The following is a 273,293-nucleotide window of genomic DNA, read 5'->3' on the forward strand; positions in this document are numbered from 1 at the left end:
AGCAAATGTGGTAAAAGTTAACCTTTTTACTCTATTTGACATCACTTTCAATTAAACGTATCCCTCTCACTGGTGTTAGTGAAGTACAATTCTGAGTTTTCCAGTAACACTGAATTTTTCCACATTTGCTCAGCAGAAAAGAATAAAGAATCTGATCCAGCTCCTGATTGTCACCCTCAGAGACACTGGTCTGACAAGTACTGTAATGAAGCCAGCATGACTGAGAACAGCAGACACAAAAACAACACTATTAAACAGCTTATCAGTCTCTCTGCAGGTGCATCAACAAAATAAAGACAGCTGCCTTGATACTTTTTTTTTATTTTCACCAACAGGTTTTTACAGACACAACAAAAATTATGAAGCAATAAATCAATTAAACAACTGACAGGGTTAATATTAACACAGGATGACAACTTGTCACATTGGCATGCTGTGTCAATAAGAGAGGCTTTAGTTTGTACCTTGATTACAATGGCTCCTTTGTGATCTCAATTACAAGATGTCAAATGAGAGGTTCATTTCCAATGATTGACTAATCCCTTCTGGATGAATTAATTACACACTCCCTCTGAAGAAATAATATTTGTATGTGGCTGCAGCGTTACAAGGGCTTTAAAAACACAATAGAAAATGAAAAACAACATCTGATTATTTTCCATTTGCAAGTCCAGCACTTGTTGATTCTGTAACCAGCGCAGATAATATACACAGGAACATCATAATCCAGGTTAAGAGAATGTCAAACAATTGTTAGATCCATTGTGGCTCAAACATTAAAGTGGACATCCATGGAGCACATTTTCCAACAGACAACGCTGACTCATCAACCATAATGTCACAGCAACAGAAAACACTCCCATGTCCTGCTGCTTTTATGTCACAGCTCCTCCAAGCTCAAACGGCCCGCGCTGGATCCTGAGAGAGAGAGTGTCAGTCATAGCTCTTGCTGCTAGCAACCATGCCAGGAGAGAACATCTGCTGCAGGGGATTCTGGTCCAAAGTCCAATCCAGGATTTAGTTGGATCCTAGAAACATAATACAGAAACTAATGATTGATAGAAGCCAAAATCCACATTAAGCTCGACACATGTTTCTCATACCCTTACTTAAAGAAAAACGCAGTACAGCAAATGTACATTTGTGGCTATATTCTTTGTTAAAGCGTTAAGAGTGATGTAGCATGAAAAAAGCAGAGCAAATTGATCAACACAAACCCTGACCTGATTCCTTTCATAGGTCTGGCTGCTTCACACATTTTCCACACAATCTTAAGGCTTCAAATTGGCAAAAAAAAAGAGAAAAAAGAGAGAGTTGCAAATAAATCAACAAGAACTTTGCTCATCACTAAACTATCACTTTATACTCAATGGCAAAATACAAACTGTCCATCAGTGTGGTTACAAATCAGTCTATTTATGGTGCAGGCAGAAAAAGTTAATCATTAAAGTCTAAGGGCTACCTGGAAATAACCAGTGTAGCCAGGTGTTCGAAATAAAAGACTTAACACCACTGTTTATAGTCCAAAAAGCAACTTCAGGAGCGAGAACTGAGTTAAGAGACACAGCGTTTATGATTACCTGTGTGCGTGTCGATATCTGTGTAGATTTCATATCATGCACCTAGACTCAACCATCCCAAAGTGAATACATTACGGGGTTGTGTGTCTCTCCTTTGCCCTCATCAGGACTGTTCTAACGCGTAAAGCCGTAGGACACGCAACAGTGACTACTTAAGGTGACGCAAAAGGATGAGACGTCAGAAAAACGAGACAAATTGTCATTATTTGACAACCTGGGATGAGAACGTGCTGTCAGTGCACAACATCTGCTTTTTTCACAACAAGGTCAGAACTTCCCAAGATGAGGTAATGCAGGTAGGTGGCCTCTTGACAACCTGTACTCTGCTTCACCTGTGCCTGTGTGTACACACACCGCCCACAAAATGACATCGCTTTGTCTGCCCCCGCAGCACTCTGGTTGTGATGGCAGTCGAGTGGCGGGACCGGCCTGTCCCGCCTGTTCTTCGCCCGGGGAAGGAACAATGTGTCAGAGGATAAGTAGTCATCCATCAATGTTTCTCATCTTCCTTTCAGCCTGTCTGCACCTCTGAGCTGGTTTACCTGCCGTGAGTCACGTTTCACCCGAGTACATGATGAGGTCTCGCTCTCTTTCTTCATCGCTCCACTTTTGGCCTCGTCTTTTATAGCTACTAGCTAAAATGCAATAACTATTTAGGTTTTTGACAATGCCTTTTTATTATTCATGTTCATTAATCCTTACGCCTCATTCCCTCCATTCTGGTTCCTCTTTCACACGTTTCTCTCCTATGCCTCACCTTGGAGTAGAGCAAGTCTGGCAGCATCAGCAAACAGAACCAGGTCCCAACCTGCCTGTGAGTCTCAGCCTGCCTGTGCCTGGGGCTGCGACTGAGACCGGCCCCTATCACCCTCCTTCATCAGCACATCTACTGTACCTGTCTGCTGGCACCCTGCCATCCACACACACAGTTCCCCTTCATTTACCCAGCAAACCCATTGGACGGGTGAAACGGAGGATAATGAAAGGCTAAAATCTACAAAAAAACGACTACTCATGTTGGGGTCAAGCATGTTTGACCTTCATGGAGAACACCCACAGGCACCCTGTATATAGTACTGCTCATTCAGGCTGCTGGCTGCCCTGCACAGGCCCATCAACAGGTTTCTTTGAAGGCCACCGACTCTGTGGTGGGCCATCAAAGCATATCTTCATTCAGTTCCACTGAAAGGATCTTAGGCTCCTGAGAGACGCCGTGTTTGAAGTGATATCTCTCTGCCACTGCATTCTTTACCATGCTGTCATGACTTGAGTTACACAATTTAAAAAAAAAAAAAAAGCAGAGAACACGGGCATACAGCCAGTGCCACCACCCTGATCATGTCTCACATACATGTGAACTACCACCACTTTGTTCTCATCAGCGAACGCACCGTGCTCTGGTTGTTTGTAGCAACTGACAGGTGATAATAACACAGCACTGTGTGTGATCACAGATGAGTGAAGATCAAATAAAATACAGAGTCATCCCTACCTGCTGAATCCTTTGAGATCGTGTTTCCATGAGTCAGCCTCTTCGCTGCACACACCTGAGATCATCTGAAAGAGATAAAGGACAGGAAAATAAAATCATTCACAGAGTTGTCAAAAAGATGACAAAAAAACTTTGGCATCAGACGTAATCTAGTCCAACTTCGCCCAAACTTGCAGATATGTTTTTTCCTACAGTGCACAGAGAGAACAATGACCTCTTTCTTTCGTTTTCAGAGCTACACTATGGTGAGGTTTCAGTGCAGTGCTGCCCAACTTTGGAGTTATGGAGGGTCTCAAGATAAGAATGATAGTGAGCTAGTAAAGAGAACGAGAAAAAGATTCACGCTGCATGAAAGTCGACTCGAGCAAAATGTCAGCAATCAGTGTTTCGCCTAAGACAGTATGAAACATGCAGTTTTCGTTAAAGTTTGAGTGGCATCACCTCGTGGATTTTAAAGAGGAATTATGAAGCCCAACGATGGCGGGGAGTCAGTGAACATATCAGTAAGCCAATCTTCTCCTGATCAAACTGTCCACTGTCAAAGAGGTGGAGTCGATGCAGACCTCGAGCCAAGTATAGAAGAACTACAACACAGCCACCTGTGTCAGTCAACTCCCTCGTTATGTGAATTTACTTTAACTCTTAGCCTAATTAAAACAAATGGGCCTTTATTCTAGAGATAGGGCAGCAAATAGAGCCAGAAACAGGACTGAGAGAGAGTGGAGGAACCACGGGAACCTGGATCGCCCGCTCGTGAGGTATACACTCCTATCACAGTAGAGTCATATCAGGAAATGAGGTGTTTTCAGCAGCAGATTGACACGCCTCGAAGGAGAAAAACAAAAGTTGAAACCACATGGATTCAATTAGAAGATAATGAGATCTAAACACACAGTAACTTATAAAAACATATTTTTCTGGTCTCATGCACAGAAATTAGTTAGATTACCCATCAAACTGACTTCCCCGAGGGGGGGGGGGCAGATCTCAGTCGTGATTATGTCTTCATATGCTCAATCCCTTTTAATTCTGTAATACCGTGATATAATACTGTTATGGGGAAAAAGCAACAAAAAATAAGTGATTGCACTCTGAGGTCGAATGGTCAACCTCTTTTCGCGAGGCTGTCCTCACTGCCTTCTTCCACATTCATTTAAGTCTCTTAGTCATTTAAAGCTAGTTCTATGGTGGTTACAGGAGGATGCAGACTTTTTCCAGTATCTTCACAGAACATTTAGAAAGTCAAACCTGGAATAGTGACATTTATCAGCCCACTCTGTTTAAATGCTGATCTAAAGTTTCAGAGGAGCTCTGCAGTAGTTGGCAGGTCAGGAGAAAAGAAGGCAGTCAAAGTGGCTTTTCCATTATGGAATTGAAAATAACCGGTGTGCTGGTTTTATTTTATTAGGGTTAAGAGGTTCAGGTAGATATTGGATCATTGTTTTTTTGATCGCAGGTTTCTTGATCCCGACATGTTTAAGAGTGCTGTGCTCTGGATCATCGACAGCTCCGGTCCCTCTTGATCCATTCACGGACAATGGTGCTCTCTGCTACTGAGTTTCACTATCCAAGACCAGTCACCTTGGCAACAAATGCACTGTTTCCGAGTGACACAAAGACTCAACTGAAGAACCTCCTTACAGGTTAAAGGCTCCAAGAGTTGAAGAGAAAACAGCAATAACAGGGCGACGGGGAAAGAAACTGAATACCGGCAAATTGCTTCCCAGAGTTTCAAGAGGACATGGTAAAATGATTCTTTCTTTCCTCTCCCTTTTAAAATACCTTTCCCTGGCACAAAGCACCATAGGTAGCTACGTTCTGGTCCCTTTTCTTTTATATCCTTTCTTGTAATTCTGTTTTTTTTCAAGCTATCGTACAGAGCTAAGTGAGTTATCATGTACACCAGCAGGCTGGAAGCTGCATGCAGCACAGCTTAGCGTCCAGATGAGGTAATGTTTAGAAGGCTGGCGAGCCAGGAGACGGGCTGGTCAGGTCTTGATTAGCTCAGGGGTTGGAGCTCTCTCTAATATTGGACACCCCTTTGTGTGGAGAGATTACTACCTTATGAAAAACTGCCCCTGCTGACGCGCCTGATGGGATCAGAGCTTCCTGCCTGCTTCATCGTCCTGCTTATGAGCTTTCCACACACACCGGAGAGAAACACACAATCAAACACTAAGCACACACACTTGAACTTCTAAGAAAAGACAGCAGATCACTCACAATCTCAAAAGTTCTTTGCATGGACACAGCCAATAAACATGGCTGGAAAAGTCACCTCAGACCAAGAGCCTCCTCTCTTTCACTTGTGTCTGTGATGACCACAGATCATGACCCCCACATGGAAAACAACCGGCATTTATTAACAAGGCCAGATGACACATAAACACACACTCGGGTATGCTCACTTGCTTTTACTGTGGCCGTCTCCCCCCAGCCACTCTCCAATGAAAATCACATGATGGACCACATCCAGCGCTAAAAAAAATAAACAAAATCCCCACCCAAAAAAACATCAACAAACAATGTTGAAGAAGCGGCTTCAGACGCAAAACCCCTTCAGGGGATTTGATACAATATCAGTTTAAAATAAAGCTCTGATTAAAATCGTGTGTCAATAGTTGCAAAGAAACGTGAAGCAGAGTTTTCCTTTCTTTCCCAGATGAGTTATCGTCTAGCTAACTAGAGGTTTTATATCAATGTATTCTCCTTCAAATAAATCTCCTTCAAAATGCAGAGCTGAGGAATGAATGCAGCCTTCTGGTTTGTTAAGCTGCATAGCAAATGTTACCACCTTCCTATTTCCACTGCTAGGGAGCCTACATTAACAAATTGTTGTATTTCTGTAGTGTACCTTGTAAATACAAAATAAATACTTCTGGATGCAGGCACACAAGCATGTAGGCACACATGGATGCAACCACCCACCCACGCACACAAACACACACAAACCTGTCAGGGACGCTGGCACAACCTTGCGCCAGTGGTCCTTTAAACCAGTCATGTGAAACGACCCGTACCTTTCTGCAAATCAGATTACGTCTCCAAGCTGAGGTCTGCAATTCCACACACACACATTTAAAGCTCCAAGCTCAGGTCCAGGCAACACACACACACACACACACACACACACACACACACACACACACACACTCACACACGCACACACACTACTTTCAGCAGCGCTCGACTGCTGTTTGGCAGCGCTGCTTTGGAATGAGCACATGTGGAAACATGTTTATAGTGTGTTTGGCTGGAATGCAAATGATAAATGATTCGCAAATGATCCAAGTCCAATTCAGGTTACCAAGCACTGATGTGTGGAAGCAGGAAAATCACACGCATTTTCTATGCTTAAACCGTGTCAAATTGGAATATTTGTTACTTTATCTTAAACAAACTTCATTACATTTTAGGGCCGAGTGTGTGAAGAGATGAATAAGAAAGGTGAACAGTCATTTGACATTACGAGTGTGCAAACAACTCACTCTGTGCGCTTCTATGTTGATGTGTTCGTCTGAGAATCTTGCATTTTAGCAGCAGTAATCAGATTTGCAACAATCCAAGGTTTTTGCTCAATCTTCATCATGACGTAAAAGAAGCTTGTCGGCTGGCTGCTAGTGGACTGGCCTAATTAAGCCCAGACAGTTGGAGGAGGTACAAGCCTCCGTCCCAACAGGATCTACATTAAGTCTCCACTCTGCTAATCAGAAAGCCCTTAAACTACATCAGCATGTCCCTCTGGCCAACCAACAACCCAATCTCATTCATCTTCCGAACATTTGAAGGAAAATGTACTTGCAAGCTGGAAAATCAGTCCCTGCTGTCTCATTACACATTTTAATAAACAAAATCTGTAGAGATAAGCTTCGTTGCTCATGGTCTGTGCTCTTTTTGCCCTTTGGTTCCGTGGAGGTCAGAGTGGTGGGGCATTGTGAGTGGCAGGAAACCGAGACAGTTGTGCCTACAATGGGGTGTAAGGACTCTGTCAGTCGGCCTAACTCAAGTTCAACTCATTTGGGTCATTCTGTCCTCACATTGACATCTGAGAATCAGCAATGGAGACCAGCAAAGAGGGAGAATGGAGCAGCAGAGGGGCCGCACCCAGGGTTGGATTGCACTGGACGCTCAGATAAGACGACAGGAAAGGGCAGATTGGAGCAGGGTAACAGGGGAAGCTGGCCGAGGCTACTGTTACCGCAGGAAGGGCTCACTCATCCCTCAGATCACCTGCCACACCTGTGGAGGACAGGACCTGATTCAGTGACACAGTGCTACCACGCTGGAGTCGGTCACAAGCACCACAGAGCGAATACCACACAAACAGATCGTGGAGGTTATTTTACATAAGTGACTTAACGGAGATTCACTCCTCCAAACCAAACAATGACGATAAAGAAAAGGCCAGACTTCCAATATCCTACTGGTCAACAACAATGATTTCACCTCATGCGCCTAGACTCGTTTTCCCAAGGCTTTATGATCCAGGTCAAAAGCTATTGCTAATGCAAATGTAATTTTCTCTTTAGCTTCAAAAACAAAAATCATGCAGATCAAAACTATCAGTGACTACGGGGGGAAAGGGAAATGCTGCAGGACAGTTATTATAACCTAGCAACAGTAACCACAATTCCAAGTGCTCTTGAGTTTGTGGTTGCTGCTAGCAAAAAAAAAATATCACCAGGACATGGCTCTAAATAGAGAGTTATGTTTTAAGTTAAGAGTTACAGCTAGTAGTATATTCTGGTTTCATCCTCTGGAATGATTATAATATAAATTCATTTTTAGTTTTAAGTTCAAACAATTGAAAACCAAATACAATATGGACTGTGAATCAGGCTCGAGGAGGGATGTACTTTTTTATAGACAGTATTTGGCAAAGGTGTACACTGATATATTGTTGCTATAAGAAACAGGACACTGAAATGCAGTGATGAAACTCAGGACACCTATGTTCAGCCCTACAGCTCACATGCCTCTCAAACACACACACACACTGGTAAAATAAACCACATAGTGTCTTCATCTGGAATGCATTTCCTGTCCTCCAAGTTGGCATATGGCCACTGGTTCCTGTTTTCACACCACTTCATCTTTCAGTTGTAGTTCCCTGCCTGCACAGAAACAACTGTCATGGCTCTGTAACAACACAGAACTTTTAAAGACCAGGACCACAACCTTAGCCTTCTGTTCTGGGTTTGATAATCTCAGGCAGTGATATGTACTACCCACATCTGGAAAAATGCTACAGGGTGGATTACGATGGTTTAAAATCTAGTTTTGATAAGCGCAGTCCCCTATTTTGCCTAATTCCTTCCCCAAGAAGCAGGGAGGTGCCATAATCAGAGTCATACACCGACTTGAAACCCAATCTGGAATGGAAATTTAAGAGGATCATTAAATTACATCAAGAGCCTCTTTAATAAGACAAATTAGACAGCTCAAGCATCCTGCCTCAGTGAACTTACTGTGGAAAAAGCTAGTTGGTGTGTCGAGTTTTACAAGGTGAGAAGTGAGGAGAAAGTTCTACTCAGCTGCAGTGGTGATAAATTGTCTTATCTGAAACAAACCTGTCACCATAGATCTTCTATCACCTTTTTAACCCAGTCGAGGTAGTGACCAGCGGTGGTCACAGGAGCTGTGAAATGTTAGTTTTAGAGGGAAAGTAAACAGCCTCTCCCATGGTGGGCCTGTACCCTACACAGAGTAAGCACATGTTTCCTATTGTGGTTAAAAGGAAAGGGGATTAAAGTGCAGTGCAGCCGGAGCCACAGCCATACACCCCATGGTGGGATCACAGTCCTCTCAGGTCTTTCAGTACTGCTGATGCAGCCCAGTTACATGTGGCTGCTGTTTAGGGAGACGCAGAGGCCAGATCCATCAGATGGACTAGTTAGCTGGTCCTCTAGAGCCCAAATTTGAGGCCTGAAATTGGGACAGAGGAGGCAGGCCTCTTACCATGTTGACAGGGCTACCGGACTGAGACAAGCAGACACTCGCACAAACACTAGCTAGGTAATGAAAAGGTGTTGAAACTGAGCGGATTTTGATTTTATGAGGCCTCATGAAAAAGAGATCACCTTCAAGACTCTTATTAAAGACAGAAACAGAGGTAGAGTTCAAAGAGGTGAAGGTGGAGTTGGACTGAAAACAAAGTCGGGGAGAAAAAAAAAATCTGTGAAAAAAGTCAGCGGTTCAGTGGCTCTGCCTCCAAAATATGAGTCAGTCACCCCGGGGCCTCAGGGTCAAATAGGCCACATTCAGGTACCACAGGGGACAGTTAAAGCAGGAGAGTGTGACTGTGAAGCCAATTAAAGGACACTTTTAAAAAAGGCAAATAGTGCAAGGGACATTGAGGAAGATATGCATAGTGGAGCATATCTGCACTTACCAAAAACTGCCAATTAACTAACACCCCATGAAGCTCAGCTGTGACTGCTTCAGCTGGACAGCTTCCATGTGCAGTGAGTAAAAACCCTTTATGTGCAGGTTAAGAAAGGTTGCAGAGGGAGAGTCAAATACTGAGGGCATACTGCGCATGATTCAAGATTTCTGACTAAAGTTATAAAACATGTCTAAAAGACTTGTCTTGAGACTTCAAGGCAAATATCTGATCAAAACCATTGACAACATATAAACAGACTTGTTAACTCTGAAATCTCCCATCAGTTTGTCTGCTGCAATTTTGAAATCATTCGATTTATCTGGTGGTTTTTGCAGCTCATACATTATTTGTGGATGTTACCATATTGGTTATTTGACGTAAACTATAGCGGTAGCTTGCCAGAGTTTATCAGACTGAAAGCTGTGAGAGCCAGTGGGAAAACAACAATAGGCGAATGAAACAAACTGCAACTTAACATAACCAGACTCAAAACAGCCAGCAATCTCCTCTGTGGTGAAAGCCAACAACAATACCGGTTAACTATTAATTATTAATTATTTTATAACAGGACATATTGTTTTCCTTGCCATATCAAACTTTCACAACAGTTAGGAATTAAAATGTTCCAATGTTACTGTCCAATTGTCCAGCATTCGGTCCAACACACAGCCATCAGAGACTTGTGGTTTCAACTGAACACTTCTTAAATTACTTGAACTATACACTATTTAGACAAGTATCATCCTTGGCCTTTTGGCCTCAAAGCCTACACGCATTGCCAGAGATAATTATGTATATGTCATGTGTCTGTCAAATTATGAGACATGGATGTGTCTGTGTGGGGGGAGAAATTGTGGCGATCTGATTTTGTGCAGGGCGTAAGCGTTTGAGCAGATATATAAGACGTTCTCACCCACAAACACACAGTGGGTGAGTGAGTACGGCATGTTAATAAGCATGTGCGCGGTCGTGTTTTGAAACTGGAAACAGATTTATGCAGTGTTGGGGATCAGCTCTTTAAAAGGTCACACTAAGCAAGTTCGCTTGGCTCAGTAAACACTGTTCTTTCACCGATCCAGGGGACTGTAAGTCTATGGTTTTACAACAACCATCAAGATGAACAAGCAACCACTCTGACCTCTTTCTCCTCATGACATCAGTTATTTCCGATTAGAGTGACGCCACACTGACATTTAGCATCTTTGATTAATTGGTTCCTATAAGGGTCTTAGAGTGTTTCTGTATGATCAAAAACAAGGGGAAAAAAGATTTCTGGAGCCCTCAATTGTTGGACGCAAACAAGCCTCCCACCTCAAACACAGCCTCATAGCAGAACACCCTGGCATGGGATGAAATTTCCCCAACAGTAAAAGAACTTTCCCTTTGACACTGGTCATACCGTTACATGGGATAGACTTAAAGGGGATATCTGTTAAACTCCCTTGATTACAAACATCCTTCAGCGACACATGTGGAATGGCAAACAAACCTAAACGCACATTCATGCATGGACAGAGAAGCCTAGAAGTACACCATTAAATGTGTGCGTGTGTGTGCGTGTGTGTATATACACAATGTCCATGCAATCATTAACTGGTCATGCAAATCTGCTGATGTAAATGTCAGGGAGTGAAATGGTGGAAAAAAAGGTGGGATGAGGAACACCATCAAGATTAATCCATCCAGGGATTAGCAGCAAGCAAATATCACCAATAATAAACAAATGACTAACATTCCCAGCCTGTGTGGTTAAGCCTTAGGGCTCCAGAATACAGTATGGTCTGGATCCAATCCCTGCTGTTTATCAGTGAGAGTGGAAATGGCCACTTGTGAAACCTGCTTGACAATGACTTAAGGGACAAATCCAGATCGGCCAGTGAAGGAGTGCAAACCAATCGCTCCTCCCTCTTTTGAGATAAAGCCCAGACCTCAGAGAGATATCAGCTTAAAATTCAAACCTGAAATGGTTGTTTTGGTACCACCATGTTGTTCACTGTTGACGCTGCAGTCTTGTTAGGCATCATGAAATAATTGGATTTCGCCAAAAACCAATCTCCAATGACTGTCACAATGTGTCTACTTTCAGGTAATTACCGTAAATTCCGTACTATTGAGCGCACCTGGATATAAGCCGCACCGGCTAAAAATAAGTAAATAAATGTATTTGTACATATATAAGCCGCACTTGATTATAAGCCGCAGGTGTCCACGCTATAACAAGAGCTATTTACACAGACGTAGGCTACCGGTAACATCCGCAAATACTGTAGCGTCCGTACGGACGTTAAAGGACGACGAGAGCGTTCAAATAATAACTTTTAATAACCCGATCACTGTCGGCCGTGACCACGCCGTTTACAGCAGAGAGCAACACATAACTTGCCGTAACAATCCAACTCTCTCCCCCAGCGTTCTCTCATACAGCCACTCAACACGTTCTCGCTGGTGCATTCACTGACTCTCCACATAATCGGAATTATGAACACATTATCAACTACTGACTTTACAACATGAACCGTTACAATACGAAGCCTAGCCGACGGTGTCTGTAACACGGCTGATGAAAAAGATGACCGTAATATATTTCACAAGAAAAAGTCCATCCATTCACTGCCTCAGAATGACTTCATTACTCACTTCCTCAGTCTCTGTTGTCGCTGTCAGTGTCATCTTAACGTGCAGCAGCTCTGTTAGCTTCTTTGACAGCCAGGTCGATCGCCTTTAACTTGAAAGCTGCATCATATGTATTTCTCCGTGTGTTTTCCATCATGAGGGTGCGTGCATGAAGCGCAAAATGACTGATATTAAGATCCGACGTGACGAAGTCAAATGTTTTTGCGGCAGAAGCTCATTGTCCCCCATAAAAAATCCATGCATTAGCCGCACCGGAGTAGAAGCCGCAGTGCTCGAAGTGTGAGAAAAAAGTAGCGGCTTATAGTCCGGAATTTACGGTATTAGTTGGCACCAAGGGTGAGTTAAACTACAGCAAATATAAGTTAGGCAAGATAGTATTCTATGCAGACAACAACCTCAGAGGGACATCTTTTTCATTGATATCAAATGTGGTGTTGACTTTTAAGTTGGTATAATTACATACATCAACATATAATAACAAGTAGTAGGGTTGTCACAAAACCAGAATTTCAAACTTGAATATGTAAAATATAGCAAAAAATAATTAAAATCTCATGAAATCAATAGCTGTTTCTATACCATGGAAACAAACAATCCTGGGCACAACATTGGGATTCTTCTCATTATCTTACTATTTTGGAGATTCCATGGATGTCTGTCTGACGACCTTAATATCTCTTTCCTTAGTCAATTGTCTAATTAATAGTCTGCTAAAATCGCTGCTAATTAGAACGCGTTTACCTTTTAGTCCATAATTTATCCTTTGTTTTTAAATGAACATTTTTTTAATTCAGGGAACAACATTTAAACAAAAGACAACAGCATTTTTTTAAATAACTGGATGAAATTAAGAATACATGCTACAAAGTCTACCTGTTAAAGGTTAGAAAGGAAAATGCCAACAAAAGAAAGACAACAGAGCAGCACACCTGTTTAGCATTATTGACAAAATATTGATCGCTTGTCTAGGTGTAACCAAGGAGATTATTGCAGACGAAGGTTTTCTGGATAAGGTAATGAGCCATAAATTCCATTAAGTAGTAAAAGGGTTGGTTAATGAACAGCATGTGATGAAACCCATCAAAGGTAAAAAAGTGAAAGCAGGTTGTAATTTCATTTGGGTAGCTTTCTGTAACCAGGAAATGTGCAAGACTCAACCTCTTCCCCGAGCTTTAAAGCTCCAAAAATCTTAACTATGAGGGATTTTGCAGGCCTTAATCTCACTCTGTATATGGGTGTGTGTATCTGTGGGTGTGCTGGTAGGTTAAGTAATCCCTTTGCTCTAATCCACCTATTTTGTTTCGGTCCACTGTTCAGATTCAAGGTGGAAAAGTGCCGAGACGACAACATTTTGCCTTCTCGGTGTGTCTGGCCTGCAGTGTTCTACCTGCTGAGCCCACCGACTCACCAAGCCTGAAGGACTCTGTTACTTTAACCCTGTCCCCAAGCATGTCCCAGACCAGCACAAAAGCCATCTGGGGTGCGGCTGAGAGCTTTAGCAACAAAATAACTCTTTCAATGTGCACTCGGCATGGTTCTGACTGCAGGGCGTTGAGGTCGCCAATACCAAGACTCTTACTGGACCTCCTCCTCCTTCTCCTCCACTCTCCTAATCCTGGCCTACATGACTGACTCTGACTGAAAGCACCACACGCCAGAGGTGGGAGCCAAAAGCACTGTGAGATTGAAAAAAAGACCACCTGCTCATCAAACTAAATTGCACTCACAGAAGGCAATGGGGAATAGAGAGAATGAAAAGGAGGGGAGCAGGAGAAAAAAATAAGTAAGAATACAAAGAAGGACAAGTCACTGCTCTCCCTCTGTGATCTTGGCAGACAAAAGAACAAATTACATTTCTGCGTCATGCCCCCTGAGGGTCAAAATCGGCACAGGGTCCCTCTCAGTGCTGTTTGTGTGCGAGCATGTTGATAAAGGTTCCATCAGTTCCCACAAGATAGCCAGGGAGGTGGATGGGCCTACCTTTCAGCCTTTCATCTTGGCTTCTTTTGTATTCCACTATGCTTGTGTCTGTTGTCTCTCCCCGCTATTGGGTAGAATTGACTGTTATTATTCCAAACAGCATTATCGTTATTAATGCCACAGGTCTCAGGACTGTGCACTTCCCCTGGGAGCTGGATCTGGAGAGAGCTGCAACCAATCTCCCTAGATAAAAGCTCAGCAGAGAGCTGTATGCAAGCCAGACAGCACGGACAAGCCTTCATCCTCCCTCCTCATTCTCTGAGAGAGGTATAGGCCCTACAAAGACTATGATATGGCTTTAATCTTAGCACTTTCAGTCCGAGGGAAACATTTGAGCTGAAAGCAGCTCTGCAAAAAGCCATCCGAAGTCACTCCAGGTTGTTAGCCAACAATCAGAACAAACATATTTTTTAGAACTATTCAGCAATTGTAAGAAGAAGATTATCAATAATGGCAAAGTTTTAAAACCTGACAACTGAGGGAAAAGAGTAAACAGTTCAGGTTAAAAGTCATGGATTTATATCTTTTGCTGTTATAGTTTATGAGTTTGCTCTCCAGTTCTACTGCGGCTCATGTTGTAGGTGACTCGTACGCCATTTCCCAAAGTCAGCCATGCATGACGAGTTATTTTAAAGGTGGTGTGGAGAGCTGACGTGTGGCCAGGCCAGGCCGGGGCAGCTGCTGGGGTCTCGGCTTAGTGCCTCAAGCCCCCTCGCTCCAGTGGTCACACAGCATCAGCTCCCGGCCCGAGCCCGGACACTGATTTATGGGACAGGGGGATTACCATCAAACCAGCCGTGAGGACCACCCAGATGGTGGCACAGGACGACAGCCGCACAAGCACACTGAGGCATACATGCACGCAAAGTCAAATATACTAACACATTTACACAAATACCTATGTGCCTTTTATAGGCGGGGATCCAGAAATACATGGCTTTAAACAAATATGGACTTTAAATTAAGCTTCAATATTGCAGTTTAAGAAATCGCTTCCCAGAAATAAAAAGCTGCACATGACATTTGTACGGCTCTCTTAACCATTCAAGTGCGTAGGAGGGATTAGTTTGCTGAGGTTTCCTCATTACCACAAGGCGACAGAGCCCACTTTGCTCATCGAGGTTCCTATGCATCTGCAGGATGCGCCTGGTTAAGAGTAATCCCCACTCAATATGTCATACAATGTGTCTTTTTCTCACTGAAGTTTGCATGTTGTTAAACTTGAAGTGTGCTTTTCGATATGAACGGTGTAAAACATTCTTCATATATGAAGTTGGGGAGAAGAGGCCAGACTCTAAATCCATCTCTCATCACTTTTACCTTGATCTTCAAGCTTGATAAGTCCCTTTCTAAATCTCTAGTTGCAGGGACTGGACTTATCCAGCAAGTCATGTTTTCATGTGTAAATACGCTGAGCCAAAGAGGAAAGAGAAGGGAGAAAAGCACATATTTCTTACTTGCTGGGGCACAGTGCAACTCAACCTCTAGGCACCAGTTGGATGAGATGAACAATGAGAGTCAATGACAAATCGGACGTGGTGCATTCCTTGAGCAAACACTCACTTCATGAAGAAAGACAGGTAGGCAAACACTCACCTGCCCTGAGCTAATAATGCGCGTGGAGACACACACACACACACACACACACACACACACACACATTTGTCGATATGTTGAAACAATGATGGGAATTGGACTGAGCTGAACGGTGTCGGTATGAAGATAAGATCAGATTTTCTCAGGAAAACTAAAATTAGAAAAGAAAAACCTCAGATTCATGATGAAATCACGAGAGAAGAATGTGAAAGACGTGCAAATGTGTGCTGTATCGTAATGCTACGTAAAGTGTGGAAATAAGCTGGAACCTACAGCTACAGTATATATAGACTAGCTCTGTTTAGAGTTGTTCTTAATCATTATCAAATCATCAAAAATAAACAGAATTGCTATTATTTTAAACAAGGTAATCACAATGACTGCAGGAGCAGGATTTAGGTGGCTTACACAGACTGTACTTTATAATAAGTTGCACATTAGAAACCACGTGTTTGTGTGAGCACAGCCTCCTAAAAACTCGGGTGCATGTGCGTGCATGTGCACTTCTTGTCCTGCAATGGATTGTCAGAAAATCATTAATGACTGCGCTCACTCTTCAACCAAACAAATCACACACATTTTCCCGAGGCCTTCTTAAACCTCCAGTGACAGCTGCGCTCTGCTCAGTGGGATGCACCCTCAAAACTTCCTGACCATGTTTCTCCCTCCAGCTGCCTCATGATTGGACGCTCACAGGCGGAGAGGATGAAGAGAAGAGGAGGGGAAGTGGTGGCAGGGAGTGGGCTGGCAGCGGATACATGGGAGAAAACAAATTCCTGCCCCATCGCCATGGAGATGAGTCAACAGCAGGTTGGGGGCTGAGGGGCGAGATGGGGGGCACAGACTGACCTGCTGTAGTTAACAATTCATCCCCGTATCCGGCTTCCAAATGATTGGGCAAACACGGAGTGCTGCGGAGTCAAAAGGGCCCCAAGGGGCTGAGAGAGGGGCATCACCCTGGGGTGACACACTGACAGGCACACACTGGTTGGTTAAGGGGCTGACCAGCTGAAAGGGGGGGGGAGAGATGTTAGGGGGCACCAGTGGGGAGGGGTACTTGAGGGATGTTGGAGACGGGCTAGAATCAGTGCCAAAGCATAACTGCACAGTCATAAAATGATGACTGATGGTTATGGCTTTACAATAAAAAAAATAAAAAAAAAAGATATACCATTATCAGGTGTTATGAATTAACTTGAAGGATGCAACAATTCTGAAAATCAGGGCAGATACTGATGGAGGTTGGAGAAAAAAAAAAAGGCCAAAACCTAATATGCTTAGGCATGACGTTACCGTTTAGAGATCCAACAACAGGCCAGTAAGATTTTGTGTTTAATTCGATTGATGATTTACATTTAATACATGTCTACTGTTGGTTTCTGGTGTCTTCCACTTAATTATTGTGTAATTATTAATTGTAATTGTTATGTGAGCCTTATTTGGGCTGGACATATTGTTCATGCATGACACAAAAATCTAAATCAATCATAATCCCATTTTTGGCAGCTAAAAGCTAAGCTGCAGCATAAAGGGAAAGTTGCAGCTAATGGAGAAACTTTTTGAAGGAGCGGTTTATAAGGAGACTTAAATCTAGATGTCATTACATAAATGTACACATAAACCTCTCAAGATCAGTGGATGTTACAACAGTATTTGTGATCAATAAGTCTCTGAATATACAAATCATACAGATCTTATGAAGGTAAGCCACAGGTGCTGCAAATCAAACATCAACTCAAATCACAGCATTACATCAGCTTTTACAACTTGTCTTCCATAGAGGAGAGAGCTTTAACACAGATTTCCGGGCTTTTTTGTCATTTTGTTTTCATAAACTATACTCACCAAAAGAACCCTGGGAGGCAATTCGACGTTTGACATCTCATTCCCAGAATTTGGAATCCTTCACTGTGAAAAAAATGAAAAGAGGAAAAACGTCACTTCACACAAACTATAGAGTATTTCATTTCCATGTGTGCTTAACTCTTCATTCTCCATGTGTTTAGCTGGGTTCATTTGGGCAGAATAGTTTCGAAGGATGTAACTTGAGGTACGAGTGGAAAATGGTAGAAATCCTTAAGCCACAGGACCAGGTTCCAAAACACTGACCACTTAGAGGTGGAGCGCAGAGACAGTGGCAACAGGTGGAGTAAGGGTGGATCTTCATAAAGTCAAATAGTACAGAAGCTCTAATACTGTAATTATCCGGCTAGACTTTATGTAGTGGAAGCTTTGTACTAGTGAGGAGAAGCTGTCACATGAAGCTTTATGCGCTGTCACTGCTGGTTTGCTCCCCAGAATTGCAAACCAAATCCTGTTATCCAATTGGCCATTTTGCTTTGAAGGGGCTGAAACACAACCATTACTTCAGACCTTTGGAAGGAGTGCGTGTAGGGTGTGTAAGCAGAGAGGACCTGTTACTGGTTCACTGCTGCCACTAACGTCAGAGCACAGTGTTTTCAAAAACACTCCCGAAGCATGTACTTCCTTCTGTGGGAATAAAGATCCTTTCTAAAATAATCCACCCAACAAATCTTAGAAATGAAAAACAGGTCTGCTGCATTTATAGTGGGCCTGTCAGAAGAAGAGAAGAATAAAAAAGGCAGCAAAAACAAGGGGAAAAAAGGGAGATGATGATAAAAATAGCAGATGTCTGGAGTCACTTCTCGAAAGGTGTGTCATTCGGGGAGTTTGGGGCGAACTTTTGGCTGCTGCTCACTTCTAAATTTAGCATATTCACTAAAATAAAAAGTGAGTTCAGCCACTGGCACGAGAAGTTTCTCCGCCCTCATTCATGACCTCAGCCGTGCAGCCGGCGTCACTCCTGACGGAATACAAACCATATAAAACAACAGAAACAGACCTCCTCAAATATCCGCGGTATATAAGGAAGCAGCTTCAATTTAATGATTCCTGTAAGTGATTCTATTATGGCAGTCCGAGTCCAAATCGTTCTAACTTTAGAAAAGTGTGAGCTTAACGCTCCTGTGGGAAATGTTTGGTCTTTTTAGGTGTAATGTTTTCTATCATAAAACAAAATCTCATAAACAAATCATAAAAAAGCAACAATATAAAGATGATCAATGTTGTCTTTTATGGTCTGGTTTGCTTCCGTAAGTCATACAGAGGCATCACTATCAATTTCACTCTTTTTAGAGACCAGTTAAAAACTCCTCAACGACAAATTTAAATGTCCTTGAACACAACTACTTGAACAGATACAGTCTCACTGTTTGACATTGGGCCTTTTATTCATAACTGGTGACTAAATTGTGCAGGACGTATGACACATGTAGACAGCCGCTATGTTTGTTTCCTGTGTTCATACATGCTGAGGATGAGCCTGTGTGTGGCGGGCCGCATGGAGAGACGCCTCCAGGCCAGGCTGAGGAATTAGTGAAGCAGAAGTCCCATCTAAGCTCTGAAGCATGTGAGTATCAGGCCTGTAACTAAAACACAAGCATAAACACAAGCGAAGTTAGGGATTACACCCTGCAATAACCGCCGCAGGAAACCACAGACAGCGCAGGTGTAACCATCGCCTCGGACACATTCTTCTCCAGTGAAGGTGGTCTGACTGACAGCTCATCATCTTCTATTGTCGGCTGTGTGAAACTTGTGTAAACATCTGCGGGCATGTGTATGTCTTAGTGTGTGCGTGCGGTGGAAGCTACAGGTGACACACACACATGCGCACAGAAGGATTACAGTGGCCTAATGTCATGTCAAAGAAGCCTTGCAGCACAATACCTCACATTCCTTTCAAAATGACTGGATAATTAATTAAAGTTCATATTATTTGACTCTCCCCTTCGGGTGCTGGAGCTAATCTCATCAAGTTAAAAATCAACAACATCGACTTGTTCAGACGTAAATCAAGGATTGGCAAAGGAAATATTTAAGATTATCAACACTGATGGAATGTTTTTTAGACCATTGTGATCGTCAGAATGCACAAACATTACAGAGAGGAGTTGGGATGAAGGGTGAGGACAAGCTGGTTTCTTCAGTGAACAGCACCCTCTAGAGCAACACCCATTCAATCCTGCACCTCTCTCCCAGTGCAGCTGCCTCTCCTCGAGGAGCAGAAAAAGAGTCATCCATGCTCAGTTTAATAGTATATTTTAATCAATGTTAAACGCCTGGATTTCTTTACTTACTTAATGGAAACATCTGAAATGTTTTGCATTTTTTCTGCAATGTATGACAGCTAATAAGCAGCATGTCTCGTTCTCCGGCTTATTTCTAAGCTACAAATATATGATTACAGAGGTGAATTCTAACTGCTCCTTTTGCTGCTGCCTGATAATGAGGCAGGCTTATATTAACATGTTTGCTTTAATCGTGTCCTGGGTTATTAAGGGGTTATTTACAGTACACAGGAGAGATTAAGGTAGGCATGACGGAAAGAACTGAGGAGGCCAACGACAAGCCTGCTGCACTCACAAACTGCGGAGTGAGCTGAGAAATATGAGTGCACAGTAGGACACGAAACCCAGCAGGACAAAACCTCTACCTCTCTCCCTCTCTCCGTCCGCCTCAAATCATGTTACACAACCACAAAGGAATGCCTTGTATATCTTAGACAGATTTAAAACAAGCGGAAAAAGAAAAGAACAGTAAAGAGAGGGATCTATAGACGCGGTGGGTGTTGTTTGGTTCGTCCATGTTCAGCATGGTAGGGAGCTTGGCAGAACTGTAAAGACTCACAACAATGACACACAAGTCCAGACAAATACGCACCCAACTGCTTCACACATGCTTACATAAACTAAATCAGCCCGAGACGCACAGTTGTGCACACCAACCAGGGAGTGCTGCACGTTTCCTCGATGTTTTTTCAAGCCATTAATAAAGAAAGACATTCTAGTGTTTCTATACATTTTAATGGAAATTTGGGAGCACTTGAAAATCCATCGTTTTATGAGCTTTAAAACTTTCCCAAAGAATTCCCACAGTTTCTTTTCCGTGCATTTGACCCACACACATTAAAGTAGCACTCAATTAGGACCAAAACGTGGCGCTCATGCTATTTAAACCTGAAATAAAGCATCCAACGCCCATGTTTATGAGCCCTGCGATGCATTAAAAACAATGTTGATCTCACTTGTTTGGTTGATGGAAAATAATTCATTAAGTGCAAAATTTGTTTTAAATTTGTGAATATATTAAAGCTGTGTGGAGTCAGTTACATCACTTAGCTCCGAATCGTATTCATCTCTTCGAGACTAGTAAGAAAAAAAGTCTGATTTTGAGAACATTACAACAAACACGTCTCTGTTGCCTTACATGCAAAATAAGACTAATTTTTAGCACTGCTTGCTTTGACTGCATCAGTGAAAGGTGTGTGTGTTTGTGTGTATCAAGTTAGCAGAAGGTCAGAGCGGTGAAGTATTGGAGCATTGTTTGCTCTCTTCCATGTACTGTTTGGGACCAGCATGTTTGAGAGTTTGAACAGTGACGTGTGAAACCCGTAAAAAACAGGACACGGCGCTGCTCTGTTTGTTTAAGTACACCCAAAGAAAGGACCGCCATTACAAAACAAATCTCTCAGCCTGCATTCCTCCTGTCCATCAAACCCTACCTGTTTAACAAGATATGACACAGAGCGGAAAAGGTAGTTACAGGAACATCTACTGCATGGTGAAATGACTTGCAATTTGTTAAAAGATTGTCAGCTTTATGACCTTTACATCTGACCCAAGGAAAAAGGCATGCATCCACAAGTTAGCATGAGTACATTCTCTCTCTCTCTCTCTCTCTCTCTCTCTCTCTCTGCGAGAGCAAGTGTATGCTAATACCCGTGGCCAGACCTCTTTGCCTCCAATAATCCCAAGTGGGCACTTTGTTTCCACCCCAGCGATCTTTACTAATTATCGAAACAAAGATGTGCAATAATGGAAACATATCTTAACTTTATTCAATTTAATTAAAAAAACTTTTTGTTGTCCCCTGGGGGCAATTCAAGGTCACACAGAGCAGTAAATGAACGACAGTGCAGCTATACTAAAATTGAACTAAAGATAAAAGACATTTCTTCAGCGTGTGAATGGATTGAGTCCTTCATACAAAATTCACAAGAATCTTTGTCAGGTGTGTTGGGCAAAATGTCGGCAATACATTTGTAATCAAGCCAATCAAACCACAGCAGTGCAGTAACACTGAGTCATCCTTTTGGGCTTATTGTAAATCATATCTTGACAGCACCGTATGATGCTCAACCAGTAAAAAGACGACAACAATATAAAGTCCAAACAGTACAGCCATGAAGCGTCAACAACATCTACATAACTACAGTGACAGCACAGAATGTTCACTTGGGAGGAAACCCGCCTTTGTTCATTTACTCTGAGGGGTGGAAGCTGAATTAAAACTGCATTTGTTCATGCAAAGCTGTCTGAATCCCGTCCAAGGCTTCTTGCCACAACAGATCAATTACCCTACAGACGAGACAGCACTCTGTTCCAACTTTTAGAGTACAAATCTGAAAAGTTTGACCTAGTATGATTAACAAAACTGATCGTAGGCAACAGGCAGAAAAGGGAATACTGTAACACAGCAATGAAACAATGAAAACCTCACAGCTGTGAGCCCCGCTGCATGTAATGTTCACTGTATATAGCTGAAAGTGATACTCAATCAACACAAAATATTTTATAGAGTTTGCTGGATCTATAGACTGCTTACATTTTTTCCTTAAATTATACTGAACTTAAAGTAGATTGGACATAATAATAATTTAGTGAGACAAACTTTTTTATCTCTTATTTTGTTTTTTTTAGCACAGTCATTAGAAGCACAATGTTATAGTGGGTCTTAGTCTTAGTTAACGTTTATCTCCATAAAATCGACAGTTAGGTTAAAACAACAGACACACAGGGTCTTGTTTTCCACCTTCTGTGCAGCATCTGTTATGTCAAACTTTTTAATGATGTTTTCATCAGAGATGCCCTGCTTTCTCTTATGTAACATGTGATTCAGCCCATGAAAACAAACCAATGCATTTGATAGTAAAGCTTGAGGTGACAGTGGGTGGAAATCCATCAACTGGAACCTATGAAAAGGGGAGAGAGGCACCACGAGATTCCAGCCGCCTCCCCTGCTCTCCCTGCCATCATCCTCGTATCAGAGGAGCCATTGGGAGAACTGGATGTGATTTGTATGTGTGTTTTTGAAGAGGGGTGCTCATAAACAGCCATGAAAGGGGCCCCTCTATTCAACCTGCCAGCAGAGATGCGCTTCACTGGGCCGGCCTTTTGTTTTCGCCTGTTCACAAAACCTTTAGCATAGAAAAAAAGGGGTCGATTCTCTGGATGTGTGCAGGCCCAAATGATGCCATTAGATTGGGTGCCCGCTTCAGATGAAAAAGGCTTCAGTGGCGTTTGAAGTGATTTAAAAGATGGAGGAGAGAGCTGCCTGCAAATCCTGTTTGGGAATAACACTAGAGGAGAATGGGGAGGTAAAATGCCAAGCGAGTGATCATTCTATAGTATGCAAAACTGCTCTCAACTCCATGAGTGCTGGGGACGTTAAAACAAAAGATGCAGAGCATTCCTTTGTCACGTGATGAGGGTCAATGTGCTGCGGTGGTGCGTGGGGTCAGGAAGTTCACCAAACTTCCCACGCTGCCTCGCACCATAAGATCGTGGTTGAAGCCTGTAACCATCTTCATTATTAGGGACTTCATTTATAAGAGCCTGTGCCAGAGTGCCAACACAGGGATGAGCCATCGAAAGAAAAACATTTAGATGACTTCCTCGTCAGCATGACATGGCTAAAACACCAACACCCGGAATGAGACAACTCTAAAGAAATTGCAGAAGAAAAAAAAAAACGTTTTAGTATCAATCCAAGAGAAATGTGTCAGATGTGAGCAGCCAAATAATTACTAAATACATACATGTTAACTATTGACCCTGTTACACTGAAATGCAATAATTAAAGCAAATGCCCTCCAGCAATCAGCAAGTATTCCAGTCAACTGAGCAGGTGATAATTTGACAATGACATCGTGCCAGCCCATGGCATTGTGCAGGGGCAGGTCATCACGGTGCCCATTTTGTTGACAGCAACCTAATAGGCATGAGAACCTGACAGTGTCAACAAAGGGACAGTGCCAAACAAAACCACTTGTTGTGAGCCAGAGGGCTCCTGAAACAGGCTCGGCCCGGTCCCACTGCTGCTTCAGCACTCAGCCTCCATTTCCAGTTACTTGACATCCTTGACGTGGCAGCTATCAGGAAGAACACTCTGTGTTTGTTTGTATTTCACAATTTACGTTCTATTTTCAGCAGCCACCCACGCTTACTCTTAGATGACCCTATCAGCGTTGAAATTCTTTGGATGATTTGTACGTCTACTTTTGTAGAGTTTAGAATGTATGTTGTTGCTGCTCTTCTGAGAGGGACTGGCAAGTCTGGTATGTTCTCACCTTCACCTAATCTTTAAGGAAAATAAGCACACTGATAAAAGACACTAAATGAGAGATGTTTGTTAGTGGATATAAAATCTTTCTTGTTTTGAAAAACATTTAAAAAAAAGCAAAAATATGTATTGCATTACACGATCACAGGCTTTCTAGTAGAATGCTTAGTAAACTATTACTTAATTCTACAAACGTAGATGAACAGGTATAATGCCTGTAAAGGGAACTAGTGATCTGTGGAATCTTAATGAGAAATCATTATTCAAACCCACCAGGTGAGCCAACAGTGAGTCTGATGGAAACAGTCACTGACTCAAACGTACTTCAAACTGTCGGGTTTTCCCCCATTTGGCATGTTTGTCAGCTGTCTGACCTGCCAACCAATATCAACTCCGATTGCTCATGGACAGTGTACACAAATGCCCTAAATACCTTCCTTATCAGGGCTTGTTAGTAACATAGTTTGAGAACTGTGAGATAAAGTTTCGGCTGTAGGCTACAGTGACCTCTGGATAGCACTGACAGTTACTTTATGTGGACACACTGTTTTCTTCTCGCCAGGCAGTCAAATCACGAAAGAATATATTAGCTGAACAAATGAACCGACTTAAGTAAGGATAGGAACCAAGCCTGTGATCTGCGGACAGAGGATTATTGTCCAAAAGTTCAAACTTGACATCACTGCTGCCACCCAGAGATTCTGAGAATTACATTACTGCATTAAATGGTATGTAAACAAAACTTGTGCGTTGTTTGCCAAATACAGTACAAAAGGGAAAGGCCAAGACAACTCTGGCACAAATAACGTTCCTTCAAATAAAGAAGAATTAATTGATGCAGGTCAAAATTAATTGGTATGATCTCAGATATCAATTAGTCCTGGATCCTGGTTTTCAATCGAGTTGTCAGATTAAGGGTGTGAAATTCAGGAATACATGCTAAAGGACCAATGTGGCATTCACTCCTAATCTTAAGGTTTTTGATAGGCTATAGTGGAAAAGTGGCAGTTTCCCACAAACAACAACCTGCTCCTTCTCTATAAAGGGCTAATTCTAACCGCTGCCTGAGCAGAAAGGTCACGCAAGGCATATAGAGGCTGAAGTCCTCCACGTAATGGCTCGGCCTCAAGTCAAACCCGCAAGTCGTTGCCTGCATATCATTACCCGATCTATCCCCGGTTTCCTACTCTATCCACTGTTCTCCCCCCCAAAAAAATTAATCTTAAAAAACCCTTCTTTTCAGGGGATTTTTCAAAATGAAATACTATTAAGTATTTGTAAACATTGCTTTCTAGTTTGGACAAAAGATGACCCGTATTCTTGCATAATGGTCAATCAAGTGTCATTGGATGAAAGCCATTATGTTGTGTCATGTTCTTAAAGCTGTCCTGTGAAACCAAGGAGCAGGTATTAAAGAAAGAAGATACAACAGGGATAGACCCAGGAGGTAATGATGTCAGTGGAAGCCTTTACCAGGATGCTTGATATGGGACCTGTGGGCTCCTGCTGATAAGACTGAAGAACAGGTCATTAGGAGACCCTCTTGGCTGATGGCTTACAATGCGGCCTCAGTCCCAGCTATCGGGCCATCTCACCACAGACCATATGGAGGCTAGCCGGACACAGGTAATCAGGGCTGTCAGAATGGGAACAGCTCTCTTGCAGAAACTATGAACTACCGTCTCCACCCAGAAGGATTACTTTCACAGAACAGATCTCACAGAAAGTTGCACATAGATGCATATTTCGTTGCAGGAGCTGAAAATTGCCTGTCTACTGTACTTTTGCAAACAATCATTTTGTTCTGCTTATTGCAGCGTCAAACAAGCATTTCCAACTCTCTGTAGTGACCCTCCTTGCACAAGCATCGACACCAGCTCTCTGTCAAACCGGTTGGTGGCGAAATCACCATTCATTGTAATACCGGTTGTCATGGATGCACCCAGGTGTTGCTCACGAGCCAGCACAGAAGAATCAGAGAGCCAAGGCCTTCGCTAATCCTCCTCCATACCACAGTGTGTCAATAATCAGGAATGCACTGCCTAAACTAAACCATTGTTCCTCTGCCAACAAAATCACAACTATAAGCACTGACATGGCCTCCGGGCTCTGCTGTCTATGGGACTGAAAAAGAAATGAACTGAAGAAAAGACAAGAGTCAGAGATGGATGAGAGAAGCTTTGATACCTCTCCAGATGGATTAAAACTATCTAAATCTCAAAGCTTTCCACTACAGTGCATGGCAGGATGTATAGTATTGTATTATTGAAGATTGACAAGAGCAGTAGTAGCTTTTTCATATAGTAGGATAAAGTCAGAGCTCCCGAGAAGGCCAGCTGCTGTCAGCAGTTGGAAAGCTTTGAACTAGCACTAAGCCCTGGGACTGCAGGAAATATCCTCTTCACTTCTTTGAACTCAAGCCCCATTAGGTTCCAATTCAGTGTACGAGATGTAATAGAAAATAACCTCACAAGCATTTACACAGACACACCTGATGACAGCATCTGATTTTTGGGAATAAAAGCAAATAAACCAAGGAGAGTGTCAGCCACTATTCATGTTATTGATTAAATGTGGATCCAGAGCACGGTATGAGGAAAGCAGCCAGAATACAAATTACTTGGGACTCAAGAAAAGTCATTTGTTTCCTCCTGCATCATTTTTCATACATGTCATACTTCTAATAGCTCAATTGTAACTGATGAAAAACTTTGACATAAAGTGGCAGCAACTGTCTTACACAAAACCACAGCTCATACTTTAAGACCAGACATGCAGACATGAGTAGTTCTTTCCTACGTAAGACAAGACAATAGCTCGCCTGTTGTCTCCCATCCTCACTGTCTTACTGTATGTGTGTGTGTGTGTGTGTGTGTGTGTGTGTGTGTGTGTGTGTGTGTGTCTGTGTGTGTTGTGTTGCGGTTTCAGAGAACAGGGGAGCGCCCAATGGGACAAACGGATGCGGCCGAAGTGGTAAAGTCCTCCAGAGAGCTTTGTTGTGTGGGGTGGCTGGCCGCAGAAAGTTCTACTTCCTAGAGATGCGAGGCCTAGAATCAAGCCACAACAATGAGCATCTTTGTCAAGCAATGGCATTATCTTCACATTACTGTAAATGACAGGACAGGGTTGTGTGTGGAATCTCCCATTAAATGAGCACCAGGTATGTTCATGTACCAAAAAAAAATAAAAAATCATTTTAACATCTTGAGCTTTAGTTTTGAGGAAATGAAATTCCCCAAATCTAATCTATTCTCATATATTATTTCCAAAACCACGATAGGACATGAACCCAAATTCTTTCAAGACAAGTGTGTATTCATCTCGTGTGCAGTCACCATGTTTTCATTTGGCCCAAACCATTCAGTTAATGCACTTCACACTGTTATATACAGATGTATGAAAAATTAGGGACAGAAGTCTTTCAAGTAGTTTAGATACTTAAAACAATGAACATGGGGCTTTAAAAAGGTTAAGGTATCTTTAACAATATGGATGTGGTTTCATTTATGGACTACTGTAGGTTTAAAGTTTCAACCTGACTGCACATAACACAAATTGCTTTAAAAGAATCTGTACTTCTTGGTTTACATATAAACACGACATAATTGTTCTATCTGCACATGTAAAAAGAGAACTTTACCTAAAAAGTGTTCCTGCCGGCCCCAGGGTTTGGGTCTTATGTGTGCGACTGTAGCAGGTTTTATTCTGGATAATCATAGTGAGTGTATGTGCTTGAAAATAACCTACTCGTTGATACTGAAACAAGCGAAATGAGACGCAGCATTGATACAAAGGCAGAATCGCACACTGTTGCTCCAATCATCCTTTGACACACAACTTCTGTTTGACAGGAAAAGCCCCCTACTGTCAGACTTATATGTGAACAGGCAAGTCAGGAGGATTGCAGTAGCAGCCTGTCCTAAAATGTTTCAGGAAAATGTTGTTAAAAGAGGCTTGAAATGTACCATAGATCACCCAGTAAAGTAATCAGGTCATGGACAATCAGACAAGCAGAGACACTTGACCTTCTCTTCTAGATTACAGCTCAACCTGAACTTGACCTCTGTGTCACCTTGTTTAAGAACCTGTATTTAAAGAGAAGATCGTGGGTTGAGGATTATCGGACTCCAGACTTGAAGAAGGCCTCCAGACTTTTCCTCCCCACGATGCAAGTGCTTACTTGTCTTGATGCCATGAGTCTAATTGCTCTCACTGCGTGGGATATGAAGTCTGATATAAGGTACATTGTTGACTGTGAGAGCATGGCGTTTGTGTGTGTGTGTGTGTGTGTGTGTGTGTGTGTGTGTGTGTGTGTGTGTGTGTGTGTGTGTGTGTGTGTGTGTGCGCATGTCATCAGGAGCCAAGCTAACCCTTGCCTGCAGCAACACACACACTCATGTCTTCACCCGCCACAACCTATCATTACCGCTGTCACGTAGCCACCTCCGCAGCGGGCCTCACAAGCCCCGACAACCACCAGCACACACACCTGGAGGGCCAAACACTTAGTTCCCAGCTCTGTTCTTCGTAAACACAGCCTTTTAACACACACAGATACACACATACATACGCATTTATAAACACGCACACACACACCTATTCATATCCTGCAGACTCAGCTTATACCTTGCCCCTCCCGTTTGCTGTAAAATATGTCTCACTTTTCTGTCTTCCCGACCACAAATGCTTTAGTGCTGTTTAATTTATTTCCTTTGTTATCATTATCCACACCAGCTGAGAGAAACAGCACACAAACTGCAGAGCCCGGTTGGCAGCCGTTTCTAGGCTGCTCTTGTGACAAGACAAACACCAGGCTGCAGTTTGTATTCCAGAGCAAACACAGCACAGAGAAAGGGATCAGAAGTTAAAAGGTACAACTCAACAAAAGTAAAGGAACTTTTTAATCCAGTTTCAGATTGAACAGATTATGATTCTACAAATTCAATTCAACCAGGATGGCTTCCTCTGGCTTGTTTCTTCATCTATGTTTGCTTTAACCATGGGCAACTTGAGAGTGTACATGGTTGAAAGAACACCTAAGACTAGTGCAAACATATAGCTGACGCTGTACACCTGAGCTACACCCGGCTGCCACACATGATCTTTACAAAAGTTGTCACTGTGACAAATCAGACGCAAGAAAACTCTGAAGAGCTGGGTTAGGGCTGCTCAGTGCAAACAGACACTTCAGTCAGAGTTAATAGAGGGAACAATGGAAGATCTCAGGAACGTGCTACCCCAACAGAAGCCTTTGAGAAAGGCAAGAATCACTTTGGTGTTTGCCCTTCTTTGTTATGTTACAAGGTTGTCTTGGACCTATGCTTGCTCTGCACCATGCTCTATTCACAGAGATCTTAGTGTGTAGCAGGTTACACTGAAAGGTGCGTGAAACTTGAAACTTGCAAGCTTTACAGGTAAAAGGCATGCAGATGGAGAATCAAGAAAAGCAGCTCGTCTCACCTACTGGCTTCAATTCCAAGAAATACAAGTAGATCATCTAGATTAACAACACTTATTCTCACAAGATTACTGAACATGAAAGACTTTTCTCAAAACTTACAGGTTTGAATGACTTAAATATGTTCAAAAAACAAAGAACAGTATGTTGGAAGCTGTAAAGCGAAGAGGGTAGACAACGCTCCCTGAGACAATTTCTTCCACATTTTATTATCTCGGGCTGGATGTCACTGCTTTTCTATTTGTCAAGTCTGTCTCAGACAAAAACTCAAACAGGTAAAGGTATTCAAGTGTTTCACAAGTGTTGAATCAGCTCCAAAGAAATCTGATGAATAACCACCAGTGATGACACTTGGGTCAATGTCAGTTTAAGTCTGTACTAGCTGAAACTCAAGGGCCTTCTGCTTCTAGATAGGGAACAGTGTCAGCAACATGTGTGTTGTGCGTTTATCGACATCCTTTGGCTCTAAACGGGTCCCTTTGAGTTGCTCATGGTTTAGGCCACCAAAGTTCTACTCCACAATTGACTGGAGAGGGTGACAGGAGTGGTTCTAAGGAGGTTGATATAAGCAATCTCCCTGCTGAAACTGACTCAAAAACACTGGTCCTTTAACCCACTTAGCATTTGGAGCCAAAATGGTAAACATAATCAGTTCCAAAGGACATTCTCCTGGGTTAGGGCAGGTGGTTTGGGGATAGGCTCTTTAATACAAGGTCATAATGGAGAGAATGTTATATACAGTATGTGACCCATCTAGAATCCCTTTTTCCTGTCTTAATGGTATATACATTCCTATCTCCGTGTGTTACCCTGAGCCCATGCCAGATTAGGTCCATAAAGGCCAAAACGTGGACGTGGTTGTCTGGGAAACCATACCTCTTCAGCATATCTTTCTCCCAAATACAACTATTAAAAAACACATGCAGAGCAAAGAGATAATTACTTATCAAATGGATTGTCCATTTAAAAAATATGGAATTCAAATATACAGTACATTAGGATTTCGCTAAAAGCCTTCTTTATCTGTGCCCTATTTCAGTCCCTTCTATTGTGTTGTCATGCATTGCGATATGTGTGTGACCTATGTGTCATGAATGACCTCATCAATTCTTAGAATATGCAGCAAAGGGGTCTGGGTAACATCAATTTCAAGCTACGCCACAGACACACAACGTAGTTTCCTCGCTTCATTTACATACAAAAATATACAGGTCCACAGGCAGCTCCCAAACACACATACAAATCATTCACAGTGTGCTCAAGTCAATCTTACTCATGGAACGTCTGTGCATGAGTGTAAATGTGTGTTTAAATACAAGCGGGCTGAAGGAAGGGCAAGATTCATTCAATTATTTTATTTCATCCAGTATTGTAACTTGGTTTGCCTTGTAGTGAAATTATGTCACTGAAAATTAGTTTAGCATTGCATATTTCTAACAACAAAGATGGCATTCCTCTTTCAAAAATATTCTTTTATTCCAATCCTGTTAGTGGCACAGTGTGTGATTGCTGTGAGAAATATGCAGAGCTGTCTGCAGTGAGAGAACTCGGGGAAAGATCCAGCCTGGGGATATGGTTTGTGTGTTGTGTGTACATGCAGAGGGCTCAGGCATGATCAAACAAAGCACATCCAGGTACAGTATGCCATCTGTACTCCCCCACCAGCCCCCCAAAAATGTACTATCCCCTGCCTCTTCATCTCCACACAGTCTTTGCGGTATATGGAGAGTTAGAATGAAAGAGGCCTTGTCTAAGAGGCTAATCCTTTGGCGATTAGTCAACGCGTCTCGATTAAAAGCTGGCAGTGTTGCCACGCCCCCATCCCTCAACCCCTCCATCAGAGGAAATAGCAGCCCACAGGTGTCCATACAATGTGTCTCATTAGAAAAAAATGGATGTCAGGAGTGGGGTTCGGGATGACTTTTAGATGAGGCAGTCGAGAAGAATGATGAAGGAACCAGCCTTGACGATTCCTCACAAAAGGCTTGATGATGGCAGAAGCCACTATGATAACCTTTTATTCTTTTTTTGCACATTTAGTCTCTCCAATGCAAAAGTTAAATGAGCTGTTTTGTCTTTTAAAATTCAAGAACCCCCCCCCCCAAAAAAAATAAAAAATTAAGACAGAAAGAAAGAGGTGGCACATATATTTTCAACAGATTATCCCTTCATCAGTCATTGTTTTCTGTAAACAGCCTTTTTGAAGTGGAAGGATTGAGAGCAGAGACAGGTATTTCGCCTAATCAGCCTTGCTTTCCATCAACATAAATACCTCATCTTAGGGAAATCTCCTGCCACAACATGCCAACGCTAACTGAAATATTCTGACTTGAATGTTCTCAAAGGGAGCTTCAGTACACATGGTCATCAAATGACAAAAACCTATCTGTTTAAATAGTTTAATGAGGCTGTAAGGTATTTCTATCTAAAACCCTCTAATGACGAAGTCTCAGTGACATCACCCCTTGGTGTCTGAAGAGGCGTTTTCAAGCCAAACAATGGCGGTCATCATAAAAGAAATGCCCACTCCACGTCTTTGTTCATCTGGCAACAGGCAAAACCAGAGTTAAGGCTTGCATTGACGGCTATCCTGCATTTACCTCTCAGTCAAATCAACCTACTTCAGAAAAAAACTCAGTATTTAATTAAAACATGAGTTACAACAAACTATTTCCCTCAGCACAGTGTTTACGAACAAAGAGATGAAAGTCAGACCAAAAGATTCTTTTTTTTTCTGCTTTAATAACTGCAATTTTTTGTACTTCTGTAAAAGCAGTTTTTCAACATTTGGTGGTCGCACCAAATATGTGTTGTATTTTTTTTACAGCTGTCAATAAGAGCAATATGTTTTAAAAAGGTAAAGAGTGATTTTAAGTGCAAAAACTCAAATATCAGTGGCCTAATTCCTTGTTGTCAATGGGAGTTTTCACCATTTTTCTTAATCTGCTCCTAGTTAACCTATGGCAGCTTGAATATCAGGAAATGACCTCTGGCCCTGGGGACAGACTACTGTACTTCCCCAATCACATCCATCGTGTGTCTAACCTTGAATGAAAGCTCTGAGACGGGGGTGTGTCTTTAGAGACCGGACACATAGAGGAATCACTTACCACTTTCCCCCAGAGATCCTAATAGGCTAATACAGAGCGGAGATTCAAATAACAATGGCAAGAGGGAGGGGCTGAATGTTTCCTGAGATCACATGTTGTTAAGACGACCAAAGTTCTTGCCAACCAGCCAGCCAGGCCGGCTGTATGTGGAGGTTCACAGGGTGAGAACACACATGGTTTGAGTTTGGCTTCGTGTCGGACCGGGAGGAAAGAAGGGGGCCTGGTAACAGGAACCCTCCAATTCTCACTTCCTGCTTCTGCTGGAAACACGATCTGAGTGCCCGTTGTGCCCATCAACACAGAGCACAGTGTTCACCGTCAGCCGAGGGGATAGGATGTTCGTGCACGGGGCAACCCATCACACCGAATCAGGCTGTCAGCACCCTGAAACCCAGGCGAAGGTTTTCATAATGAGCTGGAAGGAGGCACTAAGACAATCCCATTCAATCATGCTGTCAGTCGCCCTGTGCCACAGCCAGGTTGGATGACATTTCTTCACCTCTACAGGAAGAATTTCTTTAACTCAAGGGCTGATAACTAAATATTTTCAGACTCAGTTGAGCAGGCAAAATATACACAATGTTTCTTTCTCGAAATGTACTAATGTTCAATAACTGGGATGTTTCTAATTTGCAGCTAATTTCAGAGCTCATTAAACACAAATAACATTTCCGACCATTTGACAAGTCTGGAGTTAAAAAGTGCTCAGAAACTGAGACAATTGAGCAGGATTTATTTAACGTGGCTATACATGGGCTCTGAGTGTCTATCTCTTAGCAATTTCAGTTTGTAATTTTGAATGTTGCTAATGATAGCATTAATAGCACCCCTGGCCTTCAGTCCTCCGTACAGGTTAACGTCCACATGCCTGAGCTGGTTAAGCATTGCTCTGGTCATGTGGTTATAGGCCAGTTTAACTCCACACAGCCTACATACCACTTTTTATCAATTTAAATACAAAAATACTTTTAAACCAATACATGCTACGTGAATCCATGCTACCACCACCGTTTGGCTTCTCAGACACCAATGGGTGACGTCACTGAGACTATGTCATTTTAGAGTTTCAGATGAAGCACCTTACAACATCAGTGAACTATTTCAACAAACACATTTTTTGTAATTTAGTGACTATGTGTACTGAAGCTCTCTAGAGAGTGGTGCAACCTGTTTCTATTACATACAGTAGAGCTTATTTGCAGCTGAATGAGAACAGAAAGAGCAGATAAACATGGGTGCAACATGGGGAGAGGCCTTAATTATAGGCTTGTGCAACCATGTTAATTACCTTTACTACCTGAGAGCTAAAATCATTGTCACTTAAACTTCTCCTGCAAGAACTCTTGCTGACCTTGCCGTCCCTCCCTGACTGCAGAAGATGACTCAACTGAGAATACCGCAGGTTACATTTGGTCAAGTAAACACGCCACACTAATAAAACTACTTGAAACAGCCCACATGTATCTACCAATCACATATGCTGAGCGTCTTTCTATTAAAAAGAGATGAAAGAGATGTCCACAGAGACAATTTTGCAGGAGCCAAAGCTGCTTACAAAAGATGCATGGGGCAAAGTGTGAGTTAGTGTGTGTACATGTGTGCTGTGTGTGTTACAGAGGCCAGAGTCCTATTGTTTATGCTCTGCAGTGTCTGGGTCAGCAGGGCTCTTCACTGAATTCTTGCCCCAGCGTGCAGAAAGTTTTACCAGTGTTGTTGCAGGAGGAGGAATGATTACATTATAAAAATACCCCACACCATATGTCCTAGTGAGAGCCAAAACCACAGGATGACATACAGGAGAATCCAATAGGCCTTCAACCACGCACCTTCTGCACTTGGACAGCTGACACAGCCTCACAGTGGCTTTGGGTGATTCACTCACCTGCAGTTGTTATAAGAAAAAAAACTGACTTTTGGGACAGAAAATGCCTATTCAGCAACTCCCTAGCTGATGGGAAAATGAAGCCAAAAGACATCACAAGGGAGAATTTGTTCTTATGAAACTTTTGGTTAGCTAAATGTCTGGTTTTGCTCATAATCCTCTGTCCTGACCCCAGATTTGGCAAGTTTAAAGTCCAACTAAACACATTAGCATTTGATTTTAATGATGTCCACACTCCTTCCACTTCTCCTTCCTTTCCTTGAAGATTTTCCAGTCAGAGCAATTTGCCGGTGGTGTGTGTTTGGTTAGGGTAAAACATGCTCCTGCGTCTTGATGACACTATTCAGCTACAGAGTGAGGCATTGTGGGAAAGGTACAGGCAGAGACGTGTTAATGCAAATGTGGCTTTGCTTGCAAAAGTCATCTGAGCTACTTCACACAAACACAAACAGGCCACAACCAACTTTTGCGTTCAAAGTTGCCCCCTCGGTGTGAACCTTCCCACACAGGTACATTTTGGTAAGGAGCCAGTCGGTTAGCTCCATCAGAACCTCGCCCTCTTTCTTGCCGTCTCCATTTCTCTTTCTCTGTACTCTCCTTGTGTCTCATAACAAGACGGAGCACGCTAACTGTAAAGCTCTTGGGGGGTGAAAGGGATTGGGAGATTAAATTTATTTTGAATTCCTTCCCCTTAATGTGGCAATTACCCCCCCCCTCCTCCTTCCCCTCTGCCTCACCTCTTCTCTCCTCTTCCAGCAGCACAGCAAGGAGTCTGTTCCAAAGTGTTAATGTTTTGTACACAGAAAAAGCATTTCTTTCACCCCCAGCTGAATCTCAAACTTCATAGAACAAAAAAAGGTCTTTCAATCATGCAACTTACAGTAGATTAAATGAAGGTGTACTCCTGGAAAAATGGGCGCTTTCTTAGTTTTGGAAGGATAGGAAAAGATCCAACCAAAATCATTACCTATAATCACTTTATGCATTCATGACAATGAAAGCAAACACACTGAAGCCTAGACTTCAGCAACTATTTTTATGAAATGCATCCACAATTTAATGTTTAATGTTTTGTAATACAAACGTTATTTAGATTTTATGTAACCTAAAAGGAAAACAACTTTTTTATTTGCAAGCAGAAAGAGATTTGGTTCTTGTACTTTACCGTTGTTTACAGCAGATAGACTCGGGGCTTTCACTCTCGTCTTGTGAAATAAACTTTTCCTCAATGAGTCAAAAGTAGATGGCTAAAACTTTAAAACCATAATTCTATGGATCCTAATCACACCGTTTTGCCACGTCATAAGCCAGGTCATTTGTGTCTAATCTTAGTAAGCAGATCAGAAGACTGCGTAAGTGTGTGTTTATGTGTGTGTGTGTGTGTGTGTGTGTGTGTGTGTGTGTGTGTGTGTGTGTGTGTGTGTGTGTGTGTGTGTGTGTGTGTGTGTGTGTGTGTGTGTGTGTGTGTGTGTGTGTGTGTGTGTTGCAGTGCAAGATGCATGCTGTTCCACTTTTTTTTCATGCATCCAAGCCGAAGACTGTAACTGCTATAGTTGCAAAAAGTATCCGATTGGATGTCTTATTGACGATCTGGACATTTCGTGTAACAAAATCTGTTGGAGGATTTGAGATTCCTCGACTCAATTTCAACACTCTGGTACCATACAAAGGCGACAAGGAGTCTCCTTTGGGAATTGATTTCAACAGAAAGGCTTCATTTTCCTCTTTTCTGTGCTCGGAGGGCCAGTCGCAACCCCTCTTTTCACGACATTTTCACACATTCAATGCATCCTAAATGGGCTCGTTTTCTGTCAACTAAGCCTTTTAATTGACAGTTCCATACAGGGAGGGATTAGCTGATGAGAGGGGGTAAAAAGAAAGAGAGGGAAAGCAAAAGGAAAAGAGGAAGTAAACGGTCAGTTGAGGAGGGGTGGCAGGACACCAGAGGATTACCTCTGTCATCTATTCTGTGATAAAAATACATCTTCAGATGTGTAAAGAGAAGAAAAGACTTTGTGCGGCCTCCAAGAAAAACTAAAGCTATCAGGCACTTCGGAGGGACCCTTTTCTCCAGGAGAGAACAGAGGAAGGCCCCTGCAGAGAGGATTCAGTATTTCCTCCACCAGTAGCTACATTTAAGACCCTCTGAGGACCTTAAACTCTTTCCAAAGTCTTCACATTGGATGTACTCTCACAACGCCTGCCATAAGGCCCTAATTTTATACTTTTTTTTTATGTTACCAGGGCCCACTCGTGTGCTAAATATTTTGTCGTCACGTCATTCTTTTCTCCTCTAATCTGTTCTTTCCATTGTTTGCTGACTTGCCAGTATGTTTGAGGATTTTCAGTGCAAAACAAGGAAAGTAGGGTTGTAAAAGAAGGTTTCGTGCTGTTCTGAGACCTCCAAACTCTTTAGAGCAAAGCTGAAGAATGACTAAGTACAACTGGGACTGATATAGTCAAAAACCTGAGTGTACACACACACAGTTGCAGAGTGCCAGCTGTGCCACTGACGTAGGTGGAGTCCGAGTATCAAGCCAACACAGGCCTTTATAATTGTGCTAGATTTATAGGTGTGGTGCCTAGTGTTCTATATCTAATTACAGATTTTTACAATGATAGCATGTTAAATGAAATTCAATACAACAGCTTTATAAGAATTGCTTTAGCCTAGACATGGCAGTCTCTACCTTTTTAATTTCCCCATATAGGGTTTCAGCAAAAGAAGAAAAAGCTGATCTGTTACCTCCTCGGGGGGTGCACAGGTAGAGAAGCAGACAGGATTTTTTTGTCTGTATCTTTCAGTCTTTCCTTTCCTAAAGCTTCCTCTTGTTTTCAGGCTCATCACTTCATACCGTCGGCCCTCTCTGCTCTCCTTCTCAGCCCGTTCCTCTTAAAAGGTATAGGATTTTTATGTGTCATTTGGAAAACAAAGGGGCCATTAACTCGCCTTCTTATAATGTTTAATTAAGTTAATACTAGAAAGAAAAAGTCCAGGACAGAGTGCAGGGAAATTCCAGCTGAGGATGACAGAGTCAGCGATGCACTGGGAGGGGTTTGTAAATGAGGGGGAACGAAAGTGGAGCTCGATCTTATTTTGATAGATTGGTACAGACATGGAGAAACTCTACACGCTGTTTATTTGACCATGCTTTCCGAATGCACGTATCACATTAAAAACCACAAGTGTTGGGAGAGGAGTCGAAAGAGAAAAGGGCTCTTTCCTTCCTCCAACAATACCCAAGCTGTTTGGAGCTGATCCATGCAGCACAAAGGTCTCGGTGAGGGGGAGAGAAACACGCACTTTCATGTGTCACTCACTAACACTCCACACCGTCGCAGATGATCTAAAGTAATAGCTGTCATGTACGCAAACTCTCGTAAGCATGTGGGCACATGCACAAACACACTGAACGTAGATTCACTGGTGCATCTGTCAGTTGCCGATGTAATCTTCAATCAGACACCTGGCGATCAGCAAACAATTATAAAGCCATCAAGCAAGCAAGCAAATCCTGGTGGTGTTGAAACCACGATAAAAACGCCACCAGGTGAAACTGTTGACAGAGTTGTACACTGTAAACATGGAGCAGTGCATATATTCCCCCTAAAACATTTTAAACCAAACACCAGGATGTAACACTTGTTCCAGAGGAATACTGGTCCTACATCTTTAAATACAATTGTTCACATCTGCATTTAAACCCTTAAAAAATGAAAAGCGTGCTTTAAAAGTTTTATGAAAGGAATAAGCCTAGGTATGCAGATTTGGCAGCAGAAGAGGAGAAAGAGTTGGAGTTAGTCCAGTAAAAGTGAAATGTATGATGTCCATAGCGTGATCAACTATCTCATTACTGGGAGATATGGCAGTGTGAGGACAGAGTTTGCAAATTAAAGAAGAGGAGATGTCAGATGAAGTCGTAAAAACAAGTCAAGGCATCTGGATGAAGAGAAATAGTGCCAGTTGTGGCGAAAAAAAAAAAAAAAACGAAGATGGGTGAAAACCTTCCATCTCCTTTGTTCTTCTCTCTTCTCTTAGCTCGTAGGGGGAGACAGAACAGCAGCTCGTTCCAGAGGGGTTTAGTACTAGCCCTGACCAGACTTTTCTCTGGGGGTTTTTTATTTTCTATTGCGTTTTCTCTTCTTTCATGTGTAATGTTGGCCACAGGAAAAGTTGTGGGGAGCTTCTTTCTTCAGTTTGTAAGTAAGGATGCAATAGCACAAAGGAGTTCAGCGGGTGGGAGGTAAAAGCTCGCCCCATGGGAGAGATAGCCGGAGCAAATTGTTGAGGTGTCACGGGACTAACTGGATGATCAGCAAAAGGAAGCGTACACTTGACAACCCTTTGATGTCCTGCCTCTTGTGGCCTGTCGTCTTACATAGTTAGGTTGTGATGGCCATAAGCCGCCAAGCAGTAGGGTAGTATCGGTGTCGTCACTACCTGGCTGACCCGAACAGACACAGCCTTGGTCTGACAAAAGGTACTGCTGGGGTTGCTTTAGCCATGTGCTAGCTTATGTAACATATCAGCAGTAATTGAGATGAGGGGTTTCTTCACTGAGCGTTTACCCTTTTTTTATTAGGGCACAAGTATCTTGTGTTTTTTAAAAACTTAAATGTCATCCAAATTAAACTTCAAAATGCATCAAACTGAGTTTCAAAAGAGCTCTGAGAACTCCATGTGCGAAACAGATGTCAAGATTAGAGCACAGCAAGAAACATTATGGAGACAAGGGATGAAAAAAATGAGAAGAGACAAGTTTGTAAAAACTGCAACACTGACATTTTTATTTTTTGTTTTTTATCGTGCCAGCAAATCCTGACAAGTCAGCAGAAAAAAAAACACAATGATGGATCAATATACAAGGAATACTACATCGAGTCTCGGGATGATTGGTGATTAAAAGTTAAAACCACCCATTTGCTGTAAAAAAAGCTAAAGGCTATTAAAAAAATGCAGCTCTGTTGTCCAATCACATATCATAGATCAGACTGTTTATAAGACAAACTGCAAAGACCAGAGGCAAAGGCTCCGCCACATGTTTTACTGCTCTGTTTGAACAATCAGGTACAAGTAAAACAAACAGCTACAGAAGGGATGTTTAGCAGGGTGCTCGGGATCCAACTCAGAGTAATAAGTGTTCATTAGTTTTAATAGCCTGGCTCCAGGAGCAAATGAAATGAAGACCAGGAGACCACATCCAGCTAACATAAATAAACTGAAAATGTCCTGCACTGTCTGTCTTTTCGGTTTTTTTTCTCTCGCTTTCTTTACAGGCCGGAGTAAGAGTAGAGCAGGAGCTGAAAGATTCTGATGAAAAGGTATCGTAAGTATGAATGAAAAGACGTGAAGGCCTCATGTGCATGGAAGGGGTTCAGATACAGAGTCAATAACTGTTAAACTACATCTGGATCTGGATTTTTTTTTTTTTCTTTTCTACTTTTTGGTTGTAAAGTGCCATGCTATGACTGCAATCCAGAAAATGTGCAAGACACGAGTGAAGGATTGTTTAAAAATACAAATCTCCAATGACCCAGATGTTATGTTATAAGCTAGTCCATTAAGCAGATGCCGGCATTCAGTGAGACATCTTGATTCCACCTGAGCTCGGAGAGAGGCGGCGAGGAAGGCACAGCGGTCCAGATGCCCCCACCCCAGCACAGGCCTGAACATAAACATGGCTTAGGTCTGGTTGAGGAGAGGGAGACCCCGTTTATTTATGGACATGTCTGGGTCTGGGACACAATTATAGAAAGATAGATAGAGGAGGTGAGAGACAAAGGAAAATGGCAGTGGAGTGGTGAGGCCGTGCTTACATATGTGGACGACTGCCAGTATGGTCAGACAGTTGTGAGATCTGGCCCACCTACAGTAGCTGACTGTTATTGTGAGTCTGAGTCAGAGCATGTGCAAGGTTAAATTGTCCTATTCCCACGTCTTTCTTATCTACACACTCAGTCCAATGTACAAACTATAAAGAATTTTCTTTTTGAACCAGGGGAGGAAACGACAACATGAGGAACTGATTAATGTGACCGTGACGTCAAACGCACCTCAAACAAGCCCATGTATCCCGAGGCATTGGCTGCAGGGCGGCAAAAGTAGAGTGAGGGTGTGATGCCGGGGAATTCAAAGAATTTTCCCTGTGTGCTTACCGGTACAAACCTAGCCCACTGAAGGTTATGAAGGTGTATAGCGGAGCGAGGCCCTTTTCATCTTCGCTGCACTCTCCTCAACTCTATCACTTCAATCTAGATTTTTACAATAGGGCTTTACAGCTTAATAGCCTGGCTGCAGAAAAACCAGACATCGTAAGGTGTTTTTATGGCTCTTATAGCTCCTTTATGACTCGGCCAAATGTCATTGGTGTACTGTATAATGCAGGGGCAGGTAGAACTTCAGAGGAATATGCACGGTTATTTTTTCTTTCATAATCACGTCAGGATCCAGGACACTTCGAATGAGGAAGCGTTTATGAGGAGATGATTGGCTGTAGCTCATACATGTGCACGCAGTTTGCACTCAGCTTAAACTACTCTGGCAGCTCATGTGTTTTTGGTTGCCTTTCACAAAACACATATCCAATATAAAAAAGCAAGTTACACACCAGAGCGGTCCTCATGGGAGACTCTGCAGGATGTTTCTTTGTGGGGAACATTTGTTATGTTCAGGCGAGTATAAAGTTGCATAAGTAAAATAGGAGTGCAACAAAAGCTACTTTTCTTGGTGACATTTAAAATGATGACTGGTGTCAGAATGCTCACTCACTGTAGCGGTGTTACGACACAAAGCTATAAAAGAAGCGATCACTGGCGAGGCCTGACACAGCGTGCACACACACACACACACACGCACACACACAGGAGTGTAAACATTACACAATCACACCAAACCTATGAGCAGCTTCAGCTAATTAGGACCACGCTGCCTTTTAATGCTTGTTTATATCTGACTCTTAAACGAATGCTGCCCCTGGAGCTCCTTCCATAACAGAGGGGAGGTGACAGAGAAGGTGGGATGAAGTTTTTGTTTTTTTTCCTGCAGCACCAACAATTTAAAGATTTCAAAGAATAAAAAAAAGTGTAATGCATTGTTTCTCGGAGAAGCAGTTTAGCCCTAGGATGCTGTTAACGTCATTCAAGCTTACCTGTTAATTAGATGATATGGGAAACCGACAACAAGACAATCCGAGTGAGCAACAAATCTGAGGCCTGAGGATTAGCTAATGTGATACACTGCTTTGATGTCTTTGATCTACATGATTCAGAGAACAATTAAACACGAGCGTGGCAAAGGGAGCTTTAATACCTCACAATCTGTGCCATGCGGGGCTTTATTGGTGCCCTGCTTCTTGCTGCCTTGGCGGGCATGAAGGACGCAGAGTCCCAGGGGGCAGAGGGACTGGCCATCGCTCGCTCACATCGTTAAAAGTCGATAAGCTGGCAGCAGGAAGAAGGGGAAACTTGCCATCAGTAACCACTAGGTCCCAGACCACCTCACTCACATTTTCCAAAACCTTTTTCTTAATCTGCTCTCTACCTTTTCTCCAAGGACTCAGCCTTCAAGAGCACAGGCCCAGCAGGTCTGACACATGGCTCTGTACTTTTAACAGGGGATGGAAAAATGGCTCTCTCACCTGTGTGACCCATCCTCACCGCCTCCAGGCTCTCCATGTCGCAGTAAACAGGTTAAAACAACTACATTGACATGAATGCTTATATACCTTCTTGAAATTAAGGGCCACATAAATGTTAAATTAATAAAGAATTCTAGATATATCAAAAGTTTTAACTATATGTGGAGGCGAAAATCATGTTTTCATACGTACAGATTTGGGACACAGGGTTTGAATTTCAAGTTGGATCATGTACAGACTTGGAGATGAAATAAGATGGTGGCATAGGTAAGTGTGTGTGTATGTGTGTGTGTGTGTGTGTGTGTGTGTACACGTGTGAGTATGTGTGTGCGCGTGTAAGGGAAAGCCAGATGTCTGGAGAGGCTAGGATGGCAAAGTTTACAATGGAGTAGCTGAAGCTTTGTAAACGAAGAGAGGAACACACACAAACACACGAACCCACCTCACACAAACTCCCCTCCTTACGCTACACCACACTGAAACCCAAGCTAACAACAGCCGCCCCACGCTGCTAATGTGTTTATGTGTGTGTGCATTTACATGTGTTAATGTGCATTTATGTCGAACTCCAACTTCCCTTTCTGCAGCTTTCCATGCCCCTGACACACGTGTACTCCATATTAATTACTGCTGATAGCTCCGAATGGGGGGGGAAGACGTAGTTATTCTTTTTCATTGCACCAGGGTTCCCCTGTTTCTCGTTGGGGGACTTCCAACGTTAACCAAGGAGGCCTTTGGAGTTACAGTAGAGGTCACTGGGTAGAAGTGTGATGCGGTGTTGCACAGCACAGAGAGTTGGGAGTTTCTGCATACGTTGAAACGGCCTGTAAAGGAGCTTGCTGCCACTAACAACACCCCATTAACGTGAACCACAGGGAGCAAAGACACACAACCATAAGGGGTAGTTATAGAGAAAAAGCCCACCATGTAATGCTTTATTGCACTGCTGCAAAATGTGGTTAATGTAACAGCCAGCGAATGTATTCTGAGGGTTGAAACTGTGAGAAATGCTGCAGCTAATGGAGACATGTTTGTCTGCCTTCAAAGTAGAGAAACACAGAGTGCAGGGTGGATGATTAACTCTAACGGTAGACGGAGGTTTAACCACGCCATCGACTAGACAGATAATACACTCAGACTTCCTCCTCTGTATCTCCACCTCGGCTTGCTCACTCCACCCGCCCTGCCATGCCTCGACATAAAGTCTGCAATAAACGATAGCTTGGGAAAAACATGGACGTCTTCCCTGAAGGCAGGTGAGGTATTACAGTACCTGCCTGCTTGTTTTCCGCGGACACGTCTGGTCAGGTTCTGAGCTCGGCTAGCCGGCGGTAGCTCTTATCAAAAGCTGCTGACGGATTTAGATGATCGATTGTTATGAAGAGATGAGCATAGAGGAGATGGGAAAGATAAGCAGCTGGGAGCAGTGTCGCAACAGGTCGCTCCTGTTGTGGGTTAGCGATTGCCGATGTGAAAATGAATGAGATGTGATGCAGGTGCTCATGCCAACACGTTCGCAAAGTTGACTGTGGGCACAGGAACCCCGACTTCCCCGGGGGGGATGAATATTGAAGAAATGGAAAAAAAAAGAACAGATGAAGAAGTAGAAAAAAGCAAACACCTCCAACAAACAGCTTTGTAAACAAGCAAAGAAGTACATGTGAGAATGTAAAGCAACTGCAAGTGTTACAAAGGTTAGAAGGGTGTGTGTGTGTGTGTGTGTGTGTGTGTGTGTGTGTGCGTGCGTGCGTGCAGGTGTGTGTGTGTGTGTGTGTGTGTGTGTGTGTGTGTGTGTGTGTGTGTGTGTGTGTGTGTGTGTGTGTGTGTGTGTGTGTGTGTGTGTCTAAAGTCCCCTCAGTTGACAAACCCAAAAGGAGAAATCTGATTAGCAGTAGATTATACACAACTTGAAATTCCAGTACACTTGGACCAGTGCAGGAGGTGTGGCTGTCTGTGTAAAGTACACACTCTCTTTACAGACACACAAATGCTCTCAGCCTATACCTTAAAGACACTTTACTGCATGCATGTAGATACATCCTTTAGGTATGGTTTATAAAGGGTGTGTACAATGAAATATGTATATAACAGACAGATTAAGACTCAATCGTGAACACAACTTCTTCCCACTCTTTCATCATAATGGACACCTGACAGGAACCTGAAGAACGACATGATTAAAAGTGTGATCACCTGAAAGTGAATTGGTTAGCTTTCAACAATGCAGGGTGCACACAGAAAGGAAACGGAAGACTAGGCCTTCGGAGAAGTCTAACATGGGTAAAAGTGTAGAATAAGAAACGGAGGAATCAAAACTCCCCTATGCCATCAGTGGTTTTAAGGAGGAGTTCAGTTTTCTGGGGTGAAAAAAATCTAATAAAATGGAAAACTTTTTTTTTCAAATATCCACATGCACACAATACACACATACAGGACAACTGTGCGACTAAACTTCAAGATACTGCCCCACCTTTTCCTCCACCATGTCACCTGCATCTCACAGAGGAGGAGAGAAGCCAACAAAGAGATGAGGGGCATGCCAAGTTTTCATATCATTAATCAAATAGCCAGTGGCCAGACTGGTTTCTGCTTGTTGTTTGCTGTTTTCACACTGAAATTTAACTCTTACAGTTTCTCTTTGTGAGCTACACTGGCATGCATTTAGAAAATGATACTCCAAACTTTGCTCAAAGGAAATCAAGACAACAGAATTCAGACTAATTTTAGTCATTATCATTCAAAAGGCTGCACAAAAAAAAAAAAAAAAAAAAAAAAAAAACACTCTACTGCTTCAACAGAACGACAGCAAGAAAGGCCAGAAAGGGGTTAGGAGCGACAGATGTACAGAGTGAGCAGTTGGCTTTATTGAAGTTCACTGTGGGTTTATCAGCGTCGGTACACACAGAGGCTCACGGACACTTTGATCTTCAAAGGGAGATGAGCAAGAATAAGGGGCAATAAGAAGATAATAATGCCAATCTGACTCAATTACTCCAGAGATCACAGGGTTACTCCAACAGGCTGCAGAACTTTTACTTTCCAAGGGGAACCACTTTCATGTCGCCACATTGCCATCTAGTGGTTTAACTTGAGACTAACTTATAGTGCGCTTGAGAAAGAAAAAATTTCTTTTATTTACAAAAGAAGCTGCAATGAGCGTTACTACTTCACTTTACTTAAACTAAAAAACACAAGCGATCGTGAGTAGAAAGCAATCTGAAGACACAACAAGCCACGTTTGTGAGACTCTTCTGGGGCGGGATTCAATACATTGATTTTCCCCTATGAACTTTACACAGTGAGACATTAATTAAAAAATAATGTTTCATAAATACTATTAATTTCAACTGTTCAGATATCTGAGAAAAGAAAGGAAACACTGCTGTGTGTACTTTAAAGATCATTGCTGAGTCTATCAGTATGCAGTCTTATGTTAGAGCGACACCTTGTGGACAAAGCACGTTATTGATCCCAAGGTGCAGAAAAAAGGTGCAAAGTTTGTGTCCAGACAGCAATGAAATGCTGACCTCTAGTGGTATTAAAAGCACAGACTCTTTTTCAAAGGACTATAACATTTCCTTCACTTGCTTGTTGAATAATAAATAAAATTAAAAACATAGTACTCACTACAAATTAATAGCTACAGGATAGAACTTATCCAGCAATGGCATCCTTCAGTATTTACAACATCCATCCTTTTATCTGACTTTCTATCCATCGACAGTTTTCATCAATCCATCGATCATCTTAAACATGTATTTTAGAGATCTCTTAAATAAGAACTTGTTTTCAAGTCTTATTGTTCTATGTACTAATGTAACTCATATTTTCCTGAAATGAAACTATTGCCATGTATATTGTTGTTCATTTGTGTTTATTCTACATTTACAGTTTAATTAATTTGTATAATCCATTTCAAAGACCTTGACAGTGTTTGCATCGTGAACACTGAGCAACAAACATCTCCTCAACTAAACCCTCTGAATAAGGAACATCTTCGTCAGCACCTCATCGTGACAGGACCGTCTTACAGACAGACTGAAGCCTCTGGTATGCATACTGAATGCATGCACATGTACAACTTCTGAGACAGAATTAGATACCTCTGCAATGAGAGCAGGGTGGTTTATATGGCTGTTTTTGTTATTCTTTGGAAAAATAAAAATGACCGATATTTCATGCTGACCTTTGTAAAACTATGCAAACATAAATGACAACGTCGACTTTCAGAGATGCAGTCATGTCAAGGTGGAGTTTGTTAAAAGTGTAGGGAGACAGCTGGTTTACAACTTGTTCCTAAAGGGGACCATATGTTAATACATACACGTTATAACTCTAAATGAGTTATATTGTGACCATTAACACACCTGTATATAATGGTTTATTTAACAGGGACAGATAAGACAGACACAAGGGGACGGTGAAGCACTATGATACTGGACCAACCTGAAGAAGCTAAAGGCTAAAACACTATTGACAGTAAATTCATTACCAGTGTGCAACAGATTATTTGTTTTATAATCTTAAATTCCTGCAACCAACCAGCAACCTGAACATGTAGACTAGTCGTGTATGGAGTATCCTGATGCTCGCTTTAGATAGTGATATAACTGTTGTCAGTGATACAACAAACAACATAAAACATGTGGCCTGTGTAAGAGTTAGTATTTATTATCTTATCAAAGTAGTAACATGCATGTCTTTAAACTGCTGAATAATATTTAATTTGATGAGTCTGAATATGTATTATTTGTACTATAATGAAGATAAACCTATTCTCTTCATAAATATCACACATACTGACAAGTTTATATTGATGACGAGTGAGGTGAATTTACAGCAGCATAAACGATGTGTAAGGTGTTAGCACAGATTACTGCACAGATTTTATGAAGTGAATCCTTCAAGTTACTTTTTAGAGTAAATGTAAAAGAAAAGAGAAACCTTCAGTGTCATTACATAAACACACATTGTAGAAACAGGCTGGACACCTTCTGGTTAGAGCGACACCTCCCAAAAAAGCAATTCCTTTAATTTGTTCAATGAGAGAGGCACACTAAAAGGGAAAATAAGGTCTGTTAGGGATGACGTACTAAAAAACAACAACAAAAAACGATGAACATGTCATTTCATGTTTGTCATTGTTTTCCTTTTCATTTTATTCTTACAATTGGGGATATATTTTGAATGTCCCTCTGGATCAATAAAGTATTTGTCTATCTGTCAATTGCATTTAATCGCCATTTGTTTAAAAAAAATGTGCTCAAAAGAAAAAAAAACTAAATTCTGAGTAATGCAAAGCTGGTTTAAAGATATGAAGTAGTTGTATTTTTTTATTTTGGCAGATCATTTAATGCCATACCCAAAACACAAACAGCTGATTGGCAGAAAGAATCATGTCTCTAAAAAAATGTCACTTAGCGCCAAACTCCCTTAGTGGCCAAAATAGGAAGTACAGCCAGGTAAACTATTAATCTGTCACTGCCTATAATCTCCACAAGAGGGCAGCAGAGTTCAACAAATGCACAAATACAAAAAATCACACAGTCAACAGACACAATTGTCATGCCCCTGTGCTGCTCTGTGCGCCTTTCTAATACACATGATAAAGATTCAACAGAAACAATTTTATCGGGAGATATTCATTCTTACAAAATGACTGAAGATCAATGACAGCATGACGCCTGGACAACCTCTGGTCAATTTAGCTGTCATCACAGCACTCTGGCACTGTAAGCTTATCTGTTCCTTTAGTCAGGGACGTTGACAGCAAGTGCTCTCAATTCAACAGAGTGTGTCAGAACAGGGCTCACTGTGGACGCTCAACCACGAAGCACACAGGGCGGCGAGGAGAGCTTCTATCTCCTATCCACTACAGCTTTTATGTGACCTGATCGCTTGTGTTCACTCTATAAATGTAAGGACATTAACAAGTCCACTGTATATGCATGGTTTGTGTTGGGTCTAATCTGTGTCATTCAATCCACTTCAGGCAAAGCAATGAAAATGTAAATGCACTAAAAGCTGTCAACGTCACACTGATCTTCAACACAGGGGCAGGACTGAAGACACACACACACACACACACACACACACACACACACACACACACACACACACACACACACACACACACACACACACACACACACACACACACACACACACACACACACACACACACACACACACACACACACACACACACACACACACACACACACACACACACACACACACACACACACACACACACACACACACACACACACACACACACACACACACACACACACACACACACACACACACACACACACACACACACACACACACACACACACACACACACACACACACACACACACACACACACACACACACACACACACACACACACACACACACACACACACACACACACACACACACACACACACACACACACACACACACACACACACACACACACACACACACACACACACACACACACACACACACGTCTGAGGAGCCTGGTGCTCTGCAGTGTCCCGGGGAGGTCACGCAGGAAATTTCACGCTCCTCTTCACACTGAAAATGTCTCCTTTATCCTCCCCAATGAGACGCAAAGAAAAGGGAAGAGGAGTGAAAGAGTGGATTTAAGTGGAAAGAAAAAGAAAAAACCCAACTGCTGAATGAGGATGGCTGTGTAGGTGCGACTATCTGTAACACTGCGGCATTGCCTTGGCAACCCACACCCAGGCAAAGTAAAGGCCGAACATGGTCACAGGTTTGGTGGAATGTGACATTTGTGAGAGCAGAGCACAAAAGGAAGGAGGAATTTTCCCTCCAAAATGAGAAGAAGAAAAGAACAAGTGAGGTCAGTTTGAGAGAAAAGTGTAGGAGGAATGTCTGGTATTTAAAGCATTGTACAATCATTTTTTTCTTCTTCTTTTTTTTTTTTGTTGTTGTTGCATGAAGATCCTTCGAAGTCCACGAACATTCAGCCACTAGCTTCACCAGCTCTGACGCGTTTGTGAGTAAAATCAAAGTTTCACAGTGCGGCTGGATGTGTATCCGTCAAGTGTACCTTGCATTTTAAGCCTGTTCTTTGCATCTCCTATTCAGCAGACGCATAGTGTCCTTGTTGTGAGGAGGGTGTTGCTTGCAGACTTCCTGTGGCTGTACAGAGATTGAATGGAGTGCTGTCCGTCCGACTCGACTGACAGAGATGCCCCTGTGCGGCTCTGTGTGTCTTTGCTGTTTGCTCGCCATGTTTTGAGGGAAGGGAGTCTGTCCTCCACCCGTCTTTTTCTCCCCTCTTGAAGCTCTCTATGACTTCTATGCTCCCATGTATTTTACTGCGTCGTATGGCTGCAGAAAAACTGTTTTCGCAGGAAGCCAAGGACAGAAAAAGCCTGGGGAAGTTTGCCATCTTTGATCATTGAATAGGGATGGTAGGCACAGCAGCAGGGAGTGCAGTTCAAGGTCTTAACACCAGGTGCAAAGAGAGTTTTATCAAAGAGGACAAGCTTTAAAGTGTCAACCCCAGGGGGCGTCAATTTAAAAGAATCCCCCACTCATGTTCAGCATTTCCTCTAAAGCACCCTGCCACACTAACTCAAGCACAAGCTGTCTCTCCATCTCTCAACCTCTCACTTCCTGATAAGTCCCAAAGCAGAATAACACGCTCCTTTACACACATGCCACCCTCTCTAAGTTGTGGTTTTTCCCCTGTAGGAAATCAGCAATCTGCTTCTATTACCCCACCAGTATTTACTCCTCCTCCCTCCACCCCCTCTCCTTTTCCTTCACCCTCCCTCCTCCCTGTTTATACAAAGCGTCTCTCGCTCATGAGCATCATTAGAGAGAGAGAGAGGAGACGATTGTTGGCAGGACAGTGGGAAGAAAGCAGCACACAGACTGTGGCAACAGGCCAGAGGAAAACACAAAATAGCTAATTAGTCTGAGGCGGTGGTCTGGAGTCATGACATCACAAAGGTCTTTGGCTTTGTGTAGCACTGTAGACATGCTAGTTTGACATGTATGCTCTTTTATGAAGAATTTGACACCTGTAGTTGGCAGTCCTGTAGACCGTTCTGCTTAAATGTATGCATAAAAGAAAATCTAATTCCAGCCATATTTTGAGATAATGACCACTCACGACGATATTCTCAAAGACTTTTAGTGCAAGATAACGTATTAAACCCCTTAAATGTTTGTTTTAATTTTCCTTAAACCTGTGGGAATGTATAGCCTACGAGAAAATCCCAAACGGACTACAAATCACTGAAGCACTGAGTGAAAAAAAGAAAACACACTTTATAAAGCGCTCACAGCTTTCAAAAACCCTCACTCCTTCTCCCTCTCTTTCCCACACACACACACACACACACACACACATAAACATAGGCACAAACACATACACCTCGAAACAAAGGTGCCATTTTACTCAGGAAGGGTCAGCAGTTCTCTCCATCAGACAGGGGCTTGTTCTTGGTCAGAGGCTGCTGCCCAATCTCAGGCCACCCTCCCCTGGCTCCACCGGCCCCCTCTGGCCCCCACCACCCCGGAGACAAGCTCCCCATTGTTCCTGCACTACTAATAAATGACAGTTCTCCTGTTCAGACAGACTTTAGAGCCCATTCTATACACACACACACACACACAGGCAAAGTCTAAGTTATTCGCTATATGACAAGATAGACGGCTTTTTACACATTTCTCATGCAGCTCATTCTAAGGTTATCCGACACTAATGATGGAGGGATATTTCCCTGCGTTGTGAGCCTTATGCCCCGCAGACCTGATGAGGTAATGCCGAGGGCACATTTGCTGCAAAAACATTGTAATTAATGCAGGAGGAGGGCTTCTCATGCTTTCAATTCCCCCCTCAGAGGTTGGAAGCGGTCATGACATCGAGTCTCAGTTCACCATGAGGTCACACTGCTCGGCCTGCGTCGTCACCTGTGTGCAATGTCACACACTAACACGCACACTTCAGGCAGCGAGCACGGTCAAAGCCAAGCAGGGACCCCCCGAGGTGAGGCGGCGGGGCTTGAGCTTAGACATGATAAATCACCACTCAGGCTAAGCTCATAAACACACCATTAACACGCTCGACCACAGCAACTCGATCTGTTTACCTGAACCACTGTGCAGGGGGCCGGAGACCTCTGGCAGGCCTGCATTAGCATGCCTGGGAGGGCTGATGCACATCTCTAGGGGGCCGGCAGCTCCTGCTCAGGGGCCACAGAGTGATGGCGTCAAGGCTGCATGAGGTCATTTTCCAGCACTTCTAGATCTCTTCCATGCAGGTTATGCATTTAATTTAAGGTTCAAACTGAAACATCACCACAAGCGGTTATTTTATTTATTTATGTGGTGCGTATAATTGGCCCTGAAACTTAAAGGTGGCAGTGACAAATCCTGACGCCAACATCCAATAAAAGAAATAACCCAGCTGAATGTGAACACACAAATGTCAAGTGATGAGAAAGTTCAGAGTGGGATAAATACAGGGTAGTTAAGTGAGTCCAACCCTGCTGTGTATATGTCTCTGTGCTGCGGTTCACCACAAGGATATCATATGACAGCTCAGCCAGCACACTCAGCCCTGTGAGAAAGCAAATTCCTGCTAAGCTATTCTCTGCTAGACATAAACAAAAGTATCCACGCAAAAAATGTACATGTGCCGAAATATTCTGGCCGCTTTCATGTGGACCAGAGAAGACTTTTTAAGGGGTGGGCGTGCGTGAGCGTATCAGCACAGGGGGCTGATGTTAGCAGTATGCAGGACAGATGCAGGACAAGCTGGGGTCACGTCAACAGACACGCTCTCCCGCTCCGCTGTTCAAACGACAAAAGGAGGAGGAGGAAGAAGAGGCAGAAGTTGTGAGAAGAGGATTTACAAAAAAAGGCCCAGTGTTTAGTCAAGGCCTGCTCACTGACACAAAGTCCGTCTTTGTCCGCCTCCCAGGGTGCCAGATAAAGGAATTCTTGTGCGTCGGGGGCTCTGACCGAGTTTATTTGACACTTCAGCTCCTTTTGTCCAGCAAGTGTCCCACCGTCAATGCTGGCCATGAGAGTCACTTGGCATTAGACAGAGGGTCCCTCTTCAGTGGAGAAAGGGGGTCTTGTTTGGAGAAGATTTTTAATGGAGGGGGTGTGTGGGGGTGCAGAGTTGGAGGGGGGGGGGGTGCTCTGAGCTGTATACGGACATATAGTGGGGCTCTGTCCCCCATGTGCCAACAAAAGGTGGAATTCTTCATTGCTATAAGGAAGGGGACGAGATTGAGGAGTGAGAGCTGAAAGGTGCATAAAGAAAGAAGGTGGAAGCTTTATCTGATTACTTGCATCTAATTTGCATATCATGCCATTATGTCACTGTTTGCTCCTTAAAAAGGAAGGAGTAGAAACATGACTCTCCTTGATGCGGAGAAGAAAACAAAAAGATAACCATGTTTAAAATGCACCTGTAGATTTTTTTTTCTCAAATGTAGCATCCAAAGCCTCCAGCAGCACTGAGTGGATTACTCAAGCAGCAGCAGCAGCAGCAGCATCGTGCATGAATGACAGGCAGCTTCACATTGCAACAACCCCGCCACACACCCCAACACTGACTCCCACCTGAATAAAGTGCCTGTAGCAGAGGTGAGGACTAAATGTTGCCTTTTATACGTTTCCACACTGATCATTTATGCTGCTGCACCTGGTTTTTCACAAATTCTGACAGGCTCTGGAAATGGTCTGTAGGCACCTGGCACTGCAGGTGTATAAGGACACAGCTCCTGTACAGTATAGGTGCTCATTTCAAACAGAGAGCTTATATGAGCCCGAGTCATACATGTCAACTACAAATAAATCATCTTCAGGCTGTTTATCTTATGGCTGTTTTCCATGCAACATGTGTGCCCCAAATGAACCCAGAGAAATAACTGAACAGGTGAACCCTGCATATGTGGAGCGGAGATCAGGGTCTCCTCTTCAACTCTTCAGCAAACACGCCCCCCTCTACAGACACACATAGACCCCTAAATTGAAAGGAGAGGAGTCCCATGGGACAGGAGTTTGAAAGTTAAGTGTCATTTTGAAGTGAAGATGAAGGGCAAATGGGTGTGTATGGAGATCATGAAATGGACCTTTGATCTAAACAGACATTGTGAAAAGTTTTGATTTCGGTTGAGACATTTAAGGTTGCAGAATCAAAGTATTCCATGGGACCCCTCAGGAAGAGCACATACTGAACTAAATGTGCTCCACATGTTTACAATTAGGCCAAAATTAACTAACTTTTTTTTTTTTAAACTTAATTTCTGTTAAGGTAGGGTACATTTCTATTCTTACCTTCTGGATGAAGAGTTGGCATGATCCAAATTGCAGGACTTCTTTAGCGCATCGCTTTAACACTATATATTCCAGGATATCCATTTCCTTGTGTCAAAATCCAGCAAGACAAATATTGATCTCCAAAACTGTATCACTGCACCGGCAATCTGTGGCATTGGCCACACTTGAACACGCGTAAAGTATCCCAAGGGAGTCGTCTGTCCGACAAACGGCTTGTCCAGCAGCTGAGTAATGGACACCACTCATCCCGAGTGAGGGACAGCATTTCCTTAAATCCAACCGAAAGACCCCAAGCTGGAGTGTTGCATCCATCAGCTGCTGCCATCATCAAGTTTGACTTGAGAATAAAAACAATAATATCTCATCCACGTGTGACAGCGCTGTAACGTTTAATCCTTCATATTTGCGTCCGAGGAATCGATGAGTAAATCGACTGATGCTCTATTAAATCCAGCAGCTCGATAGTTGGGATTATTTCCAGTGAGCGGTGAAAGAAGTTGGTTTCCTTCTGCTGGTCCAGCGCTGTGATGGTCTCTGCTCGAGTTCCGACTGTACGATGCGCTCCCCTGAAGAGCCGGAGCCGCACTGAGCCATAGTTGGAGCACAGCAGCGAAGCACATGCTGCTCTAAGCTGACGTAGGCGCGCAAAGCATTTTGGTATGTGGAGTTTATTGAACTTGTTGTCAAATATTTCAGAGGAGGAAATAACCACGATAAACATATTTGAAGTAGCAGGACAGACACTTAGAAGCAAACAAATCCTTAATCTCAAAGCGGCTGTGAACAAATATTTATTGAAATGAGTTCTATGGAAGCCTGAAGAGGACAAGCAGCCACACTTTTTTTCCCTTTTCCAGTGAAAAAGTACTTTTCATTTATTGTCTTAAGATCTCCACTTATTTATGTATAAGGACACTAGTTTTCTTGGGACAGCGACTTGGGACAGCGACTTTTTGAGATCTTAAAAATGTACTTGCTATCACCAGAAAAACAGTGTTGTCATCTTGAGATAACTTTTCCTTGAAAAAGATGTCAAGAAAAAGAACTGAAAATGATTCACAGGGAAACAAAAGGTGGCTTAGTGCTTCTGAAACAACTCGAGTCAGACTTTTTTTTTGATGATCTTTATCAATCTTGGGGTTTTTTTTGTCTGGATTAAACAAGTTTCATTCACTGATTTTTATTGTTTATACTCATGTATTGTTTTCAGTTGTTAAAAAGTGAATTTATTGTTTTTTTTGTTTTTTGTTTCTTTTCCATATGTTAGTTTCTATGTGAAAGAGTTGTGGTTGCTTTGTATGAAAACTATTAGGTTGAGTTACTTTAAGTTGACACCCTTCTATAATTTTGGAATTTACCTTGAGAGATAATATTATTTGTCTTTGATTCTTCACTCACAAATACAAACACTAAATCAGCCCTTTTCACACAAAAGGTGCTACTGCTATGACCAATAGACTGACATTTGATTTTAAACCCTGTCATTATGATCACTATTATTATATGCAACAGTCAGGTTAGTTGTTATGTCATGAATAAGGCCGTAATAATCTTGTTGCAATCACTCATCATCTGTCAGTCTGATCCCAGGTTGCGTGTGAGCGCTGGGTGAGCACTGTGAGTGAGTAATAATGATCATCTGTCGCTGTGTTCAGATACGGGGATGTCGGTGCCTTAAATCACCTTCCCATGAATGAATCTCTTGTCTTTCTCACCTCACTTTCATGTCCTAACCACCTCCAGGCTTGCTTGTATTTCTGGGATCATAGCTTTCCTGTAACGCCAAAACAAGAACTGGATTCCGCGGAACGGAGTCCAGACAAACATGAACTGAGCTGCCAGGATTGAGACGTTCCATAACACCCCAAGCCCCAAAAAACTAATCATTTGTGGAAAAAGCTTGGGAACAAATCCTTCATGTGATATGTGCTATTATTATCCCTGTGTTTTATACTTTCAAGAGCATAATATTATTTTTTAAAAGTACAAAAATGATATGTATCAATGTAAAATCTTATAAGATTCAACAAATGTGATTTATGACTGTTCGTATTCTGTAACATATTGTGTGGCTAAAAGCGACCTAAAAGAAGTATATTGTTAAACAACAAATCAGTTAATGCATGTGAGAATGTCTTCTCCAGCAGCTGACCTCTGATGTTTAATATGAAAGTATACCTGTACAGAAAAAAGGACTGATCACAGCGGGCACTCTGTGATGTACTGTGAGCAGGTGAAGCTCCACTCCACCTTTTCCTTCACTCCCCATCTGGCCGAGCTCCAGTACAATCCTGGAGTACCTGAATTGCACGCGATTCTGTCAATTGCAGGTACTTGATGGCTTTCTTGTGTGCCGGGGTTGAAAAGTTGCTGGAGGTTTGTGCACACAGCATTGCGTGACTAGAGCTGGGGATGAAAACACAAAGACATTGTTTTCAGTGATCAAACCCCCTTTATAGTAACTCAACAGCATTCCTGTCTCGCATTCCTAAGCCACCGCTGCTGTGTGAAGGGTTTTTTTGCCGTTTAAGAAAAAAAAAAAAGAAACAAAGAAAAAAAAAAAAAAGGAAGGTTACATATTTTTATCTGGGTCATTGTGTTGACCTCCCCTCTTGCTCTGAAGACATTCTGCTCCCTTTGCTCATTAATCATTAATCAAGGCTGAATTAAAGTATTAGAGGCAATTATCTCGTAGAGGTAATTCTCTCTTATCTGCAACAATGCAATGAATGTAAACAACACAGCCAGCAGTTCCTTCTTTGCACACTCAGAAGCAGAGCCAACTGAATGAAAATGTTTTGTTTCTCAATGCTTGTGTGTGTAATGCATGCATGTCTGCAGGCTTGCTGATGTGTGTGTTTGTGCGTCTGCTTCGTGCATCATTCTCCTCCATGCACTCCCTCGTGCCTTTGTGTGTATGCACCAACGTGTGCACAAACGTTTTCCAGATTGGTCTGACAAGGATAATCATATCCAGAAAGCACAAAACCTTTGTGAAAGCTGCACACGCAGATGGGAGTAACAAGAGGAATGCATCAGAGCATCCAGGGGAAACAAGGCTGACTGAGCGCAGAGATTTAGATATTTTTAAGCTGCATAAACAAATGGTTAAGGGTTCACATCCAGATGCAAAACTGTGAAATGTGTGATGCAGGGATGCAAGGGAAAGTGGAAATCTTCTTCCTTCAAAGAGTCCTCGAGAAGCCAGGGTGATCATCTGGTTGTGGTGAAACAAACCTAATATTTACTGAAAGCTATGACCTCTACGACTTCTTCTTTCAACATACAAAACATAGAGAAGAGCACAATGGCGTCAGTCATATCTCCAGTGTGTGCTCTGAGAGTGATTAAGACTAGAGCACATTCATTACTGGCCCAGCTCAGACAGAGAGGGGCTTCAGAGCAGAGCTCTTGTGTTGGACTGTTTGGATGTCCTATCCCCTTGTATCTCTTTGACTACCTCCAACACAAGGCCCTATTCAAGCAGACTGGGAACAAATGTTTCCTTATGTGGCTCTGAGTGCCTGAACTCCAGCGATGGGATCGAGAGTAAGAGCCTATGAGACCCAAAGACAGAGAAGGTTATAATAAAACCGACCATAATATAGCTATTTAACCCCCCAGCTCATCTTCAAGTATGATGTGAGCTGCTTCTTTTACACCATGGAAACCACGGGGAGGATGAGAAAATGACAAGTATTTCCCAATAACAGCGTGCCCTTTCACTGGCCTGGCCCCCACCTCGGGCTGGTTTCCCCTCCTTATTTTCCCACTCTCCCACTTTTCATGGGTGTTATTATTTCTACATCCGCCTGGGAATTAATTCGGTAAATATCAGCCAGGAAACCTGAGGTTGGATTCCATGTTGGCAGCTCGTGTTCAGCCAAATGCAGACTTCCGTCTGGTTTCTCCGCTCTCCGTGGGAACGGGCAAAGTGAAGCTCAAGCGGGGTCACAGTAAGGTTTCAGAATGACGTGTGTAATGATTACTCATTTGAGAAAAATGGTTTAAAAAATGGCTTGTGCCTGCTCGATATAATAAGACATAATGTGGCGTGCACCGCTTTTCTATAGAATCACCCGGGATAAAGAGCTAATCCTCTTGTGCTATGAGAGTGATAGAGCTGGACTGTTTCCAAGCACCTCAGGGAGTCAGATCTGTGGAGGGGAGGCTCTTTCAAAGAAACTTGTTGTTCACTGTGTTATTCTTTACATTGGATTGGTAAAGATTTTGGTCAAATCCTTTCCTTTATCCAGAGCATTTGCCAACTCCATTATTCCTCGCTCCCTTCAGGCCTTTCCTCTCTTGTCCTGTATTAAGATGTCAAACTGCAGCTGGGGTTCTAAAGTTTACGCAAACATGTTTTCCCTCTTAAGGAGAAATTAAATCAACTTTTGGATTGGGCTGTCTAAACAGTACCATTGACATGACTCATTCCTCGTTCCTCCCTAATACACAATCTTACACTTGGCAAAGAGGGGAGTTCTTTGGGCATACACACCTCTTCTACAGACTTAACTCAGTGTGACCATTACTCTTTATAACCTGCTGGGGCTTCTGTTAACTATGCCTCTTAAACACAGAGCGTTAGGGCCCGTGTCCAGTAAAGCGTTTTTTTGTGCTGACAGCGCCCACAACCCTGATTTCAGAGCGCTTCTCAAATGTGTTCAGCGTTGCGAGGCTCCAAATGTCCTCTTGCAGCACTTTCACACATCTTCATAGTGACCGTTCATTTGATTTGATCAATATTTGTTTTTATTCAGGAACCTTTGTCATATTGCGATTCACCATATCGCATGCACCATAACACCGCTCAGCAGTCTTTGTACTTTCTTATGTTTCAGGAATTGTGTAACATTGATGTCCAAGTCTATGAATTCACATAGCCTAATGGCATTGTGGCGGCACAATGTGTAAACACACAACATGGAGGTCCACATACACACACACTCATAGACAACACTGTTCACTCCAGCTAGCTTGAATGATCCCGTCGTGTTGCTCTGATTGGAGGCACAGTGGTGGGATTATTTCTTCCTGCTATCAAGACTTTTTTGACCTTCATACATACTGCAAGATATAACAGGGGTGTAAATATCTTGCTGGCCATTTGAATAGAACTACGAAAAACATCTGTGACATAGAAAACACAAAAACAATGGAAAGGACTTGTGTCCTGGCATCAGTAGCAGCTGGAAATGGGTGCATGATGTGAACTTTGCAAAAGAAAAAAAAGGGATCAGTTTCTCTACTGCCAGTGTTTTGATTAAGTTAAAAGTCTGAGTCCCAGCCCATCTTTCTTTTGATTGGTCAGTGAGGGAGATGTAAAACTGAACTATTTTCAACTCAAATTGCCAGCTGAAAGAAAGCCTAGAGTGGACACAGGCCCTTAATGCCAACACTCACAAAAAGTGTCTAAATAAAGTTGACGAAAGGTTAAAATGTAAAAAAGGTCATAGTCAAAGAAAGGCTTTAAATAATGTAACCAAAATGAAGGGTTAAGTAAGGCTTGCAGGTATTTGCTAGCTTTTGTCTCAGTCTAGTCTTCAAGGTGTGTTTGTGTGTGTGTGTGTGTTATCTCAGTGGCAGGACTGTGTGTAAGCAGCTGGGAGTGTGGCAGGGCTATGCGTGACTAGGAGAAATACACCTGTCTCTGTGCTCAGGTACGGAGGGGGAGCCGGCACGCATGGGCCTGCCAGGCGAACAATGCTCTCTATTGTACCTGCGCTCCGACTGCTGATGCTCGCAAGGAGAGGAAACCCAGAGCTCAGTGTGTGTGTAAGCTCGCTCGACCTCTCTCTCTCTCTCCCTCACAGGATCACACGACACACAGAGTCAAATTATTTATAGTACACATATTGTGCTGACCGCAGGCGCCCTAGGCTAAATCCCAATAACTCTGCCTTTTACACGCAAGCCGCCAATCTGAGCGGAGATTGACAGATTCATGCTCCAATCAAACGGCAAGACTTTTGTTGAAAAAATGCATCACACTTTACATACAAGTCATCAATAAACTAAATGTGAAATATGACTTTTAATACTAAAAGTGATGTTGAAACAAATGTGCATGAACATTAATTTGAATAAAAAGAATATTATTACTTAAAGCCCCTCACAAAATAGAATTCAAAGGTCTTACTGTAAATGTTTAGAATCAGGAAGCGCATAATTTCTCTATATATATACACAATAATGGTACTATTTTTAAGTTATCTATTATCAGTTCAACACCAGCCCAGGTTTCTCCAGGCTCTTTGTTCCCGGTAAAGATAAGGCAACCATGAGATGGAGAGCCAAGATACTGTAGATGGAGAGACAGCAGGAGACAGACTATCAGACATAAAGTTAAAGACAGAGCAAGAGAGACGGTTCGTAAATCAATGGGCCTCTCTGCGGTTTCCACAACAAAGACCAACTCTCATTTTTTCTTGATTTGTTGGCCAATTATGAGGAAAAAATAAACGGGGCAACCACAGAGAGGGCCGGGGATGAGGGGGAATGCTGAACATCTGCTTTGAGACGATTTGGATCCAAGCTGGAGCTTTGGACAGACACAAGTACCCCTTCTGTCAAACAGAAACTCCAGCTGTTCCACAGATGGGGGCGCTTACTGGGTCCAATTTGGTGAATAATATGTGGCCCCCAGAATACTTAAGAGTCTCTTTGATCCCTTTATCTGGCAGTCACAAAGGCTTTCTTCACCTCTTTTACATGATTTAGCTGCAGTGTTAGCGCCATCATTCAGTTATCTATTCCTGTTAAATTCCTTGACGTGTGTGGGTGTGTGTAACACCAGCGGTATCTTACAGTAATAAGTGTGTGTGTGCTCACTGACTAACGCAATACAGTCTTCATAAAGGTAGTATTGTTAAGTTGCGTGCGAAGCTCATGCTGTAGGCTTTGGGTCCCCGCCCACCCCTGTAAACCACGGCCTTTTTTTCCTCTTCTTTTTTTCCCTTCTACACCTTCCCCTTTCTTTTTGTTACAGGTAAACATTTGATGTCCGCACGCAATCCCCAGAGAGTCTCCTCCCCTTGTTCTCTCCTTGGCTCCCTGGCTTCCACTCAGCGTTACTCACACTCGCTCTCACACACTCAGCCCACATGTACACACACACACACACACACACCTCTCTCTCTCTCTCTCCGTCTCTCTCGTTCAAGCACACTCGCACATTGACACGCTATACCCTTCCCTCCCCATTCTTCTCACATTCCTCTCCTCACTGACTCAGCACCTGTTTCCTATGAAGGTTATGAGTTTCTCTCTCTGTTCTTAGTGACTGACCGGCTTTCTTACTGACTGGAAACGTTTTGTAGATTGCCCTGCAAGAGCCTTGATCTGAGGTTTAGGTGCATGAAAATGAGTTACAATTAATTAAAACTTCAAGAAACTAATAGTTAGACTGAATAAAAGGAAGGAATAAAAGATACATATATGTGTATACCTCTTTGTGCAGAACACTGCTAATGGACACTATTTGCACTTACACTTTGGTCTTGTTCTGTGACTAGTTGTCGCTCTGTATCTGTGTCTAAGTTGTATAGAAGATCTTGTCTTTTCCAACCCTTGCTGGTGTGTTTAGCACTTGTAAGGAAACTCTGTGTGGGGCTGGAGAGGTCTACATTTCCTCTACATATTGCTGAGTGGACCTATTTAAAAGTCACCATGAAATGGAACCTCAGGAGTTTCTTACTGCCACGTTGTGATGCATTTCCAACTAAAACTGCATGGAAGCAATCACAAGAAAGAAGGCGGGACATAATGTTGGGCTAAATCTGATTGGATCATTAGCTTCCACACCAGATGAGTCTTTTAGACTGTTTTACAGGAAGAGAAAAATGCTTTATTGGAATACAATAAAGCACAATATTTGGCAGATAACGACAAATAAACATTTCACAAAGGACTGCTGGATTGAAAGATATTTGTTGATCTGTATGTATCAAATTCATTTCAACAAAAACTTAATTGATTAGAGCTTTTGATCACATCCTATGCCCTCATCAAGTCGCACAAAAATAACTTACTGAGCTTCTTCAACAGGTTTGGCCTCTGATGATTTAAACTGGTTTGTGTGGTGATTTTCGGTCTCATTAAACTCTGGTGAACTGAAGTTTGGTGCACAGTGTGTTGTTGCCACAAGATTTGGAAAAGACAATGAGTGTGAATAACATCCAAAGTATGTATTGGTGCGTGTGAATGATTGTGATCTAACAGATGTTGAACACTGAGGGAAGGTAATAAAACAAGCCCAAGTGTGGTGTGTGAGCTCCAGCTCTGTTACCAATGCCAATCTCAGTCACGCACATCCCTCAAGCTGCACTGCACAAACTCCCAGACTGCAGGAAGGGCTGACTGGTTCTGACACTTCATGGGCAACCATCACATCCAAGATCAGACAAACACTGTTCCTTTCTGCCAAAGTTACCAGCAGCAAATATGACTTCAATCACTGCATGGGCAGAGAGGAATCACACAACCACCCACATTTGGATACAAGTCTGCTCAGATACTCGCACGCAGCCAATTGACAAACACAGACAGACATTGGGGAAATTCAGATTTCAGGGAAATCAAAAATAGTGCATTGTTCCTACTGAATGTGCAATTTAATAAGATCCACGAAGAAGCACTTTGATGAATAATACACAGATCAAGATCACTTTTTAAGGGGTTAGGGTTAAGGTTAAGTTTCAGATGATTCATGCCTGCTCTTTGATTTGGAAACAAGTCAGACTGTAAGAGAGTAGCACACAGTCCCATGCATGCATAAAAGAAATTATTTCAATCCCTACATTGTTGTGTCTCCTGTGATAATTGTGCCCACTGCTCTCTTTCATCAGGGCCTTTTGGCTCCCTCCAAGCAGCTCAATTAGCAGCTCTGCCGAGGTGGAGCGCATTATGCTAATACAAACAGTTACTGTACCAGCGTGGGCGGCCCCCATGGGTAGTCCGCAACAAGGCTATGTTAAATGAATATTAGATTTGTTGTGCCTACAACAAGTTACCTATTGTTGTGCTGGCCTTTCTGCTGCTCGGGAAAAGCCATTCAAACTAGATAATCTGTCTGCGTCTCGTCATTGCAGTGTGCGGACAAAACACTGAGACAAAGGGGCTGTTTGATTGGGAATATGAAGCAACCTGTGGAGGAGAATGAATGATTCTTTTTATAGGCTCGACCATTTGTCATTGAATCCCTTAAGGGGCACACCAACACAAATTAAGACAATCACAATTCTCAATCCCATCTAAATAACTTCCCTTGTTATTCTGAGCTCAATGTCAGTGTCTGTGTCCATTGTTTCTGCTTTATTTAATCTCTTGCTCTCAACGGGAACAATTGCTTTTGTCCACAAAGCTAATGGTTGTCCTGGATATGAGGTGTGACAGTTAGGTCAGCGCTGTGAAAGGGCTGTATTGTGCTTCCTCACACCACAAAAGGTGTGCTTGGAGACAAACCAGCACCGTGGCAAACGTAACGATGGATTAGGTTTTCTCTGTAAATATGGACCACATGGCAGCTAAAGGCACCATTGTTTCCTTTTCATTGCCCGCATTAAGTGGTTAACACATTTCAGCGCGTGTATTCATAATGCAGCCATACAAAGAATGCTTTTTGGAAACTGTAAGGCTGTATGTAATGTTGTCTGAATTCTTCATGTGAAGCCATGCAGATTATTGGATCTGTCTCAGAGGGTATTTTGTAACATATTCGAAGCAATTCTTTGTTTCAGAAAAAGACTTTCAGGTACGCTCCAAGGCGCCGTCACTGTCATGTTTTTGTTTATAGAAAGCGATCATGTAGGCAGAGACAGGCGAGCGCTCTGCTGTTGTACTTCATAGTGCGTGTGTCACTTTCTCTCTAACCACGTCAGGCAGCTGTTTGTAAACACAACTCTCCACAGCCGGGCCTGGCTAATGACAGGGTAGTGCTTGAACACAAAGGCTGCTTCCTGGCGTGCTCTATAGCAGAGAAAAGAACAGTGCTGACAAACACAAGAAAACAAGAGGTTCATCAGCCAATGAAGAGAGAAAAGCACAGCTGAGGTTTTTTTTTTTCTTTTTCTTTGTTTTAAATTTTCTATTTACTTGTTATGAAAAGTTCAGGACTGTAGATCAATCAATATTTTTCATGATTTTAGTGCCAGTTGCTACAGCATATACAGTGTTCTTTTACACTGTAAGTATTCAACCCCCTTAGAGTTTTACACAGTTGATGGTGTTTCATCCTTAATTTAAAAAATGACTCATTTATTTTCTTACACATTAAAGAAATGAACGACAACACTCCAAAAAGCAGATATCTGTTTGATTAACCTGAAGACAATGTCTTGCACCTTACATTTACACAATGTTTGACACCAAAGCAAACAACATTTTCTACATAAACAGAGAGATGTTCAGGATACTTCATTTCTGCTTTAAGTCAGCATGTCCTCAATGAGTGAGACGGGCGAGTCCTCGGCTGTGTTGTTGTCATAGTCGTGTTTAGTCAAGAATAACTAAGCAATTTAGTTAGGCCATATTATTCAGTTTCATTATCAGCTCTGAGCTGCCTGCCACCAAAACAATCAGAATTGTGTGTTGAATTTGTTATTCAGGTTTGTTGCTCACATACTGTACCTTACCATCATTCATCACTTGGACTGTGCATTTAATATAAGCGTTAGTTATTGCTCTTCAGCCGTGTGAAATCTGAATAAATAATTACCAAATGTGTCTGTTTCCCTGCCGTGAGGGAACACCCGCAGATAAAACATCCAACAACCACTTCAAAGGGACAACAGAGACTTGATTTGGCAGGTATGCTGTGCTCTAACTCTAATATCATCATTATTGGCCTTTAAGGTCTACTGGCAACAGAGCACAGTCACGCTTCACCACATTGTTTCTCCAAGCTAAAAAAGAGTCCAATCTTTGAATCCCACGCCTTTGAGACTGGGCGTATGGAGTCACTTTAGCCCGCTTTTGATGTGTGGGAAAGGTATGCTGAGCTCCGACTTCCCTCTCCTACGCAGACTCACTTGACTGGGAGCTAGCGTGACAGCTGAGGCAGGTTAATGTGCCCCTCCACCTCACCCCACACCCCCCCTCTAGACAAACGCTATGAAATACGACTGACTGAGTGATGGTTGCCTAAAGGCAGCGGACAAAGCGCTGAGAAAAGAAACTTCTCGGTTTCAACATTTTGGAGGTTTTATTAGTGAGTCCCTGGCTAAGATAATCACAGGGAGCTTGTCTCGTCTTTGTACTTCAGACGTCAAAGCTAATAGTGCGATTAAACACACTAACTGTATGCACATCACTGCACACACTAGAAAAGGATCATTATAATCCCAATCCATTCTGCCGCCGGGCAGATAGAGCAGACTCTGAGCTCTGTGTAAAAGCTTTATAGGGGTCTTACATTTATGTCACTGTTAAATATGTATTCAGCTCCTAAACTGACTCAATCAAACTTTTTCCAAAAGGCAACTTTTACAATGCCCAACACTGAAGTTCTGCAGCAGATTTTCTCAGGTGAACAACAAGTTCAAGCAAACAAGATACAGATTTCTGAAGACGAAGGACACAGTGATGCTATTGATCATTTAGGGCTGGTTGTTAAAACAATAACAGAACAGTGAGTGACATGTCAGACTCCCAAGACGAATAACGGCTTGTTAAATCAACTTCATCATTGTCATGGAGCTGCACACCCAGAAACGCATCCCCTGAACTCGTGTGTGTTGGTAAATTCTTTTCAGTTTTAAGTCAAAGTATCAGTTGGCTGTCGAGCTTTGCAGAAGAATGTCTTTAAAGAAATATTGCCTTCAGCCTGAAGCAGCGCATTATATGAGAGACAATCAGCTCCACTGAGTCTGAAAAACATACACAAATGATGTAGCCTGGGGCAAGTGGTTGTTCTGTTCGCTTTTCTGGAAAACGACTCTATCACATACAAAAATATATAAGTATTTTTTATCCAACTTCAAATTTGACAGAAAATCAAAGTATTGCTCTTTATGATGTATTTCTTATTTGTACATTTATTACATTCAACCAAACAATTCGATTTAACATGCAATCTCAATTCCTGAATGAAAAGGAGCAGAAAGAGGATAAATCTCATGTAACCTCCTTCTCTTTCACAAATCATCATTAACAAAACCCGTAATTCAAAAATCATTTAATCTACATGTGCTAACCGCTAACTATGATATGGAGTGAAAAATGTTTCATAGCTGACAGTTGAGTCCAAATGGGCTGGCTTGTTCCTGCTCCTGTGAATCAGAGGATTCAGACGTACAAAGCTGTTGTGTGTAAAGGCAGAGGTGTGCCGTCCTCATAAGGTCGAAGAGATATTCTAATCAACATTAGCTCGATTTTGAACAAGGTGCTCTGGCTTTGGAACATGTATTTTCATGCATTCTGTTGGTGCTTTGTGAGGCTGCTCAATGGGAAATAATATTTGCATTTTCTGCTGTTTTAGTCCAAATTTCTGGAGGCTTAAAGAGAAATGTAAAGCTAAGACACATCGTAAGCCTGCGGACATTTTTTCCCATCATCTGTAGTACACCCACAGCACGTTACTGTGCAGCCGTCTAGCAAAACAATGTGGGCTAGAGCAAAAGCTACTCCATGTGTTGAGTGGAGAGCCTTTTTAGAACCATATCAACATAATAATCATTTCCTATTTATTTAGTCAGAAGCGTAAGCGGAGCAAAGTTCCTGCTGTTGGATCACTGAAGAGGTGAGGAAGTTATGAGGCAGAGCATGGTGGTCCGGTTAGATGGAAGTGAAGGGGCTATGAAGGATGTGAGGGTGAAGGGAAGTGGGTATGTTTAGTTGGTGGGAGTTGGATGATGTGTTCTAAAGGAGAACAGTAAGTGTGTGTGTGTGTGTTTTGGAGTGGTTGATAGGGGCTGAATGGGGCACTTGTTTTTAAAAGGAGATTTCTGCTAGCGGCCCCCTTCGTTCTGTTTATCGTGCAGATTATAGTCACTCCTCATAGGACAGGTAAAACCAGGAGGAGAGGAAGGACCCATTCAAAAGACATAAAAAACCCTGACACTCTTATAGAGACATCATGATCCCAGAGGTGCGAACAGAACAGGTGTTGCTACACGGCTGGCTGGATTTGCACTCTGTCTCAGCTCTCTCCTTCTCATCTCTTTCCATTGACTGACATTTATAACACCAACAATGGGCTGTTAACCTCCCAGTAGCACTTTATGATAGCGAAAGATTTGCGTTTTTATTAGGGGCGACTGTTGAAATGACTGCTCATTCTTCTCTCCAGCTCTGGGACGTGTGATTTGATCCGCCTGCGACACAAAGTCCAGAGTCTGCTGCCAACACACTGAGGATGACGCGGACGAGCGGTTCACTTTCTGAACAGGGGATTACTGTGACAGCACGACAGCCAGGTGACCCGTAGTTTCTCTGGGTCAAAGAGTCGTTCAGGGAACTGAGCAATAAAGACAAACAAATTCTTTCATTTTGATCTCGACTATGAAGGTGAACAAATATATCTTAAAATATATAATAAAACAACAGACTCATGGACAAAAGGAAACAAGATAAAGTCTATTTCTACAACCATACATTGTGCCAGTAACAGAAACAGCCTTTTCTTTCTTAAGTACTGATACATATGACAATTGATAGAAAAAAAACAGGACACGGTTTTTAAATAAAATAGTGCTACATGTGTGCAGGACATTAACAAAGAGATGCTGCTTTGTTCTGCAGGGCACAGTCTGAATGTTCCTCACAGGAGCAATAAAAGAATAAAGAACTTGTCCTGGCTTTAGATTAAACACTGTTGTGCAAAGATGCATGTCCTGAGAAAGTATTCCAGGTATCCCAGCTGTGGGAGTTCCTTCTTGTAAAACAGTACTATTATGTTATATACAGAAGGTGTGTGTTTGTTGATAATGCCACACATAAATGTCAACTGTGGTAGACTGACTCCTACACTTCTAGCAACTGTAATCATTTGACTCCTCCCAGAAGCTTCTGCAGATGATGTTTTAAAGCTGCAGGTGTTGATGAAAGAAATCAAGTAAGACAATTGCAATAAACTAAACTGAGCCAGTGTAAAAAAAGAAAAAAAAAAAAAAAGGAAAAGAGAGATGGGTTTTTATATCTTCTAACTTGCGTGTCTGCATGTACATCTAAATGCATGGATATTAGTGGAGGTGTGATGTGCGAGGCAGCATCCAAAGTCATTCCTTTGTTGTGTGGAGCGGTGTTGCCCTGAGGGCTGCAGCAGCGTGAGTTTGAGCTACGTGGTGCTCTGGAAACAAGAAAAGCGGCTCTGTTTTTGGATGGCTGTCTTGGCTTTGTATGAGCGCTTGCTGGCACGTAGTCAAGATCCTGCCCCTAGAGAGGGAAGATTAATGACAGCTAGTCACGGAAAGGCTTTAAAGCAGCAGAGAGAGAGAGAGAGAGAGAGGAATAGGAGTGGGAGAGGGAAGATGGACAGAAGGGGGGGGGGGGGGGGGGGTGCAAGGTGAGTTAGTGTTGTTTAGTGGGAGTGAAGTCGGTGTGATAGGTGTGACTAAAAGGTGTGTGAGTATGTGTCAAAAAAAAAAGCCCAGTACAAACAGTTTAACAGATTAATTCAAACCTCAAAAACACGCCTAATCATTGTGAAAACAGTGAATGCAAAGACTTGATGCATTCTTACTTGAATTTCATCACATTACAACAAAGCTCTGACAGACATTTTACTCACCCTGCTCGAGCTCTCGATGCTCAGCACCCCTGCCAAACCCAAGGGAATGTGAGAGATAGCCAATTACACAGCTTTTGTTTAGTTAGGGTCTAGAGTCTAGACATTACATCTGTACCCTGTCCTGAAACAGACAGTGCTCTGAGTCCTCCTCATGCACAATGTTTGCCCTCAATAAGGGTGTCGTATTGTACGCAGGGTTCCATGGGAACATTAAACAATATCTGGAAATGTCAAACTTTGTTTTTGCTGGAGTGATTTATGCTGAAAAACAAAAAGGCTGTGTCTTCTGTATGGGGAACTGAAACTTAGAGAAAAGAAAAAGTGAATAAATAAAACTGTAGGTATAAACTGGAACATGATTGTTCTACAGTCAAAGAGCCAAAAGCTGGGGTGAGTGCAGGACCGCTAACTGACTTTTCTCCTTGTCTTCAAGTCCAAACCCAGAAACCAAAGTCCCCGGTCGCAGGGTTGTCCGGGGTCATGCTGAACTCACTCTCCTCATCACCTCTTTCTTCCCTGACCACACTGCAGATGACCTCACTCTCTTTGGAGTCCCCGACAGATTTAAGCATTTCTACCAGGGATGAAAAACTATCCAGTTTTGCTAAAAGGACCAAAGATTCCCCAGAGAGGCCCATTTCTTCCGTGTCTCCTTTTTTTTTGTTTGTTTACTTCACTCTGGAGTTGTGCTGGATTCCTCCATTATAATGCAATGGCAAAATGCTCAACTTAATGGTGCCAGGCTATTCTGACCACAAGAATGAAGGAAAGTTGTGCTGTTAAAAATGATTTATCTTGGGAACATGGGAGTGTAGAAAATGACTTCACAAGACAGTGTGTTGAAATATTAAAGACTGACTCAAACTTTCTGGGAATAATATTAATATTGGACATAACTTTAGTTCATAACTGACCTCATGCGCCAACAATCAGAGGCCATGAATAGAGAGGGGAACTTAAAAGAAAAGTTTGTGGTTGGATGGCGATGATCAAAACTCACCCTAAAAAGGCGCTAGAGTAGCTGACCTGTTACAGTTCACACCACATGGACGGAGGCTCAGTTCTGGCCACAGCAGCCCAGGTTTAATAACATTTTACTGCACTTCATTACCTCTCTTACTTACTCTGTTTCTGTCTCCCTCCAGCTGTCTCAGTCAAATAAACAAAATGTTACCAACACAAAACTCTAAATATAAGAAAAAGGTGGCTACAGTCAGTCATTTTCTTTACATGAGAATTAAATCATAATGCAGGCCTTTAATTCAGCTTAACAATGCTGTTACCTCAATTCCTACCTTAATTTGTAGTCCCAAAAGCAGCTGAGCACGCGCGAGAGAGAGAAGCCGGACACCAAGGCAGGGAGTGAGCAGAGGATTTTTTTTTTTTTTCTTTTTTTTTTTAGAGTTTCTGAGTTCCAGCCCAAAAACAAAAGGGCCAACATATAAGCAGTGTCAGTGACACATAGAGTTTAGATGCTATAAACACTGGGGGGAGGTGATAGCTCAGTACAGACCACCCCTTACCTACAACTGCTTTGTTTTTAATTGCACGTAAATTGTGTAATGTATCATCGTTATTATGGAAAAACATTGAAGCTGCTTTAACATTAATGAAGAGTGTTTTGAAATAATAATTAGAAATAAAACTGACGAGGTCTGAAAATCATTTTGCATTTAACATGTTTCTGTATTTGTGTCATAACACTTCACAAAAACAACTTCATCCAGAACTTCTGTCCCCACATCAGGAGAGTAAGTTAACAGGCTGCACGGAGAAGAAACTCATGCTGCACCACTCACTGAAACCTTTCAGTATTTCCATTTGTGCACCTGGAGGAAATTAATTCAGCTAAGGCAAACAGTCAGACGCAGAGGTACCTTTCAGCACCGTGTTATCTGGCAAACTACAGAATACAGACATTATTCTCTGCAGCTGTCTTATCTCTTTATCAATGCTTGGATACCTCTAAATTTAGGTTTTCTGTTAAAGACAACAGTACATCTACAAAGATGCTGAAAACTCTTCCATGCCAATCTCTATACTTTCCTGCTGTTGGACATGGCTTTTTATTAAATCACCTGCCACCCATTAGGCGGAAATGACCGGGGGGAAAGCAGAGTGGGCGGCAGGGAGAAATGGGAAGAAGGGAGGGGTGCTATTGTTGGCACGCTCCCGCAACTCTGTAGGCTGGGGAATGTGTAGAGGTGGAGAGTGGGATTAAAGTGAATAAATATTATCCTTTCACAGAACTGCTTTGAAACAGTGTTGAGCAGCACATTCAAAGCTGTATGGTTCGGGTGACATCATTCGGGGAAAAATTGCTGCTATGGTTACCCATACTAAAAAAAGGAAACAAATGTTAAGCAGTAACAGAAAATGACTCAACAGTTAGATGAAGAATAAAAAAATTAAGGGGGGGTAAGAGCTTCAATAAACTTAAATATTAAAAGATTTATAGTAAGCAGCATGTTTTTAAGAAGTTATTATATATAGTTACTGCCATTCTTAGGGGCGAGGGACTGGGAGCGGTTAGAGGAAGAGCAGCAAAGGCTGTGTGTGCGCTTCTGGTGACCATGAGCCCAGGAGGAGGTGCCCAGTTTGATTGTTGTTTACAAGCTGCAACAAACATGCTCATGTTCAGGTGATTTTCATCCGGCAATAGTTTTTCTTTCCTGCAACTGTTTGTGTGTCAAGAAGACTGTACCTTCTCCTTTTTCTTTTCCTTTTTTTCCTTTTTTTATTTTGTTAGAAATGGCACAGCTGAAAATAAAAGAACACTAATATATCATGAATTGTCATATTTTGATGACAAGTACTTTTTATTGGGTATATCATATCAGGTAAAAATCACCAAGCACTGGAGGTGTTGTTTGAAAAAATAAACAATATAGAATAGTGCTAATATAGATTAGCACATTTAACTGTAGCTGTAACAGTCCGATTATTGAGATTTAAAGGCATAGACCAACACAATTAACCATAATGTTTCAAACAGAGGACAATCCTTTGTCTTTCACTATCCAACAGTATTGGTTACTGTGATGATCATGTAAAGGATGGAAAATGAAAGGAAATGGGGCTACTTTTACCATCTGTTGTTGATTAACAGCATTTTTGTGAACTTTAAGGGAGACATTAAAAAAAATTACAAAACAATAAACTAATCTATGCAATCATAACTGCTTTAATGTTAGTAGGTGAAATTCCCAATCTTACATTAGTTTCAGTGGTTCTGGCGGAAGCTAGCACTTTATTATCCCTTGGGGTTAGCCGTATAGGAGATAGCATTGGGCAGTGGACCCTCAGATTAGACTGTGGTCATCAGAGGGTGATGAAGTCTACTCAGTACCATAGTAAGGAATAGAGGCCATCTTTGGTCCTGGGTTGTAGGGCACAGAGAGGGCAGTGTCTGGGAAAGAGGAACCCTGATAGACGGGCACAAAGGGGCCATTGGTTTGGCCGAGATGCTGCAGGATTCCAGTCGGAGTTCCGTGGGAAGAGTTGGGGTCAATGAGACAGCTCGCTCTCTCTCTATGTCTCTCTCTCTCTGATCTGCACTGTTACAAATGCAAGCTGGGGGTAAAACTAATAAAGTAATGAATCCACTGTTTAAACAGAATAGCTAATGAACTGCACATCTGGAATGCATAATCAGCAATAACAGACATATGGGTTTTAGTTATCTGTAATGTTGAAGAGGCATTCGAAAAGTAATGAGCTGTGTTATTAATCCAACATACATCAATATTTGGATGTTGCCTAATCTGTTAACTATATGAAAGTAATTACACTGATTCCCTATAGGAAAGTTATCTCCTTAATCTGTGCGTGTCTTGGCTTATTTCAGAATATGTTGCAATCCTGATAACACACTCATTTCCATGGAAAAAATGCATCACTCTGATCCAAAGCTATCACACATGTCCCATTGTTCATCATGCAAACCTGAGCCTCTGCGAGCCAGCTTTACACTCCTGTTGAACATAACGCTGCAAATGCATGACGATTCGGATGTGGTCAGCAAATGCAGGCAGGTAGAGGACAATGGACAATCAAGAAAATACCAACTGTGTCAAAAAACCTGTCCCTGGACTTCTTCATCTCATGAACCTGTCACTGCCTCAGTCTCTAAGGTATACTGTAAATGGATGGCCCTACCATGCTGGCTTATTGTAAAAATATGCCGAAGCTTGGCAATACTATATTTTCAAGTAAAGCTGGTGCTGAGAAAAGTACAGGGAGGGAAAAAATAAAACAGAAAAAATAAAACAGACATATTTTCAGCCCACAGCTGCCACAAGCTAAAGAGAAAGAAAGAGAAGAGCTGTGGTCAATAACATTACGATTAGTTACAGAGCAAAAGTCAATCCTGAGAACAAAGCAGTCATATAGATAAATACAAGCAACTGGTGTTATTTTGGGATTATTTCAAAGTGATAATGCTCTAAAGTACTGAGAAACAAGTCAACACATACGCACAAACATGCAGGAAGCAGCAGGATTTTGTTTAATTGCCACTTAAGTCACACTCCTTTCCACCCACTGAGTGTTTACCCCTCACAGCCACTCAACAGACTGCTGTTTTGTTCTGTGATGATGCACACGCTAAATTAGTGTCTGTTGGAGATAGAGAGCAATGTCCCCTGGTCTCTATGTTGTCTTTGAGTCCCGACCTTTGAACTGTTGACTATAAACTTCACACTTACCTAATGTTGACATCCATAAAATAAATAATAAGGAAATGCAGACAAAGGGCAGAAACACTGCATGCACTCCTTCTTGAATATTAATTAGAATTCAGAGGTAACAGGGTATGTATCACTTATTGTAATTCTTATTTATTCTGCCTTTCATTGCTATTGACAGTTTGTCTAATTTTGGCATGTGTTCATTGACTCTTATGTACAAGATGGAAATTAAATATGGCAAAAGTAACCATGTGTTTAGATTTTCTGTTGCCATGGTAACGAAATAGTATCGATATGGTTTTGTTTTACTATTATAGTTCCAAAGTTCAAATTCTAGAATAGTGAAAGCTTTACATCGGCCATGAGGGGTTCTGTTTGCTTTGAGTTAAAAAAATAGTTGCAATGGTGATTCTCACCTCACTGAATTTAGCACCTGTAGCAGCTGTCTTAAAGACCCTTAGAGATAACAAGGGACAGGGTGAACAATTCTAATCAGCACTAATGATTAATATTCCCAAGCCCCACCAATGGGAATCAATCTATCCTGTCCTGAAAAACAGACATTAGAATAGACAAAAATCCATCTGCTCTTCTTATTTCTGAATATTGGTTATCTGCACAAAGTTTTCCATGGTATGTTTAACACAAATTTTGACCAATCTTGACCCCTGGCCTCTTAGTCGTTGCCCCACTTCCAGCATCTATCCAAAAGTCAACTGTTCTTCTCCGTGCCTCTTGCCCTGCTGCAGTCTTTTTTGACCCCTCCACTGCTCTAAAACCCCCATGACCTCCAAGACTCTACCCTGCCTCCTCCTGCGCCTCCTCCCCACCCTTCTGTGCCCTCCCTGGCACCTTTGCCCCACGGCCCGGCCTCATTCATCTAGCCACCCCTCTCCGGCCAGGGGAGCTGAAGGCCCTCTTTGTATGCGCTCCCTGGGAGATATTAACCCCCCGTCTCCGTGCTCCAACCAAACAAAGGAAGCACTTACTAACCGCTAAAGCCTTAACAAACAGCGCCTTTCAAATGAACCCTGCTCCATGCGGTGCAGAGGGAGGGGAGTGCCCAGGAGAGAAAAGCCCAAAACATTTGCTTATTTTCGCAGATTACAGAAAACCTGGTGCTGCTGTACTCGGATCTTGTTGAGGTGACTTCTCTAGGTTCCTACTTAGACTCAGTGGAGCAAGGAAGGAAGGAAGGAAGGAACAGTCTAAAACAAATACGGACACACACAGACTAGAAGTGTCCGCTTGTGTCAGGAGGAAGTTCTTTCAATACAAGAGTCCTAATCTTAACTCTACATTAAGCTCTGACTTCACATCTTACTCTAACTTTTAGTCAACATCCTGCCTTGTTGATTGAACTGAGCCCCTTTGCTTTGCACCACAGCTTCTTTTTTTTTCCTTTTGTCAATGAGGAATTTACTCTGTGACAGATCAAATTCATCATTACAACCCGTGACTTAATGGCATGAGAGGCAGTGGGTGATATTGGTTGAATTAGATGTGTGCAATTGGACAACTCAAAGATTAAACATTGCTAGCCTGATACTTATTAGAAAAACTGATATTAAGCTAATGGAGTTTGAGACATGTGAAAAACGTCATATCAATGGGACTCGTAGGTGTTCTGGCCAATTAAAGTTTTCCCTTTTGGGCATGAACTTCAGTACCACCATCAGGTCAGTTAGAGTCGCATATCTTGTCCAGCTCTGGTTGTTTTCTGTCTTATGCTCATAGCAGCTACTGCTAAACTGAACTATGGCATACGACAAACAAAAACCAGCAAGAACTTAACCTACCATTTTTAAGATCTGACCTATTGATCAACACCTTCGACAGATTATATAACACTGAATGTTAAACATGCAGTGCTAGAAAAAACTAGGCATCTTCTATTTGCAAGTAAAACACGTCATGTGTAACTACTTTAGTTTGTTCTATTGATGTGAACCAATCAAGATAGTAAAAACACAAAGCAATGACCTACACTAACAAGCACAAAAGACACACAGCAGAGTCTCATGAGTGAGTTTCTGGGCAACAGTGTAGTGTGGTTGAGGTTCACAGCAGGATCCAAATTCACCCAAGCTGCCTCTGAGGTCTGAAATAAATCTGCCAATGACCTTTTATCCTCTCAGAAATGTGCACTTTATATTACGGGGGAAATTACTTTATGATGACTTTGCCCTCAAACGTTTTGGCAGCTGGATTGCTCCTTGGTTATGAGCGAGAGAGAGAGAGAGAGATTGGGAGGGGATGGAGAGATTGAGATCCAGATGCAGTATAATGATATTTTATTGTACTGGAGTTTTGTGAGGGTTATGACCCTGCACACCTGTGAGGAACAAAGAGAACAATCACACACATCATTATCCATGACATGTTACACCAGCGCGTGGTTGAACAATAGGTCAATGACCTCTGAGAGCAGTGAATGCACTCTCAGCAAACGACCATGCAATCATACAGAACAATCGTGCTGTGTAAGAGCGATGGTGTTAAATTTCAAGCGCTAAATCCTGACCAACATTTAATATTGAGTTAAGAGATAAATGGGACACTAAAACGCAGCAGTAAAGAGTTTTACTGCCATTGTTCTGCTGAGGTGATAACCATTGTTGAAACTGCAGAGCACAACCTTTATTGGATGTCATTACACTGGGACGTGCGGTTAGTTTTATGCCTTATAGTATTTATGAGTGTCATCACTGGCTATTTGAAATCTGAGAGACAAAGACTGTGTGTTTGCATCTACATGTAAGCTATTGTAGGGCATGTTTGATTTTTTTTTTTCTCTCTCTCTATGTTTGTCATATTAGTCATATTCGGTGGAGCTCAAAGGTGAAGTTTCACCCAAACGTTGGCATGCCTTCTTCTTTTCCCTGATCAGTGAGTCACCAGAGCAGTTCAGAGACTCAGAGCTGGTGGATATTCTTTCATCAAAAGGCTGCCTGTCCTCTCAAGGTGTGCCATCACCTTTACAGCTGTCAGGGCTATGTCTGCAGGCCACTGACTTCTGGCTTTAAGTTGGGACATTAGCTAAGAAAATGATGAATAAAAAGGTTACAGCCAAAACACACATCCATTTGACAAACTAATTGAGAAGCATCACTGTAAGTAACGGCAGATTTTAACTAATTGGTGCTTTTGTTTATCCTGTTCTTTTTGACTGACCTCTTTTTATGTCTTTCAAACAAATCAAAAAAAAGTGTCAGTTTTATATTGACATTCTAAAGTCAATCTTATTGCCAAAGACTGCTTCTCCTGACAGGAGAACGGAACTATATGTGCTGTAAATGTTCATCTTCTCACTGTCCAATCCAACATCCCACTGTCCAAACACATGAAATATAACCCTCTGTTCACAGGACAACACGAGACCCAGGAGGAGTGGACCGGCTCAGGTCCAAGTCAAAGGAATCATCTTCCCACATCTGAGCTTTCTGCCAATGAATGAGGCTTTGTCTGCAGAGGAATGAGATCCATATCTCCCATTTGGCATCGCTCGTGTCGTCGCTAATCAGAAGCAGATGAGCAGACAAGTTGTGCTTAGCACTGACTGTGTACGTTAGCAACTTAAGTGTTTGCACGCTTGAGTGTATGCATGTGTGTGCAGAGCTTAGATAGGTCTTACTGCTGAGCTAAGGGGACATGACTTGAGTTAAAAACAAGGTTTATGTAGAGATCAGAACATGCTAATGTAAAACATGCCCTCTGTTCTGAATCACTTTTGATGACTTCAGAAGTACTAAATGCACATGTTCCACTGTTAAAAATGTCAGCTGGTCAAAATGGTTTGATAAGAGTCCAAATGTAAGGTTTGCACTCTGAGATGTGCAGTTTTATGAGTTAGTCACGGGCACTACAGGAGGGCAGGTGCTTGGAAACTGGTTTCTAACAGTTGCAGAATATTAAACCACAACCTTAAGCAAACACATGGATTATGAATCATAAAGATCTTTTTATTTTTATTTTAAAAAGAAACCACAAAGCAGACTTGTTATTCAAATGGCCGTTTTTGGTTGACTTACTTTACAGTATGTGCAGCATTGTGATGCAAAATGCGCCGTCAGTCAAATCGAGGACATATGGTCAGTTCCTATGTTGGAAGTAGATGTCCCACCAAAGGGGCTTTTTAAAAGCAACTTTGTGATGTTTCTCAAACCACGCCGTTCCCAAACTTCTCATTGCCACATTCATTCTGTACAAAGGATCTCTGTTCATTCTGGCCTCTCTCAGTATCCCTTTGTGAACTTAGTCGGCAAGTCCTCTGCGCTGGAATGCTTGTTCTCAGGGTTAGGAGGTAAAACGCACACAGAGGGGCACACAAACACATACGCATTCACTTTCCCACATATTTCTCAAAGACAGCCGCATTTAGACGTCACAGAGGCAAAGACAGGTCCCTGTGCATCTCAAAACGGTCAATATGTCGTCTTCAATTGAGATGTGCAGCCCTCGCTGTCATTCTGATCAACCACTCCTCACGATGTTTAATGATAAAGTGACTGTCTAGACCTGAATGGAACAACATTTTTTTTGTAGAAAAGAAGTGAAGGAGACGGAATATCAGAGGGATTGACAGGAGATGGAGAAGGAGAGAGGACGCAGAAAAGAGTGAGAGCTTGGGAGCTTCAGACGACCTCTTCACCAGTAGAGACTGTATTAGGGGGATGAATGTAGTCCTTTGTGCTGGGCAGACTCTAGGCTCCAATGTATGTGTGTGTGTGTGTTTGCGAAAAAGAAAGAGAGCACTAGGCGGCCCAGGCTCAGGGCCTACAGATGTCTGGAGCTGCGCCGCTCACCCCCGGCCTTCACAGGCAGCAAGCAGCTGTTGTCAGAGAGAGACAGGCCGCCCCGGAGAGACTGGGAGGGGGCCAATGGGCAGAAAACAAGAAAGAGGCTCTTTCACAGCCTGGTATGTCCTTCTGGATCCCCACACAATGTATCCTTTGAGGACCCAGAAGAATAACATTTAGATTTAAAGTTTTCTCATCCTGGGAAGTTTGGGTCAGCTCGCTCAGTTCTGCCGCTCTCTAAACTGTTGAAGGGTTGATGCTGAGGTTAGGGTCAGAGCTTTGGGAAGACTGTGGCCGTAGTTAGGAACGGAGCCATCACTGCAGTCTTCGATCCAGAAGCCATGGCACCCAGAGGTATTTCAAGCACCCCTTGACCAACACAGACAAGAAAACGTCAAGAAAATGTCAAGACTTTTGAGGACCCAAAGTGTTGGCACATGTCCGTAAAAGCTACATAAAGAGCTTGACCCTGACAGCCATACGATATATCATCTAACTTTTTTATCACAAACACAGTCCAGTGTCGATCAGGATTCAGAGTTCCACTAACCCTAAAATCCCAGCAGGTGTTTATGAAATTTGCTCCCAGCACCTGCAGAGTCCAGGGAACTGAGCCACTTTGTGTTTCCATTACTCTGCAGTCAAACAAGGCACAACACATTACTTGTTGTACTGCAGAATGTGCCTTGACATTTTTTTGGAGCCAGGTTTGTCAAGATATTTCCACTGAAGGATTAAGGAAGTGCAGGGGTATCCAGGGAGGAAAGGTTTTCTCCGTGGTCTCTGTGAACAAGCTTGGTCAGCTGGACGCTGAGGAAAGAAGGAAGGAAGGAACTTTTATTTCTGCTTAACTGCATCCATAAAAAGTCAAGAATGTCACGTTGTTGGAACAAGCGCGAAGGCTTTACCCGCTGGACCTTGGCAAAGATGATTACACCTGTGGCAGTAAAATGTAAATGAATGCCTTGTAAATAGACTTTGCATGATAGCTTAAGAAAGTAGTTAATGGAAGGCATGTTAGTTTGTAACAAGACAATTATCAAAACTCAATATACATAATAAGCTGGGAGGCATTCTTCATAACCAGTTCCAGAGTTTGAACCTGTTTTTAAGCTGTAATCTACAGGATGTTCAAAAAAGCTGTAAAGAGGGACATAACAATAAAGTAAATGAGATGTTTGTTTAAATCGAGTAGTTATTTTGCAGTGTGTCCCAAAGTGTGGGCCACTAGTATCTTTGAAGCTGTTGTAGGAGGGCTACTAATTTTGTTGCTTTACAAAAAGTCGCTTGTGAATGAAATGTTCATTTTCACTGCAAGCTTGTTGTCCCACACATGACATTATGTTTAGGAATAAAGAGGCTTCATGTTGAGTGGTGATTTGGATGATTCAAGGTTTGCATGAGGCTGGGATTTCTGTATTATTGTTATTGGAGAGTGGCGTTATTGAATTTGGGATTTGAGGCGCTAATGCAATAAAACTATGCTCTACTTAAACCACTCGAAAGTAATGACACAATTGAACAGAGAGAGAAAGTGAAGGGGACAAATAAAGACAAGCTTGTGATACAGACGGAAAGACGTTTTAACAGACAAACTTGTGTCTTTATGGTAATTCCTGGAAACCAGAATATTTTCCAATTCTATGTCCTACATCTCCAAGGACATCTGACACAATATTTTGTTTAGTATTTAGGGCATGTGTGGGATGGAAGAGTGGGGCAGCTGGGCACGGCTGACGTGTTGTAATAAGAAAGGGCAGGGTGGCAAAATGGATCATACAGAGAGGGATACTCTGCCAAGACAAATACAGGGCAGAGCCGAGGAGACGCATGGCTGTCTGCAGTATATGCCAAGACCAGAGTAATGGCATGTTTAGGCAGGAGTGAAAACCAGCAGATTAGGTGAAATCCTCTGATTAAGTCTGGCAGTAAGGGAGATAAAACACATTTTGTCAGTCAGACAGTATTCAGTAAAATAGTGCATATGCTTGACTGAAATGTATGTTTGTGTATTCACATTATCACAAAACTATTTCACAATCCAGTTTACTCTCCTCTTCCAGACATCATGGAGTCCTTCTGGGTTAACCTGCTTCAAAGAGGACTTGGATCTACTTGACAGCCTGGATATCAGAGGTGCAGATACTTTCTAAAGTTGCTCAGCCTTGGGTTATAAGGCACAGACACATTTTGAATTAAAAAATGTGGAAGTCTTTGCATGATGTCGAGTTAAACTTCATCACAGAGTCATCAACAAAAACTAAATGCCTTATACTGTGGAAAAAAACGCATGCTTACGTGGCTAATGACTCATGCTACAAAGTGAGTCACAACGCCTTCAGTTTCAGGAAACTAAACTATGGCTTAACTCAGATCAATTATTTTGGGTATAGCATTATTACAACAGAAAATTAAAGCGATGTTTAATATTTGATTTATACTCAAAGTTAAGCCAGTCAATGTTAGGAAATGTTACTTAAAGAAGGAAACTTGTTTTAATTACAAGATTACTACAACTAATAAAAGTAACTTGCAACGTTACTGTGTTGCCCATGAAGATAAAAAAGGAAAAAACAACAACAACTCAGTACTCACCTGATAACAAAAATGAAAGCCCCTTAGCGCTTAACCCATACCTGTCAAATGTTCCTGAGAGGCATCTAGCTTACTGTACGTGTGCCTTTGAACACGTCGACTCTGGCCTCTCTTACAGTTCACAATCTGTAACTCTGCAGCCCAATAACAGGAGAGACAGACGCAATATGAAAGTCATAATAATGGGTATACTGTCAACAAGTGAAGAGCTGCACTCTCCACTATCTTGCTTGCTGAAGTAGCTCGCTGCTCACGTGCAGCTGCTGTACCGGCCCATAGAAAAAAGAAAGAGACGCAATGCCGCTACTCCTTCTGCTGCTTCGCTATAGCGCTGTGTCAACCATGCGTCTGACCAAGGGACACTGAAGGACGAAAAGAACTTCAGATTCTTTCATAAGCTGGGTATATAATGGAAACTGCATGTTGTATGGACACAACACATTTGAGACCAACTGACTAGATCTATGGATGCACAGATGGGTATAAGTACATTACTCCAAGATCGTAAACAAATAGTTTTAAAAGAGATTTCTGGAGACTCATTTTGATTGCATGTTTAATTGAAGAGCAGGAAACCTTTCATTTGATTTTCACAAACTGTGTTGAACGAGTCCCGCATATCTTTCACCATTGAGAGTTGCAGGAACATTACTATTGGAAAGGTATGAGATGGAAAACACAAGTGAGGGAAAGAGAGGAGGGAAAAAAATGGAAAATGTTTGAGAGAGAGACAACAACAGGAGAGAGAGTGGAACACTGGAAACTAGAATAGCTCGACCACAAATAGGCCCTTTCACTGGAAGAATGTATAAACATACGATGGAGTTTCTTGGGAAGTCTGGCGATCTCATGAATGGATTGTTTGTTTGTTAGCCACTGAAATGATGCGGGGAGCACCACACGAGACGATCACAGAGACAGGAAAAAAGCAGGAGCATTATGTTGAGGGGGAAAGGAGCGACTTATTTCTGCAAAAGCAGTCGGTATCACTGCTCCCTATGGGCCTGTAGTCCATCATGGAAGTAGAGACAACCTTAATGGTCACATGGATATTGAATATGATGGGTATTGAATATATCTCATGCACAGTATCTCTCCTCTGTGTTACTTTCTGCTTTTAAAAGACATTAAAAATAAAAATCGCATTTATGACACAGACACCAAAATGTTTCCCAAATCTTTCGCACTATTAGTTTTTAGCAGGCTTCTGTGTTATTTATTTTCATTTTCTGAGGTGGGAGAGAATTTAAATCAATATGCATCACGTGATAATTTCAGGTAGTTGGTTGAGAATTGCTCGCACTGTGAGCTTTATAATGTACACCTGTGCAGTCTTATGCAATCCAGAACAACAGCGCTGCCATCATATCTCAATCTCTATCGAGCGGAGTGGCACTGCTCTGAGACAGACCTCTGAGTGTGCAGTGTAAACATGATGAGCTCCAGATTCAGTGGTATGGAAGGAACGCGTTGCACACAGATCCCTTGGAAACTGCCAGTAAGTGTAAAGGTTTTTGTCAGTGTGATCATTCAGATTAGGAGCTGCACGTATCGCGCATGTTTCTGTAAAGATTCAGAAATATGTGAGAACAAAGAGCACTAATGTTGATGCTACTTTGAATAAGTAGCCACCTGTTTTCAGTTGTGTGTGTGTGTTTCTCTGTCTTGTGAGACAAATTGTTCTATTAGGACCCTGATGAAGATGGAATGAGGAATCCAGACAGCAGGAGGTGGAGGAATGGACAGAGGAGGGGGAGAGAAGGAAAAGGACCCCTATGGGCTTACCAAACAGCCCAGGAATGTGGTGGTAAAAAATGAGTTGGGCTCTCTGGCACAAGATGGTCCGTGTGACTGGGTTTAGATGATGGCCGTGACAAAGACCCCTTTCTTACTGACTTTAATAACTACAATGCGCTGCGGAGCCACACACAAGCAACCACTTGTTGTAGAAAAAACAGTGATGCGCACACACAAGGAAAACACCTTAAGTATTCAGTGAAAATGCACTTTGTAATTCCTGTGTAGAAAACTGATACCGCCCTTAAGATGAATGTTTGATGCACAAGATGTTATTTATACATTGATATGCCTCGAGGCATCAACTGTAAGCAACTTCTCTGAGTACGAGGGGAGGACATTGTATATCCTTGACGTCCCCATTAGGAAGCAGATTATTGATTCCCTTTTTTTTTTTTACCTTGCAGAAGACAAGTTGTGAAAAAAATCGACGTCAACTCATTAAACTAAACCTTTAGGCACTTGTCAGTTTTCCCAGGCCCCGAGTCTGGGGCCCCACTCCTGACCTATAAAAACATATGCTGGAATAATTGTTTTAAATCGTCTTTTTTTTGGATGCATGTACATTGTTGGAGTCACATCTAAACACATGAACCACAGTGTATTCACTGATGACCAGATTTTAACCCAACATATGCATTGTGACAGGAGCAGCTCAGTGCGACAGTGTGGAGAGACAGGGAGATGATGCAGCACTTGGCTTTATATGACAGGAGGAAAGACCTGTCCCTGTGTATAGATGAGCACAGAGTGGGAGGAGCTACAGGCTCCAGACCAGTCACAAAGAGAAGAAAGAGACGGGGTCACGGCCCAGCTAGAGTCGGAATGTTTTTCCAAACCGGTCAAATACCAATTCCATATTGTTCAGTGAAGTCACCCACTCCCACATAACCACTGACACACCCATCCAACCCCACCAAGTTATATCCCCCATCCTGTCTCGCCCCTCCACATCTGGACAGTGGTTTCCATTGCATTCCTTGGGGTCCAATGCTTTCAATCGCTCTATTCACATGCAGTTGCAACCCTGCATGACATGCACCTTACACAAGCGTGTGTGTGTGTGCGTGTGCGTGCGTGTGTGTGTGTGTGTGTGTGTGTGGTGTTGGGGGGGAGACTATGTCCTCTAAATGTTATTCTCCGCCATATTTGTGAAAGAATGATTTCAAACACTAAGCAGGTGGCCAATGCACAGAGCTGCTGAAGAAGGTTGATGTAGCTTGTTGTACTTGACCAGACCTCCACCCTAATTAATAATAATTAGAATAATGTACCCCAGCTGGTGGTGAAATACTCACTCTGGTTCTAGAGGACCAGCTGTGACTGCCTCAAGGGTTTTAAAGAGTTAATTATTTGAAAAATATCAGAAAAAAATCAGGTGAGTTGAAAACTGTGTACTGTTCAGAGAAACTCTTGGGGCCTGCATCCAATCAAGGCACTTTTAGTTTCAGAGTTCACTTCGCTGGCACTCACAGATCTGGAAGTTACCCATAAAAAGACAGACTACTTTCTCCTCCAAAACGGTTGTTGACAAAGCTGATTTCAAAAGTCCCACACCTTCCTGACTTTGATTGGTTGCTGACAGACGAGTGGCATTAAAAAACTTGGCGATGTTCCAAAAGTTGAAGCGTTCTCAACTGAGATCGCTGCAGCAACAGAAAACAGTACAAAAGCATTTTTTACAGCCAAAACATTTCAGAAACCTTGGAGACATGCACTTTACAAACTCAAACTTGAAAGAATTGTAGCACAAAGGCAGAAAAAGGAGGGAAAACACAGATGGCTTTAAAACTGAACTGTTTGAAAGTAGGAACATGCAAATGCATCAGTTGAACATGGATATGATGTGATATGATGCTCTAGCACCGTACACAACTTTGGCCTTGGCATGGTTGAAAAGTGGTGATCTGAAAGGTTCAGTTGCTGATGACATGCAGGACGTATATTCGATTCTTGCATAATCTAGAAGTCCAGGATTGTAAGAGGGCTGTATCTGAGCAAAACGACTCACAATAAGCCACACAGTGAGTCAGGCAGCAGTCAAGGTCTCTGCTTTGTTCTGCATTGTTAGACGAGAGAATTGTCACAATGCTGCTATCATACAGTCTATGGCCTCTATTTGACAGCTACTAGAAGTGTTCACGTGGAGTGTTTTCCTTTCATGTTACTCAGTGTGTGCATTAACGTTGTGATGATAATTAAGTATTGTGTTTGTTTAAATCCTCTCCCTTGCATGACGTACACCTAACTAGCGGGTTATGCAAATTGAAAATATTCTACTTCCTCAACTTGGCCCTTGTATAAGGAAGTACACAGTACAGGAAACAGTGAGGTAAACCTATATTCCTAAAATCATAATGTCCTAATTTAAACATGGTCTTAGTGCCTCTGGATATTTTTCCTCTGCTGCCCATTTGAGACGCTGTGATCACAATGCTTGTGGACTTCAGCCAGAACATGTCCTTGGCCGGAGACAAGCCATTTCCCATCTCCTTCTGATTGGCTTTCACCCCGGCCACCAGTTCAGGTGTTACTCTCAACAAAAGGCATCTTGTCCAAACTGTCACCCTTCACATTCCTAAACGCATGTAATCCCAGCTCCACTACATCATAGTGTTACCACAGGTGACGAATATCTGCAGCAGACACAGTGTGCTCTTTGTTCCCCGTATGTTTGGTTTTCCTCCTTAAAACACACAGGATACAGCCAAGAATGGACACAGGCGCTGGTGAACTACACCGGGTGGGATTCATTAGGAATTTGAGTCACAGACAGGTGTAAAGATTAGAGACTGATACCTCGCACCTGTTGAGGATAGACATACACTCATCAGAGTTTGAGTGTTTCCAGTCTCCTTTTCCAGTTCATACATCAGACTTTAGACTTCTGAATGTAATCACCTTCATACCTAAAGCAAAGACATCAAACTCATGCACTAAACAATGTGGTCTATATACAGTATGTCTGCAGGGTTTTATGCGTTTACCATGAGGGTGCAGAGGCAGACACACAGAAGGGAGATTTGTCTAAATGAATGAAAACAACTATAAGAATTGGGTTCATATAGAAAACTCAAAGTGCTCTTTATAGACAGTGAAATCTCTGAACACTACTGTGTGAAAACTCTTGATCCTTGGAGCAACAGCCAACCTCTCAGGTCTTATGGTGCAGACGGGGGACAGGAGTAAAGGGCATCCAGCCATAGCTTCCATTACTGTCTGATGCCACTGTTTCGAGTCTGACTATAGACATGTTTGAGAGAAGTTCAGATGACCTCAAAGAGCGGCTTGTTAACTCTACATTCAGATGGCCATTTACAAAGAAGAAGAAAAGTTATATTGTAGTCCGCTCAAAGCTAATTTAAATAGAACACCCCCCCACACACACACACACAGACACACAAACTATTTCTCTGCGTACAGACAACAAAAACAAACCAGGACACTTCTAACCTTAAAGGAATTATGTCGCTTACTGTATTTATGTATATTTAGACAAACAGCATAACAATCAAGAAAACAATGTTAAAGAGTTACACAGCAGAGACCTTTTGTGGAAACAAGTCAAAGTCGATTTCAGGCCAAATGCAAGTCTGAAAAAATGTTGTAGTGTCAAAGGATCAAACAATTAACTTGGAGATAGTTTACAAAAACTTTAATGGCAGAGCCATTAATCTGTAGCAGGATGTGTTCTTTGCACCTTTTTCCTGTCTTCCTAAGAGACGATACATTTCAAATGTTGATAAGAAAATGCTGTACATTCAAGGTTTGCCCAGTAGGTGGCATTACTACACAGCTCAGGTGGGCTTATGTGCAATGCACAAAAGAGAAGAGTTTTCAAATGAGTGCACACAGACAAATGTATTTCTTTTCGTATGGTGATGATGCTTTGCATTTGAAGGAGTCCCTGCTTTTCCTGAATTTACTATTCAATCATCAGTGAAACTAACCAGGATGGAATTAAATCAGGCTAAAACACTACCTACTGTATAATCTGCAGTTTTATTGCCTTTGGTTCTCAAGTCAATGTTTCACCAGACCAGAGAAACACACAACCACTGTGGCCTTTCAAGTAGTCTGCACTGAATCTCTCCTGCATCCTTATCTGCAGAATCTATATAGAATCACCCTTCTCTCCTTTGGATGATGCTCTGATGATTTCCACAGTACTATCATCAGAGTCACGGTGTACATTGTACTCAGATGAATTACCCCGGGCAGTCTAAGCTCTGAAACCCCCCGCCAGCATCCTGCCTCATTCATGAGCAATTACTGTTCCCCAGACCCATTCATCATAACAACACAGCCTCGGTTCCGCTGAGAGCCGCTAACTGATGATTAGAGGCCCCACTGCACATATCTGCAGGTAGTCCACAATGATGGAGGCTTTGATCTCGATGTGATGCAATTTGCAGGACAGCCTTTATTCTAAACTAAATAGAGACATGTATAAGGGGGTTCATGATTTAAATTCTATACACTGTTGCTAGAATTTGAAAGTGTAATGTCAACCTGTTGAATGTACAGACTCTAATTACAGACTAGAATAAATACAATATGAATGTATTATTTACGCTTCCACAGCAACTACAATAAAAGTTAGAATCACACAATATTGGCAAACTGTTTTTAAATTATTAGTGACGATTGACTGTGTAAAATGTTGTCAATGTACTTGTGTTATGTAGACAATGCTGTATCAAATACCACATTGCTTAAAGAAATAGGACTGAAGATGACAGTTTTTTTTAAAGCATTGCTTATTTTTTAGAAGTCGCCAAAATAAGTCAGTTATCTCAAGTACTGTTTGATACAATGGCCAAAGAGACAAAAGAAGGCAGTGAAGAATGAAGCTAAGAAGACAAAAAGAATGACTGAGCACGAAGCTGGTAAGCATTGGACAGGCTTTTACAGATTAGCGAGAACTTTACAAAACAGAAGGCTTTTATGTTTTACGACAGTGCAGTGTCTTTGGGGGGGCCACAACTGAAATTCCTCCAAAATGTTTCTTTAAATAGTATCTAAGTAAACATGTTGTAAACTTTATTCTACTGTGATCTCCTCTTTAAATTCATTTCCTGCAACACCATTTTGCATACACTGGTTCTTTGTCATGATAATTGTGGTTGTTTCAGTTTTTCCAACGATCATTTCAGCATTTCTTCCAGGGGTTATTCAATTCAGTCATATTGAAAAAAAAATATTCAAGGAAAAATCCCCTGATATATGGTCAGCTACTTTTTGTTCCCTCATTATTTCACCTTTTTCCTTCATTGCAAAGATGCCTGGCAACACAGCACAGCCACCGCCAGGGGCCATCTGTGTCTTTCTGCTCCAGACATGCCTGCCAAGCCCCAAAATCATGAAATCGCTGCAATTTTCTCACTTCATATATTTGTCCAGTCTCTACTCAGAGACAGAATGTGACTTTGGAGCTTCAGTGAGGATCACATATACATCATTTAATCTAAAATCTTTTCTTTTTTTTCTGTGGTCTGAAAAGCCGTTATGACCGAGATCCCCTGCAGAGTACAGCTGCAGGTTTGTGTGAGAGAAATCGTTCCCTGGTCAATAGGGCTTCGCATGATCAGGAGATCACAGATAACCCACCTATACCGTCAACAAAGGTACCAATCATCTGTGATTCAGTGAACCGCTTGTTAAAACAGACGGGGACCAGTTTCTTGTGAAGCTTTCTGGATGTAATGTGAGCTCTGTGAATCTGGTTTAATCCGGCGGATAGATCTAAAGGGATCTGAAAGCCTTCTGTAAGAGGGAAAGATCCCTCTCCAATAAGACTGAAAAGTACAACTGGAAATCTTTTCTTCCTTTAAATCAATAATGCCATATCAAGACTTCAGAAGGGGGTATTCCTTGGCTTATCACGAGCTACTTCAGCTGATACAGGCGGTATCTTTGTGCTCTAACTTCTAATTTGCGCGTTTCACTACCGCCAAAAACCCGAGCAACAGGTGGGTTGAGTTGAAGTGTCGTTGGCGTGTAGGCAGTTATCACACACTGCATGTGCAGCAAACTCACATCTATGTCCCATCAGAGCTGACATCGCCACAATGTGTTCACTAACAGAGGTGTGAAATCTCTGGATCACCTTTCTAATGACGTACTGAGTTTAGTTGATTTTGATCTTTACGAAGCTGCCTTTCATGTAAGAAGTCTGGGAGAGAAAGTTGTATATCAGGCAGAATTTTCCATTTTTCCCAAATGGAAGGAAAGAAATCTATGTCAGCAGGTGCATACTTCTACAAGATGTAATTTATGCAGGCTTGTGCCATTACTGCTTTGTAGTCCTGTGAAGATTGATCCAAGTAACTATCCCGAAGCCAAAACCACCATCTGTATTTCCCCTACCAATTCCTGTCTCCTATTTGCTTCATTGATTTTAACAATATAGCCTGGAACACCAAGTGAGCTATGTGAATTCTTCTGCAGTCAATTCTTCCAAATGACTCCACACTTTTTTTCCCCCATTGTGCTCACTTCATTTTTTCAGGACATCAATCACAGGGTTCAATGAAACACAATGGAAAAGGACTGCAGTAAGAGAAGATGTGGCTTTAAAAATAGAAAGGTACCCTATAAAATTTCACGGCAACTTCACAACAGGAAGGATTTTATTGGCAACATGGGGCGTACATGATTGTTTTAAGCGTTTAAGGAGAAGACTTCCGTTGTTCATTGGTGTGAATTTAAGTGTTAATATGGTTGTGTGTGTGGCTGTGTGTGCCACACACTAGACTCTGATAGACTTGTCCTGCCTGTATAAAGCCTCAATCTTAACAATACATTTCTGTAAATTTGGTAGAACACGTTGCCAGTATTCATTGTTTTAAGCTCTGTTGGCAACATTGTGCTACTGAGGGCAACGTTAGTCTCTCTTTCAGCGGGTTTGACCAAGCTTGCATGGTTCACGACAAAACTATTCTAAAAGTCTATTCAATGTGGTTAAAAATGACAGGTGAGAATCACCAGAGACTATTTATCGCAATTATCACAATTAGTTATATCACAATTATATATTCTTGCTGTTGAAAACCTGATTAAAGTCTAATAGCAGTATTATTATCGAAACAAAACGTTCATCAAAGTCTGAAGTGAGCCTGAAATGTTGAACTGAGATAAAAAATGACACCAGCAGATATAAAAGCTCTTTCAAATTGTGCTGCTTGAACAAAAAAAAACGCAACAACAAAATGCACATTTTAGTGGAAGCATGATATGATGCTACCAGTTGTATTATGGCGCCTTTTAACCTCATTTGAGTGTAAAAGGTGACTTAGTGGACGAAGTTTAATTTCTATTTGCAATACAATTGCGATAGATGCAACTGCATGTCATTTTTCACAGTTGGTTGGATGGAAATACAATTTAAATTCAGACTAACGGACAGCCACACAATGCTAATTTCCAATGTGTTTGTTTGTGTTGTAGTTTACTAAAGTTGCATCCTTATATATTAAAGTTGCGTTAGGTTAAAGACATTGACTTAATGCCTGCAAAATGAATGCTGAACCTTTACGTCAGCAGGTTGTAGCTTTTCGGGCTGCTTCCTCCTTCAGTGACGAGGCGAGGTAATCCTCATCTTTATATTGTTAGTGTTGATAAACATGTTAGGATGATAAAGATGGTGAACATCGGTAGCACTAAACCTGTTAAAGCTCTGCATGCACGCACTGTCACTATTTGAGCATACTGATTCGGCTTAAAGCTCTGATGTGACTTAGTAAAGCTTCAAGAAGCTGCCAGCATGGCCGGAGACTCGTTGTCTTGTTTGTCGTCCACAGGAAGAAAAGAGCAGAAGGTCAGATCTGTGGTATTTGACAGGAAGTAATGAGCATGGTTTCATGTGTTGCTTTTACACACCCTCTATTCATACCTGGCATTTGAGTTTATAGCCAGCCAGGTAATTGCAAAACTGTCACATACACAGAGCCAACATTGTCAGTAGCCCAGCTGTTAGTTAGTCTTGCCTTTTATCTTTTATAATGGAATACTCACAATGAAGGGAAAAACTCATCTGAACAAGCAGAAAGGTTAAGTCCCGGAGGGATGAATCTGAAAAGAAATGAGTTTGTTCACATCATGGCTGAGTAATTCACATTTAAACTAAATATGAACCATGATCCCAAAAACGATGCAGCTTCCGTTTTTTGTATTCTGTGTCACAATGAATGCAAGAAAGATGAATCTTTTTGTTCTTTCCTTTCGATGCCCTCAAGCTGCATCAAGTCCCATTATGAACAGGTTGCCTATTTGTGCATGACACATTGATAATAGAGAAATTAAGAGGATAAGAGGTGCATTCCAGCATTGAATTCGGATAAGAGTAAGTCATTCAGCATAGAGGGAACAAGCTGGTATCCAAGGCCAGAAGAAATGTTGCACCTCTTTGACATATAGTGGAAAACACAGATGGCAATGATACCTGAGACATGTAGATAAGGCTGAAGTCTAGAGCTTCCATAGAAATAGGTTGTTTCAGATCTCATTAACCTTGGACAACAAAACTCCAGGCTAAAAAAAATACATAATACATTCCTTTTCTAATAATATTACAAACCAGCTGCTCCCCAGGACACTCACAAATAATCCTCCACCAAGATAGTGCCAAGATGCTCTTCACAAAATGATTACACAGATGCAATACAAAAAAACAATGTCGCACTTCCACTAAAAATACTACACCAGAGCATTAGACTAAAAATGTTGCGCCATACTAAGATGCACTGTAATAATAATATTGTACTTCACTCAGATGATTGCACCAATGCATTTAACGAGAATATGCATGAAAGGCTGTGCAACATTTTACACATAAATACAGCAGAAATCCAGTACATATGTCCTCTGAGGATGCAGTAACGCTGACTCATAACGGTCAATGAGTGTGATGCCCGAGTCCCGCTGTCTGTTTCCTATCTACACCATGGTAATAGGGACATCCCCTTGCGTATAAAAACTGTGTAATTGAGGGACTAGAGTACTGTACTCACTGAACATTTGAACATCATGGAAGTGTTTTTAGATCATGATCATTTTGTGTAAATGTGCATGCAGTGTGAAGCTACCAGCAAATGTGTCTGCACTAAAAATACTATACTACACTTTAGGTATTGCAGCAGAAGTCAAGGCTAAAATATTAGAAATATTTCCGATTCTTTATGATTAGGGTATGGAATATTTGCAAGAAATGATATCAACAGGCACTTATCTCCCACAGGAAAGTCTACAACCCCTCCTTTTGGAATCATTATGGTGAACTATAAGCAGGTGAGCATATCGCTGGCTTACTGAGATCCTCGGCTAGATGATGATATGATGAGGTATCCATCACGAACACGTTTGGTTCTGCATGGTGAATTTCTGGTTAATTTAAAAACTTGTTAAAGCCCTTCATTTGTCAGCTGAAACCATTCCCATTATTCTCCTTGTGCAGATGTACAACTTATGTTAAAACGTATTTTCATAAGCTAGAGGATTACAAAATATGTAGCGCAGCAGGCATAATTACACAGAGATATCTCGAAGAAGAAAAGAGTCTAATCAAAGTAGTCAGTGGTTTGGAATCTGCCTCTGAGCTGCAGCGAATAGATGAGCTGCTATGACTCTAATGATGACAAATGGAGGCATCATGGCAGCATGTTGTACCTTGACATACACCTGATGAGTTACCCGGCTTTATTTTTTTTCACCTTTTTTTCAAATGCAACAGGTGCATGGTGATATGCAGGACGGGGTTTAGATTCAGTGCTATTCACAAAGTGCTTCAAGTGGCACTTAGTGAATAGTTATGGTCAAATAGGATGAATTCATCAAGTTGATAAGATTGTCTTCTTATATTGCCGGAGCCGGTGTTTGCCAAAAAAGTTCCAGCTTTGGGTTCATCATTTTGACTTTACTCCAGGCAATAAAAAATCCAACCAAGATTCATTGTTGTTTGGAAGCAAGAGATAATATTTCCGAAGAGATAGAAGTGAAAACATAGTTTTCTTTGAAAGCAAACAACTAACAGGTTATTTCTTTTCAGAAATGTTACTTATTAAGCACTCCTTGTTATTTAAGTCAAACTACATGATAACAAAGCAGGATGCATATTTGACTTCCTTGATATTAATGAGGTTCCATTGAATCCCCAGAAATTATTTGGGGATTCAAAGATTATTAGCCAAAGCAAAAATATCAACCATGCTGAGTAAAGATGGGGGTCCACAAAAGTTATTACCACTCGCCTGAGGAGTACATAAATGTCTTAGGCAATCCATCCAACACTTGCTGAATTTTTCCACCCCTTGGTGGCATTAAAGGAGTTAGGCAATTATGAAAATAATTACTATTCATCATCTGAGGGAAATAAAATTCTGCAGAAAAAGATTTAATGGCATTCCGGTAGACTGAGCTCAGGACTTTTGGGGTTGAGACGGAGCTGAGACGCAGCGCATATAAAGTGAAACCTCACTTTATCAGCTGAAGGACTGAACACACATCTGGTAGAATTGAGCAGTAGGCTTCTGAGTACAAACAATGAAATGACTTAATGACAGTCTCCTGTTGCGCCCTCGGAGTGGGTGAAAGAATGCAAAGTCAACAATGGACACGTTTCACCACAGAGACTTTATAAAGCGCTTTGTCATTTTTTGCACCTGAGCTTTTATCTCTGATGCATTTTTTTTAACGTCATATTTGAAAAATTGCAGACTGCAAAACGATTACTGATTTGACGTTTTTTTGTAACCAATTATTATTTAATGAACAAGTACTCGATTACCCGAGTACTCCTTTGTAACCCTTCTGATCAGTGTTTCAAAATTGCTTGCATGGCCTAAAAAAGCAAATGGATTGTGTTGATCTCTGCAGCAAGGCAGTGCAATCTAATGGTCATGGTCTATGTAATAGTTATTATTGATATACTGTCCACTGGTGTTACAACAATGTGTCAAAAAATGTCAAGGCAGATTATGGAATGACTACTTCTAAAAGTGTTAATACTGTCCTACAAAATGTTCCATCAAGACAGCTAACTTTTCCTGCTTGGACATCAGCACAGAATAATTGCTTAGGGCTTGCTAAAACAAAAGGCTAATTACTCAAAAACTGCCTGCAGAGGCCTGATGGAAACTGGTCGCAAAGCAGAACCAAACATCCATAAAGCAACTCCTGAGCATCCATATAGCTGCTCCCAAGGTGGCAGCCATTCTAAGCAGCAAGTTCCAGTGTTTACGAATTCAAATCAATAAGGAGAGAAAAGTGAGACAAGCCGGAGCAGGCAGACAGAACACCAATTATCAAGACGAGCCTTTTCGACAATGCACTTTTGTTGTTTTCTGGTGGATATAAAAGTGTGAGCATTACAGCGTTGTTGTCGAACATGGAGACCACGCTGGCTGAAAAGATTGTTTTTTTCCCTCATTGTTATTTTCTGTTTGTAGTGCAAACTATCTGCACAGCACAGCAGTTAATAGGCGAAGGATTCACAGACCATAATTGTCCTGTGAGGGTTTTCTGAAAAGGATTCAAAAATATATTTCAAAGGATTGGAATCACCTTATTTGTGAGAAGATAGACTTCATTGATCCCCATTAGAAAGAATACACTAGATGCTAAAGTTAAGACAAGGAGTAAAAAAAATGGTTTATACCAAAATACAGACCAATAAAATAACAAGGAGGAGACGTCTTGATGTGTATTGGTTTAAAAAAAAGTGCTATACGTCTCTAAGAAACCTCTATAGTACAGAGATGAAGCGCTTTAGCACAGAAGGAATCCTAAAGATGGACATCAGACCTTCAACAATCAGATGATGACATTCGTAATCAGATAAGCTCTTACTGCTGGAGCCATCATGCAGCTCATTAAAATGCCCAAAGCATTATACCCCCGTTTTAAATTGGTAGAATATTAGCAACGTTGTAACGCACTTGCTGTGTGACTGTCATATGATTAAAGACTGAAACATTGCTGAGCATCCCGAGATTCATAGAAAGTAGCTTTCACACACACAGATCTCTAGCTTTATGCAGTACAGCAGGTTGAGCAGCCCTGACTTTCCATGTCTTACTTGGGTAATAGAGCACAGACACACAGTGTGTCGAACAGCAGCTGGCTTGCAGAGAGAGGGAAGTGAGAAGAACATCACCAACTGATCTGATGTTCATGTAAAAGAATACAAGAAAGTCTGAGCTCCTGAGAGTCACACATGTCAGAGCATGCAGACCCTGGGAGACAGTTGAAGTAGCTCTAAGTGCATATCTACAGTGTGGAGGCTTACAGTGGGGGAGCATGAGGAATGCAATGGTGCATCCTGGTGGCTCAGTTGGTTAAGACAAAGTTGTCCTAAAGTCTCTTTTTCATGACATTTCAGCTCTCTACTCGCACTTCTTTGAAAGGAGGCTTTACAACACGACTGGAAGTGAGCCTGTGGCCCACATAAGTCCACATCGTCCCAGCTTGTTTTTGAACTTGATGTATCTGTAAAAAAAAAAAAAAAACAAGCAGTGTTAGTCTGCCAGTAGCAGCACACAGACGAGGTGTGCTGTTTTGTTCTGCTCCCTGCAGAGTTGACACTTTACTAGCCCTGAACAAAACAAGAAAGGATTATGAAACGTTTAAATCCAAAGTCAGAGAAACAGACTCAACATTGAGATGAGAACAAAGAGTCAAAACTGTCAGTATGGGTCCTATTTGTCTCTTTTAGGATCGAGTGCAACCAAAAAACACCTGCCATTGCCCCTCTCTGTGATTGATGCCACCAAAGAGAATGAAGAGAGCTTTGAGATGTCTGTGCATTTGTAATCAATTGAACAAAATGCACAACACAGGATTTATTCCATTAAGAAACTGAGCCCGTCCAAATGAAGAAATGTGCTTGACTCTTAGAAAATATTGATGTTTCCTGCTTTCTGATGAGATGGCTCACTTGCTGTCAAGCTGTCAGGGTGACTGTTGAGACACACAGCGTGAGAACTGTGGCGGAGGCTTTATTGGCCTCAAAGGGACAGTGACAGATGGGTCAGTGAAATTGGTTATGAAACCTGGAAGTTTCTCTGAGACACAGCAGATACACAAACGTCTTTAAATTTGTACATTCCTTTAATCAAAACAAACATATGATGGGCTACAAACGTAAAATAGCAGACCAGCATAGTTCCCATTCATTCTGACTTCTTCAATCAGCCGACAGTAAGGCACACAATACAAACGAGCCGTAGCGGGGGTTTTTTAATTCTCAAAATGGATGTCTTTTTCTTTCAGAACCATTGTGTTTCAACAAGTCTAATGTCAGACAAAATTAAGTGTGAACTTATAAATGCAACATGAACAATCAGATATTTTAAAACAAAAGTCAAATATTTTGTAAATGTGACTTAAAACTGTGGTTTTCAACTGGTTGGGCGTCAGGACCCCTCCACCAACTCTTTCATGAAAATTGTGGGCAGAATGTCTGATATTTTCAAACCAATCACATTAATTACATGAAGAATGAAGGATTGTGCGGTTTGGACCTCGGACCTTAAAGCATGTGACAGAACAAAGTGGCAAAGTGGAGAGTATAGCTACTAGTGCCTTAAAGAAAATAATTGGAATAGGTTTTGTATTTACAATTATTGTATTCTATTGGCCAGGTTTCTTGTGTTCAGCATCTGATTTTACACTAAGTCGGAAAAATAATACTACAAATACTTCATGACTCACAACTTATTGTGAGCTCAGTCCAACATTATCCCACTGTCAGCTTCTAGTTTGGCCAATTAATTTCTGTTCATATCTCCCCAATTCATGCCATGCAAGTGTTTTCACATAGCACGTCCTCTGAAGTCGTGCTGGTTACTTTTTTCCTGAATAGACTGATCAAAGTTGAACAGAGGTAAAATCACACAACATGTATAAGGTTTAATGTGAAAAGGTCAGTTTTAACATACATTATTTTGTAATGAATAAATGTCGGTCAAAGACTAGAATGGTGCCAGTTTGATCTGACAAGCTGAGCAGACAGCACCCGATATTATCAGGAAATTGCAGCAGACCAATATCAAGGCTACCTCTGATTTCTTTGTACATGTATTTTAATTTGTATACAGCTCATCATAAACACAGCTGACAAGAGAACACGCGCTATCTCTGTATTAGCATTGACTTGTAAAGCAGTTCATTTGATTTGTTCTAATCGTTCTTAAGTGATAATTGTATCCTTATGAGCAAGATCTGGTTCTAGCATCTACCATCAGCTTATAATATGTGTAACAGAGCCCTCAAAAACACGTTCGCGTTAGGGTTACCTGTTCACCATATGAAGCTGAAATGACGACGATGGTTACGTCGTTAATTCGACTCCCACAGTGTAAATGAAATGTGACACCTATCAGCATCCATGTAGCATAAATTAGACACTTTAAGCAAAACTGCGTCAATCATGACAGCTTCAGTAGCAGGTGTGCGTAATGTTTTAAGACTGAGACACACGATGAAGGTTGGTGCAATGTTTAAGTAAATCATCGTCGTCATGAAAGAGAAAAAAAGAGAAGAAAAACAAAAGGATGGGAAATGTGATCAGCGGTTTTAAAACTCAACATTCATTCTAATTTTTGCAAACTCATCTATGTTTTGAAAAAAGAAAAAAAAAAGCAGATTTCAGGAACATTTTGTGAAGTTAGGAGTGCTCTGCTCTTTCTTGATTTATTACTCCCTGTCACCGCACCACTTGGCTGCCGATCCGGTCATATATTCTATGACTTGCTATCCAAATTTTTTCCTGTTGGACATCATCAAATTATAAATGCTGAGTATTCTTCTGACGAAGCCGCGCAGGAGCTAATCATTAATCACTGTCCTCCTTATCTGTCAAAGCAGCTGCACCTGTAGCCTGACGCCTGCTGCTTCAGGCTTACGAGCACATTGAAACACAGGATGTGGTGGTGGGCTGCTCACTTATTCTAGGACCTAGTTTCAATATCTAACTTTAGTTCAGCAAAGATGGTAGAAAAGGCAGTGCAGCATATCGCTATATTTTGCCAATATCATGTCAACGGATAGATGCCAAGTATACTTCTTCTCAGCAATACAAAAATGACTTTAAGAAAGAAAAAGGAAACGCCTGACACTTTCTAGTCAGTCCCATTGGGTGATCTCACTGAGACTACTTAGTTCTGGCAAATAAAACAAAAACAATCTGAGGCCTGACATAATAAAAAGGCAGAGTATGGATTTGGTTCACAGGCTGGCATAGCTCTAGAATTACCCAAGATGAAGTCATCATTAAAAAAATAAATCTTGAAATGCATGTTTCCTGATAGGAATTCCACAGCTAAAAAGGTATCTACTGTAAAAGACAGGAAAAGGTTCTACAACTGAAGATATCCGCTCACAGCAGCACAATGTTTTGCCACCTTAACAAAACCAGAGTACACTACCAGGCGGCGAACATGTGAAGCTCCTTTGGTCTGTTTCTGCATTATCAACAGCTTTTTGATGTGCCAGACAAGGACCCATCCAGCTACCAGAGCGAACAGGCTGGCTGAGCGAGAGCAGATAACATGCATGATGGGAACCTGAGAGCTTTTCAGAGCAGCAGAAGGTTCAACACGTAACGGCTGAAAAGAATCGTTCTTGTCTGTGCAATTAAACGAGAATGTGAAAGTAATGGGTGCAATTTTAACTTTCTATCAACACTGTTTGATTAAGAAGGGATCATGTGTCATCGGAGGAGGTAATTAAATAAATGAAGCATTCATTCAAATTCATATCCAACAGTTAATAAGAATGGTTTGCTTGTAGATTAACAGTGTTTGAAGCAGCAGGTCTTTTGTACTTGTTGTGTTTATAGCAACAGTTGCTAACAATTAGTATACGCACTGCATAGGATTAGATGTTTCAAAGATCTTTGAACTTCCTTGAATCTTCCCTTAAGAAATATGCTGTCATGACAGAAAACATGACTGGTGAGTGGTAAACCTGCCCAAAAATAAAGGGACGATTGAAATGTCATTGTATGATCACAAAACAATAGATCATTTGAAAGTACTTGCTTTGCTTCATATAATTTCAGAAAAAGAAAGATAATCACAGGGGGAAAAAATGACATGAACAACCGAAAGGGTTCAGTGCTATCAGTGATTCTATTAGGATCCCTTATCTGTCACAGCCTGCAAATCAAAGCTCATTGTTACTGCAAGCCACAAACGTGTTTCCGTGTGTCTGACATCAGCTGCACATATACTGATTGTGGCGGACACAGCTGACTGGCTCCTCTAATAAAAGTGATTCTCATCAAGCCTGCTATCTGCTCTCATAATGAGTGACAAGAAACAAACCCTTAACCCTCAACCTTTTCGTGGGAGAAAAGGGAAGCCATCGCAGTTTTCTCTCCCAAACAAAGCTGGTCTTTGTCTGCCCAGGGCTCATTTAGCACCCGACTCTGTCGGAGGATGACTGCTGCCGGGGTTTGTGCAATATCCTTCCCTTATGTTCTAAGATTCTTCTTTGATGTGAGATAAGACATCATGTGTCTGTACCGCTCTGGTGTTGTTGTAACTGAGCCAAACACAGATGGTAATCAGTGATGAGCACGAAGCCAACAGGAGAGCACTGAGAGAGAACGATGCGTTTCTGCTGATACTATCCAATCACAGAAAAAAATAAAATAAATCAATAAACCATTACTCTGATACTTACTGTTAATAGTTTAGCAATGTACATAACACTAATAGAAGAATAATAAAATATAGATAAACTTTATTCATCTTATGCACATCCGGTGCATGTGTGTGTGTGTGTGTGTGTGTGCGTGTGTGTGTGAAGCATGTTCAACAACAAACCAGTTCCTATGGATCTGCTCTGAGGGAATCATAGAACGTTTCCACATGGCAGAAATCATAGGGCCCTAAGCATTGAACAAAAAGCAGTATGGACTCTTATCTTCTTTAGTTATGTAAATTCTTGACATCTTTGAATAACACCATTTAAATCAAATGAAGGCTTACAAATATGGGCTGTTGTTGCTGTAAGTGACAGGGAGAACTTGCTGGTTCTCTTTTACCCCCAGTTTCCTCATATTCCGAGCACACCATGGTCCGTCAGCTCCACACACTACGTCGTCGTTGGCTGCCACTGCAGTCAATCATTGTATTTCCACCTGAGCGTGCCAACAGCGCCACTACGCTCTGAGCCTATTTTTGAGTATGTTGCAGGCAAGTTGGACAGAATATGAGAACCCAGGCAAGAAGTTAAACAAGAAGACGCACAGAGCTGCGGGTCAATTTCAAAATAAAACGTGATTTTCATGATTGTATTTTCTTCATCAACATTACATGAAAACAGGCACCGAATGAACAACAGATCATCCTCAGACAGAAAGCCTCCAGTGGTGTGTGTACAGCTGCTCATGGCTGTGCTCTGCTGCCCCTTACGTTCCCAAAAAGGATTCTGTGGGGCAGGGTGTGCTCTGTCTGACGGAGCAAAACCGAGTCACTGACGGGCCGCGACGTGCACAGAGTATGTGAGGATTGTGAGTATGTGCCGATTAAGACACTGAACCTGCCCCCTCAACCGTGTTTTTATTCTTAGTTGGATTTTATTATTGAAATATTTGACAAATCTTGGCATCTTTTTTGTCAGGTCAAACACTAGTAGTATTGTATTGATATTTTTAGACCTGCAAATAGCAGGAACATATGTTCAATGTAACCAGCTTGTTTGTTCATTTAGTCCTATTTATTGATTTGTTGGCCAGTTCTTGGCTTTTCCCTGGAGACATTGCTGACAGTAATGAGAAGACCGGTTATCAACAACACAGTGGGTGATGTCAGTGTCGATCTGTCCATAACTCCTACTGTCCACTATGTTTAACCATCAGATTTGGAGGATGTGTACGAGCTAAAACAAAAATTGGATCCTGCTTACAAAAATTATACAAAATCTATTTTTCGTCAAGCTGAAGAGAACGTAATCTTCCAGCATGAAGCACACGTAGCTTTATCCAAGGCCAGCTTTCATACATCAGCTCAGTGTGAAAGTATGATTGCTAATCCCCCAAAGCTTCAGAGATTAAAAAGCACCTCAAAGCCATTAAGAGGAGCACTAGCCTACTTATCAAACTGGCACATTCAGGGGCACACGCCGCAGTTGGTTTCACAAAGATTGTTCAAACAAAGGCTTTCATGGGCAGTTCATTTTTTTTTAACTGAGATTATCTTTATTTTTTTGCCCTGATGATCAAGTGAAAGAATCTGTGTTGGCCTCTGAAGGGGGCAGTTTGATATGACATTTTTGTACATCGGGATATTTGGTGGTGGAAACTGTTAGATGTTACCACTCTCATTCGTCAGCACTAGAATTGCTAGCTGATTAAACGAATCAGTGATATTTCAAGGAGGTTTGCTTATATGCTCAAACTACAGCCACTATTAGCTCTTGTTACTCGATCTACCTTCCCCACTTTACACCCAGATGTAAACAAGCACAGTGAACAGATAACATCTTGTGGGAGCAGCATGGTTTGGCAGTATATTGATCGAGTACGTGAAGATGTTGAAATGTGTGGGCAGTGTTGGGTGACGTTTTTTTACATACGTCAGCACCTCTGCACACTATGCTGCGGTTCGCTGCCATTCTAGCCATTGATTGGGTTTCCACAGGCGTCAATTTAAAAAAAAAAAACAATACACTGATTTATGATTCTATGACTTGGACATTGCATCAGAGAGTAAAGTGACGTGTTGTTTGCACGCGTTTGTCTCTACTCCTGCGTAGTAGTTCTCCTGTGATGTTGGTATAGCTTTATTGCTGCCATGCGCTCACGTTACAGAAAGAAATCCAGGGAGGCAGGGTGCACACACTGTGGAAATTACCAGGGCAGTGTGTAAGCACTGCTAGCACATTAAATGAGCGGTTAACCATGCTATCACATAGGTTATATACTATTTTAAATAAATTGTCCTCAATTGTAACATTTTTCTGTGTGTTCTCTTATTTTTACACCAGTCTGTTAGTCAAAATTTAAAATGTTAATTTAACCTAGAAAAAGTGAGTTGCCTAGAAACTTTCCTACTTTTAAAATAAAAGCTCAGATTTCTTTATATTGGCAAGCAAATACATTTATTTTGTATTATTTTACTGCCTTAAAAATGTTTTAATGATGTTCATGCATCCTCTAGTTTCTTCTCCACGGTTATATTCATGAAACTTCAAGACAAAGTCAAACCCTCTTACTGTCATGACTATGTTAATAATTTACTATTGATTATTCAATACAGGGATGAATTATGTGTCTTCAAACCAAATGTAAATCATCCTACAGCCAAAATGTACATTTCTTTTCTATAAAAAAAATACATATTAGCCCATATACAGAACTGTATCAGATTTGCTTGAATTACAACAGGTTGCCATCTGAGCCTTGATTTAATCAGGCTGTCCTCCTAGAGTGCTCTTCCCAAATGTCATTTCCAATATGTAATCAGACACCCACAGAAACAGCCTTTACAATTATGGACACATTGTGACCAGCAGCCCCAGCGGGCCTGGAAAGATGTAGTTCACAACATAACCACTTCCAAGAACAAGCCTGATCACAATCCAAATGTCCCGTCGACAATCAAACCCTCTCAGTCCATCTCTCAACAGCACGTGTTATGAGCCAGCCCTCAGTCTCTTCTACTCAATTAGCCCAGCACCAAGAGCTCTGCATCAAACACATCTGCATGGAATACATCATTCATCCATTTTATTATCACAATGGTAATATTTGTCCAAGGTAACACATTTGTGTCTGGAACTGCACTCAAATTGGGTTTAATTTTAGTGAGTTTTCTTGTCATACCAGCACTAAACTTTAAATTGAGAGATTCAAAAATCGGTTAAAAAGAAATATTTCAATCTTTATCTTTGTTTCAGTTCGTCATCATTGAGAGGTAAGAGCGGTGTTAAAAAGCTGTTAGCTGACAAATGAGTCTTCTGTTCTTTTTCAGGGCAATCAATAACAATTATATCTTTGGGTTGGTGCCTGTGCTTCAGTCCACCGCTGAGCGTCAATGAATTAAAGGAGACTGCAAGGTAACAGATACAATTAGTTACTACCCTCTACCTTTATTGTCTGCCAAATCAATCAAACCTCTGTCTGTGGGCTGCAGGATGTTGTGTGCAGCTTTTTGGTTTTTTGAAGCAAAAGGTAAACTCACCGGATTCTCATGTTCACAGCATGTCAAAGAAAAGATAAGGATGCGTTAGTGGTGTAATAACCAAAGACCTGCCTTGATCATTGTTTGCAAACGGTTATGTGTTGAGTATGTATGTGCATTCAACTTTTGCCAAATCTATATGGCAGGAGGAAAAGTTTCACACACAGCTTTAAAATTGACAGTGTATTGTCTCAACCAATCCTAGTTCGTCAGGATCACTTCTGGCCTGATGACACTGACTGCTGGACTCTTGATTGATCAAGTCATTCCCTGCTAAGCCAAAGCCTATTTCTACTAAATCACACACACGAACCAGAGTGAGTATTTCACCACCAGCTGGGGTACATTATTCTAATTATTATTAATTAGGGTGGAGGTCTGGTCAAGTACAAGAAGCTACATCAACCTTCTTCAGCAGCTCTGTGCATTGGCCACCTGCTTAGTGTTTGAAATCATTCTTTCACAAATATGGCGGAGAATAACATTTAGAACACACACACACACACACACACACACACACACACACACACACACACACACACACACACACACACACACACACACACACACACACACACACACACACACACACACACACACACACACACACACACACACACACACACACACACACACACACACACACACACACACACACACACACACACACACACACACACACACACACACACACACACACACACACACACACACACACACACACACACACACACACACACACACACACACACACACACACACACACACACACACACAGACAGACAGACAGAGTAAGATGTTCTTCTCTCCCTGCAGGGGTGACCTAATTGGTTATAACATATTTGAGAGTTGTCAAGACGTGCCACTGAAGAGGTCACTCAAAGAATTTGTGAGTCTATGGTCAGTGGGAAGTAGAGCATCCGTCTGGAAAGTACTTAATTCAAAGTACATGGTGGCTAACCAGTGAGCGGGAACATTTTTTATCATGTTTAATTCAAATCAGGAACTGAACACTAAATGTGCATAAATAGAGCGTTTTTTATTCAGATTAGGCCGCCTTTGTAAAGCATTTTAATTCACTGATTCGTCACCTTGTCATTAATGGGATTTCTGATGATGCTAACACAGCTTAATATGCTTTTCACAAGGATTATGTCTCATTCCAATACAAACAAATCATTGAAACTTTACTAAAGCATTCACATGAAAATAATGAACTCAATTTTAGCACCTCAAGCAAGCCACTTCAGAATAATCCTTCGCCTCATTCACATCCCTTTTCATGCCAGAAAACACGAAAATAGGCAAAGTGAGAGATTCTTTGTATTGACGGAAAGCCCTTGAGATGGGCCATCTCATTTTCAAGGTGACAAACAACTACACAACGAAGCTTTCATCACCCCAATCTTCATACATCTGAGATTGTTTCAGCAGTCTATTTTCAAACATGTCTCTTCTTTTGAATGACTTTTGAATGGGTTAGCACCGTGGAACGGATGAGCAACCTGACAGTCAAGGTCTGGCCTAATTTCCTCTGAATAAATAAAAGCATAACTAGGGCTGTTAGTGATGCTCCTTAGCACTAAATGAGATCAGGGTAGTTTTAGGGTAATATTATGAGAGCTTTTCAATGAGGTGAGCTTCATAATAGAAAAGGGTGACAACAGAAGGCCTATATGAATCATTTTGATTTCAGACTCTATTTACCAACTGTTAGACTGACTGTGCAATCACTTTTAATGACTTAAGCGTATAATTATGCCGCTACTCTCAATGGCCATTGAAATACTGATGTTAGCAAAGGAGGAAGACAGGTGAACTAATGTTAAAAGATATTCCACTTTGGCTCACGCAGCGAAACAAGTCAACAGTGAATGGAAGCTAATTTTCAATCATGGAAGGTCATGTGTAGAGTGTGATGGTGGTGACAGTCAGTATAGTGTCATAAAGGGGCATGTCTGTTCCATAGCTTTAGACACGTATATGATAGTGCCATGAAATACCTCCCTCAGTGTGTTAAGGACACAGTCTACTTTTTACATGAAAAAATGTGTTTAATTACTCATTTAATAGTGCTTAAGAATGATCAATGACAAATAGGGAGTGCCAGGATGTGAAAGTCTCAATGGCAGGTGTTTATCTTTCTATTACATTACAATAGGCTTATTGATGTCACAAAATCTGTACAAAAGTGTTATTTACCTTTCAATCGAAGTAATGAGCTGTACAGTTATGAATGATAGTAGTTCAATGAATTAAAGGATTCATTCTTGAATCTGCAGTTTTCAAAATGTTTTGTTGTAAAATGACATTTTGGTCACAATCAAAACAATTCAGCAAAACAGTACCATTTAAGTCAAGACTCTGTGCATCACAAAATCAGTGTATTTAATCTGTTTTTTTCTTTACTCTATTCACAAAACACAGTGAGCCGAGTGGGAACCTGAAAGAGGTGAACGAGCGGTTACAAAAGCTTTGAATCCTTTTTAAATGAAAAGAGTTCATCTCATTTAAAAGCATGTTTTAAGTGCATTTAACAGCAAGACTATTTGGGTTGGAGTATCACTCGGTTCAATCAGTAAATAATGCCCTGAGCTTTATTTGATTACACTTTAATGATAAGCAATCTGTGTCTTTTCTCAGAAACAATCCATCACCCCCCATAGTGCTGAGCTTTTGCAAACTATCAACACCACCTGCATTTAGGACTTAGAGCATTGGAACTGTGACTTTTGTGATCCCTGTTGCTAAAAATAACATTTAAACTCTAAATAAAGAGATCAGATTGGAACCATGTTTAGTCCGGAACATCCTGATGAAAAATAGTGGCAGAAAGTATGAAATTAATTTCTTGGAGATTTGGCTTTTTCACAACAAATCTGCAGCCAAATCAATTAAAACAAATCTGGTTAATACCAGAAGAGTGTTTCACTACATCCAATTAGATTGAGCCAAGTTAAATGAAGTGTTTCACAGGTGTTTGGCATGAAAAACAAATTATTTTCATAATGAATTCACCCTGCCAGACAAACAAAACAAAGTCTTGTCAGAAAAACAGTTCGTCATGCTAACCAGCTTAGTCCATCTGAACCCCCATCACATCAACTTAGCTGCACTCAAGGCAATAAAACAATTTCAAATGCAATGTTTAAATAGTGGTAGATTGAGGAGGCAATGTCTGCTGCGACATCTACAGCCCCTCAAAATACCAATGTTTGTTTCCACCTTCATACCTGCAGATTTGCTCGTCGTAAACTGAGCGAAATGTTCTAAACCATTTGAACGTACTTTGCTGATACTATGATACCTACTCCAGTGATTCATTCATGCGCGTTTATGCATGTTTCGTTTCACACTGTCTTGGTGTAATATGGAAACAATCATCTCCATATCCCAGCTTTTTACATCTCATTTCAGAATGATTCAGAGCTGCTTTCAATTTGGTTTTTCCTTACATGTGCACCACTGACTTTGCTGGCAGTCAGAATCATTTGGCAAGGTTAACATGTGATGGGCCGTGCGTGGGCGCTGGGTACACTTAGTTCTAAATTTCTCTTGACACCTGCTGTGATTAGCTAGGTCAAGGCAGAGTGGTTATCTTTGCTGTCGGCTCCACTCTGACACAGTTCACAGTTCCAGATCTCTATCCAAGTCAGACTCATCACATGCACCGTCTTTTATTTAGAAGAAACATACAATGGAAAGAATGCTGCGTGTGAAATCATAGAGGCAAGAAGGTATTTCTTTTGCTTGCTGTTGAACACATTGTTAGGTATTTGCATGATGTAAGGTAAGGTACTAGCAAACCAGCTATGTTTAAAATGATTCAATGCAACTGAGGAGCTAAAAATTGCATGGAAACGATGCAGAAAAGATATGAAGATTGACTTAAAATACCTCCATTTGACTGTAACAACCCACACACAGTTTCAGAGGAGCAGTCATACAAACGATTATCCACAGCGGATGTACATAACAGGTGAGCCCAACTGTACTGAAGAACATAAAAGGATGACTGGAGGACATTAAGCTGGTAATGAAGCTGTTTGGATTCTGTTGGCTTAGAAAAGTAATACTATCTGACCCTATTAATGTATAAAAGGAAAAGCCCAGCATCCTACGCATTCTGAAATTAATCGAACATTTCAGAGTATTGCCATAACATGCCATGCATATATTTGTTTTCAACTGAAAAACTGAGGATGTCTACTCTCAAGCTACAAGAAGTGTGTAAACATTTCGTAAACCCTCCTGATTGACATCAGCCGAGACCATTTACTCTGGAGTTACTGAGATCCCCAGCTCCGTGCCAGACCTAATCAATGTAGCTCAGTCACGTCTATTGTTTTCTCCTCTCAATTTATCCTCCTTAAAGCCCATCCATCCACATCAGTTCACCTTTACACAGTCAGGTACAAGTGTCACAGCGCAGAAATCTGTCACAGAGAGTTATTTGAACATAAGCCTGGAGCTGTGGAGTTGTTGTTTTTGTTTTTTTTGCAGTCAGTGGTATGATGTGACAGTGATATGAAAGGATGCTTATTGGGTACCATTTTGGTGTGAAAAAACGAGTGGGTGGACCATTCTCTCAAGGATTGTTTTTAGACAGAAAGAACTCTCCATGACAGCGTACATCTCAGTTTCCTGTGTTGATTTGTCACCTTTTGTTCATATTGGTACAAGGATATATTAGTCATACATGGCAGAGATGACTGCAATGCACAAAATTGTATTTGTAAAATTAAAACAAAAATAAAGACTAAAATCTAAAGCACGCAATTTATGTATGTAATCTCTTTTTGTTTAATAAAAATGTCCTGTAACAATGCTCTTTGTTCACTATTAAACATTCATTAAGAGGCGGGTGATGATGTATTGGAACAGGGTTGGGTCCAGCAGCCTCAGGCAGCCGATCCCTCCATCTCTGTCACTGTGGCTCAGGCTGTGTGTGACAACACGTCTGCTGCTGTAGGAAAACAACTCTCTCTGCCTGTCTCTGGTTCCCCAATGTCTTGTTTCTGTATCTCCTTACACATCCAGCCATCTGCCACTGGCCTTGTGACTTTTGTGATCCCTGTTGCTAAGCAAACATTACGCAGGCCCTACGAAAAGGGATCCTCTCAGGGGGTGCCCTGGGTGGCATTGGCTACAACTTTCATCCGATTGGCCACCACAGGTAACGCCCAGGTGTTAAAACCAAGTCATTGAGCTTTACTGCTGCAGGAAGCTTTTATGGTTTTTAATGTCGCACATCTCTATTTCATTTATTAATTTAGCATTGGAAACAGTTTCCAATGATAAGACAGGTAAAGTAAAGATAAATACACACAGAGCCAAATACACATTCACACAGCAAAGGCTATATGCAACTAAGGATCAATATCTCGCTCAAGGACACTTTGACATGCTGATTAAACGTTCCAGATATTAAACCACCAATCGTACAATCTCTGGCTCGCTATTTGCGCCATAGCTGCCCCTGTGTTGGTGTCTTGAGTTTGCTTTTCGGATATCAAAATCTTGGGTTTTTGGGAGGCAAGAGTAAACATTGGGCTGAGAGTGTTGAGCTATTTTCTGCAATCTGCAGTTCTTCAAGTCAATCATTTCAAATCGAAGTGTAATCCTACACAGAGCTTGGTTTTAGACCAGAGGTCTTCGAATTGAGATGGAACGGAGGAACAGTTTTAGAGTCTGTGTGAAGTGGGTTTTGCCTCTAACTTTCCTTCTTAGAGGCGAATGGAGGTAGGTCAGAGTGAAATCACTCAAATTGGAAAAGTTAATCCGAGAACACAATCAGATCCTTTTGCCCTCCAGCTAACAAAGTGGATATTGGAGGCATTTTTCACAAGCCACATATCACCATACTGTAAAACCTGAGTGATTTTGTGTGTTCTTCGATGTGGTCTGGTTTGTATAAAGAGCTAGTTATATGCAGCTAGTGTACAGTAGGTGCAGGGCCAAACAAAAACAGCAAAGAGAAGGAGATGCTCAAATGCCACAACACTTTTTTATTCAATCATTATGTTCTGACCAGAGGTTTACTTTGCTGTTTAAGACTACCATGAATACAAAAGTTCAGTTTCATGTTCATTGTTTTAAGAACGAAGTTTGCTGTTGCTATTGACAATTTTAAAAATATAATTATGTGTTAAATCCCTAAAATAGCTATGAACATGTACTTGGTGTTGAACAGTGGTTTCTATGGTGACTTGATCAAGTTCAAGATGCTTTTGGCATGATTAATAACAGCAGTTCTTTTAACAATATTATAACAACAAATTTAAAAAATATGTGAAACAGAATCCGAATATATATATATACACATTTACATACATTAAATTAAATGAATTACAATTAAATTATTACTGAAATAACACAATTAGGTGAACTAACTCTTTGCTTATATAATAGGGTGACCAAACGTCCTCTTTTGCCCGGACATGTCCTCTTTTTACGTCCAGTCCGGGGGGGTTTTATAAAATCATGAAAATGTCCGGGGTTCACTGTCTTTCATGGAACCATCAAGTTTGTACTTAAATTGACTGGCGCAAAATACTACGGTAGCTACTTCGTTGCGTGACGTAATTCTTGAAAGACTGCTTTGTGGGCGGCTCTGCAAGTGCAGCTTCACAGATGAACTACAAAAACACTGTAAAACACTACAGCAGCTACACAGCAACAGCAAAGAGATGTCTTGCAAAGTCGTTTATGCTTATTTGTTGAGCAACTGGAAACTGCTGGGAAAGACCAGTTCTGCAGAAAATATGGACGGGCAGACGAGGATGAAGAAGAAAAGCAGGATGAATAAGACAAAAAAAAAATGATTAAAAGTAGATCATTTTTGTTTGTTAAGTTAGTATTTTTGTGAGCTTTTTTTCTAATGTATTATTTATCTTGTTACCTTGAAAAGGGATATATTAAAAGATGGATTTTCTAACACAAAGAGTTCATATTTTCACATTATTTGAAAAGAGAGCTATTATTTTGTTACAGGTAGTTACATTACAGAAGTTACATTTGCACCATTGAGGCATAATAAATCATGATCATAGACCTCTGAGAAGAATTTGTGTCTCATGGCTGTCCCGAGTGTCCTCTTTTTTGGAAATCAAAATATGGTCACCCTATTATATAAGGTGGTAACAAAAGTCTGACCGATGTATTGTAGAAGTATCATTGTATTGCACTAACAGTTCTCTTTAACCAGCAGAGTGGACGACAACAAACATACAGAGTATCAAGCAGTGAAGCACAAACAGTGATATCAGTTTGGCCCTAAATCAGTTTCACACTGTGGGGCTGATTGTGTAAGTTGTGGCTCTCATATCAAGCAGGCTACAGTTCTTCATCCCGTCTGGATCTGTTGTGCTTTAAAGACTGGCGTGTACATTATCTCCTGCAGACAATCATACCAGCAAAGACGGTGATTTTATGAGCAACTCAGTGCAAAAACAATATGTGATGATCCTTTCTCCAAACCAAGATGACAGACTCTATGGGATTTATTCTTAAAGGGCATCTTCCTAATGTTAAGGTTGGCTTTCTAACCAAATAGAAGACACAACCATAAAGAAAAAGCAACCAAGTTGTAGGTCTTCGTTGCAGAAAAAGAAATAATTCATTCTATATTCTGGGGTTTAACATGTCTGTGTGTGTTTTGTAGAGACCCAAGGCAGTGGCATTTAAGCATGATAAATATGCACATCCATGGTGGCAGAGATAATCCCTGTAGGGCCACAGGGTACGCAGTGAAAGCATAAATAAATACAATGTCTCATCCTACACACGCACAGACGCAGACTGACTAAAACCTTTGAATACTTTTATCAGAATTACGTCATCTAGATACTCGCCATGCTGCTCCTATGCTGTGTTAATGTATTTGAAACGCGTCCATAAGTAACAAGAGCTGAGAGCGTGTTACACAACAAATAAAAGACCATGTTCCAGGATCAGAGTGCATAGTAAATCTTTTCATTGTCATGGAAGAAAAAGAAAGCTTGACGTTATCAGTAGCCTAGCCTGTGAGTCCGAGCACAAGGCAACAAACAGAACTTGCACGGCAGGAGTGTTGTATAAGTCACATGTAAAATGACAGCCAATGGAGAGTCGTAACCGATGTTTTGCGTACATTTTCAGGACTTAATGCAGAAAAACATCCTTGCCATTAATAAATAAGAAACCATTTCAAAATTAGTCTTCATGCTTGCAGATTTGTGCACACATTTGTGGATGCTGTCTGTAACAAATGTTTTAATGAAGTGCGAACAGGCAAGTGATGCAACAAGATTTAAAAAAAAAAAAAAGGCCCAGACAAGATGAGCTATAGGTAGAAACGAATACACTCAGGTGCTTCAGACACTCCACATATGGATATGGTATCACCTTACATACATTTACCAGTTTCCTCACCAAGGTCTTCAGATTTCTAAAGGACCACTTCAAGAACAAAAGAGGTGGAGGTGACAGCTGCCATTGTGCAAGATAGAGAGAAGAGCAAAATGTAGGACAGTGATGAATATCAGCAAAAATGTGATTTTAATCGGAGTGTAAGAATGAGGTTTCATAAAGCCTTGACTCTCTTATTGTAACTTCTGGATACATTCGTTTTCAGCCCATTCCTCTGTTTTGTTCACAATGTAGGTATATGGCTCTGGGTTTTCTATATGCATTTAATTAACATTAATTTACATTATGTTGAAATCTCTTGTGTTTACAATGTCTTAAATGCGGGTCACTGGAATATATGAAACAACTCTTCACAGACACAGCAGAATGGATTAATTGGTTCCCACAAGTTTTACTTTTCCAGTCCTGTTAAAATCAAAAAGCTGTTGAAAATGTGGTTTGACATACAGTATAAATACACGTTTAATTATTCACAAGAGGACCAATTATGGTCTGCTGTCTGCTCTTTATAGGACTCAAATTGAGCCGCATGTCATGGTCAACAGTTAAATGGTATCCTTCATTAACAATATAGGCCTATTGTGTGACCTGTGAGCTCATTCTCTGTCTGAGAAGACTACTTTAAAGTTCTGTTTTATTTCTACTAGCACGCCGGTTCAACGACAGGTGATTTTGTTGTATTTGGTAATCGAGAGGTCCATGTTGTGCAGATGGCTCTGCATTCTGTTTACACCTCTCCTCGAGTACACTGCTGCAACCAGATCTGCTTCCCCTGCCCCAGTCTGAATGCTAATATATTAGGTCTAGCACAGTCTCCATCACACACCAATACAGATGGCCCTTCAAAAAAAAAAAAAAAAAAAGACGAACGGAAAAATCCACTGAAGTTTCAAACAACCTTTTCAGCTCTAGTGTGTTGCTTGTTTGCAATTCCTACTCGTTTCAAGTAAAGTTAATGATATGTTACGTCAGTAATTTATGTCTGAGGGAGTTAGGGTTCATGTTCTTTTCTCGAGTCTGGCAATCTGCACATCACCATGTTGGTTTTCTGGAAACAAAAGTGAATATATTTGGACAAGAGGATGGAGCTGGAAAGGTGTGAGGGCTTTGAAAATGCCAAGTTATGAATGTTCAACAGTCTGTGCCTGAGGCTAATTTGTTAAATGACGAATTGGTTCGTTAACTATTGTGTTTCCCACGGAATAAGATTCAATGTGTGGTGGTTAACTATTGGACGTACAGAAAACGTGAGCAACGAAAAAGCTTGAAAACTGTTCCTTAACACAAATGGCATTTTCATTACACTTTACTGTTATATCTGTAGACAACAACTCTGACTTTGATAGTCGAGCAGCTATAAATGTATCAACTAATGGAGCTTACACGCCAGGTGTGTTAAGAACAGAACATATAGGTCAAATAATGTTAAAATGTGCATTCAGAAAATGCCATAAAGACACCAATTAGCTGAGGTGACACCTTGCAGACAGCTAGCAGCATCTGTCAATCAAAGCAGCCACAAACTAACGAAGACAACTTTTAAGACTTAATTTTATTTGACCGAGTGGGTACTGAAAATATTAAAACCCCAATAAAATAGACAAATCATTTATTGTGAGCAAAACTTTTTTTTCCATATCAAGCTACAAACAAGATTAATTCAGCTTTAATGTTTTTTAAGTTGTTGTTTTTTTTTAAGTTTTTCCTGAAGAAGCTTCTTACTAAGTGATATTTGTGACTTGTAAGGAAGCAAATGACGATTTTTGGTCTTAAAGCACTACATGACAAATACAGGGTAAATGACTCCACAGGATCAAAAACAAACTATGCTTTCAAATTGCAGTCTAAATTTTCAGCCCATATTGAGCAATGTGGGGATGGACTTTTTTTTTTTTTTTTTGCCAGACCCTTGATGAAAGAAAACAAACTCATGACATTGCTGAACTTTCAGCAGGTGTCAGGAAAAAAGGTTCTATTCTGTGAAGTAATTAAACCATACGAGTAGGAGTTCCTGCTGATGCATTGGAAGGATGGACGACAAAAATTGTGCAGCATTTCCACTTACCAAATCCTCTGCAGTCTTCAAGCACAAATGGGGGTTTTATAGTCTAACTTATGTTTGGAAGTGTCGAAGGTGCAGGGCACACAATGAGATGTTTGGCCTCAGTGGAACTGAAAATCTAAAATGACAAAGAAAGTGTCACCAGTGAACGCAGAAGCTTTGTTTATACTGCAATGAGTGTTGTTTCTAAGATTATAACTCCTGAGAGGGGGGATTTTGCCAGACACTGCGTGGTCGGTCACAGACGTCCAAGCAAGGTGGTCCATACCAGTGACAGCTCATTCAAGCAGAGCCCACCTGAGAAATTGGTGCCGACCCCTGCCTCCCTCCGTGAGCAACATTATCTATCATCACCAAGCTCTGAAAAGAAGAGTGAAAACCAATTTCGTTTTCATGGGATTATAGAGCAGCACACAAGGCAGCCATGAGCTCCATTAATCAGCTGTGCTCTCACAGCAGTCATAATGGAAAACTTGTGTCTGTCAGTGTTCTCTGGAGAGAGACAATTTCACCTATAGATTGCAGATGAAAAGATATATTTGATAATGGATGTCTACCTGGAAATTATTATTCATTTGTTGAGGAGTGTCTTGTTCAAAAGTGTTTTCTATCTGGATATCACATGATGAGAGGGTCCTGTGTTTCATCCTCTCTGATGCATCACACCTGGGGTATTGAATACCTCCATGAAAGTATTAAGCCTTTTCTTTGGATATAGTCGATTTTGGGAGGGGGGGGGGGGTACTTAAAACACAAATTAACCCGAAACCTTTAATCCAACTGCAAAGATAAGGATCCCTTCACGTGCAAAGCCTTGGTTGGTGATATTCATTCCATAGTGCTATGGAGACTGGTGTTGTCACTACGGATGAGTACTCAGGTAGGCCTACTTGATGTTGACGTTAAACCCAAGTAACGTTTCGTTACTCGAGCATCCACCTGTGAGCTGCAATAGTTCAAGTCATTTACCTTTACATGTGCAACTGAGCTTTCGGGGTTTGCCTAACTGAATATACTTAGCAACAAAATAATAAACAGTACACAGAGGTGTAACTTCTGCTGCCACGGCTGCAGCTTTATTCTTAACATACACGCAATGAGCAGTCAGCCGGATTACAGAACGTGCAACCGCTTTATCTAGATGTTTAACCAATGAGCTTAAAGCAAAGGGAGAAACCATCAGAGACTGACAACAGGAGCTCTCACTTCACAGAATTCGTTAACCCTGCTAGCACTTGTCGATGTGATGATACCAGAGTGAAGAAGATTAGCCGTATGTCCAGTCAAGCTACTAATGAAATAATTGACTGCAGATATGCTCACTGTACGTTTTGTATAAGGAGAAGGCCTTCGAGCCGGAGCATAAGCCATCATCACGACTAACTATAGATACGAGAGCGGAATGTGTCTCAGCAAAGTCATGTTATCATCACTTCTAAGTTCATTGAGAGCCGTTTACAGAAACATCAGTAAAGATGAGCGACACACCGCTGGAAACAATGCATACCACCAGCATAACGCTGTTTTTGTAACGAGTTTGCAGTGATTTACAGAAACCCATTCTTTTTCTCATTTAAGCTTTGACTATGATGTACTCGTGACACACACGCCATTCATTTAGCACATGTGTGTGTCTGGGTACAGCTGCCGCTCATGCTGCATAGAACAAACACAAAAAAAAACACAAGCGTTGAGGTGATATATAGCTTCAGTTTTGGGTTCGAACACTCTTCTCTCTTGCAGAGTTTGTTTGCCTAAGTTTGCAGCTACAGACTATAATGGGCTGTTCTGTGTAAGACATAACCAGCTTAAGACAGGAGCTTTAGTGATGTAATGTATCTCGTCTTAAAGGGAAAACAGAACACATGGACAATAGTGCATTAACATTTGATGCTTAAACAGAGAGACGATATATGAAATGTACTCCTCCTTACTAAAAAGATTAGTCTTTCTGTATCATAAGAAATCATCATCAGCTCAATGATGATTTCCATTAGTTCACGCCTCTAAACATTTGTGTTTACACAGTGCTTAAAAACGGATTGCTCAGCCCTCTCTTTAACCAGGCATTAATCTTTGAAAGGGCATGAGAGTAGGCCAGTGTCACATCTGTGACAATTTAGCTGATAGAAGTCTCTCTGCAGGCTGGCATGAAAAGCAGCTGAGAGCCTTTTGAAAGTCTTTAAAATGTTCCAAGGAGAAAAGAAAAATGTGTTTACAGGGGAAATGGTTTGATGGACCAACATGCTGTGCTCTCTGTTGTCGCTAACCCTGAAGACAAAGTGCAATGGAGACATGCAACGAGATGCTAACTAATACATAAAGGTTGTGAGAGGGCTGCCAAGCATACTGACACTGATCCTACACTCTCAAAATAGTACTGAGTATTCAAAGGCCTAATTTACATGTTAATTAGTGTGTTCTACTGGAAATAAAACATGTGTACATACCTAAAAGGAAAAACACAACATGCCGCATGAAACATGAAATATGGAGTCCACAAGGCTCCAAAGAGCACATGCGTAAACATTGATTTACAGTCCCTTTCAAGCCTTATATGTTAACTTACTCATAAAATACATATCTGAATGCGTTGAGACTAAATGTGAACAGAAAGGTAGTGCCAGTGATATTTTGTTTAAAGCAAAAGGAATAGAAAATTTAAAAAAGTTTTAGACTTAAGCCGAGAGCTCAGGGAAGTGTTATAGAGCGATCTGCAGCGGCACAATCAATCTCACTTAAAAGCCTCGAAATGAGCAGCTCCCCAGCTCTGCTGCACACACAACAACGAAAGTGAGCGCTGACTGATTTGCATTCCAAAGAACTGGCTGCAACACAGCTCTCTGAGCTACAGCTGTCAAAATCACACGCTCCTCACTGCTTGTTGTTATTAGGGAGTAAACTTGTCAACATTTCAGATACGTTGACACCGTTCCACAAAGGGCCGGGCAATTAGAGGAATTTCAATTACAACATCAGTTTACTTTAATGATGATAAGATAATAAAGATCAACTTATCCGAGTTGTTGGTAATTGTGGCAACAATACCAGAGTGTAATACTAACAGTAGAATTAGAAAATGTAGCTGTGAAACACGTGGAGGTTTTAGCATTAAATCAAGGTTTGGCAGAGTTCAAGTCCCCCCTCCCTGTACACATCTACACTACTATGAGGTTGTTTAGCTGAGTAAAAGATGCTATGTAAATCAAGGCTTACATCGTATCATGGCTGATATAGCGCTTTCACATTTGCACAAAACTCATAAGGGTGAGCTTGTGTGAACAGGTGCTGACTGCAAACTTCACCTGGACTTTTCCTGCCAGAACTTTTGTAAATTTTCCATGTGAAGTCAGGGCTACAGATCTTCTAAAGTCTGGGGTGCAGCTGTGAGACTGCAGGTTCACTTTCAATGTCCAGCTTCAATCTGTATCTTTTTGATGTTTGAGTCAGAAAATCCCTCTCTCACACAGGTAGTATCTGGCAAAAGGAAAGTGTCTTTTCTATATGTGGAAAATACTGTCAATCTCCCCCTCTCTGGTTATGTTTCGTTGAATCAATGACACCACAGGAAACATTCATTTCGCTAATTAGCTACTGAGCAGCTATCACGGCACAGAATACCCAGGGGAATAATTTAGTGCTTCCTCTGGCACTCCGACTGCTGCAGTATCATCTCAGTTTTACCTACAAGTTTAATTATGAACTCATCTTTAATGCAGCGCAATCAAAAACGTTAAGCCATTTAAAACTGATCTTCCGCTTCTGTTTTTACACCTCCTGATTGCATCAATTTAAAGTAATATCAACAATAGCTGAAGCGTACAGTACAAATCAGAAATGGCCTTCAAATCATTTTAGGGTACTTGAAAAAAAAAAAAAAAAAACTATGATGGAGCTGTATTTATATGAGAGGTATGTCTTTGTATCTGCTCGTACCTGGTCAGAATGCAGAAATGTTCCAAAGGCTTCTGCAAAATGTTTTGTGTTTGTTTTGACAAATACAAATCTTTTAATTTTCTATTGCACAATAGTTATGATTGGCTGTAATATGAGCGTAGACTTGATTTGTCCCAGTTTGATTACCACCTGCTGATTTACATAGGAAGATGTTACAAATTTAAACAGTTCATTGTCTCGTCTGAGGTTCATGGCAGTTAAGGGATGCGTCCTCAATACGCCAGAGTCATCGGCATAACTCCTTTTCTCTGCAGGAATTCAGGCATGTGCAAATAAACAGCAACTTTCATAACCCAAGTCAAATACCACTTTGTGTTAAAATGACAACCACAACAACAACGCTTCAAATTTATTTGCAACTATTTGGCAACAAAGAGAATTCCAAAATCATCAACTAGAAAGCATGATTTTAGCAGAGACATAATAATGAGTCATCCCACAAGCTGCATCTGCCATCAGATAATCCTGTGTGCTCAGTTGTCACAGGGAAGACTCAGTTGTCAGGCTGTGCCTGAAGAAGAACTTAGGGTGAGGAAATGTTCAAAGATGGGCTAAAACTACCTGAGTGAAGGCAGGACTTATTGTTTAGAGTGTTTCTTCTCAACCTCTTAGTTGAACAAAAGGCTCTTCATGTCACACCGAGGATAGTTTTGTGGTGGACAGTGAAGCTTCAGTGTTTAGCCAGCTCTGAATCGTTCAAGAAACCATTCTGCAATCTCCATTTTTCAAAACGATCTTCATCCTCGTTCTACCACATTTCTGGTTGTGGAGCTTACTAGAAAATGACCTATAGGTCAGGTAAGTTGTATCTGTATCAGTTTGCTTAAACAAACAGTATGAAAGATCCGCTGCTATGGGTCTCTAAATCAAAACAATAACAAAAGTTTAAGTTGAGCCTTGTAGGGTATCATTGGAGTCATTCACTCTACTATTTAGTCGGTATTTCATCTTAGATTTTGGTCATTTGATAAAAATGTGAAGAACAACAACAAGGCAGACAGAGTGCTAAAATATAGAGAAATATTTCATTTGAGATATAAAAAGGTATGTAAGGATTGTTTCAGGAGCAGGTTGGAAAAGCAGAGTTATGAGGATAAAATTCTTTTCACACAAGACTACAATGAGACACATTTATTAGTCCTTGCCTCAGAAAGGTAACAGTGAGCGGACAGGTCAACATTGGCTAGAATTATAAAGACATTGTCTCCTAGGAGCGAGTGCTAGCCTCAGCAGTCTTTATCACAGCAGCCAGACTCATTTTATGTAAATAAACAGGAATGTGTAAAGAGAACACACAGAACAGATTGTCAGTGGGCTGGGGCGAGTGACAGAGACTGTGTTTCTTGATAAGAGTAGCAATGACAGAGAGGCAGAATTGTTAGATGTCGTTTATGTGCCAGTACTACTGGAGTTAAACTTAATATCTTATCAAGTCATACTGTTTGAATTAAAACTGCAAAATTCACCCAGCAACAAGTTCAGTTTAAGTATGTGGATACTTGTTATCGATACCAACAAAAGGCAACACAAGCCTGAGGCACTTAGGGTCAGAACTTCTGCTTACTCTCAAATGTACAAACTTGGTATGGAAACGACCCAATGGTCATCACCGAAAGAATACAATCGCAAATACAAGCAGCCGAAATGAGTGACCTCCGGAGGTTGGCTGAGCTCAGACTTAAAGATAAGGTGAGGAGCTCAGACAGTCTGGGGGAGCTCAGAGTAGAGCCGCCACTCCTTCCCATCGTAAGGAGCCAGTTTACGTGTTACAGGCATTTGAGTAGGGACAGCAGTAGCTCAATCCGTAGGGACTTGGGTTGGACTGAAAAAAAAAAAAAAAAAAGGGAAATTGGAGAGGTGCCAGACCACCTCTAAAGCACTGCCGAAGTGCCTTTGAGCAAGACACCAAATCCCTACCAGCTCAGGGGGCACTTCCAGCAGGGGCAGCCACCACACTCTTGACATCTCTCCATTAATGTACGTCCACAGATCCTGCTTATGCATGTGTGTGATTGAGGCCTGTCTCAAAATTAACAGAGTGTGAACCACAATTTCCCCCTCAGGGATTAATAAAGTACTTCAATAAAAAAAAAACTAAATTAGGATACATCGCAGACACCTCCCTTTGTCTACTCCAGGCCCAGAACTCACCAGAGGGATTATCCATCTGGCCTGGGAATGCCCTATGAGGAGCTGGACAACAGTGAGGAGAGGGAAATCCTGTTGCCTGTCCTAAGAGGGAGCAAGGGAGGGGGGGAACAGAAATGTTGCCAATGTGTTTGCGCAATTTAATCAGTACTCTCTGTATTTCTAAAACAAGTGAGGTTCTGTATTATTTTTAAAGTTGAAGAACTCTCAACAGATCATTGTGTCATTCTTAATCAAGTGGTATGTTGGCACTTTTGTTCTCCCTTCGTTTAGTACATAACTGGGCTTGACTTAAATTACTGCAGTCTTGTGTAACACTTCTTCTATACATCCTTTGCTTTAATAATGGAAAGTCTTTTATTTCTTTGAATTGTTTTCTCTTTTTCTGTTTCTATTTTGTTTGGAAACACCTGGATTTCATCATGTTTCATCAGCAAAGAAAGACTGAACATTAAAGACACCTCGAGGGTCGGTTTTACTGCACAACTGTTGTACTGATGCAACTGAGTGTACATGTCAATGTAGGTAAACAACATTCAGACGTCAATAAAAAGCATTTTAAGATGAACAGAGCCCGTCTCTTCTTTTTATATGAAAGGCCCGTTTAAGGCTCTTACACTTTTAGTTATTCTGGTCAATGGGGCAAAAAAAGAAAGGTTAGGATCAACAGAATATCATTAAGTTACTATTGTGAATACTGAATTACCATTTCCACTGTTACATTTTCACTTGCATGCATCTGAGAGTGAGTACTGCACATGCAGGGAGGCTACACAACACCAGTAAGAGCTTCAAATCCAAGCAATGCACAGAGGTAATGCACACAGGGTGTAAAGTAGTCAATTTCTGTCATCAACAGATAACTCATCAATTTCATCAACAAGAAATATCCTAATTAGCAATAACAACATCCTCAGCAACAACACTGTCAGTTGCATCAGTATCATTAATTGCACAGGTGTCCATAAGATTTTGGTCTTAAGCGCTGGTCTTATGTCAGAAAAGGACACACTGCAGAGGTTTGAATGTGCATGCAGGGAGGCCTGCCAGCAAGGACATGTAGTAGTCAGTGCTCCGATGATATTTTAAGAGTCTGTACAAAAAGCTGAGTTGTATGCTCTGACAGGTACAGGCTTTCATCTTCCTGATACTGAGCAGAGCATCCAAAACTTTAAATGTTAACTGGTTGTCAATCATGACATCAGGCAGACATTGTTTGCATACATTTGGTTGGTCCATTGATTTGATGTTGCATAGAAGCTTGGCGGCTGACTGGCTGGGGTGACGAAAAGCTGAAGGTCGTGTTCTCTCCTTCATTCCACTGAGTGTATGCTGAGGTCATATTCTCTCATCATCTGTGATGTTGGCTTGTTTGTGTGTTTTTGGGAGATTGATCAGAAGAAAATTGCAATTTAAAAAGGTGCCATCTTCAACTTTGAAAGATTAATTATGTCGTAACATTTTCTTATTACTTTAAACTAAGCATGTACAAACTGTCATGTCTGCTATTTACAGTCTTGAGAAGATCAAACCTACACAGTTTTTTTTGTCTTTTCTTATATTGGTAGCACCAGTATGTAGATAATCTTCATAGGTTTATAAAGTATGTCATGAAGTAGATGGAAGGAGCACTAATCAATAACCCCAGGGATATACATCATCTTCAGAGGAAGAAAAGCCTATTCATTTAAGGTAGCATGCAACAGACACAATAAAATGAACAAAATCTAAGCGTTTATTAAATACTTAGAAAAAAAAACCCTTGACTTTCACATATCTAATTCATATTCATCGCATAATGACTCTAAAATGTAGAACAATTTTGCTTAGAAGCCACTGAAGCACATAATACCTTTGTTCTGTGATAACATATTGCAGCAATACCTTTTAGCACCCCTGGTAGATGGCTTTCTCTCATAGCAGAGTCATTGCATAAATGCCTAAAGCATCAGCAATATTAAAGCGAATATTTGGCCCCAGCCTCCAGCTACTAACTGTTAGTCAATTTACCAAGGCAGGATGTATAATCAATGCTTTCAATTCCAGGCCTGGACCAGAGAGGTGCGCCCTCATGCCTCCGTAATTAGAAAGTAAATAAAGACCTGAGCTTCGGGCTCTGCTCCTGCATTTTATCACCACTATCAGATGAATTAACACAGAACTAATCAACCCAGGGAGCCATCAAGACTTCACTCCGTACATCATTCAGTGCCAATATGTGCTGGCATGCTTGCACATGCTGCACTCTGGGAGGAAACTGGTAATAATCACCAATACCGAATTATCCTTTGGTTTGTGATATAGATAAGTCCAACATCTCATGAAGTGAAATGAGAACACAACTTTAATTTAAATGTCAATGTCCAAATGCCACAGCAACTTTTTTAGATTAGTTGAGATTACTTGTTTTGTATTCACACAAAATCACTTTAATGTTCATTGATTGTTCCGTGTGACCTTTCCACCTGCTCTCGCAAACCGTCGACACACAAAGCCAAGTGAAACCATCCCTGACAGACATCTTTTTGCGCAACGTCGCTCTCTCTCTGAGAGCAAGATATGTTCAAGACAACCCAGTCATTGGGTTACCTGAATGCAACCATGACCATGTACCGACAAAGGCAAAATGCAGTCAACATACACGATGGGGATGCATCTTATTTTAAAACAGTCTTAAATTACAAGGGTGTATGAAGCACATAGTGTTTTTTCATATAGCAGATAATTGTTATTAACACTTTTACCTGCATGATTTCCTCTTAAACAGCTGTAACGTCCATGTGCACCTCATCCTAAAACATCCTAGAAAAATTGAATTTTATGCTTGGCTCAAGAACGTGCAGATTCAACATTTGTGTGATTTACAGAAATGTACAATATCGTTTCCCTCTGCCGACTGTGTTGGTCAATCATCCAGCCCTTATTTTGTTGCATTTGGGCAAGAGTAATGCAAAGTAAATTATCTCTCTTGTTTTGAAACAACTCAAAGAAACAAGCATCTGCTGACAATATCAAAGTTCCTGCAGGTACTCTGATGCCCCTGTACTGCTAATGGAATGAGCGGCTTTGCTGGGGAACAAAAGTTGGGCTTTGATGCAACTAACCTTTTATACACCACTTCTGAAATAGAAACAGAGTCATGGGTGTCCTCTTTGCTGGAACCCTGAAGAAAAGCATGCTGATCTTCACATTAGCCGTGCGGGGGAATTAATGAGTTTTCCATCATATTCTATCACTTGAAGCAGTTTAACAAGGATCTACAGGTCAGGCATAAATAGAAGCTGCTTGTTAAAATACTTCACACTTCAAACGCAGCCTGACCTTCTGCCTGCTCATTTTAATAAAGACTTTTCTCTCCTCCTCACTACCATCCTCATCCTTTCTATCAGGAGTGACACAGGCTTCTTAGAGAGACGGAAAACTTTGCTTCCAAATTTGGAAACTTCAGCACTCCTGCAGAGATTCTGACTTGTGAGAGGGACCTTTTTTGTCTTCTACCAAAGAGTTTGCAGTGACAGCTAAGTAGCTGATTCTACAGCTGAGGCATTCAGCTGAATTTTTCTGACATTTAGTCATCAGATATCGTGAAGAAGTCACTGCAACTTGCATGAACTGGCACACAGAGGATCAACGAAAATGTCAAACAGAAATGCAAACAAGCAATCGTCAAGATCGTCAGCGATCAGGTCAAATGGTAATCCCATCAATATGACACATATTTATCCTCCATATGACACGTCTATAATACTGTGACTTATTGATTATCTGATTGCCACATGGAGGACAACCTTTCACACTTAAAAAAAAAAAAAAAAAAAAAAAAAAGTTCTCACCTTGAAGACTTGCTCATGCACCTTTATTGATCAAGCTAATAAGCTACTGCTAGGTAACGAACACTAATTTGCTTAGAAATCAATACTAGCCACGAGGATCTGTCTAACGGATGTAACCAAGTCAATAGTGTTTCCTCACAGGCAGCATTTTTTCCATATGATGATGACACAATTACATAAATTAAATGCAATAGAAGATGAAAAACTGTATTAAACGTCACTTTCTTTGTCTCTTTAAATGGATCGTATTTTGCATGAAGTCTTCTGTAAGAAATCAACAGGAAGATTAGGCAGGCCTCAACAGGCAGACCTATAAACTCAGCGCATCCATCCGAGTGCAGCTTTGCAGACCGTTGAACACCCCAAACAAGTGTCATCATACTGACTGATGCCTCCAGCATTTTCTTTGAGCCACTATTCAGGCGCAAAGAAGACATTTTTAAAGCTTTTTCTTTTTTTCCCCCCCCTTTACTTTTTGCAGATGCCACGAGATGTAGCCAAGAGTTTTTAAAAAAGCCTACAGTAAAGAAAAACACATTAAAACTCTGAAAAGTGTGAATACAACCAACTGAGTAAAGGTTGCCAATCAAGCAAACTCCACACACTCACAGCAGATTCCAAATGTAACTTAGTAGGCTATATTCCTCCTTTAAATGAAGGATAAAAAATCTTCTTTTCCTCTCCTCTACACTTTGTGGGCAATTAAACTGCAATTACACACCAATATTAAATTAAAATGTTATGCCAGTTTGAAAACACTGATAGTGATCTTACCTGTTAGATTAGACTGCACTAACACCAGGACTCAAGGATGCATCTCCGTACCGTAACCTGTTGAAAAAAAATATGGACAGGACAATTAGAGGCGCCATGGAAATATGAACAGAGCACTATGGTGGGCTAAGATGTTGTAAGTAGCAGGTGTATAAGGTTTATAACACACTTGCTTGAGAAAAAAGACACTCAATTACCTGTGAAATACACACAGAGACAACACAAGCACAATTAGGCTACGTCATGTTGTATAATGTAAATTTGTATGTCAGGTTTCAGGTTGAAAAAACAAAGAGGAGGACCCAAGTGGAGAAAAAACAAAAGATGTACAGTATTTAAACAAAAAGACAAAGGAACAAACTTACTCAAATAATAAATCCAAACTATCCAAAAGAGCCACGAGGAGAAAAAAACAAGGTAATCCACAGGAGCAGGGAGACAAATGACAGACCACACCAACAGACTACAAAAGACAATGAACCAAACACAGAGGGTAAGAAAGACTAAGACTAAATAGGCATAGGGAAATCAGACAGGTGAGACTAATGAGACAGGTGAAGACAATCAGGGTAATCAAGACAGGAGGGAAACACAGAGAGGCAGGAAACAAGACAACACTGAGGGCCAGAACTACAAAATAAAACAGGAAGCACTTAAGACTGAAACTAAGAAACACAGAAGAGAAGACAGGCAACACTAGGGAACAAATTAAACAGAACTCGAAACTCTGACAGAAAACATAAACAAAACTAAACCATGACATTGTAAACAACAAGAACAAACACTAAATAGGAACTAAAACTTTGTATTTTATGGACAGTTTAGTTGTTAGCCAAAATGACACTGCTGCAGCACTGCACAAGTTGCCAACTTTACACTTCAGTTGCATTTTTTGTGGAAAGCCAGCGACTAGCTGCGAGCTAAGTAGTAGCCTGAGCCGCTAAACTCAATAGTCTACTTATGGTAGTTTACTTCCAACATGCTAACTTAAAGTTTTAATGCAGCTCGTTTAGATAGTCTTATCTTCACTGTCCACTGTCTCTTCCTTGTTATCCTCCATTCCCGTTGACATAATGTCTAGCTACCACTTTGGCAATTTGGCATTTTAATTGCTGGAATTGGCAGAGATAAACGCACACAACAGTCCGCTTACCTTCGCTCAGCTAACAAAAGAGGTCCATTAGCTGATAAACTTTTAAACAGTAGAACACACACAAAGTTATTGTATTTCACCTGAGCCTACAAAGACTATTAATTAGAGTCAGGTGTGTAAACATGACACGAAATTGGAATCTCAGAAGCATTATCAATAGAGTCCCTATAATGTCATAACATAGGCCTATGTTAGGCTTCCTTTAAATGTAGTCTATTTCTGTTAGAAAATGTAAGAAGTAATTCTGTGCTGAGAACAGTTTTCTTATCACAGCATAAGAAAACAACTGGATAAGGACGACAACAATGCTTTAATATGCTTAACTTTTAAAAATGTTTAGGCTAGTCCTATACATAGCAGTGTAGGCTAGATTTTGAATTTCAATATTTAGATGTAAAATAATAAAGCTCTTATAGCAGGCTAGGCCTATCTCTTTTGATTACTTTGTGTTTTGTTGTTCTGGTTTCATTAATTAGGCTACAGAACATTTATAGTTATTTTTATCACAGACCCCCCTAACAAGACCCCTTACATTTTGTCAAGGACTTAATTAAAAGTTATAGTGAACCCTTACTGAGGTTCCTGATGTTTTTACTGTGTTTCTATTTTTTTTTTTAACAGCCTCTAGTTTAAATGGATTTCTTTTCATGCTTGTGCATTCTTGATTTCCACTTCAGCAAAAATTTGCGAAGAGAGCAGCAGCCTACAGCTTTAACTCAGTGCGTCAGTGAGTTTGGTCGTGATTAAATCGATGCCGAGCTCCATCTATGGTGTATTGGATATCTGCATGCCTCGGACAGATAGACAAGGAGCAGCCTTTCTGTCGTTTAGAGGTGAGTCTCTTCAGCACCTCCTCGACTCCGTTCCTGTGCGCCCTTTAACATCTCTGCTCTCCTCGGCTGGGTAGGTCAGTCGCTGCGCGCAGTGCAGAGTCGTGCCGACAAGCGAGTGGAGATTGAGTTGGACTTAATCGTCCCACCTTTTAGGTCCGTTTTCTTCTTTTCAGTCGTGCTGACATCATTTATTTTTTCATTGCGCAGAGGTTTCCTCTTCGATGCTGGTGAGAAAAAAAAACTTGAGGAATATGTGAAGATGAAGAAGGTTATGCCATGGACAGATGCTTTCACAAGGTATGCCTTCATTTGTTTGTAAAGAGAGAGATTAAATCTAGCTGCAGGTAAAATCGATGATTAACAGAGAGCCGGTAAAGGCTGTTGTGATTTCTCCATTCAAACGAAGTTGAACAAGATTTGTCAAAAATGAACATGAGCGGCATTTTCATTAGTATTCACTCCAATGTAAACGGAGATGTCTCCTTCATTATGTCGTTTTATTTTAAATGGTAAAATAATGTTCCTGAAATAGAAATAATTTCGACTCTGCATTTAACACTTAAATCTGTGAAGATTGTATTTTTTTTTCTTTCTTTTTTTTCAGGAATTTACTGACTTGACCTTATGCTCATTTAAACCCCCATGGGATACATTGACATGATTAACGATCAACATGTTTAGAAAACCTAAATGCTTTTCATCAGTTTAAAGTCAAACAATCTTGTAAAATACAATCTAAAAACTTAAAGTGAAAACTTACTGAAACCATATTCCTTCTGTTGCAATAATAAAAGATCAAAATGACTCACTTTCTTAAAGTGCCGGTCTGGGTTGGTTTCATAAAGACAAAATAGGCTACCTGTTGCACAGTGAGCAAAACATATCAGCAATTTTAAAGTTTGAAAAGGAATATGTTTTTCTATTGACAAAATACTACCAGAAGTAAGATAAGACAAGTGTTAACCTCAGCAACAGAACGACTGGATGCTTTATGAGAGATTTATTATCTTTCTGCAGCAATATTGTATTCTAATGTGTTTATTTATGTAGAGCTGTTTCTCCCAACAGGTTGCCAACTGTTACATTATACAATATACCATATGGACTTAATCAGATGACGCTCATTTATGGAAAAAGAGCCTATGTCTTTTATTGATTTTGCCACCTGTTTACCCACAAAAAAAAGGACTCCAGGCAGTGTCCACCATCTCCTGGTGCCATGGTGAAAATGAGACCTAAACATCTCACGTTATTGGCACCAAACTTAGTTGTCAGACCATGTAATGGCAATGACAAGCACTTCAATCTGACTGTGGCACGGCTATTGGCAGTACAGTGATTCCCCCTCATTCAATTACTTAGGCTGGGACTAATTTACATCCATGCCCACCCCCTAATAAATTGAAAAAAACGTGTCAGTGGAGAATGCAGAACAGCAGATCATTTAACGCCATGTGAAGGGCAAGCGATTCCTCCAGGGAGAGCTTTTGACTGGAGGGTATGCGGAGTGATTTCCCTTGGTAGCTATGCCTAACCAAATAAACATGCAAGGAAAAATCTGGCCTCCAGCAGAGAGCAGTGCCTGTGGTGCTCTTCAGTACACACGCCCATCAATCAAGCCTGGTCTCAAGACGGAGGATTTAGATCTATAAAATCCCCTCAGGTAAGACATGGCCTCAGGAGTGATTAGAAAAAGGACTTCTCCTTTTTTTAAGCATTACTCGCTAACTGAAATCGTTAAAGATTACCTTCCGTTTGCAGATTTAAAACGTCACAGAGATTGGTGTATTGTTTCTCATCAGTCACCCCACAGTGGAGCCACTCGTCACATTCAGATCGATGGCTTCAACAGACTAACATCCGTCAGCAAAAGGTCTTTATGGAGGAAGGAAGAGAGACTGCACTCAATAACTGATGATAATGATAAATATAGATCACATTTTTCCTCTTTTGGAAAGCACAAGATCAATATCAAAACCTTTATCAAGTGGGATGGTTATTTTCTTCCTTGTAAGTGTCAGGGTTGAAGAAATCCTCAATAATAAAAACTGCATTTTTAAAACAAGTATTGATGTTTCTTTTAATGTGCAGGTGAGATGTCATAATCCTTAAGAGACAGACAGAGAGGCATCATGGACTCCTGGATCTTCCCATCATCTCCTCCGAACCTCTCGGAGCACCTCATGTACGACAGCTTCATGCAGGGCAACGAGTCCGACCTTCTCGGGAATTACACAGACCACACTTTTAACCGAACCAGCACCGTGGTCATCACCTGCCTGTACTTCCTGGTGTGCGCCGTGGGGCTGTGCGGAAATGCCCTCGTTATCTACGTCATCCTGCGCTACGCCAAAATGAAGACGGTCACCAACATCTACATCCTCAATCTGGCCGTGGCTGACGTGCTTTTCATGCTGGGCCTGCCGTTCATCGCCATCCAGTTGGCGCTGGTCCACTGGCCGTTTGGCCCGGTGCTCTGCAGGGTGGTGATGACCGTCGACTCCCTAAACCAGTTCACATCCATCTTCTGCCTGATGGTGATGAGCATAGACCGCTATCTGGCTGTGGTGCATCCCATTAAGTCCACCAAATGGCGCAAGCCTCGCATGGCAAAGACGATTAACTTAACAGTGTGGGGTGTGTCGCTAATGGTCAACCTTCCCATCGTAATTTACAGCGGCCTTATCACAAAGCACGACGGCTGCTTCTGCACCATTGTGTGGCCAGAGCCTCAAGAGGCCTACTACACGGCTTTCATGTTCTACACCTTCATCCTGGGCTTCTTCCTACCCCTCATGGTCATCTGCCTCTGCTACCTCTTCATCATCATCAAGGTGAAGTCCTCTGGCATCCGCGTCGGCTCCTCAAAAAGGAAGCGCTCAGAGAGAAAGGTGACCCGCATGGTGTCCATCGTGGTGGCGGTGTTCGTCTTCTGCTGGCTGCCATTCTACGTCTTCAACGTGACCTCGGTGACTGGAACCATCAGCACCACTCCCATCCTGAGGAGCACCTTTGCGTTTGTGGTGGTTCTAGGGTACGCCAACAGCTGCGCGAACCCCATCCTCTATGCCTTCCTGTCGGAGAACTTCAAGAAGAGTTTCCAGAACGTGTTATGTCTTAAGAAGGTGGGAGGGCTGGATGAGGTGGAGCGCAGTGATAGCCGACAGGACAAGTCTCGCATGATAAATGACCCCACGGAAACTCAGAGCACTCTGCTGAATGGGGACCTGCAGACCAGTATCTGAGTGGAAAATGCTCGGAATCACTTACATACAGATCCCTGTGACACTAATATTAATCCGCTGTTAACATCTCTTAGGTGACATTACAGAAGGAGAGGATGAGATTAAACACTGGACACAGATGTCACAAAGGAACATGTCCCTTATTGAATGTAAAAAAAAGCCTAACAATAAATGGAACAAAATGTTTGATGGGACTGTTCCTCTATCTTTCTTCGATGTACATTTGGATTCATGGCTGTAAAACAAAACTATAAAGAAACATAACCAGTAGCTCAAACTGCGTGCTCGATGCCGTAAATGAAAAAGAAATCAGTTTGTTCTCTGTGTATTGACTCCGAGGTGAGGTAGAGCTGACACTAACGCCTACTCACAAATGGTCCCCTTGGTGACATGATTTTCCCCGGCAGAGCCAGGATTATATACATAGATTACGGCAGAGGGTTTGTGCCAAGTTTCTCCAGGCGTTGGTTGTGACAAATAACAACTGCCTTGCAAGTAGAAAAACCTTACGACAAAAACAAAACATTATCATTCCTCAGATTTTTCTTTTCTCTTTTACCAAGGGTTTTTCCTCTGGGGATGGTTTAACTTTAACTAACCAAAAGGCTGCTTTACAACATTTCTTTTAATAACAATCATACTTGTGACATTTTTATAAGTTTTTTTTTTTTTTACACATTCATAGCAAGCCGGTGCCATTAATTATTGTGTTCAGTCCAACAGTCTGATTTAATGTCTGACCAGTTTTACATGTGATGCATATGTATGGGATGTAAATAACAGTGTTAAACCAGCGCCCTGAGTTCAATACATCTACATGCATAATTTACATAGCATCAATAGCACTGGCTCAGTCAGGAAGCAGGGCCAGCTTTTAACCAAAGTGCTGCTATAATATAGAGGAACATAAATATTATGTTGTAAAGTAATGTCCCTGTATGGAACAGTGTTTTATCATGGCTTGGATTATGTGTGTGTATATAATGTACTAATGTTGTTGTTATTGTTTGCAGTTGTTAATGCTTTAAAAAAAAAATCCAGATTGCATGGATCTAAATTATTCAATATGAATGGTGAGTGGTGGCACATCTTCATGTTTTTATGGCATCTGAGAGCATAAAAACATGCTCAGCTAACATTTGGTGAATGATTATTTTAGTACAATTTCCTCATTTCCTATCTCTCAGGTCACAGGCAACCTGCTGATTGACCTATTTGGATACATTTACAAGCAGCAGATGGGACATATCCAAAAAGTAGTGATTAAATATGGATTTAAATGACTTTATTTCAAGCATCTTGTCTGTTTATTGTAGTTTTACTTTTTTTATTACAGAAAACACAACGATTTTTAACATCCCCGGTCTTTTTAGTTACTTCTGTTCACCTACTTCTTTTTATAAGGGGCTTAGATTTTCCAAGCTCACTTTGAACGCTATCGCTGACCTCCTCTTATCTGACCCAAAGCATATACTGTCCATGAGGAGGCCACATTTCAAGTGTCTGTGGGTGTCTTAGTGATGTGAATTTGTGAAGGGCTAGAACACTTCGGTGTTCCTTTATCGTCATCATCACCAACACCATCGTGCTGCTCTAGGAGTACAAACTGTGCCCCCCCCCCCCCCCCCCCCCCCCCACCCCCCCGCACCACAGCCTGCTGACAGATTATGATTTATGTGCAATGAATCTTGAGCATGTTCTATTGATTTAAAAGTCCCCAAGTGACGGTTTCTCGCAAAACTGTCACTATTGATATTTAAGTGTTTATACTAAAGTCAACACATGCAAACCACTCACACGCCTTCTGTGTGTTTAACTTTCTCTTGATTTTCAGACTTAATACAGAGAAGTGCACATACACACACACACACGTATTGTAAACCACCAGCCATGACTAATCACATTCCATCTCTGATCTCTATCCCTGCCATATTGTAGAATTTGTAAGGTGGTCTTATTTCCACTGAAAGACACAGTGCACCTTTTTTTGTAGCTTATATTTCCATAGCAACAGTGACTGAGGCTTTTGGTCCCATGGTTACATTCATTAGCATAATAACAACAGAGGGATGACTCTGGACATGAATAATGAATGCAGACATTGCTTAGATGACTGAACACATCAAGCTTCTCAGTTACATAAAAACCTGGTTTACGTGTAAAGTTTGTGTTAAAAATGTGAAATAAATGTAAAATAAAACAAATTGCATCATGTGTCATAACTCAGACTATAGAAACTTGGTTTGTACATGATCCTCCTACTGTTGTGTAGAGTTATAAAAAAGTACTTTTTTTAACGATGCTTTTTATTTGAAACATTTAGATCCATTCTGCAGATTTACTGGTCCTATGTGTGTTATATATATTTTTTTTAAATTAGATATTCTCAAAGGTTAATGTCTCATCAGCTTTTGAATACATGAACCCAGCTGTTAAAAGTTCTGTTTCTTCTGTAGAAAGTTGGCATTGTGTTCTTCCAGTTTCTTCTCTGTTCAGTTGTGTGTTAGAAACATGAAATTTGATGGATCAAACAAAGTTTGTGTAAAGTTGTGTTCATAGTAAATAAAGTATCAAGTGACGTACAGCCTTGTTTTCTGCTGGTGCAATTATTGGGGTACACCCCTCTTTAAAAAAAAAAAATAGAGATACCTTTTATTAATATGCAAGGCCAAATTACTTAGCGAAAAGGTTTGTTCAATGATTGAAATTGTGTTGCATGTAAAAATACTACTAAACTTCAACATCTGTATATAAAAACAATATTTATATATTTCTACATTTTTTTAATTGAAGCCATCAGTAGTTTTAGCATTCTTTTCTGGATAATATTCTACATAACAGTATTGCTTACATTTCTAGATACAAGTTTGGTGTCACTTTAACAGCGTTCATGAGCTACTTGGTTTGACCACAAGGTGGCGCCAAAATCCAATTTATAACGAGAGCCAACGTCAACGACTGACGTACTGCAGATCTTATCCTATAGATTTTACAGAGAACAGTGCATGTTTGTGTTTAACTCTCCATTTACCATTTGAAAATTCATAAAACACTCTTTAAATCATAAGGCCATTCTTCTCTACCTGATAGTCTTATAGCAGTGTAAACCGAGAGTAGCAGAGGGCTGTTTAAGATGACTGCATATTTAATACCAGGAAATATCCTCGCATAATGAAGTGGGAAAGGAAGAATTACACAAAGACAACACATACACCTTCAGTTTTGTTCTGAGTTTAATCACTGAAACTGATAATGAAGCTCTCCTTCTTTCACGTTTCAGCTGCGTCCCTGAATGTCCTCGGGTGGCCTTAACTGCTCCATGATACATGAAAACCAAAGTGCGAACAATTCAAAAGTCTTTGATTTGACTGGTCAAGACACCCGCCGTTCCCGTCCAGCTGAGATTATGCAGCAGACCAAAGGATATGCATGTTTGTTTTCAATTACAGAGCAGCTTAACAACCAGGGGGTTGTGGGTTTTTCTTTTTTTTTTAAATGTGTCATTACTTTGTGAAAGGTTAGAGCCCTCGTCGTATACATGACTCCATTTTTTTGTTTATTCCGTCTTTTTCTTATACATACACAATCAGTGATATTCAAACAAAACAGACCACAACACCCTGACGTGTATGTGCGTTATCTGAAGTCTGACTTGACAGCATACTGATTGAATAGAGCACTGGGTTTACTGCACTGCAGAGGCGAGACACACCACGAACCACACCAGTCTGCACCAGCCACACGGTTGCCATGGAGAAGATTAACACTGATGGATTCAGAGCCGGGCTGTGGTCGCACAGTGCCCATACACGTGCAATGTCTCTTAGCCTCTTTAGATATTTCACATGATTCTTTTTTTTTCCCACACAAGAACAAAAATCCTGATGGGTAACAGGCCTTGAGGCATTACTGAGGGTAAATTTTTCACATTTTATAAGATCATGAGAGCCCAGACGCATGCAGTGATGTTACAGTAGGCTTTTTTCTCTTCTTTTTTTTTTTTTTTGCACAGAGCATCCAAGGTGTTCAATGAGGAGAGACCACAGCATTCTCACATACAATAGGACCTCGTATGGAGTTCACGTGTTGGGAGTCTTCTCTTCAGAATGTCGTACGAAAACCCAAAGCTCACATTCAACGTACAATTCATAAACAGCAAAAGGTGAGCCAATTTAATCACCACCATCATTATACCAACAATTCCACAAGAATGAAAGTATAATACGCCCAAAAACATTTCCAGTACCAGGACAGCGAGGGACATGACTGTACTGAAAAGAAGAAAAAGACACTGAAAAGAACAGTATACAAAATTCAATGAGTTAAAAAAAAAAAAAAGAAAGAAAAAAAGATATTCCCTGCCCTCAACCAGACTTAAAAATAAAAACAATCAACACAGTAAATAATGGAACATGAGCACACTCAGGTCCAAATCTGCTTAGTTTCCATGGCAGCACTTCCCCAGCAACTGGCAAAGGCAGCGCCTCGAAGCTCTCCCATGTTTTCTTTGCTCTTAAAAAATAGATGTATACTAGATTCATACAGTATCTCATAACTAAAGTCACAAATGATAAGAATCATAATCATACCTTTAAAAATGTTCTTGCAAAGTTCATATAATACGTTGATTTTATTTTTATTCTTTTATTTTATTTTTGCATTCAGTCCCGTATGCATATGACAACAAACTGTCCTCCATGATGTCTAAGTTAAATGCTTGGTCAGTTGAAACAAGAGCACCATGGGAGAGAAATGGAGGATGTGTGTGTAAGGTGGGGGGAGGGGGGGTCAGAATACTGTAAGAAAACAATCCAGATGTGCCCGATCAACACGACAGCCAGTCAGGCTCAGACTCTGCCCCTGCAGCGGGATGGGGAAGGGAGAGAGAAAGAGAGAGAGTGAAGGGTAAGGGTGTGTGTGTGTGTGTGTGTGTGTGTGTGTGTGTGTGGGGGGGGGGGGGGGGGGGGGGGGCCTCTTCACCTCTTCCCGAGCCTGGAACCAACGACTACCTCCTCCTCCTCTCCATTTGTCAAGTAGATGCCAAGAAGTAGCTCAGTGCTTGATTTTTTTTTCTTTTGTAAGGTTGCATGATTTTACACGTCTTTTTTTTTTTTTTTTTCTATTTCAGTTTTGTCCTCCACAGCTGGAGGAGCAGACTGGTAGTCAAAGAGTTTCAGGTAGGTTTGTGTGTTTTTGTGTCTCATCCTGTCCCCAGTCCCTGGACTCTCATTAGAAGCAGTGGTTCTTCATGGTCAGTGGTCGCAAGGACTACTCGTACTCAAGGAACTGTTTATGGTAGAATAAGAGATACCTGAAGGGGGGGAGAAAGGAGAGAAACATGACATACTGTCCTGTCTTGGACATACGAGTCCTGCTAATGTCCCGTTTCTGTTCTTACCCTTCACTATCAAGTACGTCCTTAATGCTGGCCTTGGTGATAATGGCGTCATCACATTTGAACCACTGGTCTTTGTGCTGGCGGATGAAGCTGGTGTAGTGGCCACTCTCTAACGTGCCTTGGTGGTTGACCACGGCAAACAAGGAATACCTTAAAAGAAAAAGATGTGGATCTTTAATGTCTGCTTTCATTCTTCTGTACCAATTATAGAAGCACCTTTCATCTCGACTATTGGCTCCACTACAGGCAGCCTGTCAACAGTATTAAGACAGTAAATTCCCTGTAAACAACTTGGAAAATGAAAGCTATTGTAACTGCCATGGCTGAAGAAAACTAAGCAGCTTTTAATAGGTTTCAAATTGATTTCATTTGGAGGAGTCACAGCCCGGCGCTTCAGGTCATTAGAGTGTGCTGCTGTGCTGGAGTAGTCATTTCTACTATCAATTCAGAGCTGCTATGAGGTTAATAAATCATTTGGACTATTCCAAGGTACTCACTTATTGTCGTTGTTTAATACATCAACCGTCTGTTGATACTGCCCGTTCATTCTGCTCTCTTTACTGTGGACGAAGGGGAATAAACAGTGGGGTTAGCTTTGATAATACTGCAGGCTAAAAAAGTGCCACAGTGATCCATAAATCCACTAGGTGGCAGAGTTATCCTATCTATGAACTCTGATCTATGCCCTGCCTGTTCCTCTAATGAGCTTGTCGTCTGAATGGATGCTACAGTCAGGGGTGGGGCCTGCAGCAGCATGCGCCTCTGACACTAGTAAATATTTATAGGGCACATTCTGCAACGCTGTTTTGGCCAAGATACAAACGTGTTAGACTTCTGTTAGAACACCGAATCATAGGCTTTTATATAGTATGTAGATGTACAAACATTTATATGTACCAACATCTGTTTAAAAAAGCTTTTCTTTTTATTAAACTGAAGTTTATTATGTGAAAACTGAAAGGACAAGATTCACTGTGCATATTCAGGAAAGGTGGCTGCTTGCTGCACATTTACCTGGATGCCATGAAGGGCGTCATGTCCAACTCTAGAGGGAAGGAAACATATGTAGTGATCTTCCTCCGCAGTTTAGCAGAGTGCTCAAACCGCTGGGGACGGCCAGAGAGGGGGATGAGACAGGAGAGAGAGGGGGAAGGGGCGAGAAAGAGAGAGAGAAAGTGGGGGGAGGGGAGAAATAACAGGAGTCATCATCACAACATACTAAATACAAACAGTAAAAACATACATAAGTGTGTTTCCCAGCTCGGCCGTCACACATTACAACGTTCATATGAAGACAAGAACAGGCCGGGATTGATCTGCTCGACGGACGTTCCTATGAATATCATAAATACACAAAGGCCTGTGATACTGGAAGGATAAATAAATCATGGACAGCGAGAGTCCCTCAAATCATAGGTGTCCTGGGACATGTTGTGAAAGAGGCTATGGGGGGGGGGGGGGGGGGGGGGAGAGGAGGAGGGTAATGCACCAACAACTGTGTTGAGTTTCGAACACACACCTACACACAGCCGGTGAAGCAGACAGCCAAGTCACTGCTAAATGTGACGAACGTCTGCAGCAGGATGTGAGGCCGCATACACACACACACGCATCCAAATAAACAACTAGATTGTGCAATCATGCACACAATGACGACAAAAGGGTAAATAAAGGAATATCTCTAATTGTTTTTAATGTAGCTACTATGTGAGGCCACTTTATTAGCTCATATGTAATGTTCAGTTAACACACCTACTGCTATGAGCTGATTATTCTGCCATCAGTATGCAACTACTGCATTATAGGATAGAGCATACCAAGTTTATAATAAACAGGTTTTCATACTAATAGAATACATTCTTCATTAAAACATCTGCAATCCATATATACGATGATTTAGAACACCATCATTATCAGGATCCCTACAGCAAGATGGACATATGATTTCTTTTGTCTCTTTTTAAAAAAAATGTCTTTAATGGACGCCTTCTCTAACCTTGTAAGTTACCCAATAAGAAAAATCTGTCTGCCTTCAGCATGAGCATCCAAACACACACACATCACCAAACATGACTTGTTTATTTGTTTATGTCATTTCTAAATGTTGTTGTTTTAAGTATCTCTAATCCCAGGCCTGTCGGACGTTACTGTGAACATGCATTGTTTGTCTTTAGTGTCATTCGGTTTTATCAATGAAAACAACACGATGCTGTGTGATGTGACACAGCCCTGTTTTTGGACTGATGAGCACACGGTGAGTGGCGTGACTGATAACGAGACCGAGTTCCCTTAAATCAGCAAACTGTCAGACGCTGACGGATAATTGGCAGCACGCCGTCGGCGGCTGACTCACTTTGAGATGGAAACATGCTACGATGGGGAGCTTCTTCATTGTCAGCTGTTTGGTGGACTCCTGGTAACTATGGCAACCGCCGCACTTGATTTTGGCACTGCTTCCTAGATGCTCGGGCCGCGTAAACCTGCAGAGAGAAGAGGGGAGGGAATAACAGATGAAGAGAGGGTGTGTAAGGAGAGAACATGTGGGAAATAAGAGAGAGAAGGGGAATATACAACGCTGGGTATTGTTATAACAGGATGACATCACTGCGTAACAGATTAGGCCTTTTGCACCCTGCACACGTTAATCCTGTCCACCCTCTGTGGAATAAAGTCAATCTATAAATATAGAAGGGAAATGTGCTTCAAGTCTGCCTGCAGTGTTTTGGTGCAAAACCTCTGACTGTTCGTCAGCCCACCCAGCCCACAGCCCTGCTGGTATTGCCAATGTCTCCATCACCACGGCAACAGTACCAACCAGTTCTGTTCCTTTAAGAGACTTGCTGCAGCAACTCGGGGTGTGTGAGGAGCTGCAGTACAAAAAAGAAGAAGGAAAAAAAAAAAAAGTCTGAAGGAAAGGAGGTGAGAGAAGGAGAGGGGGAGGATGAGTCGAATGCGAGAGGCAGGGAGTGAGGGCATGGGGGGGGGATTAGGTGGAGATGGAGGGGGTGTGGGGGCCGATGAAATAAGATAAGGAGAGAGGGGGGAAAGAAATTGAAAGAATGAAGCGTCAGTAGAGGAGATACGAGAGGTCACACCTGCTCTGCCAACCCGGTGATGCTTGAAGATTAAAAACAGGGATAACGGGGATGTTGTGCCCGAGCAGACAACACATGTGAGCCCACAAACAAGTGGACGGATGTACCAGATTTATTTCTCAACCTGTGGAGAAGATCGATAACGAAGAATTTGAGCAGGTGGAAGGAAAATAAGGCCAACATGAAGAAAATAATGAAACCCCTGCAGTGCATTCCTTTCTTTTCAAATGTTGTCACAATGACTCATTTTGAATCAATGATTTTAGCACAAACGGTGTTATCAGGACAGAGGACCAGATATCTTCGGCCCCGTGTCTGCTAACCAATGGGGTGGCAGCGTCTATTTTTTACAAAAGCCAACGCAGCTCAGCGTCTTCAGTGCCCCGCTGCCAAAGCACACCCCCCCCCCCCCCGGAGTCAGCCGTGTTCTGTCCCTGTGCTCTCATCTATTGGAACACTGATGTACTCATCAATGTCACTTCTCCCACTATGACCAGTAACAATCAAGAAGGGGAGGCTTCCAGTATCAGGTATCGACATGAAAAGCAGAAGAGAAATTAAGCTTAGCAAGGTTTAGGTCATGCACCCAACATTGTTTTGTTTTTCCCCAGTAGGACAATTTCCAGGTCCAGAGCTGCGAATACCAGGACAACATTCCTTTTTTGTTTTAAAGGAAAACAAAATAAAAAAAAGTCGTACCTGCGTAAGCAGTCTGTGAGCGTGGTGGACCCCGACAGATGGCTCTCTCCATTCACCGTGCTGCCATCCCCTCCAGGGCTGAGCGGCCAGAAAGGCGTGGACGAGCCAGGAAGATCCAGACTGATGTCCCAGAATGGATCTATCGTCGTTGACACCCCACTGCGCCAAACAAAGGAGAGAGAAGGGAGACGACACTTCATTAATGGTGGTTTGAGCGCTCACGATGAAAGGATGATGACAGAGAGAGAAATATATACGGCCTCTGTACATCCTCAACATGCTGCGATGTTGAATGTGTATGAGCCGGAGCTCGACATCGTTCTTGGTAGACCATTTACAATTCAGTAAAGTGTTACAGAGAAAATTGGTCTTATGTATAAGAAATATTATTACAGAATCGTGACTGTGATGGACGGCAGTCTGAGGAAAATAGTGGCTTCAGGTGTAGAATGCATCCTTGTGAGTATATATGTGCCCAAGGGTTGGCCTTCCACACATTATCACTGGTTAGATTGAGTGCAGGGGAAGTAACACCAAACTGTACCAGCAGGTGGCAATTTAGGATTTTATCATCAGGGTTAGAGAGAATGGGACTAATACGATGCCATCTCCTGTAGCATTTGTTGCTCACGCCACTACGCCGTCATCTGCAGTCATAAGGAGACTCAGGTGAAGGTTGAAAAGGGGTTTAAGTCATGGCAGAATGTTACACACGACAATCCACCAGCTCTGCTTTTTATTTCCCTGTAGTGGCTTGTCGTATTGCAAGGCTTGGCTTTCCTGCTCGTCTGAGCGAGGTGTTTCGGTTCAGTGCAGCGTGCTAGTGTTAATGTGACAGGACAGCTCTAGGGGGCAGAAAGGCAACGCTTGGGTTGTGCCGCTGTCTAGACACTCCCCCCCCCCCCCTTACAGCAGCTCTGCAGGGACCAGGCCTTTAAGTAGGAACCGTGAAGAGGACATAACCAGTGGATCACCAACACCAGGAGGTAGCGTTGTCGATAAGCACGCGGGTAAGAGGAGAGTGCAGCGTCGGACACACATGGAGGGATAAATGAGTGAATGTAGATGATGATGGGAGGTGGAGCGTAGGTAACAACGGGCTGCTCGGTGGAGATGAATGAGGAGCCGACAAGTTGATTGTTCTCACTCACAGCAGGAGGCAGGACATCTTTAGTCCTTAATGTTGACAACGCTGGACGAAGCAACAAAGTCTGACGCTATCCTGAACGGGTTTGCCGTTAAATCGATGCAACGTCTAATCCGACGTATTCAGTTTAAACGAAAGGGCGGACAAGAACACGTCCGCAAGGTGATCAGCGTGAAGCAGCTTCATTGCGTGAGTGAAGACTGAACAGTTCATCTGCTCTCGCAGGACATAAACGTCACCACGCTCGCCTGCGAGCTTGCATCCAGTCTTACTGAATGCCGCCCGCTGTGATTGCACATCGGCAGAAAAAGTTGAAGTATAAAGTCGTGGCGTTCTTGTATACTCGCGTAGCTCACCTTGATAATTGGAGGAGATTTTCTAGAGTTCTGTGCGTATATGAGAAGGTGAACACAAACTCACTGGCAAACTTGACAGGTAACATCTGATTGCAGGCCCCCAGTGAAGATTTGGTCAATGATGCAGTTACAGTGGTTGGGATTGTTGGCCTTCTTCCCGTTGTCGTCTCCTGTGGACCGGGAAGAGAGCAGAAGGTGTAAATACACACACGCAGACAACAGCAAGAACCTCTGAAGGACTCCGTCTGGCCCTCGGCCCTCACCCCCCCCCCCCCCGCAGCAGATCCTCTACCGACACTTCACAACTCTGTGGATTCTCACTTTGGCTAATCGAAGCGAGCCTTGCTGCTGGGTGTTCGGGTGAGGCAGCCTGTCGTTGCACTGCAGCAGGGCCTATTGGCATTCTTTACACTGCCTGCCTGCCGTCCCCTTGGCACCCACCATTGTCAGTCTCCTTCAGTACGTTTCCAGTGAAGTAAGGCACTGCGTCCTTTTGGTAGAACTAAGGTGCAAATCCATGTGCTAGGGCAGCGAGTAGATCGCAGATTGCTCTCTAACTCAACTGACATCATCCTTTCTTTTCACATTGCCAATAAACAACCTGCAATACTGTACTGATGGAAGATTATCAGCACAAATATCTACATTTAACCCTGCCTGTTACCTTTTTCTGACTCCATATGCAGAATATATATTCAGTGTGAATGGTTATAAAGCTTACTGATGGTGTCTCCTTTGCAGTGCCTGTGTAGTACATCCAACGCAGCGATGAGGAACTCGTGGGCGTCTTGCTGCTCGTAGCCTGCGAGGTGACGTGCATGAGTCCACACCAGGTGCAGCAGCCGGAAGGGAATGTGGGGCGAACGGTGGCCCGAGTAGAACTGAGAGCGTAGAGGGAAGAAAATTGCGGAGGTGGTGGAGATAAACAGGAGAAGGCGGTTAGCCTAGTTTTTCCAGATGATTCGTGCTACATCATATTCCCCATCTCACTGCTACATTGTTCACGGTTATCTATAATTCATCGCAAAGCAATGATAAAGATTTTCTGTCAGTCAAAGAGATTTTTTGACGCTTTTAACACCTTCTTTCTACAGGACTCTTTCAACTGGAGCTCTGCCACATGTCCCCTGACGGCACAACCTCTAATGACAGCACATCCACGGGGAGGAGAGGTGTGAGGCGCATGACAGAGAGGACAAAGTGGTTGCAAAATGGGGGCATTTTGGAGCAAGACAACATCAATCTGTGGAGCGCACTGCAGAATCTTTGGGTTGCCATGGGGATTTCCGAGCGATTGACAGTCCAGGTCAGGGTCAGGAGAAGTGGGTAAGAACGTGACGGAGACGAGCAGAGCGCAAACACTAATATGGAGTTCCAACCAAAGCTCATTAATGCAAGAGAGGACGCTCGTTTCTCACTAGGCAGACATTGAACACACCTCGCTTTACTCCCCCACTGCTCTGTCGGGGATGTGATTGAGCTGTGAGTGGGAAAACATGCCACAGTGACGTCTCCTGAATCTTACAAACTCTGCTCCTTTTAGGCAGTTTGAAGGTGGTTGACAAACGAAAGGTACGACAAGAAGATGAGGAAGCCGGAGAGAGAGGGAGAGGGGGGTGTGACTGATCAAAGCCGGCTGAGTCTCTCTCCTTCACATCTTGAGAAGCTGTGTGTGTGTGCGTGCGTGTGAGTGCGTTCTCTGCAGAGTCAGTAGACTGTTTTTGACAACAATAAAGAGGTAGGTGTCAAAAAATGATGGGAGGGGGAAAAAAAAGAACCCAATGAAATTAGGAAGTTTGGGGCTGAGGTGTGGAGAGAATCATACTGTGTGGTATAAATTTTTTTTTTTTTATTTGCCGCCTCTCTCAATCAGCGTCTCTCTCTGCTGGTGACAGAGGTGAGCAATTGCCTCCTTCATGCGTTATGTAGCTGAAAGGTTCAGCAAAGCGAGACAGGGCAGAGCTCTATGCGTGTGCATGCTTGTGTGTTGGGGGGGGGGGGGGGAGATGGGCAATGACTCAACTCATTATAGCACCACTTGCCATCTGTGGGCCCCTTATATACTGGGAAGTGAGCGGGTGGAAGGAGAAAAAAAAAAAAAAAAGCGCGGCAGTGTGGGAGCAGACGTTACAAAACATTCCGGGGCTGACGACTTTGTTCGATTGAAAATGCTTACTTTGATTTCGAACAACTCCAATGTAAATGACTATAAATGGCTCTGCGACATCATTTGCATACAGTGATGAGATTCAATTAAAAAGGTATAATTGCTGCTTTTTGCTCGTTTATTCGAATCCAAATCTGTCTATTCCTCTCGAGCTGAATTTTCCCTCCTCTCTGCCTCCCTCTCTGGACTCGGATAAAAAGCGCACCAGTGACTCAGCTTTCTGCAGTGGGTTCCACTGCGAGAGAACATCCTGTATTATATTGTCTGAAAATGACATTTTATTTCTAATCACACTGCCCTTTTTCTCTTTGTGGGATTGAGAAACCAAGCTGCAGAACAAGTTTTCAAGCAGGCGAAGTGTGTGCATCGTACCTCCTGAAAGAGCTGCGACATCTCACACACCAGACAGGAGTTTGATTGCATCTCGCACTTGTGTCTGTCGGAGAGAAAGAAGTCTCGCAGCAGCGGTGTGTGTGTCAGTGCCTGAACAATACAGTTCATGAAACACGTGTTGCCCAGGTTGATTAACCCTCGTAAACCTGCGGGAGGAGAAACACAGAAAAGTGTGAGAACAAAGCAATGGAGAATAATGTATAGATATATACCATGATTCATACTGCTGGTAATGGAGGGAATTTGAATCAGCTCTGAGGACACAATTAACCATTAATGAGAATATCAATACGCTGAGACATTTCCTGAGGCAACATATGACTCTGCTGCTCGCGTGTGTAATGTGAGACTATATCTCGGGAGCTCATGTCCTTTGCACCAGCTCTGTCCTAAGTTAAGGGGCAAAGTCAGCTTTAAACCACACACTGAAACTAGTTAGTCAGTTATATAAGCTGTGTGAGATGTACGTTTATGTAACTATGAGAGTGGCAGGTCCAAACTAAATATTGTGACAGAGATGTTTTCCCTTCCTGTGTCAAATCAGTGAACAGCCCTTTTCTTCCTGTGTGTTTGGAACAGCCGCCTCTCGTGCTAAAACTGTCACTGGACAAACTCCTGTTTACTGCCATTTACTGACAAACAGCAACGAAAACATTTACGGATGAGTATAACATACAACCTCCACCTACAGCTGGTGACGTGGTATTACAACAGTGCCCTAATACAGGGCACATGAAAAGATAACGCGTATGTGAGGGTTGTAATCTCTGCAGGGAACACGTCGCAGACACCAAGCGGTCAATAAAAGCCTCCTCATCCTCTGAGTTAGACCAACTTTTAAAAACTCACACTGTAACATTTTACAGATTTAGCACCAACTTGGACTTAGAGGTAAGGTTTTAGTTGTACCTTGTGCCTACGTTGAATCAACCTGAGCTGGTGTAGATCATGTGTAGACTACGTCATGTATTAGGCGAGGCTATGTTTCATGTAGGAACAGCTGGTGCGAACCTGTGCTGCTTATTGGCCAGGAATTAAAAAAATTACACCTTACGTCAGGTAAATGTAAAAAGTGTATCACCTTCAATGATACTGTATAAGTCATTAAACATTTAGGTAACATTATGCACACAGTAAGAAAAATGCTATGCTCGCCATTAGAAGCCACACGTGCCCTGGAGCACAATGTATTATACATGTAGAGTTAAATACATGAAAGTAAGAGACACTTTGCGTTTCAGGTGGACTTTTGTTTGTGTTGCTGAAAACGAACAATGTGGTGTTTGGTTCACTCTGCCAGCAAATCAGTGTGTATCCTGGAGCAGACCCCCGAAGCTGTGAATGGATTCATTTAGAGGGAGAGAACAGAGTTACAGTCCTCCAGTGACGGCCAGTACAACAGGTGAGACACAGCCAGGTCTTGGGTCTTTTCCAACTAAGCGGGGCTTGGGTCTGGAAGAGAGCGCTCAGCGAGAGCTTGAACAGTTCACACTGGTTCTGGTGTGCAAACACACACACACACACACACACACACACACACACACACACACACACACACACACACACACACACACACACACACACACACACACACACACACACACACACACACACACACACACACACACACACACACACACACACACACACACACACACACACACACACACACACACACACACACACAGTCTACTGCCCAATCAGGGCTACCAGCCAGGCTCTTTAGAGATACACGGGGTGAGGAAAAGGAGGGGACATTGGGCAGAGCAAAAGATTAAAAAAAAAAAAAAAAAAAAAAAAAAAAAAAAAAAACCATGTTCACTTTTAGAGACACAATAGAGAGAGCAGGAAGAAACCAAAGCAACAGATTACAGAGGAAACCGAACAGAAAGAAAACAAGTTCTGGGGAGACGAGATACAAATGCAGACCCGCTGTGGTGTGCATGGAAGAGTGACCTCGAGTGTAGACACACAGCTCTAAAGAATCCTGACAGCACACACACGCGCACACACACACACACACACACACACACAGTTGTCGGTGGCTGAAAAAGCTGTGCAGACTGAACAGTGCAGCCCACCTATGGTACAGTTCGTAGTGATTTTCCGCCGCTTTGGATTGTGTCGTAATAATTCTAGCTCCCTCTTGGTCGGCTCCCATGTCGTGTATTTCTCCCCGATGCCTGCGGATGCAAAGAAACACAAATGTGACAGCGCGGAGATGTCAGCAGGCCTGGTTTTAAACGCTCAGCAAGTACTCTGACAGAATACGAAAGGCTGTACCTTGCAATTTCCAGGCTTTTCTCTGTTCTTCTTTGGCAATCTGCTCCATGTCTTTGTCGTAGATGTAGTCTTGACACACAAAACAATATATTCCACCGTATAATAAGTCTATCGCTGGGAGCAGAAAGAGAGAGAGAGAGAGAGAGAGAGATTGAATCATGATTACACATAGATTTCTTTTCCACCACAGTAACACACATTGGGTTTTATTTTAATCCCCAACCTGGCTGGCACAGTCAGCCTCAAGACAAGTGCTTTCCCCGCCCTGCATTATCCACTCACTGCAATATGTTTCCATCCCATCGCTTGCACTCAACAATTCCAGGAGATGTGAGGGGAGCGATGATGGAATAGGTGTATTTGTCTCCCACCCCCCACCTGGGCTTTCAGCTAACACACCATCCTCTTCCATTCTCAAACTCCACGGCAACAATACCTCAGGCTCTGTTGCCGTGACAACCTATTTTTAGCTTAAACGGACATATCTCTGGTTTTGGCGCTACCCACACTGAAACATAGTGAAGAAAAGCTGACTGGTGTTTGTCGTATTGTCATCACAATGCAGGGTTTTCTTTGAGATCGCCAAAAAAAAACAAAAAAAAACAAACAAACGTATTTTCTCTGCATGCTAATGAGGCTCAGAGAGTGGAGGACAGTAACCGGGTCAAGACAAGAGGAAGTGAGAAGCTGGATATAGACTGAAGACAGGCAGTAAATAAAAGAACCTTGGTCATATGGGGGGGGGGGGGGGGGGGGGGTGAGGACATAATTTACTGTATTTCAAGCTAAATAGCCGTTAAAAAATTATTAATGATTTATTATAAGATTATGTGAAGATGGTAAAAAATATATTTTAATTCCATCTGAAAAAAAAAAATCTCTTGAATCAACCGTATTCAACTTCTATTTCGTGATGTCACATTTGAACACATCAAGAAGACATTGTGTGTACCATTGCCTTGGAGTCTTTTTACTGATCCGACCTTGAACACATCACTCTGCAACATTCGGCAATCTTGGCTAGTTGGCTAGCGAGCTTTAATCCCAACTATTTCAACATTACTAGTGTTAACTAAAAGAGCTTAGGACAAAGCCTGGGTGCCTTTATTACGGCTGCATTATGTGGAGGAAGAGAAGAAGGATGACGAAGAGAAGAAGGATGATGAAGAGGAGGAGTGTCTCTGAGCAGCAGAGGGAGTTGACAGGGTTGTTTCCGCCTAACAACAGTCAAAGGTACTGCATTTTAATCTACAATGCTGATGAGCTTGGCTGTGGAGAACGTGTCCCCCCCCCAAGAAAGACATTATTTTGCTACATTAATTGCACTCCCCCTTCTCCTTATCTTGTGCTATGATAATATAAAATAACTTGTAGCAACACTATGACCTCTAGAACTTGAAAACTTAAAGGCTGGTAATCAACTTTTATCAAACAGTCAATGTCTATTAAATGAGTCGACTAGACTTGAGTAAAAACATCCACAATTCTTGACAGCAGTACTGATAACCTTAAACGCTATTTATTTTTGGAAAAATAGAAGCACAGACTCGGGTGCTTTATGGAACCAGGTTTTGATCCCCATCCTCAATCCTGTGAAGGTGGAGACCAAATAAAAGAAAGGAAGAAAAAGAAAGACAAAATGGGTAGATGAGAGAAGAAGGCATTCAGAGATTGAAGAGTGGAAGAAGGCTTGAAAAGAGTCACTGGGAGTGAGGCTGTTAGGAGATGGGCGTTGAGAAAGGTGGAGTAGGAGTCCTGAGGAGGATGCGTCGAGTCGAACAGGCATGGGAGTTTGAATAATTTGATTAAGAGCGGAGAGGAACAGTGTCAGAGAGGCTCCTGTGTAAAGCTCAAAGCTAATTAACACTGTAGCCATCCACTTGGGGTGTGTGTGTGTGCGTGTGTGTAACCAAACTGTTGAGAGCCATTCACAAAAATATCAACCCTCCCTCTCCCCTCTTCCTCATTCCTATATTTAGATTTGCGTGCCGGGGTGATATCAAAATCATGCTCATTAGTGTCATTGTCTTATTTAGCATAATTAGCATGTAAGGTTAAGGCAAGGCTTTTCTTGCAGCTGTGGATTAGCAATGTCTATCCTTCCCTGCTGCTGTATGAAGGGGAGGGCTCTAACTTAAACCCATGACATTTGACTGGATAAGGCGCTCCCACCAGAATGGTAATGTGCTGCGGTTAGAGAGAGGTTTAGCTCCCCGTCTGGAGCAGAGGAGGAAGTTGCCCAAAGTAATGCTGTAATCCTTCACTGATAATAGCTGATGCTGCAGCGGGCCACAGGGGTGCATGTGAATGTGAGGGCTTACGTGATGGGACTGAGTCTTGGGCAGTGTGTTTAACACGGTCGGTGTGTGTGTGTGTGTGTGTGTGTGTGTGTGTGTGTGTGTGTGTGTGTGTGTGTGTGTGTATGTGTGTATGTGTGTGTGTGTATGTGTGTGTGTGTGTGTGTGTGTGTGTGTGTGTGTGTGTGGCTTACCTAGGTTGTGTCTCTTGTTTTTGGCGTGCTCGTGGATGTGTTTCTTCGTAAAACAGCCGAAAAAGACGCAATACAGACAAGAGTGGAGTCGGTTCAGGTGAGCGCCACACATGTGACAGATGCACGACTTGGCCTGCAGAGAGAGAGAGGGGGAGAAGGGGGAAAGAGGAGCGGGCGGTCAGTGCGGTGAGAAAAGCGGGACAGAGCCCTGAGCAATAAATACAGAGCGGCGTGGTCCGACAGAGTGGAAGTCTCCAGCAGCTGAATTAGATTTCTATCTTCCAGCCAGTCGCACAAACTCTTTGGAGGACGCGGTGCTTGAAGAGACCTGATATGGAGGACAGACTAAGGATTGCTAGGACTGTTAATAAACCACATGTTTCCACACTGAAGCTTTCACTCTCTTCCACAGTCATGGGATTCACTGCACACTAGAGAGAGGATGCAGGATTCGTCAGAAGCACACACTAACAGCTGGAGTTTGTTTGACTACAGGACCCAGAGGTAACTGAGCAGATAGAACATTAAGACGCCAGATAACTACACAAACCTCGGAAAAACAACCTCTAAGCCCGTCTGTGTCTATGTGAAAATAAAAATCACTACAGAGGCATCAACCAAACTTTAAGTAGGTCAAGAACGACAAAGCCAGATATGGGGAATACTGTAAACAATTCTTGGTCTTAGTGTGCGTTTAGATGACTGAAGAGATAAACATCACCACACTTGTTAGCCGGCACTAGAATTACAAGTTGCTGAATGTGCTTACTTATGTCTGCCGACCACATTTTATACTCAAACTGCAACACGACCACCCAGCTGTTTTAATAGAAACAAAAAATATCCATATTCGGCACCTGCGCTATGTAGCACAAGATATTGCCACCAGTCTTAAGCGTAAGGAAGCTGTACTCATTGTACAGGCTGAAACACTGACCCTGGAGCTTAATTGTGTTGGAACTTTCTGAACACAGATGGATAATACAGTCATTTGAAAAGAGTCTCCACTGGTAATTAAAAGAAGCATTTAGATAAGTCGGCAAGAAGGTAGCAGGTATATGAGGAATACACTCAGACCCATCCCACTGCTGACTCTCTTCACATGGATGACTCAAGAGGAATAAATCGGTTAATGTATAAAAAAAAGAAAAAAAGAAAAAAAAGACACTTAGTGCATCAACGAATGGGTTACCTTTTAGCAGTGACGACACCAAACGCTTTCAGTGAAAGTAGTGTGCAAGCCTGTGTCTAAAAAAGGGGATTTGAAATTGAACGAGAGATGGAAAGAGGGAGTGATCAAATCTAAGCCTTTCGGTGGCGCAGACCTGACGCAATGAGCCGCCCACTCGGACGGAGAAAAAAGGTGAAGGGGAAACAAAACGATCGACTGGAGAGATCCAGCAGGTTTTTCAGTTTCTGATACACTGTGTGAAACTCCTGAGACAGACTCACACACACACCTTAACCAGCGCATTGTCTGCCTTTAGACATCTTTTGACAAGCCATACAATAGTATAACCCGACACCGTCTGAACAATATTGAAGCTTTTGGTTGCAGTGAAATGAAATAGCTTAGGCCAGTCGGTTTCACTTCGAGCTCTCTAGATTAAACCCGACACTTGTGCAATGTGATATATATAACAACAGCTAAAAGCAACTTATTTACGCCATGTCTTACTAACTCAAAGGATGATTCAACATCCAAAGACACAGCCTTTAAGGCAGATTTGATTTTTAGTTTGGGAACATTCTAGCTCCAGCATCAATCAACGTTTAAGTTACAAACAAAGACTCCTATTGGCTTAGGAGTCAGCCGTCACAATGAGTCAAGATGAGGATATTGGAAAAATGTTTGGATTTCCAATTAACTGTGTCTATGGAAATGTATTTGCTTAACAGAACTTCAGTGACATCTTTTCTTTGGTTTAAATACAAAGAATAATCAAAAGTCCATCAGTGTTTTGCGCTGGATATTTATGACTAATAACACCAACACTGCTGCTAAGTCTTTATGTTAGGGTATGTTGCCATGGCAAAAGGAAAGAAAACAAAGCAATTCTGATGTCTTTGTTTTGAGGTCTTTAGGAGAGATTGTTAAAAACAACAATCCAGCTGATAGGAGATGCTGATGTGGATGTTCATACACGACTTCTCCATCAATCTTCAGGTCTGCTGTATCTGAATTGTTCCAAGAAGATGTCTTCCACACTGCAGGTCGCTGGTCCTAGACTGTGTAAAGACTCCCACGCTTCGTCAAACAGCTAACTTCTTCTGCCCGATGAAAAACCTTTTCTCTGAAATAACACAAAAGCAGACGAACTTGGCAGCACTAAATCGATGTGGCACAACACGACATCATCTGCTGACGTCATCGAGGGCAAAGTTATTTGCAGATGAGCCGATGTCTGTTAACGCTGAAAAGTGCTGATGTTCAACTGATGCACTGGTACATCGTGAGCATGATAACTTATTTTTACTAAAAGCTTTGCAAAATACATTGACTCTATATGTGGAAAAAGAGACGAAATGTTGAGAGAAAAGGATCAGATTCACTTCCAAAACTTAAAAGAGTGGGCGGAAATGTTGCATAGAGAGGTGGGTGTGAGATCGAAGTAACAGTCCAAAGAAGTCTTCCTCAACAGAGGTTGGACAGAGAGGTTACTTATGTCATGGTATGATAGGAGGGGCGTTGGGGTTACACCAGACAAATGAGTCTATGCACCGCTGCAGAGATGGGCTGCAAAACTCACAGCCTGGTGCGTGTTTTGGCTGAGCATTAGTAGGCGTGAGCTAAATTGTGATGACATTGCAGTAGAGGGGATATTCAGGGTGGCAAACCCCTAAGCTATGTTTTTTATTCATATCGGTCTGTAAGCCAGCCAGCTCAATGTGAGTGTGAGAGAGAAGGGGCGACATCAAATCTGTGTGCGTGTGTGTGTGGGGGGGGGATTTTCCTGAGAGGGATGCATTGGGAATGATGGGAGGAAACTAAAAGATCAAGACATCTTTGGAGGCATGCTGAGAATGAACTGGCTGAGGAGATAAACAGGATGACGCCTGAGAAAGGACTGAAACGAATAAATGAAACCCTACAAGTGCGCGCAAAAATAAATAGTAAATAGATCTTGGCAGCATCTTTAAGCTTTTTTAAGTCCCCATTCCTCTATTGCACCAGTACACCAAGTTAAAAAAAACAAAACAAGAGACCCTGCCAATGCCACGCCTTGCCCTTCTCTTCACCCTCCCCTGCCTTTACACCCCTTCAGCAGGCAGAAAAATCTATCTCGCCCCCCCCCCCCCTCCTCCTCCTCGGCTTCTCTGTGCTCTCAGCCTCTCGCTGTGGTTCACAGCCGCTCTATTCCTCAGTGTCAGCAGTCCTGCATCTCTTTGCACCCCGGGTCTTTTAATGTTCTATTAGATCAGCTATTGATCAGGCCCTGGCTCAGATGACTGGAACAAGTGTCGAACAGGTAGCCGGCTCGAGTTCGCGCATCTCCCATCTGGGATGTGATTTCGGAGGCGAGTTGGGGCGGGGCTCAGCGTCCGGGGGAATGACCCTCGCTAATGTACAAAGCTGTTGATTGATGGACGAACAGATGCTGAAAGGCGTTCGCTGGATGAATAGATATCCAATATATCTTTTACACAGAGATAAGGTCCCATTACATGCTTTGTGGGCCATTTGAGCCTGTGATTATCCTTCAGCTCACACTGATCCAACACTACAGTGAATTCTCCTTCATTGCTCCTCAGTCTCATCATGCATTCGTTAAACCTGAATGTGTTATTCCTCCTTCAGTGTTCGAGTTAATGCATTTCTATGTTCAAACAGAAGCAGCAATGTGATGAGCTGTAAGTGAGTAGGAGAGAGAAAGGCGAGGACGATTATGATGTGGACAAAGGTCTGGCTCTACTGAGCACGCTCCTGCTGCTGCAAAGAACAGACTGGGGAGGGGAGAGTCAATACAGAGCGGAGAGCGCAGTGACTCACCAACGCACTCGTAAGCCTGCGCATGCTTCTCTACACACACATGCTCATGCATAAAGAGAATTAACAATGGCTGACATGTGTGCTGCTGCACAGTCAAAAAGGCACATAAAACGAGACGCAGAATCTCTATAAGCTCCTTTCAGAGAACAGGGGCAGGCTGCTCTCTGTTCTTACTGCTACTATGAACAGAGCCACAGAGGCTGGGGAAGGGATGGTGAAGCTCTAGAACCGTGCTGCCGACTGACCCCGTGGGGCTGCAGCCTGTCAGTGCCGCCTTGGAAGCATGATGTTACCCAGCCTCCCCCCACTCACTCCTCACTATCTACACATGAGAATTCCTGGCCTTCAAAATGCAGTCACAGTAAGCAGCCCGGGAGACTCGCGCACACACACACACACAATATAAATCTTACTCTATTCTCTTTTTTTGTCCTCCATCAGCTCAGTATAACCTCACTTGACAATGACATGCGGTGTGGACTTTGCCTGAGAATATACTCCCACCTCACTGGGATGAATCTGAAATGTGGGGAGGGATGAGGGAGTGTGTAGTTCGGCCTCAAACTGTCACACTCTGCTTTAAGGACATTATAGCTAAACCCTGAAGGGGCTAGCTAATGGCTAACTGTGCATAGGAAATAAAGGTGAATAAACTGTAGACAAGAAGGATCCAAACTGAGGGACTCTGTGGAGTATCTTTGATTTTATTATCAAAAAAAATAAAACACATTGTAATCCTTCTTGGGGGTTTGTGCATGTTGGATAAGTAGGTGCGATAAAGCTGGGTGTGTGCAGTGCAGCACATGGAATGGATTAACAGAGGCGTGAATGTGTGAATCTGATTAAGCTCACTCTATAAGGCACTTGTGCTTTCTTGACTTTAAGAGATCAAAGTGTTTTGGGGACCAAATAGGAGAGGAAAGAGTCCGACTTTCTCCTCACCACAGACCGGGGAAACAATGCTGCAATTTGGCAATGGACTAACATTGTGATAGGAAAGATTAATTTTGTCTAAGAAGCCTTTTTCAACACTTTAAGTCCTGAAAATGTCACTATACTTTGGCCCTGAAATCTCCCTGACTTGCCTCACGGTGGCCGGGAGCAGAGGGTTAGTTAGGTCTCAGGAGGCAGAACTCCACATGAACAATATGATGCAAAAATAACAGACAAAGCAAAACAGTCAGACACTATGAGGACTGTTCCTGCCATATTTCAATGCAGGCTGTAACTGGAGTGTTATATTTGTATGTTCCCTCTCGTCCAGGTGAAGCCACTGGTTGCCCAACGAGGCTCAGCTGGCCTCAGTACTGGCTTCGGCAGAGAGAGGCGCTTGGAGTCATTACTGCTGTGATTCTCAGTCTGGGACTGTCTGTTGTGTTATGTCACATTCGTCTCAGTTGATCGCGGAGTTTGTGCAACTGTAATAAATCCCTTTGTTTGACTTGGTTTAGGTGTTTTGTGCGTTTTTAAATGGGATAATTTGTGGATCGTTGTTCGCCTGATGGTGGGGCGTAACAGGAGGTATTCACAGAATCGATGAACGAGTGGTAAAAAACATGAACACCCATCGCTGGTGGTGGCTAGCATGATCATCATCCCCCATGCCTCTCATCTCGGGCTTTTCCAAAAATACTTCCTGCTGTGTTTACACATCCGACTTCACACAGAAAAACTGCTTCTCATTTACATACACGACTCCCGAAAATGGCCCAACAGGTTGAGGCTGAGCTGCATGCGTGACTGCAAAGAACCAAAAAGACGCAACCTGCTGTGTCCATGCTCAAATGTTCAGACCAGCACTGCTAGAACAAACACACGAAACAAAATGGCACAGTTCTCTCACAGGGGTGTTGTGAACCTTCTCACACAGCTACAACCAGCCAGCACTTCACCAGAGTGTCAGCTGGCCGAGGCTGGAGTGTAAAAATATTGACAAACATGTACGGCAAGAGGGAAGGCTCAGACAGCAGCGTGTTTGTGTTTGTCTGCACAGATGGCTAACAGCCTAACTCCAGCTTAACAAAAGGCTGCTTCATCGTTTGTCGAACCTTGCAGCTACCAGATGCCCACAAACACCCACATGTCACCCCCGATGTGACTGACACCCGTGGCACCCGACTCCTGAATAGTCCCCCCTTGGACTCAAATGTCCTCGGCTCACATGCTGATGGGTTCTTATCCCCAGAGCACCAATCAGGTTCCACAGAGCTCTGAACAGTACCTGAGGGAAGATCCATGAGCAGGATACAGAGATTAGAGCCACAGTGGGGCTATTAGTGAACTACAGTCTTCAAAGGTGAGGATATTTAGAGCAAACTCGAGTCATAAATTATCTTGTAAAAGCTCCAAAGCCACATTTTTCAGCTCCTACACGAGGACAGAGAACCACTTCAAGATAAAATGCTGTGTCCCCAGAAAAAGGCGTCCTTTGGGCCCATGGTTTTTAACAATGGGGAATAATTGAGCGTCCGCACTCGAGGAGATTGATCGGCCCTTTGGTTCTGGGGCTTGGCCGGCCCCTGGAGAGTGATTGACAGCTCATTAGCCAGATGGTGGTGCTAAGGGAGGGCTGGAGAACAGCCTTATTGGTTGGCTCTGGCCAATACCAGCATGCTTTGGAGCAGTCGTGTCTTCCCAGAGCCTGTTGGGGCGATCGGATGAGAGAGGGGCAGGGTGTAGAAAACAGGGGAGAATGGATCAATCGAAATGCAAAGTCATGCTCCTCCACACTCACTAACATAGCATGTTATGATGCCATTGTTACTACGCCTTTTTCATTTAGCATACCCATGTTATTTTCATAAGCCTTTCCTCCATTTGCACTCTGTAGATTAACGTAATGTGATGTTTCATCCTCATGCAGCATCAAACCCGCCTCTTCACCAACACTTTTTACAGTGGTGCATCTACTTGACCATTTTCTCCTACTTTGAAGGTTGCTGAAGCTTAACAAAAGCAAGCGAGCTCTCACTCAGTGTTGTTTTTTCTTGTCCTTTGACGCCTCTGATCTGAAAACTGCAAAGATGAAAGCTCGGTGGCAGAGCACATGTGCAATGAGTAAGACCAAGCACATTTTAGCACCTTCATAGTGAGGGGGAAAAAAAGCAGAATGTCTAAAAAGGGTTGGATTCTTCCGTGGTTAAAACATCGCAAAGGAATATCAAGCAAAAAAAAAAAAAGGACACCACAAGGTGACCCAGCAGGCCTGCGATTACTCTTGGAAGGAGGTTCAAATCCTGTGCTATTTGTCTAGTCTGAGTCACTCAGCCATCGCCACCGCCACAGTGACTCACAGAGCGAAAGCCACATCAGACGAGAGCTGAGAGTGATGGAGAGTGCACAGGCATGGAAGAAATGGGTCTGAATGGATTCCAGTAAGAAAAGTCTGACATCACCGAACCCACTAAATGTTGTCTGAGGAGAAGGCTGAGGGGAGAGGATGGGATCGAAGATGAAGGATTTGGAGCTTGGCTATCATATTCACACGATCAAATCATTTCAGAATAAAACCCCTCTGGATAGAAAATTATACATTAGTGTATAGTGTAATAATATTTTTTGCAGACTATGTTTAAAGGGATAATCTAGAGGCAGAACTAGGTTTGCAAAAGTGAAAGCGCAAAAAGGGAGGAAGAGAAAGCGTGGGAGAGAGCGCAGAAGAGGAAAAAGCGAAGGCTACGAGGAGGCTGGAGGAACAGATCCTGATGCTCCAAACGTATGCTGATGAGTCAGGGAGCATGCTTGTGATGTGATGGGAGACTGATCTGACAGGGAGATCTGCTCAGAGCACACGAATCAGCCTCTCTCTGGGATTGGCTGTACCTCAGTGCATTGTGTGCGCGCACGCGTGGGTAGTGAGAGAATAGGAGAGAGAAAAGAGGAACAGAATGAAGTAAATGTGTCATGGCTGAAAATATACACATTTTGTCACCTTTGAAATCCCTGGCAACATCTAGTGAGAGCTTGCTCTCTCATCTTAACTCATCACATGAAAAAAGAGGGACTTGTGGGAGAGGAATGTGAGAGAGTGTCTGCGTGTGGGGGGATTCTCTGATCATATATGATTTATCAAAACCACAAGATAAAAAAAAAAAAAGAAAAAAAAAAAAGAAAGTTGGCTTCAGTCAGCTCTCTAATCTCGACCCTAACCCCTTTAAATCAAAGTGACAGCACATTCTTCAAAGCAGTTTATAGCGGTAAAATTCTTCCAGCCCCACCCGTCCTGCTTTCATCTCGTCCAATTTCCACTCAACCTAAGATAATAACTCGGCTTTCACGGCACGGCAGATTCCTTCATGGGAGCACTGTCTTACACAGAACATCGTCCTCCACACAGTAAAACAGGAGTCTACGCAGCTGGATGTAGCAGCACACACGTAATAAAAAACAGTGACCTTCATGAATAGTCACATCATCCCTCCACAACTAAAAGCCATTCACAAGTAAGAAATATGAGTGGTGGGGCCAAAACAGAAGAAGAAATTGGACTGTTAGAAGCGAGGGCAGGTTTCTGTCCATGAGCTCTCAGCAAGGCGGCTCGAGTGGCACTTTGCAATCTGTTGGAACATGAATCTCAATTAAGAGGAAAGAGATAAGAAATCTGTTCAGACAAAGGCTCACGTGCCGTACTCAAGCAATCCAACACTAAACACACACTCTCAGCAATAATACATGAAAAGGCCAGGATCAAAGTGAAGACCGCGGGAAATTAAAGGGGAACTACTTCAGAAAAATACTTCCTCCTCCTCCTCTCCACTGCAATCTAAAAGGCAATTTTTGTTCCATGACACAGAGTGACAGCGGATGTTGCCCCTCTGGCGGTTAGCTAAATGGCTCGGCCAATCTAAAGCCTTCTGTTAACTGATATCCCTCAACATGTAGCACACCTCAGCTATTACTGCACATAATGAGGCAAATATAAAGACAATCAATCTATGGGAGAGATATATTTGTGCAATTAATGTCAATAAACATCAATGGCTACACACTACTGCATCCTTGTTCATCCTTTCCATCTTTCATATGCTGCTCATTTGCATTTCCTCGTCTTCTCCATGGAGCCTTTGTGACTTGTTAAATTATGAAACTATTTGGGTGTCATTAGTGTTTGAGCACACAGGACAATTAAGACTGAATCAGTTGAGACTGGAAGGCTGAACGGGTCCACGATAATATTCAATTTGTCACCAAGTTGAATCCATAATTCATGCCTTGGCGCTTTTACAGTACACACTTGTGCACTGCGTTGATGTAAACCCACATGCTCATGCCAAGCCGATGGGGCATTACACCAAGGAGCAACATGCCAAATCAATTATTATCCTCATGTTTCCTAACAGCAGATCCAGAGGCACACAAGCTGTAAGGTCGACCCTGCACGACACGTCCATCTCTGACACTCGTTCGATCGTTTGTTTCTAATGTGCGCTTTAGATTGTGCATGCAGAGCAGGTGACAGACTCTCCAGCAACGTCGCCGCACATTGCCTGGAAATTGATTTTAGCCAGAGGTAGAGAGGATGGCAGCTAGCAGGGATGCTGCTGAGGACAGACTACAGGGGAGAAAAAAGGGGGGAGGTGAAAAACGTCAATTTAGAAAGAAAGAAAAAAAAAAAAAAAAAAGGTACCAAGCTAATGAAACCAAGTCAGAGACAATGTCGAAGCATCTCTTCTATGAGTCAGGATGGCCGTTTCTTTCAACCTTTCTCGACACAAAAGGTGCCTCTTTCACGACATTGTTTTTTGTGCTTTTGTTAGATAAGCAGTGTGGGAATAAGCTCTTGTTTTTTTTCTTGCATGCAAACATTCAGAGTACCTCTCAATGTCACTCTTGTACCTTCAAATAAAGACTCGGACATAGCAAGGACAAGTGCAGGGTACGCATTTTTATCTCGCATTATTACAAAAGCCTGGGTGTGATGTCGTCCTGCTCATAATGCAGCGCTGATCAAAAACCAAGCACGCCGTATACCTCAAGAGAACTGCCTGTGTACCAGCGGAGCAGCGCCACACCTGCTCTGCATGCCAGATTAGTCAGGTGGGTGAAGAGGGTGTGCATCACAACACTCTCATACAGCCGCATCCTGGAGTGCAGTGAAGCAGCACGCAGAGAGAACACTTTACTCAGGAGCTGCTGCTGTCTCCTCTCTCTCTCCCTCTCCCCCCATCAGTCACCTGTTCCACTGAATGTGTGGGACCAGACTGGCAGAGCAGAGATACCAGGTACTCAGCGGAGCAGATGTTGCAACTGTTGAAATCAGCTGCAACTGAATCCAGGAAAGCAACAGCCTGAACACTTTGAAAGGCACAAGACTTGATACAATACATTTAAAAAAACCCTGCTCTATTACTTTAATGAATGAGATTTCCTGTGATCATTTTTTTCTATTCTTCATTCCAAGACTTAAGCATGTGCGTATAAGAGTATTCCTCCAAAATCAGAAGGACTTTATGAAATGACGCTAACTGCATAGAAACACTGATTTCCCACTTTTAGTTGGACCGTCATTTAGTCCAAGTATTAAAGAGCTATTTGTCAACGTTAGACACACAACAAGGTCTTCTGTCGGTTATGTAAGATTGTTTTCATGATTACAAAGGCCACTGGTCTGTGGTCTGTGGCAATGCAGAGGCACAACAGAAAAAATATCAGTTGTCATATGTTAGGAAAAACTATGCTTACAGATGGCATACAGACTGAGCTTATAAATACAATTCAACAAGACAGAAAATGAACAACAGCTTGACAATGTGCAGAAAAGCAACAGTTCAAACTAAATGCTAAGACTTTGAATGCTATCTGCCCTTGGTTTGTTTGTTTCAAACCTGGAGGAGTTGTATTCATGCGAAGGGCATGGTAACAAAACATGAAAAAATGTAATCACCTCCCTCAGAAATTGTGACTGTCCTACTCTCAATCTGACAGAGACAGGATGAGATTTTATCGAGGAAAAACCTTGGCTGACAAAGTAATGGTTGCTTCTGATGCACTTGGATGCAGCAGATGTATAAAAAAAATTATGTGAGGTTGTAATGCCAATATTTTTTCAACAGATAAACTCACCCAAGGGTGCCGAGCAGAACATTGTGAACTGATTAGAAGTGAGTTTCAAAAAGCCTGTCTGACACAATATGATGCAGGAGATCTTATTCCTGTCAGGTAGAGAATGAGATACTCGTCAAAATCACATATGTAACAGTCACGGACTTGTACATTTGCCTGACCTCTAGGTGTGGCGACATTGATAAAACGAGCTCAGACCTAAACCCCCCTCACTACAACACGGTTAAACCAAAGGGGAATAATTCGCTTTGACATGCCCGTAATGTACCCGAGCAATGCTTTTGGCTGTTCTGCTCACAGTCTCCCCCTCCAGCTGATATTCCAATTGGCTGAAACTCAGGAAAAAAAATACAAAGACGGTGCTGAATATTTACGCTACGTAGGTTCACATCTAATATTCAGCCCATTAAATGAAATGGCACCGAGGCACACAGGCAAGGTGGAGCAAGAAAAAAGCAGGAAGGCTAGCGCTGTATTCACCTGGACTAGACCTACTGTATGTCAGTGTAGATGGGGAGGGGATAATTATCAACTCACCAACTCTGTCCATCCTGCATCACTCTGAAGCACCTATTTTGTCAAGGACATAAAAATATATGACAAACATAAGAAAGTGCATGGATTTCTTTGTGCAACAGTCAAGCAACCAACATGTTTTGTTTTTCTAATCCACAGGAGAGTAAATGCATGTATATATGAACATCGTAGCACAGATCAAACTAAAACCAAGTTTATGTAGACAGCAATGGATCAAAGAGAGAGAGGGGGTGGGAAACTGCAACACTGTCCAGTAATGACATCATATTGTAAAATGCTCTTCAGAGCCGAGCAGGCCGGCCAGGTGTGGGATGATGAGCCCAAACCAAACCTCAGCTGACGTCCAAACTCATGAGAGACTAACCCGTGCAGATTCTGCAGAAAATAACACTGATCCGGGACTACCTCACTAGAGAGCCGCTGATCTGTGGACCGTGTGTGTGTGTGTGTGTGTGTGTGTGTGCGTGCGTGCAGAGAGGCACAATAGGTCCATTTGGTTTTGGTAATGTTAGCACATCGCCCCCAACTTTAGCTTCCAGCCAACTGCTCGGCATCTACCAAACAGAACCGCACAGCCAACTAACCTCACAACAACTCTAACTGTCTCAGCTAATAAAAATAAATGAGAAAATAAAAGGTGCGGTTGAGACCCCGCGGTTCACCAAGCAGCAGTGCTAGCTAACTTACCGGTGATAACCTAGCTAGCTAACCCCACTGCAAGCGACATTACCCCTGTAGAAAGAATAGTTTAATTAAGACTGTAATTTTGTTCAAGCCCTTACAGTGGTCGTGCTTAATGCGTGACATCTTAATGCTGTCCACTCCTGAGTCCCTCCGTGCCACATTATTATAATTACTTGACTTTAGTTTGTGAAGCTAACGCTGTGTTTTTACCTTGCGTCTCCTCGTCTCAGCAGTACCACTCCACACAAAGCATTGGTATATGACTCGGAGGTTTTGTTTCCAATTATCCACCTTATAACCGTTCACATGGGAACACCCGGCCGGACTCATGACAGACAAAACATTCAGTTTGGGTTTATAGGTGACAATAAAAGGTCTCCTGGTTGATTCACTTTGCTAGCTTGCTAGCTAGCACGAACTATCTGTCCAGAAATGGTTTCCGTTTGGAAATGGGACAATCGATGTAGTATCCAAAAAATGCTCCCCGGGCATCTGTTAAACACGCTCTATGGTTAACTGGAGATAAATCTTTTCCTGAAGTCATCTACCAGAAATATCACTTCAGTAATATTTCTGCTCCGCTAGCTGTTTTGACAGTTGGCGTTTCCATTAACGTTAGCTCCACTTCCACTCTCACGATTAGTTAGCTTTCTTTCTCTAGTTAGCCTGCTAACGCTCAGCTACAGCTTCACAATGCCCGCCCAGCGTGCATCGTGATTTGCCGACACAAAGACGTTACGTCACTACGTTACTTTTAGATGTAAGTTGGGTGCGCTCGGTTTGGAACCCCGCGTGTTCCGTACACAGGTTTTTTTTTTTTTTTTATAATAACCACAGGACGCATCAATGACGTTGCTTCAATAACGGCACCTCACTAATTCAGAGTTGTTTCAAATATAAAAACACTCAAATTCATCATGACCACTCTGGGTAGCATACAGCCATGCTTCATGACAAATGCACGTCATTTTTCCACCAGGAACCCAATTGTTACAACTGAATGCCATTCACTGTTAATTGGCATTTTTGTAAGCCTCCTCTTGTGTATGAATTAAAGTATAATATGACTGTAACTTATCGTTGTACTTTAGTGAGATATTTGATATCCCAAGAGAAAATGTATAAAGTTTTATTTCAACACCAGAAAAATACTATCCTACTTAATTCAAGGTGTACTATAGAATTTTAAAAAATCATCAATTTAAGCCTACCACCTAGTGGTTATATTGTGTATGTAATTTGAACTGAATGATGTAAAGCCCAATATTTACAGTCTACGTGTAAAGCCTTGCGTTTACTTGGTTACATTAAACAAGCAAAGCATGGATGGACTGAAAGAAAACATGCCATACTATGCAGGTGTTACTGAGCATGAAGCCCAAACGTGTCTCTTTAACACTATGCAAGATCCTTTTCATTAAGAATTAATCCAAAAAAAATGGAATATATATTGTCAATCTCAATCTTTTGGAGCTGAATCAGGATAAAGGGAGTGAAGCATAATAAGGAAAGAGGTGAGGGATGATGTGAGCAACCGTTAGCACTTGATATAATAAAAGCAAACTGTTTTGCTGTGATTGTAACAACTCAACATTTTCATTGAACGCAGAGTCAAACCTTGATAGAGAAACACAAGTATATGCCTAACATGATTGCATGTGTCTTCTTTGTATAACAACATGGAATCAATCAATCAGGAACGTGAAACAATAGTTATAGATAATTTAACCAAAAGACAAAGATCCCTCTGCACACAGCCTTAGCTTCAGTGTGTTAATCTTGGTTGATGTGTTAATCTTGGTTGATACCAAGATTCCAACAAACCATCAGTATCATTTTTATATTCTTACATTTTGTGTTGACCAGTGAATATGAAACGTAATACATATTGTTAGTAAATGTCCAGAATAAAACCAAATTGGGAAAAAAGTTTATTCTCCACCAAAGTTGGAAATTTGCCTGAGGCTCTCCAGATAAATAAATCAATATATTCAGAATAGTTTACTTCCACCAGTATATGTAGGCCTCGGTACTGAATAGGACTGCATACGGCCCAGATCAAGCAGCTGGCTCCAGTTGATTCTTTTTTTAATCTCAGGTCTATCCTTTACCCTAAATACTTCCCAGGTATCTAGGACATGCCAGCATGATTTATATTAGTGCTCAAAATGTAAGAACCTCTACTAAAAGGTCTTGTTTGTAGAACTGTGGAGGGAAAAGATACTTCCCTTGCTTGTCCACTTGGGGGCAGTGCAGGTCTTGATATCTTTACTGTTGAGCATATCGCTCAGAGGGAAGTTTTGCTATTATTCAAAGACCAGTGTTATGCCTACACAGCTCATCTTAAAGTGCACTTCAAATGTTGGTCAGCTCATCATGCAAAAGTGAATTCAATTTTATATGTTCTTATATTTCGTAAAAATAAATACAGGCTTGGCTGCTGCTATGACAGGAACATGTTTTGAGGATTTTGAACTGCAATTGATGTAAACAAGAAATTAAAAAGTAAGAAAACACAATGGGTATGTTATCTGGTTAGAAAAAGCCAAAGGACAAACACTAGAGAGGGACAAAACAAAATCCACTTTGTGTTTTAGATTTGAAGCTTCAGTCAGCAGGCTAAGTTTGTCTCTGATGATTTGGTTTATCACATACTGAATGGAGAAAAACATGTTTTTGTCTATAGATCTTGGAAAGCATTTATATTTTTTTCAAAATCTCTCAGTATTAAAGTGGATATCAAACAACAAGATCCTTAAAGCAAGGAGGAAAATTGATTTCCTTTCTGAAAAGTTGATGCCGAGTTGCATTGTCCATAGGACAGCCAGGAGCTGAAGTGTTCAGAAAGCTAAACAATACTCGTTATGAAGAAATAGGAGCTGAACAGTATAACTGGGATCTTATCTACATATGGGGCTAACTTTCCATGAATGAGAATCAGAGGGAGGGATACACCTGAGGAATCACTGTTTGTCTAAATGAAGATTAAATGAATTGAATAACACATGTGAGGAGTCTGGATATGTGTCATAACAACCTGATGTAAACTGTTGACCTTGTAAAAAAAAAAAAAAGAGCAAGAAAAGCCTTCAGGTCAGAAGAGTTAAGTCAAATGCAAGGTGACTTAAGCTTGCAGTCTTTTTTGAAAAATATCCTGCATGAGAGATCAGATGGCTCTAATTATTACTCTTTTAACTACATCAATAATCACTTTTGAGAGGAGTTCATGGCCCCATCAACCAGCAAGGTTATTTACAACAAAGATAGGGATTATTTAAGAGCATTTAAACCTCACAACAACCTCTGATGTTGTAAAATGAAGCCCATGGAGAATTGCATAAACAACTGCTGTTCTTCAAGCGTCCACCTAAGGTTGACAAATGCCAAGGCCTATCAGGCATAACGTTACAATGCCCAGTTTTCTTGTAGAAATAATCCTTTTACAGCCTGGTTCAAAAGAAGAATTTTTATTTATCGATTTTTGTATCACTGCAGAGAGGGTGATGCTTTTTTTACACTCATCTTCTCTGGTTTTATCAAGCCCTAGAGTTGTTCATATGTTTGCATAACAGGGGTGGGGTTGAGTTCATAGGTGCATTGTAGCTGGTGGCCAAAAGGCTTAAGGCCCGCCTCAGCTCCACGTCTCTGCCTGTGATCAAAAGTGAAATATGAGATTGTATTTCCAATATGGCAGTCGCCTCTTAAAGAACCATTTTTTTGAAAGCACTTTGATTACATGTTTTATACACGTTTGATTATAGCCTTTAAAATACAAACTCTCCACCGCGACACCCTGAAATTATCACGAGTTGTTTGAGGTATACACAGGAGGCTTTCAACGGTTAAGTCCATTTTGTGTAAGGCCAGATTTACACTGGTCAGAGTGGCCTCTTGATTAATATCACAGTTATTGAGAATTACTGACTCACCTCTCTTAAGCTAGCTTTAGCCTCAGTGCTTTCTCCACTTCAATCCCACTCTCATGTCCAGAAACATTGATTCAGTCTCATTTTTAGGAACTAGACAACAAGAAATGCTAGACTGAAGACTTCAGAATGGCACCCCAAAACCAAATGTCAGGACGCCTTGGTCCTCCTCTACAGTCTATGAAATATCCTTCAACGCCTATTATACTTTAGTTATATTAGCATGGACACATACTGTATGGAGCACGCATTCATGTGTCTCTCCTGTAAAGCATGCTGACTTATTTGAGCTCGTGGTAGTTCTACTTCACATTGTTTCAAATATGCTGACATTTGTAGAATAATGTCTTCCTTTGAAGCAGCTTGACAGACTTTGATTGTTTGTGCAAATGTAGCCTATAAATCATGTCACTAACTTAACTGCCAGGGTTTATACTTACATTGTCACTTACTGGAAGTTAAGTGAAAGGAAGGAAGCCATAAAGCAGACAGTAGTTCCTCTGAAAGGTTTTACCGGGTTTGTTTATTGAAATGATGCTACATGAGCGCAGAGATAATCAGAGATCAGAAAAGATGTGCTAATCAGTCAATCTTAATCAGCTGCGTGTCCCCAGCTGAAATAAATGGTTGTCATGGTGCTGGTAAACAATGAGGGCAGTCATTTAATATCAAGACTAAACTGCAAATCACCACTTAAACTCTATTTTAGCACTCAAGGAGCATAATTTCTATGGCAATTTAGCCATTAGGGAGTTGAATTTTCTTTAATGCAATCATAGCAGTAAAGAGGTTGGTTTCAAATCAAGAGATCATCAGTGCTCCATGCAACAGAGCCTCTGCTTTCGAGGAAACTGTATTCATAAAAACAATTGACAAGCAATAGCAATAATAATCTATTTGTGGCAGAGCTGGATCTGAGTTCTGAGATAAATGCAATCATTTAGAGTTGTATTGAATTTCTTCGTTCAGTATTTAGTTTTTTGTCAAAGGAAGAGTCTTTGAAATGTTGGCAGGTTACAAAATTCTTTATTTTTGTGCAGGATCCAGCTTACAGGCAACCTCAAAACCTTTCTTGTGGGTTTTTCTTTGCCAATGTTTTTGACAAGAAGTCCACTGTTTCTTTGTTTTATTTTTTTTCATGTAAGTTTCGCCTTATTTGATTAATTCAAGTATTTACTACTACTAGCCCATTAGAGGAGTTTTTAGAGAGTTGTGAAAAAGAAATTTAACTAGAGGTCTCCATATAACCTTCAAAAGCAAATAAGTTCACCAAAGAAGGGATTCTTTTTTTTCCTATACAGTGAATTTGTAACTGTCCCACCTGGCATTGGTGTAGAGGAGATGTATAACAGAATTAGAAAAGAGCTTAAAAGTACTGTTTTGTCCACAGGTGTCGCCAAATTCACCAACACAAAGGAGTTTTAAGTGCAGTGGGAAATATTTAGAAGAAGGCTCTAAGAAATGAATAGATGAGACGAAGAAGTTTCAGCGTGGCAGTATAGTCTTTGAAAGAATTCCAGTAATTTGGGAAATATGGCAACACGTATAAAGTAGTTGTGCTTGCAGACTTGCAAACCACATGACTGGAGTATTGGCTTTGGCGAAGGCCTTGCCCTCGCAAGGACCTCTGAATCTGTTCTTTTTTTTGTGTAAAAAAGCAAGATTTTCACTTGATGGAAACACACACACCTTCAGTACAGCGCACAAATATGTTGACTGTCTATTATGTGGGCTCTCTTCTCACTCTCCACTCGTGATTCATGTTCAACAAAGTTTGGATTTTCACTGACCTTTGGGACCCAGGACTAGAAAGCATTGTTTGTTGGAATAAATGTGGCTTGTGTGGAATGAATAATGATAATCAGCTGACTGGCTACTTGCCCATGAAGAAACTCTCTGATTGTCTCTTTCCAAGAAACTGCTATGGACACAGATTCACATGATTTTGACCAATTTCAGTTGAATTAAAGTCTTGCAAAGGCTATTGGAACTGTCCTGCAATTTAAAAGAGATTCAAGGAAGCCAGGTAATTTAACAAAGAACTGTGTTTTGTTGGAAAGATATCAAATACAATGACGTATCAAGACCAAGTGACAGACTGTTTTAAATTATAGAGAAAAGTATGTTAAGATTAGAACAGAGATCAGCAGAGAGGACATCTGCATCCTGCCAGCTCTCTGCCAAATTGAGCTGCTCATTCACGTCAGCAAAGAGCCATTAAAGGATTTCTGCTGGGCTTCAGCTGAAAATGGCTGGATGTCAACCGGACCCAAGTTATACAGAATTACCTCATCAGTCATAAAACACATGTTTACTTTGAACATTTTATAGATGATTTTCAAAAACATGTTCATCATCGATGGAGTACATTCTCTGGAATATATTTGGAGCTGGATGTAATACAAAGCACTGGCCTTTCTTACATTTTCAACCTTGCATCATTTTCAGGATAAACGATCTTCACTTTCAAATAATACAGTTATTATGGGATGCACGATGAGAGCAGTGATATCAATGTAAAATCTTTTTTTGTTTTTTAATTTGTTGTTGTTGAAAAGCACAGAAGGTTTAAGATCATGGGAATATCCCTTAATATATATATATATAAAGGCTTTTTGTGCATTTAAAACTTGATTTCCAACGCAGACTAAAAAGTGTATCCATTTTATTTACATTTTTGTATTCTATTTGATATATTTTTTTGTCTACCTTTCACTGTCTTTGCTGCTCCTTTTGTATTGAATTGAATTTGCAATGAGAAAAAATGTGTACTTAATTGCATCAGAGGCTGATTTGCTTTCCATTTTTAAAACTCAAGTTATTTTATTGACAATTCTCTGCAGAAGTGTCATTCTTCTTTATAAGCTTTAATACATAGTTTCCATGCAGGAGCTACACAGACCTCATACTATTAGAGTAGACTACAATCAGGGAAATGCAAGTTCAGTACACACAGAGCAGCTTTTACGTGAGTAGTTCACACATATTGTGACATGGAAAACATTGAAATTCAAATGTGAAGATCAAGATTGTTAATGAATTCGCTACCCTGAAGAATGTCAGAATATTTTTAGAAGGTATATTTTCCCTGAGTTGTTCAAATGGTGATAGTTTTTCAGTCTCAAACAGACAAACACCTTTGCTGGACACAGAGCTGTTTCATTCAAGGCTGACGAAAGACAGAGATGGGCAGTGCGAGGCATCAATATTGGTCTCCTGCAAGCAAAAAAAAATGACTCAGCCACTCTAACAGCATGTGGCATGTCCAGTTATAAAACGTTAAGTGGGACATTGAAGACCACCCCTCTCTCTTGGCAGCTGCAGTGTTCGTTTTGGAATAAAAATATAGATACTGACATCATATTAAGTGTTATGCACAAGACGTCTCAGTGATTCGGACCAACATGACAGCGAGGAATCAGGCTTCTTCCTGTCTTCCCCAGCTGTTAAAGGGGTCAAAGTCACTCAAACTGTAACAGTAACATAAAAGCTTCAATGTGTTCACAATAATGCAGTGAGTGTCCTCCCTGGACAGAACATTTACAAACTTTATTGTACCCACACACGTGAGTTTACTCGATATTATATCGATATATCATGTTCTATTATTATTCCAACTGCAACAACGATGTGCAGGTTCTTCCAATGAAACCTGTTGAATGGTTTGTGTGGCAGTGGGGCGAGTTTAGTAGGTCAAAAAATGGCCCACTTTTCAGAAATCATACAAAAGTAAGGTCTTAAACGCTTTCCCCCTGACCCAAATGCTAAAACACCTCCGCTGCATAATGATATATCTGGGTCTTCCAACTCAATCTGGGTCACGTATTCAAACTCTGCAAGTTTCAGCACACACATAACCATGTCTCTCACACTGGAAATAAGCGTTTGTTTAAAATAACAACGCTATACTCAGCAGGAGGTGTGACCAAAGGAAATGTTAAATAAGCCTCACGTCTAAAAGGGAGGATGTGTCCCTGTAATAGTGGTCTCTCTGCTGAAGCGACTAATCAGAATTTGTCCTTGCAGTGTTCATGTGTGCACAGTCTGTGTTTGTGTGAAGGCAGCGGGATTAGCTGCTGACTCAATCTTTTGATGAGAATGTATAGCGGTGGGAATATATAGGTCAGTGAGGTTTAGAAGCTTAAGAGGGAAAATAAAATGAATTAATATAAAGAACCATGGCATTTCAATAACTACTGCCAAGAGCAGCATAATTCAAGTGTACAATTGTTTGGGGCTAGTTATGATCAATTCAGCGCTGGTTCTGTTTGTCTTAAGCGTTTACATATTACTCCAGGAGTTCATGAGTGTGTTCCTCTTTTTGATGTAGTTCAACCTGAATTTAGAACTTATGTTCTGTCCTAGTAATATTTTCTTGCATGAATAATATGTGGCTTTAGGTGTTAGTCCGCAGTAAAGCATACAGGTGGTGGCATAACAGGCATATTTCCCATCAAACTGTTGTTTATGTTCAGTGGAAAAAAAAAAGATAACATTGAATATCCCATGCCAGATTTTTTTTCTAAATCTTAGGAATGTCCTGTTGCTGTTCTGTGACAAAGAATAAAAAGCAATATTAGTTTAGCACCACAAAAGCTTGTTTAGTTACAGAACAAGGAAAGATTGAGGTCGTGTAATGTTTACGACATAACGTATGATGCATACTTTGCTTTTGACCCCACATGGGACATGAGCATGATGTGAATCATCCATCCACCCTATTTTAAGAGTGTTTCCCTTTTATTGGGAAGCATAGTGTAATTACCACCACGAGCAGGGATGTATGCAGGAAATGAAGACGTATACCCCAATGGAAATGAATGACCTGAATACAACCCTCCACTGATCTACACAATAATAAACCGTATTAGTCATTGAAGTCCATTAGACCACATTTGTGCTCATCTTGCACACTGGTGTTTACACAGGTTGCCATGTTTCACTCTATAGGCACACGTTTTGTCAGGTCACGCTTGTAGACATAGGAGGCTGAACTTAGGTATAGGCATGGGTTGCTAGGAAGTGGTATTTTATGCGTTTACCCACGGCCATCGTCGGTCAGGTTGATTTGTTCTGTGTAATATTAGATTATATGTGGCCTATTTCACACGAAATATATAGGCTATCAGGGTTTCACTCAATAGAGGATCTATCAAGGATGTGTTAAGTTGGGCTACTGATGAACAACACTGTAAGTAAAGATACATTACAATGCCATGTTTAACAATTTCATTTAACCTTTATTTAACCAAGAAGAAAAAACTCACTGAGATTAAAAATCAAAACAAGCAGCAACACAAGTAACTTTAGTAAGTTTCAGATAAACAAAGAGCAGCCAACCATACAAATACAAAAACACATCCTTGGGCAATTGAAAGACAATTAACAGATCTGAGCAAAAATCTTTGTGAGGGTCATCCACAAACATATCAGAAAGAACATCTACAACCAGATTTCTCTTCATCCAAGTCATGTAACTTCCTCTTAAACATTTCTTAAGATTCAGTTCATTTTCTAATGTGTTCCAAGGGAGCAGAAAATTTAAACAGCTTTTTTCTTATAAAAGCAGCAGACAAAAAAGAGTCTTGAAGATAACAATATGCCAGTGTCTTATAGTCTGCGTAGGGTCAAAGAAGTCCATCCAACACGTTCATACAACAAACAGTGGGGATGTAAAGTTAGAGCATGTGAGCTTTGTGATTTATCAGATTTGTACAATAATTAATTCATCATTTCATATATATATATATATATATATATATATATATATATATATATATATATATATATATATATATATATGAAATGATGAATTAATATATATATATATAATATTATATTATATATATAATATATTATATAATATAATATTATATATATATATATATATATCAATTCATCATTTCAGATATATATATACTATCTGAAATGATGAATTCATTATTGTATGTAAATCATGTGTGTGTATTGTCTATGGTATAGAAGACAATACAACAATACAACCTGTCTCAGTAGTCTATGGTCTCAGTCAATTGACGTCATCGCATAACTTCTGACGTAAACTACCTGCGCCGCAAGTGTCGTGGGATGATGGCGGTGGCTCAAGCGAATCTGGAAAAGGAAGGCGATGATTGCTCTTTGCTTCCTTTAGTCCATGACATTATCAAATGGTAAGGTGGCGTCGAGGTTTATATAGGTTTCTCTGAAATGAATGAACTCGCCTGAAACTAGCATGTGGTGGCGCTGCTAGACTTGTTGTTAGCTAAACCTAACGATAGCTGTTAATCTACAGCCGGGATAGCTAGGAAAGGCTAATCTAAAACACACATCACATAAATGTGACTCCTTTTCCTTATTCGTCTCAATCCTTTTAGGCATGTATGTAGTCTTGGTGAAGATGTTAATCTTGTTTTTAGCTTTAGATAATGTTAGATGTTCATGAGAGCTATGCTAACAGGAAATAGCAAGGGTGTCCTGCTAAACATAACACATCACACTGCCGCTGCCTTATGTACATCATCTCTCCCTGCAAGCATGGACAAGGACAGCCAGGATGTCCACCAAGAACTGGCAAAGCTGAAGTCGAGGATCCAGGAGGCTCGGGAGCAGATCTGCAGCATGCCGGGGATCGAGAGCAGCCCTCTGGAGCAGCAGCAGCAGCTGGCGACGCTGCGGGAGCAGGTCCGCACCAAGAACCAGCTCCTGCAGAAATACAAAAGTCTCTGCATGTTTGACGTGCCTAAGGCATCTTAAAAACGCAGACCAAACAACAGACGGTGGATCTGGAAGGAGGTTGTGTTTTGCTGCTCGTTGTTTGTGCAGATTCACGAGGATGAGCTGGATCTTTATTAGATCAAAACCTCCTTTAGCCTTCAATGCAAGCTGAACAGTGTTATCTTTTGAGGTTTGTTTTTCAGGGTTTGGGGAATATTAACCTGATTTTGTACTATTTTTACAAATTATAAAAGAACTCTTTCTGTTTGTATTTGTTTTGATAAATATTGTTTCTTTGTGTAATAAAAATAATTGTATACAATCGATGCACCCAAATCTGTATTTAATTGGACTAGTAGCAGTACACAATGATTTACACTAGTGTCCTCCATCATTCACTTTGTTGGTTTGACACTTGAAGGGGGATTTCTTAGTCAGGTTTTAATCCGCAGTGGAATGGCTTGCAAGATTTTGTCACATCTGATCTAAGCTTTAAAAATATGTCAGATTGTTTGATAATCAGTTCAGTGTGTTGCGTGTAACATTTGAACTGCCTGCTTGTTTTTGAAGTGGCTGATTTCACTGTGAAGTTTTCTCATAACTGAGGGGGAAAACAACCTTAAAGTGTGCATTATAGTAGGCAGTGATTTATTTAAACGTGCTTGAAATGAAAGAGAAGAAGAAGAGTTTATGAAAGTACTAATTTGTTTTATTTTCTCAAATGCAAAAACAAAAAGAGGACGCAGACATAATAAATACACATTCAGATTTGTTCATGACGCAAAATACATTCAAGTTCCACAGAGTAAAAAAATAGCTAAATGTAAACTTTTTTCATTTTCCAAATGCCATTCTCGGCAAGCGAATGCAGAGGCAGATTTTACAGCATTATCAGCGCTGCATTAAAACACAGGAGCTGAGCTACGTGCGCCGTGTTTCTCAACACAGTTTGGATCACATGTCAGTGGGGCCTCAGAGGCTCAAGTCTACAGTGTTTAGGTTTATGCAGCTTGTATGCAAAAAGGCAGGCTTTGGATCCTAAAGTCAGTATGTTGTTGAACAAGGAGAGGGTCAGCATATGGTGCATCCTCTCTCTTTGGCCTGGCCGCCTCCAACAGCTTTCTCCTTAATGTACATCAAGTCACTGTGCACACTGGGTCTCCGCGCAAAGGGCGCCAAAACCCCATATGCGTTCCCGTCCTTGCACTTCTTGCTTCTGAAGGACTTTCTGTGAAGAACCTCGCAGTACTGCAGGGTAACTTTGCAGTGGCGATCGGGGCTCATTTCGTTAGGCAGCTTGGCCATGGTAAAGAGAGTCTGAAACATTTGGTCTACGTTAGTGTTCTTCTTTGCCGAGATTTCAAAGTAAGCGCATTGCTCTTCTCCACCGACCAGCTGCTCGATCTCATCCTCCCGCACTTCGCGGTAAAAGTCTTTGTCACACTTGTTGCCGCAGATGACAAGCGGGACGTCCACGTTCTCCTTGGTTTTGTTTCGCAGGCAGGACTTGGTCTCGTAAATCTGGCGCTTCAGTCGCTGCACCTCCTGGAAGGAGTCTCTGTTATCCAGACTGAATACCAAAATGAACACATCACCTGGAAACCACAAGAGCAGAAAGGTTAGAGACAAAATAATAAAACATGTTCAAAGCATTAACTTTATTCTTAAGTATGAAATGACAGTCTGGTGTGTTTTTTTAAAGCTCAACTTACCGGTCAGAATTGACAGCCTTCTCATTGCAGGGAAGGGGTGGTTTCCAGATGTGTCCAAAATGTCCAGCTGGTAAACGTCTCCCTTGATGCTGTAGAATTTCCTATGAAAGTCCTCAATAGTTGGCGTGTACTGGTCATCAAACCTCTCGTTCAGAAACCGAGAAATAATTGCCGTCTTCCCAACTTTGGTGGAGCCTAGAATCACCATCCTGTGGCAATTCTTGGCCGGAATATCGAACTCGTTCTCGGATGGAGACATCTTCTTAATCATACTTGCAGCAGTTGCACCCGGGGGTGGACAGTGCTGAGACAAGAGTTGCTTTTTTAAATCCTTGGAGGGATGTGAGGAATATAACCTCGTCGTCTCGCTCTGAAGTCAGGAAAGCGCAGGCTGAGAATTTATGGGCAAAGTTTGCCGCGCCTCCCCAATGCGTCATGCGTCACGCTCCTGCTGAAAGGGAGCTGGAGCAAAACCCGAAATTATAATGTTACTATGGCTGTATGTGTGCGTCAGCTCTGTCCACCCCTTATTACCAGAGAACTGGTGAGACACGAGCTTGCTTTTTTTTTCTTTTTTTTTTCTTTTTACAGAGAATACTGCTTTTGTGAAAACAGTAACCCATTTTGCATGCATAATTACCGCGAATAAACTATGACATAAAATATCAGGCGCAGCTTGCACAACATTAATTTGAAATGAGTGTATTTTATAAAAACCACTGTTTTGATGCATTTGATAAATCTCACAAATAACCACCGAGCACATTGGTTTCTTTTACATCTTTAATAGTCAAACTACGTGCACTGCTAACATGTTTATTTTTCTTATCTCTTTCCTTTTATCTGTAATCAGAAGACATAGACCAGACTCTCCCTGAGAAGAAAGTAGCTGGAAGATGAGAGGGTTGTAACAGAGGGGGCGCAGCAGCACACAAACACACTGAGTATGTTGAGGGGAGAAAGTGGGTTTGATTGCTCCTATTCTTTATGCTTGCACACGTTTGTCTTTATCTGTCATCCTCTAAGACTGCTTGCTCTTTTATCCAGCCCATTCATTCCCGTGTCTTTCAAATTATTTTTAAGATAATCTTTATGTTTCCCCTCTTATAAGTTCACTGAATTTGCATCTGTTTTACTGATGAAATCATTCTGTCCTCACCAGATGCAACACAGAAATGTGTGATAACAGGAATATAATGTACTACAGGCACACACAAAAAGGCTGAATTGGGATTTCATGTTTTTCCAGAGTGAATGTTGGTGCTGGTGGAATGACATTGAATACAAAAAACCCCCAGTGGATAAACTGGATATAACTACTCTGTCAGAGTATTAAAAATGCAAGCAACATAGGCGTTATAAACGTCATGATCACAACCCGGGGAACAGCTGAGTGTAACTGGTGCCTTGAAGCCATCGAATCTAAACCATATTGACTTCCTCGTATGTGTTAATTGAAGTGCCCCACAGATGGTCTAAAGATAGATCCCACCGTTTGTGCCTCAAACTCTGCTCATCCACTTTTCCACTTTGAACACTTAACACCTCTTACTATCATTTCACCTGTGAATCAGTGTGCCGAGAAAACAGAGCTTCTTGAGGGAAAATATTGGTGTTGCTCCCGCTATTAAGTATTACTGTCTCCATTATAGCATCTTATGTAAGCAGGTACTTTTTTTCTGTGACTTTCCATTTGTTGTCTTTGTTATAACATTATTTTTAATAATCACAGTTATTGGTAACAGTGATACAGACTAAAAACAGCACAAAACAATAAGGTGCTTATCTCATATTCAGCCTTTGTGTTTTTGTCACGTCCGTGCTTTGTTTTTATGTGTTCTTAATGAAAACAAATACTGCTAATACAGGTAAAGAACACATGCTAATAAAACTTTAGACCATTTTGATCTTTATCCATGAACTTCCACTGCCTTTAAATAGATCTGAGGTAATCGTTTATTTATCTAATTAGAATATCTCCCATGCTATTTAATTGACATTTTGACATTCAGATGAAGTCTTTGTGTCAAGACTCCCTGACTTCCAGGGCTGCGTCATGACTGGATTTATTTGAAGCAACACAGGTTCAGAGAGTTGACCTTTAAATTATTAATTACTCTCACTCTCTCTTTCTCTCCACTTGTCTCTTCCCCTCTAGAGTCATAATATGCCTAAAATATATATTTTTCAAAAGGACACCATCATATTTTATAGACTATTCACTGCAGGTCAAGTGTAGTCATAAGTCTTTACCTTGATTTCATGTGAAACCGAAAACTGACTGACACTCATGACCTTTTTTTAGCCCTCTGTGGGGCATTGGGGATGAAATCAGATAGGTGTACTTAAGCCTGATTGCTCAAGTCCTGGGCCGTTGGTTTGTGTAACCCGACTGGAGCAGACCAGCTTGACACCCTTGACCATTGGTCAGTAATTAAGCCAGTGTGTTCCCAGTGCTACGTAAAACAGGACACGTGCAGAATGGCTTGTCCATAGCAAGGCGCTGTTATAACACTACCTGCACAAAAAAAAAACAAGACAGCAGGAGGGGGATATGTATGTGTTTTTTACATTTACGCATAGATTTTTACCCATTTATAGTTAAAGTTGTTATCCGTTAAATCCAAGTGAAATCCAAATGTAAATCATCCAAAAATCCAATTAGGGATAAATGAGTTTCCTTTTTAACACAGATTTAGGATCTAATTGATCTCTAATCTACAGGTGGTTCGGTTGTTGATTAAACAAAGCAAGTTAACATTAATTAGAATAGCATTCAAACAACAAATGAAATATATAGCGTATAAATCAACATATGTGTAATGTTGTATGATTTTATTATTTCGTTTTTGGAGGCAGCTAAATATGTGCAGCACTACAGACCAAAACAAACTTCCCAACTTCCTAACCTTCTATTTTTGATTGAGGCCTTTACACACACACCTATGGATTTAGCCCCAGTGCAATACTGCGTACATTAACACATCTTTCTATTGTATTGTATGAGACCGTACCGTATGTTGTCTTGAGATAAAGTTCATTGTCTTGTTTCTTTTTGTTGTCTCGTAGCATTTCAGGTCTTGTTTTATCGTATCATGATTTGCTGTATCTTATTGTTTATGTTCAGACTGTATCCGATCGTTTTGCATCCTACTGTTATATGCTGTGTAGTAAATATTAATATTATTGTCCTAATGCTTACGATAACCTTTTCTGAGGCTCTTCCTTTTTCCACAATAAACTTCTACTTATTTTTATTATTTACATTGTTTTCTTTTTTTCTTTTTAAACTATATGCATAAAAGATATGAGCAGTCAGAATGATGGTCATAGCTGTTTTACTATTTAAAGATTTCTGGTGGTCTAAGTGTCAGTGAGTTAATTGCATCGTTATCATGCATGTTCGTGATATTTTACAGGTTGTCCCGTTTCATGGAAAAAGGCTGACATTGAAGAGGTCATGGCAAGAAGGCTGAAGGACAGAGTTTCTTTATTTGTTTGGTCAAAGAAAGAAAAATATCAACATTTTCTCAGTGACTCACCTGAGAACCAGCTCAGGGTCAAGCCTCGAGAAACAAATAAAATGACAACAACATTCAGTTCTGTATAATTTGTCTTTTAGGCTCATGCTTTTCATCACTGCATGTCTCTTCTTGTCCTCAGTTTTTAACCATGTTTGTGTCCCAGCCCTCTGTTACATAGCCAGCCAGACCTTGACACATGTACCGTCCTGGCAACGGGGCCCTCAAGCAGAGTAAACACACCAGCTGCAGCCCACTCATGCCCGGCCAATCATACACATTAGTCTGATTTCCTTCTCATTGCCTTTATTGGTTATTAAAGAGGGCAGAATTGACTGGCTAAAAAGATGATGCGTCTTACATCAGGACAAACGCTTTGAAGCAGATTAGAATTGTAGGTTTTTGATCTGATTAGCAGTAATTGAACAAGTGGCAATATATCTACAGACACGTTTTTTTACAATGATTTTCAGTGTTTCAGAATCTGCACATTTTATATGGACATATTTCGATATTTTTGCTCTTTTAAATTGTAATATTACTTTATTAAGTGCTTAGTACTAAACCAAATACAGGGCTGGGGTGCTGGGTCACCTGTGTTTAACTGTTGTTTATTTGTTATGCTTACTGTCATTGTTAAACTAGATTGTGCATTTTACATTTTCTTTGTCAGTCTGCTGATTTATCTTGGTAAATGTAGCATCTATGATTTCCCTTTCCTTCTTAGAAATATGTTAACAGAAGAATCACGGTGGGTTCTATGTCATCCTAGAAGTAAAACAGAAATCTGAGTTGCCAGATCGGGATCAGGAGCACCCCCGAAGTCATAACGTCGACTCGGAAACTCTATTGAACCTCAGTGACTCGAATGGAAAATCCAACATAGCTGCTCTGTGCATCATGAGCACTGTGAAAGTTGTAAATTAAAATGTTCGTGAGCTACTTAGCCTTGTTTTTGTGTAATTAAATCAATCACACCGAGCGTCTTGCCAGTTCTATCTTTAACATGTTGTCATGTTGTGATTTCCTGCACAAACTAACAGTGCATGTTACGTGTGTGTTACGTCATTCACAGCTCTGACTTCCATTATCAGAAAAGAAGTATGTGTGTCTAATGCATTAAAAAAAGAAAGAAAACTCAAGCATGAAATATTGCAATTAGAAAATCTCATCGCAGACAGTAACAATTTCCATATGTTGTCATCACCTCTCCAGTGGAGTAATCTCATATATTTGATGACTGTAAGCGTATGTCTTTCCCTTGTAAAGCCAGTTTGTGACAGTCTTCAGAGGCAACAGATGGCCTAAGGGTTAGGTTGCACCCCATGTGCAGAGGCAACAGACCTCCAAGCGGTCAGCTCAGGTTTGAGTCTGACTTGTGGCTCCTCTCCTACATGTCATTTCCGACTCTGTCTCCCGATTACAAACTCTATTTCACTGCAATTTCAAATAAAGGCAAAAAGCTCTTACGATAAAAAAAAATATCAAGGGAGATGGCTTTTTCAATATGACAACTGTCATACAAATTCCTCAGAAACCAGTGGGTGACTGTGTGCATTCTTTCATACAGTTTGTTTAGCACAAGTGTGGGTCGGTGAACAGGTCCATGAGTGATGGTAGAACAGGGATGTGCGTTTCAAAGAGTTATCCTCCCTGAAGATTTCCTGGTTACATGAAGAGTACAGACATAAATATGTTTTTATTTGGCATGAACAAATGGTGAGGCAAACTGTGGCGATAGTAGGTCATACGTACGTATTTGTTTTGTTCCTGTCTCTATCTTCAAAATCTCTGACCTGGTGGAATAAAAGGTTACAACACCCCAACAAATGACTGTTTTTGTGTCCATGTAATTTCATGCCCCAGTTTGCCTGCATAACTAAATACAAAAATCTGATAAAAATCACTTTACCACCCTGATTCAAAGCAGAGAGTCCACATGTGTAATAAATGTGATGATACTGGTCTGGAAGTCTGCTCTGCTGTTTATAATACAATATATAAGAATAATCCAAGGCGGAAATTCTGAGAACTGGATTTTTCTCTCTTCCACAGATACATAATTTGTTTTAACAACCTATTTTCTCTCTGTGGAACTTTTCAGCTTAATTCTGAGATAAAATCTGCCGCTTCACATAAAATCTTGATGAATTCAGTCTGGTGCAGCAGAATAAGCAGTAATTGATATAATAATAATAATATAATAATATGGCTGAGGGGAGGAGGTGTCACTGTGTTCACATGGCGTGAGACTTGGGTCCGTTGCGTGTCAGGCCGGGCCATCTTGCAGAGAAACTGTTGAATGAAGCATGAGCCTGCGGTTTCCAATACAAAGGCTTCAGATTTCAGAGCCAATCAGAAATCTGGCTTGGGTTTGCGTATAGTCTGCCTACCACCTGCATGTTTTGATAAAGTGACAATCTGTCAGCTGTGTAGTTAACGCTGACATACAACCTGATGTCAGAGCTCCTGTATGAGGTACAACATAGAAGTGTAAATACACTCATGACTGTGAGTGTGATACTGTGTGTGATACTGTCTGTATGCGTGGGGGATGGGGGGAGGGTGGGAATGATTTTAATGTGATTTTAATGTGATGTTAACATGTAAAGCACTTTGTGCTACTTTTAAAAGTATGAAAAGCGCTTTATAAATAAAGTTTGATTTGATTTGATTTGAAATATAGGAAACAAAATAATCCATACAACAGATTGTGTTTTTTGTATTTCTTGTTCCTGATTTTCCATTTCCTCTCGCTCTGAGGATAACAGAACCAAAACCTTTGAGAGATGATGGATCTGAAACAATCAGTGAACTATTAAAGGTGTGGGGGGGGTTTATCAGATTTCCAGCCTTTTCCATCAAGTTATCAGAAATTAGTTTAGCATTTGTTGGTGAATTCGCGTACTCAACGAACAGACGCTGGTTCAGAGGGTTTTCCTCGTCTGACCTACAATTCTTCTGAACAGGTGGTTATTTTCCTAATGGACAGAGGAGCACTGAACATACAGACAAACAGATCTGATTAGACCTGGAGACCTGAACTCACCTCCCAGGCCTTTGGCGAAGTGATTAATATGCATCCTTGCTTCTAGAAACAAACAGAAAGACAAGGTTATCCCGGGGGGAAAAAACAGCATTCAAGTCTTGCCTTACCTTTACAGAGCTTTATAATGACTCAGCTTCTAGTCTTGCTAACTGGGCTCCCTGTGATCACTCTCACCATGATGGCTGTGGAAAACCGCCATTCCTGATTGGCTCTGTGCCATACCGGGTGAAAGAAAGTTCTCCATCCCTACTCCCAAACCAGTCTAACCCTCCTTTCCTCGTCTCTGTTACATGAGCACACACATCAAGTCACAATGCTTGTCATCAATCTGTACAGTCAGGGTATTTGCATTTCAATCTAGAGAGGAAAATAAATAAATTAAAGATATATGTAATATATGTACTTTTTTACACGAGATTATTTACTGTCAGAGAACCTTTTGTGCTTGAACTGTATGGGGAGAAAGGCTGATGGAAGATATCTGGGCTGAGCAGAAGCCAGATCTATCCCCCGTTGAGCCCAGACGCTGGTGATGGAGGCGTTAGTTGATGATGCCGTCTGTGGTTGATGGGATGAAGGAGCTGATCTAACTGAAGATTGGGGTTGATTGAAATGGCTGGAGATTTTGTCTAGAGGCTGAAGGAATGAAGAGGCTGACCAAACTGTGAAGACTGGGGTTGACCTGATGGTGACTGGTGAGGTGACCTGAGGCTGACGGGATGGAGAAGGAAATATGTCAATGTCCTCTCAATGACTTTGAGAGACTCAATGACAAACAACATGTACAGACAAACCATTTGGCTTACTGAACATCATCTTGTTTGAAGAAAATATCTGTGAGCTGTGTACGTAACATGTACTCACTGTATTATCCATCATTGACCCGTCTGTCTGTTTGTTCAATGTCCTGATAAACAGAATCTAAACAGCATGGTCAAATCAGACCTGTGAAGTAAGAAAATAATGTTGCATAATGTGAACTCTTATTCTGAGCTGTATGTGGGTTTTTTTTTATTACACACAACATGTTTTTCCTTGTAAGTCTGTAGACAAAGGAGCACAGTGAACAGGAGAATTGGCCTTAGTTGCTTTACTGTTTCCATGAGGCATTCTGCACACTGGTCTCAGAGGTAATGTTCGATCGCAAACCCGTGTTCCATCACCGAGCCCTGGAGTGGGTAAGTGTGACTACCAACGACTGATCTTGCAAATGCTTAACCATCGACGTCAGTGATCTGCCCTTTGCAGCACTCTTTACGTAACTCTAATAGCTTCACGCAGAGACAAATAAAAGGAGGGAGGGTGAAGGAGAGAAAGGTAGCAAGTCTCATGGCTAGGATTGATATTCTTAATTTCACCTCACACTCTCACACTCGTTCACACCTTTAATACTGAATAATATTAACAGTTTAACGATCCTCCAGGCAGCTTACATCTGCTGTACACTACCCCTCCTTTCTACCAGCCAAAGATGATTACATAAACACCTCCGCCAGGTACTTGGTCTGTTGATGTAAGAAAAAACAAAAACATGTGCTGCATATTAAATGTATTATACAACACCTCCAAGATTCAATTTCAGACCAAAACATATCGACTGAGCTCTTTGTCAAGAAAAAAGAAAGGAAGAAATCTTCGAACAAAACAAAACTCCAAGCTTGATTCATCAGGGAGCTGACTCCTCAATGGCACCCAGTTGACACCCAAAATGCTCATCATCTTAGGCTGAATCAGCACATATCACGTCTCGAAAGGTTGTGCGTAAAAACTGCATTACACAATTATTCCTGGCTTTAATGCAAAACCTTTTATTGATTAATTTCCCAAAGAGCCTCCCTGACTTTTCTGTAGTATTTCTTTGGGGCGTTTTGACTTTGTTTGATAGGACAGTGGAAGAGAGACAGGACATGTTGGGAGGAGAGAGTGGGGGATGACATGCCAAGGGCCAAGGTCAGATTTGAACTCTTGGCCGATACAATGAGGATTATAGCCGTGTGGTAACCACAATTTAAGTTGTGACACCATCATTTTTATAGCATTTGGATTTTTTTTCACATTTAATCCTTCTATGAGAGACCATCCCTCCAGATGCTCAAATCAGCAAAGCAGGATTTCATAACACATGTACAACATAACACATGCACACATGGCCTGCCCAGCCCATTCTCTCTGTTTTTGTTTACATCCTGGCTGTGTTACCAGCGCTCATTCTGACTCAGTGTGAAGCCAATCCCAGCCACTGATGGAAGTGTTAGTGATCCGTGGACACCACGGACATTCCTACTGTTCTGCTAACAAGGCGTATATGCACGTTCTTTTCCAATAATTACGTAGGCAGTATGCACAAGCACGCTCGCTGAGCTTGTACAGTGGCCTTCAAGTTAAATACATGAACACTCTTAATGGACTATGCTCCCTGTTTGTGTTTGTGTGTCTCTTGTTTGTAAATTTGTGTTTATCTGCTTGGACAGCTTTTGTCCTCAATTGAGGTTTAATCAGAAATGTAAACAGGAAGTGAACACATGGATTACAATAAGAAGAAAATACACTGATTTTAAAAAAGGGGAAAAATCATTTTACATCCTTGGTAAAGCATGTGGAACTCAACACGACAAAAGAGAAGGAGTAGAGATCCTTTATTAATCCCACAGGGAAAATTTACTTTTACACTCTATTGAGACTTGCAACCCATTCATATGATGACATACACACGCATGCACAAACAGCTAGTAGTAGTGGAAAGCACTAATGGAGACTGCAGGGCTGCACAAGAAGTAGTGGCTGGGGGGTTTGGTGCCTTGCTAAAGGCAGTGAACTGCTCTAGACTTGGTCTGCCCCAAGTTTTGAACTGGCGACCCTCTGGTTTTTAAACCAAGTCCCCACAGACTGAGATACTGTCACTCCAAAATGCACATAATTCAAAGTGTACAAGTACAACAGTGCAGTAGGAGCTGGATTCTGCCATTAATAAATTCAAAACAAACATCCAAACCATTAAAACCCTTTTTTTTTTTTTTTTAAATTCCATCATCACTTGTTTTGGTCAAATGACCAATCACCAGAAAATCTTCTGACATGAAAAGTGCACGAAAACAGGCTCTCTCGCTAAAAATAGTTCTATGAGATTGTAAGAGCTTCTATACATTAGCTTGATTTCTCAAGTACCTTTTTTTCTTCTGGCTGGACTGATTTTTTAAGTATTGCCCACATCATATGTGTTTGTTATAACAATGTATTCTGTGTGTTATTGACCACAGGTCTGTATTATCATGGAACATGGCCATCTGTAGAATTCAGTGCATAAAAAATGCTTTTGTTGTTTCTCATATAGAGGATATTATTTTGTTATATGAATGAATAAATGGACTACACATTCTCTTTTTGATGCAGTTATTAAACTGTAACCATGGTGTTGTTTTTTTTAAAAATAAAATTCAACTGTGTTCAACTTATGCTGTGAGAGAAGCGACCAAAAAAACAGTTGATGCTGAGGAAAAAAGGTGCTGACAGCATGGAAATAAAAACAGTGTAAGTGCACACATGCTCCTCACTTTTTTCTTTTTTTAAATTAGGAAATGAAATGACTTCCACTCCGTCATTAAGCAGTCACGTCACACTGCTAGTGACTGCTGAAAGTACATGCTACTGTAAGGCTAACGCATGCCAAGCTCGTCAGGCCTCATTTGTTAAGGCTAATTAGTCCACATCCAATAAAAGCTTGTCTCCTGCTGCTCACAGCCAGACTCTTCACCTTTGTACCCCACTTTGCACTACCTGTAGTGAGGCCCCTTAGTGATGCAGTATCACCAGGTTTGACCTCATCTGGCTTATCGGTTTCAGACAAACACCACTTAATACATTTTGTTCAATCATTTTGTTTCATCTGACTCCCTGGGTTGCAGTGCTCTGTTAAGTGAAGACCCAATTGTGCATAACATCTTGAATTTCGTTTCAAGGATAAGGGTCAGACGTGTATTATGTTCCCATTATTCCAATGATTCAGAGAATCGTGTATAAATTTCACTTTCCCAAAATGAGTTCTGCTCCTGCATCAAATCTGTCTGCAGATCTCGTGCCCTAGTTTCCCCTCATACATCTCTTTGAATCTTAGAAGTCCATGTATAGTCCCATAGGAAGAAGATAGTTTTTAGTGTCTCTCAGGGAAACATTAGGTGGCATGTATAGTGCACTTTACAAAAAAGGGCCCATTTGCTTTGGCAACATTAGCAATCCATGGAACAAAGAGGGGAAACGTTTCCTATTTTTAGTCAAGAGCTGATGACGAGAAGGTGAACATCTGTTCTGAAAGTCAGCTCAGTCATGTGAGTGATGAAAGTCACCTCAGAGAGAGGGGACTACACGTGCGTAACCTTAACACATACTGTAGTTTAAAGGTCCTCAAACAGAGTCTGACAAAGTCCGCTTTTAAGGTAAGGTAAGGTACGTTTATTTATATAGCACCTTTAAGACACACCAGGCCATTCAAGGTGCTTTACACAGGCACAAAAAGCATTTCGATATTTCACAAGATAATAATAAAAACAATATGCATGTTTTAAGAGGCTAATACAAGTTGAGATAAAAAACAGTGTTTGAAAATAAAATTGAAATACCAAAAGCAAAACAGTATTTCTTTTAATATTGCACAACGTTTAGATATGTTACAACCTTTTTCGGTCTCTGAGGACTTTTTGTTTTTCACTCCAAACTTGCCAGCAGTACTTTTTGGCCTCTGGGGACAGATGCCAATTTCTCTGATATTCTGGCGTTGACAGTGGCGGGTCCAGAGGGCTATCCAGGTTTGGCATGCGCCCTGTATAAATCTGATAGGCATGGAAGGATGCTCGTAGTTTCCAATACATATAAATGCATGCTCTTCTGTTTGTACTTTAAAATGTGAATAAAAACTTTTCAGATCTGATCTGATGGGCATAGGAAAGTAATGTGCATTGTCTTTCTTGCTATGAATTAACGGGCCATGTATTCTTAAGTACTTTAAATTGGGTCTTTGAACAAACATCTTATTTTTTGTCTATTATTTCCAAGATCCACTGATCCATAAAATTGGGACATGATGGGAAAAGACTATATTGCACTTTGCAGAAGTTGCATCTTTGAGTATACAATATGTGCTCTTGTACTTAAAAGGGATGAATGAGTTCAAAGGCAGTATTCAGAATCACTGAGTTCACAGAAAATAATTATAACACAGTCCGTTTCCACGCAACGCTCTCTCACACTGTCGGAGTGAGTTCAGGTTAAAAAAAATGTACAAATGAGAATTTTGTTCTTATATGCTGCGCAAAATATCTGTATGCTGGACTTACAAGGCATGTTTAGATGCTAAAATCAAGGGCAGCTGTGGGTGAGCCAAAGTGAGCTAAGTAGCTAAACGATAAGCTGACAAGGTCATTTCTTGCGGTGTGTATCCCTGCCCTTCTGGCACATACATCACTCAGCAGAGCAATAAAACCAAGGACAATTAAATGTAAACACTACAGAGTGGACACATCACAGCATGTTGGGGGAGGAGGGTGGCAGGGGCAATTGGGTGCTCTGATACATTTGGAGGCATTAGGAGTACATAATTATCTAATATTATATACGCGGAATGGACCAAATTAGAATTTGCTCCCTAGTTCCTGTTGTGTCCAGCTGTAAGGTGTGTAGGTTCTCGGACCATGTGATAAGATGAGGTAACACAGGGTCATATACTACAATCTACCCGAATGGATCTCATGTCTGCTAAACAGTCATTCCCAGCAGCAGGAGCACACGTTGTGCACTCTAAATGCCAGGCTGGGTCAATACTGACTGCCCGTTAGCCTAGCCGCTACACCTCGATGATTATGTATAATTAGTCCTTGCTGCTCTGAGTGCATTAGTCTCCCAGGGTTCAACATGACTCCATGGATGAACCTTATGTGCAGGGATGTTCAGTAATATGAGAGAGGGTTGAGAGGGGATCAGATTCAAACATATACTGCAGATGTACAGATCTCTCTCTCTCTCTCACACACACACACACACACACACACACACACACACACACACACAGAGAGAGACACACACACACACACAGAGAGAGAGACACACACACACACACACACACACACACACACACCTACACACACACACACACACACACACACACACACACACACACACACACACACGAAGTCATCCACAAATGTAAACACTGAACTCCTCTCTTACCCGAGCACTCATCCGAACCCATGAGTCGTCTCAGTTTCACTCTGCGTCATGGCAGCTTTACACTCTCCTTCATATACCATGATAGTGATCAACAACCTCTATTATCAGCCCTGTGCAGCCAGTCTTTCCCTGACCTCAGGAACCAGGCTATCTCAGGCCAAAGTATAATTAAGAGTTCTAACATGGGCCATGTACAGCCCATGTTCGCTATATACTGCATCTCTACAACTTCAAACATTGTCTTTCTTTTGTCTTTGTGAACTTTGAAGTTAAAGTAGTCCAAAAACTTTCTCTCTAACATTTCAACTTTTTTTAGGATTTTAAAAATCTTTTGGTGCGAGCCAGGCTTCTGTGCAATCTCAAACCTCCCACCCAACAGCCTCACATGATCTTTTGAAATCCCATCTCACAGTGATGCAGACGTGAACAAACCACAGACTGAATACAGCTTCACTGAATACGCATCTCGGAGTCAGAAGGCAAATCCACCCCATCTACAGTACTTCAGTCAGTCTCCATCTTTGGGTGAGTGTGTAGCTCTGGGGTAGAGTTGGTCATCATTCAATCAGACAGTTAGTGGTTTGATCTCAGCTCCTGCAGTCCAAAGATCACAGTGTCCTCAGGAATGATACTGAACCTAAAATTGCTCCCAGTGGCAGCCATCAGTGTGATAATATGGGTTAAATGGGTGAATGTCTAAAGCAGTGTTTAAGATCAACATTCATACTCTTTCTTTATTCCGGTAATTTTGACCATTTTCTGATTTCACATTGTTGCAGGGTTCATTGTAAGTGTACAAAGACAAAGTGATGTCAGCGTTTCATTATGGCTTGCTGTAGAATTTGAATTTAATGAGGGATTGTGACTAAAAGATAAGTATTCTGCATTCTGCATGTAAGCATTTTTGAGCAAAGGGCTGAACTCTATGTCTGTAGAAGATGATGATGAGCCTGGTATAATGCATCGTAGCACCTTGAGTAAAGAGACATGTAGGTTTAAACAGGTAAAGACAGACCAGTCATGTTTTTCTTCGTTTAATGAAGTTCTTTTTACATATAGCTTTGCCACTGTCATGAGTAGTGAGTGCTGAATACATTATGGCAAAGTGTCCATTTATCTCAGTGAACCAATATCCTTCTGTCTATTATCCCTTTGGGGTTGATGAGGTTAGCAATCAGATTATACTATAATCACAACAACAATCCCCATTACCAAAAGTGTTAATATAGCCTGAAGTGGCCATTATCAGCCAACATCCTTTTATGTCTTGTAGAAAAATAGTCTTTCAGTCTTTCTTGTTTTTCTTGCTACCTTAACTTGAATCTCAATTGTGACAAAAGAATAACAAAACTGTCAGAACGAGAACATTTCACCAATTTTACAAATAAGCTCTAAAGTGTCCCTCTCCTTGATAACAAGTCTGTCACTTATGATACATGTACGTCACACTGCTAGCTCTGCTTAACATCTGTAAAACTCACACAATGATCTGTGATAGTAATTTGTGAGAAATCATTTGGGAGAGAATTATTGGGTATTTTTTGTATTTTTTTAGAATTACATCTCAAATGGCTCACTGAGATTTAGACCAATGCCCCAGTTTCTGATTCAGACTCTTTTTACATTAAAATACAACAGATGTGCTGCAAATGACACATTGTTCCCCCCTCAGCACAGTGGATGCAGACAGTGACAGACAGATGCTGAATAATCCAGTGTTCCACCTTGCTGACACCTTCACATGCAGCATGTGTGCACTGATTTATGGTTGATTTTATAGTAAACGATACTGAGCACACAGAACAAATGGATTGGGATTAGCCTTCCACATTTTCTCTATTGGTGCTCACAAATTATATGATTAAATGACATCTGTTACTCCATTATAATGTGTCTGGTGTTGTGTAATCAAAGAGGAGAAGAGCTGGCAGGGGCTACACTCAGCATTTTTGTGTCACATAGGCAACAGGTGGATTGGGTTGCTTGGTAACGGTGGGAATAAAACATGTTTGAAATTACACGCAGCGAGAGGGACATCAAGTGTGTTTGATTTTGCCTTTCAATATGATTTTTCTTTGAATTTTCTTGCAGCCTTTGAAGATAAATACAATGGGGTGTATTTGGCTTTTTATGCATGTTTATTAGTGACAATGTGAAAAGAAGATTGCATAACTATTCATTGCAACACAAGCCCCATACTGGTTTATTGTACAACTAAATCAAATGGCTCTCCTGTAAGCAAGAGATGACTCCTCAAGACCCCTCCTGTGCGTGTGTGTGCATGTGTGTGTGTGTGTGTGCATCACTAATATCTCTCTTGGGGGTTTTGCCTGTGTACATACTATAAGGATCTTGAAGCAAAATGTATGTACACACACTGTACTGTATATTACTGTACGTTTCCTTGGTCGCTAAGCTCTCACTGTTATTACAATTTGTGTCTCTGACCCTGAGTGGAAACCTTTTCCAGGGACAGAACGTACACTGCTGAGCAGGGACGCACTGCAATTGAAGTTGGCACTGGATCTGGCTACATAAGATGATGTCAATATATTAAATAGAAGTGAAAAATGACATCAGAGAGGGAATGAATTCATAATAAGAGATTTAACCAAAATAGGTATGTCAAGCAGTAGAAACGGATATTATTAAAATAGTAAATAGAAAGCAATGAAATTAACGCTGGCTAAGAAGAGATTTAGCTTATGGCAATGCAGCAGTAATAATAATAATAATAAAAAAAAAGATTTAAAGACCTGTTTTAAAAGAGCTCACAGACAGAGACAGCCTATAGTCTGCGTAAAACGTGTTCTCGACAAGTAAACAGATTTTTTCCATTACAAAATTTTGTAGCAATTACTTAATACATGTTTTTTCAAGTGCACTTCGCCCTCCCAGACCGTTAGCCCCGCCTCCATAGGGGTGCAAGAGAGATAGCCCCGCCCACTCAGGTTTGTTGTTTTTTGTAGCACAATGATAGTGTTGTTGCAAGAGCCCAAATGAATGTAAAGACTTTACAAACTGAACAAAGAATTTACTTATGGCTAAGAGACAAACTAAATTATCTCTGAAATGCATTTCATTACTTGAATTTGATTGCTGAATCTTGTTTTCAGATGTTACTTTGCACTCCTCTGCTCCTGTCCTTACAGTACAGAACTCTGTAAGTGAAACAGGATAGGTGGTGGAAGTGTGGAAACAGGAGGGGAGCAGGGGACTGAGGGATGAAGTATATTTGTTGTGAAAGTCCCAAGCTAAAACTCCTGGCAAACAGTTTTGTCAGCCTGCCTAATTATGCAAATGTTTTCCATCATGTTCCGTGTTTCATGATTCTGTATCAGTCTAAGCCTAAAATAATCAAAACAGGAGAGTTATTAAAAATAATTAAGTGTGAAAAACATAAGCCTGTGATACCAAATATTTTTGTACTGTAGATATCTTTATTTCTGCTTTTAAAATGGGCACGCTAACATGGGTGTAAATGAGCCCATTGCAGCTATTGCAGCTAGCCTCAAGTGCACTTGTGCTTCATGGCTTAGTTCAGCACTGGAGGGTTGCTGCCTGGTGAAGCTGAAAGTTCTCTGGCTGCTTTTTTTACAGTTGAGGAGACTAAACTGAAATCTGCTTCATCCTGTTTGTTCTGGTTCTAGGAACAATATGTGCATATGACCCACAAAACCAGAGGTGTCTGGATACCTCATAACAAACTCTGATATGTTCCGATATGTATTTTGGCAGCATGTTGATGAAAAAAATATGACAATTCCTTTTTTGGTATGCTAATAGGTGGATAAGTATGTCCAATTCCCTTTTGTTTCTCTGTAGAGTAAAGGAAAGAGTCCTCTTTAACCATGTTTTTGGCCTCTGCCCTGTCAGTTTAAGGGGCAATTAGGTTCAGATAAATTAGACAATGCAAACAACAAAGAAAATGACATTTAATTTAAGTTAAACATTGAGGTTTAAAATCAAGACTGTAAGGATTAAGGTTTCAAGAATAGCCACTAGGTCAATGATATAATGTTCATGCTATGCAGGAAATGAACAGCAGGACACTTGTTGAAATGACTAATGTTTTTGTGTTTTGTCTGTGTGTGTGTGTGTGTGTGTGTGTGTGTGTGTGTGTGTGTGTGTGTGTGTGTGTGTGTGTGTGTGTGTGTGTGTGTGTGTGTGTGTGTGTGTGTGTGTCTGTGTGTGTCTGTGTGTGTCTGTGTTGTCTTACATTTGGCACACACTTTCCAAATATAGTCTGAATACATCACAAAGATGACCCAGATTTGGACCACATCACAAAACAGCTTGTCAGTGTTATCTGTCCAGCGTCACTGGACTTACCATTCTCATATCGCTGTCATGGTTTGGTTTTGTGTATGTTGTATTTCTGAGTTTTGAGTTCTGTTCTGTTGTTTTATTTATTCCCTCGTGTTTTTCCGTGTTACTTTGTTTCCTCGTGTCCTTCTGTGTCGTCTTTATTATTGTTGCCTGTTTAACTTGTGCATTAATGTTTCTTAGTTCAGTCTTTAGTGTTTCCTGAGTTTTTAGATGTGTTTCTGATCTTCAGTGTTTTCCTGTTCTCTGTGCAGCTTTCTGTGTTCCCTACCTCTCTGGTTTCCCTCCTCTGTTGATTACCCTGATTAGTCTCACCTGTGTCATTAGTCTCACCTGCTTCTGATTGACCCATACCTTTTAGTCTCTGTGTTTCCTCACGTTCTTGTCGGTTTATTGTCCTTTGTTCCCTGAACCCTGCTGTCGTTTGCCTTGTGTGCCTGGTTGTCGGATTCCTTTTCCTTGCTCTCTTGATTTACCTTGTTTTGCTTCTTGTGGTTTTTTAAAAATTATTATTTAAGTAAGTTTTAGTTTTGCCTTTTGTTAAATAAATATTTACTTTGGTGCACTTCGGTCCTCCTCCCTGTTTTTTCTGCCCTAGTCGTGACAATCGCCTCTTACCCCGACAACATTTACAGGAAATTTCTGATTAAAAAATTGCATTTATCCATTTCCAGGCAGTTTTTAGGAGTTTGTGTTCGTCCAATATATTAAAGCAGAGTTGGTCTGGACTTCATTTCTTTCTGTTTACTATATGTAATGTATTTGTGTTTGTTGTTGATGATGATCATCTTATGGAATAACCTTACTTAAAGCAGTGTCTCTTGTGGTTCATCTCCATCTGAAACATTCTTTAAATATTTGAGTTGAAAATAGTTAATCATCTTCAGAACAAATATCTAGCATAGCAGTCATCTATCTACCTGCTGTTCTGTTATTGTGTACAAACAATATGTACCATGACATTTATTAAGTGGCTTTGGTTCATAATGACCTGTAATTGTGCTATACGATGCATGCTCTGAGATCTGCTTTTAATCATTGCAAATGACATGCATTGTCACACCCCGACCACAAACTGCGTTTCTCGTACATCTGCAGATCATGTGAGCATTTAAAGTGTCATTTTACAAATTTTCTTTGATTAATTTGCGTATAAATTATCATGGACTATTTACAAAACAAAAGCTGTTCTTTTCTGTTCTAATCAGAGTTTTCCATTGGGGAAAAGAGAGTTTTTAGGAATAGAGTCAGCAGCGTTTTGGAAAATGTGAAACTTTCTGAATCTTGTGTCCGAAGAGAATTTCTGCTAAATGTGCTCACCAGAATGTTATTTCTCAAAATAAATAAATAAATAAATCCCAAATTGCATCCACTTTGAATTTTGTCATCATGCTCAATGTCCAAGCTTGTTATAGGCGCAGGAAAACAAGATTTAATTGTCGTTAATAACTAATAAATAATAAAAGGGACTAAGTGGGTAAATGCAGTACCTGGAACATGCTCAGGAAACAAATAGCCCTGAACAGCCTGACCAGCAGCAACAGCAGCAGGAGCAGCAGCTGGGAGGGCTGGTCATTATCCAAGATGTGTTCTTCATTAGTACAGCTGGAGACAAGAACACACCTGCCGCAATATCTGTATTACAGGGGGAGGGTTTTTGTATTTTTGGACCCAGTGACCCAACAACTGCACCATCGGCAGATACTTTATTAACTCACAATGTCACAGCATGCAGCTTTAATCACATTTATAACACCATCATCTAACACTGATCATTTTTATTTTATTTATTTTTTAACCTTTCTTTAACCAGGTTGGTCCCATTGGTATAAAGAGCCTTTTTTTCAAGGGAGACAAGGAAAAGACAGGCAGCAGAAAATACAGTTACAGACAAATACACACTGGGAGACAATCATAAGAACACTTTGGCACATAAAACCCACACGGATGTACATTTGAAAAAAGTTCCTAAAAACATAAATAAAACATGGTTATAATAATATGTAACACATCTAAAACAATGTTGAGTTTGCAAAGTAGCTCGTAAAGTGAAGAGAAACAAAATCCTGCATTTATTTATGTGCACCAAATTGGAAGGACATTTGTAGTATAGTTGCATGCATAATAAAAGCCAGAAACTGTAAAAGTCCAACAAATCACCCTTGTGTGATGAAAGCTTGATAAGAGCTGAGGGGGAAAAATAGCTCCATTCAGAGGTTAAAGAGGACACTAAATGTAGTTCTTGTAATTTATCAGCCAACTGAAGTGGGCCTTGGCTTGCATGTCAGTTTTCTTCCCACATTGATGGTGTTGGTGCTGCCCAATAAATAAACATTTTCTGATGTCTGTGATGGTCACAAGTAGATGGTTTGAAACCTTTAAAAAAAAACCCAGTCCAAGTAAAAAAGAAAACATGAATAAACATATTTAAACTTATTTTGCCTTTGTGTAACGAGTGTGAAACAGAACATAACGGGCACATCCTTGAGAATTTGTTTCTCTACATCAGTCAACAGATTGTTTTATACTTTGTTTCATTATTCTGCAGCTTTTTTGCTGTACATGAAGTTCTCGAAGGAGGAAACACTTTGAGGCAGACAGACATAATACATTTTTTCCTCCCACTGAAATTAAGGGATCCTTCCCATATTAAATTACAGCACACAGCGCCCTTGAACATAGCGCCATGTTCTTTTAAAATGAGGCAGAATAAACTGATTTTCTTCAGCTTGGTGGCAGTATCAAAAGACCTTCACGCTAAGGCCCTCATGCTAAAAGCACAATTGAAAGAGCAGAACATTACCCCATGCGCTTAGCATGGCCTGGACCAAAAGTAGAACCTGTAGTGGAAAAGGTTAAGAGGAGAGGACTCCCAGATCTGGCTCACTAACACACACAAACACAGGCACAGTGGACAAGCTGTTCTCTCCCCTGACTCAAGCAGCCCCCTCACAGCCTGACCTGTGTTTTTGTGTGCACGTACATCTTTGCACCTTGTTGTTTCCGATGGAGCTTTTTTTTATTTTTATATGTCTTAGAGAACAGCTTTAACACACATTTAGAGACACATACTGTTTTTTTATGCATTCAGCACAGGGTGAATCCTTTTTCCATTATTTAGACAAAAAGAAAAACTGTGATCTCTCTCCTCCTCGTCACAGAGGACACACCTCCACAGACTGCTCAGTCAGATATATTTTTATACTCTCCAGTAACATGCAAGGACAGGTTTACGTCTTAAACAACATTTTTTTCCTTTCTCATTAGTAGAGGGAAGAGAGTTCGATTGAACATATTATGAAACCGTCTGTCTCTGTGTGAGAGCAAGCTTTGGCTTTGCTTCACTGTCAGACATGCTAGCTAATCCTATTAAAGTGTAAATGAGTTAGATGTTGTTGGCATAATACAAAGGAAAAAAACAACTACTTTTTACACTGACATCACCAAACCAATTGACTGAAGTTATTTTGTCTAAGAACTCTCAGTTCATTGTCCATTACAAGGGGGGTAATCAATGGACACCGGATGAAAATGCCTCTAAACCTTATAAACAATCAGCAAATATTGGATTTTCGGGATGAATCCGCTCCAGTCACTCCAAATGGGCTAAGTAGTATAGATAATGGATGGATGGATAAAGCCCTATTTTTTCTATCAAATTACCCAAATTTACCTTAATAGCCTTGTGCTCAAGTCTATACAGTTGGGTAAAATGTAAATTAATTGCTCAAAGAGTCACTGAAAACCAACGCAATCAACATAGCTAGCAGGGTAAGGGAAGGGGTCTCCAATGCAGACATCCATTGAGGTAAACAATCCTAAGTATTGATCAGAAGAAGAATTTTAAATACTAAACATTGTGCATTTTAGGTATCAAGATATCAAAGAGGTCTGAGCAGTTAAGCATGCAAAATAAAGAAACAGAGAAACAGGGATGAAAAAAACATGAAAAGTTTCAGACATGGTTACTGTATCTAGCTGTAGCCTCAAATGCAGAAGCACCAACAACCTAAGTTCCATCAGCGTCCAATAAATCACAATCAATAAATAAATAAATAAATAAATCCTCCGTTTGCTGTGAATTTGACCGTACCGCACACAAAGAAAAGGAATCTGAATATTTTCTAAAGACAAATAGGAACAAAGAGTAAGGTCTTTTACCTGCTTTTTAAACATGTCTTAAGATAACATTTGATATGAATTGGCAGTATTAAAATTGATTGATAAATAAAGACTCGCTTCATGGAGGTTGTTGCTACTTGATTCACATTGTTCTTGCTTGCTTGCTCATGCTTTTCAGAATGTTGCAAGAAAGATTCCTAGAACAGATGAACTCTCAGGAATGTGAATTCAATAGATTTATATAAAATTATCGGTAATCAGTTATTCCAATGAGTGAATTTTCATTAGCGCTCAGGCCATTTCTAAGAAACCAGCTTTCTTTGAAAAGTTTGTCTATCATGGCTTACAGCACTTTCACTGTCCAAAGCGTTTTGCTCATTGGAAGTGGATTGCATAAGTCTGTAAGGACAAATAGTTCTATGATGAGTTCTGACTGAACAGTCTTCTCATATTCTTATGAAGCTTATTGTGAGAAAGTTCCAAGTTTTAATGTTTGTTTTTTTTCTTTTACAGCTAAAGGCCTTTTTCGACATACATAAACAAAGTGCACATAATGTGCTGAGGGTTGGAGTCTGACCTTTGCCCTTTTCTGCATGTCATCCCCATTCTCTACCACAACATTTTTTTAAAAGATACAGTGCTCACAGTAGAATGCGACCAGTGCGACAGTGGCAGGCTTTGTGACCAGTTTGCATGACGATTTTGGAATCAGAGACAAGTTACAGAAAACCAAAACAAGGAGTTCTTTGTATCTTGTGATCCTTAGCAAAAGGATCTTTCAGTTTGTGTCAATATTTGCACCCCACAGTTTAAAATGTTGCTTATTGTTGTTCTGTGCATGAGAAAGCAGTGGGGTTTTTTTCACAGTTAGTTAACTTTATAATTCATCGTGAATCTTCAAGAATCTTTGCTGAGAAACATGTTCACAAAGGATGTTGGGCAGCTCACTTCCTCTGACACCTAACATTTGAAAGAATGTTCAGGCATTTAAAGTAACTTCATAGAAATAATTAATGTTGTCGCGTTTGGTATTTGGATTTTGGAGGTCATAAGGGCATCAGTATTATTTTCCAACTGCTTTATAACCATCAAAACAACTTTTCACTGGAACTTCTAGATGATTTGGGATCTAAACATACATACAAAATGCATTGTGCAAAATGAATTTAATTTTATTTTTAATCACAGTGACCACAAGCAAACTGTTTGACTTGGCAGGAAAAACCTGCACAAAAAAAGTATGGCTGTTGGGTCCAGCAGTGCACGCACATTCTTAAGGACATGAATGACCAAACACATGATCCCCTAGAGCTGATGTCTGCTGAAGATAATAAAGCATATTCTCACATCCCAAACAAGGGCTAACTGATTGATTAACTTGTGACGTCATATCAACAGCTACACTGAGCTATGAATAAAGTCAGCTGCATTGAGATACAAAGTGTATCCATCATGCTCACGAAGTTCTTCATTCTCATAAATAGTATTGGACATCTTGAAACCCATTGTACCGGTGTTGTCCACAGATTATTGTTGCAACTGCTGCTGACCCATTATGTGCACAGTTTAACATAATTTAACATAATCATATTAAGAAGCTGGGCTATCTGTCCACAGGAACTGTGTGTTTTATGCATAATCAGAGCCGCACCGTTAAAAAACATCCAGCAACTGTTGCAGCTGGGTGTCCATGCGCTACTTGGACAGTTTTCTAACACACCTTCTTGACATAAGACCTCTGTCAAACTGTGTTGAAGCTGAACTTGTCAATAGGGAGCTTTCCATAACTGCAGCTACAAGGCCTTTAATTTTTCAATTCCAGAGCAAAGAGGAAGCAGACGTTTCAATAGAACAACCTTAACGATTGCAAGTATAAACATCAACATCTCTGACAATTTTCTGATTTTATAGATCCGTCACACAGAGCTTGCCGTAGACCTACTGTATCTTGATTTGATATGTTGTTGTATTCCTTTACAAACGATCATTGTTCTGTGATACAAAGAGACAGAAGAGGACGATGACTGATATAGCTAACAAAAGAAAAAATGAGAAACTTTCTCCAGACAGTTTTCACAGATATGTGTCGGGCAGCTAATTGCCGATATAACTTCTGGTTATTTTAACATTAGTAATGCTGAAGTAATATTTAGAGACTTTATAAACATATCATTCCTTTTAAATGCCTACAGTGGTGGAATGATTTACTTTTCACTGGAAAGATTTCCTGGGACAACCAGTTCTCAGCAGATGGTTGTTGCTCAACTCTACAGTACATGTTTGTGAATCATAACCTTTTTTGCAAAGATGATTATTTTCATAGTTGGAACGTTTTTTCACAAAGTTGTAAGAGCAATGCAGTTGCACTCAGAGACCTCAAGTGGGCACCAATGCGCATCAAACCGAATTCATCCATGTTGTTGCTTTAACAATGGAAGTAAGACTCATTGTTCCAGCAGAACATTGGTTGTTGTTTTCTATCTGAAATCTCCTTCAGTACAGGTAATGCACAGATAAGGCCTTGTTTATTTTGTGTACAGACATGGGGAGAGGAAATGGCTTTGCGTTTTGGTCTAAACCCACCTTCATGCGATTGGGAGAAGGGTTAGAATAGTCGGTTGCAATCTTCAACCTCTTTGCTAGATACTTTCAATCCTAAACATTGTAACAGCATGTTAGCATTTTGTACTTATAATCATGTTTGCAACAAGTCTTTGCAACCATAGTGGTTTAGAAGTGGGCTGCCTCACTTTTTCATTGAGAAGGATCTTGCATGAAAACCCATTATATATTAATCAATAATCCAAATGTAATCTCTGGTGTCACAATAATGCACGTATGCTTGAGGGTTGTACAGCAGATGGTTATAGCAATATAATGTGTGAATCATCAATATCTGAAGGTTGAAGAATACAGAACCAGAAGGCAGCCCCCTGCAGCAGGCTTGCTGCTTCACACTAGACACTTAGGAAATAAAACAGTGCTGTGCACATGAATACAATGTTGTAACCAGCCCTCTGAGTTGCTGACGTTGATTCTGTTCTTCAGCTCCCGCACGGTCTGGTACACGTGCCTAGTACACATTGAGACATCTACAACAAGGTACACTTAAGACACACTGACACACAGACACACACTCTAAAATTGCAAATGTGCCCCTATTCATTTAAGAACATCAAATTAGAAATGTAATCATAATGCCTTTGTAATCAGTAAAGGAACCATTTCAGCCTGTATCTCTTTATTAGTGCTAAGTGTGGGGGAATTGTCATTTAAAGAATTAATTTAAGATGTGAATTGTGCCAAATCATAAGACATCCAGCATGCTTTTAATAATGATGCACAGCTCTTCAATATTATTTCTTGAAGAGAGCCAGAAAGACACCGGGCCGCTGAGTGCTTCTTCCTTTTTTTTAAAACGTTGTTTATATCGAAGCTAGGAGGACATAGATTGCAGGGCATTATATCCAAACACTTTTGAAGTTTTTAGTATGGTATTTGGGAAGGAAGAAGACTACTTTTTTTCTAATCACTTTGCAGATAATATTTAAACTGATTTCTATACAACATTTTGGTAAGTAAGTGTACTTTCTTTTTAACCACGGTGTAGATAAAAAGAAGACTGATTCATTGAGCAGTTTAACACCTGCCACCTTAAATTGTGTTATGGTGTCGTGACTGCTCCAAACACAAGTGGTTCAAATAATCACAAATAATTAGAACCATGCACCCCAAGGTCCGCAAGGCAAAAGGACAACAACAACTATTATCAAACCTGGTAAGCAAGACCACGCCAGGTTGGGTTTTGAAGTGCCACACATGTTAGAGGGCTAGGTGAGGCTTTCTTATTGATGTGTTGTATTGCCACGTATATTTGACTCACTGGTTGTTCTTCCATGGTTGTGTCTATTGCTTTTTAAATGCAAGGAAGACACTCAGCAAGGACAGACAAATTAAAGTTAAAGGCTGAGCTCCTCGCCAACAACCCATGACTCATGTGCTTCCTATTAGAGAGTAATTCTTCCCCTAACAGAATCTATATCAACAGGATTTGACAGGAGAGCAGAAATGGCAGAGCACTTTAATTCTCCCTGAGCAAGCTAAACCTAAAATCCTAACAATCATTTTACTCCTTGGGTGCCACCAGCTGCAATCCAGTACGTACATTGTATTAGCAGTATTCTACAATTCACTTAACAGATGCTAAATATGTTGTAGGCTAGATTCAAGGTCATTACAGATTTTTACTTTATGATTCTCTGGAATAGCTTTATAGTACAATACATTGGTCCTAGTATTTAGCTGGTTGTTTTTAAGGTCAATTATCTGTAATTATGATTAGTTAGCATATGTGCATGAGGGAACCTTCAAGATAAAAGTGTCCTACATATGCTGGAATTGTTGTTTTGCGTACAGTAAAATTGAATCCTGCCAGCGCCAATGTTCACACGCACACATTTATCTTCTAATATCAGATATTAAATGAAAAGAGTTACATACCTAATCGTGTCCATATTATCCATAGTGTTGTTCAGGTATTGCATAAATACTGATTTGCGAGGGTAGCCAATAATGCCTCTCAAAATGTGTTTGTAAAGATGATTCCCAAACATGTTGATGTGCATTTGACCCAACTTGGGCAATAACATGACTCATCGTGTTCTATAATGCACTGCTATAGTATTACTCCATATTTATACTGAAGCCAGCAGTGTTCTCAAATGAATAACATTTGAGTCTTTAAGGCATTTTCAGGACACAGAATAAAGAAGCCATTCTCAATCTAAGGCCGTCAGCTTCTTAAACACACAAGGTACCATTTATGGTCTGCCAGCTTTCAACTTTACATTAAAGCATAAAAGATTATCAGAGAAAGAGTTAAGAGGGAAGTTTGGACTAATGAGTCCCCATAAGGGTGCATATTAGGGGCAAAGTTTGGCCAAACACCTCAGAACCTTTGGCAAACAAACCTTGACTTCAGTCATTTGAGCAACAGTGTGACAGCATTGTGTTAATATGTCAAACAACCCCATGATCCATCCATCCATCATCTACACCACTTTTTCCCTTTCGGGGGTTGTGACGGGGCGAGAGCCAATCCCAGCTTTCCTTGGGGAGGCGTGATACACCCTGCTGGTGTGACAGATAAAGACAGACAAATAACCAGCCACATCAAAGTCACACATACAGGCAATTTAGAGTCACCAATTGACCTAACAAGCATGTCATTGGACTGTCGGATGAAGCCGGAGTCCCCAGAGGGAACCCGCTCATGTACGAGGAGAACATGCAAACTCGCCCCTCCACACAAAAAGGCTCAGTCCAACCTTCTCACTGTGAGGCAGCAGTGCTAACCACTGCGCTACCACACAGCCTCACGATGTTAGTTTCTGTTTTTCCGACACATTTTATTTTGCCTTAACCTACACAAAAAGAATGCTGATGTTGTCTTTTTTAAAAATACCAAAAAGTTATTTCAACTTCATTGTGAAATAAATCTTAGCATTACATGCCTCAATCTAAAACAAAATAAATGTATGTAAGCTGTAATTAAAATAGTTCCTTTTGAAAGGAATATCAGCCTCAACACAAAGTGTTTCCACATCTGCACCAAACTTTAAAAAAAATAAATAAAAAAAAAACATTTATCAGAGTGAGCAGTGTGTGAAAGCAAACATCCACATTTTTCATCCTGGCTTTTCCCTGCTGAATAAGGTGGAGGTGAACAGCAGAAAAGATCAAGAAAATTCACCTCGAAAGTGATGACGTTTTTTTCGTGTGGCGTTGCACATGATCTATGTTGTCTGTTTACCAGTTTATACTCTTTTTTCAGATACCCTGAAAATGTCGAAAAACTCCTCTTACCAGTTTGGTATAAAGGCAAAGATTTGTCCTCATAGTGTCAGACTATGTTGTTTCATGAGCAACTTTTGTGTGTTTCTCGTTAGGGTCACATACTGCCTCCCGTCCAACAGTGATAGCCTCCCACTATGGGGTGCATGCATTAACAAGCAATTCAGGAAGATTTAAGGGTCCGTCTGCCAGAAATTCTCAAAAGTGCATAATGTGAAAATGGCTTCAGACAGACAAATGGAGATGAAAAGAAAATGTCAATGTCTTACCTTACTGGCCTCTATTTTACTAGTATATCTCATATGAAAAGTTAATTCATCAACTTATTTTAAACAACCTTTCTAAGTGGAACACTATTTAAACTTAAAGTGCTTCTGGTATCATGTTGCCTTTTTTCCCTGGGGCTGTTCCCAACAGCAGACTAAACCCTCTCTGGAGAAGAGCTAATGAGACATCACTTGCATCCTGTGGACCTGGAGAGAGGGATCAAAAATCTGTTCTGCTGTCATGGAACAAATTATCTTGATCACACTTTCTGCTGCAGAGCACCTACACCTTTCCTCATTATAAACCTTTGAAGCTATTTATACAGCAGCTTCAAAGAGACGAGCTGTCATCGATGAAGCAGACTCAGTTTTAGTTATTAAAATAAATGTTTTTTTGTGCCTTCGCCTTCATTTAATGAAACACTGGATGTTAAGTGTACCAAATGTTCGAGGTTTATATGATCTAATTGGGATTAATGTTGTATACATGCATACAATACTTGAGATTTTATTGTTTTTTTTAGTTAAATTTATCGGTAAGGTATTTCACATATCTTCTTTTAACTTTCCCTGTTTCATGAACGAGTTAGATGTTCTTTCTTAATTAGCAATGGCTTTGGGTAAACTAGGTCATCTCTTTTTTATAACAATTCACCTCAAATCATCTCATACTGACAAAAACAATAGGCTTATAACTAGAAGTCCCATGGGGCACTTCTATTGCTGACCTGAAGAGCTAATTAAGAAGCAGTTTATTGTAATCATAATTCTCTTCATTCCCAGATGATTTCAAACTGATCTCTGACTGAATCTCTTCAAATGGAAAGAAGAAAACTTCAAATCTAGTGAAAAATACAACCCCCAATGCACATCCGACTATGAGGCTAAGATTGGAAATTTCCATTATCTCAAGTCCATCTGTCTGAGTCATTATGTTTTGAATAACCTGTCAAATGAGAGCAAAGAAACAGCAGAGTAGTCCATATCTGGAAACTTTCACACGTGTGACGTTCAATTTTGTGACAGGTTTGAGTCACTGATTAAGGAGGAGATTAAGGAAATAATACCTGGATGATTCAAAAGCATTATTTTGATAAGTTCCTTCCCCTGTTAGTCAGGGCTGCAGCTAAAATATGACGTTGAACTGTCAGATACGCCGCAAAACTATATCTGTGCAACAAAGGAATATGGGATCTATGGTAGGCTAATGATGGACAGTGTAGCATCATAGCTTTACTTTGAACGTTCACAATCAACCACAAAAAAAGAATGTATGGCTTTTTTTTCTGGATTTTGCATATTGCAGCTTTGTTGATTGTAGTCTCTTATTTTGTTTAACTTCACTGTTTGCTTGTGGAATATGAATATCTGCTGATGGGCAGACATCATGTCTGCCACATACTGCTGATAAAGCTCAATGCTTTCATTCATGTGAAAACACAGAGGAACTCTGGATTAAATTAATGAGTTGATAAAATCTCTGTGCACCAGTTCTGTCTGTCTGTGGTCATTTTCAAGTGAAATATCTGGCTTCTGAAAAACTCAATACTCCACATTGTTTTACCATCAAGAAAGTAAATGTCTGTTTTTTTCTTAGCCTGATTTGCTGCAAACAGATACCTTCTGTGGCTAAAAACCATGCAAGGAGAGTTAGCAAAAGAGAATCAAAACAGTACAGTGACAAGCTGTTTTGTCAATGAGCTGCATGAAGTTACAGAGAGAAAGAAATAATTTCCTGCACTTTTAATTCATCATCAAGATGTTGTAATTAGCAACTTCAAAGAGCTTTTATATATTAAAAATAGTCTTTATTCAGTTATGCAACCTTATTGTCCTGAGGAAAATCCATCAATCGTGATTCTGGGAAACATGCACGGCGTCTCGTAACAACAGACCTTAAAATGTGCTTAAAAATATTGAGTTTCTTAATGAGCCACTTTAATGACTGCCTTTGACACATGACTTTAAAAAAAAATTTTAATTAAATAAATTTTTTCTTGTACCTTTTCCATTTTCTCTGCTTTCCAATTGTTTATTTTTTCAGGGGGCCTGAATGAAAGCTCCATAAGTCTTTAACAGGTCTTTTCAAGCTCTATTAGCAAAGTGCTAAGTTAGCATCCAGCTGCAGGAGAGAACCATTCTATTCATCAAAAACACGTGAGTGTGCTGCTCTCACTGACATACTAATGCAACTCAAAAAAATCGCTGTGGGTCAAAGACACACCCAGTACTGTCCATGCAGAACACATAATGCAGGACTACAAGTAGGTGGGCCCAGGTAGGTCAAGTCAGTAGCTCAGGCAGTCACAAAACAACAGGAACAGCTGTGTCACATTAGGAGACAGACATGCGGTCCAGAACCGCTGGACGTTAGTGCAGTGAGGTGTCAGTCAAGTAGTTCTTACAATAATATAATTCAATTTTTAATTGCAAAACTCTGTCTGATTCACACCACCTAATATATGTATTTGTGTAGGTGTGTTTGTTCAAGTCACAGCGCAGCACCTCTATGTGCTGTACATGTATGATATTAACCACTATTGTTGTGGATAACAAAGTAATCTCTTAATAAGGAAAGCTGCGGACTGAGAGTTGCTCATCAGTGGATTCAAATGGATTTCACTCTGTTGACAAAAGATTTCTCAGTGTCAACAAACTCACAGTAGCCCAGACTGCAAGAGAAAACGGGATCAATGAGGAGGTGGGAGTAAATAATGAAAGTCCTAATCAGACTTACACGTGCTGGAAAGGTGTTAATACATGTGCATACCCCTGTGAAGGCATCACGTGGCAAACAGAGAAGACTGGTTTTGGAGGAAGTTGGAGTTGGGTTTGCTTAAAGGGAGACAGCGTTTGCAACTAAGAAAAAAAAATCATAATGTTACTCAAAACGATGTCCAATATTCATCTGAAGTTTTAATATTGATTGAATCACTTGTAGCCTATAGTTATGGCCTTACCAGCACACTACTTTACATACTTTGCATGTTTTCATTTGACCTTTGTATCTATTTCATCTCTTTTGTCTGTTTCAAGTCTTTTTATTATTTACTTGTTTTTTTTTCTACATGAACCTACAGGTGGACATGGTTCCACTTGAAGGGACGAGGTGATGACTGTCTGTTCCATGTGTATTACAGTAGCCAATAATAGTCATTTCAGGACCACCTACTCACATCAGCATATATGATGTTTCATCAACAACTGTGTCACGTAATTCTTACCATGTTATTGGTGGTGGTCTGCAACCTGCTAGTTGTCCCAGCCCCATAGACAATTGGGCACTCTATGGCACATTGAGTCAGAATCAAACATGGTCAAAATGCCCAGTTGTACACCAACACCATTATTTTTATTGCTTAAAGGAAAACCTGTTTACCTTTTGTAAGCATTCATCCACATAGTGTCCGGATTTGGTGTTTTCAGATTCCTGTTAAGGGACTACATTTATCTCATATTGTCTCATATTGCACAGCTAACTTGTTTTTGATATGTGAACTCTTATATCAGTTCTCTTACATAAGATGTTTTGCGATGCTACTTGATAACTTTACAAATCATAACGCCTCACCGCGTAAGCAACCTTTTCTCAAATTGAGGACAAGCTCCAGAGTTTTTTTTTTTTCTTTCCAGCAGTGGTAAACTGAATTAACAACAGGTTACTGTTTAGCTCGAATTTTCTTTCCCCTTAAGTGTCAACAGGTGAATTCCTCTCTGGCCAAGACAAAAGGCAACATTGTTTGCCCAGCCTTCCATTACGCACTTAAAACAACCATGAGTATTATTATTATTCTTTTTTACCTGCATCATCAGAGCGTACAAACCACGCCATACACACAAACTGCTCCTTCTGCCCTCCACTGGCACATGTTTGTGTCTGGATTCAAAACACTTCATTGTGGTTGTTTGGCAGAGGCATTGAAAGGAAGGCTTTTTTTTTTTTTTTAATACCAGTAAAGGGCAGCACTATAAGAAAATGTTCAAAGTACCAAAGTGTAAGGGCTGCCTGCTCTCTGTCTGAGTCGTATTGAGACTGAGTCATAGAAAGCTGCATATTAGGTCAAGCAGTCCTTTTAATCACTTTTAAATTAAAGTACTAAACTTACATTTTAATGTCATTCAAATGTGCAAGTCACGTTTGCTTCTGAGTTGAAAAGCAATCCTTGCACATCGAAATAGATGCTGCATTTCATGACATTTATCACAGACATACAGTTTCTCCACTTATATCAAATTAATTCCGTCTTTGTACAAGATTTTTCCTAAAAGATAATACTTTTTGTGCTTATTTCAATCACCACAACAGTGTGGTACCAAACAAGATCAAAGATGGTTTATGTATGACAATAAAAGTAAATAGTCAGTGCCCTAATTGAAAAAATGGTTGAAAGGATGGAGAAGGTCACTCTGATGTGTTTTTGTCTTTTTTACTGCCAGCTAATTCTCAGTATGCTGTGATTTGTTTTTGGCTTGTAGCCACAGGCATTGGGTCACGGGTAATGCTATAAGCTCCTCTGAAATTGAATTTAGAAACATTCACAGGAGAAAAAATAGAAGCCTCAAAGAAGAGGACAACATCAAGAAAAACAAGTTGTTAGTTGTATTGTGTGTCTCGCTCAGCAGCATTTTCTACAACTATGTCTTAAATCGTATACATACATTACATCTGGATAGATACAAGCCAGTTATATATATATATATATATATTCAGCTTCAATGTGTGTACATTGCAGCAAAAGGAAGTGCACATTAAATTGTTTTTTCCTATTGCTACAGTAACCCAGTTTCCATTAACTTTGACACCTGACAACACATTAAGAGAACTTGCACTTCTGAAAGGCTAAAAATAGGTAAGAACCTTTAAGGGTTCCTGTAGATAAAAGGCAGAATTATTACAGAGGGCTGCTCTGACCTTTTTTCTGTGGTAATAATGTGTGTAAAAATGAAAAGACAAGTTAGAAATAAGCAGAAAGAAAGAATACATTGAAATACACAATAAAATGTTTAAAACGGAGACAAAATGGGAAACTTATGTGAAGGCTGAGATTTTTTTTTTTTTTTAAAGCTTGTGAGGAACTTTAGGGTGGTGCGAATTTAGTTTTGTCCTGTACAAGTCTATAGAGCGTTTTCTGATGAAAATTCTCATCTTGCTTTCTTTGAACTGTCAAACATTTGCTCTAGGAAATGTAAAGAAAGTCTTTTTATTGGCAGCATGTTGCTATTCTCCATGTTTGACACCTACCTTGTTGCAGTGGTTACAAGCTTTGAAAACAAGAACAGTGTATTTATTCATTATGACGTGTGCTGCTGCCCTCTTGGCCAGGTCACCCTTGTGAAAGAGATCTTGATTTCAATAAGTAATTACCTGGTAAAATGAAGGTAAAATAAATGACAAATATTAAACTCTTCTCTTTTCACTGATGGCATTGTTCGTGTTTTAGGTCCAAGGAAAACATTGGTGTACATTTCGGTATGTTTCATGACTTGATTGACACATTTCTCAGTAATACTTCTTTATTCATGTGAACATAATCCCTTTTTTAACCTCTAACTACTAACTGCCTCAATGAAATCAGGCAAATATAATGTGTTTCTAAATGACTTGTCAAACACACTGACTCTCTTAGTCATTTTGCTTTCTAAAGAGAAAGAAGATAACTTTTCTGCAGGTTTCTACTTATGCCTTTGTCACACCTGGCATGCCCATTCTGTAGAACTCATGAATTCAGAAGCTGAAACCACTATCTTATCCTTTGGCTCGTTTCACTCATTCCCTGCATGAGCGTCAGTGCAGCAGCCAATCACTGTGACTCACTTTACTCTAGTCTCAACCCAGAGATATAAAACTGCCCAAGAAGAACTCTTAATGTCCTCCTGTTGCTTGGGAAACACAAAAATGGGAGTATATAAGCTGAGTCATTTTTTCTCAAATAAGTGCCCTCTGTCTGAGAAAATTTGAGAGAAAAGATCAAACAGGATGCATCAGGGATTTTAGAAGACTTGTATAAAGGGCACAATATATATATTAGGGATAAAAACTAATGCTCAGCTTGCTGTTTTTCCTCATTCCTTCTTGTTTTTGAGGACTATGTGACAATATCTATAAGACGTCACATAACCATCTGCATGTTCTCCAGAAATCTCAGTCAGGACCACGTTTACATTAGGTTTGGTTGTGAAGAAACTAAAGAAAAATCATGTCCACTGCTTTTACATCCAAGGGAATTTAGAGTACCGTTTGGTGTTAATTCTCTGTTGCTAACTTTGACCATGTGTGATATTTTTTCTATTCAATAGATGATCCTTAAAAAAGTGATACCCCATGCAATAAGAACATTAAGCTACATTATTAGTCTGGGGAAAAAGAGAAACATCAGGTTCTCCAGCTTTTAATGAAGGCCTTTTACATTCTTTCTGAATGAGCTCTTTGTTTAGAAAGAGAATATGTAGTTTTGTCATCTGATAACCACAAAGTTAGTTGTGATGTGCTTTGAGGGCTTTTGAGAGAGACTTGAAAACAGAGAAATAACAATGATAGCATACATTTGCAATAGATTAGTTTTGTTTTGTTTTGGTGCTCCTTCTTTCAATAAGTCAACAACTGTGATCGATCAGAAGCATTGTACTGATGTGCCATCTAGTGGCCTTGGCGGGGAAAGTTATAGGTTGAGGGGCAAAAACTAAAACATGCTGACATGATGACAAAACATTGTCATTTCATAGACACTCTATTCATCAACTTCTGCAATCATTCATACAAAGACTAGTGACAAAAGGACCATGGGGCAGATGATGCTATTTCATATTTAAAAAGTAGAATTAATTAGAAGTTTTTTAAACAAAACATATACCTCAGAAGCATCTCACTTTGGTGCCATAATGTATTAAACAACATCATGTGCTGTATGATGGGGAGTAAAAGGTAAAAGGGTTTCTCCCTTTTACTCTGATGTCCCCCCCCCCCTTTCTTCTTTATATTCTTTCTCTGTTCCCTTGGTCTCCTCTCTTCTTTCCTAAATACAGGACCCACTGACGTGTTCCTCCACCACGGCTGGTTCCATCTACTCCAGCTTACATCTGCAGATACGAGCTCTTCATCTCTCTCCTGAATTCATCATACAAACCCTCCTACCTTCCATTCGACCCGAATCTCTTCATGCCTCATTTATACTCCCTGTCAACCCTTGCCTCATCTCTCATTTTCAACCCTGTCATTCATGTCTTGCAGTAAAATATCCTCAATCATTACCTTGGAGCCAAGCAGTTATGCTGCCAGCACTATGAACAGAGGCTCTGGTCCTGTTCACAGCCGCCATGGTCCTTTACTGCACATCATCCCTCACTATCTCCTGTCTCAGCTGGCATATCAAAGAAAAGAAAAGAAAAGAAAAAGAAGCCAAGGTGTTTCTAGCTTCTCGCCAAATGTTGGCTGGGATCAGCATCAGCCACCCACGACCTCAAATGGGATCAGCAGTATAGATAATGAAGGGATGCACTAAAAGACTGTGAGTGTTTTCATGAATTTTACAAAATCGATACATGTAGATTTTAAATACCATATGATCTAAAGCATTTTTTTGTTGAAAAACATACACCCCTTTTTTGACCAGAATCGCTCAAGTCATTAAGTAAGTGTAAACTTTCCACTTTAAAAAGTCCTTTTTGTATAAACTTTTTTTGACGTTTAAACACTCTAATCTTTCTCAGCTGCAAAGTCAGTTTTACTTGTATATGCCGACGTTTTGCATATTAGATATTGTTAACACTTTCCTTCCATAGTGACCTTGCTTCCTTCTGAGCTTACATGGACCTTCTGAGTTTACATACATCAAGGTTGGGTAGGGTGATTATGAATGAAAGTGTCTGTGTCTGTGTCTGCATGTGTCCACACTACAGGGGACTGCAGTCAGGCGGTGATTAAAACACTCTTGGATTCTCTCGACATTCATGTGAGGGTCACTTGTGTTGTGCTCTCTGTTCTGTTCTCTTTGAGAAAGCAGGAACTGTCAAATTGGCCCTCCACAGTGCTGTTAAAAGCAGCCACAATGAGAGTGTGTGAGGGCCTGACATGATCACAGGAGAACGTTAAATCGTTAGTTCCTTGTTGTCTGTCTTTACAATAAACTCTCTCTTAAGATTGAAATCACTCTTCACAATGATTTGTATACTGACATATTAATCACAACACATACATTAGGATAGGATATCACTTTATTGATCCCCAATGGGGAAATTCGGGACAAAAACCTGTTTGTCGTCAGAGAGAACTGCAACAGGACGGCTTTCCTCCTCTTCCTCCTCCTCGTGTAAGCGTCCTAGTGAGGCGTTGTTTTTGCCACCTTCAATAGAAGCATTGTGGCACTGTGACCTCTGACATAATCACATTATTACATAAGTGTCATCTGGTTCCCCTGTCTTGAAAATAGTAAATTAAATATATGGCCAGATATTATGAGTCACTCCCAGCAAACAAATGCTGTGAAGTCACCAATAAAAAGGTTATCAGGTTTCTGTTGTAGTTGTTATCAGTCCTTGGGGGAGATCACAAAAAGGTCCCTCACATAGTTGCCTTATGGTAGGGTTGATTTATGAGTAGTTTTTTAGAAGCAATGTACACTTTGTACATGTATTTCTCTTTGCCAGTATCTTTTTCCCTGCTCACTTGTTTATACTGTGAATACGTCAAATTACATGCAACAATGAGGACAGGCAAACACTGACATCATTGGTGTTGTAGTACTTGAAATCGGTCTACTTTTTTATACTCTCTGTCTCTTCTCAGAATCAACAGCATTTAACTTGGTCTTGTCTCGGTCTCAGACCGGGCGGACTGACTTAAACCGATAACTTAAACCTTTTTAGGTCGATTTTTATCCCCCCATTATGGTCGCAACCTTCCTGTTGTTACAGTCCAAAAGTGAGTGACATAGCTGCTGCACACAAGATTATGATTTACCACTGACATTTATGTTCTTGTCTCAGTCTCATCCAGCCTTGGTCTTGGTCTTAACTCTGTCTCGATCCCTAAATGTCTTGTTCTTGTCTCAGTCTCGGAGAACTGTGGTCTCTGTCTTGTCCCTATAGATAGTGTTGTCATGACTACAACACTAGTCACTCAACATAGTGGCAGACTCTTTTGTTTGTGCGTAATCGTGGCGTAGTCTTTTTACATCATGTCTTAACGCCTGAGATGTTGGCTTATATTTTTCTGAAGATGATTTGTTAATTTTGAATGCAAGTTGCATTTTGTGAAATTTTCTGTGGAACATTTGAACACTTCATATTGAAGGCAAATACTCACATTTCTGCATCATGTCCTCGTCTCCATGGCAACAGAGACTCAGATGGAAGCTGTTGCCGGGGAAATGTATATGGGGCCTAAGTGCTGAATGAATCTGTGTGTTTGTTTGTTTTTTATTATTATTATTTTTGCTCCTTAGTTTCTTAATTTTTTTTTTCTGAGCTGTTCTTATTTTAAGATGATACATTTTGATGCATCTTAATCACACAGGAATACAATGGATTCGCAATTTAGCTCACAGTCTGGCCATTTACAACACGAGCATCCCATGGAAATCTGAGTGAGGTTTATGCATGAATAAAAAGCTATTGAAAACCTTCAGACCTATTTCTGATTTAGATAAAGAAGAAAGGTACTTGCCAATTTAGTTTCTTTGTAGATGACATTATAATGTATGCCGGCTTTACTCCCTGAGGAATCTCAGGTCCTGTAATGTCTGCTGCAGGAGGCTTCAATTCAAAGCTTCATCTGTCTTATCTATTTCTTAACTTATAAAGAAAGAAGAGTCTGTTGTGGGTCTGAAGCTTATCACACTGGAAGAGGTGATTAAGATCAGAATACTGGCTAAAATGGTGACTCTCATGGACACGTCACCCACCTTTTTCACACCATGATGGACAGCCTGGAGAGCAACTTCAGCAACAGACTGATTCACCCTGCTGTTCAAAAGAAAGATACAGGAGGTAACTGCTGCAATTAGACGTTACATAACATCCGTATCCACAAATTGAAGGCCACTCAACTGGGTAGTATATATTCTGCAAAACAAACTTTACATTTTGCACATCTGTCTTGAATCCTGCCTTGAGTTTTACATTTTTCCTTTTCTCTTTCTGTATTTGGTAAATTTCACAAATCTCTGTTCCCTGCTTCCTAATGACATCTATTTGCTCACTGGAGTGAGTAAGCACATCAACGGCTGCATTTGCAACTCAGCTCACGAGGCCTCACACTGATCCAGCTTCATTTATTTTACCTGCTTAATAAAACATGGCCATGAACTCGGAAATGAAAGTGCTTTACTTTTGAGCATAATGGGCATGCTAAATTATTTTCTTTGGAATCATGTTTATATTAAGCCCATATTGTTTATGTATGCCTCAGGACTGACTGCTTGCTGTAAAGGTATGTATAACTAGAGAAACGAGGAAGTCCTTATTGCATTACAGAGCTTTTACTGTAAGGAATTGATTCTTACTCTTACCAACCTTGTACAGAATCTATAGAAATGTGACTTGGAAGCATTCCTGCCTATATTTAAAATATTTATCAAGGAAGATAAGGTTTCAAGTGTGTCTATGGATTTAGTTAATTCATTAAATCAACTGTTATATAAAGCTATTTCCCAACCTGATAGATGTATCATATTTGACGGTTTCTGTGAAGAACTTTCATTCTGCAGTGATTATATGATCGATCCCACGCATGGTGAGCCTTGTGGACACACAACGTTGCTCTTCTTCATAAATGTTGTTGCATTCCCTGGTTAAGGGTTTAGTTTATTTCTGTTTCTGCTTGTATCATGTCCTGTGTTTGTGTTTTACTTTGTTCTTGTCCTCAGTTTCTTGTGCTTTTTGTTCCTTGTTTCCCTCCTGTCTGATTACCTGATGTGTCTCACCGGTGCCTTGTTAATTCCACCTCCATTTTCTGTCAGTTCTGTTGGCTGCATGTCTTTCTCCCTAGTGTTTTTTCCACTCTGCTGATTACCTGATGTGTCTCACCTGTGTCTTGTTAAACCCCACCCTCTTTCAGTATATAAGTGTCTGTGTTTCCCCTCAATCCTTGCCAGTTCGTCTTGTCTTTTGTAGCAGTGATACCAGCATTTTTGTATTTGTCTTCTGATCGTGATTGTTTTTTGACCCTGATTTCTGCCTGCCATTTTTGTATTATGCCTGGAACCGACTGACTACCCGTGTACCGAACCCTGCTTACAATAAATGGACATTGATTCTGCGTCTACCCCAGAGTCGTGCGTTTGGGTCTCCTCCTCTGTTGTGACGCTGCACCCGTGACAAATGTCACCCATTGGTTCCGAGACTGGAGTTTGGCATTTGGCCTTGTTGGTTTTCTGGAGACATATTTTTCCATACTTGGAGAAGGGAATGGGTGATAGTGATATTTTATTGAATGGAGTAGTATGTGTATTGTATTTGAAGTCCATGTTATGATTTGCATGGCTCTTATGGTGTCTGCCCGCTTAGTTTCTAGGTCACACAGATGCATCAGTGTTTATTTAAGTCGGTTTTATAATCAGTAAAAATTCCAGACAGCGGCTTTCAATATAAAAAGGGGTATCTAGTGCACATCCATCGACTGTTGTTTGCCACGAAGACACATAACAGCTCCATTAGCTGATTTCCTTTACAAAACACCAGCTCTTACTTTTTGTAATCAGACTTGTATATTATTAACCTACTTTTCCAAATCCAGAGGCAATAGACAATCACAGTGGCTGAAGAGGACAAACAAAGACGCTATCAGCCAGCAGCACTGTGTATTTATGAAGGTGATTTACACCATTATTCTGCATTGCTTTGTGGGAACGGAGCCCATGCACGTGTAAATGTCTGCCTAACAGCCTAACGCTAGTGCTGAGAAACAGGACTGTGGACAAGATAAGAGAGCGGCTCATTGAGCTTGCCAACTTCCCATTTTAATTTGTCCTAATTTAGCCACAGTGGGTGAAGTGAAAGTGTAAGAATTATAAAAGTGATATAAACCAGCAGTGTGATCAATATGGTAAAAACAGATTGTTATATTTTTGACTTACTTTGTTGCCAAACTGACAAAAAAGTAGCTTATTTGTTTCATTATCACACATGGGGTTGTTTATATTTTCCATAAACTGAAAATGAAAACAGGTCAAAAATGGAAACTATTCTGTCTGACACAAGTGAACATAAATGATTTCAATCTATATATATTTTTTCAACAAAATCAAGAGTCTGGACCTTGAGAAGTCAGGTTCAAACTGACAGTAACATTTGTAGGGATGGCGGCACATATTTGGGATAAAAGGACATAACATTGTGGACAAATGTGACATACACACAACAAAAAAAAACCACAGTGACATAAAAGTACCATAGAGTAAAATTACATTGCCACCATCAATCAAATCAAAAACATTGGGAAAAGGAGACAACAAGAAGGTGCATGGTACTGAAGGGAAGTTGACGGGAGACAAGTATTGGGAGAACCAGGAGAAAGAGAGAATAATAATAAGACTGTTGATTTAAAAGGATTAAAATACATTGATGAGACCTTTTATACAAAACATTGATGGACTAGTTTAAAATATGTAAGTTTTATTACCTCAGACACAATTTGTTTATAGGCTACCTCTATATATAGTTCCTTTTTCTTCCTTTTTCTTTTTTTCATAAAATGTCTATTTACTGTATTTCCAATACTGAACCAGTTGGAGGCGGTAATGCACCAAAACATTGTTTGCCAGCTCCCATAAAGCGTTTAAAAAGGTTAAGAGAAGAAGACTTCAAGTCCCAGAGTTCTTTAGTGTTGTCACATGACAAAACAACGGTACAGGTGTTCCTCGTCAGGATGCATCATGTGATTATTAGCATTCTGTTTTACTTTTCAAGAAGTTTGTCTCCCCTCAGTTTATCTTCAAATTGGCTGTATCATCAGTAAGCCGTTATTCGGTGAGTACTTATCTGTATATTAATTTAAAACTCACCTCCAGTTGTTAGGGCAGCTCTAGAAACAAAGTCAAAGTCATCTCTGTTGTCAAAGACAACATGTGCTGGACATACAGAAGAATTGAAAAAAACGTTTCTCTATGAAACCATGGTGTAAATTTGCTGTAAAAATGTTTTAAATAAAAAAAACAGTTTTTGTAATGGCCAACACTGACCTTGAGGTCCAATATTTACACTCTTAATTGTGTTTTACATTTTCTGAGGGGAAAGCTAGTTTCTTAAGGTGCTGAATGCTACACTTTATTAATCTTAGCAGCATGCTAACTTTGTCTTTCTATTATTTGCTGTAGCATACGTGGTGCTCAATTAGGCTATTAGAGCTCTGTATAGCTAAGAAAAACAAACACCTCTTGCTTCTGGAAATAAGTAAGTCCTCCAAAAGAGCTGAGGAGGTAGCTACTTCAGGTTAAGCTAAATTAAGCTAGGAGCTCATTTTAAGGCTCAGGTATGGAATGAATCCCTTCATTGGAAGATTAAAAAGTAATTGTTTGCCTCTGGAACAGATTATTTCACTTTTTCAAAGCCATTATCCCTTAAACCGTGTAAAACATTGGTTTTCAAGAAAGTTTTCATTCTCGTTTTACTATATTAGCCTGCAGGGACCTGTTGTCACATTATGTCTCGTTGAGCTCTATTTTTATTGTCCCACTAAGCCACACTATAGCTAACTACACCTTTAAATTAACATCACTTAAACTGAAGTCTGTTGGAATAAAACTTTCCATGCGTTGTTAAGGTAGGCTAAACTGCAATGTGCAAACAAGGCAGGTTGCGAGGTATTGTACCACGGAGGCTCATCATGGAGGCAACGTAGCGAGATGAAAGTTTAATGAGGCATCATCTAATGTTTCTGACATCTTTTACAGAGGCCAGCGAATTAATGGATGCAATTTTGTAAACAGGGAAAATGTAACTGGATAATAAAGAGCTAAATTGCGCATTAGGCTGTCTGGCATTTCTCCATATCAATGTACCCACAGAATAATACTTCATTTCTTCTCTCAGTCTCGAGACTTTTAGACTCGAGAGTTTGAATTGAATGAACGTGGAAATGAATCATTTTGTATGTGCCGCGTGAGCTCGTATTTCGTAAATCAGTATTTCAGTCATACATTTCATTCATGCTGTTCTTGGATTCCAGGCATTCATATAGAATGGTTTGATTTGCATATTTTTCTGACTGGTTTTGAAGAAGAAGAAATACATTGTATTAACATTAATCTACAGACGTGATGCGGTTCCCACACTTTGATCTAGAGGTTGAGTTCACAATTCCAAGAGTGAGAATAACATATCCTGGTCACTTAATTTCATGTGTCGTATAGTCTTTGCTGACTGAACTGTTCATTTTCTACTCGCTATAAGCCTTTATACTGCAGACAAATTATCCTTATTTTCTTCCATTAAATACTTCTGCTGCTGGAATCCTGTTCTTCTATAATCTGTCCCAGAGATTTCCTTATGCTTTAGGAACCATGAAAAAAGATTCTGCTTTTACTGCTAATGTACCAGAACCCCAATCAGACCTAAAAAGATCCTTTTGAAAAAGTGGTTTTCCTTTGTTAATTTGTATGACGCATCTTTATAATTCTCAGGAAGTGCATGGATGTACAATTCAGACTTTTTCAAAATTTGCCTTTGCTTGAAATCTGCCTCATTTTGTATAATCACTTGAACAATTCCATCATCCACTGGACAGGTAGTTAGGTTTCCATTTGTTGCTCTCTCATACCAATGATTTTGATGTTGTCGGTGTTCAATGTAACTTTTGAATTTTATAGGGTCACAACTAAAAATGCCTGTTTAATTCATTAGGTGTACAGATTGGCTACTTTGCTTCTTTCCTTTTGAACCCTGCTGAGTGTGTGTTCTGGTTTTACTTTGGGGTGATGTAAATATGTTGGGTGAAAGAAAACGTGACAAAAGCTTGGTACACAAAGACAAAGTGAAATCAAGTCATTAAGCTGCTTTGATTAAGCAAGATGCACACACCTCCAGTGGACTGTGTTTATGTGTGGAAATACAGTGTGTAATGTGTTCCTCTTAACCCTCGGAGGAGCAACAGATGTCAGGCTCCAAATGAAGTGAAGTGCTGCCATCTTGTGGTGAACTTCCCTACACGTCTCTGTAGTCAGTCCCCCTGGCCTTTTAATCAACACGGCTCTTCTTTACAAAAATACATTCATCATCTATATAACACAACATACATGAGAACACATTTTTGTTGGTGTAAAGCTACAAATGTACAACCTGTTGTGATTTACAGCTTTGTTTGAGAGGTTTAAGAGGGTCATTTATCTCAGCTGTGACTGGTTTCTGCGGTAACTGGGAGAACAGGTGGAACTCGACCTCTTCTTCAGGGAAATGCCACTTTTCCAGAGCGGCCTCAACCACCTGTGGCTCTTATATTTTCCAGGAGAAAGTGATGATGACATGCGCATTCCTGCCTTTGAGCTGCTGCAAGTTTTATCTGTTTGTTTCCTGCCTTTTCCCCGCTGCAGACAGAAAGCGAGCGCGAGAGAGAGAGAGGTGTGTCAAAAGGTGTAAGAGATACACGGGGGTTGTGTGTTTAACTGTATGAGTTCAGAGGGTTGAGAGATGAGAAATCTAGGATTAATGATGAAACATGTAGAGACCTTCTTTTGATGTTTTAGCCTGTTTTTATTGCATGTTAAAACTAAGTTTAAATGACTTTTAGAAGTAGGTTCGATATAAATGTCCCGGTTGTACATTTTGAACAGTTTGGCGAGAGCTATAGAGAGACTGTATATTAGGTAACGTTGCCACACTGCAAGTGAGAGGATTGAGTCTCAGCTGTTGTTATGAACTGAGGACCTGGGTGAGCGGACAACTTTGCATCTGTTGGTCGACAGATGCAAAGTTATTACTGTGCTGAGCAGTTGTCCTTGTGTGTTTGGCCTCTGGGTGTTATTGTAAAGCTAAAGACACGGAGAGATGTTTGCCCCTTGGGTCAGTACAGTACATACACTTGAACATGTGCCTCAACACAGAATCCAAAAGAGACTTTGTAAAATATCTTTTCTGCTCAGGTCTCTGAATGTATCATTTATTAATGATTTATGCGGTGAATAAAAAAGCACAGAATTACAAAGCTGCATTACATTTGTATTTTATAACATCGATGTGTAAATATATAACCTGAAGTAATTCATTATCAGGCATGTGACATGTACGCACCTTCCCACCCACTCTCAATTTTGATGCAATTTGAAGTTATTATATGACTGGGTTGTATTCTGTTGGAGATGTCAAAAATTAACTGAAGCCCTTACATTTTTGGGGAAAACCCCTGAACCGCCGTGCCAGCATGCGGCTTGTTTTGCCAGTCAAATCAGCTGCTCTGGCTATATTTCAGAGGAAAACCAGGGACAAGGAAATTGGGATGAAAAGCAAGTGATACCTAAGTCAGCCAACCTGCCTTGTGATGATGGATCATGAGTGATATTTGGAAAGCCCCAGAAGGGCAAAAACCTTCAACACCAAAGGCCCTCTCTCTTTACCTCTGCAGAAATGAGCATCACATCGATGATGATTTTGTTATTTTCATCTAGTTATTTTTCATCTTGTGATGGGGAAGTCCTCAGGACAGAGAGGGTGATCAGGCTTAGGGTGTGGAGGGAGTCTAGAATTATGGGCCATTGAAAGCTTTTCTGGACCGGGTTCAAGAAGTGCTGACGAAGTAAGACTAAACATTGTGAACCGCAGCTGAAAGATTCGCACATGTGCTGCTGCCCCTCCACCCCTTCACTCCTGCCACCCCGGGATTAGTCCCATCCTGGGAGAGCGGCTACATTTACATGCCTGCAAGCATGAACACACATACACTTACCCGTGCTTTACATGCATGTTCACCCTATAATTAGAGAGAAGAAAAGGTAAGCATCAAGAATGATAGAAAATGCAAGAGACAGAATTCCAAAGCAACCACAATCTGCAGCATAAGGAATTGTATAGTAGCATGAAGTATGCCGGCCTGTGACTCAGTTGCCGTTAGGTCATTTTGAACACGTTAGTCACTTTTGATGTTTTTTTGTTTTGTTAAAGAAAAGGTAAAGTTGTGGGAAAAAACCAACTGCTTTTACAATGCTCTTTTACAAATCCAATAATAACTAGAAAAAGATTCCAGCGATGATTTTATCGAACTTATATTGTAGAGAAAGAGTTGCTTTTGTTGGTCAACAAATTCACACAACAAGTTTAGATTTGAGACAATGATTTAGGCCTATTAGTAGATCACCTTTCAAAGATAGCTAACACTTAAACGCTCTGCCTAAGACTCGCCTCTCTGCCCAAAACCTTAAAAAAGACAAATATTTTAACTTTTGACTTTAATTTCTGCTTCTTTGAATTCACCACAATATATATATATATATATATATATATATATACAGACCCCTTATCTGTATCTCCCACCAGATGTCTTTTTGCATCAGTCACTTTTAGATACATGGGGTTCAACTTACTGTGCAAGTATCTTTGAAAAAATGAGTTTAAACAGTCGATTTATATCTGTGTTTCAGACCATGTTACCCATGAGGCTACAGTCCTCGCAGTCGTCCCTGGTTGGAGTCTGGACTTTAACATTTGCCTGTCATTCCCAACACACTCTTCTCCCAATTCCTGTTCCTCTCCTCATTCTATCCGAATAAAGGACAAAAATGCCCCTCAATATCTTTTGGTTGGTGTTACTAAAACCCTGATACTTTACTTTTGACTTTATTTCAGACCCATAGGTCCATATCATTATAACTAATATAATAAAAAGAAGTGTAACTTTCTTTCATTTCTTTCTCTCTCATTCAGTGTATTGGAGTCTTCTGACCTCCAGTAACCTTCACAAGCTAGCTGCTCCCCCCCCTGCAGCAACAAGAGTACCCTTCTCAGGGATATCACACCGCCAAGCAGTGAAAGGTTTGTTTTATTTTTAAAGAAATCCTCACAAACTCCAGATCAACTTTCACATTTAATCATATGATCACAGCACCAGAACCGACCCCACATCAACACTACCAGGAAGCAAGCTACTTGGCTAGCTGTGTGTGTTTCCTTTGCTTACCTTTTAAAGCAGAAGAGAACTTACCGTAATATACTTAAAGACATCCAATCAAATACTCACTAAGTTAAACATGAAATGCCATAACAGGATCTTGAAGGTAAGTTTCCTTCTAATCACATTGTTTAGAAGAAATAACTAGATTCTTGTTGGCTCATGATTTCTGAAGCAGAATGCAGAATTCTCATCGAGTGGAAAGCTTTAAAAAAATTTCCCCTACAACCCGACACCTCCTCCACAAAACCATAAAAACAGCCGAGTATTACCTGGTGCACCGGGTCCCTTGCCTAGCCAAGAGGTCAAGGTCAGGCTCATTAGCTGCTACAGTGAACAGTTTGTCTCGCTGGCACAGGCGAACATTTCACTACGTCACCCTGAACGCAGCGTCTGCTGCTCCGTCTTCTCTTTGTCGCTCTGTTTCATGTGTTTGCTTCAGACCTTTAAAATCTGACACCGCCATTACTTCATCACAACCATGCGACACCGTGGCTCTGTCACTAAGACAAATGGTGATTTGAAGTTTTGTTCTTTTATTGAAGAACATCGCAGCAGGCTGAGTTACTGGAAGTCGCTTTGAGGGTCCCTCTTTTCACTCTTGGCTGAAGAACTGAGAAGAGACATGTAAGAGCGATTTTTATCTGAAGTCACGAGGGAATTTTAACATCCAGCACGTAATGAATCAGACATGAGATTTTAATTGTTGATTGATTGTTTTAACAGAGTTTTTTTAATGCATTCACAACCAGTAAGCTGCTTAATGACATTTTAAACAGGCAGACATTTGATCTTCGATTTGTGTTGATTTTGAAACCAAACCAGGCCGTTTAGTTTTTAGCTTTCTGGCTGTGTGTGTCCTCACTGAGTGCTAGCATAATGCTTATTCCTGGCCATCCTGAAAAGTCAACACTGTGCTGTCAAACACGGTTGTTGTTTCTCTATGAAATATGATGAATATAATTGTCCCTGAGAAATGACTGTTGTCATGTTGATTCTTGACATGGGGGAAAATAATGGAGTAGGACCAAGCCAAACATTACCTTAAGGAATAGGCCGAGGAGAAGTCAGCATTGGAAACCACAGACTCCAGACTTACATTACTGACTATTTGTGGTCAAGGTTGACCTTCCCAGACACACACTCCACGTTTGACCATTTACCTACGCTGAGTCATCGCCTGCTCAGAGCTACAGGCACATCACTGAACACCAAGTTTGGCAACAGGTTAGCATGAGTGTAAAGTGTGTGTATGTTTTATCTTTCACACCATATATCCTGGCCTCAAATAACAAACATGCTCTCATTTTCATCAATTCAAATCATTTACGTCTTCTACTCCAAATTTATCTTCCCACAGATATTTGCATTGAGCTGTGAGTAGCTGCTGCAGTCAAATCAAACTGCTGGTTGTCTTGACAGCGGCGTCACATCCCAAGAGCTGCTACAACGCCCAAAAGCCACAGTCCAAGGCCTATACGTCCCTGTCTGTGTGTCCTTTTCTGTGAGAGCAAGCCACGGTCAGGGACCCAGCGTCATGTTGAAGGCGCCAGAACATTTTGCAGTGGGCGACCTCTGCAAACACGCTGAGGTTTGTTTCTCTCACCATAGCTCAGCTGTAATAAACTCAGCCGACCACTAACAGGCTAAGGCTAGCTCTCCCAGCTCCCAGGCCTCCATGAGGCCACAGAACCATGAAAAAGGGGGTCTGTCTGTTACTGCGCAACACAGAGAGAGGGTGAAAGCTGGTGTCATGTCCGCTTTACCTCTGTTTTTATTTGTTGCAGTCCTGGTCAGATTGTCAATTGACCGAGTGTAGCCGATCCAAATCTTGGACTTGGCTTTGAGCCTGACGTGTTGATGGCATTGTTTTGCATAAGAGGAAACAGCAGGGAGGGTGTAAGCAGGTTGAAATCTGTTTGATGCTACCCATTTGTAGTTCTCAAGAGGTGCTAACGGCTGCTATAATTCAGCTCTGCCTTTATACTAATTCTTTGCGTGTTGTGTGAAAACAAAAAAATGCGTGCAAGCAACGATGAATGAAAAGAATCCTTGAAAGATTTGACGCTCGAGGCGCTAACACATTTAGCTACAACTGCAAAGAGAGAAACCTGTTAGATCATTGTTGTTGGTACGGCTCAGTGTTTTCAAAGTGTCAGGACTGCGATGAGGTGAGCGTGGAAATGCCCTTTCAGCCACACACAGCACACCTCTCCTGCTGGCCCCATATTGTTTTATTCTTTGACAATAGCTTCAGTTACATAATGAACCCCATCCATATCAAAGGCTGGACCCTGGATAGCCTGGCGGAGCTCCAAGCCCCCTCAGAACCGGGCCAAAACCACATGGGAGAACAAACTTCCCTATTCCCCCCCCCTTCCCCCTCTTTGCTGTTTTTTGTCTTCCCACAAAAGATATCGAGTGTGAGCGGATGGACATGTGTTGCTGATCATATGTGTATTAAACAAATATTGCAATGGTCACCTAATATGTTGTGGTGTTTTATGCATTTTAAAATAGTCTGGAAAGTGGAGAGTGTGTGGCATCTCAGACATGGTTTAAAATGCGTTCCTCATGGCACTCTATAAGAAAGGAGAGACAATCCAAGCGGAGGGCTGTGGGATATATATGTGAAGGCCGGTTAAATGCATTTTGATGGGCTCTGCTGCTTTTTTGTGTGTCTGAATCGCCATGTTGCAATGGGCGACAAAATTTGGTGCTCCCACCGAGTGCACTCACACACAGCTCTGCCAACACCGAGCTACATTTAAAACTCTGGTCCTGCTGTCCCTGCTGCACTCTCTGCCAAGCAACTCCGCCAACAAGACAAATAAGAGGGGGGATCATTTTCTTTCCATTGTTTCTACCTGAGGCTTTCCAGCCTTCTCTTTTCTTCCCCATCCTCTTCCCTCCCTCCCTCTTTATCGTACTTTTCTCATATCTTTTCTCCCTCTTCTGTTCTCCCCTTTGCTTTGTCTCTACCTCTCCTACCTCTGTGCATCAGTAGCTGGAGAAATGTGTGGCAAATGTTTCTCCCACACTTCACATTCCAGGGTCTTACAGGATCCCACATGCTGGTGGCTCAGTCTCTCTCTCTTAGTGACAGAGGAGTGCAACTTGTGTGGGTGCTGGGGGCCAGGGTAACATTTTGAGGGTGTGTGCATGAGTGTGTGGTGGGGCTTTATATGCTAATTCTTTATTCTTCAGTATATTGGCCTAACAAAAGATTCCCTCATTGACATAACCATTTTAATATTTGTGGCGGAACAACCCTCCAGTCAGCACTTCTATCGCTTGTATTTGCAGAGACATTTAAATAATGTTTCTATTAAATCTCTGGATTGCTTCTTAATCACAGTAAACAGAAGATATCCTCATAATCATGCAGAACTATCATTTTCCTTTTTGAAAAGCTGTGGACATTTTGTTCTGACAACTGTCAATCATCGGAAGTCCTCTCAGCGTTACTAAAACACTGGACAGTAAACTCACTCGGTGACGAGAAGAGCGACAGGAAGTGTGAAACGAGAAAGGTTTAGATGAGCTAACTTGAAGTAAAGATGGTGAAAGTACATGACGATGGAAGCATGCCACAGTTCAACAAAAGCAGAAATCTGTGACAATGAAAACACAGCCATAGTTACTAATCAACAAGTCTTAAAGCTGTGGAAAGAAGATGAGCAGCTATGCTGCCACCCCATTCACAATCGAGATGTGCCAAGAAAAGTGAAAAGGAGAGAACAAATGAAAAAAGAAAGTGAAAGACTGTGGACAACTGTTCAGAGAACAGAACATGACCAGATGTCAAAATGTTGCTGTTTTTTTATTTGTTTTTTGGTATTTCTTTTATAAAAAATAAGAATTGGAACAGTCCACCTGGTGACTGTTTGTCTTCATCACTATCATTATCACGTTTCACCGTGCGAATAAGCCCCACTTTTTGTCGCATTTAATTTTTTTCAAAAATAATGTGCAGAGATATAAACTTTGAAAATAGTACAAACTGAATATGAAATTAATGAGCAACTGAAAGTTTTATTATTCTGGGGAAAAAAAGCGTAAAAGTATCGTGACACAGTGACTCTCTGTGGTGCAGTAATCCCTCCCCATCTGGCACTCCAAGCAGGTTGAAACAGATACTGAGCGTTATGTGCAAATAGTTTGAAACGCAGGTCTGATTATCTTTTCAGTAAACAACCAGAATCAGCCGCTCCACTGGGACGGATCTGCGTTAAATTCCCTTTCATTGCCTGATTTAGGCTCCAGATTTTTAAAATGTATGATTACAAAGTGTTTGAGGGGCTTTGTTGATTGATGCTCTGTGATTTACCAAGAAACATTTCAATCCTTAAAATACCAAAGAACTGCCACTCTATTCATTTTGAAACAAAACTGTTCATGTTTTGACATTTAAACATTCGGTTCAAGAAGCTGAAAATGTTGAAGTAAGCGTCAGGTCCTCACATGAGCTAAATGTTGCCGACCAATGGTAGGGGACCTAAGTGGAGCCAGCATCAATTTAGTGGCATTTCGGGAGCCGGAGGTGTTGGCATACTCTCCCTTTCCCTTCTTTTCTATGCCGGCTGCCCGTTAGGAATCGTGCAAGTCAATGTTAGCTCTGTCTGCCTCCCTGTTTTACTTGGCCTAGTCACGGCTGCAAACACAGTAGTCACCAATATTAAAATGGACTTCTTTATTTGGTGAAAAGAACAGGCAGAGGAGGCAAAACAAGCTACAGGAAGTCATTTAGTTGGGCGGAGTGGCAACATTTTATTCGGACATGTTTGCTTTGGAAGCAGCTTGAGAACCTGAAGAAACTAGTGAGCTGGAAAACTTTTAAGAAGAAGCTACTGTATAACATCGGTCTGGAGGTTGTTCAGAAATAAGACAAACAAGTTTTCAAACTCAGTTTTACATTTTCCAAAAATCCTGAATTTGTAACTGAAACAAACCAATTGAATAAATACATTTAGCTGTTTGGAGCACAACACGTTTTATTTATCGATTTCATACTTTAATTACTGACATTATTTGTACTAGGGAACAAACAGTATTTTTTTTTACTTTTAAAGGCCAGTGATAAATTACACATCAGCTGTGTTTGCAAATGAAGAATTCAGATAACTTAAAAGAGACTCGAGTGGAATCAGGCCATGCAATAACCACGCTTTATGTCCACTTCATTTCCCTTGCAAATCAGCATCGCATTCTCTCGAGTTTTCACAGTTCCCAGCTCCCTCTTTTTTTCCCCCGAAACATGCCCTGAGTCAGCCGGGCTCATTAAACAGGATGAGACTATTACCAGGCGAGTTATCCTCCCGCTAACAATGGGATGTGGTCAGGTGGTGGGAGCACTAGTTTCACTGGGTTCATTTTTCTTTCCCCTCTCTCGTCCTCTGGGTGCAAGACCGCGATTTCCACCATAGGACCAAAAAAAAAAAAGTCCTTTCCTCCTTCAGCAATGACTGTGACAGCTGGAATGTAAAACAGTTTCTCTTCAGTGGTGATACAATTACTTTAAATTATATTTCATTTCCAATTTCAGCATTTATGTGAGTACGAGGGGTGACTCCGAAAATAGTGTATGTACAGTGCTTTGGTGCACTGTGTCTAAATATGTCCATCCATATACTATTCATATGAGATTAAACTGGATGATCAGTGTTGAAATGTTCATTCATTCATACATTAATTCATTCAGTATAGCATTCTGATCGAAGTCCAGTTCTTTTTTCTTTCTTTCTTTCTTTTTTTTTTTGAGCTATTTACAGTAGAGCTTTCAAGAGGCCCAATCGGAAACTGTGGACAAGTTCCAGGGAAACTGGACCCAAGCACCCTGAAGAGCCTTTTTGCCTCACTTTTATTCACTCCTGTTCTTTCTCAAGAGTTCCTCCTGAAAGTATTTGGCAAACACATGGTGGAAAAAAAAAAAGACTTTGAGGGAAGAAAAACAACAAGTCGTTCTTGAGCCACCCACACCCCATCTGCTGTGGTATTATCTTCTTTTATTATCTACAGATTATGTGCGCTGATATGATTTCTACAGTTTAGTCTGCTGGTCATTCTGGTTGTTCTTGTTGTGTTTTTTTCTTTTCGTTTGTGGGGCACTGTGATATGAGACAGCAAGGTGGGGGTGGCGGGGTCCTCCCCCATGTGCATCTAATCGTCCATTCAGGACCCTCTTAATGGCTTGTCAGTTCCCCTTGCCCTTCCATTTTCTGTCCAATTAATTCCTTTCTAGCTCTCCGGATAAAGGGACACAATGGGGCCCCTCCACAGCATAATGAATCATTAAAATTCAGCAGCGCGGCCCTGGCACTTGGCTTCTCCCGTGGCTGGTTAGGGACGGCTGCTTGGCATGCATGCCAGGGCCAACTCGAGCATTCTACCCACTGGACCAGAGGAGATGGTATCTCCACTCATTCCTCTGCAGTCTGCGGTTCAACGCAAAAAAATCTCAACTTTTCTACTTTGGAAGACGTTGTCACAAATAAACGTTGACCCAAGGCCCTGTAAGGTCACACGGTCCTGAGAGTGGCACCGGAAGTGCAAGAAAGCTGCTCATTGCAACACGTGTCAATTATCTTTTCCATCCCGTCTGTGTTTCTGACAGAATCACACTTGTTGAATCTATGAGCTCTTTTTTTCTTTACTTATAACTTATATTAATTGTACATATTGAGCTGATTTTTTTTTAAAGTTTGCAGTTATATTTCTGTACAGTTATTGTTGATGGAAGACATACAGCTCAAGGTAGGTGTGCTTGTGATTTGAATTATCCTTACACTTTCTTGACTTCTTTCGTCATCTAATCCAGCAAAAGTCTGAATCTTTAAAATGCCACATGGTTCAGATAATTTTTAAGCAAAATATCCTGTGACATCTTCAACATGCTTTTTTTTCACACCAACTGTTCAACACCAAATGACTAAAAAGAGTAAATGTTTGTTATTTTTGCTTAAAAAATAGTAAAATGATTCATCAGTTATTAGGGAAACACCGTTTATTCAGTTGACTCTTTATCTAAAGACAAACTAACTTCTATCCTCTGAACAGAGTCTGCTAAAGATGAGACAAACACCAGCTGTAAGAAAACTGTTTTTTTTAAAAAATGTGCATTTCTCCCATCTCTTTAACAAACTGTTCAGTGCTACAATAATAATAGCCTTACAGATGTCAGAAGCTGTTAGGCAAAAACAAACTCGATGATTTATATTCCAAAGAAGTCTGATCTAAATATGACCATAATAAGAAGGACAAAGACATATCAAGAAAAAGTATCTCGTTTATTTATTTAAAAAAAAAAAAGGCCAGCGAATGGGTTAGCTGTGCATGTGTGAATGAAACTCTAGTTAAGAGAACAACAATAATTTTCACAGCCTTCCTTCAAAATGATACACCCAAAATAATATACAAAACACAGTTCTGTGGACAAAAGACTTGGCGTGTGGTGCTCTACACGATTCTCACACAGCGTCTCACAGAACATTTACAAACCAAAGCTGTCAGGAATGATGTCAAATTGGGGATATAGAATCAGGTTAAGTGTAGTTTCTGGTGTGGATTGTGTGCTGCCTGGAGTTTGTTAATAATTGAATTTCACATTGAAATACTGACTGAAAGCATTAGAAGGCACAAAGCCGTTTTTGCGCGAGACTGCGGCAGTGAGTTGGCACTTGATGGTTGATGCGATTAAAAAATGGGCAAATGTTCACACACACTACATCTCATTAAAACATACACACTCTTCTTTATGTAATGGATAAAGTTCAGAAAAAAATGGCTTGAAGTACCATGTGGTGTGTATTCTCATTATCTCTTTTAAAGGAAATGGCACGCACATACAGAAGCACTTTGTCTCCCACACAAACTCACGGATGCATGTACACACATATCCATGTGTTGTCCATCCACGTATACAGGAGGTCCAGCTGACATGTCACTCAGAGTGCGCGGTGTTATTTTACCCCATTTCCTTTAACCCCAGATCATGACTAATCGCAATTAGCCAAGCGTAGCCTTCAGACACCTGTTCTGTCCTGTGCGGGTCTGTTGGTCCGGCTCAGTTTGCTTGGAATGGAGATGTTTCTGGAAGTTTGTCTTAGACGGAATGATATCAGAATCATTGAACTTGTACTGTCCTTCACTTCAATTACCTGCTAGTCATTAAAAGCCAAACAGTACTGTAAATAAGCAATCCCACATTACATGTGTTTATCTACTCAAGAACAATTAAAAGGAACCAATAATGCAAGAACATAAATATATATAAGACTTTTATGCCAAAATGTCACAAAGATTCATATGAGCCATTTAGTTAAGACTGATCCACTGATGCAAATGTCCAAATGTGCTGCGATACAGTTCCGGCCATCAATGTAAATTTTACTGCAAATTCACACAATTGGTCCCGTGTACATTCTCTGATGTATCTGCTTCTCCATCTGCTTGGCGACAGAATTGAGCCGAAGTGTTTCTCTCCTACACAATGACGCAGTGGCAGGCCTTTTGCTTTTTACCTCAAGTGTGCGCACACACGTGCACGCTTAAACTGGAAAAACGGGGGATGTACAGGATGTAGGCGTAGGTGACATTTCCTCATGGAGGAGTTTGGCTCACCAACAACAACACAATTTGTCTTTGTGTATAACGTCTGACAAGTGTGTGTTTTATATCGCAAAGATATAACTTTGTATAAAATCAGCAGGCACTTTTTCTTTTTTTTGTTTTCACGTTCAAATGGTCTCACACACTTCTCCACCTGCTCCTTACTTCCTTCATTAGTAGTGCATCAATCTGAATGAGTCTCCGGTGCGAGTTGAATTTAATTTTGTCCTCTCATGGTCGAGACAGAGTGGTGTAGACGGGCTGGTCCCAGCTGGAGGCAGTGGGGCTGTGGGCAGGAGCCATGGACAGACTGTTGAGGATGGGGCTGCCGTAGGGCCGCCTGGAGGAGTGGAAGTAGGGGTACTGGTAGAGGCTAGAGGGGTAGCCTGAGTATGGGTTGTAGTAGTTGGAGCTCTGGATATCAGTATAGTCACACTGTGAGCTGGAGAAAGAAGAGGAGGCTGACGTGGCCGAGGTAACACAGGCCTGACTGCCGTAGGAGCCATAATCAGTGTGTGGAGGGGACCTGTGGGTGTGCTCACTGTAGTGGCTCGGGCTCAGTTGTTCCGTTTTGATGTGGAGCCGGTGCTGGCCAACATCTCCAGCGGATGGAGAAGAGGAGATGGTGCTCTTGCGACTCCACACTGCCCCGTTGGCGCCTGCATGGCTGTATGAAGAAGCGTAAGAGCCACCGGGCGCCGGACCCCCATGGCTGTGGTCTGAAGGCAGGGCGGAGGAGTTTGAGGCGTGGCCGTTAAGCGGGAGGTACTGGTCGAACTCGTGCACGTCAAAGGTCTCCATGTTGCTGATGACGTCAGTGCTGAGCTCCGAGATGTCGACGTTGCTGAAGTCGATGTTTTGCCTGCTGCTGTCAACCAGGCGGCGGCCTTCATGTTTCAGATCCTGCTTCACGCCGTGGTGCAGGTCTGTTTTGGGAGTCGTGGGTGGTGTAGGGGGACCATGAGGCTGACCTGAGAGGAAAATGCCAGAAATAAAGGACAAGAGTTAAACACCCTAAACAAAAAATGATCCAGCTTAAAACATGTAGAATCTTTAATTAAACAGGTTGATGCTATGTTTCTGAATAACATACCTGCATGTTCAGGGTGATGGTGTCCGTCAGTAATCCCTGCCAGTCCCCCCATCCCGGGTTCAGCTTTGTACATGTGATGTGCCAGTTCTGCCCCTGAGTCTGAGTCGCTCTGGCCTGGTTTCACATTCTTCCGTCGCCGGGGCTGGTACTTATAATCTGGATGATCTTTTTTGTGCTGAACCCGAAGCCTCTCTGCTTCTTCCACAAACGGCCTCTTCTCACTTTCTGAGAGCAAACTATGGTGGACCCAAAAGAAAGAAAGCAACATTAAAATGTGTGCTGTCAAACTAAAGAGAAATGAAAAGTCCAACTTTGATTAGTTAATTTAGAGTTGTCAGGAGATAACATTGGATTTTAACACCTCTTTTTCTCTTTCCCAAATTAAAAAAATTCATTTTGTAGAAAAAGTTGAATTAAAAATATAATTGCTAAATATATTTTACTTTAAAAACTGTCCAAATCTTTAGACATTAACAGTTACTTTCTTCCAATTATATTAATGTATATCTAAATTTTTTCTTATATTAGTTCAACGTGTTTCCTTACCGCCACAGTTTCCCCAGAGTCTTGCTCAGTTCGGCGTTGTGCAGGTGTGGGTACTGATCCGCCAGCTTTCTGCGGGCCGCTTGCGCCCAAACCATAAACGCATTCATGGGTCTTTTGACGTGCGGTTTGTTCTTCAGAGATCCGTTCCCTCTCACGGGCATCGGCACCAAGGACCAGTCGTATCCTTTTAGGACTTGAGAGACGGCGTCCCGTATGCAAGCCGGGAATCGGTCATCGTCCTCGGAGTCCAGCTTCTTGCCCAATCCTGTGAGCAGAGATCCTTGTCCATCTGAGCCCGTCGGTGAGGACGGAGCATCGGAGTCAGACTCGTCCTGGGACATGGAGCTGTTTGAGCCCGATGGACTGCACGGCTGGTCGCTGACGCACTTGTCATGCTCCTCTGTCATTTTCAACATAATTTATTCAGCCGTGTGTAATGAAAAAAAATCCGAATAATTAATTTTAAAGACAGAATTACAATTTTGCCACTGAATTCAAGCGCGCAACCAAGTGGCCAGTGCGCCGTTTACGCACGGTGCGCCACAATAAATTCCTCCAACACTTTCGGTCAATGCGAGTCCGTTGTTTTCCCTCTGCCTCCCTGTTTGTTTGTCTGCGTCAGGGTTGTTTTCCTAGGCTGTCATGGGAGGTGCAGTCGTGAAAGTTGTGGTCCACAATGTGAGCTGAGGAGCTGCACGTTACAGCAACTTGAGTTGAGTTTTAAAATCATCCCTCCACCCTCCGCCCGGGATTGGCTGGAACAAATCAGCACTTCCCCTCGATTGGTTCAGGCTTTTCTGTACGCTTCATGTTCATAATGACTTTCTATTTTTCATTACTGACACCGTTTATCCGAATATCAAAATATCTACATTAAATTCTGTGTTAAAAAAGGGGAATAATATAATTCTAAATGGTAAATTTAATTATTTTTGCAAATGTATTTTCTGTATATACAGGAGTTGATCTCTTGAGGAGTTGTTTCTCATAAATACATTCAGTGATTTAAACGTAATGAAGGCGTTTTACTGCCAATCTGAACATAATCTGTGCAAATGCAGATATTAGGGTTTTTTTCCCCCTTTTTTTCTTTTTAAAGTCTTCATTTCTACAAGTACCAAGTTAAACATCTTACTCCAGCTGCTAGAAAAAAAATTCTGAAAAATGTCCATCAGGACAAGATACAGTATGTAGAATGTTTAATATTTCATGTTTAGGAATTTTAAATATTTGAAAGAATGAATAAGAGAGGGTGAATGTTGATCATAAGTGGAAAGTGGATAAGTGGATTTGATAACTGTTAAGACAATATGTGACATAAAGCACCTCATATCTGTCTGTCTCATTAATTCAAGCAGGCAGGCCTGTTTGGGCCCTTTTTTTTTTAACTTCTTTGGTATTTGCTCTATATTGAGAACATGATGTGAATGTGTCCCAGAGGTCTGTCAGTGTTTCCTCTAACCACCACAACACGGAGCCTTTTTTATGACACTAAAGATATAGAGAGCAGAGGAGATAAGAGTGTAGATGAATCAGGCCTTTTGTTAAAGGTGTCTTTGTATTCTCGTATTGTGGGGTGATTTTTATCACTGAGGCTCCCTGTGAAAAGATGTGGTGCGTTTTTGCTGGGCGGCAGTTTGCCCTGCTCGATGCACACTGCAGGTGGCTGAGGGAAGAAGGCAGAGTGTCACTGCATGTGTTTCTGATAGAAATGGTGTCTTTTTCACAGAGTTGACGGCACATTAAGGTAAGACGTTTTAATTGTTATTGACTTAAATGTTCCGAAGGATTTGGTCTGCCTTTCAGCAAACTAATGATTAATCTTCTTTTGGGTTGAAGTTAAAATGTAAGTGTGCCCTGAGCTGCTTTGTCTTTCGAACAGCTGCTGTCAATGCTCGCACTTGGGTCAAGTTCAGTGCGTGTGTGCGTGTGCGTGCGTGTGTGCGTGTGCGTGTGTGTGTGTGTGTGTGTGTGTGTCTGTCACAGTGTGTGTGTGTGTGTATGAAGATACAGACATGGAAACGGCGAGTTGTCAAACATGAATGACTCTGGCTATGTTCTTGTTGCGCTCCACACGTGGAAAAGTATTCTTCTTTGCAGGCAAGAGTTTAATCCATGCATGCTTACACTTACACACTGTGTAGGCATGCACGTCAATGTGTAGCGCTTTAAGCACACCTCATGCACATATTTAAACTAAATAAGATATTTATTGATATTCACATTTTTATTTTCAGTCAATAATTAAATTAGTTTATCTTATGTTAAATTTGGTGTGCCTGAAGTCATCGAGTGAGTGCAAACCTCCATTAATTGATCAATTATCCCACACATAAGACATATCTGTCACTTAAGCAGAAATGAAATCAGATGTGTTTTGTTCTGTGTGTGTGTGTGTGTGTCACGTACGGCTGGAAATCCCTGTTACCAATCACGATTGAAACCAAATCAACTGTTTCTTGGCTCAAATCCGGCCTCTCCACAAAATTTCCCGGAAACCTTTTTTGTCAGCTAGGGTTTGAGTTATCCTGCTGAAAAAAAAGACAGATAAACAAATCAACATCACTTAAACCACTCTGTCATAGTTCAAAAGTGCAAATTCAGCCCATTTTAAAGCAATATGAAGAAACGCGCGTGATCTCAGTGGCTGATTTGGTTCCTTCCTCCCCGATCACCTCAGAATCAGGATGAGCCAGACATGAATGACAGCTGCCGTCGAGCCTTTTCTAAGCTGTGAGACAGTCTTGGTTTCTTGGTAGAGAAAAGGAGACAGACTTAAACAGACTCCAGCCGTTCTCCTTCATGCCTCCCTGTATTGTGGGGAAAAACTCTGGCCACAGTTTGTGGTTCTCTGGGCTCTTGATTAGAAAAGGACGGAGCAACAGAGGAGAGTTAACCGCGTATGAACCCTGAGTGTCCCGAACTATGATGGAAGGTTTCAATTTTCCTATATTCACAAAGATGCATCTCAAAGGAAAGACCAGGGTAAAAAAAATCAGATTTTCATTTTTTTCCGAGCTTTTGCAGAGCATGTAAGTCCATTCCTCCTGGGCCTTAGTCACTTCTCCCCTACATGTAAATTATACTCTCTGGCTTCTAATGTGCATACAAAATTACATTACACAGTCACCCACAGGAATCTTGCCCCCTTTGGTCTCTGCTTCTGTGTTTTAATACACTTCGGCACATTTCTTCACTCTACCCAAGTTATTGTGAGCGTCTTGAGCAGATAAATTGGCATAAACTGTCACCTCTTTTTAAAGCCTGGAAAAGAGTCTTAGATGTGTCAGGAAATTATTGAAACATGATGAGAGGTTCATGGAGGTCAACATGTTCAGAATGAATACCTGAATTTGATAAGTGAAAAATGCTTTCTGCATTCTTCTGCACCACAAGGACTTTTAAAACATGTTTCATATAAATAACAACTGTGGAAACCTGTCTGCAGCCACCACAGTGCCCAAAAACCATTGCAGCAGGCCTTCGCTCTGTTAAATAATCTGTTATTGCACACTAAATCAGTGTAATCTTGCTGAACCGTAGAGACTGGCATGCCCTCCCTGTCACCCAGACGATCCCAACCACCAACCTCACCACATGTGGAATCAGCTCCTGGGCTGCTAACAAGCCGTAATTCACTTTGCCACCACTTCAACCAGACCACTTCTATCTTTGGTTTCACACACTCAGGAAGGAGTAATTAGTGCAGAATTTACAGTGACAGAAAATGCAACTGGAAGGCAAGACTACAATATCTGGAAACTATATTCTGCAGCCGTGGTGAAGTTATGGCATCTTGTATTGTTTCATCTTTTTTTGTAAAAAGATTTAAAGGATTTTTCAGCCAGGTTAACACGTTCAAAGCAATCGTTCAGAGATGAATGCATCTTTTCCTCCTGACTGGTTCATGGCCAAATCCCAGTGAGACCTGAACCCCAACAGACTTAAATTAAAAGAGATATCACATTGAATAAAAAAAGAGCATCGTAAATATTTCACCTAACAGTGTAACACTGAAATCCCATACTATAGCGCCTTAACATCCAAATAGGCGCAGCTTCTCTTCTTGCCTAATCAAATTGGATTCTGTCAATGAATTGTCTGTCTTGTGCACAGCTCAAAGCTGCCCTGGAAGTCCCACGCAGGGACGCACTCTCTACACCATTTCACCAATTTTTCACTGATGTGCTTACGACATAACTAGATAAATAATTTGTGATTAATCCAAATTTTGCTTCAATACTTTTTGTTCTTATTCATATTTAAACAAATAATTTGACTTTTGGTCCAATGGAATATCCTGTATACACTCAAACTCAGCCGATGGACGTTGAGATTACATTACGGTTGATAACGATGTCTTAATTTGGTCTCTACTCACAAACTATTCTTGCACAAATCAAATAGAAACTCTGGCTGACAATAATACCTGGATGACACAAAAACCAGAAGACCTCCGACAAACATTTCTAAAATTTGTAAATGGGAATTCATCTCTGCTCATCCCATCACTGCAAGTGGTTGGCTTTCTTTTAACAATTGGACTGTGGCCAAATGTGTTTTCCAGGTTTTCTAATTAGCGATGTTGGGGACCTGGAGATGTTTGACTCCACTACTTCTAATCGCACTTTAGCCCCGCCCTGGCAGCTGCTGTGTGTTAGTACCTCGCACTGACCCCTGACCCTGCACCATCCTATATTCATTCTATTAAAACGCCATAATGAGGGGTTTACTGGACCAATTGCAGGTTTTATTTAAACCAATTAGCAGCTGCGGAGAGGTGGGGAGGAGGGGCTGCACCGTGAGGAGGGAAGAGGAAGGGACTTTTGGAGAGATTGGAGGGGGAGTGTTTGGAACTGAAGGAAACAGTCAAAAACGTCTCAGGGTGTGTTTGGCCTAAAGCCACACTTGTTTTAATGTCAGGAGTATAAAAAGAGCTCAAGTGCTTCCAGATTATTTTCTGTGTTTTCTCCCTGATGCGTCAGTGTTTTGCGATGGCAGCGGTTTCTCTTCTGATGGTTGTGTATGTTCGTATGAACTACAGGTAATAGACTGACTGGTTAGGAGGCTGTTGTGGGAGCAAGTCAGGAAAGATTATGTATAGGCTTTCTTTACTTTCCCAGAGGCTTTCCTGCAAACCTTTGATCTGCAAACCGTTAGTGGATGTCTTGGTTATGCCACATGCAAGAACACGTTAAATGCACGTATCTGAGGTGTATAATGGTTTGAGGTCTTGACACAAAGTTTCAGTTTGAACATTGCCTAAAGGTAAAGATCAGAGTTTTATCATCAGAGAACTAATCAGTGAAGTTTGGTTTCATCCTCTGCGTGCTGTAGAAACGTCCATCTCTCTTTCTTCCTTCTGACAGTATAAATGCTAAGATGCTCAGCAGGGATGACACTTCCCATGGTATATCTTGTACCAGAGCTGTCTCAAGAGAAGCGTGGGTGTATGTGGGTTCTTTTTTTTTGTTTTGTTTTTACTCTTTGTGATCTACACCCCCCTCTTTCTGTCTTTCTTCCCTCTCATCTTCACAACATATGTTCTGCATAAAAGTTGCGGTGTGCTCAGTCTTCCACATTGTCTACTTTTTTGATCCTTGATTCACATAAATCATCTCCCTAATTTGCCTGTGAATTAGACGGTGCGGGACATGTAGACATTTAGTGCCGATCTCAGGGGCGGTGAGGGAATAGAGAGCCCACCCCTTGACTTTACGGGAAATGGGAGGCCACTCCACAAAAGTGGGACTATTTAGAGGACTCGTCAGGCTGTGGGACGTTGCCTCACAGCGCTAAGATAACTGCGGTGGATTTGTTTTTATTTGGAGATAATTAAAACAAGAATAAAAATGCCATTTGCAGTGCTCATTTTATGTCCCTTTTATGAGCTCAAGACTGAACTAATAATGTGCTCATGAATACACATGTTTACACATTAGGACCAGCACAGTATGGCATTTAAATCTCACGTGTACCATTCATATATTAGAGGGTAATTTATAAGCTATTTAAATGATTATTGGAGAAGTGGATCAAATTCTCCAATTAGTCCCTGTGTACCAGCCAAGACTTTCAATGTCTGTCTCCAGTCTGTCTGTAACCTCTATTAGAATCGCTAAATGTTGACACATCAGCACACCTGCTGCTAACCACATAAAGAGGCTGTTTGTGTTGTGATCGTCTGAGTTAGTGATGTAGTATATAGTATTTAATAGGTGTTTCTGCTTTGAGACCATTTTTATAGGTTGATGTCAGTTTACATTACAGCCGTTGTTAAAAATTGACGTTTTATGTTCTTTGTATTCCTTTTTTTTCTCCAAAATCTGTCTTTCCATGCACACTGCTTTCTTACAAAGTAATAACACATTGTAGTGCATGGAGCAGTTGTTTCCCATATGTTTGATTTTTAAGATTTGTTTACTTTTTCGTTGTTTGATAGAATAATAGATCAAATAGAAAGTATCGGGAGAGTGTGGGGAACATGTGGTGAAAGCAGCAGCAAGTTGGACTTGAACCCACGCCGCCTGCTTGGAGGACAACAGCCCCCATACATGGTGCGCGACCTAACCGCTAGACCATCTGCACCCTCATACCCACACACTTGGATGCAATATTTATTTTAGCTTGTATAATGTCTTCATGAGTGTCGTAAAAGTCCAGATTGTCCTGTAAGTATCAGCTTTGTTTTGTAATAATGTGCTATTTTGTGATAACAGTCATGATGGTAGACACCAGAAGTTGATGTCTTTTTACATGTTATGTATAGAGGTTTTTGCAGTAGTTGTTATTGTTGTTTCTTTGACCTTCATCCTCGTGTTCTTTAGCATTGAAGTGAGGATTAAAACTAGCCAAGTGAAGGATTGTAGTTGAATCCCCCACTGGTTGTCTTTAATATAACTGCTTTAATGTTGTTAATATTGCATAGAGTAGATTATCGAACATTATAGACTCTCTGCAGAAAACTAAATGGTTGAGGAAATGGGGACATTTGAAACTTAACAAATATATCACACACACACACACACACACACACACACACACACACACACACACACACACACATACACCTACACCTATCTTACAACTGACTTGTACTGACTTGTAGTCAAGCCGTATTCTTGTTCCCCTATAAACACCCATCACGCTCCGCATTGCTCAGCACAGAAACCAGCAAAGTAACATTATCCAGAGATTAGCACCATGTACCGACACGGTCAGCTACAGTACAGATTGGCCGTAGAGAGAGCTCAAATTGAACTGCAGTGACTGACACGTCATCACCATGGGAATGTACTTCAGCAGCTGTCAATCTCTAAAACTCCGTAAATAAATAAGAGTTTGTGATCTTTCAGCTGGTGTAATGATCCCAGCCAACTCATTTACTCGTCAGTTAAACAGACATTAAATTCTAAAGAGAGAAACTGTTGAAATTCAGTTAAAATTCTCCAAATTCTCTTGTGGATAAACAACGTTATTTGGTTTGCCGAGTGTGGCTAATGTTAACAATGCTAGCACCAACAGCCTTCAATCCTCCCTGCAGATTAGCATCCACATGCCCTTGCCAAATGTGGTGACACATTGCTCCAACAGATATACCAGTTAAACATGACACAGCCTTCATACAATTTCATCTCCCCTTTCTCGAACATAATACTGCCAAATCCTGCTGCTCCTACAAGATGCAGTCCATTCACTGTGTTGTTTATATCCGGTTAGTAGAGCAGTCTGAGCAGGCCCATCAGCTGGAGCTACAGCCAGGTAGCTGCATTGCAGTTTGAGTATAACATTTGAAAGCAAAAGGCCAATTAATTTGTTAAACCGACTTGTAATTACAGTACCGACTTGCTAAGGTGAATTTTAAAAGTTTTGTTGATTGAATCACTTGTTTTTACAGTGTAATTAGATCAATAAAACATTTTGATCTGCCCCTTCCATGAAGTTGTGATGTTGAAATCATGTGAATTCAGACGAGTTTTAACCCCTTTCCCACTGTTTTTACAATCAAGCAAGAAGACTGAGGTCACTATTCAAATGCCAAGCTAACTGTTGAAGATCACCTAATAAACCATAAAGCATTGTCATTCTCTATACATTACTATATGTCTTAAATATAGATTAGGCTGTGTGAGTTATGGATGTGACTATGTGGATGTGATTTTTTTTTTTTAACTTAAACTCAGCAGCATAAAAAACATTCAAAGCACTGTTACGTTTTTGAATCACTGTCCTTACTTCCTCATTTCTAAATAAATTGATGTATGAAATGTTACCTCGCTCAATCTGTCGTGACTCATAGTTCCATTGTCCGATACATTCTTGATCCATAGCATGCATCGTTACTTCTATACTTACAACTGTCACCCACGGACATCTCTTGCCTCAGGCAGGGAAATAAGGAAGCACTTGCTAACTGTTTTCCACTTGTTGTAGGTACTGGGTATTTCCTAGTCAGCCACTTCACTATTTCAAACTGTTTGTCCGATCCCTACAGGCACGCATCATCAAAGTCTCCAGATATCGTTGCACATGAGCTTTTAGGACAATCTGCTACAAAACCTTCCTGTGTTGCTTTTTCAAGCATTCCCCTTCTTACATGAAATGTTCACTCTCATACAGAGTGAAAAGACATGACAAAAAAAAAAAATACCTGTGGAAATCCAAGATGGCAGATAAAGCTTTGTTTTGCCTTTTTGAAAATACTGCGACCAGTTGGTCAATTGATCATTTTCACATTTTCGACCTGCCGTTAGCTTGCGGTGAATTTTTCTGAATTTTTCTGACGCTGCTGCATTTCGACTAACCGCAGCTTAAGTCTACTTTTACAAAGTGGTTGGAGTTAAAAATGTTTGTTTGCATTCACACAATAGAGGTACAAGTCTTACTTAATCCAAAGCCTCTGTACATGGGGCGTGCAAATTAACAGCAAGGCCGCTGGTTCCCCCATAAAGTTTTGAGAAGTGTTCTTTCTGTATATGAAGCACTAAAAAAGGGAGAAAAAAATATAACGTTAATTTGAAGTTATTTTTGGCCCTTACTGGAAAGGACAGTCGAAGAGAGGCAGGAAATGCTGAGAAGAGAGTGGAGGATTACATGCAGCAAGATTCAAACCCATGGCCGCTGTTAAGTGGGGCTTTAACCACTGTGCTAAACCTGCGCCTTGGTTGTTGTGGTTAGATTTGACCGTGACTGCTTGGTGGAACACAGCCACAGGTCACATGATGTGGGAGTCCAAGATCACCAAGGTCACTTCCTGTTCCCTTTAAAGAGGTGCAGAACTTGAGCTGGGGGACAAAAGAGATCAAGGAAGTACTTCTGTTGCACGAAGAACATAAAGACTCTTTTCAGATCACCACAAAGTCTGACCTTTTCATTCACAGAGGAATTTAACTTTCCCTAGAGCGAGCTTGCTATATAGCTCCACCTCCTGCTTTCATTTTCAAACAAATTCTGACCTAGTCTACCCCTCGCGCATGCTGTTGATGCTGTTTTTCTCAGTTAAAAGTTTCATAAATAGACAGAAATCTTAATAGCCGATCACCTTTGTTGAAGTTCAGCAGCGCTGAACCTCTGCTGACTGCTGACTCTGTTCGGCTCTGAGGATTATCAGAGCGCAGATGAAATTACATATCTGCTGCAACTGATCATTTGATTCCACTCAACACACTCACCTTGGATTACCTGTTTTCTCCTTCTGTTTCTTTATTTCTCCTAATATGTTACTTTGTTTCTTTACCAAACGTTTGATTTTAACAGCCTACTTATTTAAGTCAAATTGACGACACATTTAGCACCCCAACCCTTATTCCAACTACCTCTTGTGTTAAAAAATGGCAGCCCATGGGGCAACCATGACTACTTTTCATGAAGAATATAAATATACCTTGCTTTTTTTTTTTTTTTTAACAAAATGCTGCTTTGTGGGGATTTTGGATTGTTTGGACAAAAGATTTTATGGATTATAATGAAGAATATGCCTTTTAGGTTTTATTGATTCATAACGTTGTATGTGCTTTAGAGCCGTTGGCTCCCTTGTTTGGTTTGGAGAATACATTCATCATTTGTAATTTGATAATAATATGGCCCTCTAAATCCAGACTGTACATTAACAGTAACAAAGCAGAATTCTCTTAATTGGAAAAGTTGGCATATTGTTTATGTGCTGCTTTTATATGTGCATGTTTTTGTTGGTATATGCAGCATAGGATGTTTGAGTAGCCAGTGACTTGTTCACATATGCCTCCACATGCTTTAGATGAAATGGTACAGAATTTAATCAGTACCAATGACCTGGGCCCCCCACCCAACAGCCTACCTTTTGCTGCATGGTGCATTTATGGCCTCAAACTCAGGTACATGTATTTATGATGGCAGTAAAGTGGGCTGCTGTAGTTAATCGCCTAATGGCGTCTCCTTTCCTCTGCCATCAGTAAGTCTGGGTTCGGGCCACAGGGACCGATTGCTGCAGTTGGGATGTCGGGGAACGAGCCCGTGTTTTTAAGGGGTTGAAGTTCTGCAGAGCATGACTAGGTTTAAATTAGACTGGCTTCATTATTTGGTTGTGGTAAGCCCAGTTTGACATATATGTGACATGGCATATTCCAGAGGTGTGAGTGAGAGGGCTAGGGGGAAATTTCCTTCATGGGAAACAACTGAGCCACAGCTCATGTCACTTTGTAACTGGGAGGATGTGTTTTTGTTTTCTATTTTCTAAGGCAATGATTTGCAATGATTTGCAACGGTGTTTTGCATACACCTGTTAAGCAGCTTATTTGAATAATATTCACTTATTATGCCTTGCAGTCTACTTTTGTATACCTGCATATGCACAGGTGTGAGCAGGAGGTCATGGCATTTTTCAAGCATTAGCTGAAATCTTTTGTAAGGGGAAAAGCATGATTCCTATCTAATAACGCCTGCTACTGTGTGTAACGTTGCATGAATATAAAATATGATCTGCCAGTGACACTGCTGCTGCACACCAAGCAGAACAGTTACCGCCCTTTTCCTCTTTCTGTCTCCACTGTCCATCTTCCCTCCTCCTTCCTCTCTCCTCTCCTGGTTGCAGTTGTATTTGTGCGCCTTGGGAAGATTACAAAGAGGCGCTTTGTGAGGGGATGCAGCTGCTGAAATTCGACTAGATCCAGCTGAAGAGAGAAGGGAGCAGGTGGGTCAACAACGCCACCCTGCCGTTCCCAGAATATCAGGCTGCAGAACTGTGTCCCCCTCCCCCACCCACACACACACACACACACATGCATACACATCCTCGGTGCACCCCTGCCCCATCCCAGCGCACACAAACAAATATTATACCATGTCAAAATACAAACACAGTAACACCCACAAAACAGCAATATGCACATGTCAGAGGACTACCGCAGTGGAAATACTGCCCACTCAAACAAGTGTGCATCACTGGATTCATTCATGCGGTGGGAGAATGTTGGCAGAAAGTTAGAAAAGCAACACAAATAATTACAACAACACACAAACAAACCTCTAAATGCTGCCTCACTAAGGTCTGCTGATACTAAGTTGTGGCTTTTTCTTTCTTTTTTATAATTTAATTATGAGTTATAACAAGGTTAAAGCATGTCAGACAAAGTGCCAAAGTGTTGCAGAAAGCAGAGGAATATCCTGTCAGCTTTGTGAAGTCAGGCTGTTAACAGGTCCGGGTGCTGCCAAAACGTTGGATTTTTGCAGGGGACTTTGGTAAGATGACCCTGATCCGGCTTTGGTGGAGGTGGTGGGAGATGGAGGGAGGAAAGGAATGAAAGAGAGGAGAGGAAGTCCTGCGGGCTGATGGTTCTTGATCTTCTTTAGGGGGATAAGATGTCACACCATCCTCTCTCTCTCTCTCTCTCTCTCTCTCTCTCTCTCTCTCTCTCTCTCTCGCTCGCTCGCTGCAGGGGCCGCAATGCAAGACCTTTATGAAGTTGAAGAATAAAGAAAGACAATGTTCCCAATTTCCTTCATTGTCTCCATCTTCACCCTTGATCAGCTCCAGACAAGCCGCTTTTATTTTTTGCAGACAAATTGGAAACACTGACAAAACTATAGCTGGAGTCTTGTGTTAACTTTGCGTATGATTTCTCTTTGCCGTCATGTTCAATAAACAAGCTTTTTGATAATCATAAAAGCAATATGCTAATACGTTGCGAAGGAGTTGGGCAGTAGAGAAAGTTGTGTACTTCTTGAACTTTCCTTCAGCTTTCTGCCTCCTAAAGTTACTCTGTATCACTAATGAAGCTTTTGACGCACGTCTCCCCTCCCCCACACCTCATCGCATACCCATCTCCATTCATTGAGAGCTATAATTCAGCCTCACTGATAATAACTCCTTCTGTCCTTCTTAGAAAATGCTTGAATGTCATTTCAGACACTATGGCCCACAGGGTTGTACGCTGAATGAATCAACTGTCTTACGAACCGGTACTTCCTATTCCTGCCTCGTAATACTTGCACACATTCATATAACTTGTAGGGACGCATCAATTGAACATCACTATTGACATGATATTGGTCCTGTTGACAAACGTCAGGACATCGACAAATCATGTGGTATCAACCAATGTCTGTAGCAGACGATTCACTGATGGCATCTAGTCCACATACTGTAACTACAGGGTATTTCACAAAAGAGATTTTTTTTGTTTTGGGCAGAGAAGGTCACCGGTTGAACAAACTCTGACTTGGACGTCACGTGGCATTGTGAGAGTCCTAAACCCAAGAACATGGAACAAACCTCTGAATCAGCAGTATGCTTAATTGTCATTTCAAACATCAGTATTGACCTGGATTTTCCCAATTTGTGGATCTTCTAGGATTTACTAGTTAATGCATAGCTGCAAAAAAACAAAATAATACTTTTTAATTATAGGACCTTTTTGACACAGTCATTTTAGATTTGATTTTAATTCACTTTTAAAATATTATCATTTAAGTCCCAAAAACTTTTCTGAATTTTGTTTGGTCACAATTTGCTGGCTAAATGATCATCCTTTAGCATTGCAAAACTTTGAGAGCGATGGGGTCGTCTCAGTTGTCATCCAAACATAATGCATACAGGTGCAGGACAAAACAAAGGTCTGCACGCTGTTTGTCTCCCAATCAGCTACTTTATTTTAAACGGGGCAATGTTTCGATCCAAGGATTCTTCCTCAGCAGAGTCATCAAGTTCACTTCACTCACTCGCAGGTCTGTAGGTTTTTGTTGTAATACCATTACATTCACTTTCTCTCTCAGGCTTACTGACTTAATGCTCCAGGTTCTTCTCCATTTTCATGGCACCTGTCTGCTTCACCTGATATAGCAGACACGCCACATTCTGGGTTCCTTACTTGCTCAGATTACAGTTTGTGTGAAAGTGTGACAGAGATCATCATCAGAAGGTGGATTTCAGAAAACGCAGACTTCCAGCCATCTGGATCACCATCCCTCCACATGTTTTTAGAGTGTGGGAAGCTGTAAGAACGTGTCTATATCAAATCACTAAATATTTCATCAACTCTGCTTGGTCGTGGGTGTTTTTGTTAACAGTTATTGTTTGAGTGGGTTCCCTTTTTTTCATTGTGGCCAATTACTCTCCCATCACTGTCATTTGCATTCATTTACATCAATTCATTTGTCTTATTACATTTGTCTATGCTAAGCAATCTGTGTCCAACCCACGCTTATAGGGTTTGACAAAATGAAGCCATATGTTGATGATGTGGCACTGTTCATATGTATTCGGCTTAGCGCTGTGTCATCTTAACCCTCCCTGGGCGGCAGCAGCAGAAGACGAGCCACATCTCACCTCTCCTCCGTGTCTTCACTGTCAGAGTAATGGTCTCCACATTGCCTTTAGCCAAGCATCATGCATGATTGCTGCCATTCTCACATCTGCTTCCTGGAACAGCGGCGGGGAAGTCTCCAAAGAGCTCCCAGCGGAGTGCAGGGCATGTGTGCTCACATACGAGGCGAGAGTTTGAGACAGGGGCTTGCCGGCGTGGTTTATTTTCAAAGGGTTGCGCTGAGAATGTGTTGAGAGGTTGAGGAGTTGAGAGAGCTCGCTCAGCTCTGGTTTGGGTTTCAGCTCCATGGGACACAGCTGGGAGGTTTGGGGTTTAGAATTGGTGTGGGGGTCCACAAGGATTCACTGTTTAGACAACAGCAAAAACAAGGCAGCATTATTATTTTTAGTGCATGTGGGCGTAATCACTAAAGACACAGATAAAGTGTGAAACCTTGCACAAAATGTTTTCCCCGATCATATTTGCAGGAAATTGCTAGCTGATTCGTGATCATCTAATTTTGTGTTTTTTTCACATCTAAGTCTCATGTGAGGGGGAAAAAAATCCTCACAACCAAACTGAACTGTGTCAGAACAGGGAAGTGCAGAGGCCAGCTAACTGTCATATCTGCACTGTTCATTTCCCTATTTCTCAGCAGCCACAGTAATGTGTAGCGATAGGCATCTCTCCAAATGGGCCACTTTGCATTGGGGAAAAAAAAGGCCTTGGCCCTTGAGAAAAATGCCCAGAGCAGGCTCAAGTTTATTTGGTTATTCAAAGTCACCACCCTTCTTCTTTTCTGGGCCTACATCATGCCTCGTGTTTTTTCAAGCTGTCACAGCAGCTTTGAATGCGAAATCAGATGCAAAAGGTAAAATTTGCATCTACAGGACAGTTTCAACACAGGCAGCAGAGAAATAAATGTTAACTTCGATGCCTTTTAACATGAGGGAAGGTCATTTCTAGTGCTTAGTGTATGACCTCTCTTAAACTGTATATCCCATGTTATATATATCCCCCTCATTTTAATGCATAAAAGTCATTGAATCTCCCAGTGTTGTGTTCTGCTAAATGTTGTTTTTGAAATTGTGAGGAACCTCCTGAATGTATGAGTCTGTATTGACGTGTCCAATTAAGTCCGCTCTCCACACATAATGCAGAAAGTACGGTTAGCAAAATAACTTTAATCAAGAGCAAGCTGAGGAGAGTGTTGTCGCTGTGCTGTTCGAGAGATTTAATGAAACACTCATTTAAGAAGTTTTTAACTGACTTCGAACATAAAAATATGGAGGCCAGATGTTTAGTTGCATGATATTTTGCAAACTGTGTGGAACCTGCAGAATGTATTTGTCCTTGCTTGTCGAGCTAAATCAGCTTTCTACAGATAATGCTCTTCAACTGAAAATGTGTTGGATGCTTTCTAATGTTGGATGGTATTTCAACTTTCTGTTTTTGTCATCTGGCGCTCAGGACAAATCATCCCTTCTGTTTAAGATCTCTGTTATTCCTTTTCCTCACGTTAACATCTATACTGTACTTTCTTTCTTCTTGTTTTACACCCACCTTCACAATAAGCTGTGTCACACTATACTGTACATCTAAAATGCAAATGGGAAGCAGACACTCGACATGTCTGGATTTTTTTTGTCTTTTTCTCAAACAATTCCTATGGCTTCTCTGCATTTGTTGCATTGTATTTGCTGCCAAACAGTGAGGCTGCCACAGGGCTGCCGCCTGTGTTTTTTCAATCAGAGTGGTGTGGAGCTGGGAAGCGGAGCAGTGCCATAGTGAAAGTCAGGTGCCAAGAATATAATTTTCATTTAAGTGCTTACAACTGTAAAAACCAAAGTTGATTCCCTGAGACTGAAGGTAATTACAGGCTGTTTAAAAATTTGAGAAAAAGTCAGAGCTCAGTAGTCAAGACACATCATTTGGTCTGTCTAATTTCTGTTTTATTTGAATGTTTTAGTGTTGAAGTTGGTCATTTATGTTGGCTGTGTGTGATTCCTCTGCAGGAAATGCCACTGGCTGTGGTTAGCCCAAACGACTATAAATTGAGGAAGATATATCAGGCTTTCATATCAACACTAATTTACAATCTGAAATTGTCTATAATATCCTGTCTCTTACATCTGCATGTGGCTAATAATCCTTCCATTTACATTCTGGCTCCATTTGATTGACCTTGTCTCTATCAGCATGTCTGAATGAAGTCCAAGTTGCTGCTCTGTCCTCACAAAAAGAGGATTTTGGCCGAGGGATGCACCAAGTGTATCCTGTGTTTGGGAGCAGAGGTTGGGAGGGAGGCTACTTCAGGCCTGCAAGAGCGTGACGGTGCACCTGTCAGAGAGGAAGGCCTGGCTAATCAGTGTAAGCTGGCTGCTGAGTTAACATATGTGCTGGGGAGACCCTCAGGCCAGCAGGGGAGAGGAAGAGGGAGGGCAGGCCTGACCTAAATTACTTTCATAAAAAAAAGGAGGACGGATGAAGAATTCCCCTAATCATTCCCCCACCTTCTCACCACTCCTTCTGTCTTCCCCTTCCCCTCACACTCTCCTTTTTCTGTTATTGCTGTGAAATCATCCTGCTGTTGACATAGTGATTCCATCCTTTGCTCATATGAGCTGACTCATCTCTTCTGTGCAACCCGCCTTCCTGGGAATATCTGGCCTGTCATTGGTTCCCTCATGTCTGATAACGTTCAGAGAGTACTTTCCTGCTCTTTCTCTCTGTCGTTTTCTGTCTATTTATCCCCTTTCTCTCTACGTTGAGTCATTTTCTTGGGAAAAACAAATCAGCGCTCCAGTGAGATTTCACAGAATACACGCTCTCTAGCTCTGTTGACGAAGGGTGAGGTTCTTCTTCTCCTCACCTCTCGAGGCAGGACCACACAGCGTGTGAAACTCTTGCCTGCAGACACACCTCGGTTTTCACGTGCAATACACAATACAAGCTTGTTTTCCCAACACAAATGACTCACACTAGAGATGCACAGTCATCTTCACTCTGTTGTAGGAACAACTCGGGCTTAGCTGTGAGTGCGGGTATCTCTGCAGGGTAATTATAAGTATCAGAATTTGAATATGGTCAGCAGTGGTGCAGTCTAAACAACATTAAGGAAACAGAAGGTTTGTCTAGAGTTCAGCTATTAGCATGTTAGCTCAGTCAAAGGAACATTTTAGATTAACATCAGATGTGGGAAGTCGACCTTTTCATAATTAAAAAAAGTCATTTCAGTTGTATTTCTTTTTAATATGACTCTAGATTATGACTTTCTCCAGCTCTGATTTATTCAGGGTGCTCTGCCTTTGTGTTTTCTTGTGTCTGGTTTAACTGCATTGGCAGACACGTCCAAACACTTACTTCTTCTCAGTAATTGTTCCAAATGACCCCTCTGACTTTTCTCCAGAGGTCAGGCCCTTAAATTTAAGAAAGTCCTTTAGTACTAGAAAAATATAATAATAATATTATGAATTGAGATGTGCCGCCTAAGGCTGGAGAGAGAATGCAGAATGGCAGAATGAGAAGACTTAAATGCAACAGGTCTGGGTTAAATATTACAGTTTAAAGGTGCAAGTACAACAAATATATGACCAAATAAAATGTCATGCTGTTAAATCCACAAGTGTTAAACCAACATGTTAGGATGTTATTTAAGATAACCAGCGTGTCTGTTTCAAACATGCAGAGTTGAACTAAATTCAATATTTCATAATTTAGCTAAATGTGATGAAGCTAATAATGAGAATCTGAAGAAATGATCCCTTAACTTGATCTAAGTGTGTAAGTCAGTTACCAATCCCTTCAACAGTTCCGTCCTGAACTTTGGATGTTAGACTTGGACCCTGAAAATGCAGAGGAACACATGCTGTCTACAGCTTGTCAATGTGCATCCACTTATATCCACCGCCTCCTCCTCCTCTCCCCTCTATCTCTTCTCACCCTCTCCTCCCCCTGGGGAAGAGTTTGAAGTGGCATTTTTGGGGCTTTGTTTCCTAAATGGGTAGTTTTGTTGTGTCTAGCGTCTGCTACAGCAGGGCCTGAATGCTGAGCTGAAACCTAATATAACTCTGAGCTCGCCACACCACAAGAGGCGGTTTTTGGTATCCTCTTAGTGGCTTCTGGTTGCTTTATTCTGGACTTCATGGGCTCCCTGTGAAGGCAGTGTCTTCCCATCAAGGGCCACAGTTTGTTGCCTTTCCTTACCCAATTCAGTCTAACTCTTCCCCAAATAAAGGAAAATTAGATTTATACTTAGTAGAAACTAAACTAAAATAGTCTTAACTCTTTCTGAAAATACAAAGTTTTGTTTTCACAATTAATTTTGGAGATTCAGTGTGAATGAATGCAGACAAAATCAAAAACATGAATACTTTTATGAAATGATGTTTGGAGGCTACTAACTTTCCTGATGGAGAGCGGAGGAATGTTTGTTTTTTCAGGGAGGTGCTTAGACATCTCTGACTGTTTTTTTCTTATCGTTATTGGATAATAATTTATCGATGGCCTTATATGTCAAACGTGAAGACAAATATTTCATCAACATGAGGTGAGCGTTGCTTCTCCAAAGATTGATTCCGAGATGACACATTGCTTTCACAGCCACTGAAAGACTTCTGCTGCTACTGTAGCTTTCTCTGTCTACCTATTATGCCTCAACACACACACACACACACACACACACACACACACACACACACACACACACACACACACACACACACATTAACACACAGAAAGAGTAACATGGGTCCCCTGGCCTGGCTGGGCTGTGGGTAGCTTGTAACCCAAGTGTTTTATTAGCAACTGGTCCAACAAAGCTAATTGCTTCCTGAGGGAGCCGCCTCCCTTCAGTCCATGACTGATTAACAGCCCACATTATGTGTCTCGACAACTTTGACAATCTTTTTTTTTTTTTTTTTTTTCCTTTTTGGTCACAAAACTTTTTATTACACTGCACTCGAGTGTAAGTCTCCTCCCAACCAGTCACTCATTGTGAAGCTGTAAAAGTGTTCTGAACCTGAGACTTCTATTAATATCATTTAATAATTTTTCTAAAAGGAATGTTTTTAAATGTCACCTATTGGTGTTTGTCTCAGTTATTAGCAAAATTGGTAACGTGTACTTGATACTTTTCCCATAGTGGATTATTTGTCAGGTTGTTTGTGGTCACACTTGTTACTAATAGTGTACATTTTTTACACATAAATCAGTGTTCAAGTGATGACAATGTTTCACTGCATCACATCAGAAAATGTTTGTTGGGAAAATGTCAACGTCTTCAGATCTCTTTTTGTAAATCATACTGAAAGTTAGATCACACTGACGTTCTTTGTTGTAATGGCTTCGTTGTGGGACTTTCATACTGCCCATAAATATTAGTGAGTCTTGTATCATTCTTGTTTATCAAATCAAGCTGGGATGTTCAGATTCAATAGAAATTGTTTTTTGCTCGTGATCAGATTTGTCACTTATTTGTCTCTCGGAGCTTTTATCTGGCGTCTCTGAATCTCATTATTTCTAAGTTTAAAACCACTTGTTCAAACCTATTAGATTCAGCAGATGTTGTGTTGTCTCCCATTTCTCCGTGTGTATTCATGTGTGGGTTGACTCTTGTTATACTTGTGCTTATATGCTCATGATGTAAGAATATATTAATGTACTGTAACCAATATCATCTGGTTTTTGACCTTTTAACCCCCCTTAAGGAGAATACTTAATATATGATCAGTGGATGTCTGAGTGGGTGGACATCAGCACTGAGAACTTCCCCAAATTTATTGACTTTCTTTTTTTGATGCAGATATTTATTTTAAAACGCAGCTTTTCATCCTCTCTGAAACTTTCTTCTTGCGGATCTTAATTACGAATACTGATTCTTTTGCATGAAAAGAAGCCGCTGGTTTCCGGATTCTTCTGTGTTGCAGGCTCTTGTCTCGTACGAGTCTTTGATGATGCCGTTGGGAGCCATGAGCAGATGGGTTTCAAAAGGCTGCGTTCCCAAACAGGATATAGATGATGTGTAGGCCTCGTGCTCTCTCGAGCCAGGATCAAATGATGTTCTTCCACCCCCTGCTGCTCCCTCCAACTCTGCAGGGCCGGGTCCGGACGGATGGTCTAAGGAAGAGGAGGTCTCCCTCAAGTGTGTTTCAAGGTCACCATTTCACATGCGCTGCATCCTCATCACTTCCTTTGAATCATCTGGATGTCATTAATATCCAGGTTATAAAGACCTAATAAATAAGTGGAATCCATCTAATTGTTTTTGTCTTTACAGAATTTTAAAATCAATCTTTTCATCTGCATGCACCTTAGTTTGACCCCGAGATGCAGAACTCTTTAATTACTGTCACAGTTGCATACATAATGGTGGATCAAGGCCCTGAAACCATGTTCAGACAAACTGCGGTACAAAAAGATGAATAGTTCTGGTTTGGGCATGAAAGACCATCTCTTGCTTCTTCTCTCAGAAGTTCAGAGCCAACGTCAAGTGTGGAACTCTATTATTGACATGGATTTGTTTTGAACCATCTCTTTTGAACAAGCCATAATTGTGTCAGAATCTAGGACATCTGTCTCTGAAGGGACAAATCTGATGGATCCATCCTTTGCAGAGCACTCGCATGTGTTTCAGTGTATTTGCAGCTGTTATTTAATACCATAACACTAGAATGGCACTGACATCAGGAGAGGATGGCGATGACTGTATGAAATATGGATATAGTATCTTGACATTGGTTTCTGAGGCATGGTTTTGAAGCCCAATGATGGTGATTGCCTGAAGCTAACTTTCAGTCAAGTTAGCAATAGACACAAAGGTAGAAACAAGGCAGGCTTTAAGCCTCCCCGAAACAGCTAGCTCAAGTACAACTTGAGCGATGATCTGGAAGATGACACCAGAGAAAAATGGACACCTTGTGAATATGATGAAATTGTATTGTACACACTTGCTCAAAATGCCACAAAAAAGGGTTCTATTAATCACAAACATTCGAACAGAGGTCTTCTTCAGATGATCATTTTTTAACCAAGGAGAAGGGGGCAACCTTTTTGTGTGATTGTCGTTTGTTCCTTCTTCTGACGAATACATCCACGACCAAGTCGTTGTTGATAGGAGGGCCTTGGAGCCCAGACGGAGGAGGAGGAGTCATTTTCGTATTAGCAGAATCACATTTCGAGAGAGAAGCAACATTCCAGGACCTCTTTATTTAATTAGCAGTAATGTCATAAATGCAAGAATGTACTCGGATAAACGGCCCAAGTAGCGGATGAATTAGTTATCCCCGTCAGCAAATACCCACGCTGTTTCACCCTCCCCATTCACGTCCCACGGGCCACATTGCCTCCTCAATCTGCAATATGGAGCATAATTATACTAATTTCTCTCAATTGCATTTGCGAGGGCCTGGAGAGAAAAGAAAGCCTGTCTTTCTAAGTCGGAGCCTCCACTTTCCAGTCAGCCTCCCTGCACCTCAGAGAGCAAGTACAGGGGGAGGCGACACGACCCCTGCTCAACACTTCACACACCCCTCCTCTTTCGACTGCACTCCTCTCTCTCCTCCTTCATTCCCTCCAGCTCTTGTCCCTCTTTACTCTTCCATATTATCCTCCCACACCAGTTTCTTCATGTGATGCAAAGTGAAACACAGAAAACACTGAAGTGCTTCCAGTGTCCGTAGAATCGGAAACAGGGAGCTCCTTTATCCCTTGAATCATTTATCATTCAATGGCAGCAACTCCAGAGTTAGCTTTTCGATAAAACTCCTTCAGCTTGTATATTTGGATTACATTACTATTATGTATAACAAAGGCCCATTCCAAACACACCTGACAACTTAAGGACATTTATGTCCTGAGGATTTCGAGCACTCTCAACTCTCAACTGGAAATACTTGGGGACTTTTTCTGTGTTACCACCACTACAACATCTAAAAGGACATTTCTGCAACACAAATGCAATATAGAAAGAAGACAGGAGAGTGGTAGAGCACATACAAAGCAGCAAAACTTGTGCTCAATGATGAATGATGTCACCACACATCCTACCCTGATCATTTTCAAACATCATGCTCATTATTATGATTGTTAAAGTGAGTCTTAGAGCTGCTTGGATTTAACTTCCATAATAAGCCTAATCAGTCCACCCTGTTTCATTATCATTACAGCTGCTAATGATAATGATAGACTATCATACTCATGGCTATACATGCACTTCTGCCATTATTATTAGCATTGTAGCTATATATCTATTCTATTCATTGCTGTTCTATCTCTCTTTCTACATCTCGTATATATACTATATACTGTATCTCCTCACAACCCCAACACATTTTCAGCAGATGGCTGTTGGTCAATGGTCTGGTTCTGCTCAAGGTTTCTGCCTCTTGGGGCGCACTCACAATACTATGCTATCTGTACAATGCCCAAGCACTCTAAAGTCCGCTTTGTTTGACTGGTGTGAGTGCTCCGATCCATGCTCAACTACAGTACACTTCCTTGGCCCTGGCACACTTTGTGCTCGGACCCGGTTATTCCTGGAGCAGTGTGAGTGCAGGCCAGTGGGGGAATGGGGGGGCTAATGTTGCTTAAGCATGATGCGGGACAACTTTGCCTGATGTGAGTGCACCCTTAATGGCATTGTTGCATTGCCACTGTAACTTTGCTAAATGTTGCATAGTGCTGTGCTCATAGTGGACTAATGTTGGAGTAAAAAGAATAAAACAAAGAGTCGGGTCTGGGGGAATTGGCCCAATACATACAGTATATAGGTTTATTGATTTATTGACCTCTAACTTTATAGGGGAACTTTTTATAATTGGGCTTGAAGGAAAAAGTCAGCTAAAAGTCAAGATGACTGATGAGGACACTACCATTCAGGAGTTCAGTGCACTTCTGAAATGATTTTGAAGTAAGTGCCTCATACGAACAAAAGATTAATCCTCTATTAGAATTTCATCCCAGCACATATTGTATGAAATGTGCTATACAAATGAAATTGAATTTAATGGAATTTTCTCCTTGTTCAGAGTAATATTTGATTACTATGTGGTTGTTCTTTGTCTTTAGTAGATAAACATCGCTTTTGTAAAATATATTCAGTACCTACGGCTTTGAAGATCCAATAGAATTCCTCTGTCTCCGTTTCCTTCCTGGTCCTCCATGACCAGGTCACACCAGACCGACCCAGTGGATGGGGGGGACTATGGGGGACCGCAGGGTGCTGTGAGAGGGAACACAGCCTCAGTTATGAAAGACACCATTGTCCGGTTTGGCTCGCCAACATACAAAATGAATAAATCAAAGAGGAGAGATCAAGAGTGGAGGAGAGGAGTGGATGGAGGGAGCAGGAGACTATCTGACATCTGCATTTGTAACTGGGCATTTAGCTCTGGAGGAATGTTGTTATCGTCCACCCTCCATGCTGCAATGGTGAGGAATTTTGCAATGAATTATGGCACAGTCTGACCTCTGATCAAATCTACACCTCGTGTCTGCCTCTGACTGTGATTGCAGACATCAAGTTCTACCTTAGGGATTCTTGTTAATGACATAATTTAAGATTTCTTAAATAGCTGAATTGAATCTGTTTGAGCAGTTCATATTGTTCGGTTACGTGTGCACACCCGGATTGTTGAGCCAGGTATTTTGGAGCTATAAATCTCTTTCTGTCTATTTGATTCAGAGATTGACTTTTGATTTCTTCCCTCAAACAACACTTGCCATTGATGTTTCCTAATCTGTTTAAGGCCGTGGCTTACAGTGAATCTCATTTACGTATTAGTGCTCCAACCACAAATAGATGGACAAGACATGTATTCATTCTTTGAAAATCTTGCAAATATAATCATTGGCAATTGACGACCATAAGTGAACATCAATTAATGGGACTTTCCAATCAAATGATCAAAAGTTTCATTTTTTTAATTTTTTTTTTTTTACCTCTATTAACATGATAAGGACATTCTCTTACTCATTAATTACAGGTGTTAGTTGAATATTCACAAGTTATTTGCATTACTTTAGGCCATGGATTAAAACAGAAATAAGCTACAGTGACTAACCTGTAGTCTAACCTGAATCAAAGTCAATGTGTTGCATTCACTTAATGATGCAAAATCCTTTCTTTGGTGGGAATGTCCACACTGGCCTCCTCGGTGTGACTGCCGGCGCTCATACTAGTGTCATGTGGCACTGTTACTATAAGTAACAACTCGATCTGGAAAATCCTGTAAACATGATATTAAGGAAACAGGGCTGGTGCCAAAGTGGATAACTGGGTCCCTCCTGTAATAACATACAATTTAAAACAACTTTTCAAAGCCATTTCTTTGTAAGTCACATGTCAAGTATGTTTTCAATGAAGACATGCAAGTCCCAAATGTTTGCATGAAGTTGTGATATTTTTAGATTATTTCAGCCTTCTCCCTTTATAGGACAGCTGAGGAGAGACAGGAAACGTGGGGGAGAGAGTGCGGGGGATGACAGGCACCGAATGGTTGCTGATCGGAATTCGATCCAATGAGCAGTGTGATGAGGACTAACGCCTATTAATGTGTCCCAGATAATCACCTGTTAACTCTAAATGAGCTTTACCACTAGCACTGTAACGCACTCTGTCTCAATCAACAGACAAAACAAGTTTTTTGCTGATTGGGCTTGAGGATTAGTTTTATTTGTCGTAACTTATTAAATACAATTTGTGTTTCTGTGTCTGTGTATGTGTACGTGTAATGTCAACCCAGCTATAAGTGGTATTATAAAATTGCATAAACATCCCTTTACACCTGATGTTATTCCGCCACTTGACAAAACAGTGCTGTCGTATTTTTGACCCAGTGTGATTTTTTTTTTCCAGTGCTCTGACATTGAAGGATCAAACGAGAAGCACGTGTAATTTAAGCAGACACTGTTACCCCTCTTTTATTCTCTTACTTTTTGGATACAGGGAGTTATTAGTGATACATAACAGTGCTGTCTTGTGCATGCTGTGTGAACAGGGCACACAATATTCAGAACCTGGTGTGGGGGTAGCTGGTCAGTCTTTGGTCAGCCTCTGCCTGACTTCTGCTTTCTTACAACCAGTGCAGACTGGTATACTTCTGGATCCCAGTAACAGCAAGACGGCAGCTGGCTCTCTAATTCAGTTCCACACAGTGGCACTTCACTGCTGCCTCCCATCCCAGGTGTGTTTGTATGTGTCTGTGTGTGTCTTTGGGTGTCTGTACAATGGCTGCCCTGTGTGACCCTGTGCATCTGTGTCTGCCCGGACAAGCTCCTCTGTCCTGCTTGCTGTTTGGTCCTCTCTTCAGTGTTGACAGCAAACTACAGGTGCCCAACACATCTGGCCCTTTGCACGACCAAACACACACACACTTTTTAAACACATCTTCCATCTGCTGAGGCACTGGTAAGTAAAATGAAGATTAAGGCTTAAAAGGAATACACTAACAAAATCAGCAGGAGCATAACAAACTGCCTTCAGTTTCTACTTTAAGAAGTGAGAGAAGTTTTTTTTTTTTTTTTTTTTTTTTCCTCAGCAAGGCCACAAATGCTTTCATTATTTGACCAGGCCACAAGTTCAAGACCAGACCTCCAGTCATTAATGAAAGTCTGTGTTTGGGGGGAGGGGGGATTCTGAACAGTCATCACACTGTTTTTTCATCCAACACCCCCAACATCTTTCAGTACCAAACACATCCTGCACATAATCAATGCTCTGTCCCACTGCAACCTCTGTTTGCTAACTCTGAACAAGCAAAAAAGTTTGTTTGAAAGGTACCATTTATTGGTGTTTTTGTAAGCTAAAAGAACATTTGTCATTCATGTGATAACTTCTGAAACAGTGCAGCCATGCAGTTGCAGTTGTGACAGTCTGTAACTTTCTGTTTAGCCCATTTAAGCTTCAAATTGCAACATAAGACGTTCACTGAGCAAAAGGAGGAGGAAAACAAAGTCCAGCTTTACGCTAAGCTATGCAAATAAATCATGCAAGTCAGCCAGTTATTTGGGAACAAACCAACAGTGAGATCATCAGGCTTGGTTTGCTCTTCTGGTAAGCGATGACAAGTCATGCAAAAGTAAGCACGGGGTTAGCCAGTTTACAGGTGTACTTCCTCCTTCACCTGGCTGGTTATTTGCATGAGCTTCTAAGCAGGAACCATCATCTGTCACCTGTCATAAGAGTCAGTCAACGGCACGTTTGACTTCACATCTCTTCCTCATTCACCTGTGAAATGGATCCCTTCCTGTGTTTTTATCAAAACCATTCCTGAACAAACTCTGGGTATCACGATTTTGCGGTTTAGCCCAAGACAAACACCTTTAATAAACTTTGGCTATGAAGCATCAGTTACAGAATCAAGCTTCCTGACTGAGCTGGATTTTCTCCCAGCGTGTGCGATGTGTGTTCGTGTGTGTTTTTAAACTTTAGGTCCAGCAGGTCGGGTCACAGGACATGACAGTTGGCTAGTGGAGAGAAGCCTCCAGGCTAGTGCAAGTCCCCTCCCCTCCTCCCTCGCCCACCTATCTCTCTCCTATTCTCCCTCTCTCTCGCTCACTCTCTCGCTCTCTCGCTCTCTCTCTCTCTCTCTCTCTCTCACTCTCTCTGGGTGGCCTGTGTTTACGAGCTCCAGGAGCAGGTCATCACCGCACTGAGAACACGGCTGCTTCAGGGGGACTGTTGCTAGGTCATCCTTCAAGCACCAGGAATTTTTTTTTTTCCATGTTGTGTGTGTCTTTACATGCACGCTTGCTGCTGCGTGTGTGCGCAGATTGGGACTTCCTGTGTGCAGCCGTGCGGGGGAGCAGAGCAGAGATGGGGGTGATGTGACCCTCGACCCTGACCACATGTCCTGGTCTGTCGGCTGATCACCCACACTTCCGCCTGCGGGGCCTCTTTGCTCCTCTCTCAGGGTCTGAGAAATCTCCTGGCTCATTAGCACTGTCATGTTTTTATGCTCATCTACATCATCATAAATATGTTTGCTGTTTGTTTGTTTTTTTTATCTGGCTTTCTTTTAAAGTTCTTATTCCAAGTTCAGGAGCACGCTACAGAAGTTACTCGCCAAAATGTTTGTGCAGATTGTTTCTGAGCTAAAAAAGACTTTTCTTTCTCCGAAGAAGATTCTATTTGTGAGTGTGAACCAACACCTTGGTTACATATGCACCAACCTACTGTGGGTGAGACAGTAATACTATCACTTACAAAGGCAAACGGAGATCTTCGCTCAATTGAAAAAAAAAAAAAAAAAAAAGACGTGAAACTGAAATCTGGCCTTTGAAATTCTATCTTATAATTAATTGTCAGTGTAAATTCTTTTGTTTGTTTGTCATCTCGACTTATGCAAAGGGTTCAAACTTTTAACATTAGAATGAGATATGACTCAAAAAGATTAACCTTGCATCAAAGAGGACCCTCAAAATAAATATATATGTGAGTGCATTATTTGCATTGCTTCACAGGTCCGTGATTTACATACCATTTCATTGAATACCATTATATTATTATTAATTATTCTCAACATGTTATCTAACATTTAGTCAACTTAAATTTCACAGGCTGGGACACAAACTGTTTTAATTTCAAACAATGATATTTAACAGTATGTAAAACAATTAGGTTTTTTTTTTAATCACAAAAATCATTAAAACATCAATTAATATAAAAGTAGAGAATTAACTCATTCACTATCTCACACATTGTCCACTTTCCCCTGACATCATGCCCAGAAGGAGAAATCTGATTTTATTTCAAAGTGGAATCCCGCTCAGTGTTTCAGGTTGTAGTTTGTATAATGAAAGAGATGATTGACTTGTTTTTATCCTTTCAAAGCTTTACAGATAGCTAGAATCAGAGAGAAACTGGTCCATTTCAATACACTATTCGCTTTACCATCATATCATTGAATGATTTTGAAATAATGATAGACGTGGCTGCATATTAAGTGTCTGTTTTCTAATCCCTCTGCACTTCGACTCCAGAGTTTCAGTTTCCAGTCACTGGAGTAACTGAAATTTGCCAGAGATTCAGTAAAAGCTACTTTACATGTAGGCTCTTTTGATACTTTTGTGACAAAATGGTTGACTATTGAAGAACAAAAGCCAAAACATACCCACATAGATGTAAGAGTGGTCACGTATTTTTCATTTGAGATTTTTGATTTTCCAACCCTATAAAGCCTTTCCAAACACCACCCTCCATACCTCGATCGCTGGTGACCTTTTAACCCCCCAGCTTCCATGAGAACGGCATCATTCCTGTCCTCTCACTCACAGGGCTGCAGTCACCGGCCCGGGGGCAAAAACTACCACAAGGCTTTCTTTGACGAAGCGTAATGAGAAGTCTGTGGTACGTGCAGAGGTTAGCTTCCTTAACTGCATCCTTATCAGTCAGTGTATCGAAAATTATTCAATTATATACATCTCCTCTACCCGAGGATTATGTCCACCCCCGGTAGTGCACACTATCCTACTAATATGGTTAAATACAGTTCAATTATATAATCACAGAGGCTGATAAAGGGGCCAGTATGTGTGTTGGCAGTGCACCCTCCTCCAAGATCTCAATTCCTGTAATTAAATGTAGGGGTCTGCATTTTTGTTTATTGGATTTATTTTGCCTGATTAGCCTTGGCATTGACTGATGGGTAAGACAGAGGTGGTGGTGTGTTGGTGGAGACAGAGAGGGGTCTGGTATTATGAGCATGCATGCAATCCTGTTGCTCCTATTTGCCCTAAAAGTTAAAGGTCGATAAAGATGTTATCAATCATACAGCTTGCCTTCCCCTTTAGCTACTCTATTTAAACAAACACTGAAGGCTTCTTGCTTTTTACACCTTAATCACAGCTCCTCATGTGCAAAGCCAGCATTAGTCTGGTGTGAGTGTGTGTGTGTGTGTGTTTGCAGTGGCGTTGGCTGTGTTTATTTGGTCTGGGGTGTCAGACAGATTAGCTGGTGTGTTACAGGTGCTATAAAATTTGTAGCTTTGGACACGGCTCATGAACAGTATAATGACGCCGGGCTCAGGTTAATCTCACCCTGCCTGGCTCTGTCTTTGAGTTGCTGGCCTGTTTCTTGCTGCTGGGCAGGGCTCAGGGCTAACAGGCAAGCGGAGACGACGCAGAAGGGAGCAGAGCGTTCCAACATTACGCCTACAGGCAGAGGCCGGGAAGCAGGCCAGAGAAGGAGAGAAATGCATTTGTGACTAAAATGGTGTTGATATCTTATCAAAGAGAAACTCTTTTACAATGATTTTTCTCCCTTCTTCCATTTGCTCCACTGTCATTTATCTACAGATGCAGTTGGATCATGAATCAAAAAGAAAGATTTAGCACCCATCTGAGAGGAGCCCAGGAATATGCAGGAAAAGGAGAGAAAAAGTCACTGTCTGTTCTCCTCAGAGGATGTTACTGTGTTGTAGAGGACATGCTGTTTATCTTTTCGTCCTTAAGGGGAAAGAGCTTCAGAACATTTGTTCTGGATACATGGAACCACGCAGTCTGTGTTTTATTTGTGGATGATACTCAGCTCTTTGAATGAGGATCATGAGTCACAGATCGTTGTCTTGAACTGTCACACCAGTTTGCTGCTGCATTTATTATTGCCCCGACCTGTCGCTTCTCCTTATACACATGATCATCCTGTGCTTATGGTTTCTGTTTCTAATTCTTAGCTCATTCTTGGTTTTTTTATTATTTTTTTTAATTTTCAAATTTTAATTAAGTATATCATGCATTTGAGGAAACTTTGCACTTGCTTGGAGGCCTGCCAAGCTGTCAGACATGGCTCTCGTATGAGGTAGTGCGTTGGCACAAACTGCAGACGGGCTGAGGACTCAGGTGTAGTTTAGAACCACAGTGTTAACGAGGCACTATGCTGGTGTAATCCAAGTAATTGTTTATTACAGGCCTCAACCTATAGTATATGTAATTACTTTTGGGTTGCCCCTGCCCTGTAAAAAAAAACTGTTGTGTTTCCTGTCTGGGTGCTGGACACTACAGTCTAAGCTCCTCCTTCCAAAATCTATATTTTACTGCACCTTTTGAATGATATTACATATAATTGTGCTTTTTTTTTTCTTTGAGAGGTGCAGTTGTAAAATACATGCATATGCTATTAAGGATCATTAAAGCTCTTTTGGTGCAGAGCTATTCCTCAGTGACACTCCATCGCCTGCGCCCATAAAACTCTCCGAGGCGAGCCAGTGGGGGAGGAATTTAAGTGTTGCACAGCGCTCTTATAGCCACTTCCTTAATCAAACGGCTGGACAAATTGTAATCATTAGCAACGTAGTGAGCATGACATGGGTCTCCAAACTCATTAGAGTGAGTTAGCTGCAGTGGCGAGTGATTGAGGGAGGAAGAGAGGGAGGAGGAAGGTGCTGTCGCACACTCACCTGGGTCTGTTTGTAATCAGGCGGTTCAATTAGGGCCTAGCTAAGCACTGCACCAGCTTGGGTTCCGTCATCTCCAACAACACATGGATGCATGCGCTCCTCAGACATACACACGTGCACACATACAGTCAAATGAAGTTGCTCTCATACAGTTTAACAAGGGGGCAACAGCCAACACATACGGCGATTACATTTACAGAATTAAGAAACGTGCAGACATGCTCAGCAGGGCTCCGATACAGCAACACACTCTTAGTCACTCTGTAGCTTTGTCATCCTTTGTGCTGTGTGAAATTTATAACTGGCCGCAAGAAAAGACAGGGAGCTGTCAACAAGTGACACCTTGAATTCTCTTGGCTTGGTTCTTTTTTTATTCCGGACCCTTTCCTTTCAGGGTCTGTTGGTCATGTTAATGAAATCAACAAACATTAACTACTGACATTATCTTGAGTCAATCTGCTTGTTACCACATAACAGAGCAGCCCAGAGCCTCAATGATTAAAGCTGAGAATCATTTGCACGGTGACACACACGGCAGTAACCCTATGAACATGCTAACAGACGCACTGTAACAAAAACAAAAAAAAAAAACGACACACACGTACAGTACACAAAAGCAACAAGTGTGCACATCCACACAGCTGCACATGCTTGAACAAGCATCTGTCCCAGAAACATCCGTCAGTGCCTCCACATCTGTGTGCTCCAGCCCGAGCCTTTTTGCTCCGTCCCCCCACACCCCACACACGTTTGCCTCAACTTGGCTTGGCCCCGTGCCACCCTCCCCTAGTCCTACAGCTGAGTGAAACATGCACTAACCTCAGACAGCTATACAGTCCTGTAGCCAATTTAAAGTATTCCACATGGGAATGTGATACGGTGGGTTTTATTTGAAATGTCCTTTTTGATTGAGAGGGAGATGTGGCACACTTACCATAATGGCACTTCTAATGAGCCTAATGTGGAATGTCTTTTCACGGTAACAGATGTTCAAAGCCTTTCTGGCATGCTCACTGGAGCAGCAAATGCAGACCCAAAAACTATCGCTCTTCCCTCTGAAACGTGACTTTTCTCTGTAACTTCACAGGCGGACATCAGCTCAGGGACTGCATTGGCTGCTGGCTGTTGAAAGCATCACTTATGGACAGTGACTGACACAACATTTGCCGTTACTTGAACTCTAAAATCTCCTGGATTCTAGTTTCAGTTTGGCAACGTTTTTTCAACGCTGTTGCTGCGAGTTAGAGAAGAGGCTGAGATCAAATCCTGTGATAATGTTGTTGTCCTGTTGTCTTCAATGACGCCATCATTCCCCCCCCCCCCCCCCCGCCCCCTATCTTCACCCCTAACTAACCCCTGCCCCGAGGTCATTAGTCATAAGCATGGAGGGAGAGGAGGAAGGATTGTCAACAGTGCAGAATGGAGCCTATTGTTAGCCCTACAGGCCAGAGGGTGCTGTCTCACCCATGAAAGTGTCACCATTTGGACTATGCTTGCAGCCAAGTGTGTTGTCTTGGTCGTCCTGGTTTGTGTGTGTGTGTGTGTGTGTGTGTGTGTGTGTGTGTGTGTGTGTATGTATGTTGATGTCGATCTCTGCATGTGTGCGTTTTTTCGCAAAAGCATGTTTCTGTAAGTGTGTGTCTGCACAGACATCACCACGGCAACTGCTCTTTTTCGGTTGTTAATTTCCAACAAGCATGTGATGTGATACAGCCTGACACCAACACATGAGCATGTGAAGGTTGTCACAAGCTCATTTCCAAACTTCTTGTCTTCTAGTGCACATGTCAAAACGTCTCTGTCTCCAAAGGTTTTTCCATATATTGCCTTCTCATCGTGGCAAACATTCATCGTGGATTTGTGGGTGGTTTCATTTGTCTCCTCCTAATCTGTATTTATGTTCTTGCGGTCAAATTAATACAGTTTACTATAATCATATCTGACATGACGTCAATGTTTTGCTAGCTCTCTTTCATACAGTACATCTCATCAAACCCATTCCTCCCTGACTCCCCACTTTAATTTAGGCCAAGATTGTTAAAGGCGAGCACACCTTGTTTCAGCAGACTCTGGCCAAGGGGGAAAATCAGCCTTTAATAACTTTGTGAGGGAAAAGACTCACCCTGCCAAAATGGCAGCCGCCCTGTACGCTGTTCAGCTGGCAGACCAACAGCCAGAGAAGGAGGGACATGATTGGAATCCAAGCAAAAAGTAAGAGTGATTTCTCTCCCAGACCTCCTGTTGCAGAGACAGCATGTAAGAGCGTGAGGAGAGGGGTGTGAAGAGGCTTAGTTAACCATCATTATTCTTTCTCATCATTATCCTTATGTGTATTGTACTCACATACATGAAAAAGAACATTTATTTAAATTTCTATAGCAACACATCCATCTCTTCATCTTTAATTGAGTTTACAGGTTAATTGTGTTATCTTGAATCGGGCAACTTGTTTGTCACTAAACGCTTCGACGATAACTTTCAGTTGGCTAACGGTGTTAGACGGTGTCTCTCTCTGTATGTCTTTTCTTTCCTTGCTGCACTTAAAAGGGTTTTAACATGCTTTGGTGTAAGCTGAGTCTCGAGTCTTCAGAGCAGAGCTTTGTAAGGAGGAGGCTCCCAGCATGTTGGAAGCCACAGCATCAACAACGCCAACTCCAACGAGACATGAGTTATAGCTCCGGCTTCCCCGAAATCAAATAAATAATCTCCCGCTTATTTATTTACTGAGGATCTCAGTAAGAGAAGAGCCGTGCGGTTATTCTATGGGGATAGAAGGACTTTCTTGACTCTTTTCACACTTTTCCTTCTCTTAGACGCGTGCAGTGCTGATATTTGGACGCACACCTGTCACCTGTTTTTCGCTTCACATTTTTCAGTCTGGATATTTCATCATGAAGTAGCTGCAGCAGGGCTATAACAGTGTAAAATCATTGTCTGAGCATTTATGCAGCAGCAGGTTCCACCATTCCTGCAAACCAACAGCGACAGAAGCGAAAACATTCAACCAGCCGACCTATAAACACACACACACACACTTGAAATTAGCTCTTGGTAGCAACAGTGCTTTAGCTATCACAGTCTCTTGGCCATGTGTTGAGTGCAATAATGGTAAAGGCAACGACAGGCTCAGCCCATATTCTCAATTAGGCTCCCAAGTGCTAGGTGTGGAAAGGTGTCTGGCACAGCGCCTGACCACAGCACTCAAAGAACACTTTGTCTGCGTTCCTCACACCCACCTTACCTGCCCGTGTTGTGGAAACAACCCAACGTTGTCACACAGTTGATTTAATAAAATTGGATCCCCAAAATGAGACTTCTAGTGTTTCAGGGGCTCAATAGTCGTAATGGAAACACTTACCCCGCCCCCCTCTCCCTCCCTTTGGCTTTACAGGCAACTTCCAGAGTGAGAATGAGCGCAGGAGACCCCGGGGTAAACGGATACTTCCCCACTGTGAGCCCAGGAGTCTGGGTAAGGCAAGAGTAACTCCACGTCCATCACAAGCTCGTATCTTGCCACAAGCCTGGCTGTAGCTGCAGCTTATAGACTTGTTAAATGATGATTGCAGAAACAGAAAAAGGAAAATACAGGTAGTGCCAGTGAGGGTGAGGTGCCGCTGTGGTTTTGTAAGTTGGTTTTGGGATCTGTGGGAAGCCTGTTTAGTCTCCTGTAACTCCTGCTTATGCATGATGATTTAGCATACGTGTTTACAGTAGTGCTGATTAATAATCACCTCAATAACAAACTTAACTTAATAGATGCATGCAACTTGATGAGGAAAGTCGCTTTTTGTTTTTTTTTTACAATAGTGATGGCTGAAAGCATTTCATTGCATTTAAATGATTGGCTTGCAGAGAAAGGGCTGCAGTATTTCAGGGGTAAGCTTGTAAACAATTGAAGTGACAGCAGACCCTTCACAAGAAACCGGCTGAAACAAGTGGACTTTAAGAACTTGTTCCTGAAAGTCCAATGGCATAAAAGAAAGTTAAAACTGTTTGCTATATTATATGCAACATAGGCTAGCATATTTTAAGAACTTAGTCCTGCAGAGCGTATGGTTTTCAGTGCCATAATGGACAGTGGCCTTAAAGGTGAAAACACAACAACATTATGCAAAACAATCCCGAGATATTTCAGTAGGGGTGTGACAAGACCTTGCAATACATTTAGAAATCGGCACAAAGATGGACAATTTAAATCTATGAAACAAAAATATAACCAGCAGAGGGCGCTTTCTGTATTTTGCTTCTCTCGTTCAACTCAGTAGCTGAAGAGGAGAGGCATTCATGTAAAGTTGTTGGTGGAAGTGAGTTAAGACTTGGCCTTAGTCTGCATGTGGACGGCATGTATAATGAAACCGTTCTTCACATCTCTGTGCATTCTGTGGACACGTGACAGCACATATCACAGATTTCCTGCTTGTTCCAAGAATGTAACGACACTGTGAACAGATGATGATCCATATGTTTTTTTTCCCGCTCTGCCATTTATCTGTCTGCTTTGGAAAGATTTCCTCCATCTTGGGACAATATTTATAGCTTAAGTCTGCAACCCAGACTTTTTAGTAAACACGGATTTGGCAGTTTTAATCGTCTTCATGTTTTAAATAAGTTTAGCTAAGCAAATATATTATGGCTTATGTTTCATTTTCTATTTGTTCATAAAATATTTATACTCATCTAGGTATAGGAAATAGCTTGAAAACAGCAACACATTTGCTTCTCCTGGGACCGGGGTAATAGGCAAGTGGGTAAACAAGTAAACACCCTGGTGGCGTGTGTGTTTGTTTACCTACAGTGTGTGTTGACGCATGGACGTTGCCAGGGGACTCTGAGGGCAGGGTGAGGTGTAAGAGCTATGTGAGCATGTGTCACTGTGTGTGGTTTGTTTCCTTACTCCTAATAAAGCACACATTGTGGGTCCAATGTGGGTGTGACAGTGGCACCTTATTAATAAAAGGAACATGACCCTAAACTGCTGGGGAAAGATTTCTCTGATAGCTACAGGTGGATTAGGATGGATTTCTGCACAGTTTCTCTTTATGTGCTCAAAACCATAAATGTTATGTGTAAGTTAAATAAAAGTTGTTTTTTTTAATTTTGCTATAAATCCATTATATTTTCCAAAGTAGTTGCAGGCTTTTAGTGTACTTGTGTAATGGGGTCATAAGGCCCTAAATGTTCTTGTCATGTATCTCGTACTGTGTAGAAAATTTGTTCCAGAGAAAAACGTTAACCTTAATGGACTTCGACTGCAGAAAAAAATTAGAGCATGTCTAAGCTAACTTGTGTATTAAACATATTTTGTCTTTGCTGGAGTGAGCAGTAATGGGCTCAACTTTCACAAATATGTATCTTTAAAATGTTTAAATGGCTCTTTTGAAAGTCTCTGTAGCCACACTGTTTCTTATAATCAATCAATCTTATATCATTTTTATGGATAAAGTACTGATTCATAAGCAGTATATATTCATCACACACATGCAGGTCTAGACTCTTGTTCTTGGTTACACAACACCATTAATCCACCACAACCAAGCTCTTGGCAACAGTTAAAGTAAACATGGCAAACAAAGCGTCCTTTTAACAGACAGATAACTCGAGCAGGACCAGAGTCATGTTGAACATCCATCTACTGCGACTGTGTTTGGCTTGCAGAAAGAGATACAACAACGACAAATATTGAAATAGATTCAAGTTTACAACGGCAGTCGTAATGGTAAAAGTATGTGTGGTGTTAGAATTAACAGCACAGTGCAGCGAGGTCAACAGAAACAGATGATTGACAGATCATTTTCATATTAACATAAATAGCTATAATGGCAATAAAATGGGGAGGACTGATAAAGTTATTATAGCAGCACGAAGAATCAAAAATCACATTTATAATAATGATAAAATAGTTGTTACAGTTGGAGTCAGGCAGCAGGCCGTCTGCGTTAACGATCCAGAGAAACCGACAAGAGAGACAAGGGAGCCCAGGAACTCCAAGGAAGACATATGGTTAGTAACATAAATGGTACATGAAGATTTGAAGTATGTGTCATGCAGTTATATGATATGAATGCAAAACATCACACAGACATCTCCTGCCTCTGTCCCAAAATGGTTTAGACAGGTTTCGTGAGGTTACATTTCACGGCCTACAACACTCATGAGGTTTACGTCCATAATCACACTCTGCAGGATTATTGTTGTACTTTATAGGTCTGAACTTGTGACCTTGGATGCATCGTGGAACAATTTATGATTCCTTTTTTTTTCTCCCCTCCTGTGTATGATAAACATCTGTGAACCTCCCCAGAGCTGACTACGATGACAACTTACAGCGAAGAAAGTTTAAGAAATGAAACGGCAGAAATCTTCCCTTCGCTCTCCATCTCCTTCACCTCTTTTTGTCCTTTTCTCCCCCTCTTCTTTTTCTTCTACTTCTTCATACTGAAGTGTAGTCTTTGGAGGTGGATGGACTCATGGGGGCGGTGGGGTAAAGAGGGGGAGCCACGGGGAAGGATCCTTCTGCACATCTGAGGTTTATTTGGAGTCCCCCTGGGGAGTGCGGTGAGGCTCTGCATCTCAAGGAAATTGCCAGCGCTTTCAGGGCCGGTTTGGCACACTCTCAAACGCACTGTCACACATTCAAGCACACACACAGACACACACACGCACACACACTCTTCAGGTTGCTTAAGACGTCCTTCTTCTCACTGTCACTGTGGCACAGCAGGTCCACTTTTCTCTTCTTAAAATTGACACAATCATTTGCTGTATTCTCCAGTACATGTTATTGTAATGCATATCCCCTTTGTCTCCTTGTCAACAATGTATTCCCACACTGGAAACTCCCTTTATGCATCCTCAGGCGTGGATGACTTTTTTTTTACCATGCAGGCCTTGACTTGTTGAGAAAAAGCATCTTTCAGGAGAAAAAGAAGAAGAAGAAAAAACGGGTCATCTGTATACCTAAAGATTGCATGAAGCTTTTTAAATACAGTAAACGAGGAATGTCTGATGAAGAGGAGGAATGTGCCTTCCTGCTACCACTGCACCCACCCAAATCTCCTTGCATTTATTCCCCGCCTGGCTGCCATTGAGGTAAAAAAAAATTCAAAAAAAAAATGCAGTGGAGGTAACAATCACTGGCAGGTGGCTCTTTCTGTGACCTGGATGTACTTATCCCCCTGATCCCTGCTGACCCCGACAGGAAGTGAATCGCTGTCCAAATGACCTCCCCTGGTGGCCCTTCCTGTCCCCATGTTGCCTCGCAGGAAGGAAGGATGCGGTCTGTTGTCCTCAGGCGCCGCTCACCCATTCTCCTCTCCTTAAAAGAAAAACAGATTATTGATTCCAGGCTCGTCTGTCTGTATGCTTACTTTTTATCCTTCTTTTGGTCTCTTTAATTTCCCATATTCCTCCCCCTTGCCTCGGCACCCACTTTATCCTCCTTTGACATTATTCCCTTCGTTGTTCGTCGTCTTTACGGTGCCCATGTGAGATGTAAGTAAACACTGCGGACACTGGCGAACCACAACACCTCCCCTAGTCCCAATTGATAACACTCCAGGGGCTGACGAACGGTGATTTATAGTCTTTATGTCATTTATTTCTCACACTGACTTGTTTATTTGTGTTATTGTTATTTTATTGGCCATTTGTTTGCATTAAATGTGGCAGTTATTTCATGTGGTAGAGAAATCCCAACGCCAGGCTTCTGGGTTAAGTCTGCTCTCAAATGATGCGCATGCACTTTGTGAATTAGAGGACAGCATTTGGTGGTAGTTAGAAGGAGAAGGGGATTTCCCGACAGACAGAGAACGAGACCTCACTGACAACATCAAACGCCTGTTGTTTTTTTTTGTTCTTCTGGCTGCAGAAGAACAAAAAAATAAGGTGAGAAGGTCATGACGAAGCTTTGGTCATTGGTTGTGGAGTATAGCTGTGCCAGTAGAAAGGCACTCCTGGCGCTGAACTAAGGTGTCTCTTCTATTAATATGAATGAACTTTGTTAAGTCCGTTACACTCTGCATTTCATTAGATTTAATTGAATTTGATCATATTCTGCAACAACATTTGTTAGCGTTATAGTCAACAGGCCGAGCTTGAGCGTGCATCTTATAAATTATACTTTAAGTCATTTAGTAACAAATCTAGATGTAGATGAATCATTAGACGAGTTTCATTCATTAAACTTGTCGTTTTAAATATGCTCATGCTGAAGCGCAAAATATAAATCTTTCAAAATTGTCTGTGAAGCATTTAGAAAAAAAAAATATTGCATCGTTACTTTTTTGAAAATGAAGGACTTGTGACCTGCTATAAAAGTGTTACACGTCAGTGTTGTTTCATTCTCTGTTGTGGGCATTCATGTGCGTTTTTTTCACTTGCAGTATACAAACATTGACATCTATTGACCTGACAGGATGATCTAAAGTGGCTCACAATAGATGTGAATATAACACTGTTTTTAAATCACACAAGGTTTAAACTTCAGAGCCTCCCGGAGAAGATGTTTCCTGAAGTAAACAGCGTCTGTTAGAGCCAATGAGGAACGTGACCCGAACATGAAACTCAGAATATGAGATTAATTTAAAGAAAGTTCATCTTAATGATAAAATGAGTGATGTGCAAAACATTCATTTCACTATTTTATGAACTGTCACTCAATTATAAGATCCACTCCTTATTCATTTCAACATGAAATGGTTTCTGCTAATGAAAGTGAATCCAGTTCTTTGTTTTCTAAATGAAAATATAACACATTCTAAAAGACTTGGGACACATGAGAGGACAGCAGGGAGAGAGTGTGAAGTGAGATGTTGTGATCCCACAGGTGTTTAGCCCCCTCTATCATGTGGATCTGCAGCTGCAGTGCCACCTAGTGGGAGAGAAGGTTAATTGTCCTCCCTGCAGTGCTCTTAAACCAATGTATGTTCGGTGACCAGGCGTATTTTCTTTAAAACTTGGGAAGCGTATCTGAGGTGGAGCAAAGATAAATAAGAACCGAGACGGAACAAATGGAGGCTATTTGTCACCGTCATCTGTTTGTGAGTTTTCTTTTTCAGGTCAGACTGTTTGTCTGTGTCTGTAAAGTTTTCCAGCTGAGCTCGTCCAACCAAACATCAAGCCAGTGAGTTCACATCTGGAGCTTATGTGGGAGATAGACATCAAGAAGTTAAGCATTCAAGCCTTAGGAGAGCATCCCTACAGTTGCAAAGAATTATGAAAGCTCTGAATAGATAGATGACCTATCATCCGCGCAGACGAAGCTAAAGATGCTTAACAAACTGTGTCTCAGTCTGAAGAGAGAAATGAGCGACTGTGAAGAGGGAGGGTGAAAAGAGAACATGCTGTAAAAGCAGGGGAAGGTTTGTTTGGCCACGTTTTGCTAATTGGTCTCACTGGTGCAGCTAATGGTTTTAGGTTTATGTCCAAGCCCTCCAATAAGTGGGAACCAGTGAACGGCTATCCACTTTATTTTATGCATTTTCATCATTTTGCAAGAGAACGAGTGTAAAATATTTCAAATGGAGGCTGAAATCACCTCATTTAAAGGCACACGTTGCACATCCTGCATGTATTAAACAGATGTTTGGTAAAGTGAATTTGGAACTGTTTCATCCATTACAAGCTACTTCAGGTTTCACACCCCAAAAATGTCAAGCTAACATTTTAGATTCGGCAACATGCTTGCATCCACTTTGATACCTCCCGTGGCTGTCACTGTCTTTCATCTCGTTCAGGTTATAAGTGGCCCTCCTCCTGACCCTCAGCAGTCCATTTTGTCCATCTTTCATCGGCTGTAGCTGAGGCATGTGGCAACAAAGCTCCGCTGTGGTCAGCTGGCATCTGTCCCTTCAATAATCCTGGCCTTATCGCTCGCTACACATCAAAGTGTGAGAGGCTTGCATAATTGAGTTAACGAGTGTGTTGGTGAGTAACCTGATCTTTTATTCCCTGTGAGGAGCTCGGTCGCAGTGTGTGACATGATGAGAGAGAGAGGGAGAAGGCCCTAAAGCCCTGTAACAACTGTGGGTTCACACTATGGGCCTGGCAAGCCACACAGTGCCCGGAGCCAGAACCAGGCTAATGAAAAAACAACAGTGGGGTAATGCCGCTGTGGAGATGGGGCCGCTGCAGCGTGCCCACTGCACAACTGCGCTGGTCAGCACTGGCACTGGCCGTAGCACCAGTTGTCATGGCCTTAATCCTGCCTGCTGAATGACCTCACCATTGCCTGCCTGCCTCCCTGCAGCTGCTGCCTGCCGTGTCTCGGTACTGCGACTTGCCACGGAGTGACCTCACCTACACAGACACACACACCATCACATGCAAATAGACTGTGCTTTACTCAAAATATGCAAAAGTATAACACATACAGGGTCCAAGTTGCAAAAAGAAATTTCCTGCACTTGTGGTATCTGGGGCTGTTAGCACAGAGATATGTGACTTTTCTAAAGCGTTAAGTTGTTGTTTTTTTTTGTTTTGTTTTTTTGTTGTTTGTTTTTCACTCGTGGAATAACATAATGCGTCTTAGAACATATCACAAAAAAAGGAACAATTTACAGGAAACTAAAGTCGACACCAACCCTCGAGCTAACCTGAGGCTATGATCCATGAGATACAGACTGAAGCTCTGAAGCTCCATTGATCTGTAAAATGCGAGGCTGTCTTTTTAAGCCATGAGCTGGCTATCGACTGTAGCGGCTCAATATTCAGCATACAGAAACCTTGACACTCTGAACGTCTTTCTCTTGACTTGTGACGTCTGAAATTATCACGACTGACATAAAAGGCCCCTTTTTGCCCTTTGACCCTGTCCACAAATGATCCTCTAAAACAGACCCCTTTTTCCCCTCTGTTATCTACAGAGGCGTTTCTGTTATATAAGTAAACTTGTGGTCCTATTATATGATGTATGTTCATGAACATTTCTACAGAAGCCTTTAGCGGATATGCAACCATAGATTTTATTCATTTCATTTTCACATGATATCGAGTAAATTCCAGTTTTCTTGACGTCTCTGCTCATTGTTTCATAATCCTGTGGTAATAAAGTTGTTTTTCAGTGATAATGGGTGATCACTTTCCGGTGAGCTGGAAAAAACAGAACAACAGGCTGGTCACTTTAATAGGCCAGACCACGCCATGCTGCCATCACCCAGACTAATGAGGTAAGTTAAGCTGATCTATCTACTGTATGTTTGTCTTGTGCTTTGATGAATAAGTCAAGATCTCAAGAAACCTGCGGGACATTACTTTCTATCACCAGAAAACATCTACTGTATGTATGAACGTCTTCTTGTGACTTCTGTACTTCTATGTCTTTGAGTTAAGCATCCTGATTGTCTGATCGTCGATGTTACTCTCAGTTTTAGAATGAAACCATTACTTTCATACTCCTTTAAGGTTTGTGTCGGGGCTTTTTTAGAGAAAGAAAAGAGAGAATAGAGAATGGGAGAAATGAGCTGCAGGTCGGACTTGAACCCAAGCTGACCGCGTGGAGAACGATTGCCTCCATACATGGGGTATGACCTAACCGCCAGGCCGTCCCCCAAATCTGTCATTTTATGCTTATACTCTTCTCTGTGTCTCTGTGAGATTCTTCCAAGAGACAAACCTTCCTGCAGGGGAAAAACAGAATTTAGCGGTTGAGACTGAAACTCTATCTTTTTTTTTTTTTTTTTTTTTACTTTTGTCTTTATTTTCCCCAAATCCTCTTTGCTAAAATACTGTAGCCCCGGAACATGCAACCCATTATTAATCTTCTTCATGCAAGCCATGAATTCAATTATCTAAACAGAAGATTTGTCAAATCTAAGCTCTATCCAAATTATATTTTTATGAAGACAATTGCTTTCCACACTTTTAAAATAAACGTTAATTTAAATTTAATTGGCACCTACAAACATGAAAAATTACTAGAATTAGAATCACAACATTAAGGCTCACCTAGGAACATTCACAGACTTCCACACGGGCATTTAGGTTTAGAACTATACCTCAGAGAGGAAAAAAAACACACAAAAAACAACATTGGTCCCACCTATCTGGAAACTGTCCACTATGAGGTCTGTGAATTGTCAGGATTAATCTGCCATTGTTTTCTGGGGCCACAGATGCTATTTTTTTCATTCTTTAATCAACAAAATTGCAGTCACTTTCATTGTATTTGGGACAAAAGGATAATTGTTGAGTTGGAAATCTTAAAACCATTTCAGCTCTCCCTGGAATTGTGTCCATTATGTCGTCTCCTGACAGGAGCCAATCATCAGAAAGAGCAAAGGAAGGGAAGGCAGGATGCTCTAAATGAAGCAAAGTGAACGGTGAGAGAATTATGAGCAGATTTGAAAATAGAAACAGTGTCTGCAAGACAGTTGTCTAAAAGTTGTGTGCACATTTTGCAACAAAAAATACTGTGTAAAGTGTTGCTTTCTTTCTGACCTGGGTGTATTTGTCATAGAATTTCTGCAATAACTTAATAAATGTGTCATGTTAATTCACTGTTCCTGATGTCAGTCAGACCTGATACAGTTCAGCTTTGTCTGGACACCAAGGACTGCTTGGAGAGAGTCAGCAGCTCTTCCTGATATCTGCAGGACGTTTGGAGGAACTTGTTGTTCACTCCCGGCTGCTTGACGCCACAGATAAGTCTAGGTGGGTCAACGTGGCACGACCCTGATAATGATCATGTCTTTTGAATATATGCAGAGCCTTTGGAAGAGTCTGGCAGTTTTTACTGAGCATGACACTGAACCACAAGTGTGATGTTGAATCATGTCTCCTTGAGTATTCATCTGATGTATAAACGTAAGTCATCTGAGTCGAAGGAGTCTTATTGTGTGGAGTCAAGTCTTGATAACTTCCCCAACAGTATTGATCCCTTTAACTAATTACAGCCAAACATGAAGGCTCCACGTAAACATGAGGCTTATTTACATTTAGTATACAATGAAAGATCCCATATTGCACCCATATCAAACAAGATGATCCTGTTCTGCCCATACAGACTAAATTACCATGATGATGGATATTAAGAGACACAAACACAGATGTACATAGTGTTCATGAACATATATCGGCACACAGACATACTTGTGTGTGATGAAAATAAAGAGACACTTGCTCCGTTGGCACCTCCTCCAATCACACACGCCGCCTCCACTCCTTCATCCCAGCTGTCACAACTGCAAAAACTCTACAAATACACACGCACACTCTCGCATATTCACACTCACCCACACACACCACTTTTCCTGCTCACACCTTTTCCCGCTCACCATGGCTCTCTCCAGTTGGTGCTCGTGTGCCCACTCTCTTCCGCAGCTTGTATGTAAAGTGTGTGCGTGTGTTAATGAAAGTGTGTGTCATCGTCTTTTATTGCTGCGGTTCCAGCTGAGCTCAGACATGCATAGTGCCCACCTCTGGTCCTGCTGCATATGAGAGAGAAAGTGGACAGTGAGTCATGTTTTATTGTGGCCTCCTCTAAGCTGTGAAAAATTACAGCCACCTAAAACTCAATCTGTTGTGCGTCTGCGAGCAGAGAGTGGATTGAAGTGGCAGTGAGCAATTTAGGCACGCCTTTTAGTGAATCTCTGCTTTTTCTCTGCTTTACACCGCTTTACTCTGAGCTCCAACTATCTGACTTAATGGGCCATCGGAGTTCATAATCGGAGTGAGGAATCCCTCCCATGCTTGCGCCTCGTGTTGTAGTGTCTATGAGCGAGCGCGCCAAATGCTTCCTGTTTGACAGCGACGCCATGTGTCAGGTAATAAATCTGATCACCACAGAAACAAAATCCAGTGACAGTGACGCTTGCAGGAAGCACCCAGGGTTAGTGAGGATTTATGGTCGGGCTTCACATAACACACCCATCACTTCTGAATGCACCCGGTACCTCTTTTCTTAACGTGACAGATTGGCGTTTTTGGAGTTGGAAACGCAAGTTTGTGCACCTTAAAACAATCCAGAGAAAATCAGTGCAGATTCAAATTAAATTCAAGTTAAAGGGCCTACATCCAAATAAATAAGAGGACTGAAATAAGGAGCAGATACTGAGGAAAATTGGGCCCCTGGTAGTGATTATTACCCTAGTGGAGTTTTTCCATCCTGGTACCCTGGCTCAGACTCTCATGTCTGGATCTTTTAAAGGGTCCAGCGAGGGTTGGGCATGTATTATTTTCAACACTTCAGATTAAACCTTGCTATAGCTCTCCGAGGCCTTACTAATACAGACCCCCTGCTGAGGTTACAGCAAAATTAAAAACTGAAGAAAAAAAAAGAAAAAAAGAAAAGCCGTGAATGTGAAAACAGTGTTAAAACAGAGGTGGAAATTGCGAGCATGACACTGAGATGCTGTGATGACGTCTGTTGGAAAGGTAATAACTGCAGAGTGTCACCTTTTTTACGACGTATAGGAAAGAGAATTAGATACTTTGTATGATGACAGATTTGAAGTCAGGGCTTGGCTTCATTGGTTTAGCACATTAAAGTATGGCATGGTTGAGTGTAATGGGCATGCCAAGGTAATGTCAAGCCACAAGAACATGTTCTTTTTTTGCAGAGGACCATTGCTCTATAATTTTTCCTCTATTTATGGACTTGAGCTTGTATAACGCTTTTTTAGTCTTCTGACGACTCAAAGCGCTTTTACACCGCATGTCACACCAACACATTCACACCCATTCACACACTGATGGCAACTGGTTGCTGTGTGAACTGACCATCAGAAGTAACTAGTCTCATTCACATTTATCTAACCCTGACGCAGCAGGGGGAGCCATTCAGGGTTAAGTGTCTTGCCCAAGGACACATCGGACATGTGGTTCATATGCTTAATCAAGAGAATATAAAAGGAATTGCATTGGCCTATGTAATCATCTAAAGGGTAATTTTGCCAATTATCGATGTGTGATTGCAGTACATAAGCTCCACGAAAGCTACCTTTGTTTTCTTCCCTTTATATTTATGTAAGGCCACTTTTGAGTGTTGTATTACTTACTCAACTTTACATAATCATTTTCAATTGTTGATGGGTTTTTTTCCCCTCTCACACCTCCTGATGAGGTTGCTCTGACAGGGGGTTTGTAAGCACATTTATTTGAAACCTTCTGAAACTCATCTGTTGGCCACCCGGGGGAAAGAGAAACAGTGTGAATATAAATTGAAATATGAATGCCTTTCAAGTTTGTGTAAACTTGTCTAAAAGTGTTTTGTTTGGCACACAATGTTTTCATTTTATTTGTGAAAATAGAAAATATTAAGACAAACTGAAGAGGACCTTCAACAGAATATCTGCCTTCTATCAAGCATAAATTATTCAATACGAAATTAAAATAAGTTGGTTTCTTTTAAAGTCGGGATTTCTGTAAAATGTAAAACAAATTTACATTGAAACAAACAAGCAAGCTCACATTAAAAAAGAAGCATCAAGGCCACCCATTCTCCGTTGCCTCTCTCTAACACTCAGACACACACACACACACACACTCTGTTTTTCTCATTTAAGACGCCTCTGGGAGCGAATAAGTGCCAAGCTGTGCCAGTCCACTGGTGCTTGCTCTCGCCAAGGCCTGACACACAGGGATGCCGGCTGGCAGGGTGCTCCATCCCCCGCCCCCTTCACAGCAGCGGGGGGCCACGGGCAGCTGAAAGAGAGAGCAGCCAACGGATCAACAGTTGCTGCGACGTTGGGTGAACGACTGCCTGGGCTGCTGCACGCCACCCAGCACCACATTCAGGGCACCTGACCCTGGGTAAACTGACAAATGCCTCGCCTTTGGGTGCGCCTGCAGAGTGATGTGACGCGAAGGCCGTCATGACCTTACTGCACTGGACACACGCGCGCACACACACACACACACACACTTGAGAGCACTTATAACTACTCTCTGTCTGCCTCATGTTGCCAATCACAATGTTTTTCAAGCACCTGATCAAGTCCATTATGCTTTGCCCACGCTTTTCAGCCCGTTTGATTTATCATCATGGAAATGGAACTGCTCTGAGGCTTCTTGCGCCCAGAAAAGAATGCTGTAATTTGCTCCTAATTAACATGTTGAAATGATGTGA

The 273,293-nt window shown here is 41.3% G+C and overlaps 5 protein-coding genes and 1 long non-coding RNA gene across 15 annotated transcripts; 2 read left to right on the top strand and 4 right to left on the bottom strand.

Moving 5' to 3' along the window:
* Nucleotides 1–301: 301 nt before the first annotated feature.
* On the bottom strand, nt 302–123,971 carry LOC306838522. 4 transcript variants are annotated; one of them, XR_013781096.1, is made up of 5 exons: nt 123,851–123,971; nt 55,688–55,915; nt 17,513–17,575; nt 3,073–3,137; nt 302–1,028 (listed from the first exon to the last, which is right to left on the bottom strand). It is a non-coding gene; the product is annotated as an uncharacterized lncRNA (long non-coding RNA). The 4 variants fall into 4 exon arrangements; XR_013781097.1 differs by lacking the exon at nt 123,851–123,971 and adding an exon at nt 123,486–123,542; XR_013781095.1 differs by lacking the exon at nt 55,688–55,915.
* A 1,365-nt stretch (nt 123,972–125,336) lies between these two features.
* Nucleotides 125,337–130,081, top strand: LOC306838375 (somatostatin receptor type 2-like). Of its 2 annotated transcripts, XM_079366512.1 has the most exons (3): nt 125,337–125,471; nt 125,679–125,768; nt 127,563–130,081. In XM_079366512.1, exon 3 carries the CDS (start codon nt 127,604–127,606, stop codon nt 128,714–128,716), a length of 1,113 nt encoding a protein of 370 aa, XP_079222638.1. In that variant the 5' UTR covers nt 125,337–125,471; nt 125,679–125,768; nt 127,563–127,603; the 3' UTR covers nt 128,717–130,081. The 2 variants fall into 2 exon arrangements, with proteins under 2 accessions (XP_079222638.1, XP_079222639.1); XM_079366513.1 differs by lacking the exon at nt 125,337–125,471 and having other exon boundaries at nt 125,670–125,768.
* A 2,484-nt stretch (nt 130,082–132,565) lies between these two features.
* On the bottom strand, nt 132,566–163,469 carry usp22 (ubiquitin specific peptidase 22; the record flags this gene model as incomplete). 5 transcript variants are annotated; one of them, XM_079366056.1, is made up of 14 exons in its annotated part: nt 159,230–159,758; nt 158,336–158,368; nt 146,746–146,878; nt 144,255–144,368; nt 144,053–144,154; nt 141,951–142,117; nt 140,133–140,292; nt 139,476–139,581; nt 137,909–138,067; nt 136,468–136,594; nt 135,129–135,220; nt 134,612–134,674; nt 134,115–134,264; nt 132,566–134,027 (listed from the first exon to the last, which is right to left on the bottom strand). In XM_079366056.1, the coding sequence occupies exons 1-14, from the start codon at nt 159,347–159,349 to the stop codon at nt 133,985–133,987; spliced, it is 1,569 nt and encodes a 522-aa protein (XP_079222182.1). In that variant the 5' UTR covers nt 159,350–159,758. The 5 variants fall into 5 exon arrangements, with proteins under 5 accessions (XP_079222182.1, XP_079222185.1, XP_079222186.1 ...); XM_079366059.1 differs by lacking the exons at nt 158,336–158,368; nt 159,230–159,758 and adding an exon at nt 163,386–163,469; XM_079366060.1 differs by lacking the exons at nt 158,336–158,368; nt 159,230–159,758 and adding an exon at nt 163,398–163,433.
* A 5,506-nt stretch (nt 163,470–168,975) lies between these two features.
* Nucleotides 168,976–169,926, top strand: med9 (mediator complex subunit 9). Its single transcript, XM_079367289.1, has 2 exons — nt 168,976–169,115; nt 169,479–169,926. Exons 1-2 carry the CDS (start codon nt 169,033–169,035, stop codon nt 169,696–169,698), a joined length of 303 nt encoding a protein of 100 aa, XP_079223415.1. The 5' UTR covers nt 168,976–169,032; the 3' UTR covers nt 169,699–169,926.
* Nucleotides 169,927–170,346: 420 nt separating this feature from the next.
* On the bottom strand, nt 170,347–171,852 carry rasd1 (RAS, dexamethasone-induced 1). 2 transcript variants are annotated; one of them, XM_079367287.1, is made up of 2 exons: nt 171,372–171,837; nt 170,347–171,254 (listed from the first exon to the last, which is right to left on the bottom strand). In XM_079367287.1, exons 1-2 carry the CDS (start codon nt 171,640–171,642, stop codon nt 170,731–170,733), a joined length of 795 nt encoding a protein of 264 aa, XP_079223413.1. In that variant the 5' UTR covers nt 171,643–171,837; the 3' UTR covers nt 170,347–170,730. The 2 variants fall into 2 exon arrangements, with proteins under 2 accessions (XP_079223413.1, XP_079223414.1); XM_079367288.1 differs by having other exon boundaries at nt 170,996–171,180; nt 171,372–171,852.
* A 53,670-nt stretch (nt 171,853–225,522) lies between these two features.
* Nucleotides 225,523–227,741, bottom strand: sox8a (SRY-box transcription factor 8a). Its single transcript, XM_079365862.1, has 3 exons — nt 227,059–227,741; nt 226,513–226,748; nt 225,523–226,390 (listed from the first exon to the last, which is right to left on the bottom strand). The coding sequence occupies exons 1-3, from the start codon at nt 227,472–227,474 to the stop codon at nt 225,651–225,653; spliced, it is 1,392 nt and encodes a 463-aa protein (XP_079221988.1). The 5' UTR covers nt 227,475–227,741; the 3' UTR covers nt 225,523–225,650.
* Between the last annotated feature and the right edge of the window lie 45,552 nt (nt 227,742–273,293).

This window comes from Symphodus melops (assembly GCF_947650265.1).
Source record: "Symphodus melops genome assembly, chromosome: 17".
In the NCBI taxonomy this organism is placed as follows: Eukaryota; Metazoa; Chordata; class Actinopteri; order Labriformes; family Labridae; genus Symphodus; species Symphodus melops.

Bases quoted from the DNA above. Each gene is read 5' to 3' on its own strand.
- med9 (XM_079367289.1), top strand. From the start codon at position 169,033: ATGATGGCGGTGGCTCAAGCGAATCTGGAAAAGGAAGGCGATGATTGC. The intron at 169,116-169,478 runs GTAAGGTGGCGT...TCTCCCTGCAAG, and splicing joins GTCCATGACATTATCAAATG to CATGGACAAGGACAGCCAGG.
- sox8a (XM_079365862.1), bottom strand. From the start codon at position 227,474: ATGTTGAAAATGACAGAGGAGCATGACAAGTGCGTCAGCGACCAGCCG. The intron at 226,749-227,058 runs GTAAGGAAACAC...GGTCCACCATAG, and splicing joins ACTCTGGGGAAACTGTGGCG to TTTGCTCTCAGAAAGTGAGA. The intron at 226,391-226,512 runs GTATGTTATTCA...TTTTCCTCTCAG, and splicing joins CCATCACCCTGAACATGCAG to GTCAGCCTCATGGTCCCCCT.
- LOC306838375 (XM_079366512.1), top strand. From the start codon at position 127,604: ATGGACTCCTGGATCTTCCCATCATCTCCTCCGAACCTCTCGGAGCAC.
- rasd1 (XM_079367287.1), bottom strand. From the start codon at position 171,642: ATGATTAAGAAGATGTCTCCATCCGAGAACGAGTTCGATATTCCGGCC. The intron at 171,255-171,371 runs GTAAGTTGAGCT...TGTGGTTTCCAG, and splicing joins AAGGCTGTCAATTCTGACCG to GTGATGTGTTCATTTTGGTA.